Genomic DNA, 288,358 nt, shown 5'->3' on the forward strand with positions numbered 1-288,358 from the left:
TCACTTTAGACTTTTGGAATTTCATTTTATGGCGAATGTTGGTTTGACCGATCCAACATCAATCTGTCCGTCTCTAACGAATGCAACGGACCAGTTGGAAAAGAAAATACTATTATGATTTACAATCTGATTTAATTTGTAGACATTAAGGAAAAGAAAACGTTTCAAAATCACAGGCATATTTACCAATGGATGGCCGACGGACCAGGTTCGTTCTGGTCCGGTGATTTATTGTTTCTTTTTGCCATTTGAAGATGTTTCTCCAACCAATAGAATGGAACCAATAAATATAATAAATATTTAAACTAGATTAAGAAAATAAAATAAATATTAAAACTAGATTTAAAAGATTCAGAAAACATTTTAACTTGAAAATATTATGGTGAAAAATATTGATATTTCGTTTTTGCATCATTCTTTCATTTTGTTTTAGCGCCATCTTTTCATAAGAGAAATCACTGATTAACAAAAATTTTTATATTTAAAAAAATGTTTTCACTGAATTATAAATTACTTCAACACAAAATATTTGGCATAAGTTTCAATCCAACAATATTATTAGGGTAAGCTTTCCTGGTTTCGACAACAAGTTTTGGTTCTTGATCATTGTAATTTAGATGTTTAGCCAATCAAAATTATTCAATATATTAAATGTAAATTATTATTACAAAATAGTAATTTATTCAGCGTTATGGGCTTAATTTTAGCCAGGCACAAAACTGACGATGAAATAGAGTTAAAATGTAGAAAATACTATGATATGATCGAATTTTAGCTACAAAGACCATTATTCAACCAGCCAATAAAGAAATAAACTCCCCAGCAAGCACACAACGTTAAAACAACGTTAAAATAACGTTGATCGACGTTGATCAACGTTATTTCAACGTTGTTTCAACGTTGTGTGATTGCTGGGTCAATTCCATCATATTTTTGTATAATAAAGTTTAAAAAATTGAAAACTTTCACTTGATTGCAAATAAAAATTATTTCAATATTTGAACACTTGTAGCAACTCAATTGTTAATTGAAGGTTTTAAAAACGTCTACATTTTTCAAACCTAAATATGAATATCTAATACTTAATTTACAATATAATTAAAGTACACAAACAGAAAGGCTATTAGCGAACACTTTTTCAATTTTATGTTCCGTAGGCACTCTCCCGCGTAATTGAAAAGCACTCTCCAGCGTAATTGAAAAGGATTTCGATGTTGTTTATTCATTAATATATTTTAGTATCAAACTTTTTTGCTATACTTTGCTAGGAGATTGCACAAATCCCTCTCCCTTTCTCCCCTCTCCCACCCCCACCCCACCCCACCCCACTCCCACCCCACCCCACCCCACTCCAACCCCACCCCTCCCCACCCCACCCAACCCCACCGTATTACGGATTTTATGATTGAAAACACAGTAAGAAACTGACCTAAGAATTCTTATTAAAGAAAGAAAAATGTTATTAGAGTTGCCAATCGTTCTCATAAATTTAATAAAATAAGTAATCAACACAAATTGAATTTTCCGTTTTTAAGTGCTTTCCCGTGGTTCGGCGGTTTAAGTGACATTCAATATTCTTATTTGTTTATAATAAAATTTGATTAATATTTTATAAAAATTTAAAACCCTAACTAAGCAATGGGCTTTTTAAAGCTTTCAATTACTTGCTAGATATCCCGTATAATTTGTATAAACTAAATGTTTGAAACTGACAAAAAAGAAAAAAAAAAGAAGCGATAACTGACAAGTATTTATTTTGCCCAAAGGATGAAATGAAAGAGACTTAAGATATTTTAACAATTAATTGAAGTTTATACTAAAATTAGTATAAACTGGTTCACTTTTAGAGAATTGAAATATGAACAAAAACTTTTCGTTTTGTTGTGCTCTATCTGACTGATTTTAAAAAATTACTAAAAAACAATAATAAATTCAATTTAAATGCAAGAATCTATTTTAGAGAGATCGTGTAAACGTATATTCACCACCTTTATATTGGCGAGAAGGGTTGCCAGGAGAGTTATTAGAAGATTGGTTTTCTTTGATTGATTTAGTTTGATTTTTTTTCTCTAAAAGTATTTCTCTTAGAATTAATAATAGCAACCGACTTACACTTTCCACTTCTTTGGAAGTTGCCATATATAAGAGGCATATATAATCAGCTTAAGCTTTAAGATTTATAAACTGGTAGATCACAAATAATACACTTTTCATAAAAAATTTTAAAAATTTTAAAAAAAGTTCAGAGATATTGTCCTGAAATAAAAAAAAAAACATTTTTTGGCAAAAAAATAACTCGACTTTTTCACCGGAAGTCTGCAATGGTGCGAAAATGTAAAAAAAAAAACACTAAATTTCGAATTTTCTAAAACGCGTTATTAGTAGTTATACTGAAGTATTACAAATCAAATTTTGCTGACCAGCTAACAATATTCTTACTCCATTTAACAAACAGATTTTTAATCAGTTCTTTTATATGTAAAGATATGGCCGTTTTTTTAGCATAAGTCGTAAAACTAAAAAACATTTAGTTAAGAATAGTAAAATAAAATCTATTTAAACTCGAAATATATAAAATCTATTAGAATTATTTCCTTAAAACTTTAATCAGAAGAAATCTAGTTCTGAAAATTTAAGTTTAAGTTTGAATTAAATTTAAAATCTTGTTCTGAAAATTTAGTTTAACTTTAGTTATTTATGCTCTAAACATGCTTCAAAGAGTATAAATTTCAGGTTAGTAGATTTTGCTATATCTTCCCTTAAGCAGTTCTAAAGACGTCCCTTAATTTTTATTTGTTCAAGGATAGAGTTTTGTTAATAAATTATAATTCCTTCCATTGAATTTCCTTCTGTTTGAAGTTTATTTTCATTTTTAAAAGGGTTACCTTTTCACCATAACTTTTTATTGTATTTTTCAATTAGATCCTTCACTGAGATCAGAAAAATCTCCGTAAGGATTTTATCAACCTGCTTAAATTTAATCAAACAAATCTCAACGAAATGAAAAGGAACCAGGCTCGCTAAACGATTCAAAAAATAATTTAAAATAAAATAAATCGAAAGTTTAAGTAAAAGTAGTAAATTTGAGACCTTTAACTACCTGAAAATTTGAAATAAAGTTTAAATAAAGGCGAATATTAAGAAAGTTCTTAGCTGAAATGAATTCCTTCAGTATTTTCTTAATCCCTTTAAAACCTCGATAAATAGCTATCACAGATTGATATGGGAAGCTATGCTTTCATTTTCCCATATCAACCAAAGGTAAGAGCGTTGGTTTAAATGAGTTTCTCTTGGTTTTTCAAATGTGTTTTTTTAAACATGTTTTTTAAACTATGTTGTTTGGGAAAAAATTCAAAATATCAACAACATTTTATCCAGTAATTGATGAAGCCTTAAAAGAAAAAAGATTTTGGTATTATGTTTTTAAATCAAAGTTAATGCAGACTTTATTTACTTAAAAGCCACCATTTTATTTGACATCAAAATAATCACTCAGCATTAAGTTGAATGTTATCAAATGTCATAAAATATACAAATATTTAATGAAAACTAAGTATGCATCACCTTACCCTAAAAGGCTGTGTCTAAATTGCAGACAAAATAACAAACACTTTGAAATGTATATTAAAAAGAAAAAAATACTTTTTAACAGACTTATTGGATTTTTCAATTCCGATGATAAAAGATGAATTTTCTTAAGGCTTTCTGCTTCGTAACGTGAGTTAAATTTTACTTTGCTTAAAATTACGATGAGTTCTTTTAACTAATTTGATAATCTATGCTTCTTACTCGATAGTTAGTTCAATAGTTTATGCTTCTCCACGATTGTAATGCGTAAAGCATAAATAAACAGTTTTAGAATAATTAAATATTTTTATTGATAAAATTCTAACGCATACTTACTGGAGTTAGTATTGAATTTAAAATAGATTTATATAAAATGTAATAACAAAATAAAATAATATAATACAATAATAAAATATAGTAATAAAATATAAAAGTAAATTATAATAATAAAATATTATAATAAAATATCATGATAAAATATAATAATAGAATATAATGATAAAATATTATAATAAAATATTATAACAAAGTATTATAATGAAAATAATAATAAGATTATAATAAAACATAGTTTTGTACCGTCAAAACAATTTTTAGTTTTTGAACTATGAAAAAATACTGAGGCTACAAAAATGATTTAACACTCAAAAATTTTGATAAAATGTTTTTAACCTCTGTGGGAATTTAATTTAAAATAAAACTTTAAAAACAAATAAATATATCTTCTTTCTTAGAAAATATAACTTCGCTATAAAATAAATATAATTTCGCTTTCTTTTTATGGTAACATAAATTTTTTGACTAATTTATAGTAAGAATTAAAACATCAAATAAAATTTGGGTGTTGTCTGTAAATAACGTCATCATAAAGAGAAAAAAAAATAGCACACGATGGCATTTTTACACGATGGCATTTTCCGAACCTTCTCTTATTAAATTCTTCATACCCTTTACACTTTTTTCTGAGACATAATTAAATAAATTTTATAATAAAAATATTTTGAAAAAGTATCTGAAGTGGTAAATACTTTTCAAGAAAATAATTTCTAAAGTTTTTAGCATGAAATTTACATAAAACATTTTCTAAATGGTTTTTGTGATTTTCGTGTGAATTTAAGTGCGATTTTTGTGCACCAATTTATGACATTTAAAAAATGACTTATCTTGATCTTTAAAGCCATATTTAAGGGTAAAATGTAACTTAGACTATCTGAAATATGGTTACATTATTATTTCAGTTGGCTTGGTTAATCAAAAAAAAAAAGTTGTGAGAAAATTGTGAAGACCTTAGTTAAAACAATGGAAAGATACAACCAATTTTTGTTTTATCCTTTGTTGCCACGTTCAACAATTTGCATCTAACAGTTTTTTAGATTTTAATTCCAGTTTTGTGTTTCACATGATGGTAATTTAGTGACTAATAATTGTTGAAAATAATTGTTGAAAATAATTGTTGAAAATTAGGATTTCTTGTAATGTGTTCCTTACCCAATCAATTTTTAATGAAAACATTTAAAAAATCAAAAAAAATGTACCTGCAACCCAGAGATTCTTTTTTATATTTCAGTGAAAGCATATTTTTTAAAGTATTAAATTATGGGCAATAACGTTAAATGAATTTATTAGTCTAACAATAATAAGAACCAAGTGACAGAACCACGTGAGATTTATTTATTGAAGCCTATATTGATTTTTTTTACAGTTCTACAGACATTTAACATTTTTAGTTGGTTTTTTAGGATATATATCTTAATTTATCTTCAATGAAGTTTAACTTTTAAAAAAAACTATTTCCGTTTATTCGTTTTAGAATTCATCTAACGGTATTTTGTACATCAAGTTGCCCACCACCATGCAAATGCTTTTCACTTATGAATACCGTATTTTGTAGTGGAAGTGGCTTGAAATTTATACCAAGTGATATTGATCCTTCAACAACAACACTCAATATTGGCAACAACCAAATATCTACTTTTCCATCTGACATATCTAAGTTGTTATCTTCATTACAATATCTTGATTTATCTCAAAACCAAATATCTAATTTTAAATCTGACACATTTAAATTTTTAACTTCTTTAACAAGACTTTATGCAAATAAAAATCAAATATTCGAACTTCCACCGAATGTTTTCAAATCTTTGACTTCTTTAGAAGAACTTTTTTTAACATCTAACTCAATATCCACTCTTCCATCTGACACTTTTAAGTCATTAACTGTATTAAAAAAACTTGGTTTAGGAAGCAACCAAATATCCACTCTTCCATCTGACGTTTTTGAGTCATTAACTGCATTAGAAACCCTTGAATTAAGTAGCAATCTAATACCCACTCTTCCACCAGACGTTTTTAAATCATTAACTGCGTTAAAAACCCTTGAACTAAGCTTCAACCAAATATCCACTCTTCCATCTGGCGTTTTTAAATCATTAACTTCATTAGAAAAACTCTTCCATCTGATATCTTCAAGTCATTAACATCTTTAAAGAAACTTGAATTAGATAGTAACAAAATATCAACTCTTCCTACTGACTTATTCAGTTCATTAACTTCATTAACATTTCTTCATTTAAGCATCAACGAAATATCCACTCTTTCATCTGATGTATTTAAGTCATTAACTATGTTAACAGCTCTACACTTGCAACAAAACAAGTTAACCACTCTACCATTTGATGTATTCACATCACTAACATCATTAAGAACTCTTGATGTGACCGGCAACCCACTGGTATGTAATTGTAATCTTGCAATTACAAGCGAAATGCTGAAAAGAAGATTCGTTTCCATATCGGGTCAATGCAGAGATCCAAGTGAGAAAAAAAGATTTATTCCACTGCAAACATTCAAACCAACAGGTAAAATGTTTTATGATATTTTTGTGCTTAAATATTTTATGATATTATTGTTCTTCATCCATAAGGAGTTAAAATCTTGAAGCTATCTGCTAATTACAATTTTAGTGTCTTTAGTTCAAATGGGAACTTTTCATTGAGTTAACACCCGTAAAATGGGTAACTCGCACATATCATCACTAAATGAACAAAGTACTTTCAAATAAAATTTTAAAAAATAGCTGGATTTACAGTCAAAATCTGCTGAAATGAGTGCTACTAATAAAACTGTGCTCCTCATAAAACTCTTTAAATTTAACGACATCGAAGAAAACGAACACTCGTTATGAAGAAAACAAACACGTTATTAGTAGCAACTCACGGAAAGTATTTTTCTTAGAGCGGATAACTTATCTTATGTCAACTTAAGTTAAATATACCGTCTTCATCAATATACTGTCAATACAAATTCTCTTTTGACGTTTAACAAATAGACGATTTGAAACACACAGATAATTTTATTTTTACTACAGATCTTCGGAATTGCACATTTCAATGTTGGTGTAAATGTTCTAATACGGCTCTAAACCTACTGACTGCTTTCTTTTTTCTAATCTTTTGAAGACTTTGATGTAATATATGGCATTTAAAACCCTTGATTTTGGCCGCAACCTAATATCCACTCTTCTATCTGGCGTTTAAAAGTTATTACCTGCATTAGAATGAATTGATTTTGGAAAAAAAAAAAAAAAATCCGCTCTTTCAACTGATATTTTCAAATCGCTAACAATTTCTTTAACACTTCATAAGCTATTTAATCAGCAGCAAAGTTTTCACTCTTCTGTCTGATGTATTTAAGTCATAAGCAGCATTAACAGTTCTTGACTTGCAACACTGCAAGTTATCCACTCCAACCTCTAACGTATTCGCATCATTAACATCGTTAAGAACTCTGAAAGTTTTTGATAACTCACTGGTATGTGATTGCAATCATTCAAATCTTTCCCAATAACGAATGTTCGATTCGTTTTCATATCAGGTCAATGTTGAGTTCCAAGTGAAATAGAAAGATTTATTCCACTACTAAAACTGAATAACAGTAGGTAACAAATGTTTTACGATACATTGGTTTCAACTAATCACTTTCTGATATCTTCGTACATAAAGAGTTAATGTGAAGATTATTATTTAGTATTCTCATAAAAAGTTTTGCAGAGACAAATTTAAAAATAAAAAGATACTTTCAAAAATCCACTTGAACTTCTTACCAAAATAAAAAATGTGTCCTTTAAAAGATTCTTTGCTTTAAACGACATACAACGAATATTAATTTCATTACAGTTTCAATATTCAATACAGTTTGTGGCGTGTTCATTAAAGCGGATGTTGATGGTATTTTAATGGCTTATCTTGCATCAGTCAAAAATTAAAGATTAAATGTCACTTGAAGTTATTTTTTTAATGTTTAACAAAGTGATCATTTAAAACGTGCAAAAAAACTTTTATTTTTACTTTAGATCTTCGAAATTGTACTTCATGGTGAATAATGGTACATCCGATCAACTTAAACGAAACCTGTTGACTGCTTTAAATCTTTTTAAGATCTTGATGACATTTAAAAATAAAAGATATTGTAAACTTTATTTTTAATTTTAACGGTTCTCAATATTAAATCATTTTAACGAGCGTGATCACACCTCGACAAATTTTTTGACTTTTTGTTGTGGTGTAAACTTTTTTGTTGTGGTGTGAACCTGCATGCTAAGCAGAAGCAACAAACCATGCTTTTGCAAACCTCGATGGCGAAGAAATGTGTATATTTTGTATTCCTGTCTCGAGATGAATGCTAATTATGCATTAATATTGTAGACAGTGAGATTTTTGAAGCTAAAGTTAATTAAAGACATAATTTTGTATTATGTTCTTTAAGATTTGATATTGTGATGGATTTTTTAAGGTTTTTTATTTTTAAAAACATTTAAAGATGAGATCTCCGATTTGGATCAGAATTTTGAGACTTTAGAACCTTTCAAAATGTTGATTGAAAAGATACAAAAAACTAACCTTTTATATTTACAGACTTATCTTTTTTATATATTTATTTTTAACAAACGCTCTTCCACATTTTCTACTGCAGACAAGCGGGCTTACGAAGTTGGTTTTTACTGCAGACAAGCGGGCTTACGAAGTTGGTTTTTCACCGAAAAAAAGTCACACCAGATTCTCTCGAAATATTGGATGTTTCTCTCGGAAAACTCTGAACAGTGGGATTTTTAGCTGATTTCATGACATCTACTAAATTCTATCAATTTTTTATTCAGTCATTTTCATACAAACTTTTATTTTGCTTTCTCTGTCGGAATTGTTTATTGTTAAAACGAAATTATTATAAAACTAAAAAGTAGCTAATAATGATAAAAGATAACAAAACGCGATAAAATCGTAAAAAAGGGTTTTTATGCATCATTATGATCGCTATGTATGTTTTAGATCGAATCACATTGAATTCAGAATGTGTAACTCGTTTACCTTAAAACTAAAAAATTTTTCGTGAGTTGAAATTCCATGTTTTTACGCTTTTTATATGAAACTTAAAAAGAAATTTAAAGATTGAACTGAAAAATGGTAAAATTAATACATTTAAAAAAAAAATCATGACACAAAATTTAAACATCTATTTTCAACATCATAAAATATTTTTTCTTTTATTAAGTCATTTTAAAATGCTTTTCATTTTGGAAGGAAAATCTTTCTACGCTGCACCTGTCTTTCTTACAAGTTCTTCTTAAAAACCTTTTTCCGTTAGCCAATCCTCAATTTGTTTCTCATTATATTTTTTCCATTCGATATTTGCGTGAATTTTCTCTTGAGCCTGTTCTATAATGCGTTTAGCTGTACCCTGGTCTTCAATCGATCCCACAAATGATTGCAACTATACAAGAGACAAATTAACTCTTTGTTAAAAGATAAAAATTTGGGCTGAAATTACTCAAATAATTTAGCCACCAATTTCTCGAGTTTTAATGTTCTTTTGAAGCCTCAAATTTTCGATATTAGAAACATAATAAATTATAATTTGTAATATATTCCCTAGTATAAATTTTAAAAGTATTTATAATTTATTACGAATATTTTTTAAGAAAGAAAACAATCATTTCTTAAAAATAATTAGAATCACAGACAAAAAATGGCATCACAGGTAAAAAACCGAAAAAATGAAAACAACGTTACCCTCTCAAGTTCATATTGGTTCGAGAAGCCTGACGTTACTGCTTCAAACACACGCTTCAATGTGAAAAAAGATTTTGCAAACCTAAATGAAAAACATGATCGTCATTGATGTGCCTTAGCTTTCCCCAAAAATAAAAATAACAACATTACTCTAAAGCAATCAGCTATTAAAAAATTCCTGGTACTGGAAGGACATACGTTAGAAAGTTATCCGATCTAGTCAATTTGTCATTATTTGCTTTTTCAAACGAAAAGAAGTTTGACATTTTTTGCTTTTGAGAATAATTGAGGATCATAATGAATCGAAGGTTACCTTCGGGATATATCTGCCCATTGTTCTTTTAGAAAATTGAATGCTAAATATCGCCCTGCAATATTGTTATTAGAAACATATTGAACAACAAATGAAAAGTCTTGATCTTTGACAATGCTCTTGTTTAATGCTAGGTGTAAATATCTAAACAATAAACAATTTTGTTGCCGTAACGAAGTTTTAAACTTTACTCTCACTATTTTAAAAATTTAAAATTTTTAAAATTTTTAATTTGAATATAACTTTCTAAAAGCAATCTAAATTCTGATTGGTACAAATGCTGACAAGATGGCAAACAAATTAACACCAAATCAATAACTTTGTTAAATTCTAAAAATAAGTGTAACAAAACTAAAAGTTGACACAATGTTTTGTACATCATCATGCTAGAATTACAAATGGTCTTTTTGGTGCTTTTTATGTTGCACCTTTTAATGTTGCACTAAATGTAGTTCTACAATAAAACTAAATTTTTTGTTTTCTGATGCAAAAGTTTGAAAATCCAAAGCAACAAATTTTCCGGCAAGACCATGAATACAATTTTAGTATGCTTTTTACCTTTCAATAAGCCACAATTGCTGTGACGCAGCCATCCCATAAAATAGTTTTGTTTTCTCTGAAGCAACGGTTGATTTTAGATATTGTTGGTATAAAAAGTTCCACTCTTTCTCTCCTCCATTATAAACGCCATAGTAATAAACAATGCTTCGAAAATCTGGAGGTACGCTATATGAAATATTCAAAACAACTAAGGTAGAACTTACAAAAGGATTCTTTTAAAGATTTTCTATAAAAGTAACTTTAAAACAAAAACAACAAGATAAACTATTTACTTACGAGTTGGATTGTGGAGATGCCATCCAAGTATTAAAAAGATTGGTCGCATTGTTTAAACAACGTTCGTGACCACTACTACATGCTAAGCTTACCACTATAACTTGCAAATTTCTACAAAAAAGAATCTTTAAGTTCATGTGGGAGCAAGAAAACTGCAACTAAAATTAATAAATGGTTGCTTAATGCTAAACATTTAACAAATAGTAATGACTTTAGAATAAAACTTTAACTAATAGCATAAAACAAATACAAATGATGATGAGCAATCATAAATAAAGAGCAATATAAATAATGAAAAATAATATTGAAAAACCATGACAACAACAAATACAGGGTAATGAAATTTAGATGGTAAACTTACCTTAGCTTATAATCTGTTATGTTTGTGAAACCATATTTGTCAAACAAACCTCCAACTTTCTTCAGAAGAAATTTCTAAAAGAATTAACAAAGGTATTTATCTGGAAGAAAATTATGGGTATAACTTAGAACTCTTTTTTAAGAAATATAACTTTATAGTTTAGATAAAAAAACTTAATTTAAGTTATTTTGTAACTTCCAACTTTTTTGTTTACTCCCAACTTAATTGTTTAACATGTATGCTATATATATATATATATATATATATATATATATATATATATATATATATATATATATATATATATATATACACTGGCGAGCAAAAAAAAGTGAACAGTACAATTTTTCAGTAAATTATGTATTATTAATCAATTAAAAATATAATACATAAAATATAACATATCGCTTATATTAAATACATATACATACACATATATACGACTCATTTTGAAAAAAAAAATTAATATTTTGTGTGGCCACCACCATTTTTCATCACTTCATTTAATCGACGCGGCATCAACTCAATTAAATTTGCTATCAAACGGTCAGGTATCGTAACCCAAACTTGTTTTATGGCTGCCCAAAGATCATCCAAAGATGAAATATTATTTTTATGGACCTCTTTATCCATATAGTCCCACAAATTTTCAATGGGATTAAGGTCTGGACTTTGGGCAGGCCAATTTTCAAAAAGGAAGATATTGTTATCCTTGAGCCATTTTTTAACTTGTTTAGACGTATGGCAAGGAGCATTGTCATGTTGAAATTTAATTTCATCTTTCTTTGAAAGATAAACGTAAATTCTTTGATAGTACGAACAAAAATAAACACGCTTGTATGAGTTTCTGACCAGAGCTCTTTCATTTTATGCGTAAGCAGTCGCTGTTCACTTTTTTTTGCTCGCCAGTGTATATATATATATATATATGTGGTGGAAATAATAATCTAAACATTTAGAAAAATGCTTTTTATTCACAGCAATTGATGTTAACTGATATTAATTTTTATGTTTTTATAAACTTTATTGTTAAAAACTATATTTTTAAAAAAATTATGAATTGCTTTTCAATTTTTCTCATGTTACCAACAATTTTGTTTAAAGTAGGCAGAAATTTACTGGAAAAAATAATAAAACCAGAAATGGTTAATTTGATCGTATATTTGAAAAAATCAAGAAAATTCAATGTTTATAAAACAAATATTTAACAAAAATAATTAAAAACAATTAGGAACAAAAACAAACTTTTCTTTTTTTCTGAAAAGGTTTATAAAACACTTAATATAATATTTACCAAAAGTGTCTAATATTTTCTTGCATGTCCTTCATTTTTTTTAACTTCGATTAGATTTTTGGGCATGCTGTTGACCAATTTATGGCATGTTGATAGTGGAATAGCGTACCATTATGTTTTCACAGCTTCCCACAGATCCCTTTTGTTCCGAGGCTTTTGTTTTGCAACCTTATCGTTTACAATTTTCCATAAATTTTCTATTGGATTTAAATCTGGTGATTGTACTGGTTAATCAAATTGTCTTATACCATTATTTTGGAACCATCTCTTTGTGTATGTTTTGGATCATTATCTTGTTGAAATATCCAGAGCAGCGGCCGGTTATCCTCAGCATAAGGAAGCATTATTTCTTCAAGGATATTTGTATAAACATCAGCTGTCATAGTGTCTGTTATTAAATAGATAGGACCAATACCAGATGACGAGAAACATTCCCACACCATAATGCTTCCCCCACCAAATTTAAGTGTTTTTTTAGTGTAATGTGGGTCAAACTCTTTATTTTGTGTTCTGTGGACAAGCTGGTTACCATCTGATCCAAAGATATTAAATTTAGATTCATCTGTCTAAAAAACTGTGCCCTAATTCTTATTTGTCCATGCAGAATATTTATGACATAACACTTTTCTAGCTTTTATATGTCGTTTTTTCAATAAAGGCACACTTCTAGGTGATCTTGAAAAAAAAACTAGCTTCAACTAAACGTCCTCTAATTGTTTGTGCTGTTACATTTAACTCTAAGTTTTTTTAAATGATGTTGCTGGAGATAAATGGATCTTTTTTATCTTCACGAAAAATTAATTTATCTTCTCCCTATTTTGTTATTATTATAATAATATAATTTATTATTATTCAGTAGCATAGGAAGGTCATATCAGTTTGAGGGGGAGTGACTAAAACAGCCAGGTTTGGCAATTTGGAGGAAGGGAAAGGTAGTTACCCTCTTCTTAAGTAAATATGGGGGAAGAGGCTATTACCCCCTCCAAATCCTCTTCCTTTGAGGTATAATAACCAGAGTCAAACACATATTTGAAAAGTAATAACAGTTGAAAATTAAAGAAAACAAAAAGATTAATCATTACTGATTAATCTTTTTGTTTTCTTTAATTTTTCTAAATAATTAATAAATCCTCTGGAATTACATTAGAATTTAAAAAAATAAGATACCATGAAATGTAACATTTTTCATTAAAGTTAAATACAGCTTTGGGTATGATCTAAATGCATGAAAACTTCAATTGAATACAGAACACTAGAGCAATCAGTTAAGGACAGAAGTCATGTCCTCTGGTGCTGTAACAGTTCACTGATATGATAAGCTGATGAAAGGCTAGACATCTCAGAACATATAAGCTGGCTGTCCCTAATTTTAGAGCTGGGAGCAAATACTGGTCATTCTGAAACTGTCAGCTAAACAGGTGTAACACAAGCAATGGAAGTATTCCAGTGTTTGGAAGAGTGGGACATTAAAGATCAGGTCACAGTTTTGTGTTTTGATACAACTGCATCATTTTTTATCACTCTAGTACTTGTTCTTTCATTAAAAACGAATCGAACAAAAATTTTCTTTTTCTGCTTTAATGCCATTTTAAGATGGAGTTGATTGTAGGAGCTGCTTTAAAAAAGACTCTGATTGGAACAACCACATGATCTGAAATTCTAACTTTTTAGAAGTGATCTTTTATTTTTTCAGTAATTGTAACTAGGTGGTTGCAAGAAATTGGTATCAAAGTTTTCATTACAAACATCTAAATCAAAATGTAAAAAATAAGCAGGCAATATTTGTGATACTTATCTGAGGAACCTGCTGACCTACTTAATGCTAGACAACTTAGTGCTAGACAACCCTACTTAATGCTAGACAACCACCTAAATCCAAATGGAAAATGATTACTGCAATTGAAGAAGTCATTCACAAACAGCCTTCAAAGAGATCATTCATAAAATCTGACAAATCTCGGTAGGACTTTGGATTAAAACATACTTTTCATTGTCAACTGTAAGAAACTATTCCAATAGTTGTGATTTCCAAAAATATTACTTGATATTGATCCTTCTCTTTGGATAGAATTACAAACAAGCAGGGGCAATCAAGACATTGCTCTTATTCAGAATTAACAATTGACCAAATATGAACAACAACTTCAATTTTTGCTTTAAATTGTCAGTAACTATTAAAAGCAGTTCGCTGATTGAAAAGCAAACTTGTAGCTGGCATGACCAAAAGCCATTATTGAATATTGAACAAATGCAAGAGACAGTATTGAACTTTTTAACTTGATAATCACATTATTCACATACTATTATTAATGTACAAAGTAAATAGTAATGTAAAAAGTAATCCAAAACTGAAATAAAATTGAAACTGAACCTAATGTTGTTTAATATTTATTCTTTGTGCTATTTAAGAAATGCAAATAACACTCTAATTGGTGATATTGGTGATATCTAGTAATTGGTCTTTTAGTAAACAAAATTTGCCTTTTTATAAAACTTGTGAAGCTTCAGGACCACTTCAAATTATTAGGTAATAGTTTTGAATTATATTTATATATATGTATGTATGTATGTATGAATACATACATACATACATACATACATACATACATACATACATACATACATACATACATACATACATACATACATACATACATACATACATACATACATACATACATACATACATACATACATACATACATACATACATACATACATACATACATACATACATACATACATACATACATACATACATACATACATACATACATACATACATACATACATACATACATACATACATACATACATACATACATACATACATACATACATACATACATACATACATACATACATACATACATACATACATACATATCTATATATATATAGCAAAGCACTTACCATAATGGTCAATTTAAGGGAAATGCCTGCCAGAAACTGCAAAAAAATATCTTCAGCAGCTTGCTGAATGTCATTCTGCTTTTCAGGTTTTTGAAATCATTCACACACTCAAGGTCTTTAATATTATTACAAAGTTCTCTTTTATAATTGAAAACTTTTCTTTGACAAGCACTGGTAACAATACAAAAGAGCAAATTCCTACCTAGAATATGCGAGCAAGCTGAAAAGCTGTGTTGTAAATTAAAACAGTAAGCACATTTAAAAAACTTACAAAAAAGCGTTCAATTTTCTCTTCATAAAATAAGAAAAGAGCTTCACTGTCTATTTCATTGCATATTTGTTAAGCCTCCCTTAGGATTTTTTGTAATGATGAATCCTAAAAGTCTTTTATTCTTTATAAAATATGATTGCCTTATGTAACAATCATTTGAAGATAAAAAGGTAAGTAAAGAAAAACCCTCTTTGTTTTGTACTTCCATTTACAATCACAAGAGATGTAATAAAGTATTTATTCCATATTACTCTTTTCTTACCATTTATCATTTTCAATCATTTAATGTATATAAATTGCATAAATTAATTTTAGTGCAGTATTTTTGTAGGCAAACCTGTTTATTTTTAAAATTTCAAGCATTTTCAGCCACTTTTGCCATCATAGCAGCTATTTTCATCAAATTATCTTTAATAAATTGAATTGCTGTTGTTTTAATATCATTTAGTTTGAGTTTTAACACCCTGCCCATATTTTGTGCACTGTGTATACATTTTGAAATTTACTTTTAAATTTGATTTGAAATCATAACTTTTCTTGTATTCACAAAGGAAAAACTTTAACTTGTTAAAAATACCTTTTAGATATTTTTTTTTAGGAAATAAGAAGCAACATCAAATTCTTATTTTATATACAGTGAAATTATTATAAGTAAAATGATTTTACTAACTAATATGTAATATAATCATACTTTAAACATTTTTGAAGCTTTTCCACTTTGTGTTAATAATGAACGCAATGTTGAAGTGGCTTCGCTTATAGCTGCCCATGGAAGGTATTCAGTTTCATTATTAGCATAATTGATCAAATCCAAAGCATCAGCATAGTCAACCAGACCAGAACTGGAAAACAAATTCTCAACTAAAAAATTTTAAAGGGTTTTGCGATACTTTATAAGCTTTAGAAGTTTTTCACTTTGAAAATTTCAAACAAAAATTTACTCAGCAAAAGCAAACACATCTGAAATCAATCCAACACGATCTTTAACATCTAAAATCTAAAAACAATTTTGTAAGAATAACTTACAGTAATGACAGAATAAATTACAAAATAAGAATTAAAGGATTGATTTTTAACCTTTTAAAGGTTTGCAAACAGCAAACATTAAACCTTGTTACTAAACTCACAGTTTTTTTTGATTAATTTAATTTTCTATTTTTAAAACTATTTTTAAATTTCTAAATCATGTGCAAATAAGTTTATTTTCTAAGACCTTCTCAAAAGTTTTTGAAGTGTCATGAGATTTTGTTCTCAAAAGTTTTTGTTTTAATTAATTTTAAAGAGATAACTTGTAGTAATTTTCAGCAAAATATAATAAAAATAATAAATTTACAACAACACGTCAGAGAGTAACCATGCTTCTTAAAACTTTAAAATGTATTAGGTAATATAGAAATTACCGAATGATTTGAGTTAAGAATTTCAGTAAATTTGCTCCAACCATCTCTGTCGTAATTTACACGATAAAATCCATCTTGAAAAGCATTTCCTTTTATCACCATGTTGTCATGGAATTTCTCCAAAATTAGATTTTCTATATAGAAAAAATTATACAAATTCAATCATTAATCATCTAATCACAAAATTTAAGCAAAAAAAAAATCATAATACTTACTATTATTCATTTCTAACCATTCTGTAGAGACATTGATACTTTTCCATCCAGTGGATGTTTTGTTAAAAATATTGTATGAAAATGGAATCATCCATTTGTAGCTTAAAAAAAAAAAAGCAAAACATTTTGTTTGGTTGAAAGAAATTGTGATAATTTTCTCAATAACACAATTTTCCTGGTCAAAAAGCTCTCTGAAGCATTATTACACAAAGTTAAAAAGCCTTAAAAATGGTTTTTTAGCTTGTATAGTTCCAGTTTCTTTAATACTATGTTTCTTTAAGACTTTGCAGATCAGATATTATCAATACATTCATATACTTTACTTTGTATAACTCAAACAACTGTATTATTTAATAAGAGCTATTCCTTGAATTAAACTGAATGTTTTTCTAAAATAAGTAAATAAGTGCACCCTTTCACAAATTTAAGGCTACCTCTTATCATACGCAAAATGAATTAAATTTAGCTATACTTCAAACTGTACATGTGATGGAAATTACTTCTGCATAATACAGAAATTTTAAATGCAAAAGTTTGCTGTATTCAAAATGCAATATAATCAAAAAAACGATCTTTCAATTTTTGATACATTTAAAACTCAAGATAAAAAAGACAAATAATCTAGAAAACCATTTAAAATAAGTTAGTAAGATAAAAATCTTCACACTTTTTTCAGAAAACAATATAAAATAAAGATAAATTTATATTAATAACTTACCCAAATGATGAATTAAATTTTGATTTGCTGTAAACAGGATTTCTGTCAGCATAAAAGCGAGATTGTTTTAACTCAAATCCTCCATTTATTAAACTGACATTTACTACAGGATAACCCATTTGGAGAGTCCAGGTATCCATAATTTTTGAAACATCATATTTACCACCAGATGCCTGCCAATAAATATTTAAAAATGAATTAATCAATAATCCTAAAAGTTTGTAACCATCTTTCAAGAAGACATTTTATAAAATGACTTTTTAAATCTTTTTTGATAATAAGATCAAACTTTAAATTGTTAGGGGGTTATGATTATGAGAGTTATAGCTAGGAGGTAGGGTTTAGAGGGTTTGGTTTAGGATCAGAGGGTTTGGTTTAGGATCAGAGGGTTTGGTTTAGGATCAGAGGGTTTGGTTTAGGATCAGAGGGTTTGGTTTAGGATTAGGGGTTAAGGTTCAGGCTAAAACTTAATGCTCCCAAGATGAAATCAATTAAATAACTATAGGTTTAAAAAATTTGCACAATTAAAAATTGTTAAAGAAAAAGACTTTACTTCCTTTAGCGCATCCCAGAGATCTTGCGTTTTTGCATTACCATAAAGATGCTTATTTAAATACATCTAAAACACAATCATTGTAAAATTACAGTGAAATTTATTAATTTTTAAATATTTTTTAAATCAAGTAATTATTTAAGTTCTATGATACAGTAACTGTTATGTAAAACTAACAACAAAAGAAGATTAAGTATATTTTTTTTAAATTTAACCACAGAGACTTAGTGGGGAGGGGAAGGGGGCAGAAGATGATACTTTAAAACACTTCAATAGGGTGTTTTAGGGGGCAGAATATTATATTTTAAAACATTTGTTTTCAAAAAGCATCTTTTTTCTTCAATTATAGAATTTGGTAAGACTCACCCACTCCAAATAAGATTTGAATCAATTTCAAATAATTTTACTTTTTGATATTCAAAGGTAAAAAATTGAAAATAATTACTTTATAGATACTTACAGTGATACCTTTTTGAAATACTTCATCACCAAGAAATTTGTTCAGCATTCTTAAAATGTAACCACCCTAAAGAAAATTTTAAACCTTTTAAAAAAAGTAATGTATTTGTTTTGAGTAGTGGCTGCCAACTGAGTAAATGCCAAATCAGCTCTCATTTTTTTCTCACTGATAATCAGTGTAAAAATATGCTGTTAAGGAAGTTCCGTTTTAATTTGTTTATAAGACATACATTAAGTTTTTAATTAGTATCACTGTAATACACAGGGATGTAACACAATAATTGTATTACATCCCTGTGTATTGCAGTGATACAAACTAAAAACTTAATGTATGCCAAATTTTGTTGTGCATTTATTATGAATGTAAAATTTAACTTAAGATACAGGATTTAAGATCAAAAACATAATATTGACTCATTTGAATTAAATACCTTTTGATAAGTAATTGCATCAAATATTTCACTTATTTCATCAGGATGATAAACTTCAATGAAGATTGGATGAGAGGTAACTAGAGCATCTAGCTTCAAAGCAGTAGCACGGTCAGAAATCACTTGATCATCAAGCTGAAATATGCAAACAAGACCTTATTAATGTTAACTCAGAAATTTCTGTATCAAATATATTAACTTTCTTTTAACGTACTTAAACATTTTAGCAAACACCAAGCATTGTTTAATAAATGTTTAAGAGTTGGTAACTAAGTTTTCTTTTCTTCGTATTAAAAATGGTTACAGTACCTTAATTAACTTCCCTAGCAAATTAAAGATGAATAAATTGTAGTTTATTGGAGCTAATGTTTAAGTATGAGATAAAAGCAAAGTCAGGGGCACGGACATCTGGTTCCCCACAACTCAGCCAAAAAGAGTAACAACTTTTTTTTTAATTTGTGGAATATTCAAAATAAGGCTCAGTTACACTCAGTAGTTTAAAACAGTTTACAAACCAAAGTTTTGCTTTGCAGAGATTTTAATTTGATTTGAAGCACACAGCATAGAAAAAATATTCAACCATTATTTGAATTTTTTTTTATTTTTTTTTTCAATGAAAAGAATCCATTCAGTTGCAGCTCAAAATAGTTCTTACTACTTCGTCTTTTACAACAGCACAGTGTAAGGGTATATTAAGAAAAGTTGAACATACAGCTATAGCTAGTAGAAAAACATTTGAAGTATAGCTTAAAGATTTGGAAATTGCTGGAGACTAATCTTGATAAGAATTCTAAAATTAAGCAAGCTCTAGACAATTTGCAAGCAGCAGTGCATGCATATTACAGTTACTGTTGTGATTACTATGAAGGTAGTATCTTTGTCTGTGTCATTTGACAAAAATATTTTGCCTGTGAATCTGCTCAATTTAAAGCTATTAAGACCATTTAGCATTGATATTGCTTTAGATTTAAATTCATCATTTCAAAAAACAGAAAAAGGATTTATATTTTTTTGCTTTCATTTATCTTAACTTTTGATTTTCTCCAGATACCATGCAACACTTTGAAGAGATAATGAACACTTTGAAGAGATGGAGAAGATGACAATAATTTTTCAGAAAATACAAAATATCTAGCTTTCTAGAATTTCATAAATTTGCTAAATTATTTTATGTTTTCAAAAATTGTTTGGAAAGAGCAATAAAATTCATCCAGGATTTTGATTAAAGATTTTGATTTTCATTCAGGATTTGATTTAGATTTGGATTACCAAACAAAAACAGAAACTACTAGAGCTCATTCAAAATAAGTACTCTTGAAAGAAACCAAGAAAAGACTAAGAGGGTCTACATTAAAGCAGCAGCAGCATAATTGGTAGCTGTTTTTTTTATCATTATCCTTCCTAAATGTTCAAATGCAAAACTTTAAAATTAATTTTATGTATAAAGCCAATTTAAGCATTTTTAAAACTTTAAAAATAGTTATGATATGAGTAAAGTATTTAGCGTGTGAAAAAACTGTGGATTAGAGCAAAATTGACTGGAGATTTTTATACACATAGAGATCAACCAAATAATCAATTATATTTAAAACTAACAACTCCTAGAAACCAAAGAAATTTCAAAGTATACAAATTAATAAGAAAGTAAAAAGAAAAAAAAATAATACAAGTAAAAGTTTAACTTACAAATTCCCAATCTGGGAAGACTTTATTGACACCTAAATACTCAACATAGGAAGCAAAACCTTCATTTAGCCATAAATCTGACCACCACTCATTTGTAACAATGTTTCCAAACCACTGAAACATTAAAAAGTGCAATAAAACTAATACTTTAAATAAATATCATAATATTACACAATGAGAAGATTAACTATATTGTATAAATCAAAAGTTACATATTAAAAGAAAAAGGAACAAACCATATGAGCCGTTTCATGAGAAACAACAGCAGCAACATACTTTTTGTTAGAAATTGCAGATTCTGTTGGATTGTAAAGCAGGGCTGTCAACCGATAGGTCATCAGTCCCCAATTTTCCATTGCTCCAGCAGCAAAATCTGGAAGTGCTATCATGTCTAAAAGGACATAAAAAACAACTAACTAAACAATAATAATGATTAAATGTTATCATACAAATTATAAATAATTTTAATCTAATCGGCAAAACAAATCTATTAGAACTGATACCTGCTTTTGGTAGAGGGTATGTAACATTATAAAAAGTCTCAAAAAAAGGAAGAATAGATGCCCCAACTCCCATAGCAAATTTAACTTGATCGAGTTGATTTACAGGAGCATAAAAATCCATCTAAACAACAAAAAATTTAACTCAAAAACACAGAACAAAGCTGCTATAACAAATTCATGCAAATGTATTATTTTTTCTAGTATTCAAGCTCTGAAATAAAAACACTGAGTTACATAACACCTTTTTTAAATTTACTGACAAAATCTAAAAGTATTAAAAATATTTATATATGTTGTGGAACTGTTAACAACATAGTAAAATAAAAATTAACTTTAAATATTTGAGTTGTGGAGAGAGCAATCATTGAAATATTTGTTTGTACTATGTTTACTAAAAAGTATGGAGTTTACCTGGACTTTGTTTGTTGAATTTATTGCATGTGTTGTTTCAAATGCAAAATTACCAATTACGAATGCAACAAGATAAGTTGGCATTATTGGTGTTACTTTGAAAGAAGTGGTGATTTTCCCATTTTTTGTTACAGAACTTTCTATAGGCATGTTGCTAATTGATATAAATTCCTTTGAGTAGACCATCATAATTTTAAATGTTGCTTTTAAGGCTGGTTCATCAAAGCATGGAAATGCTGTGCGTGCATCGACTGGCTGAAATTGAGTAGAAGCTACAGGTCTAAAAAGTAAATTAAGAGTGTATTTTTGATATACTTTCAAAATTCAAAAGTATTTAAATTGATTGTCAACAAAAAGTGGTGTTATTTAATAAACTGATATGCTTATGAAATCAAAGCATACCTTTCTACACCATTATCATCTTTGTATGATGATTTGTAAAACCCTTTTAAATTGTCTCTGAGTTTATAAGAAAAAATATATTCAAGGACATAGTCTCCTTTATCTAAATCTTGATTAAACTCCATAACATGATACTGATTTTTCTCAAAGAAAAAAGCATTTTTTTCATCAACCTTTGCAGCTTTAAACATTAACTTTGATGTAAAGTTTTCATACTTGTGGGCATGAATAATGACATAGCTTGTTGGGTTTTTTACTGTAACATTAATTTTACATTTTCCAATAACAACATCTGTAGACATATCAACATCAAGAATTATATCATAGTGTGAAGGAATGATATTAGAAGGTAATCTAATTTTAAGATAAGGTTCATTTCCAGTTGTGATAGGTACCTTCTGTGTTGTTGTTGATATAGTTGTAGTAACTACAGTCTCTTCAGTAGGTCCACCACCTCTCTGGCCTAAAATATTTATTACATGTTAAATAACACTTTATAATATTTATAATACATTAATAGTCATTATAACTTATAAATTAGTAATATTTTTAATAAATTCATTATATAAATTAATTCAAAAAACTAATCATAAATTATTTATAACAATTTTTATAAATTAGTAGTTGATGATGATGATGATGATGATGATGATGATGATGATGATGATGATGATGATGATGATGATGATGATGATGATGATGATGATGATGATGATGATGATGATGATGATGATGATGATGATGATGATGATGATGATGATGATGATGATGATGATGATGATGATGATGATGATGATTTATAATATATTTAATATATTAAAACAAATAAAAAATTGATAAAACAACAACATAAACATTTATATTGTTAATCAAAATTTTTTTGCACCAGAATTTAGTAAAGATAGTAAAAATCAAAATTAATTTGGCTATTAACTTTGAAAGAATAAATCATCAATCTTGGTTTAAATTTTAAATATTCTAAAAATTCAAAATATAAAAAAGCCTGCACACTGCATTTGTTATGGTTTTGATGTGAAATTTTCCACTTATTGTTTGTGTACTTTTTAATATTCGTTTACCATGTGTTTAAAACTAAAGGCCTTAATCTCTTTGCAAACTGGATTTCAAGTTACGTCTCCTTTCTTTCTCGTTGCATTTTCAGAGAAGATATATAGAAAAAATTTTAGAGAGAAGGCTTGTAGAAAAATTTTCATTAAACTGCATTCACGCAATAACATTTTAGCAAATACAACATTTGAAATAAATATCAATATCTACTTTAAAAAGGAAAAAGGATCTAATATATCTTTAAAAGATCGTAGCAGCTTCACTATTTTAAATATATTGAGACTTATAAAAGCTGCTGTATAATTACAAATTAATTTCTTTCCTTTTTTTCTTTTTTTTCTGGGGGAAAAGCCCCGTTGCGCTTTTTTTTTGACGCAGAAAAGGTTATGCCGTTATTCGTTTTATACTGACGTTCATGGTTTTATAGCATCGATACCATCAGAATGGAAAAAACAAAACTTTATTGGTCTATTATAAGTTGTAAAATGAATATATCGTTTGTATTATCGTTTAAAAATCCCAACCAGTGAGAAAATTTGTTAAACACGTTTTGAGTTAATGGAGTATTATATAGCAATAGGTTATATAATAAGCTTACAAAAGTAAAGTAAAAAAATTCAATCTGAATAATTAAAAAAACTACTACAGAAAATGTAAAAAATCACCAAACATATTTTAGGCTAAATTTTTTTTACTGTGGAAATGGCTGAGAAATTAGAGAAGCTTTTGAATTGCTTAGTTGATACCCTTGGTCGGAAAAATCCAGCACGTGCTATAAAAGTATTACTAAGGTTTATTTAAGTGACAATGAAAATGAGATATTTATTATGAAAGTTTACCCTAAAGAAAGTAAAAGCTTGATATTTCTTTAAAATCCATTGATGCACCAGTTACATGGCTCAGTATAAAAGAAATAGAGAAGCATGTTGGAACTGTGAATAAAGTTGAAAAAGAGACAACATAGCTATCGAACGGTAGTTGCCCGAATTTATGGATCAAAAAGCACTTAACTCAGACTCACTGATTGATTTTTTGAAACAGAAGGCAAAACAAACTTATGGATAATCGATATCTCCGGAAGCATATCTCTAGAAGCATGTCTATCTTGAAAAGGTTAAAGAAAATGTCGAGAGCTTAAATAACTATATCAAAAAAGGTACCGTTTAAGAGAAGTTAAATGAAAAAAGAATAAAGTTTACACTTCTTGTTAAATTTTCTGACATTAACAAAACAAACATTGAAACAGGTTTGAAAATATTGACCAACTTCAGGGTACTTTGGTTAATATTTTTTGCATTGAAATATATATATATACATATATATATATATATATATATATATATATATATATATATATATATATATATATATATATATATATATATATATATATATATATATATATATATATATATATATATATATAAAACATTAAAAATTTACTGTTGATGACTGGAAACGTGTTCTATGGACCGACGAGTTAAAGTTTTTTGTTTGAAGAGAAGAAAATTTATTCGAAGAAATTTGGTGAACGGATGATGAAACAGTGTGTAGTGCCAACTGATGATGAAACAGTGTGTAGTGCCAACTGATGATGTAACAGTATGTAATAACCCTAAGCGTTCATCAAAACTTTTTAGGAATCATTAAAGTGAATTAGAAAATGATTAAATAATTAAAAGAATGATTCTCTTCAATCATCCAATATTTCTCCTGTTAAACTTTTATGGGATGAATTTGATAAAATATCAGAAGATGAATACTCAAAAGTAAAATAAATATTTGGAAAAAACCTCAAAAGTGATAGCATAAATATGCATTTAAAAATTGGAAATTTGTTATGTAGAATACCACGAACATATAAAGCAGTTATTACCGCTAAAGATGGCAACATAGATGTGACCAAGTTATAAATTTAAATCATTAATTTATTAATTTATTTTTCATATGAGCTTAATAAATAGTGATAGACAATAAATTTCAAGTGATTTTCTTTTTTAATTTTTCCTCTCATTGGTAAAACATTGAAAACATTAAAAAGTTATTCGAATAGTTATGGACGGTAGTGCATAATTATGGACGGTAGTGCATAATTATGGACGGTAGTGCATAATTATGGACAATAGTGTATATAAAAACAATTTTAGGTATTATGAATAACTTTCTCAATGCACTAAAAAAAATAAAACATACCATCTTTTTTTGCAGTTTTTAATTCCTGCTTTGTATTATATAAAATGAATGCAAGGATAATTATAGTTGCGAGCAGAGCTGCAAAGATTCCAATAGCTAACACTTTTTCTTTTGTAGTTACTCTTGGTCGCGTAATTTCGTCATCTACGTGCAGTTTCGCCTGCGAACCTTTATATGTAGCACTCATTATATATGAATTTATTCCAAATGTTTTCAACTTTTTAATTGCTGTAAAAACACTTTGAATAAAAGCTGGAAAATGTTTAATACAACTCGATCAAAAAAATTCTTTTTAGCTGTCGTTGTTACGTCGTTGTTACGTCGTTGTTAGTTGGTTTACGATTCTAGAAAAATATACAAATACACTTATGATTATTTGAACACCTTTTGATTATGCTGATTAAAGTATATATTTTTTTGAAACCATAACAATAATGAAAATTTATACACGAAATCAATGGCTCTTAAATCTAAAATACAGAATATGACTTGCACGTGACGCCACCAATAAAGCGAGTAAGCGTAAAAATCAAAGAAGTATAAAAAGCATTTAAAAAAAAAAAAAACTTTTTTCAGTTAAATAATTATTTACAATCAAACAGAATAATGGCCGCAGTGTATGGCATTTAACACCTGACATTTTATTAAAAAAGATTTTGCAGAAAAGCCTCTGTTTAATCATGTGAATTTGCCAAATGAATTTGAAAGTAAAAAAATGTGATTGTCATGCTTCCATAAACTTTTTGTTAAGCTTTTGGAAAACAAATCTATCAAAATATTTACTTGTAGATCAGCCTGTCAATTGATAAATCGTTTAGATATTGTGTTTTAAATACCAGAAGCTGCCTAAATAAATATTTTACATTTTAAAGGATTTGTTTCAGTTTATTTTACATTTTTAAGGATTTTGTTGGAGTTTACCTAATATTTTTTCAATATTTTTTCAATATTTTTTCAATATTTTTGGTCTTGATAGTAAACAATCAAAACCTTATCACGGTAAATTAATTGTCAGTCCTTTAATGTTGTTAACTAAATAACTTGTTCCCTTTTTTCTTTTATTCTACTGTGCGTTGCGTTTTATAAAAAATTTCTACTACATGTATACCATAATCAAAGCATCTTGGTCAAACTCTTGCGCCGATTCTTTCATCTCAGAATTATATCTATGTTTATTTATATTTGTGTTTTGTATTTTTTTTTTTTTTTGCTTTTCATTGAAAGTGTGAAAGTTTAATAAAAAAATTATTTTTTCTGATGTTATTCTCTGTTATTTTTTATGCTATTCTCGCTCATATTTACGATTGCTTTTACATGGAGTAGCATTTTTAAAATCATTTGATGATGATGTTATTCATAACTATTTCTATTGCTACTAAGTCAGCCATATTTGTAAACGGCTAAATATTTCTTAATAAAGATGTTGTGAATTTTGCTTATTAAACTTTTAGGGTTTCTTTTTTTTTACAAAAAAAAGTTTTACAATTTAAAACCTGTAAAAAATCTGCTACTTGTCTGGTTAGAAAACAACTGCTTAGATTTATGATACTTTACAGTTTGCGTAACAAAAAATGAGAGTTTTTTTAAAATATCCGTCTTAAAAAAAACAATATTCCAGAATATTTTTTCTTTGTTTACAATGAAAATCTTGTTAAAATTTGCAGAAAAATTTTTTTTTTTTGTCTGATAGAATTGTACTTCTGACAAACGAAGCCAAATGTGAAGAGATAGTTACTTTGCTTCTCTCACAAGTTCACAATTCACAGATAATGAAGGAAGTTGGAGTATCTCTGAGTACAATTCTTAGGAAAAATAATTTAAAAGTACTTATCAAACGTAAGCCAGGATTAGGAAGGAAGCCTTCAGTTGTCAGACTAATGTTAGCCACCAAAACCTGGTTGACAGGAACCCAATTCGATCAACGAGAAAGATACCAAAAGACTTCAATGTGTTTAAAGCAATAGGGAGAAAGTTCGTCAAATAACAAATTGGTGCCAGATCATTGGCTAGAACCAAAATTTTTCTTATTAATGATTTTCTATAGGTTATTAAACTGTAAAATTTTCATAAAATTTCTTCTATTTAGGAGCAAAGAAAATCCCTGTCTTTCTTAAACCAGGTTTGAGGAAGGGCAGTAAAAAGTATTTGGAACAATTTTTGATAGCTCATATTCTTCCTTGGATTGTTATTACCTTTCCTGACCTAGAAAATGTTCTCTTTATTCAAGATGGTGCTCACTGTCACACGGTAATAACTGTTCAGTTCAGGCTTCTAAGATCACGAATTTTAAGGCCAAAACTTATCTGGTTACCCACTTCACCTGATTTGTAACTCCTCAATTTCTCAGTGTAAACGTGTATTGAGTCCAGGCTCTATCATTGTCAGCATCCTAGAATTACCGTTCTCAAGGCTGCCTTAATCAACCAATGGGCTGAAATGCCAGAGTCATAATTCAAAACTGTATGTTCAAAGTTCCGGTCCAGGATTGAAGCTGTTGCCTTAGCTGTTGTTGGTTACACTGATTAAATTTTGTAGAATCCTTTTATCTCAAGTTTTATTCTTGAAAACATTCCATTTAGTGGACGATTTTGAAAATTAAAAAGTATTTATAATCATCTTTTTTTTGCGACCCAATTGGAAGCGATATTAATAAAATTTTCACTATTTAAAATATATAACTGTTAAAAAAAGTTGAAGTTTAAGATTTCGATCTTATTTCAAGTTCATTCATTTTAGAGTTTTAGGTTTCAGAAAAAAGTAATCTATTTTTAAAAAGCAACACATCGTTGAACGTCAGACCGCCATTGGTCTTGTATTTTTTGTAAACAAGCACCGACTAGACCCACTAAACAAACACCCACCAGGGTTTTATGAACTTTGATTTGAACCTAGGATCAAATTACTTTTTCTTATTTATAATAAAAGTTATATAATGAATTGTTAGTTATATAATTCATATAGTTATATTATTATAAATTAAAGTTATATAATTCTTACATAATGAAAGTTCCGAAAATTACAGACTCTTATTAAATCTTATGACTAACTTTGACCTGAAAGGTTAAGAACCGTTTAGGTCAAAGTGAGTCATAAGATTTCATAAGAGTCATTGCCACCGAGAGAAATTTTGGGCCCTCGGGAAGTTTTCTTAAGGGGCCCTTATTATGATTAATTATATACCCAGGACTAATAGAAGCGTGCTCTGGTCATTGAAAATTAAAAAATGAAAGCTAATTAAATCTTTTAAAAGTCAAAACTATTAAAATCTTTTTAAAAATATTTTAAAAAATTATTTGTACACACGGGGCTCCGGGAATCTTCCCCGTCCATCCTCCCCTCTCGGTGGCCATGGGTTTCGTCACAATGATGGCAGCAAACATCAAAAGATTGATGTCTGATTGTACTTGCTGTTCAAAAAGTTCTATAACAAAATATCACAGCCAAAGAAAAACTTGGTCAGTAAAATTAATAAATTTGTTGAATTGTGTTGAAGCAAGTTATTTACTTAATTAAAACTTCGAAATGTTTTTTTCCAAAGGTTGAGTCCAAGTGTAGCGCAAGCCAGGCAGGGCGCTTGAGTCAAAAAAATTTACTAACAATAGTTAAAAATGAAGAACGTTTCGTGATGGTATGGGGGGCTGTATTACTGCTTTTAATGTAGGAAAACTAGTTTTCATAAATAGAAAATGGACCAATCTGTCTGCAAATGCGTCCTCGAACGAAATGTACCTCAAAATGCTCAACAACTAAACATTAAATGGAATTTTAATTTCCACTTTCACACTGAATGAAGTGTGAAAGGCAATACTTGTTATAAAACATACATCGAATAAGTTCTTAAATGGCAAACTTATTCTCAAGATCTTAATAGAATGGAACAGCAGTGGAACCATTTAGAAATTGAAAATTTCTAGACAAAAAGTAACAACCTAAATAACCTTGAGCTATTTTGACTTATAAGTAAAAAAAAAAAAACACCTAATATATTGAGATTTTTTTCTTGAAATCTCGCATTGAACTTTAATTATTAAATTTTAATCATTAAAAAAAAGTTAATTGCAAAAGAAGATTTTTTATATCACATTTCAAAAGCGGAGGAGGGTTTTCAACAGGTTAGTTAATGAAAGAAACTGTCAAATAATAATTTTTATCTTAAAATCTGTGTTTAAGAATTGGACTTATTAATAATCCAGTGCTATCACTCTTACATAAAATTGATATCTCTGCATCGGGATTAACGATGAGACTGATTTAACTCGATTGTTATGCAATCATATTATAATTATTACCAAAATAGCTCATAGCGCTCTATCTAATAACAAGTAACAGCTACATGTTTGTTAAAGATTAAGAAAGTGTAATTAAAGCACAATAAAACATTTGAAATGGAATTTGTTAAAAACATCAAGTTACTAAAAATTATTATAAATAATTATAAATTTCTATGAATTAAAGTTTTTGCTTATTTTCAAATTTAAAAAAAGTTTATATTATATTTCTTTCAAATATCATAAACATATGAGGGCAAATTTAAATGAACTTTTCTTAACTATAATTTATCATAGTCTTACATCCCCAAAGTCTACAACTGCTGTCGTCCTTCTTTTACTCTAATGTCTACTACTGCTGTTGGCTTGTGAGCCTTTCTTTGTGCGTCTTACTTCATTTACATCTAATTCAATTCAGGCTTGAACGTTGCATCAATAGACTGAAATTTGAAGGATGGTATAACTTGGCATGATATAGTTGCATGTTAACTGAAAAATTCCATTTAAGTTCCACTGATTGCGAGTTCTTAACCGAGAGAATTGAATAAATCATTTAACTATTTTTTATTTTTTATCCAGCTTCCAGATTTACACCCGAACAGGAATTTTTAGCAAATATTAAGTCTGAAAAAAAAAGGGCAATTAGCAATAATTTTTATAGTACAATAATGGAAACCATCAAATGAAGCTCAGATCGATTAACCTTTGCAGCAATAAATTTGGTTCTTGTCTAAATAAAGTAATCAATATTGAATACATAAATTAATTTTTTTCCATGAAATTTCTTTAGGCTCATTTTTAATAAATTTTTGATTCCAAAAATTAAGGCTCCCAAGAGATCTAAGAGTTTTACAATTCTGATTGATAACCATTCAAACCAAAAACAAGCTTTTTAGACTAGATGGCTGAACATGTCAAATATGTGAGTTTAGTTTGCAGAGATAATAACTTCAATATAATATTTTCAAGATTAATCCTATATTTCTCACGGTGATAAACATGCAATATTTATTAAGACTAAAAGAGTTTATTGTTGATCAATTCATTACAAACTTGATTTTTACAAATAATCATTCCTAAACATTTTCATTAAAAACCTTTTCTACTCATTTTCTACGTTTTATCGAACTTGAAGAAGTATCTGTTGCAACATAGTTCACATGACAATTTTAAAATTAAATTCTCTTAGAATGAGAAGAAGGAGGAGGTTTCTATCACTAGGATCATTTATCCGTTTTAAAATATCAAACTTTTTGCATTAAATTAATGGCACTTTTCTAAGATAACACTATGCCACTTAGATTCTTCTGTTCGTGTTAACTTTATATTTTGAACAAACTATGAACATCGGAATTTCTGTAATCAAGTACTTATCATTTTAAATTACACGAGCTCACAGTGGGCCACGGTGTACCGAAAGTCGAAAATTTTGTTTTAAAGCTTTGCATTTTAAACTTCTACTCCATGTACAGTTGTGGACAAAATAATAGCAGTGTGATTAAAATTAACGAATTAATATTATTATCTTTAAACAGTTACTGAAAATGAAATTGTAATACTGGATTATTAATTAAATAGGTGTGAGATGATAAACTAATTAGTAGAAAATTTTAAACTTTTGCTTTTATTTATAATAATAATATAAGTATAAAAAACAGGTTGGACATAATAATAGTAGTATTAATTTATTTAATGTTATATTGCAAATAATTTATTTTATTAACAAAAAAATGATATAAATTTAATTAAACAATAGTAAAAAATTAGTATTTAATTGCATGCCCCCTGTTTTTTATCACAGCTTTGCATCTATTCGGCATTGAGTTAATCAAATTTTGACAACGTTCTAAAGGAATGTTGTTCCAAGCATTTTGGACAACTTGCCATAACTCCTGCTGATTTTTTGGTTTTTGACTATAAACTGTCTCTTTTACATCCGTCCAAAGGTTTTCGATCGGATTGAGATCCGGTGACTGTGCAGGCCAATCCTTAACTGCAAACCTATTCTCAATGAACCAACTTTTTACCCTGCGACTGGTATGATTTGGGTCGTTGTCCTGCATATAAACCCATCTTAGGGGCATATCTTCTTCTGCATAGGGCAACATGGTATTTTGTAATATTTGAAGGTATTTGTCTCGGTCATTATGGACCATCAATCTTATAGATTGGCTCTACGCCATAATAAGAAAAACAACCCCAAATATTTATTTTTGCTCCACCATGTTTTACAGTTTTTATGGTGTATTGCGGTTTGTATGCAGAGTTAGGTGGCCTTCTTACATACATCCTGCGTCCACTTGACCCAAATAAAACAATTTTGCTTTCATCAGACCACAAAATATTACGCCATTTTGAAACAGGCCAATCTGCATGCGTTTTTGCAAAATGTAATCTTGCTACCACATGCCTTTTTTTCAAAAGGGGAACTTTTCTTGGGCTTCTGGCGACTAACTTACTTTGTACTAACCGCCTACGAACTGTTCTCGAAGAAACGCTTAAATTTAAATCTTCTTTAATATGGCGGGACGTTACAAAAGGATCGGCAACAGCAGCACGTTTTATCAATCTATCTTCATGTTCAGTTGGTTTTTGTTTTCGGCTCCTTGTTTCGCCTACATTTTTCCATTTTAGAGCATTTCTAATCATCATAGGAGAACAACTTAATGTCTCTTGAATAAATTTTTATGTTTTCCCTTCTTGTTTTAATTTAATAATTAGTTGTCTCTTTTCTGCACTACAATGCTTTGCACGACCCTTTTCTCCTATTTATAAAATAAATTTATACAATTATTTTATATATTTCATTAAATTAACACTAAAATTAATTTTACCTTTAATTAGTCTTACTAAAACCAAATAAACAAAAAGCTAATATAGATAACTTGACAGGAAACAACAGATATGTTATTTTAACCTACAAATCTAGATATGTTCGTATATAAAATTCGGGACTTCCCTAAAGTAATTTTAACAGTGCTACCAACATTTTTTACTCCCATTTCATTATTCAGTGTTTGTATTACTGTTATGCCTAAATTTATTAACTTATATTTAAATTTACATAAAATTATTATCACAAATGATTGTTTTACTAGCCTCTACTATTATTTTGTCCACAACTGTATATAACATATTAGATCACATAAAATAGTATGAAAAAAATTAATAAAAAAGGGTCGTTTATCATACGCTTCTTTTAGTAATAACTTTTTAATTAAATTTTTTTATCAGTTTTTTTGACAATAAAAGACCTAGATATTTTGACTGAGTTTGACCGGGCTTTTTTTGTTTGACATTTAAGGCCGAATATATATATATGTGTGTGTGTAGGTGTATATATATATATATATATATATATATATATATATATATATATATATATATATATATACATACATACATATATATGCAGATACTTGCAGTTCTAGACTAATTAACTAAAAAATTGAATGATTTTAACCCAATTATTTTTTCTTGTGACCCAGCCATTTCTTCGCTTCGAACAACAGTCAGTGCCAAGAAGAAGGCTCTGTAAGATGGTGTTCTGCAGCTGCTAAAGAGCAGTCTTTAGTAATCATTACTTTTATGGGTTTTTACGGGTTACATTTGTTTTCTTGTATGTAAATTTTGTTATTTTAATTTGTCAGTATTATGTACTTCAGTAACGTTAAAAGGCACATTCATGTATTTGAAAGTGTTCATGTTTTTGTGTGTCCAGGGCACGAGAAAACATATATGAAGCAATATTGGAAAACGTTACAAATCAAATTCACACGTTGCCATGGAAATTGGATATCTTAAGGAACCAGGCAACAAAAAAATAATCACATGTTGATTTGGAAATTGGATATCTAAAGCAACTAGGCAACAAAAAAATAATTATCAGAAACTCAATGGATATAATAGTAACCACACCTAATTTTGTCACATTAAGATAATGAACTAAAATGTAATGAACTTTAGCACAAAAAAAAATGTATTTCTTACCCACTGTGGAACTGTTTTCTTTTTTTATTTTTAACTGAAAAATTGTTCTGTAAAACAAACATGGCGTCAAGTATCAGTTGTTCTGAGCAAATAAATTGAACTGAGTGACGCGGCAAGAGGTATGTCTTGGCTTTGGGAAGGGTTTTTTATTTTCTTGAAAACAGCATGTTTGTACCAACATAGAGAGTAGGGGGGGGAGAAAAAGGTTGAACTAACAACGGGGAGCGTAGGGAGTGAAAACTGTGTCTTTCGAGCGAACCTAATATTTTAGTGGTTCTTACATTGATATAATAATATGAATCCAAATTTTTTACAAAACAAGGTTTGCCTCTAGATTATTTCATTTTAAGTATTAAATCATAGAAGGTTTTTTTGAGTAAACAAAACTAAAGTTATTGTATATCAAATTAAACCTCAACTTCAGGCGAAAGTTTGTGGAGACAATATGATTTAAAAGTCTTATGTAGGATTTGTAACTCTCCATGAGACTATTTTTCTTTTTTTTTTTTTTTTTTTTAATAAAAGTTTTAATCAGCTGTTTCTTTATAATTTTCATCATGTAAGTTAGAGTTAAATTAAAAATAATAATTTTGTAAAGTTAGAGTAATTTTTAATTTAGCTTGGATCTCTATCTGATCAGTAGCGCACATAAGTGATTGGAATGCTTAATATATTTTTTAATAATTCATTGTGAATGAGTTTAAAAACTTTAAAAGTTTTAAGAATAAATTGTATTTTTATCACGAGACAAGATTTTTTTAATAAACTTGATAAGGTTTTGTTTACCATTGTTTAAATAAAAATAAGTTGCACAAAACAAGGAGAGCTCCCCTAGCTTCTTTATCACTCCTTTAGGCCCGTTAAAACAGGGGGGATATTCCTCCCCTACCCTTACTTACATGATTTTTAGCAAACTTATTGTGCCCTTTTTTCTTTTTTCAGCTACTTTTACAATTAAAAATTAATTTAATTTTTCAAAAAAAAAAAAAAAAAAAAACTTCAAAAACTACTTTACTTTTTCCAGTTTGACGTTTTAAGAACATTTTTCGTTTTCCCCTTCTACTCAAAACAATCCGGCGGCACTGTTTAAGATTCCCCAATTTAATTGACTTGGGAATTTTCAAAAAAACTCAGACGTTCACTTTTTGCCGTCGTTTTTATTTTAAATAAAAACGCAGGAAAAATGATAAGAGAAACAAATTGCGGTGTTTTCCACCAAAAATTCGTTTTGTTAATCATAGCTCTTTCATAACGATCTAAATAATAAAAAAACATCGCTATGATTGTCGAAAGATAAAAACTGTCGCTTATGCAAGACAGAAAAAACAGCTGCAAAGTAGGAAAAGAGAAAATTACTGTCGATAAGATCGAAACTACTGCTGCTTTAGGAGAAAGTGTAGAAAAAAAGAAAACAAAAATTTATAGAGGTGTGGAATCCGTAATTTTTTATGCTCGTAAATATATTTGAGGGTTGACTTTCAAATTTAAAGTAGAAAGTTATAAAATGATAAAATAACAATTTTAAAAATTTAAACATTTTGTAAGAGACTCTCGAAGGTCATCTCATCTGCTTGAAGAGCATGTTAAATCTTGAAAGATCTGTTTTATAAAATCTTGAAGATCTGCTTTATAAAACATAATATTGATTAATCGGTTTATCATTTGATTTTCATTCCTTCATTTTCATTCATCTGTTATTAATGTTTGTTATTTAATATATATTAATTATCAACTTTTTTTTCTCTGTACAGTTTCTACTTAGATACTGGTTATTGTATCTTTAGCATAGATATTTCTTAATGATATATATAATGATGCCTTTCATGTTCCGATAAGCGCTAACAATTCTAAATAGGAGCGGTACTTGAAGGGGACTCACATACTTTCTTATAAAGGTGATAAAATTCAAGAACTTGTGCTTTTTTGAATTATATTCTGGCATGATTTCTCTTTATTTTTTCAACCTCATAAAAAAAATAATTGGTAATCATTTTAATTAGGAAATCATGTTTTTATTGTAATGAAATTGTTTATTTGTTTTTAATGTAATTATGAAGATCTATTTTTCAAGTTATGTAAGTATTTAAAAGTTTTGATAACAGAAAATAAACTCATTATGTCCTGTTTTTTATTTTGCAAAAAATAGCTATTAAATAACAAAGTAGCTATTAAATAACAAAAAACTGAAAAATTTTAAAAAGGCATGAGTATTTATCGGTTAATGCAACAAAAGTTACTTGTGCCTAGGTTGGTTTCGCATTTGAAAAACTCTGTTGAGATTGTTATAAAAGAAAGAAGATAACTTTATTAAAAAGTTGTATAGTTTTAGTGGGAACCACCTTCATGATGAACAATAAAACTTTTTAAACCTTATTTTAGAAATTGGGTTCCTTATAAAAAAAGAAAAAAAAAAAGAAAGAAATACTCGCTTTTAAAATTACTCCGTGTTGTAATGTATTTAAAATTTTAAGTTTTTTTTAAATTGTAAAAAAATAGCTCGCTTTATTTAGCTTTTATTACCAGTATGTCAAAATAATTTGGAATTATTAATCGTTCTACACTTACTTAGCAATGAGCGTTGAAAACGAGTTGTTAAAGAAAAAAGCCGGTTGTAAACGAAAATCTCTGTGGGTTGTCGTCGCCGTCAGCGTGTTAGTGTTGCTCGGAATTCTGGTTTTTTTTTTATGCCGAACAAAACAAGAACTGAATGATATAAAGAAACGTCTCAAACAAGGTTTGGAAAATGTTCAAATTTTTTAATGTTACTCTCTTATAGATTCAATCATTACAACTAAAAATCTCTTATAGACTCAATCATTACAATTAAAAATCTCTTATAGACTCAATCATTACAACTAAAAATCTCTTATAGACTCAATCATTACAACTAAAAATCTCTTATAGACTCAATCATTACAACTAAAAGTGCGAACCGATACCATCCGTTTGCACACCTATTTTTTATTCTTTATTTTTGTGACTCAAAATGTAAAGCGAATAAAATGCATTTTACATAAAACGATTTCTCTATCAATAAGTATTTTACTAACTTAATAATTACTGCTGTAAAATTAGTTTTGAAAAATAAAATAGATATAAATATAAGTAATAAAGTATGTAATTAAGTTACTGTGTGGACTAACTTACCGTCATTTTAAGTAAAACCACACTTTAACATAAAATATAAGTAAAACCACACTTTAAAATATAAGGTAAACGGAGATGTATGATAGAGAATATGAGATCTAAAGAACGAACTTAACATAAGTAGTTAAGATTTAGGAAAAAGACTGCTAAGTAATAAAAAATTGTGCTTCACATGGAAGTGAGTAATGTTGAACCTGTTTACATCCCATGGGAATGTATACCTGAAACATTTTTTCTTGTGCGGTTCTAGTAGAATGATAATATTATGTTTTGAGAGGTTAGGCATGAAATGGCATGAAAAATGTTGAAGGATCAAACGGTTCTACGTCACACGCATAAGAAACCTGAAAACTCCATTATTACATTGCGTAAAAAAATCTAAAACTTAAAGAGACTAAATAAACTTCTTTTTCACGCTCTTCAAAAACCAACGTCAACCCAAATGAATACTTAAAAGATTTAATTGACCTAAAGAAACAGCGACTTCGCTATAGGAATTTGATCAATAGAAAAAGGTAATCAATGAACTTGATGATCAATGATGACTATATGATCAATGATGATCGTAAAAAAAAAGTTACATTTCGTTTAGAATTACAACTAGTCACAGTTTGGGAATATATTTCAACGAAGGTTTGGAACTATTGGATTAATTCAAAAAACAATTAGTGACAACGTAAAGGCCAAAACTTTTTCTTCTAATGTTAAAAGTTAAAAATTCTTACTTAATAAAAAATATTCTTTAGAATATTTTTAAAAATTCTTCGGAGTCAATTTTTAATCATGAATTTTGTATACATCGATATTTTTTATATATATCACGATAAATACGAAATGTGTAAAGAGTTTCATCGAAAGTTAATAATCCACCAAGTAAAATGGTAGCAATTCTGTATAAAACTGATAACGCCATTTAGTTCTCGTTGTAAATTTTTTTTTATTATTCAGAGGTTTAAACTTTCAAGTTGACATTTTGGAAATAATATTTTTTGTAGTTACCTCATTTGTGGACAATATCAGTATATTCTTTGACTATGTTTAGTTAAATTTAGCAATGAAGAAATTTGTTTTACATTTAAAATGTGTCCTACTTTTAATTGGTTATTATTTTATGCAACTAAGCGCATGATAAAATAAAGCTTTGCGTTAGAAAATTTTTTTCTGAGTGTAATATTCAATATTCTTTGCTGTTAAATGGATTTCATATTTTAGAAATAAATAAAAAATCGTCTTTTTTTTTTCTCACAGACTCAAAGTATAATAGTATAATAACCATACAATAGTAACTTTACTAAAAAAAAAATTCGGTATATCCTTCTCTCCTTGCGCGTTTTAATTTCAACCCAAACAAAGTTAATAAGAGCGGGAAATTTTTTTTGAATTAATTTTTTAATTTTAAGGACATGATAGCCATGTAACAACCATATATCTTTTAATAAAAACTCTAAAATTGCTCTAAGGTTAAGATCCATTTAAAAATATTGCTAAATGTTTTACTTGGTCTTAAAAAAGTCAATTAGTTTGAATTTAAAGCCATTTAATTACGGTATATAGAAAACTTTACATTTTATTTCAGTGAAAGATGTCTTTCATGCAAACAATGCAAGTCATGTACAAAAGTTCTCACCAGTGAATGAATCATTTCATAATGGAAATGAACCTTTTTTCAACATTCGACTTCCATCCATTATTAAACCATACCTCTACAATATCTTTCTAGATGTCAACTTAGAAAATGATATTGTTAATGGGCATTGTGATATATATGTCAATATTTCAATGCCAACAAAGTATGTAATTGTACATGCTTTTAAGTTTGATAAAATAAAGGCTGAAATATCGTTTGGGGATTTCACATTTAAACCAAAATCTCAGTTTTTCTTTGAAAAAAATCAGTACTATGTAGCTGAGTTTGACAAGTTACTCAACACTGGGAAATATAAATTGAACTATGAATTTGTTTACAAGCTCAGAGATGATCTTCAAGGGTTTTATAAAGCATCCTACAAAAACAGTGCTGGAGTTGAAAGGTATGAACCAGTATATTATCACTAAAAATAATTTTGTTGAAATTTCTACCTGTCAACTCTTTAACTTGATCCCTATAATGATGAATTCCAGGTCACTCAATCTGTTTAGTAATAACACTTTTTCAATAATTTAGGTTTGCGGCATTTACACAATTTGCACCTGTTGAAGCTCGTACTGCTTTCCCATGTTTTGATGAACCTTCAATGAAAGCACAATTCAAAATTACTTTGAAGCACACTAGTGAACTCATATCTGTTGCAAACATGCCTTTAGAAATTACAAAAGAAAAAAATGGGGAAACAATTAATACCTTTAAAACATCATCTATTATGTCTACTTACCTTGTAGCTTTTATTGTATGTGATTTCAAAATGAAAACAATACTAACTGGTTCAACAGAAATTGTTAAGGTAAACTATAAATTAATATGTACCTGTTTGTAATGGAAATTTTTTTTATGGATTTAGCTGGATGATTACTTGCCTTGTCACTCTAGGTTAAGTTTATTTTTTTGATAGTATACTAATTTAGACAAATAATTTTAGATGGATTTTTATGCACCAGATTTACAAATTGATCAACTTGATTTTGCATTAAATGTTGGAGCTAAAATTCTTCCATTTTTTGAAGCCTATTACAATGTCTCTTATCCACTTCCAAAAGCTGGTGAGCAAAAAATGTTTACCTAGTTATAGTGCAGTTGTGCAATCTTTGTTTGCTTCTGAAGGTTTCTCATATAAATGTTGTGTTTTTTTTTGTGGTTGTTAGATATGGTTGCAGTTCCAGATTTTGCTGCTGGAGCAATGGAAAACTGGGGACTTATAACCTTTCGGCTAGAGTCGTTACTGTTTAATCCTAATGAGTCTGCTATTTCTAATAAAAAGTATATAGCCACAACAGTATCCCATGAACTTGCCCATATGGTTTGTTGTTGTTTTATTTGGAAGTAAATGTTTGTTGCTCTTTTACCTAAAAGTAAATGTTTGTTGTTTAGATCTCTTCCTTTTTTAAAGAATTAAATATCTTTTTTGTTCAAGTGGTTTGGAAATATTGTTACAATGGACTGGTGGTCAGACCTCTGGCTCAATGAAGGTTTTGCTACATTTGTGTCATATCTAGGAATAAAAAAAGTTTTTCCTAGTTGGAACTTTGTGAGTGTTTCTGCAGTTGTTTGATTTTTAAAATGATATACTTATATTTTCCCTAAGATTAATTTTATGTATATTAGTCATAGGTTAAAAGAACCCTTTTATTATTCCATAAGGATTTGCCTGTGTATATGCAAGAACTCAAAATATAACACTTTATATGTTGGGTTCTTATATGATAAAATACTTTTTCACTAGTAAGTGGCTTTATTATAATTTTTTTTTTTTATAGAAATAAAAACTGAATTTTAATTACACTTAGACAATTAATGTTTTAGTGATCTATTTTAAATGTTAAAAATGCCAATATCTCTCTTTTAAAAGCTTGTTTCAGATCATGATCATGTTTTTTAGTCAACACCATCATGTGTTTAAAAAACATGATGGTGTTGACTAAAAAACATGATGGCTATGTAGGGCTGTTTACACATAATGGTTATATAAAATGATAATTGTAAATTACACATGATGATTATATAAAATGAAAATTTTAAAATTTTTACATTGATAATTCTTGTAATTATTTAGTTTAAATGATTTTTCTTGTTTTATTTGGTTGATTCATAAACTAAGATTTTTCATTTGTCTTCGGAGTGTTTTTCCATTTTCAATTTTTACACTGTAACTTCTTAGTTAGGCACAACAATCCAGTAAATCTTTTTATTGACACTTCTAGCAATTATGTTTGTTTGTAAAACTCTTGAGTTCTTTTCAATGTTAATGAATAATGTCTTTTATGATAAAATTTCATTGGAGTCATTAAGGCCATTTTTTAGTAATAAGTTAAGTTGGTGATACAAACCATCAACAGTGTTTAAAAGTGCATGAAAAACAGCTCCACCATAACTTTTAAATTTAATTTTTGAATTCCACCATAACTATAGAATTTGTGAGATCACTATAAATAATTCAATTGAGAATAATTGCAGATTTGTTTTATATAAGATCTTTTACTGTTAAGCTTTTCTTATCTTAGGTAGAACTTTTTTTTTTAACATCAAAATTACGGAAGGCATTATTCATTAAATCTTTTAAGATGTTGTTGTTGTCATATCCAACATTTTCTATGCCTAAGTGTTGAATTACTTTCTCTCTTTTTAGAAAATAGTAAACAAGAATATAGAGTAGACCTCTTTAGGCAAAACAGGATAATTGCTATATAACTTTTTTTCTTCTATATCCTTAAGGCTCATTTTGATTTAACATCTGGGAGCTTGTTAAATGATATTGAATTTAATGGATTTTGCATTCTAAAATAAACATGTTTTTTCTTAGATTAAAATATTTCTTCAAAATCTCTTTTCAAAAAGGTTTCTCTTTATAATACTTTAGAAATTCCTTAAATATGGCTATTGTATCTAATAACTCTTTTAACAACTTAATAGTCTTGATTGAGTGTTTGATTGTATATGAATGTTACATTTTAAAACTAACATTATCAAAGATTGAAGAAACGATACATATATTTAAGTTGTTCCTGTTATTACTATAGACCGATGATCAAGTTATTAGTGATGGGGCTGTTGCTCTAAAGTTAGATGCTCTTGAATCTTCGCACCCAATCTTTGTTCAAGTAAATCACCCAGATGAGATTAATGAGATATTTGATGTCATATCTTATAAAAAGGTCATTTTTTTTTGCTCAAGCATTATAGTAAAGTTATTTTACTTCTACATGATAAAATTGTTTGTTTTTTTTTTTTTTATGGATTATTAGCATAATTATCTTCTTGTTATAAAAATTGCTTGTTTTATATTTATCTTATGGAGCTTAATTTAAATAACAAAAGACACCATCCCCCTTTTCTACTCCGGCAGTAGTACTAGTGGCAGGTACTATCAAGACCCTGAAGGCTACTCTGGATAAAGTTTTAAGCACATCTCACTAAAAAAAATGATTTTTTAGCTTGAGTAGTTAATTTTTGACTTGAGTTGAAGTTTAAGTCAAGTCACAAGTCAATTAAATAAATGATATGTAATAACTAGTATTTTTAAATGTAATATAATAATTTTTTTTTTTAATTATTATAAATATTTTTGAATTAATCAGATAAATATTAAATAAATGGCTATTATGTATCTTGTAAAATAAGCTAAAGTTTGCTAAAAAAGTTAGTCACTTAAATTTTGAGAAGGCTTCACTCAAGAATTCTTAAGCTACTTCATCATCAACTTGTTCTTTTTTCTTTTGTACTATCATCATAATCTGGGAATCACTCTTGGGAATTTTTACTGCTAACAATTTTGTTTGTCTACTTCACAGAGTTTGGAATAATTGTGGCCGTGTCAGTATTTTTGCATCATTTTGATTTTTATATTGACCTAATTTTTTCAAATTACTTTCTAAATATAAACATGTTGTAAAGTGGGAATATGCAAGGCATGGTGTTTTAATTGTAGGGTGGTTACATTTTAAGAATGTTAGATGGATTTCTTGGTAATGATATTTTTCTCAAAGGCCTACATGTAAGTTGTTTATTTTTGTTCATAAAAAAAATATATTTTTAACTTTTTGTATTTATTTTTTAAATGCTTGTTCAAATTACTCAAAGAAATTTTTTACTTTAAGAAATACTTGCACTCATATTCATTTTCTAATGCCAAAACCCAAGATCTTTGGGATGCATTATCTGAGGTAAGTTTTTATTTTTTCTCAGTTTTCAATATTTTCATCAAAACTTACAAAATCATATTATTTTTATAATTGTATACTTGTAATTTATGTAAGGCTGCTGGTGGCAGATATAATGTTTCACAAATTATGGATACTTGGACAATTCAAATGGGTTTTCCAGTTGTTACAGTTACATCAAATTCTGATAGTGGTTTTGAGTTATCACAAACACGATTTTATTCTGCTCAAAATCCAGATCATAGAAGAACAAATTTCTCTTCAGAACTTAAGTACTCATTTAAAATCTTACTGATAATTGTTATTGTTAATATATATATATATATATATATATATATATATATATATATATATATATATAAAAGGGTGGCACAAAAGTTTCTACATAATAAAATACTCAACACAGTGATTATGTTAAAAGTATTTTGCCAGTTTATAAAGAAACTATTAATAATAATAAGTTATTCCCTGTGTATAAAAATGTGATTTTGATGCAAGATGGTGCAAAGACTGAAATGGCATGGATTAATGAGAACCTCACAAATATTTAAACAGATTGGCCAGGAAACTCTCCAGGCCTAAATCCTCTGGAAAATTGCTGGTCTTATTTAAAGGATAAAGTATATAAATAACCTAGAGTTTGAACAAAGGACCAGCTAATTTCCAGAATTAAAAATGAATGAACATACTTGCTCAATATATCCAAGATTTGTGTGAATATTTTTGTCATAGAATTTTGAACTGCTTAGTAAATAATGCCTAAGCAGTCCAAAATTCTTATCATACAGGTTATTGACTTCTGCGCCAACCTGTATGTTTATGTATATATATATGTGTGTGTGTGTCTGTGTCTGTGTGTGTATATGTGTTTATATATATATGGGTTTGTATATATATATGGATTTGTTCATACATACATACATACATACATACATACATACATACATACATACATACATACATACATACATACATACATACATACATACATACATACATACATACATACATACATACATACATACATACATACATACATACATACATACAAATTTGTTTATTTTCTTATTTATTATGTAGCTACAAATGGATGATTCCATTTCATTACACTACTTATAAAAAACTACCATCAGGATGGACACAAATTGGATCAATGAATATGACATGGCTTGAAATGAATGATAGTATGCATAAGCTAATAAACTAGAATATTTTTAAGTATTTTAAAAATGGTTATAAATTTATTGCAGCTTTCATAAACATTAAAAGTAGCTTAACAAAAAAAGCAAAGCAAATCTGTATGTTTTGTTTTGACCAGCATTTCTGTGTTTTATGTTATTTATCTAGAAAACCTTTCAATACAACAAGGTTTGATGATTAAAGGGAATTCTCATCAAAATGGTTTTTATAGAGTGAACTATGATAGAAATGGTTGGGCTGTAATGACAGAAATTCTCAAAGAAAATCATTTAGTAATTTTTTAACATTGTGTCTATAGTTTGTTTTTTTTTATGAGAAAAAAATGTAAACAGCTGTTACTTTTTTGCTCTGGATTATTTTAAAATTAAAATTTTTATGTTTAGATTTTTGATGTTAAGGACCGTGCAGGATTAATTTCAGATGTATTTGCATTTGCTGAGTATGTTTTTCAGCTGTAATCCTGTACCCTGGATATAGATTATTCTAACTGTCATAAATTTGTTTTCTTTCTTTTCTTTTTTTTTTTGAAAGAATATTTTGAAAATATTGTTTCTAACATAGTTAGCATAATTAGGATGACTTAGTTTGTAAACCAATCACTAACAAAAAAATATTTTAATTCTTGTTAGTTAAGCAATTGGGTTTACCACTTATCACATCAATTTGTAATTTTTTTACTCTTTAGTTCTGGTTTACTCAATTATTCAATTGCTTTGGATTTATTTGACTACATTGATAAAGAGAATGATTACTTGCCATGGGCAGCAGTAGAAGAGGCTACTTTAACCTTGAGAAAACTTATGACCTTTAATGAAGATATTTTTACACGTTTTAAGGTATGTTTTAATGCTCTAACTTCAGTTTGTTGTTCATTTTTTTTAACAATTTTTAACACATAAGTTTGATCTGATAAATGAACAAGATTAATTCTTTTAATAATATAAAACTTAATTTAACAATATAAACTTCATTTCTTTTATTTTGTTCATTTTTTACTTTGTAATTGGTTATGTTTTTTTATATTTTTAGAAGTTTCTTTTAAAGAAAACTTCACCCTTATTTGATAAGTATGGATTTAGAGATGTGACCAATTTTAATGAAAGGTGAAAAAATATGTTAATAAAAATTATGATGACAATAGCTATAATAGTAATGATTCTATTCACCATCAAAAGACTAAAAAATGCCAATACCCATGTAATGATAAAATGATATATTAAAGTCTTTTTAAACTGTTGTTAGCATAAATAAGTTCATATTATAGTAATGTTGATGATAGTGATACAAAGAAACACTTTTTTCTTTTAATGACTTCATCAGCCATCATGTTACCACCATCATTCATCATTCATTATGTAAATTGGATCTAAGTCACTGTAAATTACCTTCTTTTTTTTTTTAGAAATCTTCAAGTTCTAATTGTAAATTTAGCATGTGAAAGTGGGCACCCTGCATGTTTGGGAAATGCTTCCATGTTATTCAATATGTGGATGAAAAATCCACTCAACAATCCGTAAGCCTCTTTTATAAAAATTTGTGTTGCTGTGGTTATGTGTTGCTGTGGTTATGTGTTGCTGTGATTATGTGTTGCTGTAATTATGTGTAATTATGTGTTGCTGTAATGAATGTGTATTAAAATCTGCAAACAAAACTTACTTATTTTTAGCTGTTTAATTTTTGTTTTTGTTTTTTATTAGTTGAAGACTAATAGCACTTAAAGTTATTTGTCCAACAAACTATTAATTGTCAAATTTTTTATTTGAGTTTTTATTAAAAAAACCAAACAATATATCCTTGGTTGCTAATCCAATTCAATTTGTTTGTTAATTACAAATTTCTGCTTTCCAAAACAATGAATATTAAAAGAGATAATAAAAAGCATTAATTGTTATAGATATAAAATATATTATAGATATAAAAGCAGTTTTTTTTAATGTAAATTAAATTTATTTCTCCAGCATCTCTCCAGATTTTCGCAATACAGTTTATTATTATGGTGTGCAAAATGGTAACGAAAGAGAATGGGATTTTCTCTATGAACAATATTTGAATACAAATGTTGCTTCAGAAAGTAATAAGTTTCTTCATGGTATGGCTGCATCAAAACAGCTTTGGTTGATTGATAGGTATGTTGATTGATAGGTATGTTGATTGATAGGTATGTTTTTTGTAAATCTCTATTTTTGAAAATGAAGATCAATTTTTTTTGTGTTGCAACAAAACAAATTAAAACTGAAGATCTCATTGTTATTTCCAAATAATCAAAAAACCACCAGTTTCTGTACTAATTTAAAGCATTCAATCTATACTGGTTATTGACAAGACACTTACTTTCTATAACCTTTTAAACAGTTTAAAAATTTCTTTCTTTAAATTACTGTTTTAAGATGTTTACTTATAGGTTGCAGTCAGGTAGCTGCTCGGTAGCAGTCTTATGATAAAAAAAAAAGTAATTTGCTTGAGCAAAAAAGTACTAGTAAATTATTTTTTTATCATAAGTATGCGATGTTTGTATGTTTATATATATAATATAGATATCTGCATAAATCATTGGATAATAAAATTGTAAAAGATCAAGATTTTGGATATGTTATACAATATGTCGCAAACAACAATGCTGTTGGTCAATATCTCTCCTTATATTTCATTAAAGAACATTGGGGATTTATTTTAAAAAAGTGAGTTAATTTAAAAACATTCATTTTTCTTTAAGTACATTTTTTCTTACTTTTAGTGTTAGTATGGTGCTGTATAAGCATGACTAAAGATTTTGTTTCCATAGCGTTATATTGCTTTTTATCTAAAATTTCAGCTCATGAAACAAAAGAAACAGTTTGATTTTGCTTTATTTTGTATTACAGACATATGAAGTCACACTTTACATTGAAAGACATATTTGAAGGAATCTTTTCTGGATTTTCAACTGAGTATGAACTCGAAAGTGTAAGTGTTTTATTTAATTACGTTTAGTTATTCATATATAATTATTTATTATAACTAGTTACATACTTACGTTCAGCATGCCACCTTAAAATCTGCAACTAACTTTGGCGCCATAATTTGGAACAAACCTCCTTAAACTTGAATTTACCTTATATATCTTTTGTAAACAGATAATAAAACGTTTTTTCGAAATTTTCACAATGACCACCAAAAATAAAGTTGTAATTGATGTAAAGTTTTAAGCCATAAATGTACAAAAGTGGCTTAGGGAAAATATACCAGATTTACAGAAAAAAACACCGTCTCCCAATCACCATATTTAAAACCAATTTGTTACTCAATCTGGGGATATTTTGGAGTCAATATGCATTGAGCAGTGCAACGTCATTCGCAACGCTAAAACCTTTAGAAGAAGAACTGCAAAAGGTTTAGCGCCAGGAGGCTGCGATCCCAATCCGATTTTATATTGAGTACCGTAAATACCGGTGTATAAGTCGACTCTCAACTGAAAAGAGTAGTTAAATGTTTTATAACCTAATTTAATGCTAATTTAATGCTAAAATTCAAGGTGTATTTTTCAGCAAATTTTTCCGTCTTCTTACGTTCTTAAGGAACGTTTTTTGACCCATTCTAAACGGCTTTTTCATCGTTGGGGTGCGAATTTTACGGTCGTATGCTGTGTAACTAAAAAAGGTCAAAAATTACGCAACTGTCTTTTTTTTTTGCAATTTTGTTGGTAAGTTTAACTTTTAAGCTTGTAAGTTTAAGATTTAATACGGAAAACACGGCCTCCGTGTTTTCATGAGTTTCTACTGCCCCCATATATGCAATAGCGTCCAACAGTTTAGAAACACCAAGTTTTCAGTTTTTAAAGCATAACTTTTCACAAACTTTCTCAAATTATCTTAAATTTTGCCAAATATTCTTTTTATTAACTCAATTCATAATACAAAACACAAAAATTTTAAATTATAACGTTTAATTTAAATTTAATTTCATTTGATAAGGCCTCCTTACAAAAGCTTAGAAACAACTGAATTTTGATAAAACTTTTATTTTTAAAAATCATTAAAAAATAAATTGTTTAATAAGATTGTATTGAGCGGTATATGCATTTGGCCTCAAAACAGCCGCACAGCGACGAGGCATCGAATCAACTAAATAAGAACATCCTGAGAAATGTTATACCAACATTCTTCAACCAATGCAAATGTTTGTTGGTTAGTTTTCTACCAACAAAAAACGCCGGTCAAAAATAGGATTGAGATCTGGACTCTCTGAGGCCCATTAAAAAGCTTAGATATTTTGTGATTTAAAATAATCTTTAACAGATCCAGCACAAATCTTTTGGATCATTACTGAAATATCTTTTGGATCATTATTGTAAGATCTAGAGTCATTTTATCCTTTACATGTGGTAACATAACATTCTTCATGATGTCAAAATAAACTCTCTGGTCCAAAATCGTGACAATGTGGGTCCCATTTATTGCATACCTTCTATGCAATAAATAAGACCCACATTGTCACGATTTAAACATCCCCAAACTTTTTCCTCCTTTACGTAGCTTACATATAAAAGCATTTTTATGTAATTTGATGCTCTGTTTAATTACTTTTCTAAAATATACCTGAAAAAAAAAAAAAAAAGGTCGGTAATATGACAAATGCTTACAGAATGATGATAATTAATGAATTCATCAGGAATTTCAAAAAGAACATCGATTTCTAGGAAAGAAACCAATTATTTAAAAGCAGAGGTTCTCCATACAGCAACTCAATTTTGTTTTATAGTAGGTTTCGTTTTTCATTACAATTCCTAGACTTTCAAGCTATATTATTGACAATATAACGGTTTTATTTACTGAATTCACAGCCGTCAAATAAAATCACGGTGAAACCGAAATGAAAACTTAGTTGAAAAAAATTTTTTTTTTAAGATTTTCACAAATGTTACAAAGTTTTACTTTTTAGTTTCAAAGATTTGTTAAAAATATGGGAGACCTTAGTGCAGCTAGACGAGTAATTGAACAACTTTTTGAAAAAATTCGCGCCAACATTGAATGGAGAAAGCATAACGAGAAACTCATCTACGATTGGCTTTTGAAGAAGAATTTGTGAATTTTTAGCATTTGATGTATAAAGAATAAAAACGTTTGAATTTTTTTTTTTTTTTTTTTTTTTTTTTTTTTTTCTTTTCGTTATAAATCTTAAATATCTTCTTTTATACTCTAAGCGGTTTTCCTGTTTCCTTTTCCGTGCTAATGAGTCTGCTAAAACTTAGTGATTATGAGTCGACTGAAAGCCACTTTTACTTAAAAGCAATTTTAAATCAAAAGCTGACTTTTTTTTTTTGTAGTAAGTTTTCAACATTTAATTTTCTAAGGTATCTTTTACTTATATTTTTAGACAAATCCTCCGTCTTAAATAATTTTTTATAATTTAAATAAACTCCTTTGGGATTACTTAACAACTAAAGTTTTACGGGTGGGGTCTAATTCGGTTACTTACGGTAAAAATACTAAAGTGTCAGCAGCTAAAACATAAGTAGAGTAAAAGACATTTTTTACGGTATTTCTGTTCTTAAATCTTTGAGCACTTGTAACATTTGAGTCGTAAACTCTTTTCAAATAAAACATGCACTAAAATGTGCTGTAAAGAAAAAGTATTATCCACATTACTATCTCAATTTGATTGCACCTGACGGTCTCATAAACGGGTTAAACGGTCTCACAAAAAAAAAACGGTCTCACAAAAACGAAGTTAACTAACAAATCCACTTTTTGCGACAAAAAAAAAAATTTGTCTTTTATGGTATTTCAAAAAATGATCGCCATAAAATTTTTAACCCATATTTCTTTTTAGCAACAGGTTCAGATCACATTCATCATGTTTTCGCTTTTTCACATCTTTATTTGTTTCATCTACTCTTGTACTATTTTTATCGTTCTTCACGAATTCTTTTTTTCTTCTCCTTTTCTTTATTTTTTTTTATATATTTTTTCCTTTATTTTTTTTATACATTTCTAAAACTTCTTTAATCGTAAAGGTTCAACAACTAATTTTCTTTTCTGCTCTGAATTGGTTCTGGAATTTTGAGCACATCCAGAATTTAAGTTGAAAAGGTTAAAGTTGAAGCTATAGATGATGAAGAAGCTGAAACTTTCGTTTCAATACGAAATGCTGATGAAAGTAAGTTGAGCCGTTCCTTCGTAACTAAGAATTCAGATCATAGTCACCAAGAGTCTAGCTCAAAAGGTTATTCAATGGCTACATGTATTCCTGTATTTTAGAGACAATGAAAAATATTTTTTATCTTAAAAATTGATAATCTAAAAGATTCTACATGAAAAAAAAAGACGTAAAAAAATATTTCATCAATGAAAGAAAGAAACATTTCGTTTATACTTATACCTTGATAAACTGAGACCGTCAACTATTTGTGGTTTTGTAATTATTTTACAATTCAGTTTTGAAATTTTTAAGAACTCAATCTCATCAATCTCTTCTTCAAATTTCTTTTTCAATTATCAACTTCCTTCTTTTAAATTGATGTACCGCACATTTGCAAAATGTGCGTGCTGTTAGGAGAAAAAGAAATGAGGTGAATTCTCCGATCCTCGCACAAATCAAATAAAAGAACATAAATGTGGTTTGGATGATTTTCTAAGAATATGAAAATAGGGCGTGTAGCATCTTTCAATTCATCGTCGTATCTCTGAATATCATTGAAAGAGCGTTAGTTTTTCCATTCAGATTCAGTTTTAATGAATAGAAAATCACCATTATCCTGGGTTTTTAACATTGAACTATTAGCTGCAAAGCAATCGCAGGCAATCGATGTTTTCTTCAGATCTTGATTAAACTTTGCAAACTGTTTTCACACCTTTCTTTGAAAGTACTCTTTTCATACTTGGGTTCAATTCTTGTCGACATTAAAAAGAGCATTTGGACAATCAAGACATGAAGTAAGCTTTCTACAAATATCTTGTTTTCTACGAATTTGTGAAAATGATCAAAAAATCTCTTGACTCTGCTCGCTAGGTTGTACTAGCTGGTTAGGAGTTCGAAGAACTATTCTAGGATTTCTTTTAACGAATGATTTTACCCAATATTCAGTTAGAAGTCCATTTTTAAACTGTGGAGTATCTGAAGATTTACGAAGTTTCCGTAAATCTGAAGCAGCCTTAATTAAATCATTCTTCGTTTTAGGATTGCCCAAGTCAAATGACACATAAATCCATTCAACTGATTGTTCTTATTCAACTTCAGTTAACACATTTTTTTTCTTAGTTGCATGATAAATGTTAGGTTTTTGTTCAGAATGGTTTTACAGATCTTTTTACACGTTTTTGCTAACTAATAGTAATAACTTGTAAAAACTAAAAATAACTAATAGTAACCACTTCTACATGACAAGTGTTCTAAAGCATTTCTCTTATAAAAAAGTGAATACTGCCAAAAAAAAATACATTACCACAAAAAAACAAATCATCCACCCAATTTTACTCTAGTTTTTAACTTTTTATTTCAAATACCGCGGTGTGACCTAACAAAGCCCTATGCTGTAAGAAAGTCCTAATGTAACAAATGATAAATTTTGTAAATTGTAAAATAAATATTTGGGGAAAATTATTTTGTTAATTTAACTAGATATCTAGTTGTTATTTAAAAATGTTAAAATATAACTACAATATACAAAATTTATGATTTGTTACATGAAGACTTTCTTACAAAATGGACTTTGTTCACACCACGGCAATACTTTATTTTGTCAATCTTTAAACTTTTACTGCTAAAATTAGTGTTAAGTTCTCTGTTAAAAGTTTAAAACAATTATAGAGGATAGAAATCTTGAAAATCTGAAAATTTAAGTTGAACCGAGATCCTCTGTGGATCTCACGAGATCTTCTGTTTCCAGGATGATTTGATTCTCCGGTAAATAAAACTAAATTTAACATCCACCGTTATTTTGTGTTACTTCTTGTTATTTTTACAAGTGTTTCATGCTCTCAAATCAAATACAAAAAATCTATTGGTTAATGCTGAAGCGCAATTGGTGGTAATAACTAATGAACTGGCAAAAAAAACGCAAACAATGAACCAAAATTAGATGGAAAAGACAAAAGATTTCCACCTGTATTACTTCAGGACCTTCGGAACTGGCGAGGATCTCTTCTTCTAATTAGCTTTAGCGAGGTTAATAAACCCTTTTTTATTTTTAAATAAACTGAAAGTTTTTGTCATCAAAAAGTTATTTAATCCTAAAACAATCTGAATATAGAAACGATACACTTTATGATATTCATTTTTTGTTTGTTTGTTTTGATATTTTAAGAACAAATATAGTCGATCTTCTTTTTGCGGCCAGCTTTGCGTAAATGGTTCAAAACAGTTTTGTGGTCAATGCCTAGCTCCATACCAATAGACTTTTTCAAGAATTTCAACATCTTTATTACTGATTAGACGGCCAGAGCATGAGTCATCTTTCACATTAAAATTACCGGAACGAAAGTGAGCGAACCATATCCGCCCAACAGATTTCGATAAAGTATCTTCACTGTTCACAGCACAAATTTTTTTGCAAGCCCTACGCAGCGTTCTTTCCAAATCGTAATGATATTGCAAATAAAGCGTAATTTTTCATTTGTTTTCTCCATTTTCAAACGCAAACAACTTTCCAACCATTGCACAAATTTTGATGTTTAAATCAAAGTAACGCTCGAACTGTCACCTTTCCTAGGAGCGCTTAGTGCGACACTAAGCGATCTGTTTTCTGAGTTATTTGCAATTAGCGCCGTCTATCGGCAATAACGCCACGAACTTTTTCCCAGAAACAATATTTCTTAACGACAATGTTTTTGGCTTCAGGCATCAAACTGTTTTTTATATTTACTTCATCTCATGCCAATTACGTCATATTTTAGTAAGCTAGTTAAATAGATTTGAAAGAACCAAATGCTAGATTGTTGTCATTGACGAAGATATTTTTCTTAGTTAATTTTTTACCATGCTTGAGAACGAAGATTCGAAAATTATGGTGTTTGAACCCACTTTGGAAGAGTTTAAAGATTTCCCTAAATATATAAGCTATATGGAATCGAAAGGTGCACATCATGGTGGCATTGCAAAGGTATTTTTATATTTATACATATATTTACACACATTTTTTTTTTACGCACACAAATACACATACATACATAAATACACACATAAATACACACACAAACACACACACACACACACACACACACACACACACACACACACACACACACACACACACACAGAGGTATGCATGCATGCATACATACATACATACATACATACATACATACATACATACATACATACATACATACATACATACATACATACATACATACATACATACATACATACATACATACATACATACATACATACATACATACATACATAAATACATACATACATTTTTTTATTTTTTGCTTGGCAAATAAATTAACTCCTGTATCAAAGCTTTTATGATTAAAGGTTATTCCACCTAAAGAATGGAGAGCTACTCGAGATTACAACATGAAACGTATTGGTGAAATTGTTATAAAAACACCAGTTACACAGACTATTACAGGGCAACAAGGTGCATACAGTTACTACATACACACTAATACATACATACATGCATATAAATAATATATATACTAGGGCAAGCCACAACTTTTTATTAAAAACTTTCATGGCACTATTTCAAAAAGCTTTATATTTAAAAAAAGCTTTTTTTTTTGTTGTTCTTTAAGCATCTCAAAATTTAATTTGTTAAAATATGTTAAAATATTGAGAGTGAAGAAAAGGCTTTAGTTTGACTGCAAAGTGACTTTGTAGTTTAGGATTTTGCCAAAGTCCTAGACTGGTGGGTATGAAACAAAAATGTTTTTAAGTATTAAGATGAAATAAATATTTTATAAAAATTTTTATTAAAATAAGGTTTTTTCTAAGACAACTTTATTATGATATGCACAGAGTAATCAAAAAATAAAAATTTTTTCAGTATGTATTTTTTGAATTCCAGAAGACAATTACTTCATACTTACAACAACAACAATTACCTATAATTTTTCATCAATTCAAATTTCTGTCAGAGGAAAAATTTTAAAATAGTTTGTGAATTCCAAATATTTTATATGTTGTAGCATTATATATGCAGTACATTATACAGATATGTGTATAGTATATTGTAGAAATGTATTTAGAGTATTGTAGACATATGTATGTAGTATATTAATATAACTTGATAACTTTATCAGTTGCATCACTGATATTGAGGTCCTTAGTTTCCAGTAATTGGAATGATACCTGCATTTTTTTTGCCTTGATCTTTTAACATTGAGATCTTGCATAATCAAGATTACTATCACCTTGAGATTATTAATGAAAATTTTTTTTATTTCTTAAAAAGCATGAAACTTTCAAAAGTTGCCCCAAGGATTACAGCCAAATTTGATTTTTATGTATTAGTTGGAGTACATACAATGTTCTTGCCTTTCTTTATTGCATTAATTACATAATTATTACATTGAAAATAGTTTCAGAAAAATGAAATATAATCATTTAATATCAATCCCAAAATATAAGTTAGTCAATAAAACTACAAAACATTGAAAATTATAACTGTTTTTAATAAATTTGCATACTTATCTTATTTAGCATGTAGACAGCTAGGTTTTTAATCTTCTAGAAAAAATCTAACCAAACGTTTTTATCAATTTTTCTTTGTTTTGATTTGATTACAGTTTTCCATTTTATCTTCATAAAACTTTGTTCTGCTGATTCTCTTCTTTTTTTTTCCTTCTCTTTGGTTCTTAATAGGTAGTGTTTACTAAGTTGCATTCTTATATTGTTATTTATATAATTTACAGTTTTTAAATTATTAAGAAGAAAAGTTTTTGGATTAGTTGATTATAAAAACTCTGACTAACAACTGACTTAGAAAAGCAGTGTTTTATAGATTAAAATTTGGTTTTCAAGAGGAAGATTCATACTTCTTATATTCCAAAATATAAAGATATTTCTTATATTCTAGAAGATAAAGTGTTTTAGTAAAAAAGTTGTTTCATAAAAGGTATTTTCATTAAAGAAAGATTTTTTGCTTCTATAAAGATTGGCTTTAGACTTCATATTTTCACTGAAGCACTTTTCTCTCTCCATATTTTAACACTAAAAACTATGTTTAGAGGCACCCTACAAAATGCTGTGAATCTATAAATACAGCTGAGTTATAATTTTTAACTGTTTGAAATCTAGATCATATATTAAAGTATTTTTGTGATTGGCTTACCCTAATGCATATATGTAAATACATACATAATAATTTTTTTTTCTATTTTCTTTAGGAGTTTTTCAGCTGTTCAATATTTCAAATAAACCAATTACTGTCAAAGATTTCAAAGAACTCGCTGAATCACATAAGTTAGAATTTAGTGTTAATAAGTTTAAACTTTTCTCTTTTTTATTATAAGATTTTAAATTTATAACTAATGTTGATTCAAAACAGAAATAAGAATTGCTTTGCTACAGCTATAACTACCTATTATATATGTGTGTGTGCATGTGTGTATATATATGTATGTATATGTATGTATGTATGTATGTATGTATGTATGTATGTATGTATGTATGTATGTATGTATGTATGTATGTATGTATGTATGTATGTATGTATGTATGTATGTATGTATATTTATATATAGATGCACACACATGTATATATGTAAAATTCTTTTAAAAAAAAATTTCTTTTTAAAGATTTTTTTTTATTAATTAAAAGGTTTTTGGGAAAATCTTTGTTCTTTTGATGTTCATTGGATTATGCTAACACCTGCATTTTTTATTAAGGATATGTTTACATATTTGAATGGGAATATCCACTTTTTGTAATTCATGCTTGTAAAATTTTATTATTGAAGGTATAAAACGCCCAAGAGTGATCCTGAGGATCTTGAAAGAAAATTTTGGAAAAATTTAACATTTAACCCTCCAATATATGGTGCAGATGTCCCTGGAACAATATACGATGAGGACTGTGAGTACTGGAATATAAATAACCTAGGCACAATACTGGATATATTAAATAAAAGTTGCAAAATAAAAATTAAAGGAGTTAACACTGCATACTTATATTTTGGGATGTGGAAGACAACATTTCCTTGGCATACTGAAGATATGGATTTGTACAGCATAAACTACTTGCATTTTGGTGAACCTAAATCATGGTAATTCATTGATGATTTTATTTCTATTCTCTTGATAATCAATTATATACAAGAGGAATCCATCCAGTTGTATCTTTTTCATTTTTTACAACAACATTTTTAGTTTTGACTTGTTCACCTTTTAATTGATCATTAACATTATTTAGGTATGCCATACCACCAGAGCATGGAAAGAGGTTAGAAACTCTTGCTAAAGGTATGAGTTACTATTACCAATCTTATGTTAATTTGACATTTGATGTAATGTAATTTGGGTAATTTTTGTGTAATATGTATTTTGTTAGAAAGAAGTCAAGCAGAAATAAAAATCTTATTGGTTAATAAGTGAAAGTAAGCATTAGTAGGCTTAATGCTCAATATTTTGTGGTTTGAAGTTACTGTTTGCAAAAATGTATTAATTTGACGGAAAAGGAGAAAGAATATCTATTTTGCAATCCTAATGAATGTTTGTTGTAGTTTTTTCTCTACTAAGTGTATTAAGTTTCACATAAAATTATTTTTGAATTATAATTGTAATAAAGATTTTCCTGTAAATTTTTTAAACAAAGTTAAAGTTTGTTATGTTCTTTACACGACAAGTCTTTTTTTTTTACACTCTCGACAAGTCTTTTTTTTTTTCAAGAACGATACTTTTAAAAGATAACTTGTTTAGTAAATCTGGTAACATTTCAGTGAATAACTATGAAAGTTAAAAAAGTAGCTTAATCTTCATTTTTTATCATTTGATGCAATTTTCTTTGTGACTCAATTTTCTTTGTTTTTGAAATATAATACATACTGACAAAACTAATTTAATGCACACAAATATAAAGTTTTTGAAATATAAAACACACTGACAGACTAGTTTAATGCACACAAATATAAAACTTAAAATTATTTCAAATTTTCTTTTTAGATTTCATTTTTGCTATGCAGATTTCTATTTTCAAAATTATTACCTTAAAGTTTTATGATTTTTTGTTTTGAAGGTTATTTTTCTGGCTGTGCCTTAGACTGTAGTGAGTTTCTTCGCCACAAAATGGCTATAATATCTCCTCAAGTCCTTCGAAAGTTTTCTATTCCTTTTAATAAGGTGAATCCTTTTTAAATTTAGGAATATTTATGTATTATATTCAGTGTCTTAGGAACTTCCCTCTTAATTATTAGTCATACCCTAATGTAACAAAAATAGATTTCAAGCCTCTAATTGAATAAATTTTATTATTATTTTTATCTTTGTTATTATCTTTTTATTTTTGTATTTAAATTTTGAAACTTGGGTTGAGGTACTTTCTTCTAAAAACTGAAAAAACCAAAAAGGTATAATTTCCTTTGCGTAATTTTAAAGACAGTTTTTTTTGGTTTAATGGTTTTTAAATTAAAATGAAAACCAACTGTAAGTCTACAACAGAAACTTTGTTTTGAAAAATTCTTTGTTTTCTATTTTAACTTTATATAATGTTCTTCTTTACTTACTTAAAATCAGATGACCCAGTATAAAAATGAATTTATCATTACATTTCCTTTTGGCTACCATGCTGGGTACAATCATGGTTTTAACTGTGCAGAATCAACAAACTTTGCATCTGAGAGATGGATTGACTTTGGGAAGAAAGCGCAACATGTAAGTTCTAATTTTGGCCTAAGTTCTAATCTAGAAAAAAATATAGTAAAAACAAAATTTTTTTGTTATTATTAATGTTCTTATATATATATATATATATATATATATATATATATATATATATATATATATATATATATATATATATATATATATATATATATATATATATATAATATTTTATTATATTATATTTTTCAGTGCAAATGTATACTTGATTCTGTTAAAATAGATATGGATGTATTCATTAAGAATTATCAGGTATTTTTTATTTGATAAATAGTTTTTTTGTTGAATTGTTCATAAAAGTGTACATACTATATACATAGAGTGATTCATGCTAAAAAGTTAAAGTTCTCATAATGCTGGTGCTCATTAAGTTTTGTGTTCCTTTTGTGTTAAAAAAGAAAAGTTTATTTTTGACATTAAAAGATATTTAGGACTGCCTCAATCAGCTCAAAGTTCACATTATTGCTGTGAATACTCGAGTAATCAAGAACCTGTGCATTTTCACTCTTGTTTGTATTTATGCAAGTTGGTCACTGCTTGTTGTACAGTAATTGACTTATTTACAGCATCACATAGAATATATGATGCACTTACAAAATAATACATAAAAAATATTCTTATTCATATTTTTGGAATTTTAACTATTTTTCACCGAATTAAACTATTTTTTGGTATGTGGAATGACTGAATACTGAGTTTATTTTCATATACTTGTGGTTAAAGTGTAATTACTATAATTTCAGTAGAAAATACTAATGTACTGTTAGTACAAACCTCATATATGTTACAGGCCTATGTTTAGTTCAGGTAGATTAGCTTTGTTGTGTATACATGACACATACTGTATAGTATGCACATACAATACAATTGAGCCAATTGTAGCAATATTGCAATATAGTTGCTAAAACCTCACATGCCATTGATTTGACTATATTCAGTTCTGTACAATAGAAACTGTATTGAGCATTCATTACTTTCTATCTTTTGTAGGTTATACTAGTCAACTATGGTAGTAACACGATCCCAAACTTATGCACATTTGATTGGTGAACCCAGTAAAGAATTTGAGAAAAACTTGCCAACAGCCAAAGATGTCCTAAAAGTTTATTTTCACTATCACAAAATTCTTGCTGTTTCAGAGAAAGAGGCTGTAAATGTAGTGATACAGAAGGTCTGTGAGTTCTGGAACAAGGCACAAATACCAATAGCAGACAGCAGGAATCTTGTTTGCAAGCTTGACAATTTACTCAACCACTACAGAAATATATGCTGTAAAAAGGGGTGCAAAACATTATCTCATACCTTCAAGTAGTTTTTGTGTTGTTACCAATCCTTTTTCCATAACTTCATTTAATTCATCAGTTTTGATCTTATTATCAAACTCCTTGCTTGATAAAGCCTCGTTCAGTCAAAATACACAACATCAATAGATCAATTGTTTGACATAGCCTACTGTTATACAATGAATTCGATACACATTGATGTAGATAAGCAGTTTTTTATTGATTACCAATCTTGTAGAAAATATATATTAGAAAGCATAAATGAAGAATTGGCAAGTCAGGAGGAAAGAAAAGAAGCAAGAAACAAGAAATTGGAAGCACAGAGAGACAGGGAGAAAAAGAGAGCAGAAAAGAATAAGAGCTGTAAAAGATCTACTGGTGATGAATCCTTGAGCAGTACAGAGTATGAATCTGATAGTAGTGGCAGTGATCTGCTGCAGCCAAGAGGTCATAAATGCCTACAATCAGCTGAAGCCATCTCAAATGCAATGGCAGCAGCTTTAGACCATGCAAATGTGAACAACAGCATTTATCGTATAGGAAGCTGCTCAGATTTATGGTCAAGATGCCAGTTCAAGGGCTATATAAATCAGCAGCAGTCACTGATCAAAAATGATGCACAGAGTGCAAAATGCTAAGGCTATTAAGTCAGATTTTTTGAGGGTCCTGTGGTTGTACATATAGATGGAAAATTGCTTCCAGCTGTTAATAGTAAACCAGAAAAAGAAGATTGTGTAAAGAAGATCATTCAGTATCATTCTTTGGCATTCTTAAACTGGACAGTTTCTTTCTTTCAGAAGAAGTCAGCAAGTGGTTTAAACTTAATACAGTCCAGGCTCTCAAAGTCGATTATGATAGTGCTGAAAGGGCCATTGGACTGGCAATAGAATTTAATTCCTCAGCTACAAAGTAGGAAGAGCAGATACAATTCCGTTCAGACTGTCGAAAGCCACTGCAAACAATTGACAAGCTGCAATAATATATCAACCCTCATTAGAAAAGTTGATGAATTAAACATCTGAGTGGTTGATAACTGAAATGACACATAACAACTGTTAAATTTTGAGTAATCCTGACTTTACAGTGTTGTTGTAATGTCTGTTTTTGAATTTTTTTTTTGTGGTATGCTAATTTGCTAAAATACTGCTGATATATGGCTTATTGCCTAATAGGCCATGTTGACTGGGTGAAAATACCCACATATAAAATACATTTAACACATTTAATAATTTTGAGGTGCATTGAGGCAGTATTAAATATTATTTAATGCTAAAAATATTCTTCCCTTTTTATCTACTCACCAAAGGGAACATAAAAAGCAAAGAGCACAAGGAAATTTTAACAGTTTAATTTTTTGAATCACAAAAATGTACATTTTCTTTTTCAAACAGAAATGAGCATAAAATTTTAAACAAGAAAATGTTATTGTCATTCTTAAATAACCGTCCTTTTAAACAGTTGTTTTTTGTTTTTTTTTGTCTTATTAGCCCAATCAATGGAAAGAAATCTTGCAACAGCGTCAAAACCAAAATTCAAACAGCAGCAGCATTAAAAGTAATAAAAAACCTAAAGTTAGGAATATTATACAAAGTTCATCAGATAGTAAAGGTAAAATGTGTGTGTGTGTGTGTATATATATATATATATATATATATATATATATATATATATATATATATATATATATATATATATATATATATATATATATATATATATATATATATATATATATATATAAAATCAAGCTTATGATTAGTCTAAGTATCACTTAGACACTTGATATCACCCAATATGCCAAGAGCTAATTTAATATTAGTCTGAAGTTATGACTAAATTCTTTCCTGGGATATAATTTCGATTTTTAATGAAGCTTTGAACTTTATAAGACAATTTTTAGAAAATGTTTTTAAAAAATTCAAGTTTGAAGATAACTTTTGAAATTCAAATTTTTATTGGTAAACACTGATTAATTATCAAATAATGCAATTTGTAACACCAAAAAGTTCCTTGTAACTCAAATGTTTTTGGGTTTGATACTAAATATAAAATGGAAACAAATTTTGTTATGCAAAATGAAGCAAACTTTTTTAAGGCACATGATTTTTCTCTTTGATGAAAAAGTTAAAAGAGCGTAGAATGGGTACAATAAAAATCCACACATTTTTTGTGTGCTTTTGTGACTTGAGTACAAAATGTGTAGAACTTTTAGATATTTACAGTTTTGTTTTTTATTTTTAAAAACATTCTGTAAAAATGTTGAAAGATGCTTGCAGAACTCTAGGAGGTTATAAAGACTGATTGTAAGGAATTTTAAGTTAGGACCTGCACTAATTATGCACTATTTAATATTTATTCAAAATTTACATCAAGAAAAAAAGTTTGCTGAAACAGGAAAGAAAAAAAATGTTGTTCAAAAATTATCAATATGGGATTATTGATTCGATTTTTGCTTCTGCAATTATTTTGTTGTTAATCAAAAGCTAACATAAGTTTTAAAGGCTGGAACCTCAAAAAACCTCAAAATATTAAGTTACTTATTTTCTTGTTTTAAAAGAATGCTCTTCAGAATCTGATTCAACACAAAGTAGTGAGGAAGGATTTGACTACAAACAGGAGGATACTCAATTAGAATTACAAGAAATACCTAAAAAACGGTTAGTTTTTTTAAATTTTTTTACTTGTGCAATACTCTCATGCAACTCATTTGTTGCAAAAGATTTTCCTTTTACTTGACTATATTTGTTGCAAAAGATTTTCCTTTTACTTGACTTTGCTTTTGGTTTTTTTTTTTTTTTTTCTTTTTCTTTTTTTTTTGTAACATAAAAACAACAAAAAAACTTCAGACAAATTTATCTTAGCATATTTAATACTTTAATATGCTTTAATAATTACTTACTAAAATGAAATTTAAAAAAGCAATACTAATGAATTGAGGCGTTCTTTCAGATTGCTTTTCAATTATCATTTTAAATATCATTGCTATGGAGATGTTGTTTAATCACTGAATATAATGTTTATTTCTACATGGTATATTGTAATAAAGCACTGGAATAATTTTATCTTTGTATTTTTCACTTTCATTCAGTTTGAAGATTCATGAAGCTACATTTAAAAAAGCATCAAGTAAAAAGTTAAATCAAAGAGTTAATAAAACATTTCAATCAGCTCATTCAAATGTTTTTGAAAATACCAATAAATCCAAGTTGAAAACCACTAAAAAAGGTAAGAATTTTTCCTATCTTATAATTTTTCAAAAACACTTGTAACTTCATTGGTTTTATTTTTTTTCTCTTTTTTTTTTTTTTTTGAGGTGTTTCGATCCCACTGGTATGGAGTCATCAACCTTTTGCTGTTGACAAAGAAATAGTTTACAATCGATTTATTAGTTCTGCTGCTGTTCGTTGTGCAGTTTGTGTTTACTTTAGTCAAAATGATGTGAGTGTTTTTCTAACATCAGATTTTTAATATCAAACATGGTCTTATTTATTCAGTATCAAATCACTTCGTTGAAAATATAAATCTTATTAAATGCATTTTATCACTTTTTTGAATATAATATTTGCACATTATGTGTTGACCTTTTTTTAGTCATAATTTATTGGGTTTTTAGTCTGAGTTTCTTCATATGGGATCAGTCTTGAATCAAACTACTGAAAAAAAGATATTAGTAACAGAATTATGCTATGCAAAAAATCCCTCAAAGGAAACAAATATAGAAGTTGCATATGACTATATATTTAGTGGAGAGGAAGCATCAAAGCATGTAATCCTCCTTGAATGTTGTGAATGTGCTCTCAAAGTTCATAGCAGTAAGTTGGTAATTATTCTTTGTGATATATTTGTGCTTTTACACAATAGGTATATGGTGGTCATCAGAGCCTTATGATCATGAGAGGTTCTGAGATGCTCAAATATTATTTTTATATGTGCAACAAAAAAGGAGAAAAAAATAAAAATTTCAATTTAAAACTTTTTAAAAAGCTTTTAAAAAAACTTTTAATGCAAGTTCAGTTTTCTGCCAGCTGGAGGTTAATACTGATTGATTTTTAAAACTTTTTATTTGAAAAGTATTTTGGGTGCAACTACTTTTTTATTGCTGTAAAAAAGTGTTGAAGATTTTTTTAAATATGCAAAGATTATTAAAATATTTATGTTCTTGCTGTTAAAGCATTTCTCTTATTCTATAAGAAAAGCTTTAACAGCATTTAAACAAAAAGTATCTCAAATATTCTATAAAAAAAGATTTAGTCTCAATGTTGTTTTTTAGTAAATCAAAAGGTGAAAATCAAGGTCAAAATTAAGAAAAAGTTTTTTCAAATTTAGTTTGTTATGGGGTATCTCCAGAAAACATTGCTAAAAATTGGGTTTGTGATAAATGTTATTTTCTGAAAAATGAAAATGTTTCTGCTACAAATGTGAGTTTGGCAAATGAAGGTAATAATAACAGCAATGAATCTATCCAACACAATTGTTTAAGTCAAAGCAATTACAACATCAGTTGCTGTTTATGCTGTTTAAGAGGGGGTGCACTAAAGCAAACTACAGAAGGTGGATGGTGTCATATTGTTTGTGCAATAGCCTTCCCAGATGTTACTTTTGCTAATATTTCTGCTAGAGGACCAATAAATGTATCAAATTTGGATCCTGCAAGAAAAAAATTGGTAAGTTAACCAAAAGTTGCAAATTTACAACACAATTTTTATTCAAAACCAATTTTTTTGTTTTAGTTTCATTCAAAGAATTAATATAATAATTTGTAATTATTGTTACAACTTATAATTATCATTATAGTAAGTAATAAATGTAATAATAATTTATATTTATTATAAGTATAAACTATTATAATTATACATAATAAATAGTAATTATTATAAAAATTTACAATTATTACAGTAAATAGTTATCATTGGTAATTATAATAAGTAATAGTTATTATGAGTCTATAAATTCTTCTTTGTTTAACTTACTTTGAAAAGAATTTTTCAATGGAATTTCTTTAAAGAGTTGCATGTATTGCAGTCCTCTCAAAAATCCATCAAATCATATGGGTGCTTGTCTTCAATGTAAATGCCGCAAATGTGCTATATCGTTTCATGTCACTTGTAGTTTTCATAATGGCATTCCGCTAAGATTTGGTAATTGGCCTACTTTGATAGAGGTAGCATGCCCTAAACATTTCAGACAGAAATTTCAAAATGTAGGTCTTATAGTTACTATGTTGTTGCAATTATGTATTTGAGAACTATTTAATTTACTTTGAATTTACAAATGCTAGGTGTCTGAACCTAAGGAGAAGCCTAATGTGGCTCATGGAGATTTTGTTGTGGCAAAGCATAAAAATGGAAGGTAAAAATTTTTTGTGAAGTTTTATTTGTTGCTAAACAAAAAAATCTTAAAAAAATCTTTAAAAAATCTAAATTTATTTACAAGATTTAAAAAAATCTTGTAAATAAATTTAGAAGTTCACTTTAAGGTATTACAAAGGTAAAGTTCTTGAAACAACTATGGTGCTTTACTACAAAGTGGTGTTTCAGGATAAATCGTTTTGTTTTGATCTTCCACCAGAAGACATCAAGGTATTGTTTAACATCCATATATTATATATGTATAACATATACAACATATATAACATATATATATGTATAATATATAACATCCATATATTATATATGTATAACATCAAGGTATTGTATAACATCCATAAACCGCGAAAGAAAATTTTTATACTTTAGAAGTAAAATTTTAATTGTCATAATCCCATTAAATATATGTTTACATATTGTTGCTTCTAAATTTAGAATGTTGATGCTGAAAATAGTATCCTCTTACCTGGTACGAATGTAGATGTTTTATGGCCATCAGATTCTGTAACATATCCAGCTGAGGTTCTTGGACATCACTATGAATGCCATTGTCAAGTAAATTTTTTTTAATTTTCAATGTATGTATGTATGTATGAATATGCAAGGTACTTCTTATTTTGCAACTTTTTAACTTTTTAACCTTACTATTTGGTTCTTCATAATAAAAAAAAAACTTTGTAAAAATATTACAGAGTAAGCATTTTAAATCCGGAACTTTTTGATGAAAAAATTTCATCTTTAAAATGCAATTGTTTGCTTCAGAGAGTTCACATTTTTATAGCTGGACTTGTTGGTCTCTCGTTCCAGTGTGTTTCATACATAGTAGTTTAATGGATTCAGATCCGGTGAGTTTGGAAGCCATAAGTGCTTGGACTAGAATGTTGTTAGATTTTTGTCAAATAAACCCTGTATCAAATTTGATGCATGGGCAGGTTCAGAATTTTGCTAAGAGGCATAAGGTCTACCTTCAGAACATCTGTCTATCCAAGATTTTACCATATTACATAGAAGCTTCAAGTAAGTGTCTGCCCTATAACTGGTACATCTTCAGGATCCTGAGCTAACCATCTGTCATTTCTCCTGTTAACTTTGGCATCATGAAGATTTTCTCATTGCTTAAAAAGCGGATTAACCCAGCTGCATCATGCTCGATTGATGTTAAAAGAAAGAAGTACCTAGCCACTCTCTTTGTCTTTATTTCAGCAGACACCATCTGCCAGACTTTTAGAAAGTAGGACTTATAGCTGAGGTCTTCGTGGATGGGTTTTCTTGTAGTGTCAGGAACCACTTCTGTTAACTTGTTTAGTTTCCTGATGGAGATACTAGGATTGTTGCTGATGATTTCCTGGAGCCTGATGATGAAGTCAGAATTCCTGACTGGTCTCTCCCTGGTATTTCCCTTACAATCTGCAGAGTCCACACCATCATTAAACCTCTTTGCAATGTTATAAACTGTGCTTTTTGGGTACCCAAACCACTTAATAATTTCTTGGACTGACTACCCTGGCATGAAGTAATTCCACCACTGCGGCTCTACAATCATGGAGGAGGAGGATCCAAGACTCAGTAGCTGCTGAATAGTTTCTACATTATGGTCAATATGGGCAACAGAAAAGTCTTTCAGAGAATGGGAAAAATTAAATAAAAATAAAGATAACAAAGCAAGCATTTCAATGGAGTCAAACTAAAAGAAGAAAAATGGAGAGTAGAATTAGAAGCCTCTTTAATTTAAAGGATTTGTATAAACAAATGCTTTAAATTAAAGAGACTTCTAATTTTACTCATGCAAATGCTCTAAATCTTATATGTGTACAGAAGGATAAGGAATTTTTAATGATTCAGTGATAGATGGGTTGATAAGGTAAGATGGGAAATTTTGACAAAGCTCTAACTAAAAAAGAGAAAGAGTCATTAAGAAGAAGGAAATAGACAAAGTTATTAAAAAGTCTTCATCAGAAGGTGAAGAGTAAAATTCCACAAGTGGCAATGAAGGTAATCTACTTGCTGAAGAGATGATCCAGAGTCTTGATATGGCTAAACTTAATGACTCCAATTCAGCTCTGGTTTTTATACCAGCCTTCAAATTATAGTATTAATTCATCTTCAATTAATTAAGAGCAAATAAAAAGCTGAGGAAAAAATGTAAAGGGTTTGAAACAGTAGTTTAAAGCTGATATTTCTTTAACCAGCCATTTACAGGGATGGAAAGTTGCTTGAGGATGGTAGGGAAACTATCGACAGCTTGCCAGTTTTAACATTTGGAGGTGTTCACCAACTTCTCAAGGTTCTTAAGCTGCTATCAAGCACACAAGAAGCAAGTGCAAGATTCAAAAAAACATGGACTTAAATATAAACACTGAGAGCTGTCAAACTGAATTGTCAGATGATCAAAGTGCTAAAATCTTGTTGCTGATGTATCCAACAAAAAGATTTGTTGTGCTACAAATCAATTTGAACAGTAACACTCATGTAACCAAGTGTAAAATGGTTAAGAGACCAGACACTCCCGGAGATGAACATCCATTGAAACAAGTAATTATTGATGCAGAAGTAAAGACAAAGAACTTTGGAATATTGTTTCTGAAGTTCTTTATGTTGGTGTATTGAAAATACTTAGAAAATTATTTGAAATTATTGAGGATTTTCATCAGCTTTTTTGAAAAAATTCTTTTAACATGGGACAAAGTTACTTTTTATAAGTCCACAAAGTAAGTTTTATTCATAATAAGCATTTGTATCCTGAATAAATCCGTTTAATAAAATGAGGTGTATATTTACTTGTTGATATTTGATATTTTTGATTATTTTAGGTAACAGTAGCAACCCCGTGTCAAAACAATTTCACCTAACTTAATCTATATTATGTATTTAAAACTTTAATGTATAATTTGTTAGTTTTCTTTTAAATTAGTCTTTTTAGTTTATTTTTAGGTTTCCTTTGAAGATGGATCCATTTTAAGTATCAAGCGATCAGATCTTTATACGCTTAACGAAGAGCTTCCTATGAGAGTAAAAAAAAAACTGGTCAGTTGATATTTTGAATCCAAGAGAATTTATTTATATCTGTTTAAATTAAGTAATAAAATATTAATTTTAATAATCATGTTAATTTTTTTTTTTTTTTATCCTTTTATAAATGACTTTATAGCGTTCTAAAGTGGAATGGGAATGGTTGATCCCACCAATTAGTTCATTATCAGTGATTTTATTTTCCTGAGAATAAATGTTAAGGAGTAAACGACGAATTTGATGTTTTAATATAAATCGCAAATGTAATTATTTTCTATTTGTAGTCTTACGCTTCTGAGACGCAGAACAAATTTTATCTCTCAAACTCCTTGCAAACAGGAACGAAACGCCTTCGCAAAGTATCCCGGTCTTCTAGCACTTTAAACGTTGACTTAGCGTTGTCTTAATATGCTACTTAATGCGACATTTAATATTCTTCAGCTGAAAAGCTCTGGAAAATTTGTCTTGGTGTTCTCTTCAAGGTCTGGTGATTTTCTTTTAAAGCGCATGTCTGTAAATGGTTTCCTCTTTTGATCGTGTTTTCAAATGAAGAAAAAGTCTGAAGCTGTTGACAGCAGAGACAACAACTAACTGATCTTTTTGTCGTTGACAATGTATTTTAGTGCAAAAAAATATTTAATGATCAAGTTTGACTTATTTTGTTTAAGTTGAGATTTTTTTGCTTGATTTTAATCATTTCGGACTGCGCGTCTTTTTTTGACGAGTTTTGTTATTATTACAACTCTCAGTCTCCCCTAGTTGATCTAGTACCACTAATATCTTTAACATTTCATTTGACACACGAAATATTTTTACGTTATTTATGAATTTATTAGTAGAAAAACAATAATTTATCTTAAGGAAGATTTTCTTATTCACCTTAAGAGGTCAACCGACTGTATTTAATTTAATTTATGAGTTCCCATTATTAGAGACAACCGTATTGTAACTAGAGACGCTTTGTATATATGCGCTGTGGATATATGCGTGGATTTTATTTGAAATAGTTGTATTATATTTTATTCTGCTTGTTGATAGCATTTATTTTTACTATATGCTGTAGTTCTTTGCAAATCTTTAATAGATAAAAAAAAATCTACATGAAGATATCCGTGTTTTATATGAAGATATCCGTGTTTTATTTTTCTTTTGCGCTCTAAGACTTTTTTTAGAAGTTATCTTCAAAGTAAGTTAATTACTACCTCATGGTGGTCATTTGATGTGCTTTATTATCTAAAAAAATAAAAAAAACAGATCACATATCTAAGGATGGGACAGGAGCTTTAGGAAGTGCTGTTTTCTATTTTGTTAAAATCACAAATTGTTGATTTTTATCAGTTAAAAACTCAACGTTTCTTTTTTTACTTAAAAAGTATAAAAGCCTAGTAAGGTAAAGTAAGATTAAAAAAAGAGTTGAAAGAAAAAATGTTGAGATTTTGAAGAAACCCATTGTTTTAATGGCTGAAATGGTATTGGTGCAGAAGTTAGGAGAATAATGTACCCGGATGTTATCTCCAAAAACGCTTTCCTTAAGAATAAAAAACACTTTTTGTGATAAAAGAATTTCTTTGTCACGTTTGCATGACTATTGGTTGTTTATCAAAATCATAGAGTGAAGATTGATTTAAATAATGCAAAACATTTACACGGTTCATTAAAGTTCCGTTTAAAAATTTACAAAAAAATTTTCAATGATTCCTGAAACTTAAATTAGAAGTTGCCATTTGAAAAAACCACGTTTTTGTTTGAAGCTGAAAAGTTTTAACTGAATACTTTTTTCCTTCAATCTTTGTGGAAAAAATTTGAAATCCTGTGGTAGTTGTGCACTGTAAACACATCTCGGATTTTATTTCATTCATCAAATTAGTTAAAAATATCAAAATTCTTATTCTAATGGGTTATTTTTTTGCATACAGTTAAAATATAAGAAATTTTTTCAAATGATTTATTTTTATTCTTTCAACTTTTTTTTTTGGTCTCATTTTCCCAGGCTTATATACTTTTTAAGTAAATGTAAATAAAACGTTAATTTTTAACTGATAAAAACTAACAGTTTGTGATTTTTACCAGTATAAAATATAGCACACCTTGAAACTCCTGTCCCATCCTTAGGTATGTAATCTGTTTTTTTTATCTTTTAGATAATAAATCACACCAAATGACCACCATGAGGTAGTCATTGCGTGTCCAGTAACTGCATCATATGGCTGAGATGAGGTGACAATTGTCAGCTATCGTATAGAACTGTATATTTCTTATTGCATTTACCGCTACTTTTCAAAAATATTTTTATAGAAATCTGTTTTTTTTTCTTTAGAATGTAGTAACAATACCATAGCAATCATTCGAAAAAATTTTTGGACTATTATGCCATGAAAAAAAAAAACAACTCATGTTCAAAGATATAGCTATCAAGTTGGACTGGCCAGGTCAATTATTGAAGCTATTTTTAATCGGTATAAGAAGTATGGCAGCATTTGCAGGAAGCCTGGTAGTGGAAAAACGATTAAAAAAATTCGAACCTCTCGTCTTATATGGACTGTCAGTAATCCAATTCGTTGAAATCCAGTCAGGATCGTGAGGAAGATGAGCATTCAGCTGGTGTCGGAGCAAATGGTCATATATGTCATAAAACAGGACCTGCATACTAAGTCAACTACAAATACAAGTTATATTTTGTTATCGAGGCTGTCAAAGAGAAGAGCCTCAAAAGAGGATCCCGTATGGGGTTCTACTCCGACGAAAAGCTCTTCGACTAGGCTAGACTCTAACAGTCGAATATAGTCGCTAAATAAGCCCCCTGAAAGTGAATGAGGTACCAAAAAATGTTTAACAAAGTTTAATTTTTGGCATCTGGGAAAAGAGCTGTTAACGGCAAGGCCTGAAGCAAGCCTTACAGCAACATGGAGATCCTGAAGGTTTCCATCACTAGAGGATGGAGCATAATGTTGCCGGAGTACGTCAGGAAGACGTGCGCCAAATTCAGACCGAAAATTGAAGAAGTGATTGCAAACAATGATTCACATATTGAGTAGTTCCTTTATAATATGTTTTGAGTCTTTTACATAAAACACATTTGTTGCCCCAACTTCTTCGTCATTTGTTTTCCAAATTCTTCTTGATCTAGGATGTAGTTCGGAAAACTCAAACTACAAAATTTACAGCCGCATACAGTATTCAGTGATGACATTGAAAATGAATTTTCCATTTTTACGATACACTGAACCGGGACTTACCCGTTATTACGAACCTAACGATGTATGTTAAGATTTAAGTTCAAATTTACAAACTTAAAAACTGCTCAGGGGAACCGTGAAATAAAATGAGCTTTGAAAGGAAGGACTTTTAACTCATATCAATATTCAATTTTACAAATCATGAATATTGTTTTGCCTGATTTTTGTTCGTTTACATTTTTAAAAAAAGTTGAGACCGCTCGGTCACTAAACGTAAAAAGCTAGACAGGTTTCAGCATTAGTTGATTCAAAGTATTGCTTGCAACCGCCTTTTCATTCAAGCCTCATACGCCTTTTTACTTATAGGGGAGACCAGGGCTAGTTGGCTACAGGGGTGAGTTGACACATTTTGTTTAACTTTGGAATTTTCCACTAGAAATTTCCGAATTTCACATGGAATTGACATGTTGACATGTTGACTAAATTACCAAAATAATTGATTAGAGCGTGAAATGTTTGAACAATTAAACACCACGATCAAAATTGAAATTCGAAATGGCTGTTTGCAGTATGAGAAATTATTTACTTGCAAATTATGTAATGGCAAGTCAAATGGCTTGTAATAGATATACAGCTCTTATATCATCATATATGCGTAAACTCTTGTCATAAAAGAGAACCCATGGTATTAATAAAATAGTGAAATTAAGACAATTTTTTGACAGCTTAGAAATCTAAGTAAAAAGCCTCGAAAATTTGGGTATCAGTAGTGATATCAAGAGGTTTGAATTATTTTGTCTCCCATTTTAAACGTTAGGAGAAAATGAGTTATTGATTTATAAAAATTCAAACTTTAAAAAAGTTATAAAAATATTTTCGGAGTTTTTCGATTTTAATCACTTATCCTTATTTTACTTGCTACTTCAAAAGACCATTTGCTACTTCAGAAAGACCCTTTGGTAAAGTAAAGCATCGAGCAAATAGAACACAATTAATACATTAAATATGATCAATACCAAACTGTTTAATGGTCCATTTAGTATAGTTGATTGTAATAACCCAACTTCAGTTGATTATACTGATTCAACTTGTATTGCATGGAACAGCCTTAAATTTGTATTATATTATTATGAATAAAAAGTTAAATTATGCACAGCAATTGTGGTAATATTGATAATGATAATATCCTTGTGAAAAATAAGCTTTAACAAATCATAAAAAACCATGATGCTGAACTTGCCTTGTTTACCTCAGATACATTTTAAGCTTTGCAGAGAGTTTTTATATTGTTTTATGGGCCTGTCTTTCCACAGGACCTGTGGAAAGAATTATTACAATTTATATGAAAAGGAAAATATTTAACTATTCCGGAAGTCAAGTTATAACAAGCACAAACATACTGAATTGCTTTATCTGCACTTATGCACGCTTCATGCAGCCAGCTGACACACTGTCTGCAACGGTACACAAGCCATTACTTGATATATTTTTTCCCCAAACATTTAAGTAATCGTCGACTTATTTGTGACTTCTTTTGACTAATAATCTGATATCAATAGTGTTAGCCTCACTATCAGATGTGAAGTGAAAGAAGTTTCGAATTCTTAGATTTTTTTCTTGGTTTCTTAATTGTTTTATTTTATAATCTTTTTGTTTTTCTAATAGGTTATGCTTTTTAACTTTAGCTGAAGTTGCTGATTTCGGAGAAACCTTTTGGCTGGAGCATCAGTCAGAATGGAAGAAGATCAGTCAAAAGATGATAGCTTTTTGTGTGCATCTTTGCATTAGTTTTTTTTAGCATCTGACGCAAATTCATTTTAGCTAAATCGGAGGGAAGGATGAAGATTTTATTTTATCCTAAAGTATGACATAAATGACAAATGTGACATCTGATATAAATTCTAAAATGAACTTATGTCAGATACTTAAAAAAAAACTAACGATGTTAAATAGCTATTTACGATGCTATTTCTAGAAATTTCTGCTAAAAGATTGAAAGATTGAGTCAAAGATTGAGTTTTTCCAGGAGTTTATACTAAGCAGCTTTCAATTTCACGGTTATTATGAAAACGGTTATTACATCTGAAAGGTCCATAAAACTGTTACACCCAGTGGTTGCAGTTTGTATGATGTATGGGGAGGAACCATTAAAACATTAATGCTCTGATGCTATCCTCTGATGCTATCCTCTGATGCTAAGTTAATAAAGAGGTGTTTCATGATTAAATTGTATTTCATAGCCCATCAGGGTTATGGGTTAAGGGTTTAACTTAAATGGTGTAGCAATTAACATAAAATTACTGAAACATTCCTTACCTTATATACCTCTGCAGCTTTTCTTTTGGATAAAATTATTGTCAGAACTTTATCAACTGCTTGGATCACAGCATTGGTATCCCAACCTCCTTTTATTGCTTGGATCATCACACTGCAATCTTAAGAATATTTTGTTGTAGCTGCTTTCTGAGGTCTCATAATAATTCTGAAATAAATAAAAAAGAATAAGAATCATGTAATAAACTTTTTTCATGTTACTTGTTATAAAGTGCATATATAAAAAGCTAAACTGTTCAAAAGCATTCGAAATCGAAGATTGAATAATCTCATCTGTTCTTTTGAAGAGATTTTCAAAATCTGTACAATGTGTCTCCATTATTGACCTGGCTTATACAAAATAAGATAAAAACGTTACTATTTTTTCTTCAAGTTACCCCTTTACGCAGCATATATTAAATAATTGGGAAAAATAAATGACCGAAAATAATAATTTGGACATGTTTAGCATTCATAATTTTAAGAAAGCAATTGAAGGCGGAAGAAACCAAAGATTTCACAATTTTTCGCATTTGCGCGCTTTTTAGCATGTAACATTTAAGACAACTATTGTCTTTAAACATAAATTTCTTTTTGCTCTTAAGTAGAAAAAGTGGGGATAACTGTGATCTTCTAACGTGGTCTTCAATTGAAATTCACATAAAAAGAAATTGGACATTTTGAAAGGTACTGTATATAATATATATAAATGCACTTCCTTGTATACATTTATTATTTCTTTTTTTAATAAATACGTCTGATGTAGAGAAAATTTGGATTTGTGACGGTAGTTCACTAACAAGTATCCTTCCGCAATGATATTTCGTGTTAGCGTTAAACTATAACTAAAAGATGGCGGAAAAAAATGATGATGGACACGTGCAAGCGAAGCTTTTTACAAAGTTACAGAAGTATCCACTTGAAGATACACTTCTGTCAATACCAAGTATATCAGGATCTTCAGAATTAAATGCATTAGTTAAAGGACTTCTTTTAATTGATGATCTTGAAGATTTGGAGTTTGATTTTTTAATAAACGGAGAATATTTTGAAGCTGAGAATCTTGGGTGTTATATTAGCGAAAAAAGTATTTCAACAGAATCAGTCCTTGAGATAGAGTACATATTGAAACAGAAAGAACCGAAATTAGAAAATTCACTACTTCATAATGACTGGGTAAGTTCTATTGATATGGACAATGACCTTATATTGACAGGAACTTATGACAGTCTTGTTAATATTTGGAGTAAGAAAAGTGGAAAGCTTTTATGTAATGCAGAAATTCACACAATGGCAGTAAAGAAGGTAATTTGGAATAAATACAATAATGAAATGTCGTTTTTATCTGCTTCACAAGATCAATCCGTATTAATATGGATGTACAAACAGTTAGAGAATAAATGCATTAGTGTTCACACATGTAGAGGTCATGCTGGAAGTGTTGATTGCCTAGCTCTTCACCCTTCAATGCAAAAGTTTGCTAGTGGATCGTGGGATAAAATGATTAAAATATGGGATTCAAGAATAGACTTGCAAGCTACAAATGAAGATGTAGATGAGAATATGAAAAAATCTAAAAAGAACACATCTAATAATGTGCCTACAATAAGAACACCTCTTATAACCTTATCTGGTCACAAAGAACCAGTATCATCTCTACTTTGGATTGATGATAAGTTAGTAAGTGCAGCTTGGGATCACTGCATTCGTTTTTGGGATTGTGAGACTGCTACTAATACATTCACACTAACAGGAAATAAAGTTTATCTAAGTATTTCTTATTCTCCTTATAGTCATTTACTTGCTTCAGGAAGTACAGATAAATATGTAAGATTATGGGATCCTCGGTCGTCTGATGGAACAGTTGTTAAATCAATGTTATCTTCACATAATGGCTGGGTTTCTTCAGTCGAATGGTCTCCATCTAATGAACATCATCTTATTAGCGGATCTTATGATAATTCTGTAAAGTTTTGGGATATTCGTAGTACAAAAAAAGCATTAGCAAATATAGAATCACATCTTGATAAGGTTATGTGTGTTCGATGGGTTCAAGATAATTTAGTGTTAAGCGGAGGTGCTGACTCCCAATTACATATTACAAATCTTGATTTGAGCTAATAAAATAACTATTAGTTTGCAATTTCTGAATTGAGATTTGAAAAGGTTTTTCAGTGGTGTCAATTTTGATTTGATATTTTTAGTTAGTCTGTATTAAATGTTAAATTAAGATACTAAAAATACAATTTTTACATATGAACCAACTTAGAGCTAGTTTTTATTTTTAATTTTTTTGTTGCTTTTATCTAAAATTGATTTAGATGCTTGGTAGTAATGTTGCAAAATCTTTTTCGCTTTTTTGCATGTGGAAATGCTATAATTATCATGGTCTTCAAAACAGAAGAGCATTGTCCTCTCCTCACTCTCCTTTATACCCTTTTTTTTTTTTTTTTTTTTTTTTTTATTTTTTTTATTTTTTATTTTTATAAATCTATTTAAAAGTTGTAAAAATTTCCAAGTATAATGATCGACGAAAGATTTTTTGTATAACAATATGAAATCTTGAGATTAAGTTAGAACTTTGTCTCCTTATATCCATGGTACTCGTACTTTTAGGGTTTTCTCGTATCGGTATTCTACGTATACCGACAGGAATACTTGTTTTTATTCTTGTATCTTTTTATATAATTGGAGGGGAAATTTGGAATTGTCAGATCAGGGAAACGTGACGCAACCAAACTCAGTATTTCCGGAAATATTTCTTTCTCCGAAATCTTGCCTTCACATTTACATGGTCTTGGACCAAGCGAGTAAATGCCTAATTCTGCTATCTTCACATTCCAGATGTGTTCTCAACAGTAGGGAACACAAGGGTTTTTTAATATTTGGAATATCTTTCGTATTCAAATATGACCGTATTCCCATTACTATCTACCAAAAAGTAAGGACCAGGTACCCATCTGATATTATTGCGCACCTAACCGTGATCTTAAGAGGGAGCAGCTCTCGTAAATGAATAGCTGAGATTTTCAGTTCCCTAAAATCTGGGGTTTTCTTTCTTCACAAAATCATTAAAGGGAAGATGGGCTTCGTCTTTTACCAGTTTTTAAACAAAAGTACCAACTTCTTTTGAATAAAGACATAAAATAGCCCTGGTTGACGATGTATCGTCTTTACCTTCTGTACTAATTAAACCTTATATGTAAACATTTGAAGACCTCTTTGTATACGCCTCAAAGTAGTACAAGAGAATCCAAGCTCTTGAGGACGCTGTTGAGTGGGTTCTTTTACTCATCAATGCTCTCTCGTATCCTTTTAATATTTTCCTTTGAACGAGATAAGCTTGGTCTAACAGTAAGTAATAAATTTTAAGTTGCATGTGTGGCATTTTTACGATTGCATTTCTTTTTTTTTTTTTTTTTTTTTTTTTTTTCTTATGACGTCCAGCCAATTAAACCTCGGATTTCTATTTTTTATTCGCCTTTGTTTTTCCGTTTGTATGTCGTGGCTGACCAAAAATCTTTAAACACAAAGTTCTTTTTTCCTCAAAAGTAGAAGAAGTGGACATCTTCCTTTAAGTCCCAGATAGGGGAGGCCCCGTGCAATCAAAGGCATCTACAAAATAACTGAAAAAAATTTTTAAAAGATTTGAGCATAAGAGGTGGTGGAACAATTTTAAAAGTGGGAAGGGAATGGGCCTAAAATTTGTAGCTAATGCGAAAGAAAAATATTCCTTCGTTTATCTTCATAAGGTTTATCTATGTTAGGACGTAAGATATTAAACATGGAGATAAATGTATATTTTAAAAATAACACTGGAGATAAATCTGTTTTAACCGCACTGATATTCTTAACAACTTGTAACATTGTCCTTAGTTCATATTCAAAGTATTTTAGCATGGAAACTATGCTGATACACTTTTTTGCGAGAACATATATTTTACGTACTTGTTATGCTAAATAGAAGAAAAGTAAGTATCAAAGTTGCTCTGCGTTCTTAAATTGAAGATTTTTCTATACATCTTGTTCAATAAAGATTAACATAGCTTCCGAGAGGTAAGCTTAGAGTAAGAAAGCAAGCGATGTATTTATTGAATGAACTTTCTGTATTATAGTAACATTTATTAACCACTAAGACTTTTAACAATCCTTACTTAAAGCTACAAAACATTTAATTTGCGTTTACCATTTTTATAATCATACACAAGATTCTTCGCCTTTTTTTTTGTTTTAAAAACTAGTGAATCGCGTCTACTGGTTCATAAAAACATTTTGGTTTGTTCCTTGATTTTAAAGTTTGAGCGCTAGCGCAATACTCCTTGATCTAAATCGACGGTGAATACGCAGTCCTCCTTGCTCTGGCGTATCTTAAATTAAAGTTTGAAAAGCATTTCAATTTTTAATTTTTCTTTCGTGGATCTTTCTCGTCGCTTACAGGTGACGTGAAAGTAGTTAAAGTCTCCACGTAGAGCAAGGTAGAACTTTAGCGGCTTCAGTTTGTTCCAATTGTAAATCAAGATTTATTTGTATGTGTTTACAAAAAACTTGCTTTTTTATAGAAAAGGTTTTTCATTTTTATCAAAATGTAAAAAATGTGTCATATCAGAATCACATGAGTTAATGTATGTGTAGTATGTCTAAATATAAAAGTATGTGTAATGCCTGACCGGAGTCACTCATACCAATTAGATAACTACATTTACATATTTAGAAACAAACAAGTTCCTTTTTAATCAATAAAACTTTTCTAAAATTTCATTTGATTAAAAAACATTATTTCCTCCACAAAACTTCGGGTTAAAATATTTTGCATGTCGAAGATTTTAAAAAATTTTGCGTGTAGACGATTTTAAATTTTTTTTAATTTAAATTTTATTAGTTTAAGTTCATTTTGATAAAATTTAAAAGGTTACTTAAAAGTGAAGTTACATCACGGAATAAGCTGAAAATGAAAAAAATGTCGGAAGATTTAAAACCTTAAGCTGTTTCTAGGGTTTTTACGTCACCTTTGAAGAAAGAGTTCAGGGGGTCAATGTTATAAAACTCCGCCTCCGCAAAACTAGGAATTTTGTGAAAACATAAAAATGATCATACTTAGAAAATATCTTTGAGATTAAAAAAGCTAAAAAATATCTTCGTGATTACAAAAGAAAACTACAAATTCTTAATTACACTCTGATTTTAAAACGACTAAATTGTTAAATTACTTTAGCATCGACTTTTTTTTCGTGAAGTTCGAGAAAGCTTTTTTTCAATTATATAAGTATAACTATTTATTATATATTACTCACCTCCTCACCCCCCTTTCCCCAAAGGGGTTTTAATATATTTGATATATATATATATATATATATATATATATATATATATATATATATATATATATATATATATATAACTGAGGTTCTATGAAAAGAGGCAGTTGTATTGAAAAAATTGCTTTTGGATGAAAAAAAAGAAGAAAAAAAAATTGTCTTTTTTTTTTTGTCACGTTTTTTTACGGTTTATAACATCTGATGATCGCTATTGTGTGAACTTTAAGTAATGTTTTATAAACCAAACTAATTATTTTGTTTGTATAATAATAATACATATATATATATAAACTTTTATGAGACAAAAAATGACCAGAGTTTAAATCAAACTCAGAATAAATTTTCATTTGATAAACAAGTGGATAAAAATTCATTTGAAGAACAAGTGGATAGATTAAAGAAAAAGATAAAACACACACATTTTCAAAAAAAATTCTCTTAATCTCGAAGTGAGACATCGACTCTTAAATATCCAAGTTTTTAGAGTTAATCAACGGTTTGAAATGAAATGTAAAGTATGATACTGGTGAAGAAACAAAATTACGTCATTTACAAAAACATTGTAAACTTTAAAAGTGAAAAAAAAAAAGAAGCAATTTATTTCTTGATATCAGCCAATAACTATTTAAAAACGCCCTTCTTCCGAACTCTGCTTTTTATTTTTTATTTAATAACTTTTCAAAATATCCTTTATGGGTTTTATTCATTCAATGGATTAAAAAGCTTGTATAGTGAATCAAAAAGCTTTTATTGTGTTCAAACTTTTTTTGTAATCCAAAAAAACTGTTGCTTTGACATGCTGATGGAGCAATCTTTGGCTTCTTCGATGTACTTCCAGCGTGTTCAATCGTTTCGACTTTTGTTTTTGTCCTGTTTTATATAAGTGAGCCCATATTTTATTGATAGTTGCGAAGCGACGCTCGAAATCCATTCTATTTTGCTTAAAGCAATCCAAACAGCCTCAAGAAATTAACATTCACACACTTTTTAAATTAATGGGTAGAAAAGGCAGCACCCATCTTGCACAAAGCTTTTTTATCATTAAAACTTTATGTAAAATGTAATACGATCATTTAAGATGCCTAGGGTTATTTTATGTACTTTCAATCGCCAATCATATAACACTATATTGCGGAATTTTTGAATGATTTTCAAATGTCTTCAAGACTTGTACGTTCACGTTTAAGTTCTGCAACTCAAATGCAAGTTCTGTTGCAAGTAAAGTATAAGTGTGAAGAGCCCTTGCACATTTCTAATAACCGCTAATGAATTTATTTTGTATTTACACCTTTCAAAAATAAAAATTAAATCACTCGTGATATTTGATTTTTTTTCCAGATTAAAAAAATATACTGACACCTCTATACAACCTGATTTTTAAACGAAGAGTGAGTTAACACATCTGAATGAAAGTTCACACGTATTCCATGTGTTCCTATGTGTATATATTCCTACCAACATGACCAAAAGTTTAAAAGAACCCAAATTTTGATATTTTGTATAAAAACTGATCAAAACACGTTGTTTTATCAAAAAACATTGTTTTAAAGTTCAATACTAGCGAAGACATTCAATAGAGACAACTCTCTATTGAATGTCTTCGCCATTTTTGTGCTCAGCCAGATAAAATACAATAAAAAATGATCAAATCTTCAAAAAAATTTCTTGTTATATTCTAATTAAAATTTACAGGTTTTTGGTTTCAAATGACATTGAAAAACTGAAGTAAAAGATCATCCATCGCCTTTTTAACTGTAAAAGTACCGAATTTTTTTTCATTAGAACTTTTCTCATCAGAATTGAAGTGAGTTTTTAATATATAATTTTATTTGTGTCTGTTTAAAAAAAAAATATTGTTTAGCAAATGATTTACAGGGTTCAGAACCTTCCCGCCCCCTCCCCCTCCCCCTCCCCCCAACTTCTTGGTTTAGGTGCTACAAAAGGTTTACAAAATGATTGGTTTCTTTGTAAATAAATGACATATTTAACAAAACATTTATCCTTTTAGTTGGAAAGAGACTGGAACTAGTGAAAAGTTGACATCTAATTACTAATTCTTTTTTATTTTGAGTTTACAAATAAGATGTATGTAGTTTAATTAGAAAACCATCAATAAACTATGGACTTTTTGTATTGCGCACATGTAGTTCTGTGCATATGAAGTATTCAAACTCGGATCTACTTTTTTATTTTGTTTAAAAAAGTCGAACTTATTTTTTATTTTCTAAAAAAAAAGAAAAAGTGAAAACAAAAGTAATTTACTCTTAAATTCAAACTTAAACCATTGATTCAGTCTCAATGGCACAGCACGCATGCGCAATGGCATAGAAGAAAAAAAAAGCAGATGAATTCCTCTGATCGAAGAACGCGAAGATGTACATTAACAGACATTTACAACTAAGAGGCACCGTTCTTGTTTTCTCTTTGAGTCAGAATTATAAACTGTAATTTCAAGGAAAATCTTTTAAAACCAAAAGTTAGGCATTCTTATAAGTTATATACCAACTTTTGTTAGCAAATTAAAAGGTTAAAATAATTTGAATCAAGTTTAGTATTATTTTTAAAAAAGTTTTTTTTTTTTTTTTTTTTTTTAAATCCCTATTTTTTACTTTTTTAAATGATAGCACAAGGTTGAAATTTTTTTAAAGGCAATTTTTATAATAAGAACATTTATGATTTGTTTAACATTTGGCAGCAGGAATGAAAATATTGAATAAAGTATTTGAAAAAGCAACTCAGTATCTTCAACAAATTTCTTCAAGTTTTTTTTGCTGAGTTCTTTAATTGAGTTATCTTCATTTTAATCGTTTGATATGAAATTACACAAAAATCTTTATTATTATTGTTATTACTATTATTGTTATAATTATTCTGTTATCATTATTGTTATCATTATTGCTATTAATCTTACTGTTATTGCTATTATTATTGCTATTATTATTGCTATTATTATTGCTATTATTATTGCTATTATTATTGCTATTATTATTGCTATTATTATTGCTATTATTATTGCTATTATTATTGCTATTATTATTGCTATTATTATTGCTATTATTATTGCTATTATTATTGCTATTATTATTGCTATTATTATTGCTATTATTATTGCTATTATTATTTTTATTATTATTGTTATTATCATTGTTATCTTTGTCAATAGATTTATTGTTGTTGCTGTTTTAGTTTACTGGTTCCCTATGTTTTGAAATCAACAATTAAAATTTTATGAAATTATTGATGATTTTTTTTTGGATAAATTTTTTGTGAAAATCTTTGAAAGGGAATAAATTGTGAGCAGGTATTTAAATTGCAAACATTTGAATCCATAATTGCATTCGAGTATGCATCTTGACAAGTGTTTTTTAAATTTGCATCTTGACAAGTGTTTACATATTTTTGTTAATTACACGCCTGAGGGGTTTATGTTAGAAAAGTTTGTACACGTCTGAGGAGGTCATGGCATATTTTTTAAAAACCACGCAAAAAAAACTTCATAATCCCATCAGTGAAAGAAAAGCATCCACATTAAAAAAAAAAGCTGTTTTTGTTTTTGTTTAGCAATTGAAGCTTGTACTTGTTTAATCTTATACTTTCCTTTACGAGTTTTTTTATTGTTGAGATCAGTCCATTTTTTAGTGGTCTGCTCCCAAAATTATAGTTTCCTTAACAACTAAAAAGCGAAACTTTTTTTCAAATTTCAGTCAATTTTAGAAAACTTTCTGAAAGCTAATTTTAAAAATAAAAAAAAAAACTTTCAAAATATTCTTTTTATATTTTTAACTTAATTTTAAATCTTTATGCAAAATAAAAAAAGAATGTATAAGCAAAATGCAAAGAATAAAATGTAGAAGTTGTATTTTAGTCTAGCTAAATAATTTTATGAAAACTCAGGCTAAAGAACAATCATTTATAATGAAGGGTAATTTAAGCGATGATCTCTTATTACGTTAATATTGTTGTTATTCATACTAAATGGAACTAAGGAAATATGAGAAGTTAACCCAATTTCCTTCTAATAATATAAAGAATCGTAAAGAAGGAATTCATCAACGAGTTTCCTAGTGTGTCACACATTAAACTCTCACTGTGTTTTAAAAACCTTTCCATAAATTTTTATTCCACTTTACAGCAGATTTAAAAGAAAAAATGATTAAGTATAACTAAGACAAAAATTTTTTTATAAATAACGTTGAAAAAGAGAAAGCTTTGGTGACAAAAATTTTTTTATAAATAACGTTGAAAAAGAGAAAGCTTTGGTGAAAAAGAATTTCTCTGTTATTTAACCATTTTCTTCTGATTTAAGCGCTTTACTTAAAGGCACAAGAAAAAATTAATTTTACCACCAGCTGATTATTACATACAAAAAAAATAATAGTAATAACTACAAACCAGTTTGCATTTGATTTTCGATTTCAAGTTTTAAGGGCCATTTCTGCTTCCAAATAAATAAAATGATTAAATTGTTGCTGTTGCAACAATTTAATCATTTTATCATTATTATGATCACCTAACTCCATTATAGTTGTTACAATCATCATCCACACCTTCGTCATTCTCATCATCCTGATCCTCCTCCTTATTTTCCTTCTCCTTCTCATCATCGTCCTCATCATCATTATCAAGTATTATCATCATCCTTTTCGTCGTAACCGTTTTCATCATAATAATCATTGCCATCATCTTCATGATGATCAGATTATTGTTATTCATCATAATTGTTAAAAATGCTGCAAGAAAATAAAAAAAAAGTAAATAAGAAAATTTTATTCTTTTGATGATATTTGTTGCTATGGTGACAATGTTTCTATCGCTAAATAAAAAAGCAGAGATAAGAAGTAAGCTTTGTGTTTTAATTGTTTTTTGGAGCAGATGTTTTGTGTAAAACTCGTGCAACCTCCTAGTAATATGAAAATAACATTACTTTGATTGATGTCATTCCATAAATATTTTTTTTATATATATGTAATAACTAAACATTTAAACTAATTTTAAGATGTATCGATAAAATCAACGAATTTCCCCGATAATCTTTTTTCGGCAAACGATTAATCTCTTCCTACTCAGATGTACACATTGATAAGATTTGAGTAGATAATTGTATTAATAATCAATTCCATAACAAAGCCTACTCATAGTGTGCGTCAACCTGCTGCAAATGGTTATCCTCGATTAATGTTGGGAAAATCTCACGAAGGCAAAAAAAAAAAAAAAAAAAAGGTATTTCGTAATTTGTTATAGAAGATCTTTTATCTAATTAATTAATTTTTTCCATTTTCTTTTTTGGATTAACTATAATTTAAATATTATGAAGATATTGCTGCAGATGCAGAAAATCCGAGATGGAAATGGTACTTCTTATTACAAATTTGAAAAATTTTCACTTTAAAGATTAAAAGGGTTATAACTGTCGACATTTTAATGTTTCTGATGTCAACGATGCCCCTCCAGTTTTCAATTTTCGGTTATGTTAAAGAGAATAATTGTTTCAAAAATTTTTTCTACATCATACATGAATCCTAAATATTTACATGTGTACACATTCAGCATTCTCCGTGTTCAGATTTCAAAATGGAAATTCCTTTAGCATCATCTAAAAATCGTTCGTCTGATTTTTTATTTATAAGTACTTTTTTTTTTATACTCAGCAACTATTACAAACCCAGTACAACACAATTCAGCAAACTAGTATGTTGCTTTTTTCTCTCAACCTACCATTCTGTCTTTTATCTCAACAAGGTTATAACAATGACAATTTTAGTGTCACTAGCTACAAAGCTTATCTATGGTGACGTCAGATATACAATTTGCAATAGAGCTCCAGGCGTTTTTATCATAAAACTTCGGTAGGAAACAAATTTAATTAATAAGATCCACATAAATTACCTTCTATCCTGAAAACGAACGTTTTTATATTACGTCATTGCAGATTATTTAAACGTTGCGACTTACTACGGTAATTAAAGTTGCAGCTGCTGCTTCTAGGATTACGTTACGATGTTTACGCCATTAAACTGCATATAGGTTTTATATATATATATATATATATATCTGTCTCCGTAGATGTAAAATTTCGCTCTTCATAATTTTAAATACCATTTTAGAATTTTTTTGTGTAAAGTTTGTTACATGTTTTTAAAGTTATTTTTTATCTTTATTGAAAATTAAAATTTTTTTTTTTTTGGTTTTCTTGATTGTTATTATAAAGAACTTTTTTGGAATAACTTAAGTAATAAATAAATAAATAAAACAATTAAAAAAAACAAAAACAAAAAAATGGCGTAATCACCTAAGTTGATACTGATCATTAAATTGTGCATAACTTAACCTATTATACTCTTTGTTCACCCAAATACCCCCACCCCTCCCACCCAAATACCCCCACCCCTCCCAAACCTCTCATACTTTTTTTGTGTACTAAATTTTTTTAGATTTCAAATGCCAGCTAAAAAAAATGCAAACTTTTTATTCTAAAAGGAATTTTGAAAACCTTCTTCATTTATAACAATCGACAACAAAAAACGTACACAAAACGTAATTACGAGTTGCTTGCATGTTGAAATTTTAATTTCCGCTAAATGATATTTAGTGAAGCTGCACGCGCCATATGGTTCAATTCTCAGTTAAAGCTCTTCTTGTGATCTGAATCCGCCCTCGATATTAAAATGTGAAATAAATGTATTTAATATCACAACCTTCATATTATTGCCAATCAGAATTTTCTGATAACTCGGTGTTTGCTGTTGTAGTTTCATATTTAGCCAGAAAGTTAAAAAAAAGATCTTATTTTTAACATCTTTGTTCGTACCGCCTGCGTATCATTCATTTAATGTAAAATACTCATTCTTATTATGAGAAATTCTCATATAGCTCATTTTTTATATCAAATTATATCAAAAATATATCATATCATAAATATGTTCAAGGATAAGAATATAATAGGTTTATAAAATATATAAAATATATGTAATATATATGTTTTCCGTTAATAGAAAAAAAAGAAACGAGGGGGAAAATTTTTGTGTGACAGTTAAGAAAAAATTAAAACGATTCCTTAGCGGATATATTTTATTCATTATATATACTCAATATATACTTATAGTATTGTTGTTGCAATTATTATGTTAAAATTTTTATACCTATCAGTTAAAAGTAAACTTTCATGGCATAAATAATAAAATGAAAATTTCACGAAAATCTCTGAATGATTTATTTATGAGATATTCTTGACGATTTGGTTTCTGAAAGACGTAGAAATTTATTACTTTTTATATTCATGGAAAACTTCAAAAAGGAACCACAAAGTCGCTTCAACAATGTTGTATAATTAAATTTTTACTTTAAAACACTTTTAAGGTTGTTGATCTCAAGTTTTTATAATAAGCAGTTGACCTATACATTAAACTTTACGTGAATATCTCAATATCATGAGGAAACAATCATGGTTAAGATTGTAATTATCAAAATACAATTCCCATGAAGTTTTTAATGCATAATTGTGAACATCTTGCTACGCCACTATTATCTATTTCTGTAAAGTCATTATAATATTTTCTGTTGGAAGTTCAGTTAAAAATGTATTTACATCAGGCATGCATAGAAATTTAAAGCTTATGGGAAAACATCAATTGTTCAACTTTTAATAAATAACCAGAAAAAAAAAACAAAATAATAATCTTAATTATTATCAATAATCACTCCCTATAATTATAACAGTTTTTAAAAAATATACGTTGGCTGCTCCTCCTCTTTCTTTTTTTTAATGCATACTTTCCAAAATTCATTTGTTAAATATTTTATATTCTCCTCCCATTATAGCCAACATTTCTATATATAACACATAAATAAATATATATGATATGTATAGAAACTATACAATAGCTATATATAACTTAGCCAAGTTTTCTATAGCGAGCTGTTACGAAGTCAAATGATTATTCCAGTGGCGCACCCAGGAAACCTGCTCCTCACCTCTTCCTTAAAAAATATGTTACAAAGAAAAATTTAAAAAGAAAAAGAAAAAAATGGTTTAGGAATTTTTTTTTCTGTAGCAAAAATTTTTTTCTGAAGCTCACCAATCTGGCAAGCTCTTTTGTACCTTTTGTACCAATGCATTATTTGATAATTATTTTTTATATACATTTTTATATTATGGGACCCCACTTTCCTGGAGATTAACTCCTGGATGTGCCAATGATTAAATCATTACGTTATCATTAGTCATTTTTTTAAGCCCGTGGCAATTACTTTTGAGAGTGGGTTTATTAAAATAGAAAATATTTATAAACCAAACTTAAATCAGATAATGGTCAACATTTTTTGAGATGACATTTTCTTGCAAACTCAACTTATAAAAGTTAAAAATAAAGTAAAAAAAAAAATTATAATAAAAAAAAAACTTTCATTTAAAAATCATTCAAAAATATTTCTGCTTTATTTATTTTGACAAATACTTTAAAAAAACCGACTAAAAGAAAAAAATCTCAATCAAAAACCTTTAACCAAACAGCTGATGCATTCCTTAACCAACTTGATTTGCGGAAAAGGAATGGCTCTTAGCTTTCACCACTGCTTATCAAATACTAATAGTATTAGCTTCTCTACTTATTTATACAATAATATTTCATTAAGAAACAAATAGATCAAATTAAAAATGTGCTTTTTGTAGCTTTGAAGAGATTTCTACTGGAGGTGGAAAATAATCTGCTTTAGGTATCAATTCATTTTACATATGCTCATAAAAGCTCGTAAAAATTTTTATTTATTTTTTATTTACTTTATTTGTAATACATATTTGTAATCTGTCGTACTTATCAGGCTTTTGAAATTTATCAACATGTTTATAATCTAAATATCAATAGCCTTCTTGTTTAGTGAAATTCGTTCTGTTCATCACCTTTCAAAAACTCGTTCTGTTCATCATCTTTCATTTTCAAATGATTTATATTTTCAGCATAAGTCTCTTTTTTATCTTCTCCAGCTAACTGTAAAAAACTTATTTTACAGCTCCCTCACATTTTCCACGCAAATCTCCAATTCGGAAAATGGAGCCACAAGATATGTAATGTATCTTAAGAGTGTAGGAAATGCATTTTTTGACTGGTGAAGCAAGATAATTTTTTTTTCTATTGTAAAGTTTATACTTTAGCGTAATCTTAAAATAGTTATGTAAAACTCACAACACTTGTATGTTGCTTAAAACACGATTCTGCCTCAATTTAACAACCCGTAAATTAAAATGTTCCAGTGAAGATTAAATTTTAAAGATGCTTGCAAAAACACTTTTCCTCCATTTAAAAAAGTTGAATAAAAATTACCATAAACTTAAATTTTCTGACGATCAGGATATTTATATTCTTGAGTTCCTTAGCCACCTGTTAGCCATCTGTTTGGCAGATTACAATAACTAATTGTCATTATGTAAACTCTCTTAAAAAATGATATATAACATAATTTTTAAAGAACTCAATTAAATTTTTTTATGGTTTAGAATGAAACACTATAAATTGTTTAAAAGCTGAACCTCCATTTTTTTTCAATGCCGGTAAAAGTTTGAAGAGAAAAGTTATTACTTATAATAAATAATATTTAATAATTCGAAGAGAAAAGCCATTATTTATAATAAATAATTCTACTTTTCTCTTGGAATATTTTATGAGAGAACGTGTGAGAGATGAATGGAATAATAGATGTCCGTTGTATAAGAAAATATTGAGCTTTCAGCGGTGTTTTTCGGAGGAATTAGCAGAAAAAATCATTAGATAACTGTAAACATTCCTTTATAAAAGTCCAAATTAAAAATTTGTCAACAAATACAAAAAATATCAAATTTTTCATCGGATTTTTAAACTTGATAGATTTTAATCATAAAATCAAATTTTAATCATAAAATCAAATTTTATTCATAAAATCAAATTTTTAAAATTTCAAATTTTTAAAATTTCAAATTTTAAACAAAAACAATAGGTAGCTAAGTGATTAATTACACTTGATAATTTCATTAAAAAAAAATTCTTTCAGAAAATCGTATTTTTCTTGTTCATTTTTCCCGCCCATGAAACTTCATTTAAGTTATCTAACTTAAATATAAAATTTTGCAATTTTATCAGAGGAAAACAAATCAGCGTGTAAAAGCCAAATTTCATTTTTTTCCCAGGTTAACAAAGCTTTTTTTCTGTTCCACCAGGGACTGAACATTCCTTTGAAAATTGAACAGCTTATGAATACGTAGTAAATGGCTTTATTCTGGTATTTCTATCATTTTTGTGTTCATTTAGATCTTGTACGTTTAATGGTCATGCAGTGTTTAATGAGTAGCTTACTAAACTAATAGCTTTGGAAAAAGCACGAATTCAGTTTCATATTTAGAAGGAGTTCGTTCTTTCAGGCTTATTTGGAATTAATCTGGCAAAAAAAATTTAACTGATTATAAGTCAGTTTTTAATTGCTTAGATGACTTTAGATCTAATTTTCCTAAAACTCAAGTTGTTTTTATCGCTCATTTCAAGGGGTAAATGACCAATTAGCTTTGATTTAGTTGGAAGCGGCTCTTTTTTGTGGTAGATCTTCCAATTGGTCTCTTTTCATTACTTGGTGACCTTTTTTTATTTTTAGATTACAAGTTTAGAGCATCTAAATTTTGCCATTTAATTTTTTTTCTAATTCTTCCATTTAGTAATTCGAAGTGATTGTTGATAACTCAGTAATTAATTTATTTAATTTTGTCAGTGATTACAAAAACTATTGAGTTTATTTTGATAGCAACATTTCAGTAAAAGAAAGACGATTAGGACCTTTTTATTTTTTCAATAGTTTTAATAAAATTTCATAATATTCCAGGATTTCTTCTTTTATATATTTTGCCACCAGCGCTATCATATATAAAAAGATTTTACTTATGATTTATATAAGCACACTATTTACTTATGAAAGTAATAAAAAAAGAACCTTTGTTCACATTTTCTTTTTTTTTAGACAAGTTTCGTTTTAAAATTATCCAAAGTAATAAAAAATAGATTTTAAACATCAACGGAGTGAACAATAAACAGCTTAAGTTACAGAAATTAAAAAAAGCAGCAGAAGTTCACAAATCACATCTTTGTAAGAGATGAGTGCTCTAAGAGAGATCCAGTCTGTTCTATACCCGATCATACTAATTACTGATCTTGTTTCTTTTTATGAAGATTTTCGGTCATTCCCATAGGAATGATCGAAATTTTACATTAAAATTTATGATTTGCACAAATTTTGATATAAAATTTCGATCATTACATAAACCTTTTTTTTTTTTTTCAAAAGGGCGCAAATCAGTAATAATAATAAAAAAACACTCGGAAAATCACTTTAAATGTTTGTATCAAAAACTCAAAGAAAAACTATTTTCTAGTTTAATATTAATAATTAAACAGGCGTGAAAACGGTAAAACTGAAAAAAGTGAAAAAAGTTAAAATTTCAATTTCGAAAAAAAAAAAAAAAAAAAAAAGATTTGGGTTCTTTTAACAAAGCTCATATAACTTATGTCTAAATAATGCATGATACCAAGAAATTTAAACGATGGAAATAATAAAGCTATGCAGACCAGACTTCATGCAGTAAAATCTTACCGAACGGATCGGGAGTTTTTTTTCTTTTTTAATCTCTGATGTGACGTGTGAACTGTAAACAAATCTGCTTGTAATTAAGATTCAAAGATGGTGGTGTTTGCTCTATTTTTTTTAAAAAGGTTTTGGACCTAAGCTACAAGAGTATACACATATATGCTCAAAATTATATATTGTAATTCTAATGTTGTCAATTAAGTAATGCACAAGTTTTCTTTTAAGAATTTTTTTAGACTTTTTATTTAGAGTTGAAACACTTCAATGAGAGAAAATGTTTAGAATTTAGCTCAAAAAAAGTTTGCACCAAATTATACATAAATGTATATATGAATCTTTAAAAAAAAAAAATTAAGATAAAATACATTTGTAAAATATTTCCATAAATTTTTTACTTATTAACTATCCTTGCAAAATGACAGTAACAACATGCAAAGTTGTATTAAGCGGATTATATTTAAAGATTACTTATTTCTTTACAGTTATGGATTGAATATAAATTTACTTGCTGAACTTATATTCATATATTGTAATGTTTAAATTATTTATGTTAAGTATCACTTATAATATTACACATGCAGTTGTATATCTACTTAAAGATTGGTTTTTTAATTTAGGCAACACATTTTATGGTATTTAAAAAAGTTTAAAAGCTGACTAAAGGATTAACTGAGATTAATAAAACTTACATTTATAGTATTAAATTATAAATTGCTTTTATACAAGAATGTTTTTGAAACATATTCCTAATGCTTCTTTTAAGATTTAGATTTTGTTTTTATTCAAAAAATCTAATCCAAGCTTTACGTGTTATCAGAATATTTTTTTATTATAAAAAGTTTAAGGGAAAGATGACATTAATGTAGTTAGATTTTATCTGTTTTTAATCCTAAATCCTTGTGTCATTGTTGTCATTTTCTTTGTTCAATGACTGTCTTTAATTGCTCATTTCTTCATAAAAGTATAAAATCCTTTGAAAAAAAAGAAAAAAAAAAAAAATTGTGTACTCTCTATTTTTGTAGTAAAAGTTTAACTTTTTATGTAAATAATTAAAAGTAAATAATTTATGTTTCAGAATATAAATTAATTATATATACATTTTATATGTATGTGCATGTGTCTATGTTTGTGTGCTTTTTTAAACAAAGTTTAGTTATATAACATGTTATAAATTTGTATAATTTTTATATTTAGATATAAAAGTTTGTATAACCACAGTACTTTGTATTATATATATATATATATATATATATATATATATATATATATATATATATATATATATATATATATATATATATATATGTATATATATATATATATATATATATATATATATATATATATATATATATATATATTTGATATTCTTGTGTTAAAATATATTAGTATTCTTGTGTTAAAATATATTAGTTCTAGCACATCTTTTCTTAATCGCTTAATCTTATCACACAAAACAAGTAGATAAAGTCTTATATGGAACTAACAATAGATTAAATAACAAGGTATAAGATTATATCAGTGATAACTAAAAGAAGTCAAATGTGATTTTGATTTTCTTTTATATTTGTGTATTTGTTTATATATATTATTTAATTACCTAAGTATTTATATATATGTCTGTAATGTTTAATGATAATTTTAGCAAATTACATAAAAAAATCAGCATTTTCTTGATATACAATGATTAGATTTTCTTGATATAAAATTATACTTATTTTGCTTCAAACTAAAAACTTTTTGTCAATAATATATATTTATATGTGCTCTTTTTCAGCTTTTTAAAAAAAATAATCATCTATGGAGGAGCGGAAAAGAGCTTTTCAATCAATTGCTCAACCTCCATTATTTCTAACACCTGATCTAAAAAGATCTCGCTCCTGCTCATCATCTAACAGTTCATCTTTATCTCCGCGGCGTCCTTCATCAATTCCAATTAAACAAATTATATCATCTGAAAAAATAAGTCCTCCAGTTTCTGATACTTCTATCGTGAAAATTGAAGAAGAGGATTCACCAAAGAGTCGTACACCATCAGATGTTTCACATTTAAATTCAGAGAGTTTAACTTATTGCAGTGATATGATGAAAATAATGGATGATTTTCGTAAGGCTCATATTTTATGTGATGTCACATTATGTGTGGATGGAACTATATTTCTTGGCCATAAACCTTTACTTGCTGCTGCATCACCTTACTTTAAAGCCATTTTCTCTAGTGATTTAAATAAAAACAATTCTGAAAATACAAAACCTATTGTTCTTACTGAGATTGGTGCTGAGCACATGGAGAGTCTTCTAGACTATATTTATACTGGTCATATTAGTTTGACTAGAGAAAACATAAATCAAGTTTTGTCTGCAGCCAATTTTCTTTTACTCACTTCCCTTAAAAACCGATGTACAAGCTTTTTAGAAAAAATATTAAGTCCTGCTAACTGTTTAGTAATAGAATCAACAGCTGAAAAGTTTGATTGTGAAGCATTAAAAAATACAGCTACCCACTATGTTCATGATAATTTCATTACAATTGCAACTTCAGATGAGTTTCTTCACCTTGAAGTAGATAGACTTATTGAAATTGTTTCAAGTGATGACACAAAAGTAGAACATGAAGAGCAGGTGTTTGAAGCAATTATGAGTTGGGTTAAATTTGACATTATTAATAGAAGAAAATACTTTAAAGATTTAGTTACACATGTCCGTTTCCCACTTATTTCACCATATTATTTAATGGATCATGTGGAGTCAGAAGACTTAGTCTGTCAAACCCCTGAGTGTGTTTCTCTACTTCTTGAAGCAAAAAACTACCATATGCTTCCTGATAGGCGTTGGCAGTTAAAAAGTAAGCGAACAACTCCTCGCACCTCAATGGGTATTGTAAATGGCATAATAGCTGTTGGAGGCATCCAAGGTCCGTGTAAGTCTTTCCCTTATAATGATAATTAAAAGACTGCTATTATATTTTTGATATTTAGGCCAGGTTCGAAATTAATGAAAATTGCTAGTAGATTTTTTAAAAATGCAAATGGTTGAAGTGAAATCTAACAAGTCCAACCTGAAAGTAGGGCATTTTTATAGCATCTTTCATCAATTTAGCAGTCGATTTTAATAAGCTCATTTTTTTTATAAATGCAAATTTGTTCATATTTTTTGTAAAACTTTTTGAAAAATGTTAACAGAAATTTTAAAAATGTTAACATAGAAATTTTGCTGTAGGTATAAAGTCTCTAATGTAATTTATGTTGTTCAGCTTTATTTATCAAAGTTTTAGTAGAAATCATGTTTTAGCTCATAAAAATCTCTACATAAAGAAAAAAAAATATTTATATATGTATCTGATAAAAGTTGTTGATGACATTTTTTTAAGTTAGGAATTGTCGTATCTACCTTTTAATTTAATCTACACTTTTATTAAAGTGTAGTGTTTGTTATTTTTAATTATTTGGAAATTGTAATATCACCCAATATTATTTATTTGTAAATATAAATGTATATAATATAATTATCTCCCAAATCTTTTTTGTTATTTTACCATATAGAGGATATTATTTATGGTCCTATAGTAACTAATAAATTTTTTTTTCTTCCTATTTAAAGTTGCTAATCTTCCAAGACTTTGCTTTAATTACCTGAACTCTAGATATTTTTTATGTAGAAGAATTTTCATTAAAAACATAATAAGATTTTTTAAAGAAGAGAATTAAAAAAATCAGCACTAGTAGTATTTGGTAGGTTTAAGGTGTTTAAGATGTTGAACAGATTTATGTTTTTTAAAATTTTATAATAAAACTGGCTTTAATATTGAAAACTGAAGAAACTCCACCATAGTATTAAGTAGAATTGAAAATGGGGAGTTTTAGATATGATTATGTGATTTGTTTTTCTGACATACATTCACTTTTCCTTATTCAACTAGACTTTGATGTGTTCATGGGCAACATTCCTTTTGACACATTGATCTTGGGACAATCATCAATGGTGTACTAATTTGCTAGATAAAATCAGTTGTTATGATGATATTAAAAAAATCAGAATACATATTGCGCTTTAATACTGTAATACATTCCAATATTTAGTTTCTAACTCTTTACAAAATTTGTGGGCAAAAAAAATCACTACTTTAAAAGTTGTGATATCTATAATATGGCAATCTCAGCCTTTATAGCCACAATAACAGCTTACCTCTCTGTTTCTTGAGTGAGCTAAAAGTCTTCCAATATTATTTTTTGAAAAAAAGATAAAGTTGGTAAAAGTTTAGCAATAAAAGAGAAACACCCTCAAATATCTTATGCATTTTGTATATTTTTATAAATGGATATTGTTTTAACACTTAATTATAAATAATTTTCTTATGGGTTTTCTTTCTTTTTTTTCAAGCTTATTATGTCAAGAAGTGACAAACCAACAATTCAGTGGGAAACAAAAACAACTCAATGATGTTTTCCAAATATCAAATATACATCATATTGTAAAAATATTGTATTTCACAGTACATTGTCTGTTTAGCCTTTTTAGGTGACCTTTCTTTAACAAGTCATCCTCTCTCATTGCATTACCAAAATACCCTTTGAATAGAAGGATCTCAAGGATGCTCCTCTTGCTAATAAAAGGGTTGAATGTTCTTGCCTATCCATAAATTTCATTCCCTTCAAAGAAAAAAATGTATATATACATTTTGTTTACTAAAATATTGCTCTTACCACTAAATATAGGTCAAATATCCTGTTGATTGTTATCGCTCTATCCAGGAACACTTTTGTTGCATTTTCAAGCAAAACCGTTTTTTCATTTTACTTGTTGATTTTTTGTTTATTTTCAGATACATCTGTAGTTGCCTCAACATCTTGTTATCTGCTATGTGCAAACCAGTGGTTTGTTTTAGCAAAGATGCAAACACCACGTTGTCGGCATGGTCTTGCAGTTACAGGAGAATTTGTATATGCAGTTGGTGGTCAATATAGAGAAGGTTTCATTCATTTAGCCTTTTTTTTTTAAATTTGATATCTAAGTTTATTTTATGTTTAGTTTATCAAATGTTTAATTTTAAAAACTTCTTAAATAGAATATTATAATATTATATTTATAATATACTTATAATATTATATTTTATAAGTATGTTGAAGATGCAATACTTGTTATCAACAAATCAAAGAAAAAAATTTAATTTGTTTGTTTGTTTTTTTTTACTATTTTTTTGATTATTGTAAACAAAAATTTAAAAATTATTATTATAAGAAATATTTTTAAAATATATTTTTAAACTTCTAAAATTCCAGAAATCTACTCTATATAGAAAAAAAAAACAAACAAATAAGTACAGTTTCATATTTTCACAATTTCACGTTCAATTTTCATTTACACTGATAAGTATTGAGTTGTTAATCAAATGAAAAAAGCAATTTTTGTTTAATTTATATAAAAGTTTCACGTGTTTATAACTTTTACATGTTTTCCATTAATTCATTTTCATTTTATGTTTTCCAATTTTAATTTTTTTGTAATTCAGTTTAATATTTAAATAATTTCTTCTTTCAATTAAATGTACGTTCAATTTTTATATTTTAATTCATTTTGAAAAAGATTTTTATCGATACATTTTTTTTAAACATATTTTTATTCTTTTCTTTCAATAGTTGTATTACTTTATATGTTTTTATTTGTATTTTCATATTTCCATTAAATGTTTTAAAATTCTTTTAGGCGCTGCTCAAAGTTCTTTGAATAATGTTGAGCGCTATGATCCAAAGACAAATAACTGGAGTGTAGTTGCATCCATGCTTACTAGAAGGAGTCTACTTAATGTTGTTGCATTGGAAGGTATGTTGTGTTTTCTATCAAGAATCATTTGTATGTTAACTGTAAATTGGTAATATGCTGTTTGAAAAATTCCATTTAAAATTTTAATGCGATGTATTGACAATATATTTTACTAGAACAATTCATTAAACAGTATTTTATTAGACCATCAATACATTATTTAGGATTTCTCTATGCTGTGGGTGGATGTGATGAGAACAATATGCGGCTGAATAGTGTAGAGCGTTATAATCCTGCAACAAATACTTGGTCTTCAGTTCCTGGAATGTCAGCTTCTCGTAGTAGTCCAGGTGTTGTTGCTCATAAATATCTCTATGTGATTGGAGGAGTCAGCTACGTGGGTAATGTTTTTCTGTATGACCTTTTTATTTTATAATAAGGAAATACAGAATAAAAAAAGTAAAAACTTTCATAGTAACTATTTTGATTTAATTTGAATGTAGACTCTGTAATATAAAGTGTGTGTATTTTATATATATATATATATATATATATATATATATATATATATATATATATATATATATATATATATATATATATATATATATATATAACAATAATGTTCTAGGTATGGCTTTAAATTGTGGTGAAAAATATGATCCTCATACGAACACTTGGTCTGAGATTGCACCAATGAGCTGTAGTAGAGCAAGTGCTTGTTGTGCAGCTGTAAATGGAAAAATATATGTTATAGGTAAGTCACATTGTAGTTTTTGCTTTATAATCTTTTTATTGATTAAAGAGCACAAAGTTAAATATGTAACAAGATGTTTCAAAAGACGGAATTAAGCATGTTTAGATTGAGCTATTCATGACACAAATAACTTAATTTTCACTTTAAAACCACAATGACATATAAATTTTGTGTGTATACATGCATACATACATACATACATACATACATACATACATACATACATACATACATACATACATACATACATACATACATACATACATACATACATACATACATACATACATACATACATACATACATACATACATACATACATACATACATACATACATACATACATACATACATACATACATACATACATACATACATACATACATACATACATACATACAAACATACATGCATGCATGCATGCATGCATGCATACATACATACATGCATGCATGCATGCATGCATGCATGCATGCATGCATACATACATACATACATACATACATACATACATACATACATACATGTATGTGTGTGTGTGTGTGTATATATATATATATATATATATATATATATATATATATATATATATATATATATATATATATATATATATATATATATATATATATATATATTCTATTATTTTATTTTATTTTATGAAGGTGGTTGGGATGGTAAAAATCACCTTAGTTCAGCAGAGGTCTATCAACCCGAAATTGATGAATGGTCATTTATTTCTTCTGCTTCAACTGCTCGCTGGGATGCTGGAGTAGCTGTAAATTCAGATAAAATCTATGTGGTAGGTGGTTGCGACAGAAACGCTGTCTGTACTTTACAAACTGAATGTTACGACACAGTAACAGATACGTGGACGCAGGTGGCCAGTTTGCCAGTAGCGTCTCACGGCTTAAAGTGTTGTACAATACAGCTACCGAATAAATTTGTTTGATATGGCACAATATAGTCAGTTGATAGTTTGGCATCAACAATGTCTGGTAGCTCTGCAACCGATACTAAGTAGCATCGCACAACTGAAAAATGTATAATATAGCTACCGAATGCCTGATTGCGTTTTGCCTTTTGAAAACTCGTTAGTTCTACGATTGATAACGAATCAAATATTGGTTTCATAGGTTATTCTTTTTTAAGTTGTTTTGGACGAAATCTCTTGAAGAAGCCACTTTAGATAAACTAGTCTTAATATAAGATCGTAGTGCAACAGGCTGCGAAAAGTATATCTACCTTTATATGCGAATTTGTAATATAAATTTTATTTATATGTATAAAATGTCTTAATTCTTGCTGAAAGAGTAATTGAATATATTTGTTAGTCTTTTCGCATAAACTCTGTAGAGTGTAATCTCTGTGGAGTGCTTTGTTAATTGTAATTACCGGTAATTTGCTAAATTTCGCATGAAAACTCGTTAGAAAAATGAAATGTTATAAGTTTAGTTTAAGTTTTCAAGTGGCCTTTTGAATAAAAGAAATGAACTTATACTTCAAGATCGAAGATTTTAAAATCTACAGTCCTCGATCAAAATATTGTCTTACTCAAATATTATTAAATAAATTGTGCCTTTTGTATACATCTATTAAATAAGAATACTAGTGTTCTTCTTAAACGTGTGCGTTAGTGATAAAAAAAGTTTTTTATGGACCTTTTTTTTATGGACCTTTTTTTATTCACGGACCTCTATCTTGCTTGAACATTTTCGATTCAGTATTTAAAAATCAATCATCTAAATGATGTAGTTATAGTGTTTCTAGAATTTATTTGTATAATCAATGTTCCTATTTACTTCCATAATCCTAAGGCGCCCAATTCATGGCTACTTATAACAAACCAAGAATTATTAGTTTTGTACTGTGTATGGTTTTTCTGATGTTTCATTTAATTTTTAAAAAAAATTCTTTTCGTAAATTGAGGATTGTGTATTTTTCATAGTATTTCATACGCTAAAATAAATCTTCCATTAAAAAAACTCTTATCAGAAGCATATTTTCATTACCATTTCTCTTGTCTTCATTGTCACTCATTACTCACTAGTTGCAGAGATGGAACTTGTTTGTCTCATCTAAGACATTTTTCTTTCATTCTATCTGTCAACTTTAATTTTTCTGACACTTGAGTTAATTAATTGTAAATGAGAAAAACTTACAGTCTGATAACAAATTATCTAACTTTATTTGACAAAAACTAATAAGAATTAAAAAAAAAAATTTTATTTTCTCAAAATGTAAATTCATAGCAATTTGGAAAATTTTTTCTGGTAATTTTTCACAGTAAAGGCAAAATTTTTTTATTTAAATTGAAAATATTTAAAAATGAACAGAAAAGTATCTTTTGACTTTCAAAAAGTTACATCAAGGGGAAAATGTGTTTGCAAGAAAGTCTAAAATTAGATTTTGTTAATGAAAGAGAAGTTTTTTTAAAAAAAAGAAATTTTTTTAGTTTTATCTTACTATTAGTTATTCTTTTTTAAAAAAAATTTGAAGGAAATAAAATACTTTTTTTTTTGGTGATAAGTACAACTTAAGTTCTTCTTGCTTTAAATTTCCAAAAAAATGATATAAATTCTTTTTTTCGGCCTGCAAATAGCTTTCACGACCATCTGCAAACATCATGCACCGTTCCTTAATAAATTTCACTTTAGTTTACGCTCATACAACTCAATCATATATTTATATAAAAATCATCTTCATTGAATAACTTTTCATTCAAAACTTCGAAATTAAACGAGCTGACAATTTTCATCTTCTATAAGGTAGAAATAAAATATAAAAGTTATGAAATTTAGTATAACAATTTAACCCAATTTTCATAGGAAGTATAAAATGTGCGATTTTTTTATTTACTCATTAATATATTGCAAGCATAAAAAGTTCCATCACGTTTCAAAAGTGTTTCAGAATTCTCTATGAATCTTAAAGAGTTTTACTTGGCTCCTAAAGAATCCCATAACTCTATTGAAAAATTTTATAGGCTTTCTAAAGAATTTTCTGTCGTAGGCTACTTAATAATGTTTTTGAAATCTCTATATTTATTTTCTGCCTCATTTTTGTTTTTGTTACAAAATAATATTATCGGCTAGAAGTTTTATTATTGACTAAAATGCAGTGAGTTCATCATCATCATTGAGTTTGATTATCAACACTGTTGATTTTTTTCGTTTGCTTTGTTGAAACATCAAATGCGTCTTGTTTTATTTCTTAACAGAGCTTTGTTGTATTCTTTTTTCTTTATTCTTTTTTCTTTCATAACTAAACGAAACTTTATTATACAGTGAACCGCTGTTAGAACTGTTTCCTTTGGGATCGTTAAGTAGAAATTTCAATCAATAGTTTGAATTTTAACCAAATATAATATACAATATCCCCTCAATAAGAGGTATTTTATAACCTTTATTTAGAACATTCACCAAGTTGAACGAAAAGACAAAAAAGTTAACAATAGCTTCACTTTTTCTGAGTAACACTTACTGATAGCACGATGTCTTAATTAGCGACCAACGATCCAGTTCTATACTAATAATGGCTCCCAAGCACACTTTGACCAAAGTGTTTTTCGTCAAGTTGCCTTCTTTGTGTCGCTTTATTATTCTCTGAGACAAAATCTGGGTGTATAATGAAGTAGTGTCGCGCTTTACGCCTAGCGTCATGGAAATAAGTGCTGTTATTGACGTAGTCTTCGGTTGGCTCGTTAATTTGCATTTCAAACTTTTGCTTTGAGTTCATATCAAGTCTAAGTAAATATTTCGATATGAATAATAAAAAACAAAAATTGGAACTATCTATATAGTTAACTATACTTATCGTTAGCTATATATTTATACATACATACATACATACATACATACATACATACATACATACATACATACATACATACATACATACATACATACATACATACATACATACATACATACATACATACATACATACATACATACATACATACATACATACATACATACATACATACATACATACATACATACATACATACAATATATATAGAAACATATATATATATATATATATATATATATATATATATATATATATATATATATATATATATATATATATATATATATATATATATATATATACACACAACTATTTATTTTCACTATAAAAGAATAAAAGATAGCAAAAAAGGTTCAGAAAAATTTTTGCGTCATTTCCTTTAAAAATTGTATTTAAGTGACTTACGGCAGCGGATCATCTGGACTCGAATCGCTTCCTTTGTTTTTGCACGCTTTACAGTTAATGCAGGTATGTTGGTACGATGGGTACGTTCTGCTTCTTTTATGGTATGCAAGCAAAGAAGATTCGTTCCCATCTCGTTTTTGAATAGGAACCTGTACCGAGATAATTTGAATTGTTCATCCAAAAGGTTAAGTAATATTTAATTAAACTTGGTTTGTTTGTTCGAAATAAAAAGGAAATTAAGCTATTAATACAACATATTTTTAACTATTTTAGTAGTATAATTCGTACATACGCAAAAACTTACCAGTGAAAATTCAGATATTTGTTCACTGGTGGCAACTCTCGGTTCGGTTCCTATCGAAAAGTCTTCTTCCTGATGGTTTTGAAAGTATGGCTTTGGTGATTCCAAATGCATCCTCTTAGGTAGCAGAGAGTCAACTGGCTTCGGTGGAGTCTTTATACGTACAGTTTTAGGTGGACTTATTTTGTTTTCATTTGCTGTAGATTCAACTGGTTGTATAAACTTATGTAGATTTTTTTTTTCTGATAGAAAAGAAATGTTTTAGTGAATTTTTTTGATTGTAGAGAACTGCTCTACAATCTGTAGAGAAGAGAAGAACTGTAGAGAACTGTAGAAAAAAGAGAACTGTAGAAAACGGTTGATATTATATATCTTATTCTGGAAAGTGGTTTGTGTAACAACTTCATTTATCATTTAAAAAAAAAAAAGAACTGAAATAGTTAAAATCTATTTAAATTAACAAAGTACTTCTGCATTGTTTTTAGTTATATTTTTATTATTATATTTTATTTAAATTTATTTGAATTTAGATTTTATTTTATTATCTTACTATTAAATTTTTGTTATCAAAATTTTCTTATTTCATTTATTAACATAAGGGTAGAACACAAACTTATAATTATTACAAGCACAAATATAAAATTATTGAATACAGTATAACAATTAGGCTAATCACCACATCTCATTGAATCATTTTTATTGCATTTCTTTACATTTGGGAGTTTGCTGTTATCTTCTACAATAACCTAAATAATATAGTTTATTATCACAAATAACCTAAATAATATAATTCATTATCATAATTTAGTGCATTTCAGTTTTTATCTGTCCTCTTTAATACGGAGTTATTAAATTTGAAACCCTGATTTCCGGAGATTAAAATGTTTTTAAAGCTATTATCTACAAATCATCTTATGGTGAATTAAAAATATTGAATTCAAGAAAATTTGGATTGTAAAAAAGTGTTTATAATGATGTTCATTATGAACTTTGTTTGTAAAAACAGTTTCGAAAGATGCACCTACCTTTTTCCCAGCGTCTTGAAAATTACTTTCTAAAAATCAAAAATATTAGTTTTGAATATTTACACTAAATTAAAATGTTTTCACAAATATTTGATGTAAAAAAAACATCTTTACGAATTTTAAGACAGATTCATGCAAAACTCTCTAGTTAATGACAATACTGCGCTGCCATGGCAAAAGCTTTACATAATCCAAATCATTCACTTCTTACACGCTTAATCTCTGGTCGTCACGTTTTCTAATGTTACCGTTAACTGGGGTGACTTTAGCAACTATTTATGATTTTTGTTTACCTGCAAGCTACTTCTTTGTTAAATTGCAATTAATCAATCAGAAAAAGCTGTATTAGGCTAAAGTTTGTTAAAACAACTAAGCACAATAACAATAGAAATAGTTCTCTGGGAAACACAACATTTTCCTATACGCTTTTTATATAAATGCACTTGATAAAGCTGAATTAATAGAAAAAGTAATAAAGCAATCAGTTTTTTAACAATACTGGTTGTATATATTGCTGTGTATATTTTTTGTTAGGCGAAAAAAAAAAAAAAAAAAAAAATGAAAAAAAGAAGAAGAAAAAGTATTGACAATCTCTTTTTTTTTAAACTTTCTGTGGCTGCTACACATCTCCGTAGATGCAAGAAAAAAATTTTCAAAGTTTTTTGAAATCTTGTGTTTGGTTCCAATGTTGATGCTTAGTTTACTCATTAAGAAAAAGAGTAGGCTATATAATGTTTGCCATAACTGTCAAAAAGGGTATTTGTAAAAGGACAAAAAAAAATGTCTACCTATTGCGGCCGACATGGTTTTGCGAGAGCCAGATGACTACGCAACTGACTTTAATATTTTCCTTTCCATTACTTAAGGATAATAGTTTTTTTTTTAGACAAAAGATTTTCTTTTCCAATACTTCCTCTGACATTTCACGGATTCCACGTTCTGAGGAGATCCCTTTCTTCAACTTTTAAAGATTTCTCTTCCTCAAAAGATGAATACAACAAATTTGAAACAGAAACTGAAGAAATAAGACTCAAAAGATTCTTCAACTCAGTAAAGGTTGTCAGTGTCATCAGATGGAAGTGAAAATTTTTTTGCTTCGTAGGAATTTCCAAGAAAGCAGCAGAATTATTCGTCTCTTAAACAAAAATTCTTCATAGTTCTTCAAAAATTCCATTTTTTAAAACAAGACACCAGACTGTTGGTGACTGATAATATTCCAGATTTCCTTTCCAATTAGGGTGCTTATTGGTCAAAGCGAAGTCAATGCACGTCTTTTTTTTGCGTAATGACAATATTCTTAGTGCTGTCCAAATCGATGTTTTACATGTCGTAGAAAAAAAAATCATGGAAAACCTAGTTTTTCAATTTCATCACATTTTCAAATCTGCTTTTTTGATGGCATTAAAAAACCCTTTAATAAGTAATGGTAAAACATTTCAGAAATTAAAATACTTAAATAAAGAGAAAAAAAAATTTAACTGCAGATTTGAATTCAACAAACTTCAAATAAGTTAGAACAATTCCCAGAATGCAACACATTTTTGTCGGTGTTAGTAGTTTTTCTATAAATTTCTTTTAAAAGTTGGGTCATTGATTTTTTCGTTCTTATACTCATAGAACATAATGAAATTCCTCAATCCAGTAATGAATAAGTTCGCTCTGTAGTTACTTTCTTGGTAACGGTAAAGTTAATTTAAGTTAATCAAATTAACTAAATCATTGTATAAATTATTAATATTGTCCAATTATATTTAAGTTTTACTTCCCAACTTAACGTCTCTAATTAAAATTGACACTTAGGCGTCAAACTCGTGTCGTCTGCTTTACAAAATTACTCTAAACTTTTCTGAATGAACATTCTGAAATTTAAAAGCTGACTTACCATCAAATGTTTTGCTCCGCAGGTTTACATTTTGCATATCCCTGATGAGCTTGTCAATAGTGTTTCCGTAGTTCTCTTGGCATCTAGTGGAACTTTCATAAGTTATATCTTTTGATAAACTCTAAAAAAAAACAAAAAAAAAACAGAATGCTTTTGGCTTTAAAAGTAATAAAACTTTCTTTATCGAAATAAATTTTTTCTCCCCAGATTAAAGAATGTCTCAAAAAAAAATTTTATGTCACTTTTACAAAATGTGAAAAAAACATCTTTTTTGAGACGAACTAATTTAAAAATAAAGTAAATTTCAATTCAAGTAAGCAAAAAAAAAAACAACAACAAATAAATGGAAAAAAAACATGCTTTGCTTCTTGTGAGAGGGGGATGAACTTTGTATTTTCTTTGAGTTTTTCTATGTTTCGAGCAGTAATCTCTCCAATATACTGTTTTTCCACACAGGTGGCTTTCATCACAAAGATTTGGCGGTAACTTAACGAATGAAGGCATGCTGAAAGCAATAAATAGCTTAATGTTTTTTCCCAAAGGAACTAATAAAACCCTATTTAATGCAAAAGTTGAACTGCCGTTGAGCATTGCATCATAGATTTAGCATAAATTTGGTTGAATCATAGATTTAGCATAAATTTCATTAGAAGTTAGTTCGTTGAATGTAAAAAGCATAGAAGATGATCACTAAAGAAAACAATTGCTATAGAACTTGATCACTATTAAAGATGACATACCTTTGGGTTGACTTTACTTTTGGCAAATAATTTATGAACACTTATGTTAAATCCATTTTGTTCATTATTTCCATATCTAAAAACAGGCAAACGAATTTTTTAATAAAATGGGATCATTTTACAACCATTGTTTGCATATCAACCAAAACTCTTTTCCTGCTTTCGTACAATTCTTTAAATAAAAATAAAAAGTTATGACATAAGGAAATTAATGAATACTTTTCAAACGCTTCGATAGAAAGAAAAAAAAACAAAGCAAAACCAGAATAATTACTGCCACATGAATAACGATGCTTTAATGTTAAAAAAAAAAAGTGAACAAGGAATTGTTAAGGTATTTCACTTAAAACTAAAAGATTACTTAACAATTACGTTTATCAAAGGGTTACTGGTCTTCTGTTTATTTATGTAAATTTGATGATGTAAATTGTTCTATATTTACCATTTTGAAAACAAGTATCATTTGTAAATAATTATTTAAGAAATGAAATACATTCCATTATTAATTGTAATTAACGTCGTTTCAATACCATAAATTTAAGGACGCAGCTAAAAGAAGCTGTCGAATCCTGCAACTTTTTTCGTTTAGAAAATCTGCTGGGATTTTTGTTCAACCTTTTTTTTTAATTTCAACGGTTGTTAAATTTTTCCAAGAAAAATTAAACAGGATTAACTTGCTGTCTTTTTAAAACCAAAATTGAATCTAAATCACTGACGAAATTGTTCTTTAAAATTTTTCTTTGCAAACTTGCTAGATTTAAGTTCCTAATTTGAAAAATAAACTTGAAAAAAAATTTATTAACGATCAAAGTTGTTCCATTATTATTTTCAATAACTTTTTTCCTAAAATAAATTTACAAGGGTTACTCAGTGACTCGTATTTCCAACTAACATTGCTCATACAAATAAACAGTTTTAAAATAAAATACTTCTTTCAAACTCAATTTACTAAAGATCTGAACGAACTTGACTGTAAGCGAAAGAACAAAACATATATACAAAGAAAAACATTGATTCATTAATCTTAAAATGCATACATTACGAGGCAGAAAAATAATTGCTTGAAGACAGACAGGTTTTTTTTAAAAAATGTACATAAATATTGAATTAGATAATGAAAATGTCAATATAATTTTAGTAAAAATCTATACATTACAAAAATAATAGTAAAAAAAACCAAAAGTGAATTAACTAATGAAACATTTAAAACTGACAAACTTTTGTGAAACACAAAAAGCTACCCTTTCTTATTATTAGTTTTTAAAATAAGTTCTAAAAAATATTCTTGCATTCCGTCCGTTCTAAAAAAGTAGCTTAAAGTAAATTTAGACTTCTCTACAAATTCGAATAACTCTTTGACACTGCTTTAACATAATTAGGTTGTTATTGGTAACGTATAAGCGTTTTCTATTGGTTTCTTTAAATATATTTAAAGGCTGATGTTTACTGACGTTTTATAAAACAAATAAATATTCTGACAATAGTTTCAATAACCACAAAATAAATACCACTTTCACAACATCAAATAATAAAAATACTTCATTTAGATTCAAAAGAATCTTTCCCCAAAAGTACAATAAACACTGAAAGAAACAAGTGGATTCCGTATCCTATAACTCCAAAGAAAGGCCATCCGGCAACCGTAAATATTAAACCACCCAAGGTAGGAGCAATAGAGCGAATAAGCGCATGAAATGATAAAGTTAGACCTAACGCCGATCCAGTGTCTTCAATAGGTACGGCTTTCGTTATCGCAGCTGTTATTATGATATGTGAAACTGTTCCACCAATAGCCATTGGCAACAACGTAAGACAAAGCAAATACACATTTTCAGCAACAATTAAAAATAAAAATCCACCGGTGTTAAGAAAGACGGCGAGTTTAACTAATGTTGGATCTAGAAACCGACTCGTAAGCAAACCAATTAATACACCTTGTATTAAAATGCTGAGCGATCCAAGATATGCGAGAATAATTCCGTTGACACGTGGACCTTCTTTGTAAAAATCCATAATCGCCATTGAAAACATGGAGTATAGAAGCGCAAAAGGAAACGCAGATAAAATTTTGATAAAAAGCAGATAACGTATTATCTTTATCTTGAAAATATTGAAAAGCTCTTTTAGTCCCAGAGATGCTCCCACAGTCTGTTCAGGGGGTGTACTTGTTATACTTTCTAATTTTCGTCGAATTGCTTTTGTGTCATCAGGTATGAAGACACACACAATAATAGCACATAGTAAATTGCCACAAGCTGCAAATATGGCTGTGGCACTATCGCCAAATTTTTCCGTTATTAAACCGCCAACAAATGAACCAACAATCATTCCTAATTAAAAAAATTTTTTTTTAACATTCAAAGCATCAATAACATAACCAGGGGAAATTAAACTGGCTGCTTGAAAAAGAAGCTAGTTCAACAGAAAATAAATACGTAATAAAATTAAATGATAAATGAATCGAATAACAATTTTCAAACAAAAAATGACTGTTTATCAATTTATGCTCTGGTCACACTTTCATTAAATATTCATACCAACTCCATGAGATACGCCTAGTTTTCCCAGGTAGTTGGCTCGCTGAGCTGGAAGTGTGCAGTCCGTTATAATCATATAAGACCCTTGAAGGTTATGCATAAAAATTGCTGGCACACGAGAAAGAAACAAAATGCCAATATTTGTAGCAAATGCGAGTGATCCATAAGCAAATGCCGAAGCAATTTCGGACGTAACTAAACAAATACGGCAACCAAAAACATCCCCGAACCTTCCAAATATTGGAGATCCAACAAGCTGATACAAAGCAAAAGTAGATTGCATGTAACCAAACATTTGTGGATTGACACCAAGCTTTCTCGTTAAGTAAGGTAAAACTCCACTTTGCATCCAATAGGAAAAAGATCCTAGGAAAGCTATGGCATTAACACATACTAGAATAATAAATATTTGGCGTTTTAGTTTTTCTTGTTCTAATCTTTCCCTCTCGGGCACCTCTTCACTGGGATAGTTTTCGTTTTTATCTTCTACACGTAACTGCGTGGCTAGCTCTGAATCTTCTTTTTGCGACTGCGCAAATTTATCTAAATCTTCTACTAGCAACTTTGTAGCTGTGTCTAAAGAGTCTGCTTTTGCTATATTGCTTTGAACAAAATTTGCAAACGGGTTATTATATACTTCAGACGACCCACTCTCACATTCATTTTTTTCTAGTCTTTTTTCCAGTTCAAAAGTGTCCGCATTTTTACTTGAAATTTTTTCTTCGAAAAAAGATTTTTCTTCCTCCGAGGTGATTAACGGATTGTTAGTATTAGCATCTGGGGTGGGGTCTGCGCTTTTTTGAAGGTCGACGGCCACTTCACTGGAAAGTAAATTACTCGGAACTTCTTTTTCTTCATAATCTGTTTTTTCCATCAAGTTTTCTCGATGAATTTCATAAGATTTTGAATCAGAACCTAAGAATAGTTTTCTACAAAAAGTACTGTTTATTCTTCTAACGTCCTTATAGTTGATTTGGACAGAAGGAACGTGTAGCTGCGTCGTAACAATTGCAATTGACTTATATTCATATTTAAATTGCCCTTTGTCTTAATCTTATTGCATTAATTTATCAGTCTCAAAGTTTACAGTTATAATGAGTTTTTATACTCAAAATCTTTTGAGAGCACCCAAGCGTAGCTTTAAAACTGTGGTAAAACTGTTTGTGTAAAATTTTCATTTTTGGAGCATTTTCCAAAATTGATAAAAAAAAAAGATTTTCTTAAAATTATTGACAAAATTTTCTAGATTTCTTTAAATTTGCATTAACGCCAAGATCTCTAGTCCCAGAACTGATTACTAGTGTTGTTATAAACCAAAAAATAAAATGCTGTTGTTCAAAGGTTTTTTTTACAAACAACAAGAAATGTTAAAAATACTGTTCAACTGTAATTCTTTTCATACGAAAAGCCTTTGTTATTTTGAATAATAAAGATATACAACCCTATTATCCTTTTAACCGTGATTTGACATTATTGATTGCTTTATTATTGGAAATAAATTTGGATTAAGACACACTTTTTTTCCAATTAAGGCTAATGTTTTTACTTATTGGAAAAGTTGAAACATTTGATAAAAGATTTTTTTGTCGGGATACTTTCTAATACAATTCGTTAGGTAAGCTTGCAAGATCAACTATCTGTATTCTTTGTGATCTTTTTTTTTGCTTGTTTTTCGCTTCAACTAAAACCACTGGCAAAGTGGATAAAAAAGAATCATGACTAAATTATCATCAAATAAATCATTTGACTTATTTGAGGATATTTTTTGTTAATCTATAGTTTCATATATATATATATATTCAATTTGTTAGAATTATTGACGTCAGTGAATGCAGAGGATGTAAAATCTGTTTCAGTGAAATATCCCCAAAAGCCCCGCTTTAACTTCTACTGCCAACATGGTAGCTCGACCATCAAATTTAACATTTGCAAAAGCAATTACATTTTATCAGTTATCTAGCTTGACAATCTTGCATTTGGTACACCAAAGTAATTAGAAGCTTCTTTTAAGCGCATGTTTTCTTGCTGGATTTCAGAGATTTAAATTTTCAATTGTTCATTTTCCCCACGATGAGGTTGTTTCTTATCAGTGGTTTAACAGCGAAAAAGCAGTTGTCAGGTGTAATATTCTTTTGGTTCTCTCCGAATCGTAGGTGCAGTAAATCGAAAAGAAGGCTTCGTTTGTTAATGCAACCTCTTAGTAAACTGCAACATCCATTTAAAAAAATATAATTCCTATCTTGTTGTCTAGCTTACACTTCCTTCCGTACAAGATACAGCTTACTCAAGAATTGCTAACTAAAGAACTGATGATAAATGTCTATAATACTCCTAAGCGGAATATACTCTGCATAGTGAAATTGAAGATTTGAAATCAAAACTATTAATGTCAGACAAATCTCATTTTGAGTTGGAACAGTAAACAAAAAAAATTATAAGCTCTGGGGAATTGAAAATCCAAGGCAAACTCACCCAAGACCTTTACATCCGCGTAAGATCACTGAATGGGGTGGAGTAAACATCGTTGGACTGTATTGTTTGAAGATAATAGAAAACACAGCGCACGCTGTATATAAATGATTAAACAATTTTCAGTGCCCAAAATAAATAAATCCATTACAACTGCAGAACATATGGTTTCATTAGGTTGGTACTACTACAGAATATATGGATTCAACAGGTTGGTACTACGGTCCATACTGCTTAAGAAATAATTGATAGGTTGTATCTTGACCAGTATTGCTAATTTAGTTTTTTCCTGACTGCATCATCATTAATTTTAATTGGCTTGCCAGGTCATCGGATTTAATAGCTCCGGACTTTTTTCTATGGAATTATCTGACTAGTCTTCTTTATTCTTTTAAAAAAGTAAGTATGTTTATTTCTCACATTTATGTGGTTGTAAAAAGAGCCCAAATTTGACAGTCCTTAAATCAGACTCATTTATTAGACATGAATTTCAAAACTTAATGTTAACAAATGAAGACCACACTGGAAAAACGATCAAACTGCATTTTTGCTTTTTTTGGGTTTTCGTCCCTGTTATATTCGGCTGCAGTTTAACTATATAATAATTGACTATATAACTAGAAAACCGATCAAATTACACAGATATTTAGCTTTCTAGTTTATCTGTCCACTGGAAGAACGATCACATTGCTCGCTGTAAAACATGTGACAACGCTAAACCAATCAGAATCGAGAAAGTTATAAACAAACCTGTTCAAATGGCGGATGTATCTGATTTTCCTCAAGTGACGGACAAGCCGAAGAAAAGAAAATCATTGGGTTCTAAAAAAGATAAGGCAAAAAAAGCTCGAATTTCAAGCCACACAATAGGCAATAACTGCCAGTGCACATTTTTGAAGTGCTTCGAAAAAACAAATCTAGAAGGCAGAGCAGCTCTTATTAAAGCATTCAATGCTTACCCTTCAAAAGACGAACAAGACTCATTTCTATCTTCTCTTATTACGACAAAGAAAGTGTTGAAGAGAAGACCTACTCGTTGTGAAGGGAAAGCCCAGTTCCATGAATTTAGCTATTCATATCATGTACGAGTCCTGCGAGGTGGAACTTATGTAGAACAGAAAGTCTGCTTCAAAGCCTTTATTGCCTTGTTTGGCATTACAAACAGAAGAGTACAAACCATCAAAAAAGCTTTAACCTCAACAGGTAAGTAGCAAAATATAATTATTACACAAAGTACGCCTAATAAAAAATGTATAATTTTGATAATTATCATAATAATTTATATTATCATAATTAAAAATTATTGAAAACGCATCTTTACATATAGCTATTTCTGTATTACAAAGTTAATCATGACTAGATCTGGTACTGCTAGATTAAAATATTATTGAGCAATCACAATCAGTTCATGTTACTAGATCTAGTCACGTATAATTTTTTAATACAGAAATATCATAAATTGTTGTTACTTAGATTAGCTGTAGATTGTAGTAATACCAGTTGACCGTATTTTTTTCGTATCATTGCTAAACATCCAGTGGAACCTCTTTTTCGAGTTGATGTTTGCGTATCGCACCCTTTTTTCACACTGTCTAGCAACCTATGCTATAAAGATAGAGCAATGCCGACTTATAACACTTAAATTAATAAACTAATAACCATACTATAAAACAGTTCAATTTCAATAATAATTTTAATTTAGCATTACTAACTTAGACTAACTGTGTAGTCGTAACGGCTGACTGTTAATGGAAAGAAATTCACTAACTTTTAACCACTGATCTCAAAATATAACTGGATAGCGTATTCAAATGCCTTTTTCAAAAAAAATTGAAGCCAAAATTGGCCTCCCAAGATGGCGGCGATCGGAGCTCTTAGCGGTGATCGATGTACATTTTATAAGGCTTTTTACAGAAATATTAAAGAAAATAAATAGTTTTTTGAAAGAAAAACTATTTATTTTCTTTAATATTTCTTTAATCTTCTAGACTGTGAAATAAAGTTTTAATGACTTTAAAGAAATGAAATGATTTCTGAAAAAATCAGACAAAGTAATTATTTAGATACTAAGGTACAAAATATTCGATATACTTTTTAAGTGTAATTTACGATTAAATAATATTTATGCACAATCTATGTACCTTTTAGTTCTTAGTTACCCAATGCAGTGTGCTAGAAGGTTGATAACACGACTGTATGGTAAGCGGCAGTGGTATCTACTTACAATTTTGACAAATTTTATATTTTCAATTTTTGTAGCAAGATACCAGATATGTACATGCTGCATGAACTATTAGCTGAGTGCTGTGAGTACACACAACTCAGGGGTTCCTTCTAGGATCATTTAATACATACATGTAATTAATGGATATAGTATTTAATAAAAAAAATTAAGTACAAAATACTATTTTTTGATATAAGTTATTTTACTTATATATTATTCTTTGCAATATTTCAGCTCTCAATAATTGAGTCAATTGTTTTTAACTTGTTATTCAAAACAAATCATTAAGGGAATGTTTTGATAACATATATTTTGTATGTTATCTAACATTATCAACATTATGTATCTTATCAGAAAACTTATATGTAAATTTACAATAAACCATCTGCATTAAATGTTGGAATGCATTAGTACTTTCTTATCATTTCGAACAAACCAGTTTTTTAAAATTCCAAGACAGAGGAGGTTTAATTGAACCAACCAAAAGTCTTGCTATCATATGCGAAGAAACTGAAAGATGTTTCCAAAGGTTGCTTGCCTCAATAAATGGCAACCTTCCAAATGAAATAGGAATTCAAAATGCCATTTCTAGTGCTGTTTTGAAATCAGTTGATTACTCAAAAATATTTAATGAACAAACTTCTCATATGTTTGACTCAGCTATAACTGATAACCATTTATTTCCACTGATTAAACTTATTTCAGAAAACTATGCAAAAATATATCTTTATCACCTGGGTACAGTGGCGTACCTAGGGTAAATAGCGCCTGGGGCAAACACCGATCTCGCGCCCTTCTTCCCCCACATAAAGTGCTTAATTACAACTTTTTAACAAATGATGACACAAATTTTATTTTATATAATATTTTTATTTTATATGATATATTATTTCTTAACTTATTTTATATAATTCTTGCTTATTGTATCGCAACCAAGCCTCTTTTGCGCCCCTTTCAGTCTGGCGCCCATGGCACGTGCCCTGCCTGCCCTACCCTAGATACGCCACTGCCTGGGTAAAAAACAAACTGCCAAAATAACTGGAAAAAAGCTTAGAAAGCAATTAACAAAACTTATCCTATTCAAAAACCAATCAAAAATATTTTTATGATAAGATATATATATATATATATATATATATATATATATATATATATATACATATACATAAATGTATATATAATAACTCTAGAAGGAACCTCTGAGTTGTGTGTAATCACAGCGCTCAGCTAATAGTTCATGCAGCATTTATAATTTATCTAATGAACTAATGCCTAAAAAACATTTTATCTTAAAAATAAAATCAGCTGCCTACCATGCTGTTGTGTTATTAACCTTCTAGCACACAGCATTGGGTAGTTAAGAACTAAAAGGTACATAAATTATATAACAAATGCTAACTATTTGAAACTTGAGATTTCTGCACAAGCAAACAAATATTAAACAAACTAAATTTAAGCAAATTAAAATTAAAATTTGTACTTAGTTTTACTGAGAATTTTTGTTTTATTATATTTATTGTAAAAAACGAAAAACAGAAAGTTAATATAGAGTAACTTATTGTAAGAATATGTTTTGTTAAATAAAAAAATATTTATATTTGAAATTTATGTAAATAAGTAATATTCCGTTATCTTTATGAAAAAAATCTTATGTTAAACAAAAAAACTAGATTTTTATTAGAAAATTATATATTTATCAATATTTGAGCTTAAGATAAAACTTGATTATCATCAGTTTCTTAATTTTCATATCACCATTCCTTAATTCCGCCGCCATCTTGGGAGGCCAAAACTGGCTTCAAAAAAATTTTTCGCATACGCTATCCAGTTATATTTTGAGATCAGTGCTTTTAACTTATATTAGCAATGCCACTAGGAGGATTAATAATGTTATCATTTTTTTTGAGTAAGTGTGGACTAATTTTAATTAAACGGGAAGGGCAGAGGAAGAGATTCTTCTGTTTACAAAAGAAAAAATTCAAATTTTGATTTGTGACAAAAAAACTTTTATGCACGAGAAACTTGTTTATTTAGTAACAACAGGACAACAATTAAACAAAAATGTGCTACACTTACCACCCACACCCCACACTCTTCCCAATCAACTAATCCGCCTCTATTACTCACACTTACTAATGATTTTTTTTACAATAGGGTGTCCTCCTAAAGATATCAGAGGACGACATAAGAATAGGCCACACAGGCTTCCTGACCATGTGATAGCTATCCGTGCACACATATCAAGCTTTCGTGGAAGACATTCTCACTATGCGCTTGGCAAAACTAGAAAGCTGTATCTATCAGCAGAGCTTAACGTCAGCAAAATGCATGCCCTCTTCTGAGAAACACATCCTGACATAGAGATAACTTACGAAACTTATCGCAGGGTTTTCGTTAAGGACTTCAATATAGGGTTTGGATACCCAAGGAAAGACACTTGTGCGACTTGTGACGAGTTAGTTTTAAAAATAGAGCATGTGGAAAAATGCATCTCAAAGAATGAAGGAGACGTAGATGTCCTACGTGTAGAAAAAGAAAAATTGACCAAACAACATGAACTTCACAAACGCAAAGCTGATACATTTTACACAAGAAAGTCGGAGGCACACAGACGTGCTCGAGCAACTAAAGCGATTGAGGCAATATCATTTGATTATCAAAAAAATTTACCTATATCAAACAAGTCTACTACCGTCGCCAACTTACTTTTGTATCTTTCAACATACACGTGCTGTCCACAAGTGATGTATACATATATACCTACTACGAGACCAAAGGAAAGAAGGGTGCAGATGACGTTGCGTCAATGTTGTATCATTTTTTTACAAATCATCTTTGGAGTAATGTCACTGACCTGGAGGCGTTTTGTGATGGATGTGCTGGACAGAACAAAAACTTCACCATCATTCGTTTCTTCTTCACAATGATCCACACCTACAAGCGCTTCAAGACTGTCAAGCTGACTTTCCCCATCAGAGGACACTCTTACATGGAGTGTGACAGAGACATGGGCCTGGTAAACCAAAAGGCTAATGTGGAGTTGCCAGAAGACTGGTGTAGTGTCCTAGAAGAAGCTAGAATTAAACCAACACCATACAATGTTATTCGTTTTTTTCGCAACCAGTTTTTGAGCTTCACTGACCACACGAAACTAAACTTTAAAGCAACATGTCCCTTTCCCACAAGTCCAGTGCAGGAAATCAGATTTGAGGCTCAGCATCCCAAATTGGTGTCATATAGAAATAATTGGAATGGCTCAATGGAAACCGCTGTAATAGCAAAACTCCAGAAGAAGGCATCAATTCTTAGAAATCTTCCAACGCTGATGCAGGTCTACCCTACTGATCTGGCGGTCAGCAAAGAAAAGTATAAAGATCTCCAGGTTCTCAAGCGCTTTTGTCGACCTGAAAACCATGCATTCTTTGACAAACTTTCAACCTTAGTTACAGACATCACTGAGGGTTTTGAAGGAAGTAGCTCAGACACTGATGATTAAAAATAATCACCTTTTATTTTTTAACTAATCCTGATCACCATTACTAAAACGCATCTTATTTCTAGTTAATAAAGTTTAAGTTTTCCTTAATTTATTGTATTGGTTATTTTTCTAGACAAAACGATACATACACTCTACACTGCACCAGTTAAAATTGTAATTTACTATTATACAAACATTTTTTGAAAAAAAAAAAAGGAATAAAACGGAAAAACGATCAAGCACCTAAAAGGTATGCCATCGGTAAAACAATAACAACAACATCATTGCTAAGTAATGTTGACAGTAAAACCTTTGTTTTTATTAAAGACCTTGCTCAAGTATATAATAAAAAAGACAAAATTAAAAAAGCTTAACAAATAAATGAGCTATGGTGTTTTGAAGTTTAAAATCTAATTTACTCAAAACAATAAAAATGTAGCTTGATCGTTTTTCCAGTGTGGTCTTCAAATATATGTCAGGTAGAGTTTCATTTATTGTTAACACTTTGAATATTAGAAAATTGATTAAAAAGCTATGAGCAAAACAAACCAAATAGTGACTTTTAAGACCCCATGTATACGCTAAAAAAATCCTTATTTTAAGTAACGTCATATCTTCTGATTTTCCAACTCTAAGAGGTCAAGATCAATTTTCTCACTGTTTTACCCTATCAAAAAGTTAATCGAGATTTGATGTTCGCAAACCCTTTGCGTAGACCATTCTTTTTAGTATAACCCGAAAATCTTCGATTAAGCGACATTCAGGTATTTTTTGTCGAGTTATCTGCTTTCGTAACAAAATTTTTGCCTTTCTCTTCAAGATACGAAACCACGCTATTTGCGTAACGTGATGTCGTTACGTCGGGCTGGAATATTTTTCTTGATACACTTTTTTTAAATAAGCATTTTATTTGGTTGTGAAGCCACTTGGAACTTTTCAATATCCGTTTTATTGGCTATCCAACCTTGAGCTCTATGTTGCCCACCTTTTTTCTCTGTACTTCGGAACATCTCTCCTACAGTTTATCATTTATTCAGAGTCATGGACAAGTTTTTAAAAAGTAAGATGTTTTAAAATCAACATGAACTAAAACAGGAGATTGACGGATTAGTTGCCATCCAAAGCAGTTTTAGCAGGGACCCATATACTCCTTAAAAAAAGATAAATGCTCAAAATTGTTTGTTGATAATCAAAGCAATGTATATATTTAATATGAAAAAGTACAACTACAGTACCATACAAAATTTTAATTTATTTACTTAAAGAAAAAAACTGAAATTTGAAATTACAAGAGAAAACAGAAATGGTTATAAAAAGAATATAAAAAGCAATTTAGACGTCTGAAGAAAATTAGTTTTAAAATTTTCGGATTTAACACAGCAAAAAAGTACCAGCAGCAGTTAAGGAAATATTTTTTTTGAAAAAACTTTTTTTGGAACATAGAGTATTTAAGACATCAAGTTGCAAACATCAAGTTGCGAACATCAAGTTTGTAAAATCAAAAGCAATTTCCAGATAAAGGTAAATGAAGGCACTAAGATAGAATTCAAAAAAAAAAAACCTTTAAACTGACAAAACTTCTAACATGTGCAAGCTATCAAAAAAATGAACACAATAATCAACTCACGAGTGCTATAAATTTGCCATATTAAAAAAAAAAAAAAAAACCAGAACGAAAAGGAAAGACCAAGTAGATAAAGAAGCTCAGCGAATTTTGAATAAATACGAGGTTTTTTAGCAGAATTAAAATAAATACTCAACTGTAATAAATAATAATTAAAATAATAATCTACTGTTTATTTAACACTAAAAGACAACAAATTTTCTAAACAATCCAACTGTCCAATTTATAAATCTTGCAAAAAATGAAATACTATCTAACCGAAGGTTTGCTTCTCTAGCGGAGTCCATCAGGTAATTACAACGAAATGGTTATTTCATTGAACTGCATCAAAATACTGTTGTATTAAAACACATTTTAAGACAAAAAAACAATTTTACTAAAACAATTTTACAGCAATAGTAAAATATTAATCTTAAAACAACTTTACTTTATGGATGAGGTTTCAATGTTAACACAGCAAAACCTCATGTATAAAACTTTTTAATAAAGTGAAAACTCACTTTAAAAACCATAAACGAGCTTAACCCTTTCGTGCCGAAGACGCACATATGTGCGCCTCGGATATTTTATATTTATATTTTTGTTATTTATATATACATAAATAACAATATATATATATACATATATATAGTTTTTTACTTTCTTAATTATTTTTTTGCATTCTAAATTTTGCCTGCTTTCCAATGACATATACTTTGTTTTACTTATTTTGTAAGGAAACCCATCTATTTAAGTGTTTACGTCGCATATTATTGCGCTTTTTAAATCTCCTAAATAAATTCCGGTACGAAAGGGTTAATAAAACTTCTTCTCTATAAAAAAATACGCCAAATATTTTTTTTAACTTTATTTTTAAACAATAACCAAATTGGTTTAAATATTTTTGATAGATAATAATAATAAAAAATAACAACTATTAATAGTATAAACTATGACATTTGAAAAATGAAATCTTTTTTTTTTAAGAAAAATGAAAACTTTTTTAAAATTGTGGAAGCGTCAAAAGTATTCACACCTTTCAAAAATTTAAAATTTCATCCGAGTTTTTTGTTTTATAGTTAATCTTTATTATTAAGTCCACGGGCATCGATTATTGCTTGCAAGTGGCGAGGAATACTATCAATTAGGTTTTGTAAATAGTTTTGAGTAATATTATGCCAAGCTGCCTCCCTAAGTTAAAAATAACTTTATTTGTTGGTACTGTGCTCGTCCCTATTAACTTTGTCATCCAAACAATACTAAAAATTTTTAATTGGATTGATATCCGGGCTTTGATAACAATTCTTTTTCATTTTCTTCGAAATATACTTTGACAATCTTACAAGTATTTTTCGGATCATTGTCTTCTTGGAAGACAAATTGATCCGGTAATCCTAATATATTGACGGAGGGGGTTGTTTTGTAAAATATTTACATTACCAGCTCCTGTGTATTTTTCTTCAGTTTGAACAAAGCTTCCAACTTCATTACAACTGAAACAGCACAGGGGTGTGTACAGGAATTTTCTTGGGTAAGTCGCAATTTTAACCCCTCCCCAAAAATGTTAAGTTTTAGCATCCCCCCTTCCTCATTGACAAACACATATATGAGGTAAGATGGCTTAGCAATCGCCCAATATTTTATCGCACGTGATGCTAACCATTATCAAGCATCATCGCTTCGCACGCTATCTATTTTAGAAGAAAATGATGATAACCATAGTCAGCACCAACGCTTAACAATTACACAGGACCTATTCTTATATCAAAAAAATATTACTTGTTTTATAGACAAACATCCAAATATTATATTTGGATGTTTGACTTTAAAACAAGTAATATTTTTTTGATATAAGAATTTTTTTTGGTGGACGTTCTAAACGTATTTTATTTTGCACACTTTCAGTTTTTCTATATTTTTGTATTATTGATTGTACCGTTGCCTTTCTATTATTATACTTTTTAGCAATTTTTCCGTACCCTAAGCCACTTTCTTGATTATCAACAATGATTTGCCTTACTTCAACACTAATTTTGTAGGTCTAAGGCGAAAAAGTAATTGTTAAAACATAAATTTTACTCCAGTGGTGCAGAGAAAAAAAAAATTTAATAACTTACCATTAAAAAAAAAACAAAAAAAACTTACAACACTTAGTAAATCAATAGGTATGAATACTTATGTTGTATATAAAACTGCACTATTATGTTATACTCTAAATATAACCAAACAAAATAATTTAACATCATGTATGTATGTATGTATGTATGTATGTATGTATGTATGTATGTATGTATGTATGTATGTATGTATGTATGTATGTATGTATGTATGTATGTATGTATGTATGTATGTATGTATGTATGTATGTATGTATGTATGTATGTATGTATGTATGTATGTATGTATGTATGTATGTATGTATGTATGTATGTATGTATGTATGTATGTATGTATGTATGTATGTATGTATGTATGTATGTATGTATGTATGTATGTATGTATGTATGTATGTATGTATGTATGTATGTATGTATGTATGTATGTATGTATGTATGTATGTATGTATGTATGTATGTATGTATGTATGTATGTATGTATGTATGTATGTATGTATGTATGTATGTATGTATGTATGTATGTATGTATGTATGTATGTATGTATGTATGTATGTATGTATGTATGTATGTATGTATGTATGTATGTATGTATGTATGTATGTATGTATGTATGTATGTATGCATGTATGTATGCATGTATGTATGTATGCATCTTTATAAATTTTTCACATCAACGACGTCGGTTACCAAAAATTTTTGGTTAAACAATCTAAACAATCCAATCAGCTTTGCTGAACACATAAAAATTCTTGAGGAGCATAAAGATTAAGAAGCATAAACTTAACATTAAACATACAAAAAAAAATTTGTTTTTCAATAACAAAAAAATATAATTTGAAAATGTAAAAAAATATCATAATAAAAAAAAAGCGAAAACTTGTTTGCCTGATGTAGCATCGCTATAGTAGCATCGCTATATAGCGATGCTACTATAGCGATGCTACTATAGCGATGCTACTATAGCGATGCTACCATAGATGCTTTCAATAGCGAAGGGGTTGATGAGCTCGGTGGTACTTCCCTTTTTTCCAAATATTTCAGCATTGTAATAAAGTTGATCATGGCTTTATTAGGGCCACAGTCTGGAAGTATTTAAAAGCACCAGTGATATTAAAACGCACTTTGTCCAAATCTTCAAAAACAACAGTCTACTTATCTCTATCGAACCCATCATGAACAGTGTTCAATCACTTTATATAGTTTTTCTTTTTTTATTTTTAAATAAATGAAGCTTTAATTAGGAAACTTTTAAAAGTTTTTTAAATAAAATTTCATTTATTTCAATAATTAAAAAATGATAAAAAAAGATGAAAAAATAAAAATATTTTTAGAATTATGACACGTAGCAAAAAAGAATTTTAAATCCGCACGAAGAACTTTGGCGGTTGATTTTTAATTAAGGAAAAAACTTACCGAGAAGGACATAATTTCACGGGAACGCCCCCTCCCCCCTCACCACACATGTTCAAGCATTATTTACAATTTAATTAATAGAACTGCTAATATTCCTGGAAAAGGTGGTAAAAAAAAGACTACTGAATCAGTTGACAAAAATATTATCATTTAACTGAAGAAGAATAATTTTTATTACTAACATGAATGCCATAATGTACAATTTTATCTTCTAGCAAGGCAATAATCCCAAGCATACAGAAAGGGAAACACATAAATGGTTTACTAAAGATGCTGTAGAAGTGATGGAATATCCAGCACAGTCGTCAAACTTAAATCGCATTTAGTATTTATGGGAAATTTCGTACCGTAAGAGATAAGTCAGTTAGAAAGAAAGAATATCTGAAATATACCATCTCAACCCAAAAGAAACTAAAATTCTGGTAGAATCAATGACGAAGGGGTTTAGCAGCTGTAATCAAAACAAAAAGGAGGTTCTAAAAAGTATTAAAAAATTGTTTTCCATTAAAACTTTTTAAAACTAGTGGTTCGGTCCGTTATTTACTTGATGTAAAAATAGTTGCGATCTATATCAAAACTAAGTTTCATATAGGATTTGATGTTAAAATTTAAACATTACAAATAAAATTATCAAAACATCATATTAATCTTTATCATTTTAATAATTTCTTTTTAAAAAAAGGGTATGAGCATAATTTTTTCCATATATTTAAAAAAAAAAAAAAGTAAAAAAGTTCTCATGATTTTTCACTCATATTAAACATATATGTGTGTGTAAATATTATACATAAATGTGTGTGTATATATAATAAATATATGTGTGTGTATATGTGTGTGTATATATTTCTTTTTTTTTTTTTAATTTCTATTTGTTGATGCAAATTTTTTTGGATTTAATTGAATTAATTCATTTTTGAATTGTAATTTGTGTTTGAAATGTAGATATAAAGTTTTTAATTACGATTAAGTCACTGCGTTTACCTGTCCTAACGAAACTACTTGTATCAAAATTTTTACGATTTTTTATAAAAATACTTTCTCGTTATTCTAGTCTTTCTAACGATTAAAAAAATATATATTTAAAAAATAATATACTGTTCAACATTGAGTTTCCCACTATTTACCTAAACTGATCTAATACAATAACTATTATAATTATAAACTATTATAATTATAAACTATTATAATTATATACTTCAGACCATTAAACTTCTTTGCTACTAAGAATTCTGACTTCAAACATAAAATTCATTATCTTACCAGATTTGTCAATGGTGAAAGATTTTAAAAACTGTTTTAGGAAACATACAAAAAAGAATAAAATTTTCTTTTATAGGGGAGAGGGGGGAGCATTTGTACATTTCGACAAGAAATTAAAAAAACAAAAAGAGTTTCAGAAAAAATCAGAAGTAAATAGTTTTTTCTATTTTTTAAATGTATTAGCAACATTCTAATATATTGGCACACAACGTGTTTACATTATTACAGCAAGAAATTTCATCTAAAAAAGTGCTATTTGAATGAAAAATAAAACAGATTTTAAACCAAAAAAAATATTTTCTAACTTTCATTTTTATAATTTTTTAATCCTCACTCTTTACGAGTTTTGTGCTTCAAAGAAAAATATTTTTTTATGTACCAAAAAATTTTAAATTTTTTAGTTTTTTTGTTTTTTTTTTTTTTGTTTTTTCTTGAGTTTTAGGTTCAAACTTAAGTTTGAACAAATTAAAACAATTACACACACTCTAAAAAACAGCGTATTCACCAAGTTGCACAGTTAAACATAAAAAAAATAAACGTAGCGACAAAATAAACAAAAGGTAAATTTACAGGCAACAAATGCTTAAAACCTAAAAATATTTTATGTGGAAGAAGTGATTATAAACAACATTTTGTTTCTGCATTCAAAAGTTGAAATTGATTTAAAACAGCTGAATATTTGCCCTCGTACCAATGCTCACCCTGTACCAATGCAGCCCCCTCTCCCCTATGTTTCCTTACATTTTCAGTTTTTAACGCAACGAACTTCTCATGTTTTTTTATCCAAAGGCTGCCTTATTTTTAATAATTATGTTTAATTTACATTGACGAAATTCTTTTTCACTCAATTTTTCATTTTACATATTTCCAAAACTGTAACAACTTTTCATCTGAACTTTTCTTATTTCTTTTATTTTCTTTTATCAGACGTAAATTTTTATCATAAAGTTTTAACTTTTTACTTATGAAGCAGCGTTTACTCTGTCATTCAGGTTCATAGGATATCAAAGACTTTGCAGGTTCATAGGATATCTAAGACTTTGCAGTGGTTTTTAAAGATTTAAAACAGCGATTACTTCCGTTCTTTAAGAAATTTATTTCTCTAAAGTTTTCATGAAATTAAACTCAGTTTTGAAATTTTTGAGAGATATTTTAGAAGAAAAACTTTATTTTTGTACACCTCACTGGGCAAGGAATGAAAAATATTTGTTTATCACATTTTTTCCCCGCAACAACAAACTTACTCACATTGGATATGTTCCCAAAAATGCACATTGATATATCATTAAAAGACTCTTTAGCAATACCTCGTAGTCTAGCAACAACCAACAGCAGTTAGCATCATCTACCAGCAGCCAGCAATAACAGCCTCAGAGCAGCAGTAACACACAGAAACTGAACCAAAAGTTTGAAATGCAAAAGGTTTTCTTTATCTTCTGTTGTTTATATGCAGCATCATGCGAAGAACTCACACTGAAGAGGATTTACTTCAAATCAAATGAAGCCATTGAGAGCAGAAACACTTTGAAAAGTGAAAAAATACTTAAAAAGTATTTTATCACTACAAAAAGAAGTAAGTCACGCAAATTTTTTAATGTTTTGTTTCATTTAAAAAATTTTCTTGTTCGCAATTTCAGTACCAAATGAAAAAAGAATTGCTTCATTTGTCCAATTATCTGTTTGTCTTCATTTGTCAAATTATCTAAATTAACTGTTAAATAGAACTTTAGAAAGGAAGGAAATGTAATCAATTCTTTAAACTACATTAATTCCAGTTAAAAAAAAGTTGTAGCATTAGTAATAGATAAACCAATCAAATTTTACTACACTAGCAGTGTAACTCTCCGGAGTAAAATAATTTAGTAAACCAGAGTATACGAACTGAGTGAACGAGGGAATCGGAGTAAATAACCAATAAAAAAAAAAGTGCTTTAAAAAAGTCGAAAACGCTCTTTTAAAACGATCTTTTTAAAAAGAACGAGGGAATCTGAGTAAATTTAAAAAAAACGCTCTTTGAAATAAAACTTTTTTCTGTCATTCAAGGACTTCAAATCTGGAAGGCATTTAAAAGGCAAGTTAAGAAGTAAATAAAAATAACAAATAAAAATAGCATACAAAACTAATGCAATTTTTTCACATTTCAAAGTTTACTATATGGTTACCATGTAACCAATGCAAAAGCAAACGCAGAGCTGAAAAAGCAAATGCTACAATTTTTTATGATGCTAAAACTTTCAGGATAAAAGATAAAATGCTAAAAATGCTTTTTAAGTCGGTATAAATGAAAAATTTTAAATAACTTCTTTACCATACAGATTAAATCTCAGCCAGCCAACGTAGAGTCACTAGAAAATCTAGAGCACAATTCATTAGTTGTGTTTTTTCGGCCTTTCATAAAAGGGGCTGAAAACAATTAACATTGTTATGTACAACAAAATGGTTGACGTTCGGTTACTGAAGTAAAAAAAGAAAAAGCTACAGGAAGAAATCGAAAGAGGATCACGTGGTTTACGTTAACGTGGTTTCAACGTTTTGTGAATACAACATAACACTCTATTTTTTTTTCCGATATTTTGTACCAATAAATTATATCCATTTACAACACAAAGACGCTAAATGAAAAATTACATTTTAACAATTCTGTATATTGAAAATATATTTTACCAGCAGAAATTACTATGGTTGCATGTTATGCTCTCTTGAAAAAATACTCTTTTTATTATGCAGAAATAGAAGCTGATAATTAAGTTTGATGCCGCTCGCCAAAACGCGATTTTTAAACCATCAAAATTATTCCAGAGACAAATTTTTTTAAAAGATTGAGGGTTAAAATTTTTTTTCTAAAAGTAAAAACATATTTGTTTACAAACAGTTTGATAATCAGGAAGATTTATGATCTTTGATTCTCTAGTTTGCTAATTGAAATATTGTTGAATAATTGATAATCAATCCATTGCATTCTTCTATTCGCCATATTGCTTCGATTGCAAGTCTTCTAAATGAGTCTTAAAGTTCGAAAATGAACTACTATCTTATTCTACACTTCTGTGCTCCAGAATGAGCTGCGAGAGGAGAACGCCATCAGCGTTTGACCCTCGTAATGGGAGCTTTTCTGTTTAGATGCTTTTTTTGTATTTTCTGTTTGAATTGTAACTATATTTTGCCACACTTTTCTATTATTCTATCCAACACGTTGTAAATCCATTCTTTATTTGAACTTTGCAGATATTCTAAAGATATTCTTTTGAGGATTAACTGCGGATCCTCATTTTTTCCACGACCTTTTTCCTAGAGTAACGCTTCACTTATTTTGGTTGTTAAAAAAAAAATGAACAAAGCTCTTAAAATGTGGTTTCAATAAAAATTAAAAAATGATGGTAAAATATCCAATAAAAATAGTGGTAAAATATCCAATAAAAATAGTGGTAAAATATCCAATAAAAATAGTGGTAAAATATCCAATAAAAATAGTGGTAAAATATCCAATAAAAGAGCCCAGAAGTGTTGGGGTAAAATCTAATGTCAGTTTAAGTTTCAAAAGGTTTAAGACAACTCTCGACTTAATGAAACGGATCAACAAACCATCTGGTGCCATTATGCTCATTAAATATCTATCTCTAACAAAATTGCATAGCTAACATTAAATCTAAAATTGCTATACACCGCATTTAAAGTTTTATTTTTATTTTTAAGATAACTCAGTTTGGAATATTGCACAAATAATGGCAAAGCAAGTTTTTAATATCACATACCGCATTAGTGACTTAAGTGTAATGGAGCAAGATATTCAGAAAATTAGCCGAGGTTTTTTAGACTGCGAAAAGCTGACTAAGAACAAACTGAATTCATCGTTATGTTTCAGCGAACTTGCAATTACATTGGAAGACGCAATTCGAGATTTTAAATCAAGTTCTCCATCAACATCAAGACGGAATCGTGTAAAGTATGCAACGATGTTTATGACAATGGTTGTATTCCAGGCCCACATTGCGTTGATTGCTAAAAATTCACCGTTGCCTCATAAAACCAATCTAAACAAACGGTACAGTTTTATTTTTGAAAAGATTAATGCTAACTTAAATCAGTTTGAATTTCGATCAGAAGATTGGAGAATAAGCGCAAGCCAAGTAACTCCGGTAACCATTTGTGAAATCCACGTGATAATGTGGATCGAGTTCCAGGGAGCCTGTGAGAAGAGGTGGCGAAGAAGCGTAGACGAAGAAAACTTTGGTTTGGGGACAAGCTACGACAACGGAAGCTTAATTGATAATAAGGTTGAAAGAATCGGTAATCCAAATCCGCACAAGATGAAGTACCGAGCTACCGTTTACGACAAATTTGCAAGTTACCAAGTATTTCAAGAAGATGCATTGGTTGATTCCAGTAGTAGAGGAGTCGGTATCTTCGAGCTTTTTAAAAAAGGAAACTCGCGACGTCTGAAATATAACGAGGGAATTGCAAACCAGGTGAAACGTTTTAACGAAGATCTTGTTTCTCTTGTCAGAAGCATAGTTGAGTCAACCATCGCATTGTTCTAAATTAACTACCATACGATTGGGATAATTTAAAGGACAAAAAAAGTTCTAACGCAAAAATTGTAACTTCAATAATGAAACAAACGACTTTCTAATAAACATTTGAAGAATTTATTTTTTTATAAAATTATTAAAATATGTAAATACTAATTTAAAAGATTCGAACGAGAGATTCGAACAAAAGCAGCCCCTAGTCGTCAGGTTGGAAACTACCTTAAAATTTCATATCAATGCTTTTTTTTTCAATTCTAAAAAAATAAGTTCAACTATAAATTTCAATATCTATACAAAAGTATATTTAAAAAGCCTATTGTTATTTAAAAGTAAAATAAAAGTATAATTGAATAATCTTTCCTCTCATTCTAACGAGATATTTTATCAGGAGAAAAAAAGCTCTGAAATCTATAAAAACTTATAAAGTTTCAAGTATTTTTTTGTAATTTTCATCTTCTTTATAAATTTCGTTGAGCAGAAAGATAGCAAGTCCGGGCCGTAATTTCTCAGCTGCAGCCAATACTACACGGAAATCTGCTTCGGACTTAAACGAAAGGGTAATCTTCATCTGTTGCACATGGGTGTATCTCATAAATAAACGACCGTTATTACTGAAAATAAATCAAAAATTTTAAACATTAAAAAACATTTTCCAAAAAAATATCCAGGTCGCTTTTTATGTGAACAATAGTAAAGTCTAAAAAAAAATTTTAACTGAACCTTTCGTCCTTCACGTACGAAATCATAGCTTTGGCTTGTTGTTCGATTAACTCCATAAATAGCTTGATTAGAGTTCGTCTGAAAGAACACTTTTCTGGAACTTCAAATAACTAAAAGAGAGAAGAAAGGCAGTGCACCATTAATCGTGTGGAATCAGATTTTGCACTTGACTAATCAGATTATGTAACTGACTTCGGTTGTAAGAAACTCGAACTTAAAGAAACCTTGTTTACGAGTTCTTGTACTAAAATCGATATATCTTTATATTCTGCATTGAAGAGACTTCTAAACAAAAATTCAAACGACACACAGCATCGAGAACAGACATAAATAAATCCCAAAAAATACACGCATATAAAAACGGACAGAACCAACTAAAAGCACAGCTAAAGTTGAAAATGCACGCGCGCGCTCTCGAGATAGGAAATGAACTTATTTCTACTCACGAAAGTGAAACTTCTGGCAATCTAAGATCTTTTAAAAGCAAACTCAACTCATCTTTTAAAAGCTCCCTCCTTCTTGAATTATGCTCATTTAAAAGGGGCGTTTGCTTGACAGATTTTTTATCCATATCAACTATTGTTGTTGGGTACGTGTTTAAAAGTATATCCTCGCTGAGTATCGCAACACTATTACCAGCCTGCTAGTTAAATAATTTAACTTCGATCAATACGCAATAAAATCATCATCAAAATTTGTACTACTTAAAAAAAAAATTAATATGGGAAAAATGCAACATAAAACATACTTAGTTCGATAATAGTAATAGAAAAAAAGACGTACCTTAAGAATGCCCTGCAAAAACAAATCTCTGCAGAAAAAAGCAGGTTCGCTGGTAGCCAATCTTGAGCAATATTTTTCATTCGGAGATAAAAAAAGACCCAGAGTTCGAATCATCTTAAAACATTGAAAGTTTGCTGTAACATTTATAAAAACTATTTATAACAACTACTTAGAGAAGAGGAAAAATAAATACTGACTAGGTTAATTTGTTCTTTTGAAGAACCGATAACAAGAGTTGAACCACAAGTTTGCAAATGTGAAGTGATCGCTCTAGACGAAATTTAATGACTAAGATATCAATAATTTTTCAATCAGGTAAAAAAGACCACGGTATGCTATAAAGACCGGAATCTCTGCTGTAAAGATCTCGTTACATCACAATCAAATATTTCAATATCTTAAGAAATGTAAAAACGGTTTCTCAATTTTATTTCCCACATTCATAATAATAAACAACGTTTAATCAAAACTTGCGTCTTGTAATGACTCAGAAGGTTTTTAATTACGAGAAATAAGTTTAAAAAATTGTCCATGTCAAAAATTTTAGTTATAATGACATAAAAATACCTTATCAAAAGCTTTGAGTCAAATAAAGAAAGTTCATTATTAAGAGCGCTTCCTCCAAAGAATGTGTCTTTGATCTAGATGGAGTAAGACATTGATGAGTTTTTCTTTTAATAAAAAAAGCCTGCTTAGGCCCTTAACAAACAGTGCAAGTAACTCATTACACACTCGTAAAATCACAAAAACACCACTCAACTCAAGATGTTGACATTTTTATTCTTGTTTAAATGATCAATTCTCATACAAAAGTTCCATTACAAATTAAAGAAAACTTACACAAATATATTGTGGAATACTTAAGCCTTCCAGTGAATCCACAACTTCCACAAATTTCTTAAGACTAACTGTAAAAGATTTTCTTGCTTGCTGCTGGCTCTAGTAGAACATAGTTCAGAACATTGTTAAAAGTGTTTTTTAAATACCTTCCTACATTTGCTAATAAAAACAGTGTTTTTTACATACCTTCCTACATTTGCTAATAAAAACAGTGTTTTTAACATACCTTCCTACATTTGCTAATAAAAACAGTGTTTTTTACATACCTTCCTACATTTGCTAATAAAAACAGTGTTTTTAACATACCTTCCTACATTTGTTAATAAAACTTAATACTAACAACTTAATCTGGAAAATTTTAGAGCAAAAAATGCATCAAAAGTAAAAATCTTTTAAAAAAAATAAAAAAATATTTATATACATAATAGTTATAAAAGCACCTTGAACTGAAGCACTCGATATTTCATGATCATCATTTTAACTTGACAATGGATAAAATTATGCAGTAATAAAAACCGATCCAAATCTTGATGTGACATAATAAAGATTGCAGCAGATATTGCTTGGTCTGGTTTTGAATAGTAACCATTGAAAATTAAAGCAAAAAAGATGTAGCCTAAATCAGCATGCACATGAAATATTGGATCAATATTTTGTTTCTCCATTGAACGACAAATGTCTTTACCCAAAGTATGATTAGTTACATACTTAAGCATAGCATCATCCACATTAAGTTTATTATTCCCTAACCACAATTTCGATATGACAGGTCCCATAACATTGTCCCAATAAGTTATAGCAACACAACAAAACAAGTTCGAGGTAATTGTACCCTGTTTGATGTGCACTCCAATTGGAATAATCGAATTTTTAAGATCAGGGTTTTCATTGGTTGAAAGTGTTTCCAGCTTTATTGCATTATCATAAACATCACTCATGGTTGTTGTCATATATTAAAAATAAAAAGAGTTATAACTTACTAATTCTGCAAAATCAAATTCTTTAGTAAAAATTCTGTGAAGAAATCCATGACACAATTCTTACATCTTTAACAGGGCAGTAGCTACAATAACTCTTGTTTACAAATGTGGTAATGAGGTTCTTAATGAGCATTGGCTTGACTTTAAATTTAATTAATTTGATCAAATTCCTAGCATTGTTTTTACAACCTATTTTAATTCTTAGTCATAGGTTGCAGCTAATGGGATTACAACATGATTTGCCGGTTTTTTTGATTTCTGTTATCAAGAATTACAAAGAGCCCAAAGATCTTTTCTGTTTCAAATATTCAGATACCTTTATATTTTAAAGAGTTACATTAAAAACAATTCAATAAATATAAACAATTCCTCAACAAAAACTAAAATTAAATACTTTTACATTTTTGTACACTCTTATCATATTACTCTTTATTATATCACTCTTTTTTTTTTTAAAAAAAAAACACATTAAAAAAAATCCTCTCAAAAAAAACTTTAATTTCTAAAGAAAGAAAAAATTCCAAGAGAAAAAAAGCAAAGTGCAAAACAAAATATATTAAAACATTTGAGCTACTGCAGTAATAAAAAATCTTTAAATGAAATTTTATAGAAATAAACATTTTTAAAAACTAAGAATAACTCAGAAAAAAATGGAGGAATAAAGTAATTAGTATTAAATGTTATAAATATCAGCTAAGCTTTTATAAACCGAGACTCAATCTCATAAATGCCAACACTTTCACCAGCTTTTTCATCAAAATCACACCAATCACCCTAAAAGCAAAAATGGATTATTCTAGAAGGGTCTCTAACTTTCACAAATTCTTAAAAATGCTCCTATGCAAAGACTGAGCAAAAAAATTATCTTTACACTTGGTAATTGCAAACATCTTAAAAGTTCCGTAACTTCTTAAAAATATCTTAAGGTTAAAATAACAAAAACAAGGACACAATTCTTTTTTTTTAAACTACAGTACTGTGAATAAGTTTTAGCCCACTTATTAAAACTCGTGTTTTTTTAACAGATTTTTAATAATAGCTTCCGATTATTTTTTTATATAAAATGTCTAACTTCAAACAATGCAAAACACTATTTTAACAAACAAAAGCAATATTTATCAAAATTTTACATTGGATTTTGGTATTTAGATATCTAACGTGTTTATTTTTATTGTATGCTGATCTAAACCCAACTCGTATCAGCTCGTTTTGTTTTTAGTTTGCTCTTGCATTTTTGTTTATTTATTGCTGTGAAGGCTTCATATTAGATGATAGTACAGTTTACAAAGATATTTCATAGATACTGTGTGTTTAATATTATTTTTTGTTTTTTTAAGAGCAAAACTTCTTCTAATTTACGTTTTTTTTTTGTTTTTTTTTCTTCTTTTGTATTATTATTTTTATTGTTATTTAAGTATTAAAATGGGTAAAGTTCCACTACTGGAACATAAAAAAATTATCGTGTTTCATGAAGAAGGTTATTCTCAATGACAAAATGTCCAAAAAACAAAATATTCAAAGACAGCCATTAGAGAAATTATAAAAAAACTTAAAAACACAGGATCTCTTGAGGATAAAATTTGAAGTGGAAGACCTCCAAAGCTTACAAAACATGACATAAAGTATTTAAAAAATGTGTCTCTGCGAAATCAGAAAAAAACCTCCATTGAACTAGCCCAAGACATTCAGGCTGCGACTGGGACAAATGTTTCCTCATCTTGCATTTGACGACATTTGCTAAAAGCTGAGTTAAGAGGGTGTTTTGCTGTTTGAAAGCCTTTACTACGTCGTGGCAATAAAGAAAAAAGACTTAAATGCAAAGACTTAAATGCAAAGCAGCATAATAATTGGACGCAAGGAATGTTAAACCGCATACTATACACAGATGAATCAAAATTTGAATTGTTCGGTAGCAGAAGACAACAATATGTAAGAAGAAGGGTAGGAGAGGCTTGATTGTCTACATCCAACAATCAAGCATGGGGAGGTTCTGTTTTAGTTTGGGGTTGTATTTCATCATCTGGAGTAGGTGATTTAATCAGAATTGATAGCAAACTGACAGGAGAACAGTATAAAGAAATTTTAAGACATCATGCAACACCATCTGGAATGAGACTAATTGGTAATAATTTCATTCTACAGCAAGACAATGATCCCAATCATTGTTCTCGAGTGGCCAAAAAATATTTACAGGATATATGTGAGGAGGAAGTTTTCGAAGTAATGAACTGGCCTCCTCAAAGTCCAGATTTGAACATTATTGAACATGTTTGGGATTATTTGGATAAAAAAAAGGCTGAATATAACCCCAAAAATGTTGAAGAATGTTTTTGAATATTAAAAAGAGAGTGGGACAATATTCCACAAAATTTCATTACAAATTTATATGAATCAATTCCCAGAAGATTTGCTTCTGTGATCAACGCAAAAGGCGGACATACAAAGTATTAACTGTTCTTTCTTTTTGTATCATATTTTATCAAATTATTTCAAGATAATTTTGTTTACAATATGTGTCTATAAACCTGATTTTTTTTCATAAGTCCTTTATATTTTTATGATAAAATCAAAAATAATTATAAACTTATGGTGGGCTAAAACTTATTCACAGTACTGTACATTAAAGTAATTAGTTTAATGCAAATTCTCAATTATAAAAAAAAAAAAAAAAAAAAAAAAAAAAATTGAAACACCTCTGTTAAGTCGACATTAAAGGTTGTTGATGTTTCAGCTCCTTTTGCCACCCATCCAGTCTAAAAAAACTACTTTATGAAAGTTGTTTTTAAACATACTTTTTTCTGTTTTAATTTTAGATTTTTTTTTTTTTTTTTTAAATTGATTTTTTTATACTAAAACATTTTTTAACAAAACTTATTTAAAAAATCTAGAATAGAGATTTATCTTTCTCATACTTAAGCCAGAAGCTGATCTTAAGCCAGAAAAAACAATATAATATTTTTACTCACATAATTTGCAATATGCTGAATTTTTAATGTTATTATTATGCTATTTCTAAATTGTGCTGTTTTTAATATAGGTGCTGCCTTACTATTTCTTGATCATCAAACTTAAACTATAAAGTTTTAAAACACATGTTAATCTCAATTTTGTGATGGAATAGTTTTAGTTTCTCTCTAAATTACAAAAATAAAAAATGATTTTAAAACAGTTATTTACCCTTGGAGAAAACTCAGTTGGTTCCATACCCCTGCAATCAAATTGAACAATAGTTTTGAAAGTATTGCTATCCTCAAACTAAAAATAATTGATTTATAACAATTCAAATTTTTATGGAAAAAAATGTAAAAAACCTAGATTTATATTTTTCTTAACTACTTAGCTTCATAATTACTATTAAAACCTTACACATAATTAACATAATTACTATTAAAACTTGTTGCATCATAAGTATAAAAGGGAAAAGTAAAAGACAATTTTTCAATTTTCAAAAATTAGTGGTAATATTAACCTGAACTTACATTATAAGATGAAATTGTTTCTTTCAATATATCTGTAAGTAATAAAGAAAGTTTTAAGAAACTCTAGCATTATCCTGTATTTCTTTTAAGATTAAATAAAAGTAAAGAATGAAATTATTTACTCATTATTTATGGAATAGGCAAAAATTTTCCATTTTTATTTATTACATAATATATGTATATGTTTATGCATATACATATATCACTAAATTATTCAACTACAAATTGTATATTTTAATCATTAACAATAATGTTATTACACTAACCCATTGAGTTCTCTCTAGAGCATAATTTGCATTTAGATACAATGCTAGCTTGACCACGACCACCTTTTAGTGGACTACTTTCCTGTAATATTAATAAAATATCTAAAAACTTTTAATTACAGAATTAAAAAATTAAAATTCTTATAAAAATTATAAATATTATGTAAAAATTACCAAAAGCGATAAGTAAACAAATGTTTTTGATTCTTCTTGGCAGTTTAAACATTTTACCTATGATGAGAAAATTTTAAAAATTTAGTTATAAAATTCTGCAATATTTGTGCTTTTTTGAGTCTTAATACTTTGTAAGATGACTCTCTTTGTAAGAGAAGCAAGAAGCAAAATTAATCTAAAAGGTCAACCTGAAAAAGATCTTCAGTTGTTTTATGATAGGACTTTTAAAGTTATTAAAAATGAATATAAAATCAAAAAATCACACTAAGAGAAATGTCAGACATATTTTAAAAATCAAAATGATTTTGTGACTAAAGAGAATTTGTGATATTAGAAAAGTGTTATGAAGTATTATAAGACTTTATTACTAAAATCATAAATAATGATTTAATGAAGGACAAATTTTTATTTACAGTATTTTTGTTATGCAAAAATATATGATGGGAGCGCATTTTAACCTACCTTCATATACCAACGAAAGTCTTCACCCTCAGCAACCAAATCTGTCAGGTTTTCAAGATTTATTTTTAGCTGTAGTGCAATTTTCTGTCAGAAGAGATTATTCTCAGTTAAATGTTTTTGTTAAGCACTTGACAAATCAAGTTTTAAAAAAGGAAATTCAGAATTCAGAAAAGAACAGGATACTTACAACCATTTTTCCAAATTGCAATTGGTTTTGTGTAAATTTAAGTAGAAATTTATATATTAGATTTTTTAATTAGGAATCTGAAGATTGAAAGACAATAAAAATCTTATGACAAAAAAAAACAAACAAAAAAACAAACCTCTTATAATTATTTCCAATTAATTACTACAATTACATAAAGAATTATAAAAATACTTAACAGAAAAATATTCCTATTATCCACTAAATGGTTGCAAAATATTTTCTTTTCAAAATGAGCACAATAACATTTCATAGTCACAAAAAATTTTCATGTTTGCAGTGATAAAATCTCACTAACTTATGTATATGCATTATTTTCAATAACTGACTCAAAAATTATTATTTTTTTACAATTTTTATGTACAGATGAAAACATTAAACAGAAGCAATCATCAACAAACAACAGAGCAAAATGGTTGCTTAAAAACATTACAGTTTTGAATGCATGTTTTCAAAAACAGGAAGTGATTTTTCCATAGATGCTTTCCCTGCAACTAAAAGATCTTTTGTCTGCAACAATCCCATATTCCATGACAACTAAAAAGAAATATATTACATCATACATGTTAATCAATTTACTTTGATTAGAGGAGAAATAAATAACTTCATCATTAAAATTTCATTAAAAACTTACAACATAGTCTAATCCTTCATCGACAGAATGATCTCTTGCATAATTTAATTGATGTTTAGTAGCTGCTATAGCAACAGGACTTTTTGAAGCAATTTCAATAGCAAGTTCGGTAGCATGCATCAGCATTTTTTCTTTATCATCATACAAGCGACTGCAGCAGAATCAAATTGCTTATTAACTTACATAACTCATAAACCGCAGTAAATATTAATCAAAATTTAAGAATATTTAAGGACTTTCATGGATATCTTTCATTGTTATTTTTTTCCAATAAATTACCTGATAAATTAACCTTTTTAAGGTGAAATCTGATCAATTATTGAAAAAAAAAAACCTTTTTAAGGAACTTCTATCTAATTTCAGGACTTTTAAAGAACTTTATGTGAAATAAAAAGTGTTATTCAGCAGAAAATGTAAGATACTCAAATCTTAAAAGATCTTAATAATATTTATCAAACTAATTAGTTTAAGTAACTTATAAACTTATCAATATTTATAATTTTTTTTATACAACTTTAATAATGTTAACTTCTATTATTATCCTTTTTTTTTTTTTTTTAAGTTTTTTAAATTGCAAATATATTTGAAAAGAAATCCAAAGGTTCTAATAAAATTTAAACTCATTAGAACTTTTGATATTAACAGAAGTTAAATATGGTACAAGCAATATAAACAACTGTTACCTAACAAACCCAGATGAAAGTGCTTCGTCAGCAAACATTTTTCTTGCTGTAAATGCCAACTCACGTACTAAACTTATTAAACAAAGTTTTAAAAGATAATAATTCAATTTAATGATTCTACATTCTCATTTATAACAGTATCATATTTGATAACTTATTTAAAATTTTAGTACCTCTGATTACCAATAATCTTTGGAAACCTTTGTAATGTTCCAATATCTGCAGCTAAACCAATGTCAACTTCCTAATAAGAATAAATGCATAATAAATGATAAACCATAAAATAATAAACCAATAAAATAATAAACCCATAGAATAAATGCATAATAAATGCATAATAAGTGCATAATAAATGCATAATAAATGCATCTGCAAGATAAACAAGCAATACAATTTTCAATACTTCAATATTACACACTGAGTTTATAACTTGAAATTATTAACCATTTTTAATTTTCCTTCAACAAAATAATAACTTTTTAATAATTTTTTAAAAAAATAACTTTTTTCCATTCTTATGTTGAAAGTTCTGTTCTAATGTTTTTAGTTGTATAAAAAAAGGTTTTTAGATGAAACTGAAAATTTAACAAAACTGAAATAAGCTTAATGTTGCTGAAACCAAAAACATTTAGTTTCTTTTTTTAATTAAGGTTGTTTTTTTTAAGGTTTAACCTATGAAACAACATTTTTTGTTAGGCAGCCAGACATATTCAAATTCTTTTAATAGTCAATATATTTTCAGTAGTTAAAAAATTGTCACATACAAAAAAATATTACATTAGTGATGTTACATGACAGTGGTTGAGTAATTGTTTTTGGTAATCTGTCCAAAGAATACTTGTAATGGGTTTTGTAATGTCATTTTAACTATCATTTTATTGTGTCATGTCATTTAATCTGTCCAAAGAATACATGTAATGGGTCATTACAATAATTTGACTGTGTGCTAAAATTATTACTCAAGTGATACATGAATTTGCAAGCAGATAGTAATTTAAAAACTTTCTCTTGAGGCAACCTTAGCAAATAGATAATTGGTTGTTTTCTAATTAAATTTCAAATTGAGGGTGACCAGTCTGTTCAAAACAAATCATACCATATATAGTTGATAATGTTAAAGGAATATCAGATGTGTCAATTTTTTAATATTACAACTCTAAGTAAAATAAAAAACAAAACAAAATACTTCTCCAAAAACTGTATTGGAGATTTTTGCTGATAATTTTGGTTCAGGCTTTATGTGAAACTGAAAACTTTTATGTGAAACTGAAAACTTTTGATCACTACATGCTGGTATGATATATTTCATATTTCTATTTAAAATTTTATACCTTTAATAGTGAATAAAATTGCTTAAACCTTTCTTTTTTAACTTATAAAATTTTTAAAGAGTTTAAAAATCAATTTACAATAAATAGATCATAGCTAGTGATACAAAAAACTATTTTTCTGGATTTAAAAGTATACTCTTGATGAAATAAACCCTGCCAACAAAATATAATCATAAATATAAAAAATGTAAAACTAATTCAATCAAGAAGTAAAAATATAGTTAGTAACTTGAAATCTGCAACTCACCTTAATTGTAAACCAACTATCTTTAGTGCATAAACGAATATCACATGCACTTATCAAATCTATACCACCGCCAATGCAAGCAGAATGAACAACAGCAATAACAGGCTGATGACACTTTTCTATTGATGTAAAGGAATCTTGCATCTTCGACACCATGGCACGGAGTTGAAATGCTCTTCGACCAACATCTTCTTCAGCTTTTGGCATTAAATGTGGCATATAGCTCATTAAATCTAAACCTAATTATTAAAAAAACTTTAAAGTAAATTGACATTGTATCAAAATTTTGAAAAATGCAAGGACTAGGAACACTTATTATTTACATTTGATGCATTTTTAGATTGTTTTGAGGATTTTGTTATAATAAAATTGAAAAAAGCCTACCTGATGTAAACATCTTTCCAGAACCTGAAAGAACAACAGCTCTTGCACTGCAGTCTTCTTTAATTTGTTCAAAGCATTTCCTAATATCTCTAAAACAAAAATTTATTCCAATAAATTGACTAAAAGTATTATACAAATAAAAGAAAATTTGACGTAAACATTCTAGGTTTAAAAATTATGACAAATAAAAAGTTAATAAACTCAAAAAAAAAATCATTTAATAAAATTTTTTTGACAAAATTATATATATATAGATTTGTATTAAAAGTTCCATTAGACTATTTCATATTTTTATGTTGTAAATTGAAAGCAAAAGGAATAAGATTTTTGTAATAATGGTATATATATTTGTATACAACACTTAAGTGTAGATTGTCATCTCAAAGTAAGAATACATCATCTCAATTTTTTTAATCATCTTTCATATTAGAGCATAAAACTACTCAGTTCCATGAAAATGTTAAGATAGAAATGCACCAATTATTATGAATTAATTATAATTATGCATTACTGTCTACCATCAAATCCTCAAATAAAATCTATAAGATATATATATATACATATGTGTACATATATATATATATATATATATATATATATATATATATATATATATATATATATATATATATATATATATATATATATATATATATATATATATATATATATATATATATATACATGTAATGAATTACATTACATCAGTACTGAAATTGGGCAGCCTTTTGCATTAAGAAAAAACCTGACAACAACTTGCCATGAACTCTATAAACTCAATGAGAACATTGCTGGGTATCTTGCTGCTGATTTTCTCAACTTGCACAAAAATTTGTGTGTATTTAACAGTATTTGTCTTTATGTTACCAACTTAAACAGTCAAAAAAATGTTTAATCAGTTTAAGATCTGAATTTTGTGTTGGTTATTTCAAAGCATGGATATTCTTTTTTAATATAAACAATTTTTTAATTATATATTTCCCTGTACATAACTTGATTGAGATTACCATCAATACAGTAAAGTGGACTGATTGTTACATTTGCTCTCCCATGCTCAAAAGTTGGAGTTAAACTTCAAATTAATTCTTTAATCAATAGGACATTAAATATACTTTATTCCATCTGATCCAAGCAGCATAAACTCATCACTCTAGAGGTTATTATATAAATATAATATATAAAAGCCCAGCTTTTAATGCCCAATGAAGATATCATTTCGCTAAATGTCATTCTTATATGAAACCAATAGTTTCTACACTTGGTAACTTCTAAACAATTCTGCTTTACAGATTCAGTACCACAGTGCATTCTACATTTTCTGCGTAACTCAATGACTAATTAAATAGCTAATTTTCTTATACTTTAAAGCAAAATTTCTTTTCTGTTTAAATTTTGCTATTTTTTTTTTGTATAGGGTATCCCAAAACTCACACAAGATTTGCCATTTTTGCAGTAAAGTGTAGGCAACAAAAAAAAAACAGTTTGACAGCTGACAGTTTAGAGCTATTATATATATTCTCAACATACTTTGTACAGAATATAGTGAGAATATTGATTTATTTTCGTCAACTGTAAAGAGAGTAGTTGAAAAATTCAGAAAGAGTGAATCTATTGGTGATGCTGAACACACTGATTGTTTAAAAACAAGCAAATGTCAAGATTGAAGCAGTGTGTGAGAGTGTTGGTTAAATACCATCAATTGTAGACAAGAATTACAAATTTCAAGAAGCTCTTTACAGTGTATAATCACTGAAGATCTGTGTCTCCATGCTTACAAAGTTCAATTGACACAAGAACTGAAACCTATTGACCATGCACAGCAAAGAGAGTTTGTTGAACAGATTATTGAACATCAACAAGTGAAAGTTGATTTTTCAAGCAAAATCATCCTCCGAATGAATAATATTTTCATCTTGATGGCTTTGTTAATTGTCAAAATTGCTGCATTTAGGGTTCTGAGAACCCATCTATGACTGTCAAAAAAAAAACTATTCACAATGTGTCACTGTTTGGTGCAGATTTTGGGCTGGAGGCATCATTGGACTAAACTTCTTTGAAAATGAGGCTGGTTAAACAGTAATTATACTGGAGCTTGATATCATAACAGAGTTTGTTTTGCCTAAATTGGATGATATTGATGTGAACAACATGTTGTTTAACAAGACAGTGCCACATGCCAAACAGCCCATGAAACAATTCAATTACTGCATGATACACTTCCTGATTGTGTACTCTTTCATTTTGGTGATCAGAATTGGCCCCCTAGATCGTGTGATTTACACCATTGGATTTCTTTTTATGTGGCAATATGAAGTCAAAAGTCCATGCAACAACCCTACAACCACCTGTGGCCATTTACCTGATTTGCTATTCCATACATAACCCTATCCTATGTACTTAATGATTCAATTAAAAAAATTGCAACCTAAAGAAAAAAAACCATATTTCCTATTCAATTCAAATCTTGCATAAATTTTGGGATACCCTGTATATATTCATACATTTTGTTCATATTTTTTATATGCTAAATGATAGAATCGTGTAAAGATTTTACAATTAAATAATAAACAGATAAACTGTCAATAAACTTAATTTACTCTTAAATTTTAAAATCAACTTAATTTTGAATTAGGTGTTTTAAATAAATAGATTTTAATGTGCAGAGTTAAAGAAAATTAAGAGCATTTAGAATTGGCAAACAGACTTGATTTCTTCATTAAACATAATTTTTAGCCATAATTTTACAAATCAGCTATTTTAAACTGTGCAATAAAGCATGACAATAACTTTGGATTTATCTGCATGATTTTCTTATGCTTTAAGTTTTAATTTATCTTATTAGATTTAGCACTAATGAACAATTTTTATCTAAATAAAGTATACAAATAAGCTTTGAAGAAAATTGGGAACTTGATTGAAATTAAACTATTGCTGAAAAACCTGGTTAGAAAAATAATTAATAATTCAGAAATAGATGGGAGGTGTTAATCCTACCTAGTTTGAGGTAAAATACAAATACTATTTGGAGGTAAGTTCTTCTTCAACTGAGGCATTAAACACTCATACAGGAAATTTAATGTTACCATCAATCAATCAATATATATTTCGTGTTAAGGATGTTACAAAAAACACAGGTCATTGCAAATAGTAATTCACTAATAAAATGCAATGACCGAACTAATATAAAGAAAAGACAACAGAAAAACATAAGAAATAAACTCATCACATAGTAAAAGTAGAACTTTTAAAAATTTATAAGTAACACTTATAAAACAGACTTTTAAAAGAGTTAAAATATAGGTCAAATAGTTATTATAATGCATTCACATATACACAGATATATACACATATACACAAATAAGAAATTATAAAATGTACATAAACATAAAGAAAAAAGTTATAGAGGTAAAGAATAAAGTTAAGCATAACTTTTTAGGTAAAAATGATGGAGTGACTTTAAGAACAGATACTTGGATCTAAGGATAAATTCTGTTTTTAGGGTGTATGGAAGGGTGTTCCAAGAAAGGATGGTTAAGTTGTTAAAAGTGACTAATCTTAGGTTATGCCCACACATTGTCCTACTATTAAAATAGGTACGAAAGATGGAAGAAAGGAGACCGTGTTGTTGATCCCAGACAAATGAACAATTTAGAAACTGGATTAAACCATAGAAACAAAGAATTTTGGATGTAAGATACAGGATGTCAGTAGGGAAGTCTCTTGGACAAAAATGAATTATTCGTATTGCTCTATTTTGAAGCGAAACAATTTTAGAAAGACAGACGGTTTTAGATTGTCCCCAGACTTGGCATGCATATTGTAAATGTGACTACTTATTTCACTTTGCTAAACAGTTTAAATATCCCTAAAAATCTTCTGATCAAAATCTTGTCAAAGAGGATTAGAAAAGATTTATTCAAAATAGTTTATGGAGCTAGTGTAAATTTGAAAAAACTATACTACATAAACAATTGAATTTTTAAATAGATTGTTTGAATTTTTGATTTGGTTTAATTGATTAAGATGTTGCATGCAAATTTAGACGAGGAAGACTGTTAGAGAAATTAAGTTAGAGGGCCAGGACTTTAAAGAAAACGCTGGGGTTGGTCATAGTTATCTCTAAGTCTAGAACATCGAATGATGATAAACTATGGTATTCGAACAAAGAGTGATAAGATTTGCAACTACAAAAACATTCATGAAAACCACATTTTAACAATTCACTATACTAAAAACATTTATGAATAAATTTGTATGTATGTATGTATGTATGTATGTATGTATGTATGTATGTATGTATGTATGTATGTATGTATGTATGTATGTATGTATGTATGTATGTATGTATGTATGTATGTATGTATGTAGTGAATTTTATAAATACTGTCATCCAAACAAGAAGTCAACATGATTTATTCAAGGAGTACTGCAGAAAAACTTATATCTTGGTTAATAGCTCAAGTCACAAAATGATTTTACATTTTCATATTAAATATTATATTATTTAAACATATATATACATACGTGTGTGTGTGTGTGTGTGTGTGTGTGTGTGTGTGTGTGTTTAAATAATATAATATTTAATATGAAAATGTTAAAAATTAGAATTAGGATTATGTTCCTCCTACAATTTAAGTTACTAAAAAAAACAATTAGCTTTTTCTTTCTTTTGAATAGTTTTTTTAATGGAAAAATAATGCATTTTAGTTTTGGGTTTTATGTTCATACTCATAGATAACTCAAGAAATATGGAAACTACAGTTGATAAGGCATAAACACTGCCATAGAATCAAAGAAAAAAGGAGGAGAAAAAAAAAACTAAACTACCTAAAGTTATGCAAAAAAAATTTAAAATCTGAAGAAAACAAAATAATAAAATGTAGAGTTGCTAAATGTGAATTACTTAAAAACACAAATCAATTGTTTAAAGAAAAATTCATTAAGTGTAAAAAAAGTGCAAATGTATAAAGAAAACTTCAGCCAAGAATAGCTGCTGCTTTTCCTACTTCATCTCAAACCTATGAAATTCACCTCATTGTAAAAGTAAGAAGGAAATGTAAATTGTCTCAAATAAATGACCATGTAACATAAGTAATTGATCATGTAAAGTGATCACAAGATCACGTAACATGAATTACTTATGAATTAGATTTGGATATTAGTTAAAATCAAGTGTTTATGGATGTAAAAAAAGATATCAAATTTTAAAAGCAAATCTTTACATTCTTTTAACTTGCATAGAAATATTGTAAAAACCTGAAATTAAAAATCAACTTATAACTTAATAAAGTGATGAAAAACTTTTGTTTGGCTACTTGAGCCATAAACAACAACATCACAGTTAAATAGTTATACAAAACTGTATACTAGGTGATGGGTGTATATGGGTGCAAGTTTCTATAAAATACATAAAAATAAATGTAAAAAATATATAAAAAAATATGTAATAAATATAAATAAAATAAAAGTATAAACATAAATAAGTTTTATATTCATTCTTACATAAAGAATTGCTGGTTCATAGCATTTCTTTTCTCTGGTCTGTTAAGCTCAACATGCAGAACATGGTTACTTGGGCTTGAAACCTTTAATGTTTCATATTCATAATTAGCAGCACTAGTAAACATTCTTTTCACTAAATTTGTGTGACAAGATATTTAATAATTAGAGTTTTCATGAACCTTTTTAATTTTTTATTATCAAACTAAACACAGAATGTTTATAAAGATACAGTTGGCTCAAAATTTTTTTTGCATAACATTTCACATCACAATAGTGATTAAAACAAAAATTATAGATTATGCTTTCTGAATGTTACATGTACTTTAAGAAAAACATTTAGCATAATAAATTTTTTTTTTATTAAAAGAATCCTTTTTAACTGACTTAAAACCATACATACATACATACATACATACATACATACATACATACATACATACATACATACATACATACATACATACATACATACATACATACATACATACATACATACATACATACATACATACATACATACATACATACATACATACATACATACATACATACATACATACATACATACATACATACATACATACATACATACATACATACATACATATAAATACCTGTGTTTTGACAAACTAACTTAAAAGTTAGATTGCTTCCAATAGAGCAAAAATTTTGTAAAGGCATCAAAATGATAAATTATTTCTCTAAAAATAAAAAATTCTAACAGGTACATAGCGTTAAGATGTAATTATTTGAGATCACCTGTTTACATATAAACTATAAACTATTCTGATATATCAATAAACTTGCGTAAATTTTCATTATCTAACTCTTAATATGTGTATGAGACTACTTTAAATTTTCTTATTAATTCTTGAATCTACAAATGCAAGTTCCTTTAATAAATTGAAATATCTGTAAGCAAAAAAGCACATTAAAAAATCTTTTATAATTTGTATTGAATGCCAATTAGTATTTCTTAAATTACACAGTATTAATCATTTATTAGAGTTACAGTGATCAATTATGCTGACTGAAAAATCATTAAAAAAAAAAAGAATTTTATGGATTAAGAACATCTTTTGTTATACTTTTTCGATGAGGTGACTTAGCAATTTAAAAATGTGTTAGGAGGTAGGAGTGGGGGAGTGGTCTACGAAAAGTGAAAAAAAAGAACATGGGAGGAGAGTATTAAAAAACGAACGTTCGCGCTTATTTTTAAAAAATAAAAAAGTAACCCGGGGTTACCTTTTTATTTTTTAAAAATAAGCGCGAATGTGTGTGTGTGTGTGTGTGTGTGTGTGTGTGTGTGTGTGTGTGTGTGTGTGTGTGTATGTGTGTGTGTGTGTGTGTGTGTGTGTGTGTGTGTGTGTGTGTGTGTGTGTGTGTGTGTGTGTGTGTGTGTGTGTGTGTGTGTGTGTGTGTGTGTGTGTGTGTGTGTGTGTGTGTGTGTGTGTGTGTGTGTACTATTGGATTATCGGACTATGGACTTGATCAATGGACCGCCAGGTTAGGAAAACTATCAGATTCTCAGATACCAGTTTAAAAATTAATGGGACTATCGGGTATCGGGTTTAAAAAAAATTATTGGTTGCCCAGATCTGATATTTCGTAGTGTGATAGTATTAACGTTTACAAAATATGTAGTGCTACCTAGATTTTTTGTTGGTAGCACTACACAAAACGTAAAAGTTATTTTACAACATTTTCGTTGTGAAATAACTTTTACGTTTTCAGGAAATCTGACATGTTATTTAGGTCTAAGTTTTATAACATTTGTCACAACTCAGACAATGTAAACATGCTTACTTTTCAAAAAGAGGTTTTGCATGCTCTTTTTTTATTTTCAGTTAATCAGACAAAAACTATGTGTCTGCTTGCGATAAAGAAGTTTTAGTTTGCTCCTGCAAATGAAAAAAAATACTAGATTATTCTCGTGGTTTGTTTAAAATCGTGTTTTGATTGGTTTACCTACGCTGAGTGGAGATAAGTTTATTCCAGCTCCATTCTTTCATATTTCCAGTATTTTCGACAATTTAGTTTTAAATAGTAGGCATTTGCCGTTATTTTTATTGAGTTAATGTAAAAGTAAAAACTACTTTTTGCTAGCTTCAAAAGACAGTTTGTCTTGAACTAAATCGAAGCATTTTCTAACTCTAAGATCATTTCTATAGTTTAATAATTGGAACATATCTCTACCATATATGAATAGTTTGCTGTCGTCAGCATAAATTTTTGATAGAACTGTTGAGAAGAAAAAAAAGGTGAGAGATTTTGACCCCATCCAGAGATCATTGTTGTGGGTTCAAGAAAGCAGGGTGAAAGACATGATAAACTTTCTTAGAAAACTTGCAATAAACCTAATAGTTTGAGCTTTAGGAAAAATATTCTACAACGTTAGTCATATAATTTATCTTGGTGTTTGATAGATGCAATAAGATGTTATCTTGGCGTTTGATAGATGCAATGAGATGTTATCTTGGCGTTTGATAGATGCAATGAGATGTTATCTTGGCGTTTGATAGATGCAATGAGATGTTATCTTGGCGTTTGATAGATGCAATGAGATGTTATCTTGGCGTTTGATAGATGCAATGAGATGTTATCTTGGTGTTTGATAGATGTGAAACTTTCATTCGAAAAACATTCAAAAGTTCAACTCTACGTTAAAACTTCGAAAAATTTGTCTATATATTACTTCAATTATGTGTCACATTTGTCTATATATCACTTCAATTATGTGTCACATTTACGAATTGCATGTGAAGTTTTTGAGGTAATTCTAAAATCGTTTCAATTCAAAATAGTGCGAAATTTTTTCTCTCAGTAACTTCCTTAGTGACATCCTGTATTACACAGCCGAAGTTCTTTACTTTTATGATTTAATGTGATTAACAATAGTCTCTTTCAGACTATAACTCAAAACTATTTTTAATAGTAATACACAGTGTGGACACAACCTTAAATCAGTCACTTGTAGCAACGAAACAATCATGCTAAAAGCGACAATTAAAACATGGAGCTGGTTTCGCATAACTTAAAATGCTCGTAATAACTTAAAATGCTCGTAATTTTTGTGTTTTTTGTGTTTTGCTATAAGATTGTAGTTTTGTCAAAAAAGTCAATAAATAGATACAGCAAAGCGAATAAATAGTTTCGATTTTAAAAGTTTAAAAATGGAAGGAAAAAGAACTGAAGAACTAAGTTTGACCCACACGGGTTAACCTACAACAGAGTTGATCAGAATACCTGGAGTATCTAAAAATACAGTTTATAAGGTAAAAATATGTGATAGTGCTAAAAGGGTTTATATGGTGAGGAGGGAAAATGATAAAATTTTAAACATTATCTTTAAGTTTTACCCGACTCAAGCATATAACGTTTGAACGAAGAAAAGAGTGAGTCAACCAAGAAAAAAAGTACGCACGGAGGCTTGTTGAATTTATCATATGAATAAATGATACAGCGAAAAGAAAAGTAAAAAATAACAACAACCAAGAAAAGATTTACCTACGGAGACTTATTCAGACTGTCATATAAGTATTTATTGATATTTGCATGAGTTAATATTAAAAGAATATATATTGATGAGAATATTTAAGAATATTTGTTAAGAAAAATAAGTAAGAGAAGAAGAATCAGTAGTAAGTATTTTTGTTTGCATTTCGATTATTAATATTATTGCTATTATTCTATATGCGTTAAATATTGTTATTGAAAAGTTTGATGCTCTAACCTGAGGGACCGAACATAAAAAACATTTAATAAAACTCCCAAACCCCAACCTCGTTCCCAACCTCCATATACCTTTCTACAACCCAAACCTAGCCCTTTCATAACCAAGTACTCCCCAGACCATCAACTTGTTCCCAACCTCCAAATACCTAATCGAAACAACACCAAGCCCTTTCCCTTTCCCTTTAACCTTTCCCATCAAACATTAACAATAAATCAAATATTAAAAAAGATAAATAAACAAAAATCCACCACCCTCACAATATGCTAACTCTTGTATATAAAAAAGTTGATACAAAGTTCACAGAATGACTTAAAAAGCATGTTAAGAAGAATCTTTTCAAGTGCATTAGACAGGCTGCCAAAATGTTTGAAATTGATGAAAAGATCGTTAGAAGGACTCTAAAGGCTCATGGGAAGATCAATTTTGTAAGGCCTGCCAGTCAACATTTGATAAAGACTTTAGGCTTTCTTCAAACAACTTTTCAACATGGAGCGTTAAGGAGAGCAATTAATCCAAAAAGGCTCATTGAAGTCTTGGGTCATCAATTACATGAAGCTTGGAATTCTATAAAAATGCTCTCTAAACCTTTTTTTACGAAAACTATGTATACATACATACATACATACATACATACATACATACATACATACATACATACATACATACATACATACATACATACATACATACATACATACATACATACATACATACATACATACATACATACATACATACATACATACATACATACACGGTGTGTCCCAAAAATAACCGAGCTTCATATTTAAATCATATATCATGCAGCGCCATCCATTGATAATTGCAGCATGAAAAAGAAACATTCATCCTCTTTCAAACGCACCTACATTCATGTAAATCGGATGACAGATGTGAAAGTTACAGCCATTTCAATAAAATAAAAACGTGTCCTAATGTTACAAAACGAAAATGGAACAAAGAGCAAATATAAAATTTTGTGCTAAACTTGAAAAAAAATTCGCTGAGACATACAAATTGATGAAAAAAGTTTATGGCGATGATTGTATGAGTCGTACTCACGTTTAAACGTGGTTTACACGATTTAAAAATGGTCGTGAGGATTTAAATGACGATCTGAGGCCAGTTCGTCCAGAAGCTAGTAATCCTGCTGAATTGGTAGAAAAAGTCCGTGAAATCATTGGTATCGATGCAAATTTTACTACGAGAATGTTGGCTGAGGAATTAAATACAAGTAAAAGCACTATTTGGAGATTTTTAACTCAAGATTTGTGTAAAAGAAAGGTATGTGCGCGTTTGTTCCACATGAATTAAATGAAGACCAAAAAATCGCTGGTGTGGAGCATTGCAAAGACATTGTTAAAACTGTTGAAAACAATCCAGACTTTCTTGATTCGATCATAACTGGTGATGAGTCATGGTGCTTTAAATATGACCCTGAAACTAAGCGTCAATCTGCTGAATGGAAGTCCAAAGGCGAGCCAAAACCAAAAAAATTGCGTTTCCAGAAGTCTCGAATCAAGATAATGTTGATTACTTTTTATGATTTGAAGGGTATTGTCCACAAAGAACTTGTTCCAGAAGGTCGAACTGTTAATGGAGAATACTATTTAGGCGTTTTAGATTGTTTGTGGAAAAGATTTTGTCGTGTTAGACCTGAATATCCAGCAGGAAAACAACTGTTTTTATTGCACGACAATGCACCGCCTCACAAGACCAAAAAAGTGAACGAGTTTTTGATGAAAAAACGGATTTCTTTCATCAACCACCCTCCATACTCGCCTGATCTATCACCATGTAACTATTTTCTATTTCCAAAACTGAAAACCAAGATGAAAGGAGCATTTTATGATGATATCCCAGCCATTCAAGCAGCTGTAACCGAGATGCTGAAGAACATTCCTATAAATGATATAAAAAAATCTATGCATACGCTGGTTGATCGTGCCAAACGTTCTATTGAGTCTGATGGAACCTATTTTGAATAAATAATAACTTTCAATGATGATATAATGTGTGTTTTATTTTATATCCAAAAAGTTCGGTTATTTTTGGGACACACCGTGTGCATACATACATATTAAAAATATTGTTTTGAAATAAAACATGGATTTATATAAATTTTATTTTAATTTTAAATAATCTTTAACGAGTAGGGAACAAATTCAATCCTTAAAACTATTTTCAAATCTGAATATTTTGAATGTAGATAAACTATGGTTAGAAATTTAATTAAACATCTTTGATATTTAATGAAATGCGCTGAATATCAAAGAAAATATTCTACTTTATTATTTTTCTGATAAAAATTGATAAATTTTTCTAGTAAAAAACATATCTTTAATAACTGGTTTGGTTTTTAACAATCATAATGATGATAAAAATTACGATTTGGAAACAACAAACGTCGTTTAACAGTACAGAATAAAATATTCATAACACTTTTTGAATAAAATAGTTTTGCCCCTATTTTTTTGACCACTATTGTAGTCTTTTGACCACCATAGTAGTTTTTAGGGAAATGTGAAAAAAGTTTGGCTGTAATATTCAAGTCTACCCTTATCCTCAAACTCAAACCTCGTTAAAAAAAGTATACTAACTATCCCATGTTTAGATTTATTCAGCATTTTTTTTTTACCACGAAATAAAACTGAGATAAAAAACATTGCTTTATTAAAAGTGAAACACCATGTGATGTCTAAAATATAAATTAAAACGTCTATACTTACACAAGAAAAAATGTGGATTTAAAATTACAAGTTTAAATTATCAAAAGACCTTGTTATTTTTGGGACAGGGTTTCAGAGGTTGGTATTTGGTAAGGATGAAATACAGTTTAGGGTGAACGCTGTGAAAAGAAATCAAAAATAATATTTTAACCTAATAATTAGATGTTAAAATTCTGGTTATATGTACTGGAAACGTTTACATTTAATCACCCTAAGAAAAAGAATTACAAACCGAATTCTTTCTTAAACAAAAAATTATTTTATTAACCAAAGTTTAATATTTTTGCGCAGTAATTTAAGCAGAAAAAGATATTTATTTGTATATATTCTTGCAGATGAAAAGAATTAAACATTGTTAAAGTATTCTAGTTTTTTTTTTTGTTGTTTTTTTTTAAATAATGAAAACCTTCATATTTCTTAATAAGAAAAACAAGCTTTGAAAAAATAAAGCCCATGAAATTCTCCAATTTTTGTTATTCGGGAAAAGCCACTGGGGCCAATGCTATAAACAATTCGAAGTTTTTTCGAATTGTTTATAGCATTGGCCCCAAAATCTTTCGTAAAAAAGCAATTTTTTAAGTAAATTATTTTTGCGTAAAAAAATTCGAAAACTCGAAGAATTTATCGCTGTTTGTATTTTTTTCGGCCATTGCTATAAAGCATAAAACGTATACGTCACTAAAATTCACGAACTTTTTATATCCGTAATATATAGTAGTATTATAATAGTAATTTTTATTGTAATTTTTTATTTAGTAGGCCTACTTAATAAATTTTATTATTCATTAAGTATGCTGTCTATTCTATTTTTATGAATATTTTTACATTCTAGTATTTGGTGTTTAAAAAAACTGTGTAAAATTAAAGTAGGAACATGGATTTAATTTTTTCGGATGAAGACTTAGATTTCGAAGTTGCAGAAAATGAGCTTCGCCACCGATTGTATCGAGAGGTTGGTGTTTAAAACATTACTTAAAATTACTAAATTTTGATGTTTTTTTTAATGATTTTTTATCGAACAAAATCAGAAATCATACTAAATAGGCGCAGAAATTATATTTTTGTTTTGTTTTTCAATATCATTTTAGTTTAATGATCGCTTTTTTAACGAAGATGACAACGTTTTTCGAGAGCAGTATCGAGTCCCAAGAGCTGTATTAGATTTTTTAGAAACTAGGCTTAAAGATGATTTGCAACATTATACTAAGCGAAATAAAAGCATTTCAGTACGTTTCCAGATAATGGTATTTCTTCATTTTATTGGCACAAATGTTTTTTTTATGTTCTCAGAGACTGTCATGGAATCTCTATCAACACAGTTTATCGTATTATACAGTGTAGGAGAAGCTATTTTCAATGTTAGTGTATTAAGTTAATAAAACTATTTGAAGTATATATATATATATATATATATATATATATATATATATATATATATATATATATATATATATATATATATATATATTTACATATATATAAAATTGATATATACTATACATTACATCATCTTATCATTGCTAATTTTATATACTGTAATATATCTCTGCTGTTGCTACTGTTTTTGAATATAATGATTAAATTGCCGTTATCATTTCCCTTGTTATATATCATTAGCATTATAAGTAGTTTACCTTACATTAGTTTATAACTATTTGTATATAAACTTGAATGTAAAATCTTTATTTAGAAATATGATTGATTGATTACGTACCGTAGATTTCCCTAATTCCGAACAAAATCGTACTTAAAGTTGAATAACTTCGCTTGATTTTTGAATTTCATATTAATTTTTTTAAATAAATAAACTGGAACCTAAACTGAATCGAACCATATTAAGCAACAAGTATATTAAGCAACAAGTATATTAAGCAACAAGTATATTAAGCAACAAGTATATTAAGCAACAAGTATATTAAGCAACAAGTATATTAAGCAACAAGTATATTAAGCAACAAGTATATTAAGCAACAAGTATATTAAGCAACAAGTATATTAAGCAACAAGTATATATTAAGCAACAAGTATATTAAGCAACAAGTATATTAAGCAACAAGTTTTTTTGTTATAAGAATATTGTTAATTTTTAAATTTTAAAAGTAAAGTTTTCGTTCGGAATTAGGAACACGTGTTCCTAATTCCGAACGTACATATCAAATCACAAAAAATGGCATTCAATTTAAAAAAGTAAATAGTTTATACTAGCGTAGACCTCAAGCTTAGAGTTAGGTAAAAAGAATTTTAAAGCTTAAAATTACTTTTATTTTAATGTAAGGGTATAACATTGTGTTGGTACAGAGTGTGTATTATCTATTTATTAGATTCTGTCTTCCGTTATTTTTTTGTAATAAATTAAAAAAAAAATCTTCACAGTCACTGCCTGTTTCTGTCAGTTAACCAGAAGAAATCTCAGTTATTAGTATCAGGTCGGTTGCAGCCTTAGCGAATGCTTCCCCATTAATCAAATAGGAAGCTTGTAGTGCTTTTTTATCATATAGCAATGCAGTTTTATCCTTTACGCAGTTGTATTTTGAAATGGCAGTAATTCAAAGACTGAATCATTGTTCATTGTAATTTTGTATTGTAATAATTGTAATAAATTTTCTTTCGCGATCTTCATTTTTTTAAACTTTGACATTTCTTTTTTATTAACAAACGTTAAGATAAACAAGACGTTAAGAAATTCAATAAAAAGGTTAAAAGCGTTTATTAGTTTCTAAGTTAATGTCGTTAAAATACTATTGTTAAATATTGTTGTTAATTACTTGCACGCAAAAACTCTAGCTTTTGCAAAAAAAAGTGCATTTCAAAATCTGTTCGGAATTTGGGAAACATTTTAATTATGCAGAAAAGTACTGTTTTTAAGATATCTTACGAAGTATTGTTAGTTTTTGACTTTTTTTTTTTCAGATAAATAATCATCATCAAATTCTACATCGAACAGTACGCAATTTAAATTGTCTCTTTTTTTTAAAGTCGGTTTTACTTTTGTTGCTTTTCAGGGTTTTAAGTGTTTTTCTTGCAATTAAAAAATTTAATGGTATCAATATATATTTTGAAAATATTTTTTCATATTCTTATTACCCTAGTCTTCCAATTTATTAATCAGTTTTCCTTTTAAAAATCCCACAAAAATAAAAGATGTAACAATAAGTGAACTAAAGCTGTTCGGAATTAGGGACTGTTCGGAATTAGGGAAATCTACGGTATAATATGTTAATATATACTATATATTACATACTTATTCTATAACATTTGTAAATATATATATATATATATATATATATATATATATATATATATATATATATATATATATATATATATATATATATATATATATATATATATATATATATATATATATATAAACATACTAAGCTTTCCAAGAAGAACCTCTTTGTTTTCTCTGATCTTTATTGCTAGTAGCATTTTAAGTTCTTTACACAGCATTTTATTTTGTTGTGTATTTGTGTATTATTTTGTTGTGTATTTGTGTATTATATGGCATATTTATCGACTATTATACTTTTCTTTAGTCAAACACTATGAAAAATTTGTTTAACCAAAATTACCATCGAAAACCATAAATAAGTATGGAATTTTAAATTCATGCATGCATTGTTAACGAAGCACAACAAGGAACTGAATAATCGACTAAATGCAGATTTTAAGTAATTAGTTTATTTTGAAGCGCTAACGTTCAAAGATTTTGAAGCGCTAACGTTGTTCCAACAATAGCCGCTAAAAATCACGAAGAAAATATCTACAATTAAGATAAAAAAATCTATCTGAAGTTTTTTTTCGAAAAAACGCATTTTTTTATCTGAAAAGGCGATTCCCTGGTTCGTTTATAGCATTGGATTTAATAGCGAAATTTTTATCTTAAAAAAGGAATTTTTTGAATGTTTATAGCAATGGACTTTTTTTATCTTCGCTTTTTACGGTAACTTCGTGTTTTACGGAAAAAACTTCGTTTTTTATGTTTATAGCATTGGGCCCAGATGTCTAAATTTCACAAATTTTCGTCTTTTTCATCATGGTGCTTACCGATTACTTTCGGCAATATACAAATGGAAAACCACCGCTAAAAACGAAGTTTTCAAACACAAGTTCTTCTTTTCAAACACAACTTTTTCTTAGAAAAAGTGAACAACGGTGGAACTGTTGTCTTCATTTGTAAGTTATTAAAATGATAAATATTAAGAAATACTGAAATGCAGAAACACAAATATAAATCATTATAAACATTAATTTGGTATTTTTTGGTATTTTTCGGTATTTTTTGTTTATTTTAAAAGTACTTTTTCAATAAATCTTAATAAGATTTCTAAAATTTATTTTTGGATTTTTCTTTGGAATGTTATGAAAAATTTTATTTACTGCTTAGCAACTTTTGTTCTTTAAAAGATTTTAAACATTTAAAGAGAACATAAGTCTGTACCTTGTTTGTTCACCAAATCTTTTGGTGGATACTCTGTATTAGTTAGAAACATTGGATTGTTTTCAATTGAGTCAAAAGGTTTCAGAAAATCTTTTTATTAAGTGTTTCCGAAGTGCATCGATAGATGGTTTGTCGTCAAAATAAAATCAAAGACCTTTCACATGTGAAAAAGTAAAAGAAAATATGTAAAAAGTCTTTCACTTTGTCAAAGTCTTTTTAAAACTTCAATAGGTTGCAAATCATTTCGAATAATCTAAAAGCATTTACTTTTATTAGATGTCGTGGTGGAACTGAGTGGTTAAAATCATTACTAAGTTTGTCCAGTTCTGATGGAATAAGTTTACCCACGTGACTAAAATAGTTTATGATGTACTTTAAAACACTTTTGTGACGTTCAAAATACTTTTGTAACGTTTCAAATACTTTTGTGAAAATTCAAATACTTTCGTGAAAATTCAAATACTTTTGTTAAGATCATTATTTCTTTACAATGATTCCTGAAGGATATTGAAGTCTATAGATTTCGTTGAGTGAATATGTTGCTTGGAAAATCATTGTAGAGTTTTCTTTTATTTGATCTTTTGTTAAACCGCTGTGAAGGAGTGTAACGGATAGATTTAATAAAAAGAGAATTAAATTAAGGAAAATTAAAAAAACTTTGATTTCTTAAAATAAGATAAAAATACTTGGACTATAAAATAGAATAAAATAATTTTCAATATATTTTATTTTAATAAATATGTCTAATATTTTATATTTTTGTTCATAAAGTTGATGTTTGAAGGAAGTTATTAAAGTTCAAAAAAAAAAGCTTCCTCTCAGTTTGCACCACGGTTGAAGTGTCTTCTTTGGATACTGATGCCAACAGAACTGTTGGATACAAATTGCTAGTACGGAAAAAAAAGTATTTATACGTATGTTGAGTTGAAACCGTTTGATCAAAAAAAGACCTCGGGTTATACACCTTATTAGAAGTATTAGTCGTTTTAAATTTTATTATTATTATTATTTTCTTATGCTCTTTCTTTTTATCTTTTATATAGTTTGTTATAAACTAACACTCTCGTTTGAGCTGAAATATTGATGATAAATATTTTATTCTTCAACTATAAATATTATGAGACTCCACGGAACACGGTCGTTTGGAAGCGCAATGTTATTGTACGCATGCGCAAATTTTACGGAAAAAAATCAACGCTTTCAAAATGATTACGGCCCTTAGCAACGAAAACAATTTTCCTCTGGAAACCAAGTAATTGCATATTCTCCAATATAATAGGTTTTTTTGTTGCTGTTTTAATTCAAATCAGTTTAACGAATACCCGGTTGTGTACTTAAACACTTAAAACAAGAGAAGGAACATCTAAACGTTCGTTAATATTTGTTGTTGAGAAAAATGGCTGGTTAACTACACATGATTTGTTTACATTTTTAGACCCTACGTTCTAGGTTTTTAATCGTGGAAATCTAACCAAATTTCTTAAAAAAGTTTGAGAAGACCTTCTTATATTTATTTCTTATGGCTGTTCTTAGTATTCAATTTTTTTAATGGACAAAAAAGGCGCTTTTCGGCATTACCTTATTGACCATTATAACTACATTTATATTTGCCTTTAGTAGAGACAAATAAAATGAAAAAAGGAACTATATATTGTTAAGAAATGTAAAATGCTGTTGCCAAAAGTGTTTTTAACTGTGACAATTTTCGTTTTTTATCTTTCTTTTTCGTGATTCTGGAATTAACACCCTACTTTTAGGATTAGTTTTCTGATGAAATTTTAGGATGCTTTTTAACCACTTTGTTGGGTAAGGGTTAGATTGATAAATACGCTTTAAATTTTTGAACTCAAGATAAATTGATTCTCCACCTTTTTCTCCAAAAAATCCAAAGCCAGCGCCCCATTTTTTCAAAAATGGAATAGCGGGATTTTCCAGCATGTGTAACTTCGGAGGCACTAAAGCCTTAGGCCAAGTTGTGCAATAAAAATGCATCAGTTCAACAATATATTTTTCTAAAGAAAAAATGATAGCAACATGAATCATGTTGTACTTTTAATCCCAGCTTTATAAGTTAAATCATCATAAATCAACAATATTATCTTGCTAATCATTGTTGTAGTTTCAGTATACTCTTCAACCTCAATAACTATAAACACAATAAAATTCCAAAGTGTTTTAAAAACTTCATTATAAACAGAAAGAAAAAAACCAAATAAAACTTATTAAGTTCATTTAACATTTCTGTTGTCATTGTATTTTTTGAGTAGATTATGCTACAGCATGCAGAAAATTTATGAAAGTATAGTTTATGTTTTGTAATGATTTCGACTGCTTTCTTGTGCAGACTTGTCCCAGAGAATCCTTCATCATAAACAAGCTTTGGAATAGAATTATATAACTTTACCATAGAGTTTTTCTAAAAAAGAAAAATGTCTCTTTAAAAGATATATTTCATGATTTTATATTACTTGTTATTAACAATAATGTTTCAGACTTGTAATAAATTCATTTATAAAAGAAATGGAACCTAAAGCATTTTATGCACATAATTTCCAATAAAACTTTTTCCATGGTATCCTTGTCACTGAACTTTCAGTTTTTGCAATATAGCTTCAATGTTGTGTGCATGGTCCTCAGTTTTCTTCAGCTTAGATTCAAGCTCTAGAGTATTACATTGTTTTGTCTATAGAAGTATTATAATAGCTTTTAAATCAAGATTAGTTAAATAGTAGTTTCCACGAGGAAACATTAGTCAGGAATAATCCAGATATAACATATAAAATGCTTAAGGTAGTACTAGGCTATAAGATATCAAACTTTTCCAATTTTTTTACTCTATAAATTTGAATAATATAATTATTGTAGATTTCAAAAGTATATAATGTTTATATGTTTCATAGTAAAAAAATGAGCTAAAATTTCAGTCATAAGAAAATTTTTTTGTAATGATAACTCACATGTGTCTTGAATGTTTCAGAGAGATTTTATTTTGTTTTCATGTTTTCTGAGTTTTTCAACTTTGAAAAAGGACATCTTTTTAACTACTTGGAGATTATACCTAAAATATTTGCACACTGGTTATCAGGTTACTTTTATAGGGGTTTAATCAAAATAAGGTTTTTACAGTTTGCTGTTCTTAAGATAATGATATTGACAGCACAGATTTTACCATAAAATTAAAAACTATTATTGAAAATGCCACCATTTTGCATCTAAAAATGCTATGATGGTGATTCCGATCAAATCCCTTTATCAACATGTTAACCTTTTTGCAAAAATTTAGACTCAAACTATGACTAATTTAGAAGAAATTATTGTTTAAAAATGCAGTTAAAATTGCATATTAATTGCTGACTCTGCATGTTTATGGCCATATTAATAGTTTTTTATTTATTTACACTGAAAGTTTTTTCATTGTACATGTATTTAGTCAAACATTACACTCAAAATCAAAGGATTAACAGTTTTAGTTTTTATAGCCCAGTACCACTTTAAAGCAGAACAATAATTCTATAAAAAACAGAACTTAACATTCTCATGTTGTCAATGCCACATTTTGAAAAATGCTTACCATTTCCTTTTTCCTTTTCTTTAGAAAATCAAGTTGAGGGAAGTAAATTGACTAAATATTCTCCACATTATCAGGATTATTTAATTAGCCATTTCTATAGCAACATTCACCAGCTGTATTTGTTCATCAAGATTAAAAATAGAACTTTGAAGCTCTGACAGTTGTTTTTGCTTTGATATAAATTCATAATATTTTTCAGAACAGATGCTGCTATTATTCTTTAATGCTCCTTTTGACACCCTTAAAATATCCAATTTCATGGGCTTCTTCTACAAACATGTTGAAATATTTAAGATAAATCCAAATAACAATGTGCAGAGTTGGTAAAGAAACCTATATATAAATATATGTGCATGAGTTATAACTTAAAAAAAATAAATTAACTTTTAGTGACATTGTATAATAACTCACCAAAAGCTCCTGAAATACCATAAAGTGCACAAATAAAGTCAAAAAAATATATACATATATAGATAGATAGATATACATAGATAGATAGATAGATAGATAGATAGATAGATAGATAGATAGATAGATAGATAGATACATACATACATACATACAACATAAATACATACACACACACACACACACACACACACACACACACACACACACACACACACACACACACACACACACACACACACACACACACACACACACACACACACATATATATATATATATATATATATATATATATATATATATATATGTATATATACATACATACATTACATGTTTCTCTTACTTATACTTCATTCTTTGCAGGTCTTCTATTTGTTCTTGATATCATGTCATGATTACTTTGATGTTGACTCTGTTGTCCTTTGCCTTAAAAAATGTTGAAAATGGTAGTATTTTTTTTTAACTATTTAGATTTAAAGTATTTATAATCTGGTAGCTCAACATAAAACTTCCTCCAACATAATCTCCTACAATTTTAACTTGAATATCTTTTTTTAGGAATGAACTTATGATGTAAAAGACCATTACAGCTGCATAAAAACATAAATATAAATAATTTAGCAACTTTCAAAGATGTACATATTATATAAATCTTATTTTAATACTGTAAGCTTCACTAGCAGTGTTAAAACTTGCTTTAATGTAAGAGTATAGCATATGTCATTTGCAAATTGACATGCTACATTTGCTAAACTAATTTTTTTTCTAAAGATTTTACTTTTTGCTTAGGTAACTTTAGAACTTTCTAGTGGATCAAGATGTGTGAGAATATGTGTTGATAGATCTTTTACATAACCCCAAGGTGCTAGATATATTTAAAATTTCCATTCTCTTCTTTGTAAAAGATTTTATTTTATTTTGACTTTAAAATTCTCAGTTTTACCTTTTATCGACAGCTGCTTTTTTCAGTTCTTAACATTCGCGCGCAATTAAATTTCAAGGTTTTTTTAAGACATATGTATACTTTGCTTATAATAGGAACTATCCCAATTTACATTTTTTAAAGAAGATTTCTTTTTTTAAAATTATTTGAGAAAAAGTTAGGATTGCCGCTATTGATAAATCATAAATCTTTTTCATGTTTACATCGCTTTCGATTTCTATTTCTGAAGCATGCGCATAATAACATAACGCTGTTTCACTTTATGTAAACGACCGTTAGAAAAAAGAAGGGGTATCGACCAAAGATTAATTTTGCCGAAAAATTCTTTGCAATCAACGTTTTCTTGATTTTTTAAATTTTACAGATTCTAAAAGATCGTTAAAACAGCAAGTCACACCTATTGTAATAACTATTGTAATAATCACGTGACCAACGAAGAAAAATTTTAAAAAAAGAACTTTATTTATTTCATAATTCTAATTGGCGATATTACATGCAATTAGAATTATATAAAAGTATATCAACCTGATTAATTTTCTGCACACACCAAACAAAGAAGTTCAACTTTGAAAAAAAGGCTGAGAAAATTTTAAGATTTTTTAAACTTTTTATCTTTATATCTTCAAGATTTGTCTTTTTAAATTTTTAAAATTCCAACTTAAAAGTTGGAAACTTAAAAGTTGGACATGAACAAATAAAAATATTGTGGGATAAAGAAGTTTAATCAAAGCAATATCATTAGGGCATAATGTTAATGGGGGTAAAATACGAAGGGATTTGTATCAATAATGAATGACTTCTACTGGAACTTAAACCATTACAACTGAGACCATTTGCACTCAAATCTCGGAAACAAACGTTTTAAAAATGAAACTATGATATTTTCATATTATAATTTTGAAACTTTTATATTATATTTTTGATATTTTTATATTATAATTTTTTGAAATGTTTAACTTTCTTAAAATATTTCGAAACAGAAAAACTAAAGTGAAAAACGGTTTTCAAATTCAAAGAAAAAAAAAACATTTCAAAAACTCTGCACTACTTTAAAAGCAATTTTTTTATTGGCTTTTTTTAATAGCACGTCTTGCAGACATTTTCTTTAGAAGTGCAAAAAAATATCTAAAATTGATTTGAAAACAATCTGCTATCTCTTTTTGTTCTTAAATCAGCAAACATCTGTCATTTTTAAATGAAAGAAAAGGAAATGAAAAGGAAGTTGCTTTTGAAAAATTTTGATAGATATTTAAAATACTTCATTTTTTGAGGAGATAATAACTTCGCTAAGTACTGCAAATCCGAAAAATACCTCATAATTTTATAATTTACCACTAAAATTAAAAACAATCAACAAATATCATGTATAATGCATTTTTTTCGGAACTTACGAAATAGAAATCCGCAAAAACAAAATATCGGAATTTTTCGAACATAAAATTTGTTTTCAAAACTTTGGTATATCCAGAAACAAATCAAATTCCTAAATAAATTTATTTGCAATAAATTTATTTAGGAATTTAATATGTTTTTCCATCTTGAAAATGAAACTTTCTAATTTCATGAGTTTTATGAGAGGTTATGACTTCAAGTTTAAAATGTTCTATTTCATTAACAAACTAAAAAGTTTGGAAGATATTTTGACGTCATCTTGTCATTTTAAAATTTTGAGTATTTTTAGTATCTTGTACCAAATTTAGATATATATGATTAAAATGGTTTGACCTTAAATTGGGGCGAGTTTGACCTACTTCTCAGCTTTTCATTTAAACACACAAAAGTTTTTTGTTTTTAAGGGTCATTTGATTGACCTCTTTAACCAATGCAGTTAATTGGTTGTTTTAATTTTAACAAAAATCCATAAAATCTTTTAAACTCATTAACAAACTATATTTACAGTAAATCTTTATCTCACTAGCCAAAAAAGATATTTCTGTATAATAATTAAACTTTTAAGCAGTTTTGTTTTGATTTTTTTTTATAACTTTTAATTAAATTTTTTTTTTTTTTCTAAGTACTTTTTATATTGTCTTAGAAAATTCTTTCGATTTGAATGGTAGGAGATTAGGATGCTTATCAATTATCATCATTATTTTATTTCCCTCCTGAATTATCATAACATATGCAATGCGATACACAAGTCGTGGCTGAGTTATCCAGATAAAGAGACAAAATATAAAGAAACTTTTCTCAAAGTTTTTATTGCGTTTAGAAATTTAAAGAAATATTTTTTACTTCCATATAAGTGTACTTCCTAACCTCAAAAGCTATTTAAAATTGATATTTACATGAAAGTTGTTTATTTCTTGTATCTTTTGTGTATTTGTATTGAAATTTTTATTGAAATTAAAAAGAAAAAGTTTTACAAGTTTTATGATTTTTTTATTCACGCAGTAAATTTCATAAATAAGTTAAAAAAATCTGTTTTTTTGACGCACGAAGTTAAAAATTTCTTCTAAAACATTTTTATATTATATTATTATCAAACAAAAAGTATTAATAATAGATATATTTATAAAATTCACATGAAAAAAACATGAAAAAAAAAAATGTTTCAATAATTTATTAATGATATATTACCAAATTAAAGTGTTAAGGAATGCAAAAACACTTTTAACAAGCAGCAGTCAATATGCGTGACCTTTACATACGGTTTAGTATGTAGGACCTTTATTTATTTTTTCGATTACTACTTAAAAATGAAATCAAGGCGGGGAAACAAAGCTTGAAGACAGTTCGATATTTAAAATTTTTTTTTTGATGTTAGTCCTTCTATTTGTTCAAGTCTTTAACTTGAGCACCACCTTCATTAGGTTGCTCGCCGTCCACTTGGCTAACAGAGATGAAGCTAATGTGACAATCATTTATGGCTAACAGAGATGAAGCTAATGTGACAATCATTTTAGAGAAACTTTTAGGTATGATGTCCTATAAGATTTGATCTAACCTTAGAAATTATTTTTGTCAAAATTTTTAAATTAAATAAGAAGTATAGGTTCAATAACTTTACTGATTTTATAAAATTGTCATGAAAGACTCTAAAGTTTTAAGGTTATTCAAAAAGCAGTTTGTTAAAATAATTTCATTACGGAAATTGACATTATAAGAGGGAGAGGTCGGCCACGGTATTTGTTACTGAACTTTCTAACAGAAAGCATGCGGAGTTTTTAAACAGTTACAACATTTAATCTTCATTGTTACAACAGGTCTTCATTGTTACAACAGTAAAAACGACAGCAAATATGTGCGATATACAAGTGAAACGAAATATAGTTTATAAATGTATGATAAGTATTGGATTTATTTTCTGATAACGGACTCTATCTTAAAATGTTGGCGATGATGAATATTGTTGTTTTTCAACACCCAGGAAGGAGGTTTGATTTCCGAGTTTTTAATAAAGCGAATTTAATATAAAAGTATTTTTATAAAATGTTTTTTAAAATGTTGTTGATAAATTTGATTTGATTACATTATTTTAATGAATGTAGTTTATAACTATTGAAGTAAATAAAGAATTCGTTCGAGTTGAGTTTCTTTACCTGGCATTTTATATTTTTCTTTATAAATAAGATGCTGTGGGAAACTTAATTTTATTGTAAACGAAGGCGAAGTTGTTGTTAAGAAATTAAGAAAATTTAATCGTTGATTTGGAAGTTATTTGCTTCCTCTGTTTTTATAGTTGATATACGGAAATTTTGTCTGGAAAATGTCTGGAATATTGTAGGTCAAGTATTTATTATGACTTACTAAGAATTAAGAAAATCTTAATCCCGTAAAATAAATTAGCACTTGTTATTTTATTGACAGAAAAACCAACCAAATGTTGCCAGGAAATTCCAGAATTCCAACTATTAACCGTCGTTTCATCTTTTTGTAAGTCCCAATTTACTCCGTACTTCGTGGATGGTTTCAGACAATAGCTTTTAATCATATCGTTACACGTTTATATTTCTGACAGATTTTTTTATTAATACTTATCATTTTTTGTCTTTATTGCAATTTTTGTTTCTGTTTGAGAAAATTCTCCTTTTTATTCAGTATTAAATTAAAAATGATTGATAAGCCGTTGGATTTCTCAAAAGAATGGATGGATAGTGATACAGTGATTTATGTGGAAGACGAGCCGCTCTACGTGCATAAAGCCGTTCTCATACTGCAGTCACCAGTTTTCAAGAAAATGTTGTGTTCTGAGTTCAAAGAAAAAGCAGAACAAAAAGTGGTATTGCCGGGAAAGTCGAAAGCAAGCGTGATTGAAATGCTTACTCACATTTACCCTCATCCACCGAAATTCACAGGTAATCCAAAGAAAATACCGACACAAAATAAAAAAATCTTTGGGTAAAATATTTCTACTAAATACTTTACAATTGAAATTTTTAAAGTAATGTAATTTAAAAGGTTTTAATGTCTAAATATCCCTCACTTGGTTATCATTGCTGAATACTCTGCTTTCTTTTGGTTCTCCAAGCTTTTTCAAAAATAATATGGTTCATCACATGAATTGAAAACCATTTGCATAAGAAACAGCCTGATAACTTCTCCGTATGAAGAATACAAGCTCAATGAGGATGTTGATGTGTATCTCGTTTTCTTATTTTGTGAATCGCATCAAAAATGTCGCGGCTGAGCCAACTCCAAACCACGATTAGTTTGTCAAATGTTAGATATAATTTGATTGGACAAATATTCTTTTGAATGAGGAGTTGAAGCGACTTAAACACGCTTCTGTTAAAACAGGAGCCTTAAAAAAGGCAGTTCAAATATTAAAGAGGATTTTAAATTTAAATGGAACGTTTGAAAGGAAAAAGAAAAGTAAAAAAAAAGAAAGTATTTAGTTATATTTTTACCAAGAATTTGAAACAATCACACTATATAAATGATATATCATTTAAACTCGTTTTGTTTTTAGGTGCAACTTTGAAGACTTTCATGAGATTTTTCCTTACGCCAAAACTTTCTCATGCCTAAACTTTGAAACTTTTTCTCACTTTATTTCTCCCACATCTGTTATTAGGATTTTTTTTTTTCCTTTCCTTTTTAGATAATTACGACTTCGAACCACTTCTGAAACTTACACGTGAATACCAAATTGACTTATTGACCAAGCGCATTGAAAAAGAGTTACTACGTAGACCTTTCAGCATCGATACTCTTGTCCTTGCCCAAGATTTCTCAATGGATAAACTTGCCGAAAAATGTATCTGCACAATTTCACGGAATAGCTTCAGTACTGCAAAGCATCACCCAAAATATAAACTTCTGACCTCAGAAAACGTTGTAAAAATAACAGAAGCCCATATTAATTTTTTGTATACGAAGTTCCAAATAAATTGGTCATGAAACTGAGTAACATTACTTACTCGAAAAAATCTTAAATAAATATTACTTCAATAAATTCAATTCAATTCAATATATTTCGAGTTAAGGATGTTACAAAAAACACAGGTCATTGCAAATAGTAATTCACTAATAAAACGCAATGATCTAAATAATATAAAGAAAAGACAACAGAAAATCATAAGAAATAAACTCGTCACATAGGAAAAGTAGAACTTTACAAAAATTTATAAGTAACACTTATAAAACAGACTTTTAAAAGAGTTAAAATATAGGTTAAATAGTTATTATAATGTATTCACATATACATAGATATATACGCATATACACAAATAAAAAATTATAAAACGTACATAAACATAAAGAAAAAAGTTATAGAGGTAATGATAAAAGTTTTAGGTAGAAATGATGGAGTGACTTTAAGAACAGATTCTTGGATTTAAGGATAAAATCTGTTTTTAGGGTGTACGGAAGGGGGTTCCAAGAAAGGATACACTGATATGTATTGGAATTTATTCCATGTTTAGTTGTCTGTTTTTGTGGGATGGTTAAGTTGTTAAAAGTAGCTGATCTTAGGTTATGCCCACACGTTGTCGTACTATTAAAGTAGGTACGAAATATTGAAGGAAGGAGACCGTGTTGTTGATCCCAGACAAATGAACAATTTAGAAACTGGATTAAATCATAGAAACAAAGAACTTTGGATGTAAGATACAGGATGTCAGTAGGGAAGTTTCTTGGGCAGAAATTAATTATTCGTATTGCTCTATTTTGCAGCGAAACGATTTTAAAAAGACAGACGGTTTTAGATTTTCCCCAGACTTGGCATGCATATTGTAAATGTGAACCAAAAATTGAGTGATATATAGATAGTAATGTTTCAAAATTAACGTAGTGTCGAATTTTTGCTAACATGCCGTTGGAACGGCTTAATTTAAGAGTAAGGTTATTTATGTGTGTTTTAAAAGAAAGTTTCTCATCTATCACAACCAGGGCCGCCGAGAGAAATTTGGGGCCCTGGGGAAGTTTTCTTAAGGGGCCCTCAATATGATCAATCATATACTCAGGACCGCTAGAAGCGTGCTCTGGTCATTGAAAATTAAAAATGAAAATGAATTAAATCTTTTAAAAGTCAAAACTATTTAAATCTTTTAAAAGTTAAAGTTTGGAAAAAGTGCACAAAAAATAATGTTAAACACTGTTTCATAATAGAGCTTTGCGAGCCTTTCGACTCGCAAACAAATTAATAGCTTCTTCAAAATTAATTTTTATAGCCATTTCGGCTTCAATAGATAAAAGTCCTAAGTCATTTAAACGGTTTTGTGTCATTGTTGATCTTAATACATTTTTTACTCTTTTCAACGTGCTAAAAGATCTTTCTGCTTGGGCAACTGTCACTGGAATTGTGCAAAATAGCCTTATTGCAATTATAATGTTTGGAAATAGCACATCCAGTTTGTTTTTTTTAATTTCATTTAACAATTCAACGGGCTGAAGAGAAATATTTTGTATATTGGCATCATAAATTGATCTTAAATGTAGTATTTCATCTCTAAGATGATCATCAATATCATTTTCATACACATTTTGCAACTTTTCACACTTACTTTGTATTTCTTGATCATTTAAGTCACGAAACAACCATAATACATTGAATAAAGAATCTATTTCTTTTGCTGCATTAAATCTTCTTGTCATATTTCCAATAATGCTATCCATGAAAACATTGAAAACATTAATTCTAAATTCTTCTGCCAGTGTTCTTTTTAACTCGTGTGTTGTTTTTTTTCTTTTAGTAAATTTTTTCCCCGAAAATTCTGTGTTTATCTGTAAAGATGTGCCCAACAATCTACATTCATTTAAAATAGTATCCCAACCATCTCTTATTGTATTTAATTCAACAAGAAGACTTGACAAATTGGTTATTTCTACATCAATTGTTGCATTGCGAGCTTGTAAAACAGTACTTCTGTAGTTTATAGCTGCTAGAACTTTGTGCCATATTTTTGCCAGTACTAAGCATTCAAAAGATTCCATATATTTTTTTATTCTGATAAGATCTGATCGAGTTTCTGACGTTAAGTTTAATTCCAAAACAGCGTTTATTGCTGTTTTAATTTCATTAATTTTTTCAGCAAAGGGCTTAACACATTCAATTCTTGCAGACCACCGTGTATTTGACATAGTATGCAAAGAACATCCAGTATTATTTTTTAATATTTCCCATCTTTGTGGGCTACTACTAAATATATTGTATAATTTTTGTATAGTGCCGAAAAAACTTACAACTTGAATACAAGATTCTGCTGCATGAACACCACATAAATTTAAACTATGACATGCACAAGGAGAAAAAATTGCCAATGGATTAATTTGCAAAATGCGAGCTTGTGCACCTTTATATGATCCACTCATGTTAGATCCGTTATCATATCCTTGTGCGCGACAGTCACTTATAGGAATATTATACCTTTGTAGCGTTTCAAGAATTAAATTAGCAATATCTTCTCCAGTCTTCTTATTGCAGTCAACAAATGCAAGAAATCTTTCCGTAATTTCGAATTTGTTGGACTTAATAGTAACGTACCGTAAAATGAATGTAGTTTGTTCTATATGCGCAGAATCGGGTGTTGCGTCTACAATAAGGGAATAATATTTCATAGTTTCTCTTTCCTTTAAAATACAAGTTCTCAAGTAATCTGCACAGCATGATATGAATTCATTTTGAATGTCTGTCGATAAGTAATGTACTTGCAATCTCTGCTTTTCTTTTTGTGTCTGCTTTACGTTTTTTAAATGTTCTTCTAAAAGCGGATCGTAATGACTTAAAAGTTCTAAAAATCCTAGAAAATTTCCATTGTTCGAATCTCCAATCAAATGAGTAACACCTCTAAAGGCCAATCCACGCTCAGCAAGAAACAAAATTACATCTAATAATCGTTTTAACAAACCTTTCCACTTCTGTGTCTCATTTTGTATTTGTTTTACTATAAAGCAATCAATTGTGGTATGTTTATTAATATTTTTTTCTAAATTTCGCCACTGGATATAACAAGATTTATGATTTTTAGATTTTTCATGGTCAGGTATTCTGTCATATAATTTTTTGTACCCTCTATTAGCCTGCCAACCATTTTCTGTAGCAAATATTGATCTTTGCTCATGAAATTTATAAAATAAACGACAAGGAAAACAAAACAAAGCATTTTTAGATTTGCTCCAAACTAACCAATCACGAGGAACTATTTCTTTATTTTTTAAACGAAAGCTTAATAAATAGGTAGGGAATTGACAACCGCGTTTATCTACAGGAAATGTTGTTGGGTGTGGTACTGGGCCTCTTAGAATGGCATCTTCTACGTCTTTTGGTGTTAAATTTACTTTTAACACTCCAATATCGATGTTGGCACAGTCGGTATTCAAAGAAAGTGTCGAAATATCAGATTGCGCGGAAATTCCAACAAATTCCGTTTCATTCCTTGCGCTTAATGGGTCCGCATCAATGTTTCCATTATCGCAATAGTCATCGTTCTGTCTTTTTGAAGAAATTTTAAACCCCAAATTTTCTAGTGTTCTCATACCTTTAGAACTTTCTTCATTTCTTTTTTGTCGCTCTTTTCGTTTTTCGTATCCAGATTTATGGCGAGAAATCATATTCTGTATTTCAGAAATTAAAACGTAGCTCTTTATACAGAATTTATAAATAAATAATGCAAATTAAAGTTTACGAATAATAACACTTTTTTAAAATAATATTAATATTTGAATAATAATATTTTGTATTTAACACGTATATGTTATTTACAAAATGTAAACTAAAATTAAAATATACGCTTACAAAAAACATCACAAGTGTCTAAAACGAAAATTTTAAAATGGAGCATTAATGAGAGATCAAGTCATACAATCTTTACAACTGTTAACGTTTGAAAAGAAAATTAACAAATGAAAAGTTAACAATGTTGCTCGAAAAAATTCGAATTTTAATTTCGATTGAAATTCAATTGAAAGAAATTCGATTGAAAAAATTTGAATTTTAATATTACAAAAGAAAAATAGTAAGAATAAAAAGAAGCATATTTGCTAAAAACATTTTTAGTCTTTAAGATTTTTCGGAAGCGATAAAGAAGATTTAATAAGTGATGAATAAATTTTACTTCATGAAAAAAAATTATTTGTACACACACGGGGCCCCGGGAATCTTCCCCGTCTACCCCCCCCCCCCTCTCGGCGGCCATGATCACAACACCAAGATAAGTTATGTTACTAGAAAAAGGGAGTTTGTCGTTAATTGAAGATTTGTATCATCAGCAAAATGATACGTATTTGAATGTTTGATAGAAAGATTAAAATCATTGATGTAAATAATAAAGAGAAGAGGACCTAATATGGATCTCTGAGGAATACCAATGCAAACACTTTTAATTTCTGAGAAGGTGTCATTTAAAGTAACAAACTGTTGACGATTGGAAAGTTATGATTTAAAACATTGCAGGGGTATGCCGCGTACACCATAAAAGTTAAGCTTTGATAGGAGAATGTCAGCGTCAAAAGCTTCTTGTAAATCAATGAAAACTCCACAAGCAAAGTTTCCATTATCAAGAGCAACTCTTATACTTTCTGGAATTTCGATAAGAGCGTGAGCTGTTGAATGCTTTTTACGAAAACCAAACTAGTGTTTATATAAGCATTGATTTTGGTTTAGGAAGTCGTATAATTTTTTACGCATAACTTTTTCAAATATTTTGCATAAAAAAGAAAGAAGAGAGATTGGACGATAGTTGGTGTAGTCAACCGTAGATCCTTTTTTGTCTACTGGAATAACTTGGGCCAGCTTGAAGACATAAGGAAATATTCCTTTGCAAAATGAATTATTTAAGATGATACTTAGTGGTTTGCATAGAATTTTTGACACCAGTTTAAGAAGTTTTGTTGGAAGGCTGTTTGGTCCAATAAACAACTATGAAACTTTTTGGTTAAAAAACAGTTTGTTTAGGTCCTTTGAGTCACAAATCACTATAACAGAAAGACGTAAGTATTTCCGATAAACGTAATACTCTTAGGTGACATCCTAAATACGCCATACTTGCTTATCATCGTCAAAGTTTTGCTTATTTGACAATTGCACTTATCGTTAACAGCTTGTTAATTTATTCCTACACATGCGAAGACCTTATAAAGAACTTTATTAAAATAAAAAACGAAATTTATAGCGCCTTTTAAGAGGAAGAAAAATTTCTTTCTAAAAAAATCTAAAAAAAAGTTATATGAATGTTTTAAAAAAACTATTTTTATCAACTTTACTTTTGTAAATTAGAATTCGAAATATAACTAAAACCTCTGTTGATTTGCATGTTCATTTTTCCTAAACAGAGATCAGTAATCTCATTTAAAAGTTACAATGCTCTCAGTCTGACCAGGGTCTGACGAGACTTTTTTTTAGATTTTAAATTCTTGATTTTTGGTTTATGAGTGGCTTTCACTTGGGGAAACTATTTAGGTTATATTGCACAGCATGTGTAAAAACCTGTTAATTATCTATGATCGGTAATTAAGAGACGCAGAATTTAATTTATACAGAAAAATGATGATTTCAACGATGCAATTATGTTGACAACAAAGAACCTAATTATGTTTCCAAAACAAATCATGCACATTGAAAAAGAATCTTAATAAAGACGTTGTAATTTATTTGCTTAAGTGCTTTTCAACTGACGAGCTGTAATTTTAAAGATTTATTATATCTATAAAGTAATTTTTATAAAAATTTATATATCGATTAGTAGACATTCATTTTAATGTGTAGAGTAAGCTGAGGTTAGAGTAAAAAGAAGAAAAAAAGTTGAACGGTTCAGTAATTTTTTTTTGTTTCTTTTGCATTTTTATTTGATGGTAAAATAAAAAAATCTTTAAAAAGAAATTTTCTGAAGGCTTAAAAAGTATTTTTAAAAAAATCATTCGTGCCTTAGCAAACTTTTAAATTCTCACCTAAATAAAAAATATTGTTTCTTACAAAAAAATTGACTTCAAACTCTTTTATTGCTCAAAAGATATCGTTTTACACAGGATAAAAAAAAAGTTATTGCATATCAGAGCACGTTAAAATAAAGTAGACAACATGCAATCTCACAAAGTTGAGAGAAGCGGAAACAGAGTTTGTGTAAATTGCGAACAGTGAACAAAGGGTGGCAAACTTAGAGCTCAAACTAAGAAAGAAAAAGTCTGGAATCAAGAATAAATTGAAACAGTAGCAAACAACGACGAGGTGTTTTCTAATATAAAATTAAGTTGTGTTCACCAGAGAAAATCTGGACGAGGAGAGTTGATTAAATGTATTAGTAAAGTAAAAAATGCGTATTTCTATTGAGTATAGTTTTAAGCTATTTGACAATGAAAAACAAAAGAAAACAAAGAAAAAAAACAACAAAAAAACATAAAAGTAAATCAGTTTTCTAATCAGTATTCACTTTATATTTTCGACTTTCAAATTCACATTTGTTTTCTTAATTAAGGCAAGTTAACTTATAGCTACCTTTACATTTATCAATATTTAGTACATAGGACCTTGTTAAATCGCAGCAGATATCACGGCAATTATTAGCTTTAATATCTGAAGGCAGGCAGTTACACATGACATCCTCACGGCATATGATACTTGCCAAACACTCTTCGATATTATTTATAGCCCTTAGAAAATAGATTTGACCATTTATAGGAACAAAATTTACGTGTTGCTTCCAATTTGCTGTTCTAGTTTTTTTATTATCACAAAAATTTGCACAATAATTTTTGTTTAACAAATATTGTCTCAATTTTAAAAATGGTAACCTTTTTAAAATGGAGACAATATTTGTTAAACAAAAAGACAAAAACAATTTTGATCTTACCACGTGTTTTGAGAAATGAGATTTGAGATTCGATGCTCTTAAAAAATGATAGAAAGAAACCCAGGTTTATGAAGAGCAGACATCATTTCTGTGTCAATAGACCTTTTATTAACTAACAAAAGTTTCTATCCATTCTGCCACAGAAACTGGTTACAAATTAAATCTTTGAAAATCCTAATTTTATTCCCATTTAGATATATTTTATTATACAAAGTATTATACATTTATATGAATAATTTACATAAAATTCATATATTTGCAAAACTATGCAATAAAAGATTTAAAACATTCATCCATTTAAATCAGTGTTTTAAAATATTTTAGCCTGCAGTACTTGCTCAATACTTATAAAATTATTTTTATTAATTTTGTTACATATTAATGTTACATATTAATGTTACATATTAATGTTACATATTAATGTTACATATTAATGTTACATATTAATGTTACATATTAATGTTAGATGTTAATGGTTGCCAGGTTAATGTTAATGTAATTGAAGATAAAACTTTAATAATGCCGTTCAGTAGAAAAACTGTAACAAATCATATATATATATGTGTGTGCAGATGTTTATGCATGAAATGTTGGAGAATATAATATTGGCAGATTGAAGATTTATTTGATCTGAAAGAGATTTCTTAATGTTAATGGATAATGGCACTTCCCAATTTAAAATATTTTGTCTCCACATGATTTGCGATTTGATTGGCGATTTGATTTTACAAAATAATCTTTGTTATTTTTGTTGTAACATTATATATTTCGTTGTAACAGTCAAAACCATGTGTTGATGCAACTGCTTTTAACTGTTGATGAATATTATTAATGAATACTTATCACATGTACTTTTTTTTTCTTCCAACTCTTGTGAGTGTGTTACATACGTAACAGGTTTCTGTGTTCAGAAAAAGTGAAGAATTTATCACTCCTCTCAAGTTCAAAGCCTTTATTTGATTTTAAATCTAACCTGCATAAGACCATGTAACATGATTTGCCTAAATATTCAGGATGAACTTTTTGATTGTCTGAAGTTATATCCAGCTTGTAAAAACTAAGAGTTGTTTGTTTAAAGATAACAACAGATTTTAATTGATAGTGATCTGTTTTATTAGGCAGCCACAGTTTCTACATAAATGTTTTAATGATTCATCATGAAGACTCATTATTTATCCAGTAATGAGACATTAGATAGGAATATAAGATTACTTCTTTTGATATATCTAGAAAAGGTTAAAAATAAGGTAGTAGATCACTTGTAGAAGGCTCAAGGATATGCAACTAAAGATATGATGTTATTATTTTTATTATCATATGCTGTTACTATTAGTAACAACAATAATCATAAAAAAAATAAGATTATTATAAGTTAAAGTAGCTTTACATGACTGACTGTTTAAAAATGTTTTATCAAAAATGCTCATTAAAAATACATACTTTATATTTCTTTCCAATAAAATTTTCTGAAACCAATAAATTTTTTATGAACTTTAAGATTATTAGTTATAATACCTTGAGACAAAATGCAATTTTGTCTCAAGGTATTATAACTAAAAGTATTAAAAAAAGTTGATTTCCTTCTGGACAAAACAAGTACAACTCAACAAAATGTTGACCAAGCTGTATTTCGCTATCAATATTTTGTGGCGAATCCTTTGTTGTCGACCACAGCCTTGCATCTTCGAGGCATAGATTCGATCAGGTGATCAATGAAACTTTGTGGAATCGCTGCCCAGACCTTTTGGATTTGTTCAAACAGTTGATCCTTATTACGAACACCTTCACGATTAATTCTGCGGTTGACCATCTCCCACAGGTTCTCGATAGGGTTGAGATTCGGAGATTGAGGCAGCCAATCCATCACCGATAGGTGGTTATCTTGAAACCACTGCTTGACTACTTTTGCAGTGTTTTTCGGATTGTTGTCTTGCTGAAAAACCCATTTTATTGGCATATTCCATTCAGCATGAGGTGACATAACATCTTTCAGGATATTTTTATACATGAAACGGTCCATTATTCCATCGTTTCAATGTATTGGACCTAGACCGTTAGCAGAAAAACACCCCCAGACCATTACATTGCCTCCACCATGCTTCACGGTCTTATGGCAGTAACGTAAATCGAGGCGTTTTCCGGCCGGTCGACGTACACGGCAAATGCCATCGCTCCCAATGATGTTGAACTTCGATTCATCACTGAACAGGACAGTTCGTCATTTCTGCACATTCCAGTCAATATGAGGTGTAGCAAACAGGAGTCTTTTCTTCTGGTTTTTTAGTAAAATCAGCGGTTTCTTTGCAGGGCGTCGAGAAAACAATCCGGCTTCAACAGCACGTCGTCTAATTGTTCGGTCCGATACAGGCAGCTCTAATTGCTTTTGTATCTTGACTGATAATATCCAGGGATCCTTCTTGACGGATCTGACGATCATAGAATCCTCTCTAGAAGTGATGGAACGCGGTCTTCCACCTTTGTTATTTGCTGCCAACTTCCCCGTAGAACGATATTTGGAACATAGTCTTGATACGGTCCATTTTTTCACGCGTTATTTATCACAAATACTTTTTTGTGACATTCCACTTACGTAATCGCCAATAATTTTCTTTCTTAGTTCCAATCCAAGACTGTCGGGAGCCATTTTTGCACTTGAAGTCATAAAAATAATAAATATTTCTGGATGCTACTGGATGCTACTGGATGCTTCCAGATGCTTCTTCTGGAAACTTCTGGAAGCTTCTGCATGCTTCTGGAAACTTCTGGATACTTCCTTTAATTATTAAAAAACTTCCGTGACGTTGACACGGACCAGACTTAAGAAAATGAAACAAACCAAAAAAGTTGCACTTGTTTTGTCCGCTGCAAAATGGCACTTGTCAACGATATTCTGCCTGTGTGCTATCACCTGTCAGCTGATTGCTCATGTCATGGCATGCTATGACTCCAGACTCCTGAGCTGTTTGCTGTGGTAGTATAGTTCGTTTCGTTTTTAAGACATGTAAAATTAGGAACACTTTTTAGCATTGTTCGATGTTGGTTGCAAATGTTTTGTCCAATACTGTATATTGGCCGCATGAGCTTAAATGTTTTTTTTTCTTAACAGTTCATAGAATAACTAGAAACAAATAACATGACTGTTTAAAAAAGTTCTAAAGTAACTATAATTATGGAGAAAAAAGGGGCTTTCAAAAACCAACAAAGCGAAGAGTAAAAAAAATGAAATAATAGTTGTGTTAGTAATTTAACTATACAAATTAATTTTGAACTGTTAAAGCAAGTAAAGAAGAAATGAACTTACACAACATGAAAAAAAAACCTGCACTTGTTTATTTTCTCTTTTTAAAAGTTTTCAGTAATTTTGCTGCTGCTCATTTAAAAAATATGACCAAACTCAAATCCAAATAAAATTTGTTTAACTTCAATCCCAATGAATTTGGCTGTTGGAAGTAAACTATAGGTCATAACTTCACATCATTTAACGTAAGTTAAAACTTTGAAAGAAAAGTCATAACTGGAAATAAAAATGGACACACACTTGTGATTGGTATGTGGATTGAGGCATATTTTGTGATTTTATGAATTTGTAATTAAATTCCAATGGTTTTTTAAATTCAGAACTTTCTTTATCCGCAACTGATTCGTTTTCCGAAAATGATTTTGAATAAAAGACATCTTTAAAATATTTGTTTTATTCTCTGATGTGATGTCTGCGATACTTTATGAAAAGAGGGCTTTTCTTTGCATTCAAAATGTTTTTTAAATTAATTGGAGTTTAAGAATAATGAATACTCACAGCCTAAAAACCATAAAATTAGTTTTAATCTACAAATTTAAAAAAATTTAATTTTACAAATCTCTTCATACTTTTGTGTTATTATTAAAAGACAATTTTCTTATGCATCTAAACACTAAGAGTCAGTTTCTTCAAAAGAAGACAGAGCTAATGCAGATTGTCAAGGAAAAGAAGATCACTGATAATTCGGTAAAATGTTTTAAAAGATCTTATTACTTAAACTTCATATGTGTTCAACAGTTCCATTTCGAAAGCATAGAATTTTGCATCAAAAAAGCAAATGGTTCTAAGAAGCTAGAAATGATTTTAACTCGTCGCAACTTTTTATGATAAAGTCCTTAAGAGCAGAATTACAGAAAGTGCACTCTTTTGAATAGCGAGGGCACCCGCACACCATTGGCCAGGGTAGTCCATTGTACCCGTAACATTTACTAATTTTGCTTACAACGTTCCTAATGTTTTCTAATTTCAAGTTATATTGGAGTGTCTCGTTCTGATACTTTTGGTTGCTGTACTTTATATTTTCTTCCAAGATTTTTACAACGTTTTCAGACGTTATGAGTGAGAACTTAGGGTGATTTTTTACTTCAGTGAAATATTGGAGTGATAGAGCGCGGACACTATTTTCGACAAGATTATGAAGAGAGAACTCTTGTCCTAACAAAAGCGTTTCAATTGTTGGAGATCTAAGGAGAAGTTCGCTTTCAACTCGTTTTGTTAGTCTGTCCATTTGATACTCTCGAGTTAATCTTAACAGAGATTCAAAATTTGAATCATCTAAAAAGAAATTGGGGGTGTTAAAGAACGTACAATTGTTTAGAAGATCCGTATTTATACACCACTTAAAATCTAACGCTTTCATACAAACCTAGGATACTTTATCAAGTATGTTTAACCCAAATATTTGGAAATCCTCTTTTAATTTAATTCGTTTCTTTATACATTATTATTCATGTCATACACTACAGCTATAAAATCTGATCCCCCCCTGCTACACATAACTTAGTCTTAGTTGGTTCAATAATGAAAAAGGCCATTTTTCAATTCACCAGCTCTCGAACTAATTTTACCAACTTAATCTCTTCCTCTTGGAAATTCTCTCTTACCTATTTACTTATCTCATTTTAATACCTAGATTAAATCTTTTCAGTAAATTATCTCACCAGAAAATTCTGGAGGATATGGGTAAATATGAGTAAGAAGCTCAACTATTCGACTCTTTTTTTTGCCAGGCAGCTCAATTGAATGGGTTGCTTTCTCAATGAAATCTGACGATAGCATTTTCCTAAAAACAGGTGAACTCAACGTAAGGATCGCCTTGTGAACATAAAGTGCCCCTCCCTCTACATAAATTACCGTGTCACTATCCTCCCACTCCTCAGTGAAATTAAAACCGTCAGTAAACATTTTATTTTTTCCTCTGGTTCTAAAGAAATGAAAACATATTTTTAACACTAAAAAAACTTTTACAATGAAACGAACAGCATTACGGGAGTTACTTTAAAACAAACTTGACAAAAAAAAAGTAACAAGTTTTTACTCAAAAATATTTGTCCGAACAAGAAAAACCAACCTTGCTCCTCTGCGAAGAAAAAGTAGATTTGCTGGAATTCTTATTTAAAACTACGCGAGAATAAACTGATCATGAGACCACTTATTCTTCAAAGCGTCGACTCTACTTATTTCATAGAAGTAACTGGTTTTTTAAGAGCACGGCAGATTTTTCGTAAAAAAGAAACTTTCTATCACGTTCAGAAAAACCGCAACTTTGACGATGTTGGGCGCTAAAAAAAAAAAAGTGTTATTTGCGACAATATTAGTAACTACTCAATGACGCAATTCTCTGTTATGACATAATTCGACATAAAATGGGTGTTTTTAAGAAGTTTTTACTCAGAAAATTTTTTCCTGTTTTGCTATTATGAGTATAATACCCTGACATTTTTGTTTTTATTACCAAATAAGATAGTTAAAAAATACGATGATATGAAAATGATGAAATCGACTCAAATGGTTGGGAGAGACTTTCTACCCTAAGTAAAATCGCAAGATGTAAACCAACCTTTTTCTAGTCATGAACAACATTTTTTTTCCAGTATTGTTCAGTTAGTGCTAAATAAAAGGGAAAACGCGAACATTCTCTTTCGCTTTTTAAATTTTTGTTGTATCATAATCGAAAAAAAATTTTTAACATTTTTAAGCATCAGCGTTTGGTTTTTCGATTTTTGTTCTTATTTTTTTATGTTCCGAAAAACGAAACGTCGATGCTTAAAAAAATTTTGAGAGACAAACTCAAAAGACTTTGGTTTATGAAATAAATATTCAGGAAAAGCTTATTTATCAAAGAATTTTGAATCCTTGCTAAATTTAGTGAAGACACGCTACAAAATAATGCAATTGGTTGTCTTACATAGTTGGCAACCCATGCGCCATTAGAAGAAACACAGTATTTCAACATGAAAACTTGGCAAGTATTTGCACGTGCACGGTGCGATTTTGATTTTGAACAGTAGGTTTTTCCTTTTTAATTTCCGATGTTTTTTAAAACTTCCGATATTTTTAAAAATAGGCACACATTCTAAAATTAATGTCTTCTTCCTAGTGTTGCATTATTTTATTTCACTTTATTCAAAGTTTTTCAACAGTCTTTAAAAAAATAAAATAAAATCCGTTTCGATTGCTTTTTGACAAACTTTGTATATAATTTAACATATAGTTTATATGTGTGTGTGTGTTATATATATGTGTGTGCATGTATATATATATATATATATATATATATATATATATATATATATATATATATATATATATATATATATATATATATATATATATATATATACAGCATTGTGAATAAGTTTTAGCCCACCATAAGTTTATAATTATTTTTGATTTTATCGTTAAAATATAAAGGACTTATGAAGTAAAAAAAAATCAGGTTTATAGACACATATATTATAAACAAAAATATCTAGAAATAATTTGATAAAATATGATACAAAAAGAAAGAACAAATAATACTTCGTATGTCCGCCTTTTGCGTTGATCACAGAAGCGAATCTCCTGGGAATTGATTCATATAAATTTGTAATGAAATTTTGTGGAGGCCAGTTCATTACTTCGAGAATTCCCTCCTCACTCATGTCCTGTAAATATTTTTTGGCCACTCGGGACCAATGTTTGGGATCATTATCTTGCTGTAGAATGAAATTATTACCAATTAGTCTCATTCCAGATGGTATTGCATGATGTCTTAAAATTTCTTTATACTGTTCTCCTGTCAGTTTGCCATCAGTTCTGATTAAACCACCTACTCCAGATGATGAAATACAACCCCAAACTAAAACAGAACCTCCCCATGCTTGATTGTTGGATGTAGACAATCAAGCCTCTCCTACCCTTCTTCTTACATATTGTTGTCTTCTGCTACCGAACAATTCAAATTTTGATTCATCTGTGTATAGTATGCGGTTTAACATTCCTTGCGTCCAATTATTATGCTGCTTTGCATATTTAAGTCTTTTTTCTTTATTGCCACGACGTAGTAAAGGCTTTTGAACTGCAACACACCCTCTTAGCCCAGCTTTAGCAAATGTCGTCGAATGCAAGATGAGGAAACATTTGTCCCAGTCGCAGCCTGAATGTCTTGGGCTAGTTCAATGGAGGTTTTTTTCTGATTTCGCAGAGACACATTTTTTAAATACTTTATGTCATGTTTTGTAAGCTTTGGAGGTCTTCCACTTCAAATTTTATCCTCAAGAGATCCTGTGTTTTTAAGTTTTTTTATAATTTCTCTAATGGCTGTCTTTGAATATTTTGTTTTTTGGACAATTTGTCATTGAGAATAACCTTCTTCATGAAGCACGATAATTTATTTACGTTCCAGTAGTGGAATTTTACCCATTTTGTTACTTAAATAACAATAAAAATAATAATACAAAAGAAGAAAAAAAAACAAAAAAAAACGTAAATTAGAAGAAGTTTTGCTCTTAAAAAAACAAAAAATAATATTAAACACACAGTATCTATAAAATATCTTTGTAAACTGTACTATCATCTAATATGAAGCCTTCACAGCAATAAATAAACAAAAATGCAGGAGCAAACTAAAAACAAACGAGCTGATACGAATTGGGTTTAGATCAGCATACAATAAAAATAAACACGTTAGATATCTAAATACAAAAATCCAATGTAAAATTTTGATAAATATTGCTTTTGTTTGTTAAAATAGTGTTTTGCATTGTTTGAAGTTAGACATTTTATATAAAAAAATAATCGGAAGCTATTATTAAAAATCTGTTAAAAAAACACGAGTTTTAATAAGTGGGCTAAAACTTATTCACAGTACTGTATATATCACACCTAACCGCAAAATTAACGAACAGCTTATAAATTCCGACTTATTTTGAAATATATTGTATATTTCCCGGATTTTTCAATTACAGAGATAATGATAATATTTATTTTTACGTCTTTTGTAAATTTAATTCCGTTTCTTTTATTTAATTTAGAAATTATTGCTGCTTTCCATAAGTAACATGTTTTGCTGCAATTAAACTTTACTTCAAAAAGAAAAATACGCATTGATTTTTATAGTAGAAAAGATTACTGCCACTGGAGCAACACATCTGTTCGCAATTCAGCGTTCTAAACGAAGTTTAAGTCGTGATGAATGTGCTGCAATTGTTACTTTGTCCCATAAAGGATTAACAAATCGCGAACTTGGTAGAAGATTTGGAGTGTCTCATACAACAGTCGGTAGTGTTCTACAAAGGTTTGTAAAGACCAGTGATCACACCAGACGATTTGGCCAAGGCAGACAACGAGCTACCAATGTCTTGGATGACTGATTTTTAATGCTTTTAACACTGAGAGAAAGGTTCACTACTGCACGAAGTGAGGTTCTAACTAACAATAACTTCAAAATCTCTTGCTGGCTTTTATTAACTAACTATTATGATTGAGAATTTTATACCCAACAAAAATCATATAAAAAATAGGTCTGAAAATCAAAAAAACGTGTTCTAATTTGACACCGATGTAGAATAAAATACCATTAATGCTATTATTTGAAAATTAAAAACAAATCTTTTTTATAAAGTTACTCAAATTGACACCTGCCACATTGCAAAACAAAATACTGCTTTCGATTAGCAAAGAAATAACTATTATAATTCAAAATAAAAGGGGATTTATGAGCTAAAGTTATCTTTTTATTTTAAAGTAATGATGTTTTTGCATTAAGAAATTTACAAACTTACCGCAGTCAATTTAAGTACAATTTGCCGCGCCATTCCCATACAGTAAGTCTATCTAACTATATTTTTCAGTGCTTACCCCAAAAAGAAAGTCAATACTTCTTCATTTTTCTTTACTTATCTACAACGGTTAGTCGATATATGTGCACTTTGGAACGTTGATCTTACAAAGTAGCTTATATTAACTTGTTAAATCAAAAATATCAGTAATATTAAAATTTAAACAACTTGTAATAAAAACGTTTTTTATGCAGTTATAAAAACCAGGCTGCGTAGTTAAAAGAGAAACCACGAGGAAAATAATTATAGTGAAAATGCAAATAAAAACTGATGACTCGCTGAAAAACAAATTTTTTCAAAAAGGAATAACGCCAATAGATATTTTTTTCATGTAAAAGAAGAAAAAGTCAGTGTTTGAAAAACATTTTATCTAACTATACAGTCAATTTCACAAAAGCTAGTTTACACAGCTCACAACGTCAAATATGTTAAAACAAATACTCCTGCACAAGATCTACGAGGTAAAATCATGAAAGGCAAACGTACACTACACAGTGCACCAAAACGTACACCAACTTAGCTAGGGATCACATAAAATCTTTTCCAACAATTGAGTCACATTGTCATGTAAGTACCAATAGAGAATACCTTGAGTCACACCTTAATATTTCAAAAATGTATAATCTTTACAAAGAGAAATGTATAAACGAAAATGTTGAAAAAATCTATTTACTACCATATTTTCTCCACCGAATTCAATCTTGGTTTTCACATTCCCAAAAAGGATAGATGTGACCTTTGTGAGAAGTTTAAAGTTGCTGAAAACACTGATACTATGTCTGAAAAATTGAGAGAAGACTTTGAAAGACATCAAGTTTTTTTTTTAAAAAAAGAGAGATATACGTACTAAAGAAAAAAAAGATAAAAATGTTCCGGTTTTTTTTTTTTTTGACCTTCAAAATGTTATATTGACTCCGCATGCAAAAATTAGTTTCCTTTTTTATCTGAGAAAGCTAAGCGCCTATAATTTGACAGCTTATTTTTCAACAGCCAAAAAAGTATACTGTGCATTATGGACTGAATCAATGGTGGGAAGAAGCGGCAATGGTCTTGCCAGTGCCTTTTGCAAAATTTTGAGTGATGTGGCAGAGGAAAACAACTTAAGTGACTTAATTACTTGGTGTAACTCCTGCGTTCCTCAAAATCGGAATAGTATATTATCAAATGCTGTGTTACATTTTTTAAGAGACAATCCTAACATTAACTCAATCACTATGAAATATTCCCTTCAGATCATTCATGCGTCCAAGAGGTGGATCATGCCCATAGCGAAATTGAAAAGCTCATGAGGAAAACTGATTTTTATAGTCCAATTGGATTGATAAGGATATTGAAACAAGTTAACAGAAAAAATCATTGTCGTAAGCACTTTATATTAAGGCGGTTCATTGATGGTATGGGACGGAATATCTTTAACAGCTCGCAAACAGTTTTTTATTGTTGATGGTGGACGTCTGACTTCTCAACGATACTTAACAGACATTTTAGAACCTTTTGTGGTACCTTTTGAGTTGTACATTGGAGATAGATTCCTTCTTATGCAGGATAATGCTAGACTACACACAGCACATATTGTTACTGAATAGGGGAGAGGGGGGCACATTGGGACACTTTTTTAAAAAGGTATTACAGATTTCGTACTGTTTGACAAAAACTTAAATTTTTTGCTGAAAAAGGTAATTTAGGTATTCGTTCTTCAAAAAAAAGCAAAGTCGTGCTAGTTCAAATAAATTATAGTTTTTTTTTCTTCTTTAAATCGAAGCTACCAAATGTCCTAAACTATCCCACAAAAGGGGTAGTTTAGGACAATGTTGAGGCAGTTTAGGAAAATAAGAAGAAGACAAGAAATGTTTCTTAAAATCTAATTTTTTATTACTTCAATTCTGCAAACAAAAGCTAACGTTGCATTGTTAACTGTTGAAGCACAATGGACTAAACAAAAAGAGAAAGCTTTTTATGTCTTATCACAATGGACTAAACAAAAAGAGAAAGCATACATAAATACAAAAAACATAAATCCTTTCATCAATTGAATGCCAGCAATTTTATTTTAGCTCCATAGTTCAGGACATTTTTTCAAAGTATTACTACATTCATATGCTAAAATTCTAGCTTGGTAATAAGTTAAACCATAATTTATTTTTGATAATTTCAACATATAATTTTCTAACATAGCTTCTTCTGCATTAATAAATACTTGATTCACTGAATATTTGGTTGAAAAGCTATCACTTTTCGATTTCCGATTATTTCTGAGCATTTTTATTCTTTAAGCTAACGTACTTTTAGAGAACCAAAGTACACCTGCAGCTTCTCTTAACTTCATTGTTTTATCAAAAACATGTTTAATTGCAATTTTAAAATTTTCCTCGTTTATAAATTTTTCACATTTCTTTTTATAATTTCGCATCATTTTTAAACTTAGCATAATTTTATTTGAAGATAAGTTTGTTTTGGTCCGCGCAACACGTTCTAATGTGCCCCGTGAAAATTGTCCAATGCTGTCTCAACCCTGATCTCAGGAAACATTTCACAACTTTTTTGTGAATAATTTATGTTTTATCGTTGAATTTTTTGTTTATGTCGCAGAACATATCCCTTTCACTAAAAATGCAAAAAATAATTCCTTGGGTGGAGTAAATTTCTTTGTAAATCCTTACACTTAAGAATTAAAAAATTAAAAAAAATATCCTAAACAACAAAACGTTTGTAGAAAAGCTACCCGACTGCCTTTGTGAAAGAAATCCTATAACGCTTACGTGTGAAAGTATTTTTAGTCGACGAATATATTTAACTTTGTTGAAGAGTTAGTATTTTTTGGATTATTCGCATTGTCCTAAACTACCCCTGTCCTAAACTGCCCCGCTCTCCCCTACTTAAATAATGTTAATATTGGAGTGGCCAGCTTGCAGTCCAGATATGAATTCAATAGAGTATCTTCGGAACATAATGGGATGCCGTGTTAGAAGCTAACATCCACCACCTAGCAGCCTAGACGAGTTGCGGCAAAGTCTTATCCGCGTGTGGGAAGATATCCCTCAAGAAACGATTACATCTCTGATTGAAAATATGCCACGGCGCTGTCAGGCTGTAATGACATCAAGAGGTGGTAACACTAGTTATTTATAAGTCAAAAATGTTTCAATTTAAGCTGCATAAGTGTGCATAGCAATAGTAATCATTTTACTTTATTTTGCTAAGCGAACCATAGTTTTGGTTTTAGCTTTTTTTTACCATCCTCAAAGTCAATTTTATTATTATCATCAAAATAATTGTGTTCATGTGTTCTATTCTTAATATGTTTTCCAAAATATATGTATAAATATGTATTTTTATACATACACATATACATACACATACATACATACATATATATATATATATAAAAAACAAACATATATATATATATATATATATATATATATATATATATATATATATATATATATATATATATATATATATATATATATATATATATATATATATATATATATATATAGAAAAAACAAATTTTTATAAATAAAATAGATTTGTTTTACAAATCTGTTTTATTTATAATGTCAAAAGGGGAATTGATCTTAGCGAAGAGTGCTCGGTCTAGTCATTATAGTTGTTACAGTAAACGAGTGATTCCGATAAAATCTACACATAGTTTGCATAGTTTGATAAAGGACGCAGAGACCAATTCAGGGAGAATGTGGGTATGTTTATTTTGATTTATTTACTTTTACTTGTATTAGTTTAATTGAAACAATAAAATGTGAACAAATGAGATTCTTTCGGACTATATCTTCATGATTGCAAAATAAAATCACAAATTCTTAATTACACCTTTCTTTTCACAATTCTTAAAAACACCTTTGATTTTTAAACGAATAAATTGCTTCGTAGTTTTAGTGCAAAAGCAGAATCGAGTAATTTTCAGCGATGAAAGCGATGTAATTTTTCAGCGATGAAACTTTGAAATAATAAACAAGAAAAGTAGGAACTTTTTTAGCGTTCCAAGGTTCCAAGGTGGCGTTAGGTATATGGGCTCCTTTAAATTTAACGGAGGTTTTGTGTAATCTATGCAACTTGATTCAACCAATCTACATAGAAACGATAAAGAATTGATTGGTTCCATCGATAGATAAAATGATTCGTTGTAGGGAATGTCATCGGGTCCCGTTCGGCCGCCGAACGGGTAGTTTCAAAAAATTTTTCGGGCCTCGAACCCGTTTGGGTATAAACCCGCAAAATACCCGATATCCTGATTACCCGAAACAATGATCAAACGGGTTAACGAGCACCGACAGCTAAGGAACCGAAACCGATAAATTATTGGGTACCCGTTCGGGTATTGAACTTTTTTTTTTCCCGAAAAGCCGAACTCGTTCGGTTTTTGGCTTTATCACCGTTCGGGTCCCGAAACTTAGTAAAGTTTTTAAAAAATTGCGAAACTTAGTAAAGTTTTTAAAAAATTCGCTAAAAGTCACTAAATTTTTGCTATGAGTTATTGCTTACAGTAAATTTAGCATCTTTGGAAGAGTCTGTAAAATGTTTAATGTAAAATTTGAAAAACGTACTAAATTAAACTTACTTAAGCAGGGAGCTACTTAATGAAATATTTTATTTAAGTCCACAGTTAATTAAACAACATGAGTAAATGAAAGAGGTTAAATGATGTGAAAATATATGTGAAAAACAAAACACTGGCAAGTATAGCAATTTCACTTTAGAATTTTTACTTAACAGTGATTAAAATAAACATTTAAAGTTTGGAGATGTACTGATTCGGTGACTGTTTTCATGAGTTTCTTAGCAAGAAATAGATTGGAAGAGTTCTGAACCAAATTTTTAAAAATCATTTTCGACAAGTTCTTTGTCTTCTTCAATGTCATACATGTCCATAAAGTTAATTGCGTCAACAGGGGCTTCCTCGATGTCATCATTCGAGTCCTCATTTGGAAATGATGACGAGCTTTTGGTTTCCGAGCAGAATTTAAGCAACATTTTTTTCTCAAACTGAAAGTAATTGCTCTTGATGAAGTTGCTTCGGATGATGAGACTGAAGCTGGCGCCAACCATTCGATGTTGATGATCTGTTTGCCGTCAAAAAATTCAATCGACTGCATGGACAAAGTTTGCAGCAGATGAATTTCCCCAACAGTTGATGAGCTCCTTTTTCTGAATCAGTTGGTTCCCGGAAATGCTGCCAAATTAGGGAGCGTTTCTGTCGTGCACCTCCTTCCTCACTTCCTTGAGTATGGGAACGCTTCAGTTTTGGGCGGACATCTAAGATGACAAATTTAATAAAAATTAGGCAGATAATTAACCATACGATTAAAATTAACTTTAAACAAAACTTTGAATGCCTCCCATCGTCTCTTGATTTTTTACAACTTTAACCAATCCTTGAAGGTAATTAGCACCCTGTGAAAAAACTTACAAGCACTATGCAAAGAAATTAAACTAATTGTATTAAACAAGGTATTACCTGTTTTTTCGGCTTCGCTTTCAGAGGGAAGTATGTCATCTGGATCTGAAGATAGTGTTGGATTTTCTTTTTCACATTCACTTCCTTCTTCGTTTTCAGTATCAACATCGCCAAGACTTTGTGAAGACAGAGCACTTAACTGGCAAGCAAACATATTTGAAATGTTTTTCTCTTTTACACACGTCCGATTTTAAACTCAAAATTTTAAAATTACAACCTTTTTAACATCGTTTCAAGAAACGGAAAAGGAAACAATTCTGACACACAATGATGCTTTACGATCGCTTTTACTGGTTTTGGCTTACCTTGGGTTTTTTGTAACAACCAATTAGAGTCCGAGCATTTTAAATAAAGATTGAGATAAAGTTATTTTACCAAACGAATGGCGTGAATAGCATAAGGAAATATATTAAATTTTGTTTAACTCCAAAAGGTCAAGTGAAAATGTAATTATTGTGATTATTACGGTTGTATTTCATTTTGGTAACTTTTTTAAAAATATAAATTATCTTTAATCAAAATGGACCTTTTTCACAGAATACCCGACAGAGCCGTTCGGGTAATCGGGTTCGGTTCGGGTAATCGGGTTCGGGAACCGATAGGATCAATAACTTTCGGGAACCGATTATTTAAATTACCCGAAAGATTGAGTTGGGTTGGGTATGAAAAAAGTTCGACTACCCGATTTTATCGGCCTTATCGGGTAATACCCGTTCGGGTAATCGGAGTCCGATAAAACTATTTTTAGCTTTTATCGGTGTACGATACCCGTTCGGGTCGGGACTCGTTCGGTTCTTATCGAGACCCGCACATTCCCTTATTCCACTGATCTCAAAATATAACTGGATAGCGTATTCAATTGCCTTTTTAAAAAAAAATTGAAGCCAAAATTGGCCTCCCAAGATGGCGGCGATCGGAGTTCCTAGCGATAATCGATGTACATTTTATAAGGCTTTTTACAGAAATATTAAAGAAAATAAATAGAGTTTTGAAAGAAAAACTAGACTATGAAACAAAGTTTTAATGACTTTAAAGAAATGAAATGATTTCTAAAAAAATCAGACAATTAAAGTAATTATTTTGATACTAAGGTACAAAATATTCGATACTTTACGATTAAATAATATTTATGCATAATCTATGTACCTTTTAGTTCTTAGTTACCCAATGCAGTGTGCTAGAAGGTTAATAACATGACTGTATGGTAAGCGGCAGTGGTGTCTATTTACAATTTTGACAAATTTTATATTTTCAATTTTTGTAGCAAGATAAGATATGTACATGCTGCATGAACTATTAGCTGAGTGCTGTGAGTACACACAACTCAGGGGTTCCTTCTAGGATTATTTAATAAATATATGTAATTAATAGATATAGTGTTTAATAAAAATATTAAGTACAAAATGTTATTTTTTAATATGTTATTTTACTTATATATTATTCATTGTAATATTTTAGCTCTCAATAATTGAGTCAATTGTTTTTAACTTGTTATTCAAAACAAATCATTAAGGGAATGTTTTGATAACATATATTTTGTACGTTATAAAACATTATCAACATTATGTATCTTATCAAAAAATTTATGATACGTAAATTTACAATAAACTATCTGCATTAAATGTTGGATTGGATTAGTACTTTCTTATCATTTCGAACAAACCAGTTTTTTAAAATTCAAAGACAGTGTTACTATCATATGCGAAGAAACTGAAAGATGTTTCCAAAGGTTGCTTGCCTCAATAAATGGCAACCTTCCAAATGAAATAAGAATTCAAAATGCCATTTCTAGTGCTGTTTTGAGATCAGTTGATTACTCAAAAATATTTAATGAACAAACATCTCATATGTTTGACTCAGCTATAACTGATAACCATTTATTTGCACTGATTAAACTTATTTCAGAAAACTATGCAAATATATATCTTTATCACCTGGGTAAAAAACAAACTGCCAAAATAACTGGAAAAAAGCTTAGAAAGCAATTAACAAAACTTATCCTATTCAAAAACCAATCAAAAATATTTTTATGATATATATATATATATATATATATATATATATATATATATATATATATATATATATATATATATATATAATAACTCTAAAAGGAACCTCTGAGTTGTGTGTAATCACAGCGCTCAGTTAATAGTTCATGCAGCATTTATAATTTTTTAGTGCCTATCTGATGAACTAATGCCTAAAAAACATTTTATCTTAAAAATAAAATCAGCTGCCTACCATGCTGTTGTGTTATTAACCTTCTAGCACACAGCATTTTGTAGTTAAGAACTAAAAGGTACATAAATTATATAACAAATGCTAACTATTTGAAACTTGAGATTTCTGCACAAGCAAACAAATACTTTTTCTTTACTTTTATTAAACAAACCAAATTTAAGCAAATTAAAATTAAAATTTGTACTTAGTTTTACTGAGAATTTTTATTTTATTATATCTATTTTAAAAAACGAAAAACAGAAAGTTAATATAGAGCAACTTATTGTAAGAATATGTTTTGTTAAATAAAAAAATATTTATATTTGAAATTTAAGTAAATATGTAATATTCCGTTATTTTTATGAATAAAATCTTATGTTAAACAAAAAAACTAGATTTTTATTAGAACATTATATATTTATCAATATTTGAGCTTAAGATATAAAACTTGATTATCATCAGTTTCTTAATTTTCATATCACCATTCCTTAATTCTGCCGCCATCTTGGGAGGCCAAAACTGGCTTCAAAAAATTTTTTCGTATACGCTATCCAGTTATATTTTGAGATCAGTGCCTTATTCGTTGAAACGAATAATGGTAACTTCAACAACAAATGGCTACTAACCACATAGTGTGAATAGTCAGAACTTGATGGAGGAAAATGAAAAAAAAATTAAGCCTAGTCAGATCACTAAATTTGAATCTAATCAAATCTATTTGGGTTTAGTTGGACAAACAATTGGGCAAGGTCTAATATATAACAAAAAATATAATATAAATAATAATAAAATATGAGTAACTATTAATAAAATATAAATAAAATATAATAACTAACATAATGTAAATACTAATGCATGTAATATAAAAAATATAATATATATAATAATAAATATAGTATAAATAACATAGTATAATATAAATAGTAATAAATGTAATATAAATGATAACATAAACATAACATAAATAATAACAAATATAAAAAATAGATTCCATAAGTAGCATAAATGTTTGATTTTTATTTTATTATTTTAACAAAGAAAACTTTTTTTTACATGTTTTTATTTAAAAGAAAATTTAAAAAAAACTAAAATATTTAAAGACATAAAATACTTTGTATTTTAAATAATATTTATTACATACAAAACTTTAAGGTAATAATATTGGAATATTTACATTATACAATTCAACAAGTAAAATTTCACAAACAAAAACATTTAAAATCAAATTAATACTTTTTAATTTCAAATGTCTCATGTTGTGATAAACTCTCCTCTTTGAAAATGCACTTTTGAATTTTTGATTTTGGACTTCCTTCATTCATAAGCCACTGTTTCCTTAGCATAAAAGGAACAACAAACAAATGTGAATACCTACGCATATGTATACACACATATATGAATACACACATATAAACAATGCTACTTCTCTACATTTTTTTGACATTTTCTTCTTTTCCTTGCACAACACCAACAACTGTATTTTGTTTTGTATTCATCACCCAACCAACCAAACCCAAGTTTCTTGCATTTTTCTCAGTGTACTAAATAACATACACACGCACAAATATATGTATGTATGTATGTATGTATGTATGTATGTATGTATGTATGTATGTATGTATGTATGTATGTATGTATGTATGTATGTATGTATGTATGTATGTATGTATGTATGTATGTATGTATGAATGTATGAATGTATGTATGTATGTATGTATGTATGTATGTATGTATGTATGTATGTATGTATGTATGTATGTATGTATGTATGTATGTATGTATGTATGTATGTATGAATGTATGTATATTAATAGTTATGTTAATAATCAATATTCAAACATAAATCAAACAAATTTCTTACTCACCTTGCGAAAAAATACATCTAAAATTGAAAAAAGTATAATTTAGAAACAATAGCTGACTAAATTACTTTAGTATATATAGTGACTGGCTTTAAATTAGAAGAAGCAATGGAACTTGCAAGGTGAAACTTCTTATACATGCTGTTTAATTTGCTATACACAAAGGATATATTAGTTTTAGCTATTGAAAATTAATAATAAAAACCTAATTAGTTAAAAAGTAGAAATCACTGAAATATTACACAAAACTATAAAAAACTTTTTTAAAAAAATGCACTTTGCACTTTTCCAAACACTTCAAAGGAAACAGCAACAAGTTTTTCAGATGAAGCCATTCTTTATCAGCTTCTCGCAGAAATTTTTTTTCCTGAAGAAAACCATTAAGATGTGTTTTATAATGGTGCTTATTGAGAATGTCTAAACATATTACTATCATTGCTATCAAATAGTACAAGTGAAGTATACTATTTTTACTAAAAGTAGTTTTCATAAAAACAATGTAATTATAGAAATTTTTGTACTGACTTGGAAAATTTTGTGCATTTTTTATTATTATATACATAAGTGTTGTGAAACTCTCTAATAAAGCTTGAGAAACTTGATGAATAGTTCAGAAAACTGATTTGATCTGTAATTTGTTTAAATAGATGATTTGTGGAAAAATGAGGAGGCAATATTTGGCGCTACTCCTATTATTTATGACATTGGGGTATGACTGATTTTGTCATATCTGAAAAAGGAGAATATCTTTAAAAATAAAAAGAATCTTCAAGCAGATTTTTTTTTCTGTAATGTTCAGTTTAGTAAAACTTGATTTACAGTACAATTAGAAAATCCGAGGTTTTCATAAACTTCGAGCGTCAACACTAATACGACCGAAAGGAGCAACATCTTAATGACCCTTGGAGATATAAGGTGGAATCACTGATCTCAAAATATAACTGGATAGCGTATTCAATTGCCTTTTTAAAAAAAAATTGAAGCCAAAATTGGCCTCCCAAGATGGCGGCGATCGGAGTTCCTAGCGATAATCGATGTACATTTTATAAGGCTTTTTACAGAAATATTAAAGAAAATAAATAGAGTTTTGAAAGAAAAACTAGACTATGAAACAAAGTTTTAATGACTTTAAAGAAATGAAATGATTTCTAAAAAAATCAGACAATTAAAGTAATTATTTTGATACTAAGGTACAAAATATTCGATACTTTACGATTAAATAATATTTATGCATAATCTATGTACCTTTTAGTTCTTAGTTACCCAATGCAGTGTGCTAGAAGGTTAATAACATGACTGTATGGTAAGCGGCAGTGGTGTCTATTTACAATTTTGACAAATTTTATATTTTCAATTTTTGTAGCAAGATACCAGATATGTACATGCTACATGAACTATTAGCTGAGGCTGTGAGTACACACAACTCAGGGGTTCCTTCTAGGATTATTTAATAAATATATGTATTAATGGATATAGTATTTAATAAAAATATTAAGTACAAAATGTTATTTTTTAATATATATTATTTTACTTATATATTATTCTTTGTACTATTTCAGCTCTTAATAATTGAGTCAATTGTTTTTAACTTATTATTCAAAACAAATCATTAAGGGAATGTTTTGATAACATATGTTTTGTATGTTATCAAACATTATCAACATTATGTATCTTATTAAAAAACTTATGCTTTGTAAATTTACAATAAACCATCAGCACTAAATGTTGGAATGCATTTGTACTTTCTTATCATAACAAACCAGTTTTTTAAAATTCAAAGACAGAGGAGGTTTAATTAAACCAACCAAAAGTGTTGCTATCATATGCGAAGAAACTGAAAGATGTTTCCAAAGGTTGCTTGCCTCAATAAATGGCAACCTTCCAAATGAAATAAGAATTCAAAATGCCATTTCTAGTGCTGTTTTGAGATCAGTTGATTACTCAAAAATATTTAATGAACAAACATCTCATATGTTTGACTCAGCTATAACTGATAACCATTTATTTGCACTGATTAAACTTATTTCAGAAAACTATGCAAATATATATCTTTATCACCTGGGTAAAAAACAAACTGCCAAAATAACTGGAAAAAAGCTTAGAAAGCAATTAACAAAACTTATCCTATTCAAAAACCAATCAAAAATATTTTTATGATATATATATATATATATATATATATATATATATATATATATATATATATATATATATATATATATATATATATATATATATATATATATATATATATATATATATATATATATATATATATATATATATATATATATATATATATATATATATATATATAATAACTCTAAAAGGAACCTCTGAGTTGTGTGTAATCACAGCGCTCAGTTAATAGTTCATGCAGCATTTATAATTTTTTAGTGCCTATCTGATGAACTAATGCCTAAAAAACATTTTATCTTAAAAATAAAATCAGCTGCCTACCATGCTGTTGCGTTATTAACCTTCTAGCACACAGCATTGGGTAGTTAAGAACTAAAAGGTTCATAAATTATATAACAAATGCTAACTATTTGAAACTTGAGATTTCTGCACAAGCAAACAAATACTTTTTCTTTACTTTTATTAAACAAACCAAATTTAAGCAAATTAAAATTAAAATTTGTACTTAGTTTTACTGAGAATTTTTATTTTATCATATTTATTCTAAAAAACGAAAAACAGAAAGTTAATATAGAGCAACTTATTGTAAGAATATGTTTTGTTAAATAAAAAAATATTTATATTTGAAATTTAAGTAAATATGTAATATTCCGTTATTTTTATGAAAAAAATCTTATGTTAAACAAAAAAACTAGATTTTTATTAGAAATTAATATATTTGTCAATATTTGAACTCAAGATATAAAACTTGATTATCATCAGTTTCTTAATTTTCATATCACCATTCCTTAATTCCGCCGCCATCTTGGGAGGCCAAAACTGGCTTCAAAAAATTTTTTCGTATACGCTATCCAGTTATATTTTGAGATCAGTGGGTGGAATGCAAGAACCGAACTTCAAATTTGAAGTCGTTCTTCAAACCTGAAATGTGACTTAAGCTGATGCATAAAGCGAACTTCAACGTAGGTCAGACTTGAAAACCGGCAAATATATACCGGTTTTCAAACCTGACTTCTAATTAGACCTAAGAAAGAAAATATATTTTTTGATTGCAAGAAGCGGATATGAAATTTCAAATCATACCTCAAATCATCATTTTGTAGATGCGTATACGCATCTACAAAATGATGATTCGTCGCGACGAATGATGATTCATCTACGTCGCGACGTAGCGCTTACAATTTTGTATTTTTAAGCTGACGCAGTTAAAGGAACACTACCGGTTTCAATAAAAAATGCTATCAATAGCCTTTTTAATGGTATTGGCACCCATTCCACCCAAACTGTTCATATCAAGTAAAGAAACTACAAAGCAGGCAGGGGTCCCCTCGCGTTCAACGCGCACAACAATCAACTCTTTTTCATCCTTTGTTTTTCTAGCCTGAAAACCATCGGGAAGAATGGAGAAAAAGTTTGCTTCATTGACAATTTTAGCAACTTTTTCTTTAATAGCACTGGCAATGCATGAGATATATTCACGTGCTAAAAATTAAATTAAAAAACAATAAAAATATTTTTCAAATTAAAAAATCAAATGGATAAATCAAAAGGATAAGACCATTCGGATGTAAAATCTTGAAAAAAAATTAAACTTTCATTATAATAGTAACGTAACTTTAATTTGATTTTTTCATTTGAATTGTTTTATCAAATTACGAAAGAGAAACTGAACCTAAAAATCAATAACCTGCTTTATTGTTGTCTTTTCCTTCTAAAAGGAGTACACCATTAAGTCTTTGGCATTTGATCAGTGTCTTGAAACGGCTATGTGGCATGCTTGGTTTTAGAGCCATTTTATAGGCTGTTCTAATCATCTTTAATAGCGCTTCGCGGTTGTCTTGTGTAATAGGTAACGAGTTTTCCATATCGAGGTTAGCAACACAACTACTTCCAGGATCTTCTGAGTTACCATTATCAATAAGCACCGCTAATCCATGGCTTTGCTCTCTAAGATGGCGATCAACCTTTATTATTATCAAAGAAAAAATCACGGTTCAAATTAAGCAGTTCTCTAAAAAATTTATTCACTTAGTAATATAGTAAATTATAAGATAATAACAGTTAAAAGTTATATAATGGTAGGAAAATTATGTTTAAATTATTTCCTGAAGTCACAAATTAAGAACAAGCTAATTATTTTAATTTTACCTGATACTTTGTCACCACACAAGTTCCCTCCGTAAACGCTGTCAAAGAATTATTCGATACTCCTTTAACTAAAGCATCCGTTAAAATTTCGGTTTTGTTCCTAGCACAAATCTTACACCATATTTTGACAACTAAGCCATTTTCTTCCGTGTATCCAATAACTGATTCTTTCCCCCACGAAAGAAAAGTTTTTAAGTTCTTAGATATGGGTTTACTATCTTTAATTTTTTTTGCTTCAGATGTCATTCTTAAAAATTTGTTATACTTAAACTTAAATTTACTTATTTCTGTTTCAAATACTAATTAAAATAAAATAAAAAAAAGCACATTGCGGAATTATTTTTAACATTTTTAAAGAATTGTATGTAATATTAGGGAGTTTTGTCACGTGACATTTTATCGCGGAAAAAATATATCGTACGTTTTTGAAAAACTTTGTCCAAAAAACGCCACAAATGATTTTATGTAGGTGTCGAAGAATGAAAACCCACCCATGAAAATAAATAGTATATACGTATATATAGATGTTAGTTTTTTTAGAAAAGGTTGCACTACAATAATTTTTTTGGGGACGTCGTTTTGCTTTAGAATTGATAAAGTTATTTAATTTTAAATGTTTTAGTTTTGTTTATATACAAGTAAAATAAGCTAATTCTTTCGTCTCCACATAAAAATAGATTCTGCAACTATTTATTTATTATGTCAATCAGTTTTTTTTTTTTTTTTTTTGGTAGTCTAATAGGGTGACTACTAGAAAACACGGGTTCTGGCTCATTTCCATTTTAGGTTGATTTTCAAATATAAAAATGTATGTTATTTTAGGTACTAAAAATGGTTCTGGCTCATGACAGACATCGCTAAAGAAATTAATTTTTTATTTCTCTGTGAATATTTTTTCTAGACATCGCTAAAGAAATTAAATTTTTTATTTCTCTGTGAATATTTTTTCTAGACATCGCTAAAGAAATTAAATTTTTTATTTCTCTGTGAATATTTTTTCTAGACATCGCTAAAGAAATTAAATTTTATAGTTCTCTGTGAATATTTTTCTGCACTCTGTGATCAGTATTTTTGACCTATTTGAGATTTCTTTGTTCTCCTCGATTATCCTTCTGCACTCTGCGATCAACCTTTTTGCCTCTGATTCTGCCTCGGGCTCTGCCTCTGATTCTGCCTCGGGCTCTGCCTCTGATTCTTCCTCTGATTCTGCCTCTGATTCTGCCTCTGATTCTGCCTCTGATTCTGCCTCGGGCTCTGCCTCTGATTCTGCCTCTGGAACTTTTTTCAATTTACGATGACCATAGGCCAACGTGTGGATTCCATCTTCCAAAATGATCCTCTTATCGTCGTTGGAGCTGAGAGAGGTTTTGTTGATCTCCTCCGTGTAAACGTCATGTAAATGGGATCGGAGGACATTCATTTTGTTAAACTTTTCTTTTTTGGTTTCGAGGCAATTTTTGTAATCGTTGTGTGTTATGTATTTGTCAACTACATATGTTTTCACCCCCTTGCATTTTTTGTGTTTTTTCTCTTGTTTTTCTTGATGTATTTTGTAAGAGTACAATTTCGACCTGAGACCGACAAACTCTTCAATCTGTTTTCCTCCGGTTTCGTCTTTGAACATCCCAATGACCTTTTTGTTTAAACCCACTTTGAACCCAGCGCTTTGAATGGCAGGATGGTCTTTTGGAAAGTCGCTCGTGTCAAATTTTTCAAGCACATCATCTGCAATGTCCTTGTAAAAATCTTCTGTTTTGATTTCATAAACTAGCGAGTCCGTGTCTGTCATCAACAGCTTTGCTTTTCCAGGATATTTTTTTCGAATGTAATCATAATGGAACTCGAACATTAAGGTTTTGCTCAAATCTAAAATGGACATACCCAAATAAACCGGTTTGTCGTAAAAAATTTCTGTCCTTTTCATGTGAACGGCAATCAAGTTTTCATCGAAAATCGTGTGCCGGTCGTAGTTGGGTTTAGACGCCAATTTTATTGCCTTTTCCTTTGTTGTTACCAGTCTCACGTCCACTCTTTTTTCAATGTTCTCCATTGTTTTTCCAAACACCGAGTTGTTCATCAGCTTGAAAAATTCCTTCTCAAATTCGCTGGTAGCCTTTGTTCTCAATTCTGTGTTGAGGTCAATGTATGGTTTCATCCAATCCCGTTGCTCAAATTTTATGCCTCGGTGCACCTTTGAAATTTTCATTCCCAATCGTTCATATAATTTCAGGTTTTCACAGTGAAGGACATAATTTTTTTTGTCGTTTAAATTTGGAACGAGCTTATCCACTTTTCCGATTTTCATTCTCTCGGGGGCCAACGGATAATCGTTGTGTTCATCGTGAAGGCTTTCCGGATAATCTAAATCAACCTCTAAAATGCTTGGAACCGATTTCCAATTGGTTAGTTCGTATTCTGTCATCCATTCGAATCCTCCAACGGGAAGAGGCTTGCTCATGGCCCATCCATACAAATTGTTGGCGTCCAAGTATTGAATGAATTTTGTTGGTTGGCTTGGATCGTACGAGTCGCCCATGTATTTGTTGTTTGATTTTCCATACCGATTGGAGATCATGCTGATTCCTCCACGTGTTCCTTTTTGGATCATTCGAAGCATGTCTGGGTCGCTCAACAATTCCAATCTTATTTTTGTCAGTTTCAAACAAGCGTCCCAAGCCAACCCGGGAGACGTGTAATACCAGGCTGGGTCGAGCTTGTAATGTTTCATGCAAACGTCCCTGAAATTTTCAAAGACGTCCGCCAGAATCAAAACGTCAGACACGTTGTACAAATCGTGATAATCTCTGAACGTTTTGCATCCAAATACGATCCAAACCTTTTGCGCATGCGCGTATTCTTCATCAGTGATGTGCTTGCCGCTTAGTCTAGAATAAAAGGCTTCTTTAGGTGGCAATTGCGTTTCTTTAAATTTATCGAATCCATCCACCCAATCGTAAGGGTAAACGCCTTTTTTTCGAAGCAAATTGAATTTTTCTCCATTAAAATATTTTAAGAGGTTTTTAAACTCTTCCGGCTTCAAATTTTTCGCCAAAGTATCCAAACTGAAGGAAAGGAATCTAAAACTGTCGATGAACCTCAATTCAATTTTTTTGTCTTTGAGTTTTCCGTCTTTCCCAGTGTACTCTCCAACTTTGATTTTTTTAGAGAAGCTGATGTATTTTTCCTCGTTGCATGGGATGCAGTTTATTTCTCCACCCAATTTTTTGATAAACAAATGGCTGTCATAACCAGACAGATTGTGAAAAACGACTGGAACAAATTTTGGGACTTTGTATTTTATGTTGCAAGCATCATGAGCAGCACCACGGTACTTTCCAGTAAAATGGCAATGATCACGCACCTTTTTTTCTGAATCGATAATTTTTTCTTCGCAAATGTGACAAACCGTCGCTGATTTGAAATTATTTTCATCCTCCTTTGTGTAGACCATATTTTTTTTCAAGTTTTTCCCAAAAATTTCTTTTATTTCTTTTTCCAACTCGCAGACAAAATATTCACCAATGTCCTCATTCTCGCTTTCAGACACAGATATTGTTGGACTACTTCTGTAAACTGTTTCGTCAAAACATTTGATGTGAAAGGCAAATGAGCTCGGAACGTGCCTTTGAAACTTTTTGGTGTACGACTGACCTGGGTTTTGTTCGCACGAGTCCATCGGTTTGACAAAGCTTTCAAAATCAGCGTAAATGATGAATGGAACCCTCATTGACATTCTCAGGTGTTCAAATTTCATGAACGAATCTTTTGGAGGGAGATTCATTCGAACCGAGTCATGCTCTCTGCAATAGGTCGAATGCTTTGAAAGAGCCTCCTCGCTATTCATCCCCTGCAAGCAGTTTCTGCAAAAATATTTTTTTACTTTTTCTTTTGATGCTTGGGATGAAATGAGTCGACTCAGATTTTTGATCAGACAATAATGATTTGTTTTTTCATCTGAAATAAGAAGCAAATCTATTTCATGCTTTCTGTTCAAGCATTTCGATATTTGTAAAGGGTAAATGGATTTATTTTCATAACCGAAAACGTTGACGCTGATGTCTGTATTATTTTTTTCAAATTTTTTGATTTGATCGAGTTTAACAGGAAAATCAATCCCTTCCCAATTTAAATTTTTTGAATTTTCGATCAAGTCTTTGTCAATCCTTTCTCCGTTTTTTTCTTTCATGTTCAATGCCCTGGTGATACACCACTTGAAGCATTCGTTGTCTTCGTTTTGCATGTTGATGATTGCTTTTTTGTTTGCCAAAAAATCGTCGAGAGGGATATACGACCGACCACCGATGGGCTTGTAGTCAATTAAATTGATGTCCATTTTCAAGATGGCGGACACTGTGCAATTCGAGCCCATTTTGTTGTATTTTTCCATGTTTTCCAGGATCTTATCTTTTGCTTCTTCATAAAATTCGCTCAAGTTCGTCGACTCCAAAATAATACCAGCTTTTGACAAAAAAGGTACGATTCGATGCACCTCCTCTCCGGTAGTAATGCTGACGCTCTCCATATCGATAGTCAAAACAAGGATCGCTTTTTTGTTTTTATTCTCTTGAAGAATCTTGATCACTCCGTCTTTCGCCAAATTTAAAAAGGCAGAAGCATCCTTTTGGTTTCCTTTGACTTGATGTGAAAATTGTTTGACAACACGCTTCAGCGCTTGATCGGTCAATTGAAAATGAATGAGGGGTTTGTAAACTGTATTGCGCACAATTGATTTGAGGACCGTTGATTTGAGAGACCCCACCGTTCTATTCACTTTGTTGCTCACATTTCTCACTACATTCTTCACCGATTCTGGAACGTAGGGATCAATGACATTAAGCACTCGGTTAAAACCGTTGTAAACAGTTGTCGCAATTCTTGAAAGCAATCTCGGAGCAGTAACCGACATAGGTGTCATGACAGGCGATGAATCTGAAACAGGCTCATCAAGAATCTGTTTTTGCATATCCTTTGGATCATTGGAAATTCTTTGACTTTGTAGATCTTTCAGATCCATTAAAAATCTGCGATTTTGTAAATGAATTGGTTTCGGAGCAATAAGAGGTCTTCCAACAGGTCTTGGTGGGATGATCGCTGGTTTTGGAGCGATGACAGGCTTTTGACGTGGAGCTATCGAACTAAGATCAGGACGTGGAGCAGGCAACGGTCTTGCCTCAGTCGTTCGTCTACGAAGAGAAGCAGGACGTGGAGCAGTAGCAGTAGCAGTAGCAGAGACAACTCTAGTGGGAACAGAAGGATGCAAAGCCATTATAAGTTCCCCCTTTCTCATTTTAGAGTATCCTTTTATTTTTTGCCCTTTGGCAATTTCTTTTAATCCTTTCACCGTTTTGTTTTCCATTTTTATTAACGCAAGATTTTTATTTAACTCATTTTTCAATTTTTTTTAAATTCAATATAAAAGAATTTAAAAATTCGAAGAATTTCAATTGTTTCAAAGAAACTTAAAAAATCACTTGTGATTTCCATGTATTCGTAAGCGAATTTAAAAAATTTAAAGATTTTTCATTGATCCAAAGAATTTCCACTGATCTCATATCTGTATCCATCAACTACTTTTCCATTTCGGTTAACAAAGTACTGCCAGCAATGCCCTGTCTTTTTATGCGATTCATAAGCAGACTTGTATTCTACCACCTCACCAGTATCAACATTAGTTATTCTCAAACCTAAAGGATTATTTCTAATTAAACCAAGTCTAGCGTATTTTGGATTAAAAGGCTTCTTTTCTTTTTTCTCATATCTTCTAGGTCTTCCAACAGGTCTAGCCTTTTTAGAGTTTCCAAAAAATAAATCTTTATCAATCAGATTGTTTTCAACAGCAATCAACATGAGCGCCATTTTATTGTCAGACGTTTTAGAAATTCCGTTTTCTTTTAACAAATTTTTCAAAATCTTTCTTGTGTAAACCATCTTTTATTTTGCAAAGATTTTATTTAACTCATTTTTTTTCAATTTTTTTTCATCTGTACATTTAGATCCGTGGAAAATTTTTTTCGGTCTACCCACTGGTCGATCTTCCTTCACGTCTTTAATCAATATGTTTTTATCAATCAAGTTGTTTTCAATCGCAAGCATTAATAAAGACATTTTATTGTTTGAAGTTTTAGAAATTCCGTTTTCTTTCAGTAATTTTTTCAAATCCTTTTTCGTATATCTCATTTTTTAAAGGAAAAATATTATTTTAAATGAATTCAATAAACAATATTCATTCTGCTTCCATCTGATTTAAGTCTAAGCAATTTATCGGAAATGACAACAGCAAAGGCTTGAGTGTTTGCAGGAACGTTTGCATTAAATGTAGCTTTTATTTGCACATCTACCACTGAAGTTTTTAACCTCTCAGCCTGCTTGCTTACATCAAAAACAAACAGAGGGCAAATGTACCTGTAATTTTGAGCAGTCAAATTGGGTTGTGCTATAAGTTCGTTAGTTCCATAAACTTTATTGTCAAACTTAGAGGCATCTCTATAAGCTCTTGAGTATCTGTTGTTATTAAAGTCTAAATTGTAATCAACAGCAGGATACCTTTCACTGTTTAAAGTGACATACATGTTTTTTAAGTCGCAGTGATTAAAGACTGAAGGATTCTCTTGTTGACTTCCAGATTTATTGGTTTGGAATCCAACAATGATATATCTCGGTCTTTCACTAGCAGATCTTGCGCTCAGCCTCCAACTAAAGTTATTTGATACAGGAACAGCGATGGTGTCACATTGTCTAGATCTGAAAGCAAATGGTACATCTACCTTTGATTCAATGATTTTATAAATATTGTTACTACTTGCGACAGATGGTGTAACATGAGGCATAAACAAGGATAATTTGTTAAGATCTATTTTTCCTGCAGCTGCTGCTTCTGCTCTAAAAATAGCATCACTATCGCTCTTTCTTACAAGAGTAAGTGTATGCTTAAATCCATAGAGTACTTTATCGTAATCATCGCAAAATCCGAAAATGTGCTTTAAAGGGATGCAAAACGAAAACGATCCTTTTTCTTCACCTTGCTTGATGATGTAATCTCGTCTGTTGATAAATCCAGTGTTAGTATCATTTGCTAAAGCTGTCGTGTCTCTCTGCCACAGCTGATTCATTCCTTCAGATAATTGAAACTCTATTGGGTATTTGAGGAAACCAATCATGGTTGTAGCTTGTCCAGGTTCGAAAATGGTTTCTACCTCTTGATTCGACAAATGATAAGAAATCTGACTGAACATGTGCATGATACCATTGTTTGCAAGAGCAACGAGGTCTGCATCAGCGTAGGAAGTTCCATCTGCTTTTAAAAGTCTTCCTTCAACCAAAAGGTAGGCTTCAGATGGAAGCGTGAACAAATCTTGCTGTTGAATATTGATTCTTATTTGTCCATCCACGTTTAGATTCTTATCCATTGGTTCGTATTCATGAAACTCAAATATCTCAATTCCCTCATCAACAATAATCTCTTCTGTAAAATTTAAAACATCGGAATTTGCCATTTTTATACATCTAAGAAAAAAATTCCACGGATCATTACATGATGTGGAATTTCACAAGTGAAATTTTTAGATCCTTTGGATCATTGGAAATTCTTCGAATTTTTTAGATTCTCATGCAATCAAAAGTCCATTTCCCCTTTTTAGATCCTTTGGATCATGGAACTTTGAAAGTTTTACCAAGTCTTGTATTCTAATCGATCCTCCAAGCATAGAATATTCATCTATAACCGGTGGTGCTGCTGCTTTGTTAACAATGCTTGAAATAATTTCTTTGCTTTTAAGACTGAGATCATTCTTTACAGCTACATTTGGTTTTGGAGTTCCAGTCTTGACATACAATTTCTCAATGGTCCTTTTACCTTTATCAATAGCTACATCTTTAGCAGTGGAAATGGCTGTAGAAGCTAGCTCTTTTCCTGCAGATTTAGTAGCCATGATTGCTTCTCTTCCCAGTTCAGTTTTTGCAATTTTATTAGCTAAAGTAGATGCCGCTCTTGAGGCGCTTGAAGTTGCTGCCCTTCTCAAGAAATTCTTAAGTGTGTCAATTATACCACTTCCACCAACAATATGCTTCTTAACATATCTATTTCTATAAACGATCATTTTTTATTTCCAAAGATTTTTTTATTTCATATCGATATACGCCATCATAGCCTTGTACTGATCTTTATTAACCCTATTTTGTCTCAACAGCTCATCGCAAATGGAAACAGCCACATTTCTAGACTCTTTATTTCCAGCATGCCATGCACCAATACTCAATTCAAGCTTCTCCACAAGAGCATTTGGGTCACTTGGAAGAATGATCACTCCATGACCTTTTTTGACTTTAGTTTCGCTTTTAAATTTATCCCAAAATGGTTTTACAATTTCCCTGTATTTTTCGCTTCTGGAGGCTCTTGGCTTGTTTGGATTTGAATCCGTAAAAATAGCACCACTGTTGAAAATAATTTTTTCATAGTTTTTCAAATCTTCATTGGTAACGTTTCCCAATTCTTTGTCTGGAGCTTCAGGTACTGTCATGAGTTCCCAAAGACCTTTTGTTCCTTCATACTTTTCTCCTCCAACAACGATATCATTTCCATCCACCTCCACCTCCATTTTTCCAAAGTATAATTTATTACTAGTTTTACTAATTTCGTATTTTCTTTCAACGAAACGTCTATTATTATACCTATTTAAATAGATGGATGAAATGTCTCCTAAATGATTTGTCTCATCCAAACTGGGAAGCTCTTTTTCATTGCGACTTTCTTCGATGCTTCTGATCATCTTTTCATTGCTTTCAATCAGAGGCTTGTAAAGCTTGCTCAAATCATTCTGAAGATTAGCATCATAAATATTTTCATTCAAACTATCTTGATATATTCTTTTTCTTCTTTCAACAAATTCTCTCACCATTTCATCCCTCTTGTTTGGGTCTAGTATTTTAAAAAAGGACATTTTTTAAAATGCAAGAAAAAAAGTTAAACGAAAACGTAAACGTAAACGTAAACGTATTTGTGTTTTTAAATTAGTTTTTACGAAACATATTGTTGAACGCTTTTATAGCGTCTTCCCTTCCTTTTTGGATTAACGACTCTTTAGTTATCTCGTCAATGTTGATTTTTGTTTTAGTTCTTATTTCTTTCATCAAGCTCTTAAACTTTTGAAGCTCGTCTAAAATCAATTCATACTCTGAATCGCTCACAATGTTGTCTACTAATGCTTTTGAAATGTGACTGTTGATGGTGTTTAATTTCGACTCGGCCAACACTTTAATCTTTTCATGCTTCTCCGCTTTTAATGTCAGTTTTTTGTTCACTTGTCCTCCTACAATGGATAAAAAACCCATTCCAATAGCCACACCTTCACATGCAATCGCAATAGGGGCAGCAGCGATGGTGCTCAAAGTTCCAATTCCAACAACTCCAAGCGCTACACCGCCTGCTTGCAACGTAGTGTCTACAAAAGAAATGATTCTGAAAGCGCGATGGTACTTTTTGCTTAGATGCACTCTCTTTTTCCTCTCGTTGTCCATCTCTTTCTGGATTTCGCTTATTTTCTGAAGACGGTAAACATGCCCTCCATCATCTGCAGAACCAAAAGGAGCTGTTGGAAGACCTGGATAAAGTTTAGATTTAGCATCGTGATTGTATTCCATTTTTTTATATTAATAGAAAAAAAATATTTTTTTTCACTCATTAATGAAATTGACAAAGCATAAACTTTCTCCTTTTTTAATAATAACATCTGACTTGCTGTTATTGTGAATTTCCATGATTACATTATCCACCGACTCTGTTAGTATGTTGCTGTGACTGTAATAATCCAGTTTTGATTTCAGGCTTTCCCTCAAATTCACTAAAGCTAATCCGCCTTTAAGTTTTATTCCAAACATAAAATTTAATTTCTGATGGCTTAACCGATTTAGTGTAATGTCTTTTTGAGCAAATATTTCATATCTTATTCCTACTTTTGATGGAGGATGCTTCAAATACTTATCGAAAAAAAGATAGGATCTATTACGCGCCTTTCGGTCATTATGAAAAAGTTTTATATATACATTATTTTCCATTTTTTATTACAAAAAAATTATTTTTTTATACATTATTTTATTCCCGCATGTAAAGAATAAAATAACTATTGTTTTTAGGCAGCAGAAGCACACTTTCTATATTTATCTTTTTTAGAGCCTTTAATCAAAGCTCTAATCTTTAATTTATTTTTTCTTTCTATCTCATCATATTCAGTAACAACATCTTCAGTAACAAAATCTTCAATATCTATAATAATAGGTTCAGGATCGACTACAGCACGCGTATGCTGTATTACGAATTCTCGTCTGTTATTCATTTTTATATAATAAGAAATTTATTTAACTCATTTTTCAATTTTTTTTTCATCTGTACATTTAATCCTTTGGATCCGTGAAAATTCTCTGAAATTTTTTAGATCATGTAATGATCCATGGAATTTCACTTGTGAAATTTTAAGCGTAATAATAGGCTTGTCCGAGGAGAAGGTAAAAGCTTCCGGATTGACCGACTTGCGCGTCTCCGGAGTTTAGAGTGACGACAAGCCTTCTTCCGGCTGCGACGCTGGGCATGGAGTCTGCTTCTCCGAAATTTCTGTAAAAGGAAATGGTGGTAGTGGGCACGATGGAAGCATTGGATTGGTAAAGAAGTCCCGTCGATGTGTTGTTGAAGGAGGTGATGTTTGATCCGTTCCACGAAGACAAGTAAAAATCTTCCAATCCAGAAGAGGAAAAGAAGCATGTGCTGTCAGCGTCGTAACCAGGAAAGTAGGTGTAATTGTTTGTGTTGTAAGGAGTCCAAGGAGTGAGAACGGTTCCGTTTCCAGGAGGTAAATTCCCATCATACATTCTGACTCTGGATTCCCACCAGTTTCCAGAAGCGCCGATGACGTGCACTCTGATGTATTTCAGAAAAACTCCATTTCCTTTCCCGTTGGTGTTCAACAAAACGTATTCGCTACCATACGTTGTGTTTAAATATCGGAACGTCTTGCTGTACAGCTTGTAAAGAGGGATGGAAGCAGGAATGGAAGCAAGAGTGGAAATGAACGGTTGAATCCAATACGTGATGGCTGTGGAATTTTTGTTCACCAGTTGAATGGAGACGTCGTTTCTGAAAGGCATGTCCAACGTCAAGTATCCTCCCAAAGAATTGGAGTTGAAAGCGTTGCATCCTTGCAAAGAGTTGACGTAAAACGATCCTCCCAATGGTGAAAAAAGCAAATCGGTAGCAAGTCCTGTCTGATCCACTCCAATTCCGTCAGTCACTTCTGCATAATTTCCCACATTGATTTCTCCGTCTGTGAAGATTCGAATAAAAACTTGACCAGGAACATTGGTTCCAGAGATGCTGTATAAAGCCAGCCATAATCTTCTCAACACTCCAGATTTTCCAGAAAACGAAAACACAGGAGCAGTGGTTAACGCTGCCAACGTCTGAGACTTAAAACCCAAACTGGTGAAACTGGATCCATGGACGACACTGGTCAAGCTCGATTTTTGCAACAACAAGTCTACATAACTTTTCGTCGCAGCGTCTTGCGCGTTTGAAGGATCGAGCACATTGATTAGTTTATGAGAATTCAAATCCAAGTCAGCTGTTCCAATCGTCGTTCCTCCTCCACCGGCATGCGTGTCCACGTAATTTTTGGTGGCTGAATCTGAGGATAAAGTTGGCTCAGCTAAATTGGTCAATTTGTGTGACGTCATGTTGACGTCTGTGTATAAAATATTGGAATAAGCCACTTTGGTGTCGACATACGCTTTTGTTGCTGCGTCGTGAGAAGTGGTTGGATCTTTCACATTGAGTAATTTGTGGTTGTTTAAATCCATGTCAGCAGTGATGGTGCTCGTCCCATCTGTTTTAACACACTTACTCGAACTCACATCGACGTAATTTTTAGTGGCGGCGTCGTGAAGATTGGTCGGTTCGTTCAAGTTAATCGCTTTGTGAAAATTCAAATCCAAGTCTGCAGTGCCAACTGAGGATCCTCCACCTGTCGAATGCGTGTCGACGTAATTTTTTGTGGCGGCATCGTGCGAGTTGGTTGGTTCTGCCAGGTTGATGATTTTATGAGAGTTGTAATCCAAATCTGCAGTGATGGTGCTGTTTCCATCTGTTCTAACATAGAGATCACCTATTATGGTTGTTGATGAGGAAGGATCATAAAAGTACCTTCCCAATTCAGTTCTTCCAAATTTGTCAATCATTTTATATAGGTACGACTTTTTTTTATAGATCACCAAAGTGTGTTAATAACGCTTTGAAAGTCTTCCCCTTCCTGCAATTTTTTTAAAACATAAAGGCACAAGTGTCCACAATAAGAAGTGTCACCAAACTGTACTCTCTCGCTGTTGTAAAAGACAGGACTTTTCAGATCCTCCGGATCCGTGGAAAATCTTTGATTTTTCAGATATTGGACTAGCTCTACAAGAGGTCGCTGAGCGTAAGAGTCAAAGCTGTATTTTTTGTCTCCGTCTTTATACCAACAGACCCAATGAAATCCATCTGTGTTAGAATCTCCCGTGTTTACAATACCACATTCTTTTTTTCTTGTCTTTTCTGGCAATTCATCCCTCACAAAAACACCTCTAAAGTTTTTAATTTTGAGCTTTTTAGCAGCATCTATTAATTGAAAGTTGGTAAGAGGTTTGTTAGGCAGTACTATCCCTTCAACGTTGATCATTTTTAAAATTCAGAAAAATTTTAAAAAATCGCAGATTTTTCATTGATCCAAATGATCTAAAAATCATTTATGATTTCCATTGATCTGTAAGATCTAAAAAAAATTCACATTTCATCATCATCCTGTTCTATCTCATCTGATTCTTTTACCTCTAAATTCAAGTCTTCACACATCATGGTGCTATGAGACAAAGGTGCATTTTTTACAATGACGGCTTCGACCAGTTTAACTTGAATAGACACAATCGAAGGACCAATATACACCCCCTCAATTCTAAGTCCTCCAATAGCATAACATCTTTGGTTGATAAAATCATGTCCAGAAGATCTGACCAAATTTCTATTACTACGTTCTCCTTTGAAACCATTTTGTATATCAAGATTTGTTTTCTTTCTATGAAATACAGAAGTAATGACTATTTCATCTTCATTATTTTTAGATCCTTCAGATCCATGAAAATTCGAAGAATTTTTAGTAAACGTCTTTGCATAAAACACTGGCGCTAATTCAGAATGACCATCTTTATATTTTAAAATAGTCAATTCGCTTGAATTAATTTGCTTTTTTCTTCCTCCCTTTTTAAGTTTGGGTGACAATTTATCCACTTCACCTCTAATGAACAAACTAATCTTTTCCATCATGCTAATAAACTTTTCTTCTTCTTCTGTCTTTCCCTTTTTAGCATCAAAGCAAACAAAAGGCATGGAATAACCAGTCAATTTTTGTGTTGATGGATCTTTATTCTCGCACACACCATACGAAAATAATATAGGTGTTTGTAATACAAGAGATCCATCTCCAGTTGGATAAGAATATTTTACTGGTACTTTTTGATATACGACTGGTTTTGTTGCTGCGTAAATTTCCCCAACTGATAATTTGCTCTCATCAAAATTTTCAATTGTAATAAAACTCATCTTTTTTATATAGAAAGAAAATTATTTAACTCGTTTTTCGGAATAATTAAATTCTTTTAATTTTAAAGATTCGTTTACGAATCTGTGGAAATTCTTCGAATTTTTAAAGATCATTTTTTCATAGAAATCACCTCTCTATTGTCTACCCAAGAGTTAAAAGAGTCTGGATATCCTTGCCATTTGACTAGTGATCTGTTCTTTTGCTTACGAATGACTTTTTCAATTCTAAATATGTCTTGATTGGTCTTTTGCATTTCTTGTTCATAAAATGTACCTTGTATTTCTTCATTGTTAGCGTCAACGATTTTGTATGTCGGTGGGTCTGTATACTGAATTTTTGATATAGTAAAGACCTCCTCGGTCCATCTCGGCGTATACCCCTTTTCAAAATGTGATTTCTTTTTAGTAATCCTCACTTTATCTCCCATGGAAAATTTAGGTTCTTGTCTTTCTGCTCTCACCTTTCCATTTAGATTCATCCATACCCTACCTTTATTCTTTTCATTACTGGCTTCCACTGGAGTCATTTTAATGGAAGAGTGTTTGGTGTGGTTGTAGTTATCAACCATTTTGTCTAAAACGTCAATGTATTTATTGACGTTGTTAGCTGAAAAATATTTAAACATTCTCTCTTTCATCGTTCTGTTCCATCGTTCAACTACAGAACTTTTTTCTTCATTTTCAGTAGAGTATAATTGCACACCTAGAGCTTTTACATGCTTGTTATAAAACTCTTTTCCTTTATCCACCCACATTTTGATGCATTTTCTTTCTGCGAAGATTTTTTTCAGCGCCTCAGCCACTTCAATACCCGTTTTGCTTTTCAACGGAACGATCCATCCATACTTTGAAAACACATCAATCACCATGAGCAAATATTTTATTCCATTGTTGAACTTTGAAAACGATTGCATGTCAACCAAATCTACAGCCCATATTTCATCGATGTCGTTCACAAACACTTTTCTTCTTTTAAAATGATGCATTACTGGTTTATGAAGCTCCTCTGCAAGCTGATCCGTCCATTTCAGGTTCTCCGGTGCTTTTTTTTCCCATTAACACCTAATCCGAATTTGGCTTTAGCTTTGATGATGGGAGCGATAAGTTTTCTTTCGTTTATTTCTTTTTGAGTGGGGTTTGGAATGGAGTTCATTTCTTCAAGCATCATTTGATCTGCTACATTTCTGCTTTGAACGTCGTTTAAATATTTATATGCTAAATCGTGATGATATGCTGCATTGTCCACTCGGTCCACCGGTTTGCTCCACTCTTGATACATGTCCGTGGAAGTAAGTCTTTTGTCTAAATTGGTTCCAGGTCCTGCAAAATTCATTCCTGGAATGTGCATTTCTCCTGGAAACTTTGCCCATGGAAGCTTTATTTTTTTTGAAAAATTGTTGATCGATTCCACCAAGTCTCCTCCTTTTGCTGAAGAAACAAACTTGCATTTGGTAGTTCCACAAGAGTCACAAGTCCCTTTAAGCATACTTCTATTGCTTTTGCTTATAGCATGGTGTAAGTTGCTCGTTTCTGTTATTTTTTTACATTTGACGCAATACATTTTTTATATTCAACATTATAAAAAATGGAAGTGATTGATTTGTCATGGAATGTAAATAAAAGCAAAAGAAAAAACAACAAACTTTTACCAAAAAGCATACGCGGAATCATTATTGGGAAATCAGGCTGTGGAAAAACAACGTTGCTACTCAATTTACTTTTAAGACCTGGATGGCTAGATTACAATCATTTGCAAGTCTTTGGAAAATCTCTTTTTCAGCCAGAATATAAAATATTAAAAAACTCGTTCGAGAAGAAATTACCGAAAGAGGTTATTCTTGATTTGTTTAACATTCAAAGCAAAATTGAACAATTAAACGTAAGTCCTGAATGTGTCATTGATGAAATTTCAAAAAAATGGAATAACAAAGAGGATATGGAATGTCAATTTTTCGAAACTGCTGACGATGTGCCAAACCCTTCCGAACTCGATTCAACAAAAAACAATTTAATGATCTTTGACGATCTGCAATTGACCAAACAAAACAAGTGCGAAACATATTACATCCAAGGAAGGCACTCTAACGTCGACATGTTTTACCTCGCTCAAAATTACCACAAGATCCCCAGACAAACCATACGAACAAATGCAAACTTTATTTGCCTTTTTGAGCAAGACGAAAATGATGTCAATAACATTTATAAAGACCGCGTTTCATGCGACATGGGAATAAAAGAATTTAAAAATTTTTGTCAATACTGCTGGTCTCAACCCCACGGATTTGCAGTCATTGATTTATCCTCGAAAAAGGATTGTGGAAAATATCGAAGCGGATTTGACAATTTTTATTTTCCCAACTCTATATAAAAAGATGAGCGGATTTTATCTCCTTACAAAAGCGAAAAAAGAAACTCCAACCATAAAAAACAGCGTTCTCCAAACCGAGTATGACAACCCCATTGAATTTGATCCCAATAAGAAGTATGAAATGGCTCTTGTTGGCTTTGACACTATTCACAGTTACACCAACATCAATTCGACCAATAATGTTTTCAGATACAGTCCCAACGCCGGTTCAAACAGCTATACCATTTACATCGAAGAAGGAGCGTATGAAATTAGTGAGATTAATGATTATCTTCAAAAGGAAATGGAAAAACAAGTTGGAAACTTGTATAGAAAGGATGGTGTTGTTATCGGAGCAAACCTAACCACTTTAAGAAGTACACTGAAATTTGGAAAACCTGGATCTACAACAAAATATTGGGTGGATTTTAACGTAAATAACAGTTTAGCCCCTGTTCTTGGATTTAATAAAGCAGAATATACCTATGTAGAGAAAAAAGAAGATCTAACAAATCCAGATAAAGTTACAAGTTATATTGACTATTACGAGTCTGAAGCACTTTCGAGAATAGACGATGTAACCATCATCAGAATCACAAGCGATGTTATCGGAGCATCTTATGATAACGGAAAAAGAACATCTGACATTTACTCTTTTCATCCTGACTCTCCTCCAGGCTACAAAATTACCGAAAAGCCTTTTCACTTGATATACTTACCAATTATAGTAGGTAGAATTTCAAGAATGGAAACAAGAATTTTAGATCAAAACGATAACTTGATCGACTTTAGAGGTGAAGACATTATCCTCAGATTTCACGTTAGAGAAAGAATAACCTCTGTGCTTCAAGACCTTTTTACGAGCAGCGCTGTTCAGCGATAAATTTTACTTGTAAAATTCACGGATCCGAAGAATCTAAGAAGTCATAGACTACCATTGATCCAAAGGATCTAAAAATTTCACAAGTGAAATTCCACGGATCATTGATCTAAGAAATTTTTTTTCTTTTATTTTAAAAATGAGTTACCAAAAAGTAAAATTAAACATTTCGCAAAGTCAATCTGATAAAATAAAAAAAGCAATTCAAGACAAGACTGATGTTAATATAAGACTATCTCATCAAGACTTGAACGGTGAACATGTTCTCGCTCTCACTCATGCTCAAATAAATAAAATCACAAAAGCGTATGAAGCTGGTAAAGGAGTCACTCTTAAATTAAGCAAAAGACAAATTGCATACAACTCAACCGTTGAAGGTGGCTTTATCGGAGCTCTTCTGCCGTTACTAGGTATGTTAGGTAGCACTCTTGCCACAAGGGTTGTTCCTGCTCTAGCCACTGGATTGTTAGCAGGTGTAGGTTCTTCTGCTGGCTCTGCTATGGTTGATAAAATTGCAGGAAGAGGAATCGTTTACTTGAAAAAGAATGGAAGTGGAATAAAAATGACTGCTGCAGGATCTGGACTCTTTTTAAGACCTTGGGTAAACCCTACTATTGGTAGAGGACTCTTTGTTAAAAATGGAAAAGACTATCAATCTATTGGATCTGGATTATTGCTCGGTCCTAATTCACCTTTCTCAAGCATCCCATTTTTAGGCGCTATTCTATAAACCACTTGTAAATTATAAAAATAAAAAAACTTTTTTCTTGTTATAAAAAAATGACAATGAGTATTACAGAACAAGATGAATATGAGGAATTTTGTTACAGTGAACTACATCAAATAAATAATCCCACTTTTGACCTAGAAATGCACAGAATTGCTACACAATTCCACAATGATAATCGCAAAAGATTAAATGCATTTAAAGAAGAACAACAAAAAGAACATGATCAAAGAATTAGAGAAACTCAAAGATAAAATTGCAAGTATCAACGTCGAGTTTCATAAGCACATTTTTTAATAATATGTTAACATTATTAAAAAATCGCAGATTTATAAGGATCCAAAGGATCTAAAAATTCGAAGAATTTTAATTGATCATTTCATGATCTAAATTTGCTCTCGTATTACTAATAATATTTTCACTATAATTGCGATAAATTCTTTTTGTTGAGAAAGCATTCGATAGACTTTTATTCGTTGTTTTTTTCATTTCAATATGATTATATGTATCAATAGCAGATTTTAATATTCTAAAAAATTCTTCGAATGGCATTTTTTGAATCATTTCTATAAACGACATTTTAGTGCTCTTTGGAAGCTTTCGAACGTTTTTTTCAAACTTAATATATCTACTAGATTTATCAGTACAACATTTCACTTCTTCACCATTAAGCATTTTAATAAGGTCAACTTTAGTTATCGCATCCATTATTTTCTATAATAAGAATTTTATTTAAGTCAAAATAAAAAATTTAATTTCTTTAGCGATGTCTAGAAAAAATATTCACAGAGAAATAAAAAATTAATTTCTTTAGCGATGTCTGTCATGAGCCAGAACCATTTTTAGTACCTAAAATAACATACATTTTTATATTTGAAAATCAACCTAAAATGGAAATGAGCCAGAACCCGTGTTTTCTAGTAGTAGGGTGGGTTTTTTGTTTTCTAAGTGGAGATTTTATAAATTTCCCCCGTCTTTAGATATTTTTTTGTGAACGCAACTTTTTACGCAAGAAAAAAAAAAAGATAAAAGAGTTTTTTTTTTTTCGGTGCCTAATGTTTAAAGAGATAATTTAAGGAAATATTTCATAAAATGTATTTGAGTTGAAAATATTAAAACACGAATATCTATGGAACCAAATAAGCTACAGAAGTGGTTGAAACCATTTTAAAAATAAAATATATTAAGTAATGCAATGCATTTTTAATAAAAAAGATTTACATTGGCTATAAAAATTGCCTAAACTCCCTAGTAATATGTAAAAGCAAAGCTCAGGCCAACTACGCAAAGCGCGAAATGGTTAAAAAAAGATTGACTTTTTTGTTTATTAAATAAATCAACATAAAAGACGAAGTTTATTAATTATTCTAAACTTAATTTATAACAATTTAATCAGGTCCAGTTAAACTTTTTTGCGCTTGATTATTTTTTGAAATGTTCTCAAAACATCTATGAAGCCGTGGGCAAGTTGTCGCAACTAAATATTGTATGCGTGGTCAAGATCAGAGTGCAATCGCACGCCTTTCCCGACCAAGCCTGATAGCCTACAAAGAAAGTTCAGATGTATGTTTACGCACAATTCGCAGACGACAATTACAGCTAAAACATAATATGAGCAAAACATGTGGAGAAAGCATCAGTTCTACAATCAAGCAAACTGCTACTCTTTTGAAATCTTTTAATGAAAATGAAAAAGAATATATTCTGAGCAAATCAAATATTTCAAAAGCCAGAATATCTGCTGAAGAAATGATCAGTTTAAAAGCAAACATGAACAGTACTTATGTCAACATGAAAATATTATCTAGGTACACAAGATTGCAATTATTATATAGAAATCTTGAAAAGACAAATTCCATACTTTTAATAGTTATTGATAATAAAAAAATACATTATTTTAGGTGGTTGAAAAACAACAATGTAATATGTGCTTCTAATGCAAAACAAAGAAATGTGGCTAAGAAATGGTCATGTGATGATCTTATTGTTAAAAACGCTCCATTTATGGTTGAAAAAAAGGATTCAAAAGGCTCTTATGAAATCAAGAAATTGCCATGTGCATATATCGAAAATCTACAAGGACATATAATAAATGTACTAGATAGACTAGATAGGTACAAACAAATCTTTTTTAAAAAATACTTTAACATACTACAATTAAATTACTTAAAAATACTACAATAAATTAAATGCAATACTATAAAAACAAAAACTAATTTTTCTTGTTTTAATTTTAGCAACAACCTCTTATTATACAACAAGATTAAAGACAATTAAATCCATATAAAAATAGGAGGTGACTATGAAGGTGATTCATTCAAAATGTTTTATCAAGTAGCGAATGTGGAAAAGCCTAATGCCAAAACTAATACAACAATTTTTAATATATTTGAGGCAAAGGATTATAGCACAAATTTGAAAATTTCATTGGCAAGATTTACATCAGAAATTGATTTGTTGCAAAAAATGATTTGGAAGTAAGAACATATTACAAAAGATAATTCAATTATTCAAAAACATCCAACTAATATTTGACATAAACAAAATCATCAACTATTCATTTCTTACCACAATCGTCAGGATTATGATAGATTACAGTTTCTTTTTAAAGAAATGTATAATAATTTAATTCTGTTCAATTTTAGAGAAAAACAGATTCGCGTATTTGTATTCGGTGATTATGAATTCTTGTGTGCAATTTATGGAATAACGGTACTAAACGTTAGCTATGCTTGCTTGAAAATCTTTCTCGAGGGCCCCCACAAATTTCAGTGCCCCAGGGCCACACAATTGTTTAATCCGGCCCTGCGGCCTAACGCATATATGCCGAAATAATAGTATAAACGCATATATGCCGAAATAATAGTAATAAATAATATATAACGCATATATGCCGGCCCTGCGGCCTTCCGCATATATGCCGAAAAAATAGAAGGCCAGTTTAGTATGCGGTTCTGAATAAAAGTTTAACAAATCTACATAAATTTAAAATTGAAATTTTGAAAATAAAGAATGGTTAACAAATGTTGTGTTGTTGGCTGTTTTTCTAAATATTCCAGACATGATGTGGTGCCAGTGTTTTATTTCCTGTAAATGAAGATTTAAGAACATAATGAATAAAATTTGTAAATAGACTAAACTGGATACGAACTAAGTCATCAGTTATTTGTTCAAAACATTTTTAGGAAACATATATAAGACATGGAAAACAAGAAAAAAGATTTCATTTAATAAAGAAGTTAAAACCAATACCAACTATACATCCAACTGTTATACCAAAATCATCTATACCGACAATAAATTTGGAAAGAAAATCTCCAACAAAACGTATTACCAAAGCAGCGAGTTTTTTAAAAATGGTTTAATAAAAAATTTAGATTGAATTGCTGATATTCCATGTATAAGTGGCTACCAACTGCTAAAACATAATGATCATATTGTATTTTACAAAATGTTGTTTAATGAGCTTTCTATACCAGAAGTTATTGAGTGTATATGAGTTGACGAGAGTTTACACGTTTCCCATTTATCATACTTTTGATGTAATGAACAACACCGATATGCCATTAAGAACAACTGCTCAGTTTATTTTAAAAACATTTTTGTTCAAAGAAAATGTCCTTTTGTTCTGATCACCAAAAGCTTGGGATAAAATCTCATAAACAAAACAATCAGTAACTAATTCTTCAATAATAAAAGAAAAATAATTACTGCTGGAAATATTATGGACAATAAAGTTAGTTTTAAAAAAAGGCAACGAAAAAAGCATGATTTAACATAAATAATTAAAATTAATAAGTTTCTAAAGAACGATATTTCTTTTTTTTTCTAGAAAAATGTTAGAAATTCAAAAAAATTCTTAAAATGAAATATTGTTGTTGCTGAACAGAAAGTATTTTTAATAAAAAAATGCATTTTGTTTGTTTATTTGCTTTGCTTTTTATAGCGCAATAATTCTTTTTTAATAGCCTTCTATTTTTTTGGCAAATATGCGGAATATAAGGCCGTATACTTTAAGTTAGCCATGATTCCTAAAAATTTAAATTTCTCTCCCGTAATTTACGGATTTTGACAATAGGGAATCCTGCCATGGCCACAACGGATCTCACTATACGTTACCGACGTTTTATTCAATCAATTAATGTTGTGAAAAAATATTAAAATATCGATCTTTTATCGAAATTTCAACAGTGAAAATAAAGTTTGGCCACACAGTTACAAATTCCTGGATTCGCGCCTGAACTGTGATAATTTGATTGGTTCCTACAATAAGAAAAATTCAAACAAGTGAAGAAAATTAAAGGCAATTTTACCACAATTCAATGAATTATATTCAACTCATTAAATCATTTTTCTTATTTACAATCATTGATTATTAGATAGAAATATTATCAAACTATTACCATACAAGTTAACTTCTTAAGATTAAAATCATAGAGACAAAATTAATGCTTGTATTCCTTATATTACTTATAATAAAATTTAAAAAATTAGTAACTTCATACAAAAAAGTGTTTAAAAAATGATTAAAAATCTAAAAAGTATACAATCATATAAAAAAAGTTCATATTATTTAAATTTCTGGTTACAAACTTTGCTGTGAAAAGAAAATGAACATTTTTAGGCAGTGCAACTCTGTGCTAAATATTATTTAAGTCCTCCCAAACATTTGCCAAATACAATATTTTTTTAATATCATCTTCAATAACTTCTTGAGATTCTATAAGAACGTTTAGAGCTTCCAATATTTCATTCTTGCTACCAATATTGGGATGAGCAACTTGATTTCCCCCAACAAATTGGTTTCCCCAATCTTTAAACATTTCCATAAAATCCTCCATCTCTCCCCAGTCTCCCCCCCAGCGCTTCTATGAACTTTTCGAACAACGCAACCTTTTTAATTTTTTCTTCTTTCTCAAATTCAGTTGCATCAGGTAGTTTACTTAGAGCGCGGTCAATCTCACGTAAAAAATATGTTCTTTTGTTTTTTTTCTTTTCAGAAAATACTTTCCAATAAATTTGGGTTGGCACAACATTTATCACTTGTCTTATAAGTATCTTTGCTTGATCTTCTTTTGAAACTTTTAGTTGGTTTTTGAGTTTAGTAACTTCATCTTCTAAATGAGAAATTTTATCATCAACTTCGCTTGAATGTTCAATTTTTCTTTTTTTGCTCGAAGAACTGATGTGTTCCTCGACCTAAAAAATTATAAAAATATTGACATAAAAATCAAACATAAAAATTTTTTTTGAAGCAAGATTGCTGTTCCTTCAAACCATAATTTATTTTTAGAAAAATAATTTAATATTCAATTTAATAGATAAATGTTATAGGTTGTTTCATCCCTTATACATTTACATCAAAGTATCAAAGTATCAAACATAATTTTGTCATTAGCTTTTGAGCAAAAGAAAAAATAAAGTAAAAAATTTTTGTAATAGACCAAAATAGATGCTCGACAAAAAACAGAAGAACTAGTAATTTCAATAGTCCCTATATTCTTTTTTGCAAGATATATCTCTTTTGCACAGATTTAACTCGATTATTACAAATTTCAGTTCAAAATTTTAGCTATTTTTTCAGACAATTTATTGAAGTAATATAAATTAAGACTTACTTTTCGCTCATTCGAACTCATACTGTATTAACCCCAACAACAGTGTATGACGGTTGTATCCGTCGAAGGTAAAGTGATACTTATATGTTGACAACGGATATAGCCGTCGTTGAATATGCTTTATTTAAAGACATGTATCTTAGGCAAAGTTGCATAATTTTTTTAGTTTTTTCACTAAAAGATCCGGAAATAGTTAAATTTTACATTGTCTTGTGTGTGAATTTTTTTTTTCTTGCAATGCATTAATTTTTTATTCAAAGTAAAAATTCAACTAAATAAAATGGCGCATGCAAAACAACAATCGGTTCTCAACTTTAAGCTTTCAAAAAAGATTTTACTGCAGAAGAAGCCCTTCATTTATTGATGGAAAGTGACAGCGAAGATTTTTCTGAGTCAAACGAAGAGTTTTCTTGTTCAAGTGAATCAGAATATACCGAATCAGACAGTGATTCAGATAAAGAAGTTCATGAACTCTAGTTACATTCTAATATTGAAAGTAATAAGTTGTCTTTAGAAGAAATAGTTCAAACAAATAAACGAAAAAAGATCGATAATATAAACTATTCGTGGATTGATGATGAAATTTTTGGTTGCTGTGATAATTATGAGTTTACTGTTATCCCAGGATTACATCCTGATTTCGGTTTCGTTTAAGAATTTTTGCAAATTTAGTTCAATACCTGAAATGTGATACTAAAATGCTTTTCCACCTCCATTTTCCAACTTTTCTTGCAGTTGGTTATCTGTATATCAAGCTTTTTGAACTTTTTTGCGTATCAAGGTTTATATATATATATATATATATATATATATATATATATATATATATATATATATATATATATATCTGTGTGTAGTGTCGTGAATAACGTCTTCAAGATGCAATTAGCGTGTGTGTAGGTGTTAATGTATGTAGGTGCTAATGTGTGTAGGAGTTAATGTATGTGTGTAGGTTTTAATGGATGTAGTTGTTAATCCATTTAAAGTTTTAATTTATTAAATGTGTCAAAATGACGCGGTTGTAAAACTGTATAAAAGGGGAGTGTGGTTTGTAAAATGTACGATTCGTAGCCAAAATGATACAGCTATTCACGAAAGTTTAAACGATTGCAGAATTTTTATCAAGTATGTTTGGTTTTTGTTTAATAAAAAAAACTGTAAAATGATATCGAATTAATTTTTTTAATTTATTAAACAAAAAGTAATTAGCTGTTACTTTGTTTGGAAATCTAGTGCTAGTTGCACGCGGTTTGAACTTTATGGTTTTAGCAATGCCAGTTTAAAAGCCTTTGGTTGTTGTCTATATATTTAAGATAATTTTTTAATGAGAACGAACAGTGTTTTTCTCTTGTTACTTAAAAATCTAGAACAGCTTTGCTAAGTAAATGTAAAATAACTCGTTTAAAATTAAAAGGTTATTTACTGCTTGTAGTTCTTATGTCAAGAGTATTTAAGGAACATTCATCTAGTATTCTTTTTTTCTAAAGTAAAATTATTTTCAGATTCTTATATTTGCTTACAATGGATAAAAGATTCTAATAAAATTTATGAAGCATTTATTCAAAACCATCTTTTAAAAATTAGAGATTTATTTGATTTTTCATATTGGGATTACGCCGAAACTGATCGAAGTGCTGCTGATATACACGAATTAAAAAATACACGAATTTTGCGTTTTTATAAAAAAGGTTGTTTCACTGTATTTTTTTAGCCCAAATAATTTTTTTTTTAAATTTTTTTTTTTACTCATAGCGCTTTTTACTCATAGCGCTTTTTACTCATAGCGCTTTTTACTCATAGCGCTTTTTACTCATAGCGCTTTTTACTCATAGCGCTTTTTACTCATAGCGCTTTTTACTCATAGCGCTTTAGTTTGTCTAAAATCAAACAAAGTTGAATTTTTTTTTAATTACTCAAGTTAAGATAAAATTTTACTTTATAGTTGACGAACCATATTTTGGGATAAAATGGTGCTGCTCTCAATGAAGATAAAACATTAAATTGAGAAATCAACTTTTTCAAACAAGTTTTAAGTTATATGTTTTTTTTCTAACCAGTCATATGTCTGCAAACATATTAAAGGTCGAAAAAAATTAGTTATTCCAAGTTTAAAATCTGCTTTTTCCATTTTATATGAAAGTTTTTATTAATATGAGTGTGAAGAACACACAAATTGGCATACGACTATTTAGACTTTTAAAGTTAAACCTCTTCAGGTTTATTTACTGTGATATGAACCACCCCTATTTTATAATGCCATAAAACTATTTAACTAAAATTCCGGTCTTTAAATTACCATAGATTAATGTAAACATGTAAAATAGCGGGCAGAATATAAATTTTTAAAACTTAACATATCATTTTGTTTATAAACAAATGTTGCAGACCGGAACAAAAATATGTTTGTTATCACCGAGAACAAACAAGACAAAAAAGTTTGAGAACATGCATTAACGGCGTTGAGGCAGTTGTTGTTTTTAACTTAATTCTCACTCCTCACAATTGTATAAATGGTTGACAGCTAAATTATGTTAGCTGAAGTTTTTTTGCCATATTCATTTTAACATAGTTTTTGAAGATAGCGCCATATATTACATACAGCTATCTTGTCCGTGAATAAGACAAACTTATTTTTACCTTAGCTATAAATTCAAAACTAAACAGTTTTGGTTTTTTTTAAAAAATCGTTTCTATTCTGTAAAGCGGCTAAATTATAGGTAATTTGAGGTAATTTGAAAAGGCGTAATTTTATGGATGTAAATACCGAACTTAATTTTATTGTTAAAATATTACCACATAATTTACTTTTTTTAAAAAAGAAATTTGTTTTTTGCCGCACTATAATTAATAATTACCACAATTTGCCATGTATTATCTTATATTTATTTGATCTATATGATGCTTCAATTGAGTTTTAATTGATTGCTCGTCCCCTTAAATCCCCGTTCAGATTTTATTAATGTTTTAACTTAGTTGCTATGGTACTAAATTTTGCATAGCAACAACTCATTTTTACATTAACGTTGTTTTAAAAGTATTTTACATGCTCTAAGTACACAATATTGGGGGTATTAAAATGAGATTCACAATTCTTATGAGATTATTTTTTTTGGTTAGTATGGATACCTTACTTTGCATAGCATAGCAGCAACATATTTTTGGTAGTTGTTAGTAATTTAATTACTAACACTAACAGTAATTTAATTACTTTTAATTTTAATTACTAACACTTGTAGTAACTTAATTATTAACAAATATTAGTAGTCCAGGCGGCATATATATTATAACATTAAACTTTTAAATACAAAATACTTGTTACAATAATTATTTAGATATGGTTTTATTAAACTTAGACATTCATAATTTTCTCCAAAAAAACAATCTTAGTATTTCAAAACAATATATTTCTGAAGATATATTAAAATTTATTCAGCCAAAATTTGCTGATTTTAAAGACGTTGATTTTAGACATGCTGTTCAACGATTTGTTTACTTGTATAAAAAAAAGTCGAAATCTGCAAACTATACTGTCAAAAATTTTGAAAAGAAGTTTGTAAGCTGGCTTAATGAATATTTAATTGTCAGAAAAAAAGACAATGAACCAACTGCAAGTAGACGTGGTCGAAAACCAGTTGCATTTGATAATAGTTCTAATAAAACTAAAAAACGGCGTGTATCTTGTTTAAGTGAATCTCATTCATCCAATGAATTATTTTTTGCTGCTAATAAAAAATTTAGAGATGAATTTATTGTTATTGCTGCCAAGAACATTTTAAATATTTCAAATACAGATAAAGCAACTAAATATTCAGCAGACGAAGCACTGGCTTTAATATATGATGCAAGTCTGACAAAAGCTTCCTATCAATTAATTAGAAGTGGAGCCTTGGAGAAAGAATATAACATCTACCCTGCTTACAATGATGTCAGAGATGCAAAATTGAAATGTAATCCTGCAAACATAACAGTGGAGGACTATTCAGCTTCAGTTCCTTTAAAAGATTTAATAATTTATACTTTGATAAGAATCTGTGCAGTTCGGAAACCTGTGCTAAGGCACTTGATATTGAACGACAAAGCAATAAAAACAATGACACTAACGTGTAAGGCTAGTTTTGATGGTGCTACTGGCTAAAGTATTTATAAACAAGTTTTATCAGAACCCGACATTAACAGAGATTTAAAGCGTGAAGAATCATTATTTATTACTTGTCTAGTACCATTGGATTTGACTGGATTTAAAAACAGCAACGAAAAGGTGCCTATTTGGAGAAATCAAAAGTCGTCCTCCACAGCCTATTGTAGACCAATAAGATTTGCATACAAAATGGAATCCAAGGAATCTGTGATTGAAGAAGATCAGTACATTAAAAGTGAGATAGAAAGCTTGGGTATGATTTTATTAGAGGTTTGCAGATCTTCTATTGAAGTGAATTGTATTATTGAACTTACAATGATTGATGGGAAGGTTCAAACGATATTATTGTTTTATAATTTTTTGATGCAATTTAAAATTGACAATGTTTTCTTGCACTATTTTTTGCTTTTATTATTCCTAAAACATTATTTACCTAAATACTCAATAGTTATTCAATATAGGTGGGTCAAAAATCCGATAAAATATTCAAATATCAATTTACTACTTTGTAACTAAGGAGAGTATCCAGTAACTAAGCAATATAAGTATCCATAGCAACTAAATTTAAAAAATTATCACTTTTGTAAGAAGTGTGATCTCATTTTGGTACTCATGCCAAAATTTAGTGAACATAGCACTTATAAAATATCTGCAGATAACAAAATAGGTTTTTGCTAAGCAAAATAAAGGTATCCATAGCAACGAAATAAAAAAATATTACCTTCATAAAAAGCACAGACATCATATTAGTACTCATACTAATTTTAGTGAATATAGCTCTAATATTAAATTAGTTACGAATTTTGTCCAGTAAAAGTGAATTCTGGCCCACTGTGCGACGGTTTGGGACGATGAAGTTTGTGATGAGAACGTTAAGTGGGAGCTTCAGGAAGTATTTGCTGAGGTGGAACGCTGCGAGCCTGCTTGTGGTGATTGGGCTGTGCGTGGTGATGAGGGAAAAGTGTGGGTTGATGCCAGTTCTTTAGCGATTGGTGCTCTTATTCAAGTTGGGGAGACTGCAGTGGAGGATGTAACATGGATGCGAAAAGAAACGTCTGATGTTCATATAAACATGGCAGAATTAGACGCTGTGATACGGGGAATGAATATGGCTCTGATGTGGAAGCTGAAGAAAGTGACTGTTTTTACCAATTCCATGACTGTGTACCACTGGGTTTCTGACGCCCTTACGGGAAAATCAAAGTTGAGATCAAAAGCGACGGGTGAAATGCTGATTCGAAGAAGACTGAGCGTGTTGCAACAACTAATTGAAGAATACAATGTTAGCGTCGAGGTGAAACTCATTCCTTCTAAAGATAATTTGGCCGACACATTAACTAGAGTTCGCAGCAGATGGCTCAACAAACTGACTGTGCCAGAGTGTGTCGGAATAGTTGTATGGGAGTCGCAGCTACGAAGGCTGAATCTATTTCCGATATACACAAAAGAACTAGACATTTTGGAGTGAATCGAACGTTAAACTTTGTTCGTAAAACATTTCCGACTGCTACTGAAAACAATGTTCGAAATGTGATAAAAAGTTGCAAACCATGTCAGTCAATAGATCCAGCGCCAATACGGTGGGAAAAAGGGAAATTGGATGTTGAAGGAAACTGGGAGAGATTGGCCATGGATATCACGCATTATGGCACTGACAAGTTTTTGAGTCTAATTGATTGTGAACCTTCAAAATACGCGTTGTGGCGACAATTATCGAGCTCATACGGAAGTGTTGCCATAGTCCGATTACTCCGTCTTATTTTTTGTAAACGTGGAGCACCGTCTGAGATATTAACTGACAATGAGCCAACATTTAAAACTAAAGAGATAAGGAGTTTCCTTGATAGTTGGGGAGTGCAAATTAGGTATAGAGCCGCTTATTATCCTGAAGGAAATGGAATTGTGGAAAGAAACCACCGTACGATCAAGAGAATAGGAGAACGATCAAAATGTCGATACCGGAAGCACTATATTGGTACAATGTCTCAGCCGACAAAAATGGTGCAAGCCCGATGGGCAAAATATACAGCTATCCCATTGGTGTGAAAGGATTGAAAAAAGAGAATCTTCCTGAACGAAATGTCATGAACGAGAGATTTCGAATTGGCAATAAAGTGAGGCTGAAACCACCAAATGCGAGGTGCCATACAAAGTGGCAACCAGCTACGGTAACTCGGAATGCGTTAAACCAAACCGTAGAAGTGAACGGCATTCCGCGTCATGTGAAACACATTAGACCTCGAAATGATACTCAGTCCTACATTATCCCTGATGTGGAAGTAGAGATGAATGTTGAAACTGATCAAGTGAACGCTGAAAACCAAGGAGATCCAATTAAAGATATATTAGAGACGAACGAGGAAAATATCGAAGCTGAAGATAGACCCCAAGAAATCGACATGCTTTTGCGACGGAGTGGTCGGGAACGGCGCATGCCTTCGAAATACTTTGATTGCTATTTGGATGATCCGTAAGGATCAAGGAGGAGTGTAATTCCGGAAAGCTTTAGAACATTTGATGACGTTAGGGATTTAATAGCTTTAATAGTTTTTACCAATAAGAATTGTAAATATGTGTTTGTGGTGATTTATGACGGTTTGTGGAAGGATATTTTGGTAAAAGCATGGGGTATATGTAAAGGAGAAAATTTGTAAAAAATGGACAGTTAGTTAGGAGAGAAAATTATTGCTATTTAGTGACTTGTTGATTGCGAGAAAAAACTACAATAATGAACACATGAAAAGATCATATCTGTCAGTATGTTGCTTACAAACAAAAGTTTTTGCTTTTAATTGCAACTATTCATTAAAACAATTAAATACATAGGAAATAAAAAACACATGAAAAAATTATATCTGTCTGTAGCTTTAAAACAAATGTTTTTACTTTCAATATGCAACTTATTCATCATCTTCTGAGCCTGATAAAGGTCGCTCTTCCTCAGCATTTGGCGTTGCAAGAAGGTTTGTAAAGAATGTGTGCTTTACAGGAGGTATGAAAGGAAGCAAATCTTCCATACCCTTTTTTTTTTGTTGATGTGGGTAAGTCTTGGAGCAGTAAACAAGTTCTGAAGCCAAATCTTATTAAAATTGTTTGTAGGTCTACCACGCCTTGGCTTTTTATCTGTTGATTTTACAAAACTCCATCTCTTCATTTAGGCTTTCTTTATACAAAATCTGCAGAGGGTTTTCTTTAATGTATCGTGACCATTGTATTTTAAGCCAATTGACAGGTTGTTTTAGGTTGTTTGTATTCCTATTTGTGATATTTTTCAATAAACTTTTCACAGAAAATAACTATGACTGGTACATAACTTTCAAGTGAAAAGGTTGTTTCTTCTTAGACTTTATTATATCTTCATACCAGTCATAGGGATCATAAATAGGTCTTGACTTGTTGTATGCTTCTATTACGCCGAAATCTACACCATTCGGCAGAAAAGAATGTCCACTCACCATGAACTTGTGATCAATAACTTTGATGATGTGGTGATCCTGTTGTAAAAAGTGCATGAAAGCCACAGCTGTTTTGATGCTCCTGTTTTGTCCACCACAACAGTCACTGAACATTACAATGTGTTGGGCTTCAGCAGGAGCAACTTGCTTTATATGGTACAGCACACAAGATGATATTTCTTCTGTGCCCCGGGATCCTATGGTTTCATCCCAAGCATACATAAAACCAGAGCCAGAAGATGTTTCATGACAACCGAGATTATAAACATACATATTTTGTTTGTAGTATGCAATGGACACAGATAATATAGGAAAAGGTAATGTAGATTTTTGTAGATCAAAAGATAGTCCATAGACATTTGAGTTTTCTTTGCATTTTTCCCTAAGATCTTTTAAAGCATTCCTTGCAGCTTCAGCCTTTCTTAAATGAACTTCATGTTCAATTTCAATCTCTCTTTTTTTCTCTGGGTCAATTTCACTATAAATTTTTATCTTATACAAATCACATTTTTTACAGGTGTCTTTGAAGTACTTTACTGATTGTTTTCTTTGCCATAGACCTTTTCGTGGACGATGTGTGGAGGGCTTACTCTGGCATTCTGTGTGCTGTAGGAGCCTGTCTTATAAAAATTTTGAAATAATTTCTTCCTTGTTTCTTCTTTAATTTTTTCATTGCATTTCATTTTGCAATTGCAAGGGATGTTTTCAAATACTTTTTTTTAAACTGTCTTACCTTATATGCTGTTGTACTGCTCACCTGAGTTTCTTAGCCTTTTGTTTTTCCCTCTACAAGATTCTCCCTTGATTCTTTTACAAGATATCTTTTCTGGTCTTTTTTTCCTTGTTGAGTAGGAAGTAGAAGTCAGAAATCGAGTATCTTCTACACCAGCTGCTGAAGTTGAAGGTCCGCCTCCATCTGAGTGTCTCCATCTGTTGTGATCATCATCCTCTGGTCTTTCTGAAAACAAAAAACAAATTGTTGTACTGACAACTTAAATGCAACCCATCAGACATATTATGCCTACTATTATTGTATATTGCATAGTGTAATGGTGCCATCAACTCAATACATAAAGCTTAAAAAGTTATAGTGGTGTAATGTCTTGTATAAGACTTCATAAATTTCCCTCAGGTTTAAATAATTTAACAGAAGGTGCTTTCAGTTACAACTGGCGTTTCAACTAATAAGAGCTAAGCTGGTATAATTTTTCAAATGAATAATGTTTCAAAGGATCTAGCAAGTAAACCAGTAAGTTATTAACAACAAAATCAATATAACTGAATGTAACATGCATTCATAGTATTCCCACTCTTAGGCCTGTAGTTTAGTATGTAATCCTTAATCTGTTTTAATCATGACTGTTTTAAGCTGAAATTAGTTAAGTGAAATAAAAAAAATGATTTTAAGTTTTGATAAATACAAGTTTCTGGTGTAAATTTTTATAACAAACAATTATTATCCAAAACATTACCTCAAAAAGTAAACTTAACTTCTTCCAAATCTGAAGGAACATATTCAGATCCTGAATCTTCCAGTATGGATGGCTCACTAGATGATTCATCATCACTTGAATTCATTTTTAAAAAAAGAAAACTCAATATCCTGTAGCTTATGCAAAAATCATAACATCATATTATATTCCAGAACCATATCAATCTTGCTTACAGCCAAATAATGAAATGGCAAAGTGGTATAAGTCAATTTAATCTCTCGAGCACTAAAGAGTTGCTTAATTTCTTTGTATAGAACTGGATCTCTGCTCCTGTAAAAAATGTTAAAGTAAGTAAACTCGTTTCAAAAATCTGAATTTAGAACAAAGCTCTATCGCTTGCGGCTCACTACTTTACTCATAACGTTTTTTCAATTGAGGTTATGTTTTTGGATGGGTGAAGCAAGAAAAGATTTTTGACCAGTATTCTCAAAAAATATGGAGTAGGATATACAGTTTATGGCTGTAAAATATCTAAGAGGTATGGCAAAGCATAGTTTAATATGAGCCGCTCAGAAGCCAATTCGGTTAAGTCCATTTTTTGATATTTTCTGATATATGGAAATTTTGATGAAATAGATAACAATCTTCTTAGTTATTAAAGGATTTACTCGTTGGTTACTTTTTTTCTAGGTTTGACAGCCCTTTTTTTAATAGCTTCTAAATATATTGTTTAATAACTTCGGAAGACATTGTGAATAAGTCCACCTTTTATCAATACTTTTTTACATAAACTTTGAAATAAAAAATTATATTATTTTTCTTCTTTCGATATTTGTTGGTAACACTGAAAAACAAGAAATTCATTGTAACTGTAACCGTTACTTCTAATTGAATCAGTGTTTTTTAAAAGGGCTGATTTGCTCAAAACCCGTTTTTGAGAAAACTAAAAAAAACTCTTTACATCTTTTAATATTAAATATACAGAATTTGTGTAATATATTTTTGAAAAATATATGCAAGAGTAATATCTTCGTACACTTTGATAATTGTTATAACATTTCGTTTGTTAATAATTAATTAATGAAATTTCGAAAAATTGGCCCTTTTAAAAAAATCGAATATTCCGAAATCGAAACTGTTTATATTTTCCGCGTATTGCGGCTAAAAATACGAATCAGCTGGAGAGTGATTTTTTTAAAAAGGGCATATTTGAAACAAATTTGCCTTTTAAAAAAAAATCAAAAACTTTCAGGTGGCTTTATTTCTGTAAGAAGATAAAATTTAAACACATTTTAAACATAAACTGATGAAGCTATCATAGAAGGACACAAAACACACAAAACACACAAAAAGTGAATTTTTAAAAAAATGTCAAATGAGCCCTTTTAAAAAACACTGATTCAATTAGAATTGCTTGAGTTTTATGCATGTGCGTCAAAAGACAAAAATATGACGTTGTTTGCGAAAATTATTGTGTTATCAAAAACATTAAATGAATTTTCTTTAATAACTGTAAAAACTCTGACTTTTTAAAATAATAAAAAAGATTTATTGTAAGGGTATAAAAACTAAAAATGTCAATGGAAATAGAACACAGTGAAAGTGAAAGTGATACGATATTTCATCCTCAATTCAAGGAGAGTTAATCGTATTGATTCTGAGACGTCGTCAGATAACGAAAATATAGAAAATAATCAAAGTAACGAAAAATTTGGTAGAAAATGCAGCAGGAATCCTGGGAATTGGTTTGGAAATGTTGAGAAACAAAAAAGGGTACAAGGTAACAATATTAAAATAGAAATAAAAAAATAATTCCTGCCAAGAAATTTGATAATAAACCTAACTGTTTACGACTTTGTTATCGCAAGGTAACCTTTAATCAAAGAAAACAGGCAATCAAAAAATTTTACAAGCTTAATGAATGATCATTAGCAAAATGTTTTTTTAAGTGGGTTAATTAGAGTTCATGCTGTCAAAAGACAACAACCCAGGAATAACACCAAAGGACCAAGATCTCGGTCTTTTAAATATTTTATTAGACTTAACGGCCAAGATGTTGGTGTTTGCATAAAATATTTTATAGAAACATATCAAATAAGTAACGGCCGATTATGTAATTGCTGTTCAAAGGAAGGTCTGAAGGACCACCGGGGGCAACATATTCCAGGTAACAAAATAGACGATTCCTATGTAAGAAAACATATAAGTTCCTTTCCTGCCATTTCAAGCCATTATACAAGAGGTCATAATCCCAGACGCAGATACTTAATTTCAGACCTTTCTATTGCAAAAATGTACAACCTGTATGTCGAACAATTTAATGAAGAGCAAATTGTACCAGTAAAGGAAAAATTTTATTACCATATATTTTCGACAAATTTAACTTTCATTTTAAGCAACCTTCAAAAGATACAAAATGTGATTATTTGGAAATAAAAAAACAATCTACAGTAGATGAAGAAAAAAATGCAGCTGAAGTTGAACATGACGAACACTTGCGAAATGCATAAATTTCCCGCAATAATGATCTCAATAAATTCCCGCAATAATGATCTCAATAAATGCCCGCAATAATGATCTCAATAATTTCCCGCAATAATGATCTCAATAATTTCCCGCAATAATGATCTCAATAACTTCCCGCAATAATGATCTCAATAAATTCCCGCAATAATGATCTCAATAATTTCCCGCAATAATGATCTCAATAAATTCCCGCAATAATGATCTTAATAATTTCCCGCAATAATGATCTCAATAAATTCCCGCAATAATGATCTCAATAAATTCCCGCAATAATGATCTCAATAAATTCCCGCAATAATGATCTCAATAATTTCCCGCAATAATGATCTCAATAAATTCCCGCAATAGTATGGCTAATGATCGATTAAGAGCTTCAGATAAAATATACAGGTTATAATACACGAGTTTAGTTTTGATTGAGAAAAAGCATTACCATTTCCGAAACTATCCCCATCAGTGGCTTATTACAAGAGAAGCTTATATGTATAAAATCTCTGCTGCCATGATTTAAAGACTAACGAGGACTACATCTATGTTTGGCCTATAACCCAAGCATCGCGAGGTTCACAAGAAGTGTCATTGTGTTTAACTAAACACATTACATTGTACGCAAAAGATTTTCAAAAAATTATAATCTATTCAGATTCATGTTCAGAACAGAATCGAAATATAAAAACTGTGTTAAGTTTACTGAAATCGGTTCTGAGTGAAGATATAAAAGCTGAATCAATTGAGTTTAAATTTTTATTAAGTGGGCACATTTATTTGCCCAATGATGCTGATTTTACAGTTATAGAAGCTTATGTTTAAACTACATCTATGTTTGGCCTATAACCCAAGCATCGCGGGGTTCACACCCAAGCAGCATTAAGTTCAAATATAATTTTGACGAAGATGATGTTCTTGAAAATAAATATGCTGATAGTTTGATATATAGTCAAAAGTTTTTCATGAAAGTAAATATGCTGATAGTTTGATATATAGAGTTAAATGATTTTCTTGAAAATAAATATGCTGATAGTTTGATATATAGAGTCAAAAGTTTTTCATGAAAGTAAATATGCTGATAGTTTGATATATAGAGTTAAATGATTTTCATGAAAGTAAATATGCTGATAGTTTGATATATAGAGTCAAATGATTTTCATGAAAGTAAATATGCTGATAGTTTGATATATAGAGTCAAAAGTTTTTCATGAAAGTAAATATGCTGATAGTTTGATATATAGAGTCAAAAGTTTTTCATGAAAGTAAATATGCTGATAGTTTGATATATAGAGTCAAATGATTTTCTTAAAAATAAATATGCTGATAGTTTGATATATAGAGTTAAATGATTTTCATGAAAGTAAATACAGGTTTTTACTTAAACTTAAGTCTTTTTTTTAATTAAATAAAAATCTCTCTTTTTTCAGATTTTTTTGAACATAATTTTTTGATTCTTTTAACTAAAAAATATAAAAAGTAAGTTATTTAAAATTTACTGGCTTCCTTTCGCGTTTTTTGTCTCACGTGTCAAATTGGCCACTTTTAAAAAGCCGAAACCACATGTTTTTATTGATGGAGTATATTTTTATATCCCTAGTTGACTGATCTTACAGATCCTACAAGAATCCTATGGGTTGAGTTGCACAAGTCCCTGCAAGACCTATAAGCATCCTTTTGAAGGATCTTGTAGGATTTAAAGGAATTCTTACAGGATAAGGTAAGATCTAAAAGAATATTTTAAAAGATCTTGAAGGATCAAAATAGGATTCTCATAGGATGCTGTAGGCTATTTAATTTTAGATTCGTAATAGGTAAGTTTAAGTTGGAATTAATATTTTCTTATTGAAATAAAATTTCATTCTATGTAAAATAAATTTTGCACATTAAAAACTAAATAAATAGTATAGCAGATATTGTTTTTTTTTAGTACATGTACTAAACATGTACATGTACCAAACAAAATGTAAACGTTTTTATAGATTAAACAGGATATACCTTGTTATAACAAATGAAAATGAAATTTTTATAACGAAATTGTTAAAAAAGCGCGTTTCTTAATTTCTCCTTTAATTATCTGAGTGAAGTTAAGAAACGCGCTTTTTTTTCATTTGTGAAAAAAAGTATATTTTACAAAATTAACATTAACAAAACAACTTTTCTGTTTTTACTTACGATCTTACGAATCCTTTAGGATATCCTATAGGATAATATAAGAATATTGCCATCCTACAAGACTTATAAGTTTTCTGTAAGATAGTCAACTAGGGATGCTTCGAGCAGCAAATTGATGTCTTTCAGATATTCACGAGCTGCACTCTTTCTTACAATTTAAAACAAAAAAAGTAGCGCTTATCACGAAATTGTGTTTTGTTGGCATATAGAGTTGACTTTCTTGGAGCACGAGGAGGTCGTGATGTTTACATTTCAGTGAAATGACACCAATCGGTGTTATAATAGACTATATTAAAATTCATCTTTAAAATTTTTATTAATCGAAAAATCTTTTAACTTTCAAAAGTTATGATAATATAAAGGTGATATCCCCCAATTAGAGCGGGTTGTTAACTTTTAATACAGAGCTTACGATATGAAAATGCAACGGCAACGGAGACGACAAAGGTCTGGATTGAGTGGTTGCGACTTGCAGTTGCAGTATTCCAATAAAATTAGTTACGAATTTCAGCTTCAAAAAAAAGAAAACATCTTGAAATAAACAAAAAAAAATTAAAAATGGCTCCTTTAAGAAATGTTAGAAACTGTTTATTACTTGCATTAGAATCAAATATCATAGACGACGAGAAATTTTTACTACTGTACAAATTAAACTTGTCAAAGAATCTAGATTTACCGTTTCGGAGTTATTAGCAATTTTGTTTAGAAATCATGTCTGATAATGAATGCAAAAGTGAACTTAGATTTCTACGTAGTTATATATATCGCTTACTCAATGTACTTCAACTACCTCAAGAGTTTGTATGTTATAACGGGTTAAAAGTTACTCCGGTAGAAGCACTGTGTATTTTTTTAAAACGGTTTTCCTTCTAGAAAGATATATATATATTTATATATTTATACTCATGTATATATCCTAAATTTTTATGAGAAACTAAATAATTACTTTGTTACAATTTTGGAGCGAGTACCACTTTGATCCATTTATAAGCCGTTTTTAGAAAACACGAATTTCAAAGTTATGACGTTGCGTAAAAAGTTTTAAAACGGCATTTCAGGGAATCCCATCCATTGCGCATGCCTAGTGTGAAATATTTATCATAAATTGTAGTAGTTGTCGTTGCAGTTTTCTTATCGTAAGCTCTCAAATGTCGTCATTTTTAAACGATAAAAAAAACTTTGGATTTTTCTAATAAATTTCCCATTTAAGAATTTTAAATATTTTTTAATCCATTCAATTTTTTTATTTTTGGGACTCCAATTTTTAGGTTAAATATGACAAGGATCACCTTTATTTTTTTTTGTAAAACTTTCTTATTTTACACAAGTTTGTAATATCTCTGGAAGTTACCAATCTTCCAGTAATCTTGAAGAATGATGTATTTCATTTTTTAAAGTTTGAATGGGTGTGAACTATATAATAATCGTCTTAATGATGATCTTCATTAATGGTTTTTGTGTCAATTGGGAATTCTAAATACTCCAGAAATTTATACTTTTCGGTTGTTTACAAAATTGCGCATAATTATTACATAATTTTACATAATCAGTTCATAATTACATGAAATAAATAAAAACTCAAAAATCACAATATTTAAAAACTCAAAAATCGCAAAAATCAGAGAATCTTTAATTAGTTAACTTTTTTTAATTTGGCAGCATCCGCTAGTTGTGAAGCAGATACCGCCTCCAGTGGCATTTGCCTTACTAAAGGCGGTATTTTTACCTTCTGCCTTTAGAAAAAATAAAGACAAAGGACATTGCTAGGTCAATAAAGGAAAAAAAGTAGGAGTTTTTGATGGACCATAAATTCTCTGTCTTATAAATGATAAAGAATTTGCTAAAACAATCGGAGAATACAAGTTGGTTGAGGATGAGAATGGTAACGAGTTCGTAAAAATACTGCCGTTCGTAGAAGAAGCCGATGCTCTAAATAATTTTACAACTGAACTTTAAGCTTTAAGTTTACATCCACAAAAGTTTTTTTGAATGCTTTTTGGACTCTTATTGAATCCTTGTTTTGCATGGAAAAGTGCTGGTCATGGTGTTTTCAACGGTTTATTGAGAAGTTGTGGAGTGGATCACCTACTTAAGATTCATCAGTATATAAACTCATAAAGATAACTTGCTGAAACTGCTAGACAGCGTAAAATGTACGAGATGAAGGTAAAGAACGTTTGACTCAACTTTTAAGTAGTGATTTTAATATTACTCAATATTTGATTTCGAATTGTTTACAAAAAAAATTTTATTTTATTGTATTTTAAAAAATCAAGAATTTCCACACTGTAAATCAATAAAAGTTCAACACTACTCACCAACCAACCATCTTACTGATTGAAGCTCAAAAAGACACTTTCTAAAGACAAAATTTTGATTTACGTGACAAAGTAAAGTTCTCTTTATAACGTTAATTATATATATATAAAAAAAAAAAAAAGATTCAATTTAATGTTAAACTTGTTTTAAAATGGAATATATAAAAAAAAACTCGAACTTTAAATCTTGTCTTTAAACTCTCGTTAAAATTAACTTTTGTTACAATGATCAAGTCAAATTTTATTTAAACTTATGTAATAAAATAAAAAGAATTACCAATGAAAAAATGGTTGTAAAATTTTTTTTAATATAATGACTAAGAGACCAGGCAATGTTTCCAGGTCAAGATGACTGTTTATAAAAGAAAGTTTTATACGAATCTTGCATCCAAAATTACAAATGGCTTTAAACATTCGGACAACTAAACCTGTAGAATTTTCCACTTGTTTAATTCCAAGAAAGCCACAAATGATTACAAAGACACAAATGACAACAAAGCCACAAACAACAACCAGCTTCAAACGATCGTAAAAAAAAAGTACTTGGTAAAGTCTGATCTTTGAAAACACTTTTTTTGTGTAAAACATCGGATTAAATGCTTTTCAAGTTTTCATATTCCAAGTTTTATCATTTAATCTTAGTTCGCGTTCATTTCGATTAGATTTGCTAATATATAGCGAGTTTTTTAATCATGCCTGATACCATAATATACGTACTAGTCCATCTCTGAGCAATATCATTGCGTGGTCTCTTAAGATTGGCAAAAATTTCATCATATTTAGGTGCTTGTGCATTTCTAATAAATTTTCTTATATCAGCAAGAGTGACTTCAAACGGATATCACGTCTTTTGCAGCTAATTGGCAAACATACGCTCCACAAAACATCTTGGTGCAAATTGTATTAATATAATTTTTAGACAATACTTCCCGAAAAAAATCCGAAAATATTTCTTTAATTTTCTTTTATTTTTCCTCGAAAAATTGACATAAGGTTTCCTACTTATCGATAAATAAACCTGATAAACGAGATCTATAAGAAATATTCCAACAAATGCAAATTTTCCTGTTCTTAAAGAAAGCCTTGAAAAGTATTTACTATGTAGCATTATTTCCAAGCTTCAACGGCCAGATTTTTACTGCCTCAATTTCTTTCAACATACTTGTAGCTTCCTATATTTGAAATATTTGTCCAATCGGATAATGCCTTCAGGGATTTTGTGAAAACCAAGTTAATTTTGTAATTAACACGCTATAATCTATTGATAGCTGCTTAGCTAATACGCATTCTATTTTGATATTATACCCACCATCAGTTGTACACTATTTGTTTACTTAATCTGGTATTTGTGAAACCTTGACCTTTTAGTTCTCCTGTATGTTTTTTGCCAAAAGATTCCATACTTACTAGAAACGTTTTAAGTTCAAAGTCTTTTTAATGACAAGAGATTGGAAATTTTTTAATGACAAGTTATTGGAAATTTTTTAATGACAAGTGATTGGAAATTCTTTTTAATGACAAGTGATTGGAAAGACATGATACTTCTTGATATCCATATATCAATTGTTTAAGCCTTATCTATAGTTTCTTTGTCACTGTAACATATTTCTTCAACCTGTCTGATATCGCTTCATACATCTTTGGTATTAATGAGCGAGACATTGTTTGTGCAGAAATTAGGTTGTATCTTTCCTTTGTCATAATTGAATGATTTGTCTGTAAATTTTGACTTTCAGCAAATCTGTATGATGTTTTGTATGATAGCCCAAACAGCACAATTTGTAATTGTAATTTTAAACTCAACAATAATAATAATAATTTGGTTCTTACATTTAAAGATGGTTGCAACACCGGAGTAGTCGCCTTTTTTAAATAGCTCCTTGAAAGTTTATTTCATCAAAACTGTCTAAATTATCTTTTACATGTCAAACTTACTTTTTACTTCGGTCTTATGTGAAGTGTCATCTAAAATTTTATTTTTATCATTTAACTTCTCATAAGCATTTTAAGTTGCAACTTACCAAGAAACACCTCAGGTTTAATCAGTCATCCTAAGAGGATTAAAATTTTTCCTTAGAGGAGTGATTAAACTTGAGGTATTTCCGAATTCGGTTAAAAGAACTTTTTCTTATTTATTACATTGGGCATGGATCTTGTCTATCTTGGTGAAAAACTCCCATATGACTGACTTTTTGAGTATTCTACAATGAGAAATGTGATCATTATTTTAATTTTCATCTTTTTTCTCGATAAACAAGATTTTTTTATTGCTATCAAGAATTCCTTGTAGGACGGGAAAAAACTCTAAGCTAACATTGTATTAATCAATTTATTCTACTTTCAAATGTTGTTTAATGATGTTTAAACCAACCACTACTACTTGCGTCTGTTAATATAAATATTACAATAACTTACATTTTATTTTTTCAATTGATTTTTTAAAAAATTGAATATAAAAAAAATTGATAAAATCACATATATATATATATATATATATATATATATATATATATATATATATATATATATATATATATATATATATATATATATATATATATATATATATATATATATATGGTTTTATTAATTTTTTAAAATTCAATTTTGATATATAAACCATATTATAATATGATATATAAACCATATTATAATATGGTGTTTTTTATAAGCTTTAATAGCAATTTTTATCATAAAGTAATTCAGATTTTTATCAAAGAAATACTGGCTATTCCTAGATATCTATGAACAAAATTTATAAATTTCAACTTCAAGAAATTCCCCTTTGAACAAGAAACTCGTTTATAAATAAATTCTCGTACTTATCTCGTTACTTAACGAGAAATGAAATCGAAATTATACCCAAAATTAAAACTTTTTAAAAACTTCCCTTTTAATTTCCTGGTTTGTAGGGATGGCCCTTTTAATTTCCTGATTTGTAGGGATATTACTTTTACGTAGATTTTTATTCGGAGAGTGAAAATCTCATAATGACAGTAAAGCAATTCTGTCGCAAAAAACAAATTCTAATAAGGAAAAAAAAAATTTCGTTTTTGTATTTTATAACTTCTCTTTAAGTGGCATTGAGTAACGTAAGTCTCTTGAGCTCATGCTACATCTTTCTTTTCGATGAATAAAGTTAGCAACGCTGAATGAGGATTCTAGCACAATGTTGCAAGCTTAGTAAATCCATTTTTGTGGTTCACAGGCTGTGCAGGTGAATCTTGAAGTTCGAATCGAACATCTGAATCTGTCTCTTCTAAAAATGAAAATGAGTAATAATATTTGACAATATGAAAATCTTTTTATAGTAGTACTTTAAAAAGTTATTTTCATAAGTTTGAATACATTCAAATTTAAAAACAAATAATATTTTATAACTAACCACTTCTCGGTTGATTTTGGTCATTTTGCAAACAAGTGTTTATAAACGTTGACCTTCGAGGATATTGTCGAAGCATTTTATTCGAAAATATTTTCAAGAGTTTATTTTCTTCTTCCTGATATTCTTTTTCTCTAAGACACGCGTTAGTTCTCGGATCAACGCGTTAGTTCTCGGATCTGTCACGCGTTAGTTCTCAGATCAATCAAATATGCTTGCTAAGCTTGTAACTTTTGTTTTGGAGACATCTTTTCAATAAAGTATACCTTCATAAACTTGAGAAGACTGCTTCGAAAAAGATGGTTGCGATAAAAAATATTTAGCTGAAGATTCATTTTCAAGAAAGTTCATTAACACATTTTGGAAAAATTTGGCCGATGAATGTTTTGGAAAATTTCTAGTAGAGAGAAATTTAGTTGCTTCAAAGAATGGCGCAAGATTATAGTGTAAAATTTCTAGTAACTTCCAATCTTCTAATGACAGATTTAGTTTCTTAAGTTTACTAATCTGTTTTTATGTTAGCCCATCGATATTGCCAGGACCTATAGTAATTTTATTATAAACATTTTTAGCTTTAATTATCTTACTAATCATTAAAAAAGTTGAGTTCCAACGTACATGAAAATCTGACGATAAGTTATTTATCCCTCTTTCTTAACCTCATCAAAAACAAAAGATTGCAATATTGAAGACCTTTTAACAAGAGCTGAAGTTTTTCTTAACCTAAATAAAATGATGGATGAAAAGTTAAATAACTGATTAGCAGTTTCCTCTGTTGATGCTTCTTTCTCCTCTCTACTTTTATCATCATCCGAGCTCACGTTTTCCGTTTCATAAGTACACGCATTTTCTACTTGATTGTTTATATCGTGCATTTCAAGGTGTTCGTCCGACGGTATATTTTCATTAGACTCGATATCGCTTTCATTGTAGTTATTGTAATTAATAAGATCCTCGTCGATATCTGATGTGCCATCTAATAAGTTCTGTGATGGTTTAGCCCACAACTTTATTCCATGATTTAAACCAAGACTTAAGTTATGACAAACGCATGAAAGTCGTAAAGCAATAGATCCCATCGCCTTTTTAATGTCTTAAGCGTTGTCTGTTGTTATTGAAATAACTTTAGTATTAATTTCAAGTTTAGTAATTTCTTTTTGCACGGATGTTGTAAGTCTACTACTTAATTGCCTTCCGTAAAATCTACGAAAGCAAACTATATTTGATTTGTATTTAAACTTCTTTGTTAAATAATGTGCTGTTATGCAATAAATTTGAATTTTTCGTTCACTATATTGGTTGTCAAAAGAAATTTTTTTCTACGCGCCAACAAATTATACATACATTACATACATTACATACATACATACATACATACATACATACATACATACATACATACATACATACATACATACATACATACATACATACATACATACATACATACATACATACATACATACATACATACATACATACATACATACATACATACATACATACATACATACATACATACATACATACATACATACATACATACATACATACATACATACATACATACATACATACATACATACATACATACATACATACATACATACATACATACATACATACATACATACATACATACATACATACATACATACATACATACATACATACATACATACATACATACATACATACATACATACATACATACATACATACATACATACATACATACATACATACATACATACATACATACATACATACATACATACATACATACATACATACATACATACATACATACATACATACATACATACATACATACATACATACATACATACATACATACATACATACATACATACATACATACATACATACATACATACATACATACATACATACATACATACATACATACATACATACATACATACATACATACATACATACATACATACATACATACATACATACATACATACATACATACATACATACATACATACATACATACATACATACATACATACATACATACATACATACATACATACATACATACATACATACATACATACATACATACATACATACATACATACATACATACATACATATATATATATATATATTATGAGGAGGGAAAACTAAAATAAAAACGACGATCGATAGAAAAACATACACAAGATGATTCACAAACTCTTCACATAAATAAGTGATAAAGCGCTAGAAGTTAAATACAACTGTGGAAAAACGTAAACACGAAGACGCGTAAATGATAAAGCGATAATAAGAAAAGCTAAAAACAACGATCGGAATAGACACATACAAGATGACTCGTCCACCTTTCACATAAATAAATGATAAAGCAAAAAGAATTAAGTTAAAAACAACAACTGAGAAAAGACGTAAACGTGGAGACTCGTAAACGATGAAGCGACAATTAGAAAAGTTAAAAACAACGATCAGAAAAGACTTGTACACGATGATTCACCGATCTATCACGTAAGTAGACGATAAAACGGAAAGAAGAAAAGTTAAAAACAACTGAGAAAAGACGTAAACACGAAGACTCATAAACCTGCCATATAAATAAATGAAAAGATATCGCAACAGGAAAACAAGCAAAAACTATAAAAGCTCAAAAAAGAAAGAATCTGACAGTTTTTTGTTAGGAGAAGAATTGGAGAAGAATTAGAGTTTTTGGGAGAAGAGAAAAGAGTTTTTGAAGAAGAGATTTAAAAGAGAATTTTAAGAGAAAGAGTTTTAAAGAGATTTAAAAGAAGATTTTTATGAGAAAAGAGTTTTAAGAGATTTAAAGAGGATTTTTAAAGAAGAAAAAGAATTTTGTGGTAAGAAGAGTATTTTGATGAATAAACAGTTTAATAAGCAGTTGAATAAAAGAAGAAAAGAAGATTTTAATATTGATTGTTGGAGAATAACCAGAAGATTTAATTAAAGAAGAGTTATTTGTAATAAAAGAAGATATAAAAGAAAGAGGAGTAATTGAAATAAAAAGTATTGAACACTGCAAGAAGCGTAAGAGAATATTATTTGAATTATATAAAAGTTATAAGAGTAAGAGTGCTACCATTACACATTAATAGAACATTTGTTGAGTTTTATTATATTACAGAATATACTGAGGACGGCGATTATAAGTTTAGCCCTTTTAGATTAAACCTTGCCCATTCCTAACCAAACTATCCCTAAACCTCGCCCTTACCTAACCAAGTACTTCCCAGACCACTAACCTCGTTCCCAACCTCCATATACCTAATCCAAACATAACACTAAACCCAAACCTTCCCCTTACCCCTTTCCCTCAAACGTAAGAAAAACTTTAACATTAAGAAAACATAATAATAATAATAATTAAAAACGCCACCCTCACAATATATATATATATATATATATATATATATATATATATATATATATATATATATATATATATATATATATATATATATATATATATATATATATATATACCTTAACATAAAAAGTCTTCCACTTTATAATTGTAATTCCGTTACGGAAAGAGCACGAACGTTCAACGGCGTTACAGATTTAGCAATTTCAATATTTTTACCTGTAAAAATGATAAAAATGTTGAAGCGGTTTTTTATGATGATATTTGAGGGATATTTTTGAAAAACTATCCGGTATAAATGTACGAGAAAATTTGTAAAGAGAGATTTTTTGGAGAGATAGCTATTGTCATTTTATCGATATGTTTGTTGCTAGAAAGCTTAAATGCTGGCCAGTTTTAATCTGTTTTTGTATGCCCTTATTATATTAAGTGACCTTCCTTAGTTTTTAAATAATAAAAACATACATAAAACATGAAAAAAAACTACTTTCAAATTTGCCTTTCAAAGAATCTCTTCTTCCGAAATGGGTGTCTCCAAGGGTAAATGTGTCTTCTCCTTACTACTATGTTTCAGCTACTTCTACATTCGTTTAAGAATGAAATCTGAGACAAACCCCTGACAAAAAATTCCCCTGGAGCAGTGAACAGGGAATAAATATCTAAAACCGTTTAGACCAGTTGTTGCCGCAAATTAAATTAACTATGCTTTACTGCAAGTTTTATTTCACTGCATTTGACTCTCTATACAATATCCTTTCAAAGAAAATGTAGACTAAAAGTACATTTACATACTTTTTAAGTATAAATTACTTTTAATTGTAACTAAAAGTTATTTGAAATGTAAACTTAAGTGGTCAAAAGAAGTTTTATATAGTTTACTTTTAATAGCCATTTCAGTTTAGTTATAAAATAATAAACGTCTACTTAGGAAAACTAATTACATAAGTAAGTAATTTACATTTGATTGCATGTAACTTTTTATAATCTATTTTAAAATGCTTTTTTTTTACAATTACGGTAAAATAACTTTTTTAAAAATAAATTCTTTTTAAAGGAAAAAGTAAGTTACATTTTGAGGTAAAATTTTATATGCAATGCAATTTTAAAAAAGTAATTAACTTTTAAATGTAAAAGTAAATTACTTTTTCATGTGACTTAATTTTACATGTAAATGTAAATTATTTTTTTAATCTAGTTTTACATAACTTCATTTGAAAGTCAATTGATTCCTTTTATAGAACAATTAAATCATTCAAGTGATTTCATTTTTCATGTTTTGTTTAAAGTTCGTTAAGGAGTTTAGAAAAGAAATCCTTTTCTCAAATTCCCACTGTAAATGTAAATTTTTTTTTTTTACGAAGAAAGTTTACTGATAGTATTTATAAGATTACAATTTTATGTTCTGTTTACAAACCTGTTCGACGTTTGTTAAGTATATAACTGTCTGCTAAAGATTTTGATTATACGCTCGAGAAGTTACGAAGATGTTGTTCGCTTCAGATCTTATTTTTTTTATGACCTAGATCAAATCAAAAAAATACCCAAAACTGCTTAAAAAACAATAATAACTGTTCACTGTTAAAATGTAACGTTTCAAAACATGTTCTTTCCTTAAGATCAAAAAATGTGTGCGCATGAATGATTGGGCAACAGAATAATAGCCCATCGAGCTGCGGAAGTAAAATTCTTGGTTACACTTCTGTTTTATTTTGAAAAACAGTTTAGAATAACTTACTATTACGTAATTGTATATTATCTTCTATTGTTACAAGTAAATGCTGTCATTTTTAATATTCGGCGGAAGAAACCGGACAGCTATATATATACCAGACATGAAGAAGTATTTGTACTTTAAAATACATATAAGTATTTTAAATACAAAATACTGTATTTTGTATTTGTATTTTAAATACTCTTTTTTGGAAAGTATTTTGCTATTTATTTAAAATACTTTTTCGAGTAGTATTTGTATTTTGAACATTCAAAATATAAAATACATTTCTCTTTTCAGCTGAAAAAAGGTTTTTTGGTGCTAATATAAACTGTTTGTCAATAAATTTTTTTATTTGCTTACCGAATCGGTATTGGTACTTTTTTCTTTTACCCCTAATGACCATTTAGTAAAATCTACTTTTTTAATTTCTTAAACATGCTTGTAAATAAGTATAAAAAAATTCAATGTCAGCATTAATTTAGTTTAAAATATTCTATGGTAATAATAGTAAGATAAGATAAAGGTTTTATGTTTAATGTTTAGTTGTAGTATAAACTTTTAAAATGGAAGAAAATAATTGCCAAGTGCCCTTATTCTCACATTTTGCTACTAAACTTTTACATGAAGGTCAAGAACCTGAGCAGTGGGATTCAAGAGCTGTAATTCCTCCCATATCTTTGGCCACTACATTTAAGCAAGACAGTCCTGGTGTTCACCACGTAAGTAAATTGGAATGTTTAAATTCATTGTGTAAAGGTGCAGCTATTTATATAGCTATAAATAAATTAAATTTACAGTAAGCCATATGATATAGACCACTGCTATTTACTGTTAAGAACTAATACCTAATGTCATCAATTTAAAATATTGTGACAAAGTTGTTACTTGAAAGAATCAACACCTCAATTTATAAATATTTAGTTCTTAAGTAATCAATAGGAGAAAAACTAGTTAACAATAACTAAAGTTAAAGGTTACCCCCTTGGAGTTTACTATTAACTAGGACTACACTGGGTGTTCAATCGCAAGGAGTTCAATCAATATCCACTATCAACATATACCAAAAGATTTTAAAGAATAAAATCCATATTTAAAAGCTATTTTTTATATTCGTTGTTCTAAAATTCCACTTAAAATTATGGAAACAAGGTTTTGTTTAATGTTTTATTGAGTTGATATTAAGTTAGTTTTTATACCTATATATTATTAACAAATGAAACATGTTGTTAGGGATATGAGTATTCAAGAAGTGGAAATCCTACTAGGTCATGTTTTGAAAAATGTGTGGCTGCAATGGAAGGAGGAAGATTTGGTATGTTTAAAATAAGTTTACCTATATAATGTTTAGGTAGTAATTAGTAGTTTTATGTGTTAAACAATTATATTAATATATCACTTAAAATTCATACACAATTACATCACTAACAATTAAAAATTTAAATTTCAAATTTAAAAAGGTAACATTTATACAATATTATTATTTCAATGCAGCATTAATACTTTTTTTAATGTAGTATTAATATTTATTTTACATAGTAATAAAATTTTATATATAGTAATATCTATTTTATATAGTATTAATATTTTTCAATGTAATTTAAAATTTATTTTACAAAAGTACCAGTATTTCTTTATATGGTAATCTTATGTTCAAAATAGTTAAAATTCTAAATTTATAAAAAAATTTAGGTTTAGCATTTGCGTCTGGCTTAGGAGCTTCATCAACTGTCATGTTGTTATTGGAATCAGGTTCTCATGTTATCTGTATGGATGATGTGTATGGAGGTAGAAGTCTTATTTGATTTATTACAATTAAGTCAGTTGCAAATGTTTGTTTTTTTTGTAATAATTTCATAATGATTTTGAAGCTATAAAAAAAACTAAGGTTAAATTTTTTGAAAACAATTTTGTATAACCTTAAATGATACAGTATGGTAAGTTGCTACATTTTTGCCATGTTAAGTTGCTGCAGTGTTTTAGTTGTGAATCTTTTAGAAAAATGCAAAGAATTGCTTTGATCTAAATTACACCTAATGTAAATTATATTATTGAATGAAGTTCTTCAAACATAAGTTGGTGTAAATAAGAACTTAACTGAAGTTATAACCTAATGCCTCCCCTGTCCAGGTTTGTAATTATAGCACTACTTGTGAATAATTGTGTGCCTAAAAGATATGTTATCATAGTGTTACTTGTAAATAATTGTATGTGTGAAAAGATATGTGTGAATGCCAAGGGAATTAATTTGTATATAAATTGTGTTGAATTTTACAAAGATATATTGGCGTTTAATCATAGCTATAAACAATCTTTTTTATGCGAAACTACAAGATTATGTCTCTCCTGTACAGATATTTTAAATTGAGTGATACAAAGAAACATACAGCTAAGTTTTTGGAATAGTTTAAGGGTTTTTTTTTAAGCTCAGAAACTCAAGCAAAGTTTTGTAATAAAATTAAAATTAAGAATGGTATAAAAGTCAAAATCATGTAAGATTTTTGTAATAGAGTTAGATTTTTATAAATGGAAGCTTTTATGATTTATCATAAGTGAAAAAAAAAATTAATAAAGTTTGAATAAACTGAATTAAGTTTTTTTTTTTTTAAGTTCTTTTTAGTCATTTTAGCTTTTAATATTTTTTAATATAACATTAAATTACAGCTTTAGATCTGGAATTGATATGTTAAAATAAAAGCATATTTGGGGGTTTAATCACTTGGTCTGTATATTAGCAAATTGGAATGCCAATTTTTTATTACTTTTTATTTACTAAATATCTATGTTCAGGTAAAGTATTGTTAAGAAATTGCAAGTTTATATGTTTAGCAAATTAATCTTAAAAAAAAGTTAAAACACTCTTTCAAAAGTAGAAGTTATAAATTATGAGTTTTTAATATTTCTGCTTTTGTACATTAATAGATTTTTTTTTCTTTTAAGGTACTAACAGGTTGTTTTCAAAAGTGTGGGCAAAAAGTGGTCTTGAGTTTGACTTTGTTGATTGTAGAGATATTGATTTGCTAGAAAAGCACATTAGACCAGGAAAAACAAAGGTTTTTTTTATTACTTACCGATGTTAATTTTTTTTTTTTTTTTTTTTTTTTACTATTAAAACTTAGGTTTGAAAGCACTCTTAACTCTATTGATGACTTTAAAATAGGCATACACAATTACTTAAAAAGACTTTCAGCATCAACTTCCCAATTGACTTGCTGGAAAGATTTGCATAGAGTATTATAGAGACAATTCAAAAGTAGTGCATTTTGTTTCAGCTTAAGAAGTTGGGATTGTGATTAAGGATCAAAATGTCTCTACTTTTAGTTCATCTACATATTCTTCTATACTCCTTCTTTAAATAGATTTAAAAACTGTGTTTGCTCTTTTTATTTGTTGAAAGGTAGTTTTCTTTTTTTTATCTTTTTATTTCTTCTAAGGAGTTTCTTGAGAACAAAATATTTTCTTGTCTACAGTTCAGGATTGACAGTGCTTTGTTTGAACTTATTAAGATATAAGAATGTATTAATGCATCATATAATAGAACACAACAGATGTATTTTGAGTGAAAGTCATATTTTACCCTCTCCCTCCCTTAGCCTCTTTAGCCTTGATTTTTGATAAAACTTTTTTTATAATTTATCAACATTAAAAAAATTATTTGCTTTTTAATATTTCACATTAAATATCTACTTAAAATACTTCCTTTCCTTTTTTGTAAATTGTTTTTATGAGGTAATTTATAAGTTGTTTAGTTTTGTTCAACTTCAATGACATCTGCTTTTAAAGTTAAGTTTTAATTAATTCATGTTTTTGTCAACATACATACCTCAATGAAGTCAGAAATAACTTAACAACCAATCAATTTATAGAATCACTTCACTATTAGCTTCAATACTAGCTTAACATTCTTAATTTCATTAGATGTAATGAGAGGTTGAAAAGTATTTTATCAAGTACAAAACTTGAAGCATAGCTGTTTAAAACTCAATAATGCTTTGTTACAGTGATCTCCCAATTTCATGCAAAAGAGTAATTCCCATGTAAAAGTGAGACAAAAACTTGAAATTTTTCAGTCACCCTCTCAGATTTCTTTGAAATTTGAACCAGTGGTACCTATTAATGAATAATTAAAAAATGCAAAATTTGAACTCCCAAATCCAAACAGTTCAAAAGTTATGGCATTTTGAAATTCAGCTTAAAGCGCCCTATTTTTTTCCACTTCCACCATTATAAACTTTGTAGTAGAACTTTTAATTGAATAATTTAAGATCTAGTGGAATAATGTGGCTAAAATTTGGTACCTGAAGGGTGCTGAATTCAAAAATGTAGATAAATTAGAGATATTTAAATGTTTTGACATTTATTTTTTTATTTTAAAATGGCCAGTCAAATTTTTTGTTCTGTTACCATAGGTTGCCCTTTCATTAATAGCCCGGAGCTGCCCAAGTCTCATCGATTCCATTTTTTTTTTCAAATGAAGTAGATGATCTTAGGCTATCTTTATAAAAAAGATGGTTTCGGTTTCTTAAAGTATAATAAAGATATGTCATTTTGAAATTCAGACAAAAAATTTCTTTATTTGGCTGCTATTCTCTTTTACAGTGATACTTTTTGTGTGAATAACTTAAGTTCTAGTAGAGAAATATGACTGAAAATTGGTACCTGATCATTTTTAAAGGTGTTGAATACAAAAAAGAAGAGAAATCAACCTAAATCCTAATCTTTTAGAGTAATTTTTGAATTTTAAAATGGTATAATATTACTTAACCATAAAATGGGGTAATATTTTCACAAATTGCCTAATTGTCATGGGTTCAATTGTGGTGTGTAAAAACAGTTTATTAAGGTTGGTTTTGATATATAAATAAAGTTTCGTGAAGTGAATTATCATGAAAAATATAGTTTTCCAATGCCTGCTGTGATGTATAAATATATTTTTGGGACGTCAGTTATGTCGCCTAAATATAATTTTGAAACAACAGTTAACAATAACAAATTTCAATTAAAAAAATTATTTTAATTTTAGTTTAAATAATTATTAAATCTTGTTTTGTAATTCAGTTTCTTAGTCATGGCAAACAGCCAACAGTGCTCCATTGGAATCAACCTAGAAAGTGAATGTCATCTCACAACATATACATCGTTGCTGGGAATTGAACCTTTTGAAGATATTCCTGAATATGAAAGAGAAATATTAATGTGGAGGACTGGGCTCTCAATGATAAATGTCAAACCAATAACTTGTCTCCATCATAAACATATTTATTTGAAGCGTTATACAACTAAGTTAACACGATGCTGCAATCCATTTAATACGCATAACAAAGTTATAAAAGGTATTTACAGTAATCATAACTTTAAGTTTTTTGAAAATGTTGTGAGTTACAATAATGAAATTATTGGCAGCCTAATTCTATTTTAGCTATATTTAACCTTTTAGCTGACTTCTGAAAGTGCAATATTAAATTCCATACAATTTTAAACTTTTTAAGGTTTTATTAAAATCTTTATACATATTAAAAGAGCTCTTCCCTTTTTTTAGGTAGTCTTCGTGAAATCAACTTGGATACAGCAAAGTACCTATGCAGTAAAGGCAAATTCGTAGTTCCAGGTGAAAAACTTTGTCCACAATGCAGACATAAATTAGCGTCAAGTGAAGAATCAGAAGAGAACGAGTTGGAGATAAAGTTAACTGAAGATAATATGGAAAAAGAAATTATACTGGAATCAACAAGATTATTGCTCAACAGTACTTTATGCAAACTTGAAGTGTCTCCTCTAAAAGTTCATTTACCCAATACCTCTAACAAGCCTTCACTTGGAAAGAGAAAGATAAAGCAGGTTGAAGAAGCAGTTATTAAGAAGCTTGCAACTGCTCTGAATGTAACCGAATCCGATCTTGTTGCACCAAAAAATGAAGTTCTAAAGGAAATTCAAACCAAAGCTCGTGATCTAGACTACCTTGTAGAATGCATGAAAGAAAAACTTAAGGTTTCTAACAAAAGGCAGCAACTTCAAATTTTGACATTAACCCCAAAATCTTGGTCTATCAGAAAAGCAGCAGAAGAGTTTTCAGTGTCCAAACACAAAATTCAAAATGCAAAGCTTTTATGCGACCAAAAAGGCATCATAGCATACCCTAATCTGGTTGAATGGCATCAAATCAGTAAAGATGTTATAGAACTTGTAAAGCTTTTTTACTGTGACGATGAGTATTCAAGGCAAATGCCAGGTAAAAAAGACTGTAAGTGTTGGGGAAAAAAAAAACATGTCAAAAAAATTGATTTTGTGTAACTTTAAGGAGCTCTTTGTGGCATGTAAGACAAAGTACCCAGGGCATAAAATTGGTTTTTCTAAATTTTGCAGTCTTCAGCCTAAATGGTGCATTCTTGCTGGTCCAAAAGGTACACAATCTGTTTGTGTGTGTACAATATATCAAAATGTTAAATTAATGTTGAGTGCTATAGGCCTTGAAACATCTTACCATGAAATCATTGAAAAGATTGTCTGCAGCAAAAAATCTAAAGTTTACATGATTCACCGATGCAATAGTTGTCCTGGCAATACAAGCTGCCCAAAATTATTTCCAGGAGTATCTCACACAAAATGATGATTCAAAAGAGCAATATGACAGTGATGAAAATGAACAGTCAGTGGATTTCAAACAGTGGACAACAACAGATAGAACTGAACTATTAACAATAAAACTTCCATTAAATGAATTCATAGAGCTCCTGTGTGAAAAACTTGATAATATTACTTCTCATTCATTTATAGCAAAATCACAATCTAGCTATCTAAAGCATCTCAAAGAAACAATAAGTATTGATGAGGCTATTGTACTGGCAGATTTTGCAGAGAATTACACCTTTGTAGTACAAGACGAGATACAGAGTTACCATTGGAGCAAGAGTCAATGTTCCCTTCATCCAGTTGTCATCTACTACAAGAAAGTGAAATTGGAAATATCTTCTTTTTGTGTAATTTGAGATGATTTGAATCATGACGTTGGATTTATCAATGAAGTTATGCATAAAATCATTAATCATATAAAAACTCATCTTTGTCACACAATTACAAAAATTCATTATTTTTCTGATGGTTGTGCAGGGCAGTATAAAAACTGCAAACATTTTTTCAATTTATGTCACCATGCTCAAGATTTTTCTGTTCATTGCATCTGGAATTTCTTTGCAACAAGCCATGGTAAATCTCCATGCGATGGAATAGGTGGCACTGTTAAAAGGCTTGTTGCAACAGCTAGCTTGCAGAGTCCAACCACAGGTCATATACTGTCTTCTCAAGCAATGTTTGAATACTGTCAAAAGTCAATCAGTGGGATTACGTTTGTGTACGTCACTGCTGAAGAAATGGAGCTAGTAAGAAACAAACTTACTGATAGACTTTTAATAGCAACCACTATTCCTGGGACAAGAAGTTTCCATCAATTTATACCATCTTCTCATTCAATTATAAAAATGAAAAGGTTATCTGATGATGATGATTTTGCACTTACATTTGACTACCTCAAAAAACAAAAATATGAAATTATTAAAATTGACAATGTTATGATGTTGCAATACCTATTTTGCAATTACGATGATTTTTACAGGCTTGGTATGGTTTCTGAAGTTGATAAAGAGAATGATGATTTTATGGTAAAGTTTATGCATCCACATTATCCAAATTGGTCATACTACTGGCCAAAGCGGGATGATAATTGCTGGGTGCCAAGAATTAATGTCATTTCTCTTGTTAAAACACCTTCAGCATCTTCTGGACGTAAGTACCAAATCTCAAAAGAAGATGAAACTCTATTTGAACAAGTTTTATCTTTTCAGTGAAAGTTGATTAATATTTTACTTTCATTATTTAAATGATATAAACTTCAATTTTAGTTATACTTGGTTATTCCTATTCATTTTTATTTTTGAGCTTTTTTCAATAAAGCAGATTTATAATATTTTTCAAAAAAGTTTGCATTTTAGTTTCTTATTTTTTAACACAACATTTGAGCATGTAAGCTAAAGTTTTAGCATGCGACCAATATTTTGAAATAATACCTAATTATTAGAATAATAAAAAAAGAAATTATTTTTTCAATGTCTTGTATATACAAGACATTGAAAAATAAAACATAAATATAAAATAAAAAATAAAACATAAACATGGAAATAAAATTTACTATATAGTAAATTTTACTTCCATGTATACTTTTGAAAATATTGATTATAAATATGCAAGTTATGCAAAACAATATAATTTTTTATTTTATTTCAGAGACCTAAACTTTTCCAAAACATCTTATTTCACAATGAGAGTAAGGCAACTCCAGAAATAAGTGAAATAAAAATTATGGTTACAAGAAAAAAATAGGGACTGTTGACATTTTAAAATTTAAAAATTATTTTAAAAGATTAGGATTTGGGTTAATGTCTCTTCATCTTTGTATCCAGCACCTTTAAAAATGGTCAGGTACCAATTTTCAGTCATATTTCTCTACTAGAACTTAAGTTATTCACACAAAAAGTATCACTGTAAAAGAGAATAGCAGCCAAATAAAGAAATTTTTTGTCTGAATTTCAAAGTGACATATCTTTATTATACTTTAAGAAACCGAAACCATCTTTTTTTATAAAGATAGCCTAAGATCATCTACTTCATTTGAAAAAAAAATGGAATCGATGAGACTTGGGCAGCTCTGGGCTATTAATGAAAGGGCAACCTATGGTAACAGAACAAAAAATTTGACTGGCCATTTTAAAATAAAAAAATAAATGTCAAAACATTTAAATATCTCTAATTTATCTACATTTTTGAATTCAGCACCCTTCAGGTACCAAATTTTAGCCACATTATTCCACTAGATCTTAAATTATTCAATTAAAAGTTCTACTACAAAGTTTATAATGGCGGAAGTGGAAAAAAATAGGGCGTTTTAAGCTGAATTTCAAAATGCCATAACTTTTGAACCATTTGGATTTGGGAGTTCAAATTTTGCATTTTTTCATTATTTATTAATAGGTACCACTGGTTAAAATTTAAAGAAAATCCAAGGGGTGATTGAAATGAGTGTCCCACTTTTACATGGAATTACCCAAAACATTGTTATTACAGCATATGTTGAAACTTTGATTATCTAAGTGTTGGAATTTTATTTTATTACTCAATTGCATGTTTGAGACCAGGAGATGTAAAAAAAAAACCATCTTCTATGTAGAATGTACAAAAAACCGAATGAGGCATACATATTACATTGTTATTCATATCAGTCTTATTTAAAATGGTTTTGATTTCAATACAATCAAATGTAAATAGAAATTCAAAAGTTCCAAATATCACTTTGCAAACGTTTTTTTTTATTTCAGAGAAAATCCTATTTTTACATTCAAAGAATATTCAAATAATTATCTTCAAAGTTGTTAGAAACTTTTTAACAAACAGTATTAAGAATCCTAACCCTAATGCTTCAAAATTTATTATAGAAAAATTTAACTTGCTTTACATTAGTTCCGGATGAATAGAATTGATTAGTTTTAAATTATTTGGATTGAATATTTTTAGATGATTTGGATTGAGACTCCTACTAATCCAACTATGAAGATTGTTGATATTCAAGCAGTTTCTGATCTTGCCCACAAGTATGAGGTATCAGAGAGACAAAAATTAATCTTAAGTTTTTTTATCATATTTATCCTGCTTTTACCAATCTATATACTTTTTTAGGGAATCAAAGTTCTTGTTGATAACACATTTATGTCTCCCTACTTCCAGGTGTCTTTTATGCTTAAATTTTTTTCAATGTTAATTTAACATTGCTCTTTTCTGTTTGCTGCAGTTATTTAATTCTGTTTTACATCTGTCTAAATTATGTCAAAAGCTCTAATCTCATAAGTTATTGTATCAGATAATAATTACTGCCATTACTTTTTTTTAGAGACCATTAATGTGGGGTGCTGACCTTGTTCTTCATTCTGTAACTAAATATATAAATGGTATGTTATCTTTATGCAATGATAAATATATAAATGGTATGTTATCTTTATGCAATCATAAAGTTGTACTTTAATGTTTATATTCTTAGAATTTTTTTAAAAACATTCTGTTTATTTACAGGCCACAGCGATTGTGTAATGGGTGTTATTGTGACAAATGATGAGGCTCTTCATGAAAGGCTGAAATATTTACAAAATGGTAGTTTTTATTATTCTCAAAAATTAAATATAATTAGAAATTATGATATTAGCAATTAAAATATTTCAAAATAATTTTTTTAGCTTTGTTTGTTTTTTTGTTTTGTTTATTTTTTTTAGTTGCCTTACTTTTTTAAATGAAAATTATTCAACCCATCTTTTAAGGTTTTTTTAAGAGATTTTTTTTTTTTAATAGTTAATTAAAAATTTAACAGTATATATCTAATTATATTTAATAATGAAAATTAATTTAAAATATGTTATGAGTTAGATAATATGAAATTAAAAGTTTATGCTGCAATAGTCAAATATAATCGCTTGAAATTAACTTTTAATTACAATAATACTTGGTAGTTTCAAATGTTAATATTTTCAATTAAAAACCAGTATTTGCAATACTATCAGTATTTGCAGTATTATCAGCATTTTTATCACTGTAGTTACAAATGTTATAACACTAACTGGAACAATTTATTATAGGTATAAAAGTTTTTTTGCTCTAAAGTAATTTAGTTCTTAAATAAAAAAATAAAATTTCTCAAGGAATATTGTTTACAGTGCTTTAAAATAAGTTTCTGAATTAAATAAATACAAAGTAACTAAAAACAGAACTGCATTAAACATCCTCTCTCTTGATTAGAGTTCAAGTGATTTTTCTAGTGTAAAATGATATAAATCAAAAAATATATGTATACTAACACACAATAATTCATGTTGTACTTTTTAAAATTATCATTATTAATTTATAACAAAATTATTTAAAAGTTTTTTTTTATATGCGCTTGTATATGTATTCTTCTTTAGCTGCTGGTTGCATACCAAGTCCATTTGATTGCTTCTTAGCGAACCGAGGTTCAAAGACTTTACATGTTAGAATGGAAAGGCACATGAAAAATGCTTTAGCTGTGGCTAAATTTTTAGAGGGTCATCCAATGGTTGAAAAGGTTATCTATCCTGGTATTAGTTAACACAGCATTGTCTTGTTTTTGAATGAATTTCTTTTTTTTTTTTTAACAGGTTTAATATAAGCTAAATGTTTTATGTTTATTAATCTACTTTTGTTTTTATAAATAAGGATTAAAATCTCACCCTCAGTACGATTTGATCAACAAACAGTGTTCTGGATATAGTGGAATGATTGCCTTCCATATCAAAGGAGGGCTGACACAAGCAACAACTTTTTTAAAGTCTGTTAAGGTTGGGGCATTATTCAAAATAAAAAATTTTCTTTCATGTTTCATTTGTGGAGAAAAAAAGTCTGAAATTATGGTTTATTTTAGATTTTTTATTTGGCTGAAAGTTTAGGAGGTTTTGAGAGTCTTATAGAACATCCGTAAGTTTTGCATTCTTCATTTTAAGTTTTACTTAATTTTTATTAGTTTAAGCAATACCTTAAAGGATAATTTTTTGATAATTTTGTTAGTCTAATAAATGCCCCAAGAAATTTTTTTATTATTTAAATTTTAAAATAAGCAACAATATTTGCAGTGTGAGTTATATAAAATAGTGCACTCTAACATCTACCTTATTGTCTTTTTTTCTTATTGCTTATTAACCACCTATATAGTGTTAAAAAATTTATCGGTTCTTGCTTGAAAATGTCTTAGAATAAATACTCACAAACATTTTTTTCTCATGTTTGCAAGTTTTTTTTTCTTAAAAGAAGAAAAGTATACTTCCACCAGTTGTAAAAGTTTACATCAGAATAGCTTAAAAAAGAGTGGTACAACTTGAATAAGTAGGATACACACGCACGCACGCATGCACGCATATCCTTTTGCCAGCTTTCTGAAACAAAATTTATTTATTATTACCAAAAACCTCCAGACAAATATTTTAAATAACTTTAAGGTGATTTGGTTGTGGGTTAGTTCACAAGGGTCCTCAAGTAGAACAAATTTAACATTCAACTGAACAGAATTTAAAGATGCTGAAACACTAACATACAATACAATGTATATTAATAATTGATTAACATTAGATTAGCAACAGCATTTAGTTTTTCAGTTTTTAACAAATGGTAATAAAGTACAAATGTCTTTATCAGTCATTTGAGACAAATTGAGTTTAAAATAATTTATATATTTAGAGATACAAAGTTTCAAGAAGAAAAAAATCTAATACCCATCATTCCATATTTTGTTTCAAACCAAGAAGACATTCCACAGAATTATTTGATTAAAACTTATAAACTTATTTTTATGAAAAATTTTAAATGACCAACTTTTGTATGAATATAGAGTTGTCTCATTAAAACTTTTGCTGTTTTAAATGCAAAAAAAAGTTTTCATAAAATTTAACTTATTTTAAAGACTAGTTGGTTACTATTCTTTACTACTTGTTAAAAAATGAAAAAACCAAATGTCAATGTTTGTAATTAAGTTGATTGTAAAAAGCTAAACTGTGGGTCAATTTAAAATTAAATAGAATGTTATAACTGCATTCATAAAACTTTGTTCAACTTCAGGAATTTTTAAAATTTTATATTTCAATTTTTTGTTAGTTATTTAGTTGTACTTAAACTTTTTAAAGAAATCTGACTTTTTTAATTTGAACTTCCTTTTCAGTTCAAAACAAAAAAAGGATGATAAAAAAGTTTCTTTTTTTTTTTCTCCAGAGGAATTATGACTCATGCATCTGTAGAACCAGAAGATCGAAAAAAGTTAGGAATATCAGACACTTTTGTAAGCAAAATATTTTTTTTATTTTTTTAATGTTTGTTTATTATGATGACAAATTCAATCTTTCTATTATATAAATGCACTGGTTTGTTCACAATAAAAAACATTTTATTCCCTCATTGAAAGTATGGCATTTTGCAAAACAGTTTCGACTAAGATGTCCAGGTTTTCTGTGGTTGTGACAGTTGAAACCTTTATTTGATAAAGATCTACTTTTAGGGTCACTACAAACTCCAGAAATTGTTGTTGAAATGCACTCGTGTTTAGTTGCTTCTGACTTGAGCACTCATGCATGATTTAATATTTTTTGGTTTAAATTTTTTCAGCTATATCAACACATCTCCAGATCTGTCAAGTTTTCAGTTTATCTTTGCCATAGTTGTCGAAATTGCTGAACTAACTTGTTGACAAGATATATTTTCTATTTTTAATACACTTAGCTTTACATCCAAAAATTTAATTTGTATAACTTTTTAACACAAAAGGAATTACTCGCATAAAACTAAATATATCTCAAAGGTTTAACTAGGGATCGCCGGTTACAGAATACAGTATACTAACTTTACGGTATAATTTACCATATACTTGGTATACTAAGAGTTAGTATACAGACAAGTATATCTGTTTACTTTTATTTGTGAAATATTTTTGGACTTTCTTGATAATCTGATAATTATATTTTCTTAATGAATTAAATTACTGGACCATGTCTATTATTTGACTTATCATGATTAAAGTTTTTTATAATTCAATTTTTGTTTCTTAGATTTACTTATAAAAACTTTAATTTGTTAAGTTGTTATATTTTTATACCAGGCTGTTTGTGCTGATCTTCACCGTTTTAAGGTTTAAGATTGTTTATTGCATGGATTTCTCTGATCTGAAATAAATTGATATAAATATTAATAAAAAAAGTTAATAAGTAAAAAGTTTAGTTTATGTTATGCTATATGGTAAACTGTACACTAAATTTTTAGCATAAACTAGCGATCCCTAGGTTTAACCCCATAACAAATTATTCGTACAAAATATGTTGAAGTGCATTATTACAACAACTAAACAACATTTTACTTGTGAAACTGTTCTGATTGGCTGAACTTTTGTGTTAATAGATTAGATTGTCAATTGGACTGGAGGATAGTGTGGACTTAATTGAAGATCTGCGGAATGCACTTGAGGCAGCTGAGGTATTTTAATAAACTCTTTTTTTTTTTTATATAATTTGGTTATATTTTTTTAAAAAGATATAGTTTTTTTGTAATAAGGCAGTTACCTCACTTTTGTTATAATTTTGGCACTGTTGCTGTATTCTACCCTCTTTTATTTTAGAGATGGTATTTTATCACTCTTTTATTTCAGTGATGGCTTTTTATCAGTCTTTTATTTCAGAAATGTTTTGATAAAAGCAAATTGCTGTATGCCATTTTTTTGAAATTTCAGAAAATTTGAAATCAGTTCCTCTATTTTCTATTTTTGTATACTTGCTTAGTCAACAAAGTTGTTTACATAAAAACGAAATGAAAAACAAGTTTAGAAGTATTTGATCCATAAAATATGAGACAAAATTTTTTTCATAGACTTAATTGCAGGTAATAATATATTATTTCATTTGCTGAAATATTATTTGTTGTTATTAGACATCAGAAGTTAAAAAATTAATGTTGACCAAATCTTTTACACAAAAACTTAATAAACAATCTAGAATCAAATTTGGTTTAAGTTATAGTTTTGTGCGCAGTCACATATTATTTGACGTAGTTTGGTGTTCCAGGACGGTCTTGTACTTCGAGGTCCTCGATGCCGTGTTTAAATTGAATAATCCATTGATTAAATCCATCTCCTAACAGTGGCGTACCAAGGAGTGCCATACTTCTTGTCAAGCGTACATTTTGTTTATAACGAAACAAAATGTACGCTTGACAAGAAGTTTTTTTAAAAAAAAGTATTTTTTTGCTAGAAAGCTAACTATATATGCATGCAAGTTTCAAAATAAAGGACGATGAAATTCGGCCGATTTCAATTTGAAATATCTTTTTACCGTTTTTTCATGAAAAATCAACTTAAAGAATGATATAACCCATTACAGTGATTTATGAAATTTTTTATTCAAAATTCTATTTTTTGTCTTCACACTAGTCATTATGTCTTGCAAAAGTGCTTTTGATACTTTTTTCAATGCATAAGCCCATTTTTTCTTCATATCCTCAAGTGAAACCACTTGTTTTCCAGTCATTCTCGAGTGTCTTTTCAAAATTGACCAATAGGATTCAATGGGGCGCTCTTCGGGATGATTGAGCGAATTAAAAAAAGTTGACTTCGTTCTGTTCTTATCTTTCAATTGTTTTCTTATAGAAATAAATCAATGCTAGATCAGGCCAAAAAAGTGTAGAATGCTGTATTCTTGATCAAAAGGTAGCAATCTCTTTTTCAGACATTTCTTGATGTAAATATCCTCTGTCAAAATCTACTGAGTGACAAATAAAGGGCAACAGAAGCCACAACTGCAAAGTTTTTGCCAGATTAGGTACGTAGGAGCAAATTACTCAAAGCTTGTTGAATTTATAGTAAAATTGCTTCCCGGAAACTTAAGCGAAAAGCTTTGTAAAGTAAGTTTGTTCGTTCTTAATGAGGAACTAATTTTCTTGAAGCAGCAATTTGTAAAATTTTATTGAACGCTGAATACCTTTCCTCTTACTGTCTAGATTGTGTTTTGGTATTTTTTGCCTAAGGTGTGAAGAAAAACCATTCGGTTAAAGGACCTTATAGACCTATGATTAAATACATAATTTTTTGGCTAAATCTCTCAAAGACTGAGTTAAAATCTCGAAAATGTATCCTGCAGTTGATCTCGCGATGTTTACTTTTTTATGCAATTGCGGAATGCAAGATTTTTTGTGATTTAAAATTTCGTTAACTAATCTTTGTTCACATTTCGCACTAATACCGAAATAAAATTAATACTCTGAAGTATTTATGATTAAAAAAAAAAATAAAGTAAATTAAATCTGTTGTTGTGAAGATATTTCATTTTGAAATGGTCTGAATTTTATCGTGGACACCCGATATGCTTATTTTGTGCACAATTGAATGCAAAATATTACATCACATGATGTAATAGTTTGCGGAAAAAAATCATCATTACTTCTGGATATCCTTAAGTTATTTGGACCTGATTAAAGACACTATAAGTTTGGATCACAATGAATTAAATGAGGTTGGTTCTATTACTGATTTCATCTAAAATGAAAAACTGCAATCAACAATTTAAAATATTACAACTTAATGTCCGGAAGCTGCTGTGTTTGAAAGAGGATATGAATTGTGTTCATAAAATAGGATGAAGTTCCATTTCGTGAAGTGCGTTAGCAAACATACTCCATGAGGTGGACCTTGGACCAACCAGTTGAAAATTGATACCGAAAATTTAAACTAAGGCTTGATATACTTGATAAAATTTAAACTAAGGCTTGATATACTTGATAAAATTTAAACTTAAGGCTTGATATACTTGATAAAATTTAAACTAAGGCTTGATATACTTGATAAAATTTAAACTTAAGGCTTGATATACTTGATAAAATTTAAACTAAGGCTTGATATACTTGATAAAATTTAAACTTAAGGCTTGATATACTTGATAAAATTTAAACTAAGGCTTGATATACTTGATAAAATTTAAACTTAAGGCTTGATATACTTGATAAAATTTAAACTAAGGCTTGATATACTTGATAAAATTTAAACTTAAGGCTTGATATACTTGATAAAATTTAAACTTAAGGCTTGATATACTTGATAAAATTTAAACTTAAGGCTTGATATACTTGATAAAATTTAAACTTAAGGCTTGATATACTTGATAAAATTTAAACTAAGGCTTGATATACTTGATAAAATTTAAACTAAGGCTTGATATACTTGATAAAATTTAAACTAAGGCTTGATATACTTGATAAAATTTAAACTTAAGGCTTGATATACTTTCAACATCTTGATTTTTGTGAAAGTTTGCTAAAAAAAAAAAAACAAAAAAAAAAACATAAAAAAAAACATATGCTCCAAAAATATGGTTTAATGCTTTGGTAAGCTTTGATTGCGTTCAGTTTGCTACGCTACACAGACACCTTTGGTATTTGACAGAGAAGACTGGCATTTTTTCTAATTTAAAAAAACCCTGATTTCGATGAAAATAAAAGAGCAACACCACTTTTTGCTGCTGCATCATCTCATTTCACCAATAATCTTGTTTGTCCTGTTGTGTTGGGCTACTAGAATCAGACTATTCAAGTGTTTAAGTTGTAGGACCTAAGTCTTGGCTAATTTTTCATTTACTTAAACATTAAACTTAGCTTTAGTGATTAATGACAGATAAAGATAAAATCCAGTCTACTCTTTGAATTATGAAATTTAGGTTGTTTTGTAAAAGAGGTGTATAAAGGCCTTTCCCTAGGTTTTTTTTTGCTTTATTTGATTATAAATTGGAGTTGCTTTGATCAAAACAAGTACATTTAAAAAGCAATTTTTCATAAAAAAGGAGAGAGAAAAAAAAAAAACAGTTACTTACCAGTAATTCTGATTTTATCTCAGTGCTTTTGTAGTAATCCATAAAAGTAATTCACATCTTTAAAAAACGTGTTTTTTAATATAGTTTTTTATAAAAAAATAGTACCTTTTTTTGGCCCTTTAATTTCTCTTTATACTACCATTTTGCTTTTTATTGATTTAGACAATCATTAATATATTTTTTGTGCTTTTTCGGTTTTTAACGAGTAATAACGATGAAAGTACGAATTTCTATATCTATCATTTGAAATAAGTCGAATTTAAAATAATTGACATATTTAGACACAAAAAATTGCGATACTTACATACTTGCTATTTTGTTTCAACCCTTCAAGAGATTACTCAGGATTGCTATTCAGTTAAAACCGCTTTATAACAAGTTTTAAATAAATATTTTAAATGTAAATATTTTAAACGTATGTATTATTACTATTATTACTATTACTATTATTATTATTATTATTACTATTATTATTATTATTATTATTATTATTATTATTATTATTATTATTATTATTATTATTATTATTATTATTATTATTATTATTATTATTATTAAAATTATTATTATTATTTGTAGTGTTGTCATTTAAATCTTTCCATTTTTTTTTTTTTTTTTTTACAGAATTCATGATGCGAATATCAGAAGATATATTTTAGTTGAAATTATATTGAAACATTTAATTTATTTTTCTTTCGATCCCTTCTTCTAAATTCGTCTTTTTATATAGAGAAGTATAAAATTAAATTATTATTTATATCTAGATATATTGTAATTACCAATATAGTAATTGTAATTACTAATATAATAATAATATAGGAGAGTATTTTCATTGTATTTTTTCTTTGCGCTTATTAAACATCTTCAATGCGAATTACAAATGTTAGAAACAAATATTTAAATTCATTTTGGTGTAAGGGTAAATAACAGCTTAATGAAAGGATTTTTTCACTTTATCTTTCTATTTTTTAAAAATATATCGTTCACATGCTTAAAAATATTACAAAATAAATGCGCTTAAAAATGTTTGTTTTCTCCTAAGACGCTTTTTTTGGTAAATTACGAGAATACAAATAGTGTATCAATTCTCTATCAAGCTTTTTAAGTTTGACTTCATTTATCACCTAATATATAGTTTACCTCCAAAAAAATATTATTTTGGGTACTGAAGTATTTTAAATCATAATACAATTCGTACCGTTCGTTTGGTTCGTTTGGCTCTCGAAAAGTTTTACGTAAGGTTTTTTTACCACAGATTCGTACCCTTTGACGCTTTTGTCTCGATATGATTTGAAAAAGAGTTGGTTTTTTCCTTTGAAATATACTCAAGAATTTGGCGGAAAAGTTCGTAAGCCAGGTCTTGATTTAATAACTCCAAATAATTTTCATTTTGATTTGTATGTTGTATGTTTTTTAGTGTAGGTGGAATGTTTCGTTTCCAAGGTATTGCTGGTCCGTTATCATTCTCTTGTTTCGACTTTAGTTGTTGAAAATAATTGTCTTCGTCTACGGTATCTTTTCTTAACTTCTGTTCGGACTTCTTATATTCTTGAATGTAAGCTTTTAATTTTTCATCTACCTCATCTTTGTCCTTAATCTGTTCAAAAAATGAAGTCTCTGAGTCTTTATGTTTTTCGATTTCGTGCGTATTTATATCAAGCGTATTTTTCATATCTATGAGTTTGTTGTTAATGCTTTCTTTTAAATAGTTCAAAATATCTTCTTCTGTTATGGCTTTACTGTCAATCTTCTCTTTACTTACTTCATTTCGTGAGAACTGCGAACCCGCTTTTGACATTTCGTTTCTTCGTGGATGATACAGAGATTCCAAATCGCTAATGAGTTCGCCAACTTTCAAAATAAATTATATTTAGAGTTGCATATATTAACTAATTTACTTGTGCTAAGTTTCTTCTTTCGTAATTTATTATAAAAAGTATAAATTGCTCATAAAAAGTATAACAAATGTTAATGTACGAAGAGTTTGTAGATGTGGGACGTGGTTGTTATCCCGTGTTTATTACCCAACCTAATTCATGAGAAGAGTGCTAATTCATATTTAGATATGAATAGACTTCCCCTTATTATCAGTAAAAGTTTTATAGTAAAAATGTTTAAACCGGTAGATATGATGGGTCATGTTAAGACAAACCCATTCGTTGCATATAAAGCACACCAGTTATAGCGTAAAGAGTGCATGGTTACAATGAAATATTTAAATTATGGTTACTCACTTTTATCTTTTTGGAATTCTGCTGCAAAATACGGAAGAAGGAAAATTAGCATTATCCGCATCATTTTTTGTCCTAAAGTAAAAAATTGCTCATTATCCCTAGTTGAACATTGACACGTAGCGCTTAACCAATTTAAAATCGCTTCAAAAACTTCTATTGAATAGCACCAAAAAAAATGTTTCAAAGTAGATGTTCATTTTTTTTTCCTTGTTGAAAACGGTGTTACATTTTCATAAACAATTCGTAGTGCTAATAAATTTACAGATGCATAAAAAGAAAAAGAAAAGAAATATATATAACTTACTATGAATCTCTTTTCGATAACTTATTGATTTATGCTAAATGACAAGCTTTCATTTATACTTTTTTGTTACGAGTTAAGCATAATTAAAGTTCAACTGAGGAAGTAATTTGAGGAAATAGCATAATTGAATCTTATAAATACGCCCCTGAGTATTTTTCTTATGCGACAGTTTAGCTGACTGTTGTTAATCATTCCCTAAATGGTAATCTAATTAGCATTACGGACTCACAAATCGAACTGCAATACAATTGGTGCTTTCGTTTGTTTTTACTTTTTTATCTTTTTACTTAGTTTAAATCAAGAATTGGTTAAAGAATCTGATTGGTTAAAGAATCTTGTAATCAAAATTAATGTGATTAATATTAAGTTGCCGAAAGAAAAAATCGCCAAAAATTTGAGGATTTTCTAAAAGTTTTTTTGTAGTATTTTGATTTATCAGCTGATAAGCATGCTGCTAATGAAACAATATTGTTTTGTCTGAGAACTTTCATTTAAAATATATAATAATTATATATAATAATCATTCTCCGCAACATTTTTCGTCTTTTGATTTCTTAAATTCTATGATTTAGTATTTTTGTAAATCTCTTTATTTCACTTTTCACATTCTCTTTCACATTTGAAGCGTTTGAAATCAACCATTTTTACTTTTTTTTTGACCTTTGTTAATCCTTGCTGCTTTATTTCGTTTGATGAAAATTTTTTAAATCACAAATTTTAAAAATGGGATTTTTGTGTATAATAAAATGGAAAATAAAAAGAAAAAGAAAAAGAAAAAGAAAAAGAAAAATGGAAAATAGCAAGTAATTGCTTTTAGTTAGTATTTATAGTTAATGACATTTACTCTTTTAGTATTTAGAAAATTACAGTCGGTGTTTTAACATATTTATTAAGTTATATAGAAATAAAGTTGTCTCAAACACTCTTCAATATCAAGTTATCACAAGAACTCTGATGGGGGTAAATATACTTGATTGGATCGAGATTATAGACGTTGGAGAAAAATTCTTAATATGATAAGTAATTCCAATTGCTGTTTCAGATCATGACGCCATTATGCGAAAGATATTTATACAACGTTTTTGTTTGTTTGTTTTGAAATCCTGCATGCTAGATGCATCAAATCCGTCTTCTGATTAAAAAGGTTTAGCACTCTTTTGATTACCGCCTCTTTTCTCTTTAAAATTTAAGAAGTCGGCTCGTGAGCATTTGCTTTTTAATTAATTTGATTTTGTTTGTTCAAAGAGAAAAGATTTTTTTATGCATTTAAAATATTCCATGCGTAGTATAATTTTTGTGTCCTTTCCTTCCTCATTGCTTAAGATTCCGTTTCTTCCCCGAGTTCTGTAATCTTTTTTTTTATACTCCTCTGTCCTATGTATGGTATTTCCGGTCGCTTACGTGACTGCCTTATCTTGATTATAATATAAGATTTTGACTTATAAGTACTTATGTTCAGAAGCTTTTACTTGACCAACAAAAATGTGTTTACTGTAAAATTTCTGCAAAAGAATTTATATCAACTATTTTTAGCTTTTAAAATTTTTTTAAAGATTTTTTAAAGATTTTTTTTCAAAGATTCTTTCATGAAATGTTATTATTTCATTACTGATTATTATACATTACAAATTGCCCCCTAACATTTCGTCATTGTATAATAGAAAACTATCCAGAAAAATAAATAAATGTGATCGCTGGTCATAATCCTTTGTTTGTCATCATCTTAATCATTTGACGTCCTAAAATGTTGATTGCATGACACAGATTTCATAGTATTTAAAAATTATTTAAAAGCTGTTTGTTTTTAAAATTTGTTTTTCAAAACACAACTTGGTTAACAAGTCACGTAATTTTTTTGGTTCTGAAAAGCGAAATTTGAAGTTACTAAAGCCTATAAAGTTGAAATTCCCCTATTTGGTTGTGTGTATGAGTGTATGTAAACTACTTTTTATACATAAGATTATAAATACACCTGCAACTATATATTATAGTTATGGTGTATGCATTTTAAGTTGTCGCCCAATGAATTAGTACCACGTGAAACTTATATTAAAATGTCACAGTCCTTCAGTTCCAATTTATTTATTAGGCTTCGCTTTTAACCAAATATCTAAAATTAAATAACACAAAAAAGATTTTGTGTTCAAACTCTGTTCAATAAGTAGACAAGTTAAACTTAATACAAGTGAGTACGGAGCTATTTGTGCGTAACGAAATACTTAAATTTAGTTCGTGCGACAGACACATTAAACTTGTAGTAATTCAGGCGCATAAAGTTAAAAGTATGAAATAAATTAAACACGGAAAACCTGAAAAGGTTGATTTGAGTTCATTTAAAAAAGAATAACATACTATTAAACAGTAATAGTTGATTGTAACCTCATCGTTTATACTGGACATAAAGCTACAATAGACAGTTTAATATTTTTATACAAATAAAAATGGAATTTTTTTTTTGTTTTGTTTCGTTTAAGAAAAAACAAAAGGTTCCTTTCAGACATTTTTTTATTATTCATAATTGATTAAAGAAGCATTTAACCCGAAAATCATCTTAACCAAGTCTTTACTTACAACTTCAGTACAACTTTTAAGAAAAAAACGCAATTAAAGATAATTAAACTCTTTGTGCAAATCCATATATTCACATAACAAGTGTAAAGCTGTAACAAAAGTATTTTTAAAAATTATGTTACACCCTTCAAAAAAGACAAAAAACAAACAACGAAATCCAAAAATTGTTTCCCCTTTTGGTACGTTGAATCGATTGCTTTATCTTAAACAAATTTATCAAATAAATATATTGTTGAAATTCACCTTACAGATCGTCCCTAAAAAAAAGTTAAATAAATAAAAAATGATTGTTAAACAGAAACTTCATCATAACCAGTTTTCTCCATATACATGTGTAAAGTTTATCAAAGGTTGCAAAAAATCTTCGTTTTTTAATCTAGCGAAGTTTAACTTGGGTATGTACGCATCGTTTTATCTCCTTTGATAAAAGAGAATTAAAGTGATTAAAAGTTTCCCATAAATTTAAAAATCAGACTTTTTCCACGCAATTGACTTGATTTTTTTAAAAAAACGACGCTTCAAGAGTTTTCTATTTGTTGACTTAAGTTGAGCTTTAAACCGTAGTTTTGTTTGAAGAAGAACCGGCTGTGCTTGAATTTTCTGCCGACAAGTATTCACTGATCTTTCGATAAAGTTCGTAAATAGCTGTTTCATAATTCATTTCTGAATTATTATTTTCTGTGTTTCGCTTTATATTATCATTGTTTCTCTGAGAATCAAAGATACGTTGAAATCCTCTTGACTTGAAGATGATGTTTTGAGATGCTGTTGGTTTTACTATCAACAATTCTTTTTTCCCTTCTTTCTCCTGTAATCCGAGAGATTCTAATCTCTTCCATAGGTACTCTGCTGGTGAAAGATTACTGTCACCTTTTTCTACGGATTTGAAACCTTCACTTTTCGATTCTTTTTTTATAAGTTGCATGTTTTGGTTCTCATTTTCGTTATTTTTCAGCAACCCTAACGAGTTTAAATTCTTCCAAAGAAATTCGGCGAGTGATATGCTTTCATCACTTTTAATTGATTCTTTAGATTCTAGTTCTTTGTTATCAAATTCATCTCTCTTCCAAGGTATAGCAGGATTCAAAGATCTTAATTCTTCAATTTCAGATTCTTGTCTTTTCCACGGAATTGCATAAGGATACTTATTTTTATCATTTCCGTGAGATTCAATGGATTCATCTTTCTTCCAAGGAAGAGCAGGTCCCCCATTTGCCAATTCATCTTTCTTCCAAGGAAGAGCAGGTCCCCCATTTGCCAATTCATCTTTCTTCCAAGGAAGAGCAGGTCCCCCATTTGCCAATTCATCTTTCTTCCAAGGAATAACAGGTCCCCCATTTTCCAATTCGTCTTTTTTCCATGGAATAACAGGTCCTCCATTTGCCAATTCGTCTTTTTTCCACGGAATAACAGGTCCTCCATTTGCCAATTCGTCTTTTTTCCACGGAATAACAGGTCCCCCATTTGTCAATTCGTCTTTTTTCCATGGAATAACAGGTCCTCCATTTGCCAATTCGTCTTTTTTCCACGGAATAACAGGTCCCCCATTTGCCAATTCGTCTTTTTTCCAAGGAATAGCAGGTAGCCCATATGCCAATTCATCTTTCTTCCAAGGAATAGCAGGTCCCCCATTTGTCAATTCGTCTTTTTTCCAAGGAATAGCAGGTCCTCCATTTGCCAATTCGTCTTTTTTCCAAGGAATAGCAGGTCTCCCATTTGTTAGTTCGTCTTTTTTCCAAGGAATAGCAGGTCCCTCATTTGCCAATTCGTATTTTTTCCTAGGAAGAGGACCAGGCCACATACTTTCTTCTTTTGCAAGAGACGCTGCTGATTCATCCTTTTTCCATGGTATTGCATACGGTGGTGTGTTTTCTTCATATTTTAAAGAATCTACTGATTTTTTTTTATTGTTTATATCTAGCATTCTTCTTAATATATCAATGGTATCACTAATAATAAAGTTCTCGTTTTCTTTTCTAGTGGCATCGCTCTGCATATGGCGGTTGTTTGCTTCAGTGTTACTTCTTTTCTCGATTTCAAGATCGTCAGTAAAAAGATTTTCAACTAAAAACGAAAAAAGTACCTTGCTGATTTTGAGCTTTAAAAAAAGCATCCAAAAAAGGAAAAAGAAAATATTTACCATCTGCTTGCGACTGTAATACGAGAAGTAGAAGCGATGCGTAGATCAAGAGATTCATGCTCGAAGGATTTTACCCTGTAAATACGTTGAAATTAAGGGAAACTTATAATATCTGTCATGCAATAAAGGAATAAAATTCGTAAAGGTTGTAATCCGATGGTTTAAAATTTATATTTCGTTTTTTTGAAAATCACAATAAACTTATAAAAGAAAGATCATTTTGTATTAAATAAAATGTTTTAGAGATAAAAGTTTTTGCAAATAATTACTAAATAATTACTAATCCTCAAGACAATACTTTTAATACAATTCCTCAAAGATAATTGAAATCCGTGTACGGTAAATTGAAATCCATGTACGGTAAGGCCCAAATTTATCAGTTGTAATGCATTACGAATTAATGCAATACAACAGATAAAATCGGACTTAATCGTACACGTATATTTTTACACAATTGTTAAAAAAATCCAGAGATCAAATGATCAATAATCATTTTGTTAAATGATCAAATGATATTTATGGTATATACGTGCATGAATATAACAAAAAAAAAATAGTAAGTATTAGCAACAACAAACCAACTTTAAAAGCATTTTCTCAAATACTTATATTTTTTTTTTATATTGACTATATTGCATTTACTTATAACACAATATATAACGTTAATAAAATAATTAGTAGCATGAAGATGGAACTTCAAAAACCTTTAATGATACGTAAAATGCAATCACCAGTAATCAGCAGAATCAAAGTAAAACTGATTGAGAGGCTGTTTAACTTCTGTTTAACTTCTGTTTAACTTCTTTTAACAATTTTTAAGTCAAGTGGAATAAAGCTTAATCTTATTACAATGGAAACCGTGGTTACAACCCATTTACATTCTAACATCAAACAATGGCAGCAGTTTACGATCCCCCGCACTTTATTTTTCTTCATTGTCTACTTTTTTAAAATGTTTGTGCGTCCCCCTGTTTTGACAACTTGCAATTTATGAATTGATGAATTAAGAAAATTAGATTACTGTGAGAAAAGTTAAGATATTACATATAGCTAGCGCCATGTTATCATCAAATCAGCATGATAAATATCTTGCATTAATGAAGATAATCGTTTCATCGATATTTCCTGCTTAGCAAGAGAGATTTCTGAAATTCTAAATAAAAGAAAAGCTTTCGCGTTTTTAAAATAAGTTGATGAACTTGTGCTTTCATAAGGTCCGTATTTTCTCTACACAGTTGATCCTAAAAAAAGAGAACCTTTATGGATTAGAACTACAGGAAACTCTTCGTTTGACATATATGCGAGATTAAAAAGCCTTTTGAAACTTTTACTAAATGTTGTTTGTAAATTGTTTACGAGGGTGTCTTGATTGCATAATATTTTTTGTAATTTGCAATTTTTTTTAGTTTGGCTCCGAGTAACAGAAATCAGAATAGCAAAAAGCGCATTTAAACTGCTCTCAGTTTATCGCAACGGTTTTAAAGTTTCGATTTTAATTATTATCCCAAAGAAATGCGGTCATCATTTTCAAACTCGCTGCATGAATATTTAAAAATCCTCTCTTTCGAGAAGAGGTCCGCGAGCATATCTCTAAGTAACTCGTTTTTTTATATGCGTTGATCAGAATACCGACTAACATAAATACCAACTCTCTCCATAAAGCTAGCCTTTAAACACATTTAAAACACTCAACTCAATTAAGTTTCAAATAGATTCTGCATCGCCAATAAGAGTTTATTTTTAACATAATACAGCAAACGTTTCAGAGGTTTTTGTTATAAAAAACTATCTTTAAATTTTAAGTTAGCAAAATTTGTAGGATTCAGATTCCCCTGAAGCCCTTTTTGCCTCATCGGAAAATTAACTTTAAGAGGCATAAAAAAGACATACTCGGGAGCAAGTTTTTTTAAAATAAATTTATGTTTCAAAAGACAATCATAACATTTCTGTAAGCCAGCGTCAGCAATAGAATTAGTTTTGTAGTGCATGAATGGATATGAATGTATATAATGATGACTGAACAGTGTAAAACTTGCTGTGTTAATAGTAGTTTTTTTTAAACGCAATAATAGCTTTAGACAACCAACTTCCTTTCATTTTAGATTTAGGTTGGTTCCGCCTTTGTACACTTAAACATATATATATATATATATATATATATATATATATATATATATATATATATATATATATATATATATATATATATATATATATATATATGTATATATATATATGTATATATATATATACATATATATATATATATACCAAATATATATACATACATACATACATACATACATACATACATACATACATACATACATACATACATACATACATACATACATACATACATACATACATACATACATACATACATACATACATACATACATACATACATACATACATACATACATACATACATACATACATACATACATACATACATACATACATACATACATACATACATACATACATACATACATACATACATACATACATACATACATACATACATACATACATACATACATACATACATACATACATACATACATACATACATACATACATACATACATACATACATACATACATACATACATACATACATACATACATACATATATACATACATATATATATATATATATATATATATATATATATATATATATATATATATATATATATATATATATATATATATATATATATATATATATATATATACTGCTGCTGATTTGTATGGTATATAGATAACTGTGCAGATTATAAATGTAGTGTAAGATTACCAATTCTGTTTGCAACTGAGAAATAAAAACTGAGATGTAAAGAAAACAAGTTTGAAACCGATATTGTCTAATTTAAATTCTTTCTGCTGCAATAAGTCGACATAATGAGTCGACATAATGAGTCGACATAATGAGTCGACATAATGAGTCGACATAATGAGTCGACATAATGAGTCGACATAATGAGTCGACATAATGAGTCGACATAATGAGTCGACATAATGAGTCGACATAATGAGTCGACATAATGAGTCGACATAATGAGTCGACATAATGAGTCGACATAATGAGTCGACATGATTATAAAAAAGATAAAGTGCTTCAGACAAATCCTAAACTTCAAGATAAGGTTGCGTTTAAACTTAATGAATCACAGGTGTAAACAAACTAGTGTAAACAAGCAGGTGTAAACAGTTTGTCTTCATTTCATTTGATTCAAAATGAAAAAAAATTGTTCCAAACAAATTCTTTGAGATTTTCTTTTATTGCTACAAATTTTGTGAGAACAATTTAACGTTAAATTTTCTCAAGAATAAAATTAAAAGACAACCTGAAATTATACTAGAGCCATTTGTTTATTTTTCAACAATTTACAATCAATAGAAATTTATACCTTTCTTCAAATAAATAGACGACTAAGTTCGCTCAATTATAACTCCAGATTATATAAGAGTGATTTTTAACACAAACTTGCAAAAATATTTCTTAAGAGATTTTGAAGACCCTCAAATTCAAATAATTGAGTTAATCTTCTAAATACGTCAATAGTTTTGGATAATTTGTAATAAAATTCAAAGTTGGTATAAAATCTGCATTACAAATTTCCCAAGTCGTTTACGAGAAGAATATATTTTATTAAAACTCTAATTATCAACTGTTTGTTCTAAAAAGTCCTAAACAATCTTTTCGAGGACAACTATTTGAATTTATTAAGTTAATTTACTTCACATTAGTACTGGTATACTGAAAAACTGTTCGATGTCCCATATGAAGGTTTTGTAAAAGAAAACCAGTCACGACTTTGTATAGGCCACTTAATTTCAATAATAATGTTCAATAATGTGTTTATGTATTTAAACACATCATTTAAAATTATTACTTAACGAGGAAAAATAGTAACAAGGCAAAAATTTTATACGATCAGATACATTTTTGAATTATAATAAATGTACAGATTGCATAAAAAGAGTTGAAGGCCTGGCGTAAATAATTATAGAAGAAACAACGTTTTTACCCCATTTTAATTTTTGATCTTTTATAATAACATGCTAAGAAATTTCATTTTACTTCTTTTGGTTTCTGCAATACTTTTAGCATTGAAAAAAAACGAATATCGTGCTTTAGAGAAAATCTTCGTTTTGGGCGATTTATCGGTTACTGACAATTATGCGAAGGTGAAAAAGTATTTTATCAATTTGCTATTTTATTTCCAACGGCTCATAGACAGACTATAGAGTTTGTACGCGGCAAACATTAAAGATAATCCACGTCGCGGGCGTCCAAAAAAGTGGTTGATTTTTTCTCTAGAAAGATCAGAGATTAACTTTCGCGGATCTAAAATTGCGAGTTTAGCAGATGTTGTGTCGACCCATAAAACAGGCTGTTTTGGTAAAATACTTTGAACCAGTCTCCTAATTTGAATCCCAAATATTTTTTGATAAAAATTTTAAAACTTTGGTCACAATCGAAGGGAATGATTTGATCATAGAAACTAATTGTCAAATGTCCTGTCATTAAGAGTAAAGCAATCATCCAGTCTCATTTAACCATAAATCATGAACCATTTAAAAGTTTTAAGATGTATTAAAAATTGTTTCTAAATCTCTTCCTTAACTATCCGCGAAACTTTATTTATATGTAAATTATTCTGTTAAATTAATACTCTAACCAATTGATTTTGTTTTTCATTGAACATGAACAATGAACGTTCTGCAATCAAGTTTTTAAAGAATAAAAATTTTAAAAATTGCAGAATGTTGTTAGAAATAGGAAAAAGTTTGAATTTGCCAATTCAAAATTTGAAAAAAAATTTGAAATACAGTTTTTCAAATGGATGAAAGTGATGTATCATCACGTTTGCGAACGTAAATCTTAAATCTTTTAATGCAAAGGTAATATATTGAACAATTAGCCCAAATTGAATCAAGGCTTTTATTTTGTTTTGTTAACGAAGCACAAAATGCCTCAATTACCGGTATTATTTAGAGTTAAGCTCTCGAAAGATTTTAATTCAACGCGTTTCAATAAGAAAAAAATCTAGTAAACCTTTGGATATCTTGTGTACGAAAAAAAAAAAAAAAAAAGTTTAGTAGGTATTTTGTTTTTAATGTTTTCGCTTTTTTTTTAAGTTGATATTTACTTTTATCGTTGTAATTTACATAACTCTCTCTCTTTTTTTTAAATTGATTTAAAAAGATAACACTCCGAATAAACGTATGCACTCTCCACTAACTCCACTAACTGCTTTTAGCAAGTATGTCGGAATGCTTCTTTAAACTCAAAATAAAAATAAAAAAAAACTAGACTTGTTTAATAGGAAGAAGTTTTTTTATATAAATTTTACAACGCATATATGGTTCCAAAGTGTCTTTTTGGCTAAAGACATTGCTTCCACTTTAAAATATCAAATTTTTGTGAAAAGGCTTTTTAGCAACGCTTTTACGTAAAACATTTTTTAGCAACGCTTTTACGTAAAAAATTTTTTTAAACAGTGTTGGCTTGCAGCAAAAAGGTTTTTGAGCGGTGCGGCTTGTATCAATAAAAGAATTTGAAAAACGTGCTCAGAAAAAACATCAACTCCTGTCTTATTAGAATAACTTAAATGAGCTCAAAAAAGTCTTCCTCGTGTTTTGCAGGACACGGACGCTGATGAAAGTTTTTCTATTTAGATTTCCGTTACACAAATCCGGCGGCAAAACTTTCTGCTTTAATTTCTTTTTCTTTGAAAGTGCAAAAAGCTCATTTATAATTATTGTTAATGAGTGAGTTGTTCATCGACGCTGCTGCTTTGATGTCTTAATATAAGTTTTGACTGAAATTATTGACGCATTTAAAGAGGAGCAGTTGTATTAGTTCCTACGCTGATTGAAATCGAATGATTTTTGTCCTGACATTACAATGACAGATTTCGTACGTCATGTTCACCCCCTTATCGTAGAGTATAATACTGTCAGCTAAGTTCTAACAGTGCGTCATTATGTTTTTTATTGAAAGACGCGAAATTATTGGGAAAAAAAAGACTTTTACAGGTTTAAATGATCACAGGGTTCATTTGTGTGTGTGTGTGTGTGTGTGTGTGTGTGTGTGTGTGTGTGTGTGTGTGTGTGTGTGTGTGTGTGTGTGTGTGTGTGTGTGTGTGTGTGTACACACACGCACACGCACTACTTTTAATTCATGAAAAGTATTTAATTTAGTAAATATTGTTTATTAAAAATTTTAATAACTTTTAGTCATTGTTTCGTCAGGGAGCAAAAATGAAGTTTTGCATATTGGTAGTAACGCTAGTGGTTTCCGCGTACAGCGCTCCCATGAGCAACCAAGCGAAGAAGGCATTAGCAAATAAAGTCTTAAAAGAAGTATTTGTTGAAAATCAAGAGCAGATGAAAGATTATATTCGTCAGTTGGTCAAAGATACAATACAAGCAAATTCAAGCAAGTGTTAATACTCTTTTAACGTTTTAAGTTTTAGGATGTTATAATAAGGGACTATTTAAAAATTGCGTTCGCTCGAAGGCAGAGTCTCTTTTAAAAGAGAATAAAACGAATTTACGAATTAAGCATTGGCGTTTTCCTTTTAGTAGCAAATAACAACGAATAAAGTATAAACTTCTATATCAGTTTTTTGAAAACAAAATCGAATTGAAAGTAATTTAAATATTCAAACGTACAAAGTTGTAAGGTTCCAGAAAGTGATTTACCTACCTCATATTATTTGAACACTTTAGAACATTTGAACACTTTAGAACATTTGAACATTTTAGAACCCAAAACTGTCAGCCAATTATATTCGTTAAACTTGTTTTTAAGAATTGCAAATTATGTATAAATATAAACTTGTCTCTACAAAAACTTTCACTATTTTAAGCGCGTAAAAAGTTCTATTTTAATAAACTTCAGAAAATTCGGTTTATCTTGCATCAGTTTTTAACTTCTGGCTCAGTTATAGATAATGCGATGCGAGCAAACTGACTCCACGTTTAGTCTGTTTCTGTGTTCGGTTTCAATAATACTAATTTGGCTAAAGCCGAAAATTAACTTTTATACATTTTTTAAAAATCTACAAAAATTTTACCAATTTTCACTCACCCCTTTAAAAAGTCGAACTTTTCCACAGGGGGAATTCCCCCTCCTCCCCCCCCCCCCCCCTGTTTTAAGAATACTGCCTTAAATGACTGGTCTAGAAGTTTTTACTTTATTCGCTGTTATTCATTAATAACGGAAAAATAAAACCCTGATGTTTAATGTGGAGGTTTGATTTTTATGCATTGTTAATGATCAGAGATATTATGCCAGAAAACATTCCTTCTTTAAACTAATGATATATTTCTAAATTAGAATTGAAACTTTTTTTGTTCAACAGAAGATGCCAGATGAAACAAACATGGGGTTAAAAATCGGTTATTAGGATCAAATAAAAATCAAGTTGCAAGGGACAAGTTGGTTTTATTGGGGATTTTAACAAGGGCATGTTTGCATAAACATAAAATAGGAAGGGGATGAGGGTTGGGAGGGGATTTGAGGAAAAGAAAAAGAAAAAAAGGTGTTATTGATGATAAACTGTCTAAAATGTTTGAGCGAATGTAATATTTGAATGGTCCGTTAAAATCTTTGGATTTTGAAAGGTCTGAACAAGAGTAGTTTTCGAACATTCTTTTTTTTTTTTGTAGAAAAAAGCTACATGACCGATGACTTAGAGAATATCTTTAAAACTGAAACAGGTAAGTCCTTTCCACTAGAATTATTTATACCAATATTCCTCATGAAAATCTCATAACGCTGAAATAACCTGATATATTCGTCATATTTTTATTCTGGAAAGTACACATATATTTTATTACTCAAGTTAGGTGTAACTCAATTTTCTCCCATCCACCCCCCCACCCCACCCCCATCCCCCTAATTAAATGATTGATTATGATAGAGAATTTTATGCTTTTATTAAGAATCGTATAAAGACAGGTCTAAAAATCAATAGAAAGTACTCTAAACTGAAGTAGCGCCTAACTTGAGTAATATAACCTTTGGGTTATATTACTCAAGTTAGGCGCTACTTCAGTTTATGGGTTAGTTGACATAGTGTCAAAAAAGCCCATAACTATGTTATGTTTATTTGAAAATTATCCTGTCTTTGGAGCTGTAAAAAATTAATGTAGAAGTACATTACAGTATATTGAAAGGAAGATTATTATGCCATTAAATTATAGTATTAGATATCATGGTCCTTCTTATTGAATAAACTCTCAACCATATATTTTTATTCTTATAATTTTGTAGCATGTATGTAGCTTGTTTTATATCAAACTGGTTTGTTCATATAAACAGAATATTAATGGTATACAATTAAGAATTTATTGAAATTTTTGTAGTGGAATTACCAGAAAGTTTACAGTGGTGCAATCAATTTAAGTATATGCCATTTGAATATAGTGGTTTATTGTCATAAGAAGCATCACTAATTTGAACTATTTTTTAAAATGATCTGATTCAACTTTAGCTTCCTGACCAAGCTGTCAACTACTTTTTTACTTGCCTTCATGTTTTTGCATATGGAAATATCTGTTCTATGATATTTGGCTTGACAATTTCTCAAGCTGTAATTTTGGGAATCTTTTTTGGCTTTCAACATGTACCATATGATAATCAGTGAAAGCCCTTTCGTTTGCAAAATCTTACTAGATTATTTGGTTTAAAAAAGCAAGTTGTTACAATCCATCAGCATGTAGAAAATTGTTTAGTAGACCCCATCCCCCTCTCACCCCTGGTCAAAGATGAGGTCTGATTAATTTAATTTTTTTAACCATCTAATTTACATATCTATTCTTTATTAAAAATTTTAGAAAAACCTATTGATGAAGATAAAGATACCGAACCAGGCCTTGAAAAGGATATCTCCTCCCAAGAAAAGGAGTTGTTAGGCAATGAGAATGAATCAGGAACAGATAAAGAAGGCATGCAACAATTTTCTTTAATACTTCCATAGATATGTGTGTATTTTCTTTAATACTTCCATAGATATGCGTGTATTTGGAAGTAAATTTTCTTTCTTTAGTAGGGTGCAGATTTGGAAAGGTGCAGAAGGTGTATACTTAGAAGGGTGCAGATTTTTTAACAAAAAATCTGCACCCTTCTAAGTATACTGCTAAAGAAAGAAAATTTAAATTTTTTAACAAAATTTTTAGTGCTTGAAAATGAATCATCAGCTCAGAACTTTAAAAATGTAAATCAAATTGCCAAATTACTAGAAAATGTACCAAAACAGCTCGTTGATCAGTACTACAAGGAAAAAGCTGACCACAAAAAGAACATCCTAGTAAATTTAAGAGAAATGGCTAAAGAACCCAGCGTCTTTAAGAATGTTGCAAAAAAGGAAGAAAGTGAAAAGCAAGAGTTTGCAAAGAAAGAAGATAGTGCAAGCAACAAGTTTGAAAAAAATTTAGAAAAAGCTCTTGATGCAAATCGATCTACTAAAGATAGTAAAAACGAAGAAACAAAAAAATTTTCAAACACTAAAAAAGAAGCTGAATTAGTCAATGACCCAACTCTCCTTTTATCGGAAGGTTCTCCTGATATTCATCTTGAAAGTATAGCTGACGGAGACGAAGAAGTAAATGAAACCAAAGTTGATAGTGATAAAAGTGAAAATCGTTTCAGCGGTGAGGAGGACACAGAACTGGAAACTAATCGTAAGATCATGACTTTAATTCTTTCAATTTATTTACTTACTGTGCAATAAAAACTACTTCACATAAACAACGAAAATATTGACAAGAATACTTTAACTAAAAATAATTTGCGCCCGCTGCTTCAATTTCTATTATATTCGATTCGGCTCAACTCGAGTTGGTATCGGGTGCTATCTGATTGGATTTAAAAAAATTCAAATGGATTCATTTGCAGACGGTTTGTAAAGTTTTTTTCGCTTCTTACAGTTTTATTTTGATAATTAATAATTTATTGTTGACATTTTGCTTTCAGCTCTTCTCAAAGAATATTTAAAAAAAGAACTCAAAGAGAAGATAAAAGCAAAGATCAATCAAAAGTTTAAAGACAGTCTCCATACTCAATACTTGCAGAAGAGAGAAAGTTTAAAAGCAAAAATAAAAGAAGAAGTGAAAGCTGCTCTACAAAGCCTAATATGAATTTTCCCTGGAGGTTTTCCTCAGAAGTCTTTCAATAAGAATATCATTTTGTTATCATTTAGAGTAATTTTTTGTCATTACCATTAAGATCCATATTTTGCAAAAGGTTAATTATGAGTAAATATGTTGTTCTCATTATTTTCCTTATCTTAAAAGATACAAAAAAATTTTTAATGGTCATGGTAATGTTTTTCTGGAAAAAACTACTTGTTAGCGTTTTTTTTCTATGACTTGAGTTTTTACTGCAGATGAAGTTTACGTATGTAAAATCTTCTAAAGTAATTTTCGTAATTTGATCGTTTTAGCGGCGTTTTAAAAGTTTACAATACAAATTCCTGGAAAAAACTGCGGCGGAGGAACATCCCCGTTATGTTTTTCCGCCCACAAGAAAAATCTTTTTTTAAAGCAGCTCTTCGTTAATACGTTTAATTAGAAAAAGAGAGTTGCCATGATGCAGAGCCGTAACCACAATTTTGGTATTTGAGAGGTCTGGGATTCCTTTGACTGAGAAGCCTCCCCCCCTTCTTTATGGTCAAGATAAAATTTGAATACAATTTCACAATTTACACCTTCGAAAAGAATGTTGAAAACAATTCGAATAGAATGTTGATATTGTTATCGTGAAAATAGTTGACAATTGAATAAACCACATGTTACAAAAGATAAAGTTATTTTTGCAGACCAAGTGAAAAAGAAGTAACTCCTCTTGAAAAAGTAAGCTGCTATGTTACAAGATTGACTTTTACAGAATATCATAACTAATATGTTAGGAACATTTTTTGCAATTAAATGGAGTATTAAAAAAAAATGTTGTGCGATTTTCGCAGATATCAACAAGTTTACCTCAGGAAAATAAATGCTAACGAAAATAAAGACATTCCATATATTTTACAAAGATTTTCTTATGGAAAAAAAATATATATTTTTTTTGGGGGGGCCTTGACCCCCAACTCTCCCGGTGGTTAAGGCTCTGTGATGATTTTTGACTGATAATTAAATTTAAAGAAGTGTATCTTCTTTGCATTCGACATCTTCTTTCATTCAACGTTCTATCATTTGCCGAATTTCTTTTTCTTTACTACCAATAGCTACTAATAGTAGCTAAATTGATGAAAAATTTGGATTTCTTCTTGATGTGGAAGGGTTGTGCTTCAATACGGATATCAATCACTTAAAAGATCAATGTAAAAAATTTGGTGAAGTCTACAGTTCTGATGTGGATGGACGAGAACTGTACGAAGAAATTTTGGACTGTAGAGTGCTGCTTACTAGCCGTAAGGAAAAAATATTAAGTCCCAAGCAACTACTTATGTTTATAGTTGAATATGGAGACGAAAACGTTTTCCCTAATATGCGTATAGCATTGCAAATATTGCTAACAATAGCTGTGTCTGTAGCTAGTTGTGAAAGATCATTCAGTAAACTTAAACTGATTAACTCTTACTTGAGAGCTTCGATGGGCTAAAGCCGTCTCTGTGATCTCGCTTTACTAAGCATAGAGCGAGAAATTACCGAAGAAATTGATTTTGACAATGTTATTAAGAAATATGCAGCAATTAAAGCTAGAAAAATAAATTCGTAATATATGTTACATAAACAAATTGTTTATTTATAATGAATAATAAAGTTTTATTAAAAGTTTGTGTCATCATTTATTAAAAAACTGTTATTAAGCACTTTATGTGGGGGAGGAAGAGCGCGAGATAGGTGTTTGCCCCAGGCGCTATTTACCCTAGGTACGCCACTGGCTACTATTGACAACTTGAATTAACGAATCTCTATAAATGTATGTTGTTGTTTCATCTTCATTTTAAAAGTTTTTCATTGGCAACACCTAATTGTCACTTTTTTCCTTTATTTCATACCAGAAATATTTTAAAAACCTTCTGCTCATCATTTTAGTTTACGTGCGGACCTTGCTGAATATTCCTACGTAAAGTTTCCTTTAACAACTGCCCTTTTTAAATATCAAAACGTGAAAAGCTCCTTTCAGTTTAATACTAAAATAAAAAAGATGATTATAGAGAAAAGGCTTAATAAACTAGAATTTTATTAAACTAATTTTAATGCCTACTGCTATACACCGATAACGATTTTGAGTTACAAATAATAAAAAAAACCATAGAAAAACTAGCAAACATTTGAACATTCAAGCTTGATATCATTACATACTTTTTAAACCTATGCAACCAATCACTGTTAATTGTTAATCAACTATTATAGTAGTAACATGGAACAAACAACATGGAACAAACAGTTGGATGATCCTAAACTTGATAATTGAAAAATTTAATAAGCCAAAACTTAAGGTTTTTTTTCTATTTCTTTACAAGAAGTCTTTTCGCTTATTTGTAACTAATAAAGCACCAAACCATTTGAATTCAATTCAAAAAAGTTATTAAACTGAATTTTTAAATAGTTTTTACATCATGATTGTAATAAATAAAATTTGGTAGGAATATTTTGATTTTTTATGATGTGTGATCCAAAGCGGAATAATTGTACAATCGGTATTAACCCAAAATATACCATTCGGCGGAAAAAGAATTTAAAGCACTTCTTCTAGGAGGAGCTCAAACATAGGCTACCATATTACTGATTAAAGCATACATGAAACTAATTGAAATGATTGGAACTCAGTAATTGGTTACACGGTTATGATCTTAAAACTGCTCTTCTAAACCATCGTCTTTAGTATCAATATTTGATATCTAGTTGTTGTTATCAAAGGCGAGGTTAGTGTCTCCGCATCCCCTTCACATAAAAGCTTCACACTCAACGCCGTTAATGCATGTTCTCAAATTTTTTTGTCTTGTTTGTTCTCGGTGATAACAAACATACTTTTTTTCCGGTCTGCAACATTTCTTTATAAACAGTATCAAATGTTAAGTTTTTAAAATTTTATATTCTACCCGCTATTTTACATGTTTACATTAATCTATGGTAATTTAAAGACCGGAATTTTTGTTAAATAGTTTTATGGCATTATAAAATAGGGGTGGTTCATATCACAGTAAATAAACCTGAAGAGGTTTAACTTTAAAAGTCTAACTAGTCGTATGTCAATTTGTGTGTTCTTCACACTCATATTAATAAAAACTTTCATATAAAATGGAAAAAACAGATTTTAAACTTGGAATAACTAATTTTTTTCGACCTTTAATATGTTTGCAGACATATGACTGGTTAGAAAAAAAACATATAACTTAAAACTTGTTTGAAAAAGTTGATTTCTCAATTTAATGTTTTATCTTCATTGAGAGCAGCACCATTTTAATACCAAAATATGGTTCATCAACTATAAAGCAAAATTTTATATCTAAACTTGAGTAATTTAAAAAAAATTTAACTTTGTTTGATTTTAGACAAACTAAAGCGCTAGGAGAGAAAAAAAAAATTAAAAAAAAAATTATTTGGGCTAAAAAAATACTGTGAAACATAACCTTTTTTTAAAAACGCAAAATTCGTGTATTTTCAAGAACATGCATTAACGGCGTTGAGCATAAAAACGAGCGTAGAAAAATTTTTGTCATTTTTTTTTTTTTTGATAACCAGTCTAAATAGTTTGATAACCAGTCTAAATAGTTTGATAACCAGTCTAAATAGTTTGATAACCAGTCTATATAGTTTGTTTTATTTTTTTTTGATAACCAGTCTATATAGTTTGATGAACATACAAAAAAGTAACAACTCGTTCTTTCAAATGAAATAATCTAACAAGGTTTTGCACACAGAATAGGCTTCTATAGATGTAATACTGCACGTGTTAAACACAAAAAACGGTTTGAATATCTCGGTCGATCAAGGGCAGTCAAGGCTCAAATTTCTCGGAATCCAGTCTCGAAATTTTAATCCGATGTCAATAAGAAAAATTGCTATCAGAAATGTGGTCAGGAAGGATCTAAAGGTAAAGTTAAGAACCAGGATTAAGAAACCCCTGATTTTCCTAAGTATCAAAGAAAAAAAGATTTAAAAGATCAAAGAAACTTCTGAGCTTCGTGAAGAAGAAACCAACGACCATCCTCTTCTTAGATGAAAAAATGTTCACTATTGAGTTTGTATCAAAAAGCAAAAGCAATTGTTTTATTAGAAATAAACCAGTCCAGATAGTTTAAGAGCATGTAAAGTATACATTCAAGACCAAACATCCGGCTACAGTTATGACATTCGGCTTGATTTCTTCTGACAGTCTTATAATGTCTTCCGGTCTTCATCAAATCTGGTCAGAAAGTTGACACAAATGACTACATTCGAATTCTGGAGAACCATGTCAAACACTGGATTGATGCCCAATACTCTCCAGCAGGATAGAGTACTTCCATATACATCCAAAAAGACCCAAAAGAGGTGATTTTATGAGAACCTGCCAAAACACTTGTAGAAAGAGTTATGGCCATCTGGATCTCTAGATTTGTCACCTCTTGATTATTCAATATGGGGGTATGTGGAATCAAAGGTTTATCAACTTCCATAAAAAATTGTCAACTTCCTGAAAGCTATTATAATGAAGAAGTTTGACAAGATGCCCAAAGATTTTATTCAGACAACCTTTTCCAGGTTCAGGAATCGATTTGAAGCTATTATTGATTCTGAGGGAGAACATACTGAATTAAAATGTGGTAAACTTAACTCTAAACGCTTTTTTTTTAAATAATTTTTCTTTTTGCATAAAACTTTGGTCAAAAAACTAATTTTTTAGGAAAATAAAACATTTACCTAATGCAATCGCATTCTGTAAATGTTTTATTTTTGTTTACTCAGATATTACAGTTTCGGTCAGGTATATCAAGTTCGTGTATATTTTACAAGATACAAACAAAATTAATAAAAAAACCCGCGACGGGTTTAAATACTTATGTAGGTTCAGAACATTATGCCTTCCTGTCTGGTTCAAATTTGAAGGGCATAAAAATTTCTTTTAAAATCCCATATATGTATATATATTTGTGGTTTGTTAAAAAAAATGATGTAAGTACTTTCTCTAAATGTTTGACTGCAAGGTAACAATTATTATCTTTCCTGGCTGTGGATTTAGTTTAGCGACAATTTAAATTATGACCATTTCAATATATAATAAGTATTTAATAGTAAATATTACTCAAAAAGAAAAAGAAAAAAAAAAAAAAATCTCAGATTTTCGGTAAGTCACAGATTTTCTTTTTCATATGAAATTGATGCATTCATGCATAGCTTTTATTTTAATTGTTATGTTAATTCAAAGTAAAGATTTTGCTGGTGGCTTTATTTTTACTCTTACTTCTCCTAGCTACCCATTAAAACTAGCATTTGGCCTCTCTAAAAACTAATGAAATTTCTTAGAATATTATTTTCTTGATAATTGCTTTATCAGAGATTACTCAAGAGTCATTGGCTGGCCCAAGTTGAAATTTGGCTGACAAAATTAATCTCTCTCGAGAAAAAATTTACATTTGAAATGCTCTAACTTTAGACCAATTAAAGATAATTGGTTCAAATCTTCACCAATGGTGCTGCATTTTATACTTAACAAGAAAATTACAAAAAATAAACCATTTAAATCCCTTAGAAAACAAAAGTTAACTTGCATGTTGTCACAAATCAATATTGAAAAAGTATCCAAAGTCACTTTTGAATCTATTCCATGCTATTTCAGTTCATCTAATTGTCCATATGCTACCAAGAGTGTTTTGTAATATGAAATGCTTATACACGGCTATTCTCTAACTCCACAACTAAAAAAGTCAACTTGTCTTACTGCTCCTGCAGTCAAAAAATTGTTTTTTTTTACTTTTAATCCTACTGCCAAACCATCTTTCTTTACATCTTGCACTAATTTGTATTTATATATGTATTACTGTCTGATAGTTAAGTAGAGGCATATATAGTCTATTGTAGTCATTAAGCATTTTATTTTATAATTTTTTAACTCCGCATATGCACTAATAGTAATAGTTATGTAATAACTATATAATTTTCAGTAAAAACATGTGATACTATGCAGCCATTATTATAATTCTTGAAGGAGTGATGTATTAACCATAGGTATATAAAAAGTAGACTATTCTTTAAACAGATATGCACAATATTAATATTCTATAAAAGTTGATGTTTTTTAAGAAAGTGATTTTACCTTTCTTTCAATCCAAAAGATCTCAAGGAAAGTTGTATTGGAGAAAAAATATTAAATAGTTTAATCTTCTCTTTATGATAAAGCACTCAATATGATTATGTATATTATGTAGGTGATAATACATATTAAATAATGTGTTTTAGTGGCTGCTCAAGAGATTCAAGGTTGTAAAAAAAATGGTGATAAAATAGTAAACTTTCTTATCACATAAGATTGACTGAACATAATGTTTCATACAATTTTTTATAAAAGTATTTACAAGCTGTAATCACTTTTCTGGATTAAGAGTAAGAAAAATTGGATCAATTTTGAGCGCAGTGAACAGATTCATTGATCTTTGAGTGATAAAATCTGAATCTTTTCCTGAAAGTGTGCAACTAGTTTTGGATCAACTCTTCTGAGATCAGTTTTCATTGGTGGTATCTTTAGAGCAGCAATCATAGCCTCTTTTTTTTTTGTTTTTGTTTTTAAGTCATAAAAGAGGTGTTGTAGGACAAGACCAACTGTGAGGAAACAGCTTGAGCTTAATCTAGAACTGGTAATTGATAACAATTAGTCACACATTAGTGTCACATATTGTTTTAATAATATTTTGAGTTTGATTCAGTTATTGCTAAATATTATTATAAATATTACTCACTAAAAATGCAAACTATATGCAACATACATATTCACATAAGAATATAAACATTCAGTCACTACTGAGCAAATTCATTGAAACTTTGATGAATTGTCTTTGTTTGCCCAATGAGTTCCAAGATCCAATTAAAACCAACATAGTTGTAAACAGAAGTAAAATGAACACTATGCAGTTTGCTAATGAGTTTATCAGATTTAATAGATTAGTTGACAAAAGCAGAAAAGTAAAAATAATTAAGCTGTTACTAAATATTGGAAGAAGGTCATGAAATTTTCAGGAGTTACTTTTTTCATCAAATAACATTTAAACACCTAGCCAAATAATTTTTCAAGAAAATTTTTTTTTTGAATTGGTGTTTCTGGGTCTAATATATATATATATATATATATATATATATATATATATATATATATATATATATATATATATATATATATATATATATATATATATATATATATATATATATATATATATATATATATATCTGTACCTCGGAGGGATACAACACTATGTCCATTTTTTTCCATATTGACTTTATTACAGACTTAAAATCAGCTTTTCTCATATTTCTTAGAGGAATAGAGCACTATGTCCAAAACCAGTTAGAACCGGATATAGCATGTTTTAAAACAACACCAAGTCCTGTGCCAATAACACTTTTTGTTGAAAAAAAGTTTAAAACTCCTCTCCTGTAAAGTTGTGAAAATGGACATAGTGTTCTATCCCTCCGAGGTACAGATATATATATATATATATATATATATATATATATATATATATATATATATATATATATATATATATATATATATATATATATATATATATACATTTGTTATTTTAGGTCTTCAAGAGAAATATGGAATATAATTGCAGGAAGATCTTGTCTAACTGATCCAGTAATTTTTATCATAAAAATATATTTAAATAGTCTATAATTCACTCTTCCCATAATACTTTTTTTGTAGCAATAATAATTCTGTTACTAGGAAGCAGTTAAAATTGAGTTAAATCAATCTAGTGATTTTATTTTCAATGGAATTGAGTCTTTCAAACTTCCCAAGTAAGAGGATTTTATTATAGATATAGTATTTTATACAATGTAGATTTAACATTTATCACAATTGATTTACATTTTGTAATAATAAGAATTTTTGATTTACAGTTCAGCATCTGAGGCAAAAGTAAAGTCATCAGCGGTGAAAAGAAAAGATTTAATCATTGAACTAAGCAAACTGCTTGTGAGTTGACTTGATGTACTAGAATTAATGTATGGCGTATGCGTGTTAAAATTTGGCACTTCTGAAACAAAACCTTAGAAGAGAAAAAATTTTATTTCATCAAATAAAATAACCGATAAGGTTTAGTTTACATCAAGGTAACTGCCTTCAGCAGTGATCACTGCTTCAATCTGAGATCATAACTTTGAGAAGGACTTCTTGATATATTTATCTGTTAGCCCAGTCCAGGCTTGAGATAATGAGCTGATGAGTTGGTCAGTGTTAGGGTTTTGTTGCTTACAAGATTTTGCTTGAACTTAAGCTGAGATACTTCTGGTCCAAAAATATCTGGCCACCTAGCTCTCCTAAAATTAATAAAGATTAATTTTAGGAGAGCTAGGTGGCCAGATATTTTTGGACCAGAATTTCAAGTGATCAGCAAGCCACTGCTGGAAAACATTGGCCTTGTAAAACGGAGCTCCATCTTGCATGAAAACATAATTTGCTGGTGCAGAATAATTGGGTTGAACCCAAGGAACAATGTGAGGCTTTCAGAGCTCTTTAAATGTACTCTTGGGCACCCATTTTCAGCCCAGATGGTAGACATACTGGTGGTATTTTCCTACCATCAAAAATGACCAATCCAAAAATCATGATCTGTGAGGGATGCTTTGTCTGAGGTGCAAACTTGACCTCATCTGGAATATCTGAGACCTTTAAAGATGAGATGAACTGATCATGGCAGGAATTTGAGACCAGATTCGGTGTGAAATACTTTTCATCGAAGGAGAGGATAATCAGTGTCTTCTTTTTAAAAACAGATCTTATCTTCTTACATTTTTCAAGTCTGAATCTTCCTCTTGATCTTGTTTACAAAATTCCAGTTAACAACTGAAATGCTTCCTTTCTGTAGCCCCATAAACCTCTAGCCTCTTCTTAAAATTGAAAACAGTCCTTCTGTGGACCTTGAGATCTTGAGCAATCTCAGAAACTGACATTCCAGGATAAAGTAAATCTTCACAGTTTTTTTATTTACCTTTCTTTCAACAAAAGTATTTTAAGGGTTTGTTTCCATCTTTTTAAAAAATATATTTTCAGAAAATTGCTTGGTGCAATCATAAAACCTCATTAAAATTGAGTGCCAAATTTTAGTATGCATATGGTACCATTAGTAAAATGTAGCTTGAAAGTTAAATCATAGAGATGCTTCAGTCAGAATTTTTTAATTCTTTTCTGAAGATCTTTTTATTTTAGCTCTTTTTCATTTAGAATCTTGATGAATGGCATACCCATGAGTTGTTTCAAAACTTTTTAAGACTAGAGTTTAAAGGATCTGGTCAGCAGTTTCAGGTCTCTTATATATATGTTATTTATATATAGTTGTATATGACATTTGGTATATGATATTTGTATATGACATTTATTATATGTTATTTGTATATAATATTTATATATGATATTTCTGCATGATATTTGTATATGATATTTATATATGATATTTTTATAAGGATTCAAAATATTTTTTTCATAGAATTAATAACATATTAATCTTTTTATCAACTCTAATAAGTTGTATTTAGTTTTTTATTTTAACATGATTTTTTTTATAGGCTATTATAAAACACCCTGCACAGTTGCAAGGCTTTTCTCTTAAGGTAAGTTAGCATCAAGGTGTTGTTGTAATAATAACTTTGTTCAACTCTTTCTTAAAGGGGTCCTCTACAAACTTTTCAAGATTTGGTACAAATTTTATTGTAAAACAAAATTTCTCTAAAAATACATTCAAAATAGATAACACAAATGTAATAAGAAATAAATACTGTAATAAGAATTACTATAATAAGAAGTATATCCTGTAATAAGAAATAATATCAATGAAATATCCTATAAAGGCCTTTTGGGGGGTGATCTGGCAATAGGAATTCATAACAGGTAGTTTCAAAATCTGCTTTTAAATCCAAAGGACTTATTTAGTCTCATAGCTTTTAAGACTTTGTGTAAACATCAAATTTAAGGCTATTTTAATTGAAATACTTGCTTCTTAGAAAAAAATATCATAAAATATAAAATGTTGTGCTTAAAAAGTTACAAAATATTGCTTTTGTAGTGCTTTGTGTATATTTGAAAAAAAAAAAAAAAAAAAGCAAAACAAAATACAAACTTTTTTTCTCCAGGAAAATTTAAAATTCACTTATTTTGATCAAAGGAATTTTAGTTATCACAAAAAAATGCCAATTTTTGCCAAAAACCGTCAAGAGTGCATGTAATGTCTGTGTAATCTGTATGAAGAAAGATAAGGTATGATCAGGGACAGACATTACATGCAAGATATTCTTCAGCATATTCAGAGTGAAGTGAACTTCAAAGGTGATAGAGTTTCTTTGGCCATCTACATTACCTGTAGCTTTCAAGTTGGAAAGCTAAGTGAAGTTGATATAATGGCTGTCCCCAAACTCAACAAATTTACTGCAATTTTAATCAAGTCTTCGTCTCATTTGTTAATTGTGATTTTTTCATTTGCTCAATTTGGAAAGCTTAACAGAAAGAAACAATTTGGAAAGCTTAACAGAAGAAAGCTTTAGCAATTTTTTTCATTGCAGGATCCTCAGCAGCACTACAACTCTTCAAAAAAAAGTCCTCTCAACATAAAACATGGTACAAATTCAACATAACATTGGGCTCTAACAATGCTAAGAGGAAACTTCAATCAGCTCTAAATCAATTTTCTTTTCAAAATTTTCAACTATGAGGAAACTTCAATCAGCTCTAAATCAAATCAGCCCAATTCAATTAGGAGAGCCAGGTTTTCAACAAAAGTTTGCTAAAGCTGGGCAGAAGCTTTGTGATTACTTCACAGTTACCAGTGTAAGTTTGTCTGTCAGCAATCAGAGATGTCAAGTTGTTCACTGTCATAGCATCAGCAATCTTAGTGATGTTTTCCAGGCATCTAGGAAGCTTACAAGCTCTACAATTTTGAAATTAGGAATAGATGGAGGAGGTTCTTCCCTAAAAGTTAGCTTCACTCATATTGTTCTGAAAGAGAGTGAATCTCAACCTCACAGTTCTTTGCAGAAGACCATCAAATTGATTTCTCACAAATAACAAGACATGAAGTGCAAAAAAGCAAATGCTGTTAGCACTCTAACAAAACATTCCAGAAAATTATTAGAATGTAAAAGCTGTCCTTGACTTGAATCAAGTTCAAGAGAAATACGAGACAGATTTTTGGTTATCTCTTGTGATCTTAAGCTTTTAAATACCCTTTGTGGTTTTCAGTTCCACAATAGCAAATATCCATGCTGTTGGTATGATGTTTCATTATTAAACCTTCAGAGTTGTGTTTATCCACTTAAGAAGTTAACAGACATAAGGAGTTAGTTCTTAGGGTTCATGAGTTTAGATGAAGATGTCAGAATATAGTAGGACTTTACCACATACTTGGAAATGCTTGTTTTTCCAGACCACAAGCTTATGCTTTAAACTGTTCCTCCAACAGAGCTTCATTTACTCCTTGAAGTTTTCAATCACTTGAATAAGGACAATCGCCATCCAATGTGTCATCCAATACAACAGCTAGAGTCTAAATCACAAATTCTTGTTGATTGATATTAGCATCTGAAATTTATAAACAATGAGAAATAAATACTTTTATAATAAATTATAATAAACATTGCTTCTAGAAGCAAGCTGATTTTTTCTTACTTTTCTGAAAAGAATAATTTATTTTTCCAAATAGTCTAAGTAACATTGATAATACCAAAATAGTATAGAGATTACATATAATTCACGCAAGTATGTTTTGGAGTACATATTTAATTTCTATTTTCATTTGTTTTAACTTAGGGTAAAAGAGATATGTTA

At 29.2% G+C, this 288,358-nt stretch overlaps 24 protein-coding genes, 1 long non-coding RNA gene and 3 pseudogenes across 56 annotated transcripts in view; 13 read left to right on the top strand and 15 right to left on the bottom strand.

Moving 5' to 3' along the window:
* Positions 1–6,011, top strand: part of LOC149880093 (uncharacterized) — a gene marked incomplete at its 3' end in the record, with an annotated part of 38,883 nt that extends 32,872 nt beyond the window's left edge. The window contains exon 8 of the mRNA XM_090069990.1: positions 5,378–6,011. Coding sequence (XP_089926116.1) covers positions 5,378–6,011 — 634 coding nt within the window. The remainder of the gene's footprint in view (positions 1–5,377) is intronic.
* An 8-nt stretch (positions 6,012–6,019) lies between these two features.
* LOC149880095 (nephrocan-like) lies at positions 6,020–8,113 on the top strand. Its single transcript, XM_090070487.1, has 2 exons — positions 6,020–6,425; positions 7,919–8,113. The coding sequence occupies exons 1-2, from the start codon at positions 6,191–6,193 to the stop codon at positions 7,942–7,944; spliced, it is 261 nt and encodes an 86-aa protein (XP_089926613.1). The 5' UTR covers positions 6,020–6,190; the 3' UTR covers positions 7,945–8,113.
* Positions 8,114–9,061: 948 nt separating this feature from the next.
* Positions 9,062–35,155, bottom strand: LOC145194632 (glutamyl aminopeptidase-like). Of its 5 annotated transcripts, XM_090070481.1 has the most exons (22): positions 33,919–33,937; positions 30,232–30,552; positions 25,661–26,004; positions 22,400–22,862; positions 21,998–22,277; positions 21,587–21,707; positions 21,320–21,474; positions 21,084–21,197; positions 19,398–19,532; positions 18,968–19,033; positions 18,508–18,573; positions 17,955–18,127; positions 17,237–17,337; positions 17,022–17,155; positions 16,563–16,618; positions 16,313–16,463; positions 11,144–11,217; positions 10,783–10,893; positions 10,504–10,671; positions 9,946–10,089; positions 9,633–9,714; positions 9,062–9,333 (listed from the first exon to the last, which is right to left on the bottom strand). In XM_090070481.1, the coding sequence occupies exons 3-22, from the start codon at positions 25,845–25,847 to the stop codon at positions 9,187–9,189; spliced, it is 2,928 nt and encodes a 975-aa protein (XP_089926607.1). In that variant the 5' UTR covers positions 25,848–26,004; positions 30,232–30,552; positions 33,919–33,937; the 3' UTR covers positions 9,062–9,186. The 5 variants fall into 5 exon arrangements, with proteins under 5 accessions (XP_089926607.1, XP_089926608.1, XP_089926604.1 ...); XM_090070482.1 differs by lacking the exons at positions 30,232–30,552; positions 33,919–33,937 and adding an exon at positions 34,934–35,155; XM_090070478.1 differs by lacking the exon at positions 30,232–30,552 and having other exon boundaries at positions 33,919–34,019.
* On the top strand, positions 34,439–49,180 carry LOC145194668 (aminopeptidase N-like). 6 transcript variants are annotated; one of them, XM_090070474.1, is made up of 21 exons: positions 34,439–34,477; positions 36,488–36,652; positions 38,642–39,095; positions 39,230–39,506; positions 39,642–39,762; positions 39,865–40,019; positions 40,134–40,247; positions 41,737–41,871; positions 42,645–42,710; positions 42,814–42,879; positions 42,973–43,148; positions 43,957–44,060; positions 44,224–44,348; positions 44,460–44,515; positions 44,762–44,912; positions 45,106–45,179; positions 45,479–45,589; positions 46,035–46,202; positions 46,611–46,754; positions 46,938–47,019; positions 48,994–49,180. In XM_090070474.1, exons 2-21 carry the CDS (start codon positions 36,490–36,492, stop codon positions 49,138–49,140), a joined length of 2,889 nt encoding a protein of 962 aa, XP_089926600.1. In that variant the 5' UTR covers positions 34,439–34,477; positions 36,488–36,489; the 3' UTR covers positions 49,141–49,180. The 6 variants fall into 6 exon arrangements, with proteins under 6 accessions (XP_089926600.1, XP_089926598.1, XP_089926599.1 ...); XM_090070472.1 differs by lacking the exon at positions 34,439–34,477 and adding an exon at positions 35,193–35,345; XM_090070473.1 differs by lacking the exon at positions 34,439–34,477 and adding an exon at positions 35,329–35,345 and having other exon boundaries at positions 36,429–36,652.
* Positions 49,181–52,802: 3,622 nt separating this feature from the next.
* On the top strand, positions 52,803–68,645 carry LOC149880096 (lysine-specific demethylase 4C-like). 2 transcript variants are annotated; one of them, XM_090070380.1, is made up of 20 exons: positions 52,803–53,152; positions 53,536–53,641; positions 55,392–55,467; positions 55,965–56,270; positions 56,417–56,466; positions 57,239–57,342; positions 57,736–57,873; positions 58,075–58,134; positions 60,653–60,773; positions 61,723–61,822; positions 62,254–62,390; positions 62,479–62,603; positions 62,779–62,977; positions 63,492–63,829; positions 64,171–64,365; positions 64,444–64,514; positions 64,642–64,744; positions 64,967–65,086; positions 67,463–67,555; positions 67,825–68,645. In XM_090070380.1, exons 1-20 carry the CDS (start codon positions 53,030–53,032, stop codon positions 67,945–67,947), a joined length of 2,688 nt encoding a protein of 895 aa, XP_089926506.1. In that variant the 5' UTR covers positions 52,803–53,029; the 3' UTR covers positions 67,948–68,645. The 2 variants fall into 2 exon arrangements, with proteins under 2 accessions (XP_089926506.1, XP_089926507.1); XM_090070381.1 differs by having other exon boundaries at positions 53,006–53,152; positions 53,521–53,641.
* A 4,930-nt stretch (positions 68,646–73,575) lies between these two features.
* LOC145195064 (ribosome biogenesis protein wdr12-like) lies at positions 73,576–75,293 on the top strand. Its single transcript, XM_080072829.2, has one exon. It carries the CDS (start codon positions 73,882–73,884, stop codon positions 75,148–75,150), a length of 1,269 nt encoding a protein of 422 aa, XP_079928955.2. The 5' UTR covers positions 73,576–73,881; the 3' UTR covers positions 75,151–75,293.
* A 16,398-nt stretch (positions 75,294–91,691) lies between these two features.
* On the top strand, positions 91,692–97,785 carry LOC145194911 (kelch-like protein 28). 2 transcript variants are annotated; one of them, XM_080072639.2, is made up of 6 exons: positions 91,692–92,856; positions 94,765–94,911; positions 95,646–95,762; positions 95,927–96,103; positions 96,334–96,459; positions 97,125–97,785. In XM_080072639.2, the coding sequence occupies exons 1-6, from the start codon at positions 91,743–91,745 to the stop codon at positions 97,409–97,411; spliced, it is 1,968 nt and encodes a 655-aa protein (XP_079928765.2). In that variant the 5' UTR covers positions 91,692–91,742; the 3' UTR covers positions 97,412–97,785. The 2 variants fall into 2 exon arrangements, with proteins under 2 accessions (XP_079928765.2, XP_079928764.2); XM_080072638.2 differs by having other exon boundaries at positions 91,693–92,862.
* Positions 97,786–99,485: 1,700 nt separating this feature from the next.
* Positions 99,486–105,071, bottom strand: LOC145194641 (uncharacterized). The gene is made up of 8 exons (XM_090070586.1): positions 104,629–105,071; positions 104,249–104,393; positions 103,889–104,009; positions 102,007–102,035; positions 101,658–101,727; positions 100,985–101,223; positions 100,681–100,829; positions 99,486–100,204 (listed from the first exon to the last, which is right to left on the bottom strand). The coding sequence occupies exons 2-8, from the start codon at positions 104,390–104,392 to the stop codon at positions 99,988–99,990; spliced, it is 969 nt and encodes a 322-aa protein (XP_089926712.1). The 5' UTR covers position 104,393; positions 104,629–105,071; the 3' UTR covers positions 99,486–99,987.
* A 362-nt stretch (positions 105,072–105,433) lies between these two features.
* On the bottom strand, positions 105,434–108,223 carry LOC145194634 (solute carrier family 22 member 18-like). Its single transcript, XM_080072306.2, has 2 exons — positions 107,166–108,223; positions 105,434–106,958 (listed from the first exon to the last, which is right to left on the bottom strand). Exons 1-2 carry the CDS (start codon positions 108,037–108,039, stop codon positions 106,168–106,170), a joined length of 1,665 nt encoding a protein of 554 aa, XP_079928432.2. The 5' UTR covers positions 108,040–108,223; the 3' UTR covers positions 105,434–106,167.
* A 13,918-nt stretch (positions 108,224–122,141) lies between these two features.
* Positions 122,142–126,364, top strand: LOC145194818 (uncharacterized). Of its 2 annotated transcripts, none has more exons than XM_090070330.1 (2): positions 122,142–123,303; positions 125,424–126,364. In XM_090070330.1, exons 1-2 carry the CDS (start codon positions 123,144–123,146, stop codon positions 126,266–126,268), a joined length of 1,005 nt encoding a protein of 334 aa, XP_089926456.1. In that variant the 5' UTR covers positions 122,142–123,143; the 3' UTR covers positions 126,269–126,364. The 2 variants fall into 2 exon arrangements, with proteins under 2 accessions (XP_089926456.1, XP_089926457.1); XM_090070331.1 differs by having other exon boundaries at positions 123,030–125,107; positions 125,178–126,364.
* A 121-nt stretch (positions 126,365–126,485) lies between these two features.
* Positions 126,486–129,905, bottom strand: LOC145194817 (guanine nucleotide exchange factor C9orf72-like). 2 transcript variants are annotated; one of them, XM_090070328.1, is made up of 9 exons: positions 129,043–129,905; positions 128,603–128,701; positions 128,330–128,403; positions 127,960–128,032; positions 127,763–127,876; positions 127,426–127,622; positions 127,204–127,264; positions 126,980–127,089; positions 126,486–126,870 (listed from the first exon to the last, which is right to left on the bottom strand). In XM_090070328.1, exons 1-9 carry the CDS (start codon positions 129,550–129,552, stop codon positions 126,678–126,680), a joined length of 1,431 nt encoding a protein of 476 aa, XP_089926454.1. In that variant the 5' UTR covers positions 129,553–129,905; the 3' UTR covers positions 126,486–126,677. The 2 variants fall into 2 exon arrangements, with proteins under 2 accessions (XP_089926454.1, XP_089926455.1); XM_090070329.1 differs by having other exon boundaries at positions 127,426–127,619; positions 129,043–129,738.
* A 32-nt stretch (positions 129,906–129,937) lies between these two features.
* LOC149880097 (UPF0587 protein v1g245604-like) lies at positions 129,938–134,256 on the bottom strand. Its single transcript, XM_090070333.1, has 8 exons — positions 134,151–134,256; positions 133,964–134,047; positions 133,502–133,558; positions 133,328–133,409; positions 133,062–133,093; positions 132,760–132,837; positions 132,276–132,335; positions 129,938–130,356 (listed from the first exon to the last, which is right to left on the bottom strand). The coding sequence occupies exons 1-8, from the start codon at positions 134,154–134,156 to the stop codon at positions 130,276–130,278; spliced, it is 480 nt and encodes a 159-aa protein (XP_089926459.1). The 5' UTR covers positions 134,157–134,256; the 3' UTR covers positions 129,938–130,275.
* A 21-nt stretch (positions 134,257–134,277) lies between these two features.
* LOC145194935 (delta(3,5)-Delta(2,4)-dienoyl-CoA isomerase, mitochondrial-like) lies at positions 134,278–143,705 on the bottom strand. The gene is made up of 8 exons (XM_090070332.1): positions 143,564–143,705; positions 142,950–143,082; positions 137,448–137,536; positions 137,064–137,302; positions 135,659–135,729; positions 135,486–135,557; positions 134,803–134,953; positions 134,278–134,705 (listed from the first exon to the last, which is right to left on the bottom strand). The coding sequence occupies exons 1-8, from the start codon at positions 143,628–143,630 to the stop codon at positions 134,598–134,600; spliced, it is 930 nt and encodes a 309-aa protein (XP_089926458.1). The 5' UTR covers positions 143,631–143,705; the 3' UTR covers positions 134,278–134,597.
* A 12,367-nt stretch (positions 143,706–156,072) lies between these two features.
* Positions 156,073–158,831, bottom strand: LOC149880098 (uncharacterized). Of its 4 annotated transcripts, none has more exons than XR_016446250.1 (5): positions 158,784–158,831; positions 158,184–158,266; positions 157,430–157,762; positions 156,386–156,541; positions 156,073–156,274 (listed from the first exon to the last, which is right to left on the bottom strand). It is a non-coding gene; the product is annotated as an uncharacterized LOC149880098 (long non-coding RNA). The 4 variants fall into 4 exon arrangements; XR_016446249.1 differs by having other exon boundaries at positions 156,386–156,519; positions 158,784–158,823; XR_016446248.1 differs by lacking the exon at positions 158,784–158,831 and having other exon boundaries at positions 156,386–156,519; positions 158,184–158,741.
* Positions 158,832–161,872: 3,041 nt separating this feature from the next.
* LOC145195068 (BTB and MATH domain-containing protein 38-like) lies at positions 161,873–164,128 on the top strand. The gene is made up of 4 exons (XM_080072836.2): positions 161,873–162,160; positions 162,594–162,659; positions 162,825–163,081; positions 163,828–164,128. Exons 1-4 carry the CDS (start codon positions 162,114–162,116, stop codon positions 164,124–164,126), a joined length of 669 nt encoding a protein of 222 aa, XP_079928962.2. The 5' UTR covers positions 161,873–162,113; the 3' UTR covers positions 164,127–164,128.
* LOC145184318 (zinc finger MYM-type protein 1-like) lies at positions 162,825–168,075 on the bottom strand. The gene is made up of 2 exons (XM_090070932.1): positions 167,962–168,075; positions 162,825–167,780 (listed from the first exon to the last, which is right to left on the bottom strand). Exons 1-2 carry the CDS (start codon positions 167,968–167,970, stop codon positions 165,327–165,329), a joined length of 2,463 nt encoding a protein of 820 aa, XP_089927058.1. The 5' UTR covers positions 167,971–168,075; the 3' UTR covers positions 162,825–165,326.
* Positions 168,076–175,092: 7,017 nt separating this feature from the next.
* LOC149880099 (BTB and MATH domain-containing protein 36-like) lies at positions 175,093–176,573 on the bottom strand. Its single transcript, XM_090069991.1, has 3 exons — positions 176,380–176,573; positions 175,970–176,232; positions 175,093–175,583 (listed from the first exon to the last, which is right to left on the bottom strand). Exons 2-3 carry the CDS (start codon positions 176,211–176,213, stop codon positions 175,093–175,095), a joined length of 735 nt encoding a protein of 244 aa, XP_089926117.1. The 5' UTR covers positions 176,214–176,232; positions 176,380–176,573.
* Positions 176,574–184,825: 8,252 nt separating this feature from the next.
* On the bottom strand, positions 184,826–190,630 carry LOC149880100 (acylphosphatase-1-like). Of its 5 annotated transcripts, XR_016446497.1 has the most exons (6): positions 189,972–190,630; positions 189,698–189,714; positions 189,264–189,373; positions 189,066–189,167; positions 185,610–185,748; positions 184,826–185,407 (listed from the first exon to the last, which is right to left on the bottom strand). XR_016446497.1 is itself a non-coding variant. In XM_090071037.1 (5 exons), the coding sequence occupies exons 1-5, from the start codon at positions 190,027–190,029 to the stop codon at positions 185,745–185,747; spliced, it is 291 nt and encodes a 96-aa protein (XP_089927163.1). In that variant the 5' UTR covers positions 190,030–190,630; the 3' UTR covers positions 184,826–185,744. The 5 variants fall into 5 exon arrangements, 4 of the variants coding, with proteins under 4 accessions (XP_089927163.1, XP_089927160.1, XP_089927164.1 ...); XM_090071037.1 differs by having other exon boundaries at positions 184,826–185,748; XM_090071035.1 differs by lacking the exons at positions 184,826–185,407; positions 185,610–185,748 and having other exon boundaries at positions 188,841–189,167.
* Positions 190,631–192,985: 2,355 nt separating this feature from the next.
* LOC149880101 (uncharacterized) lies at positions 192,986–194,227 on the bottom strand (annotated as a pseudogene).
* Positions 194,228–200,190: 5,963 nt separating this feature from the next.
* LOC149880102 (uncharacterized) lies at positions 200,191–201,387 on the bottom strand. Its single transcript, XM_090069992.1, has one exon. The coding sequence runs from the start codon at positions 201,385–201,387 to the stop codon at positions 200,191–200,193; it is 1,197 nt and encodes a 398-aa protein (XP_089926118.1).
* Positions 201,388–213,115: 11,728 nt separating this feature from the next.
* On the top strand, positions 213,116–214,028 carry LOC149880103 (uncharacterized; annotated as a pseudogene).
* Positions 214,029–236,387: 22,359 nt separating this feature from the next.
* Positions 236,388–237,832, bottom strand: LOC149880104 (uncharacterized). Its single transcript, XM_090070943.1, has 2 exons — positions 236,581–237,832; positions 236,388–236,454 (listed from the first exon to the last, which is right to left on the bottom strand). The coding sequence occupies exon 1, from the start codon at positions 237,654–237,656 to the stop codon at positions 237,219–237,221; it is 438 nt and encodes a 145-aa protein (XP_089927069.1). The 5' UTR covers positions 237,657–237,832; the 3' UTR covers positions 236,388–236,454; positions 236,581–237,218.
* A 3,913-nt stretch (positions 237,833–241,745) lies between these two features.
* Positions 241,746–259,937, top strand: LOC145195243 (cystathionine gamma-lyase-like). Of its 2 annotated transcripts, none has more exons than XR_016446185.1 (14): positions 241,746–242,398; positions 242,910–242,991; positions 243,369–243,464; positions 244,617–244,729; positions 251,238–251,321; positions 251,400–251,447; positions 251,611–251,668; positions 251,790–251,867; positions 252,671–252,823; positions 252,942–253,063; positions 253,147–253,199; positions 254,484–254,550; positions 255,660–256,408; positions 256,472–257,541. XR_016446185.1 is itself a non-coding variant. In XM_090070324.1 (14 exons), exons 1-14 carry the CDS (start codon positions 242,243–242,245, stop codon positions 259,742–259,744), a joined length of 1,194 nt encoding a protein of 397 aa, XP_089926450.1. In that variant the 5' UTR covers positions 241,746–242,242; the 3' UTR covers positions 259,745–259,937. The 2 variants fall into 2 exon arrangements, 1 of the variants encoding a protein (XP_089926450.1); XM_090070324.1 differs by lacking the exon at positions 256,472–257,541 and adding an exon at positions 259,736–259,937 and having other exon boundaries at positions 255,660–255,734.
* Positions 246,648–249,597, top strand: LOC149880105 (uncharacterized; annotated as a pseudogene). The gene is made up of 2 exons (XR_016446184.1): positions 246,648–247,009; positions 247,216–249,597. The product of XR_016446184.1 is annotated as an uncharacterized LOC149880105 (transcript).
* A 109-nt stretch (positions 259,938–260,046) lies between the features above and the next one.
* LOC145195244 (uncharacterized) lies at positions 260,047–261,784 on the bottom strand. Its single transcript, XM_080073050.2, has 3 exons — positions 261,650–261,784; positions 261,346–261,417; positions 260,047–260,962 (listed from the first exon to the last, which is right to left on the bottom strand). Exons 2-3 carry the CDS (start codon positions 261,407–261,409, stop codon positions 260,358–260,360), a joined length of 669 nt encoding a protein of 222 aa, XP_079929176.2. The 5' UTR covers positions 261,410–261,417; positions 261,650–261,784; the 3' UTR covers positions 260,047–260,357.
* Positions 261,785–264,253: 2,469 nt separating this feature from the next.
* Positions 264,254–269,892, bottom strand: LOC145195242 (uncharacterized). 3 transcript variants are annotated; one of them, XM_090070335.1, is made up of 3 exons: positions 269,781–269,892; positions 266,361–266,435; positions 264,254–266,284 (listed from the first exon to the last, which is right to left on the bottom strand). In XM_090070335.1, exons 2-3 carry the CDS (start codon positions 266,416–266,418, stop codon positions 264,774–264,776), a joined length of 1,569 nt encoding a protein of 522 aa, XP_089926461.1. In that variant the 5' UTR covers positions 266,419–266,435; positions 269,781–269,892; the 3' UTR covers positions 264,254–264,773. The 3 variants fall into 3 exon arrangements, with proteins under 3 accessions (XP_089926461.1, XP_089926463.1, XP_089926462.1); XM_090070337.1 differs by lacking the exon at positions 269,781–269,892 and adding an exon at positions 267,092–267,141; XM_090070336.1 differs by lacking the exon at positions 269,781–269,892 and adding an exon at positions 267,065–267,122.
* A 1,510-nt stretch (positions 269,893–271,402) lies between these two features.
* On the top strand, positions 271,403–276,647 carry LOC149880106 (uncharacterized). Of its 5 annotated transcripts, none has more exons than XM_090070710.1 (6): positions 271,403–271,475; positions 272,632–272,818; positions 274,054–274,104; positions 275,224–275,334; positions 275,566–276,069; positions 276,362–276,647. In XM_090070710.1, the coding sequence occupies exons 2-6, from the start codon at positions 272,641–272,643 to the stop codon at positions 276,523–276,525; spliced, it is 1,008 nt and encodes a 335-aa protein (XP_089926836.1). In that variant the 5' UTR covers positions 271,403–271,475; positions 272,632–272,640; the 3' UTR covers positions 276,526–276,647. The 5 variants fall into 5 exon arrangements, with proteins under 5 accessions (XP_089926836.1, XP_089926835.1, XP_089926834.1 ...); XM_090070709.1 differs by having other exon boundaries at positions 271,404–271,479; XM_090070708.1 differs by having other exon boundaries at positions 271,408–271,479; positions 272,617–272,818.
* Positions 276,648–281,360: 4,713 nt separating this feature from the next.
* The window catches only part of LOC145194930 (nucleoporin NUP188-like), a 32,394-nt gene continuing 25,396 nt past the window's right edge, over positions 281,361–288,358 (top strand). For all 4 annotated transcript variants that reach the window (XR_016446139.1, XR_016446140.1, XM_090070107.1 and 1 more), the window contains exons 1-6: positions 281,361–281,493; positions 284,122–284,176; positions 284,267–284,340; positions 284,443–284,518; positions 285,767–285,847; positions 286,108–286,152. Coding sequence is in view for 2 of the 4 variants with exons in the window: in XM_090070107.1 (XP_089926233.1) it covers positions 281,489–281,493; positions 284,122–284,176; positions 284,267–284,340; positions 284,443–284,518; positions 285,767–285,847; positions 286,108–286,152 (336 nt within the window). In the remaining 2 variants the exon portion in view is untranslated. The remainder of the gene's footprint in view (positions 281,494–284,121; positions 284,177–284,266; positions 284,341–284,442; positions 284,519–285,766; positions 285,848–286,107; positions 286,153–288,358) is intronic.

This window comes from Hydra viridissima, unplaced genomic scaffold (genome assembly GCF_058129835.1).
Source record: "Hydra viridissima isolate aposymbiotic clone 2 unplaced genomic scaffold, HvirCarnegie_v1 scaffold_13, whole genome shotgun sequence".
Taxonomy (NCBI): domain Eukaryota; kingdom Metazoa; phylum Cnidaria; class Hydrozoa; order Anthoathecata; family Hydridae; genus Hydra; species Hydra viridissima.

Bases quoted from the DNA above. Each gene is read 5' to 3' on its own strand.
- LOC145194818 (XM_090070330.1), top strand. From the start codon at position 123,144: ATGCAAAAGGTTTTCTTTATCTTCTGTTGTTTATATGCAGCATCATGC. The intron at 123,304-125,423 runs GTAAGTCACGCA...TTTATTTTTAAG, and splicing joins TTTTATCACTACAAAAAGAA to ATAACTCAGTTTGGAATATT.
- LOC145195243 (XM_090070324.1), top strand. From the start codon at position 242,243: ATGGAAGAAAATAATTGCCAAGTGCCCTTATTCTCACATTTTGCTACT. The intron at 242,992-243,368 runs GTATGTTTAAAA...AAAAAAATTTAG, and splicing joins AATGGAAGGAGGAAGATTTG to GTTTAGCATTTGCGTCTGGC. The intron at 253,064-253,146 runs GTTGGGGCATTA...GGTTTATTTTAG, and splicing joins CTTTTTTAAAGTCTGTTAAG to ATTTTTTATTTGGCTGAAAG.
- LOC149880099 (XM_090069991.1), bottom strand. From the start codon at position 176,213: ATGTTTACTGACGGTTTTAATTTCACTGAGGAGTGGGAGGATAGTGAC. The intron at 175,584-175,969 runs GTGAGATAATTT...ATTTCTTTTTAG, and splicing joins ATATCCTCCAGAATTTTCTG to ATGATTCAAATTTTGAATCT.
- LOC149880095 (XM_090070487.1), top strand. From the start codon at position 6,191: ATGTTAACAGCTCTACACTTGCAACAAAACAAGTTAACCACTCTACCA. The intron at 6,426-7,918 runs GTAAAATGTTTT...TTTTTACTTTAG, and splicing joins GCAAACATTCAAACCAACAG to ATCTTCGAAATTGTACTTCA.
- LOC145195242 (XM_090070335.1), bottom strand. From the start codon at position 266,418: ATGAATCTCTTGATCTACGCATCGCTTCTACTTCTCGTATTACAGTCG. The intron at 266,285-266,360 runs GTAAATATTTTC...TTTCGTTTTTAG, and splicing joins ATTACAGTCGCAAGCAGATG to TTGAAAATCTTTTTACTGAC.
- LOC149880097 (XM_090070333.1), bottom strand. The intron at 132,838-133,061 runs GTAAGTTCAGGT...AATTATTTTTAG, and splicing joins AAACAATTTCATCTTATAAT to TTTGAGGATAGCAATACTTT. The intron at 130,357-132,275 runs GTGTTTCAATTT...TTTTGCTTTTAG, and splicing joins TTAATGTCGACTTAACAGAG to GGTGATTGGTGTGATTTTGA.
- LOC145194641 (XM_090070586.1), bottom strand. From the start codon at position 104,392: ATGCCTTCATTCGTTAAGTTACCGCCAAATCTTTGTGATGAAAGCCAC. The intron at 101,224-101,657 runs GTGATTAGCCTA...CTTTTCTATCAG, and splicing joins AAATGATTCAATGAGATGTG to AAAAAAAAAATCTACATAAG. The intron at 100,205-100,680 runs GTAAGTCACTTA...ATATTTACTTAG, and splicing joins AGTCCAGATGATCCGCTGCC to ACTTGATATGAACTCAAAGC.
- LOC149880104 (XM_090070943.1), bottom strand. From the start codon at position 237,656: ATGGGATCTATTGCTTTACGACTTTCATGCGTTTGTCATAACTTAAGT.
- LOC145195244 (XM_080073050.2), bottom strand. From the start codon at position 261,409: ATGATGCGGATAATGCTAATTTTCCTTCTTCCGTATTTTGCAGCAGAA. The intron at 260,963-261,345 runs GTGAGTAACCAT...TTATTTTGAAAG, and splicing joins AGAATTCCAAAAAGATAAAA to TTGGCGAACTCATTAGCGAT.
- LOC145194911 (XM_080072638.2), top strand. From the start codon at position 91,743: ATGGAGGAGCGGAAAAGAGCTTTTCAATCAATTGCTCAACCTCCATTA. The intron at 95,763-95,926 runs GTATGTTGTGTT...TACATTATTTAG, and splicing joins TAATGTTGTTGCATTGGAAG to GATTTCTCTATGCTGTGGGT. The intron at 96,104-96,333 runs GTAATGTTTTTC...ATAATGTTCTAG, and splicing joins TGGAGGAGTCAGCTACGTGG to GTATGGCTTTAAATTGTGGT.
- LOC145194935 (XM_090070332.1), bottom strand. From the start codon at position 143,630: ATGCCTTTACAAAATTTTTGCTCTATTGGAAGCAATCTAACTTTTAAG. The intron at 137,303-137,447 runs GTAGGCTTTTTT...TTTAATAATTAG, and splicing joins TGGAAAGATGTTTACATCAG to GTTTAGATTTAATGAGCTAT. The intron at 135,730-137,063 runs GTGAGTTGCAGA...TATTCTTATTAG, and splicing joins ATAGTTGGTTTACAATTAAG to GAAGTTGACATTGGTTTAGC.
- LOC149880106 (XM_090070710.1), top strand. From the start codon at position 272,641: ATGAAGTTTTGCATATTGGTAGTAACGCTAGTGGTTTCCGCGTACAGC. The intron at 274,105-275,223 runs GTAAGTCCTTTC...TAAAAATTTTAG, and splicing joins TATCTTTAAAACTGAAACAG to AAAAACCTATTGATGAAGAT. The intron at 275,335-275,565 runs GCATGCAACAAT...CAAAATTTTTAG, and splicing joins ATCAGGAACAGATAAAGAAG to TGCTTGAAAATGAATCATCA.
- LOC149880096 (XM_090070380.1), top strand. From the start codon at position 53,030: ATGCTTGAGAACGAAGATTCGAAAATTATGGTGTTTGAACCCACTTTG. The intron at 57,343-57,735 runs GTGAATCCTTTT...ACTTAAAATCAG, and splicing joins TTTCTATTCCTTTTAATAAG to ATGACCCAGTATAAAAATGA. The intron at 64,745-64,966 runs GTATTGTTTAAC...TTCTAAATTTAG, and splicing joins TTCCACCAGAAGACATCAAG to AATGTTGATGCTGAAAATAG.
- LOC145195068 (XM_080072836.2), top strand. From the start codon at position 162,114: ATGTTGGCGATGATGAATATTGTTGTTTTTCAACACCCAGGAAGGAG. The intron at 162,161-162,593 runs GTTTGATTTCCG...TTTTATTGACAG, and splicing joins TTTCAACACCCAGGAAGGAG to AAAAACCAACCAAATGTTGC. The intron at 162,660-162,824 runs GTAAGTCCCAAT...CTTTTTATTCAG, and splicing joins AACCGTCGTTTCATCTTTTT to TATTAAATTAAAAATGATTG.
- LOC145194632 (XM_090070482.1), bottom strand. From the start codon at position 25,847: ATGAGTGCTACATATAAAGGTTCGCAGGCGAAACTGCACGTAGATGAC. The intron at 17,338-17,954 runs GTAAGTTATTAA...TTTTTTTTTAAG, and splicing joins AAATTTAATTCATCATTTGG to CTACAAATGGATGATTCCAT. The intron at 10,090-10,503 runs GTAAAAAGCATA...TTTATTGTTTAG, and splicing joins CAATTGTGGCTTATTGAAAG to ATATTTACACCTAGCATTAA.
- LOC145194817 (XM_090070328.1), bottom strand. From the start codon at position 129,552: ATGACAACAACCATGAGTGATGTTTATGATAATGCAATAAAGCTGGAA. The intron at 127,623-127,762 runs GTACGTCTTTTT...TTATTTAACTAG, and splicing joins TTTTGCAGGGCATTCTTAAG to CAGGCTGGTAATAGTGTTGC. The intron at 126,871-126,979 runs GTTCAGTTAAAA...ATTTATTTTCAG, and splicing joins TCGTACGTGAAGGACGAAAG to TAATAACGGTCGTTTATTTA.
- LOC145195064 (XM_080072829.2), top strand. From the start codon at position 73,882: ATGGCGGAAAAAAATGATGATGGACACGTGCAAGCGAAGCTTTTTACA.
- LOC149880102 (XM_090069992.1), bottom strand. From the start codon at position 201,387: ATGGATAAGAATCTAAACGTGGATGGACAAATAAGAATCAATATTCAA.
- LOC149880100 (XM_090071034.1), bottom strand. From the start codon at position 185,763: ATGTTTGCTTGCCAGTTAAGTGCTCTGTCTTCACAAAGTCTTGGCGAT. The intron at 185,408-185,609 runs GTAATACCTTGT...TTGTCATCTTAG, and splicing joins AAGCGAAGCCGAAAAAACAG to ATGTCCGCCCAAAACTGAAG.
- LOC145194668 (XM_090070472.1), top strand. From the start codon at position 35,228: ATGCAAGACAGAAAAAACAGCTGCAAAGTAGGAAAAGAGAAAATTACT. The intron at 39,763-39,864 runs GTGAGCAAAAAA...TGTGGTTGTTAG, and splicing joins TTATCCACTTCCAAAAGCTG to ATATGGTTGCAGTTCCAGAT. The intron at 45,180-45,478 runs GTGAAAAAATAT...TTTTTTTTTTAG, and splicing joins GTGACCAATTTTAATGAAAG to AAATCTTCAAGTTCTAATTG.
- LOC145194634 (XM_080072306.2), bottom strand. From the start codon at position 108,039: ATGGAAAAAACAGATTATGAAGAAAAAGAAGTTCCGAGTAATTTACTT. The intron at 106,959-107,165 runs GTATGAATATTT...TTTTTTAATTAG, and splicing joins AGGCGTATCTCATGGAGTTG to GAATGATTGTTGGTTCATTT.